This window comes from Chaetodon auriga, chromosome 21 (assembly GCF_051107435.1).
Source record: "Chaetodon auriga isolate fChaAug3 chromosome 21, fChaAug3.hap1, whole genome shotgun sequence".
Classification (NCBI taxonomy): Eukaryota; Metazoa; Chordata; class Actinopteri; order Chaetodontiformes; family Chaetodontidae; genus Chaetodon; species Chaetodon auriga.
The window spans coordinates 14,128,553-14,387,261 of record NC_135094.1 but is presented as its reverse complement, the minus strand read 5'-3'; the positions used below and the strand labels follow the sequence as shown (position 1 = coordinate 14,387,261).

Below are 258,709 nucleotides of genomic sequence, written 5' to 3'. Positions count from 1 at the left end.
CTCCACAAGGGGCTGAGCTGACAGATTCTATATTTTCTGAGAATAATTTACAAAGCCGGTCATTCACATTCCTTTTTATTGCCACATCATAAGAAATTGGCGTGTGTGTAGTGGCCTTCCTCAAACCCCCCCTTCACTCCTTATAAAAAAAACTGAACAATGCTTCTTATTTGGAAAAGTTAGTTATGTCATTTAATGCACAATTGACTCAAAGATGGATTGCTTGATTCGCTGACCAACAACCCTAAACCCACAAACAAAGAGAAACATTTCCAATCACAAAACTGAGAAAAGAAGGAAATCATCACATTTGAGGATGCCGTGTGCGAATGTTTGATATTTTTGCATGATGGATGATAAAATGATCCCGTTTCGGATCAGTTTTCAGCATTGTTGCAGAGACTTTTTTTCATCGCTCATTAATCACCCAAAGGTTTTAGCTCTACTACTGCTGCAGCAAAATAGTTGAAAGTTCTTGATATTAAAGACGTGTGTCCGTTCAATATGTTGTTTCAGAAAATATAGGCCAGTGCTTCCCAGTCAGAGGGTCCCATCCACACAGAGGTTGTAAAATGCATCTGAGGGCTGAAGAATATTACCAGGGAAAGAAAGCATTAAATGAACACACAGTGTATGCTCTAATGTTTTTCTCTCCTTGTAAATTACTGGTAAATTTGACCTCGTCAGGCCTCTAAAACTAATCAAGAGTCCACCTATTTACTGATGTTCAGTGTGGTTTCTAGGCCATAGACAAACTGTGGCTGCACCGCAATAACAAAAAGAAGCGAGGTTGTTGTGGAGATGGAAGCAAGGACTAAACACTCTTTTGCACATCCAGACTTAGCAACATGCCAAACTCCCAGAACACCCATGTCCTGCCCCACCTTGTTGCCTCGGAGGTCTGTGAGCAGCTCCGCAGGGGCAGCTTGATGGACTGCCTTCCGTCTTGCTGTCTGTGTCTGAGCGTGCAGCCAGACGCTAAGCTAACAGAGCAGATCTGGCTCTCATTAACACAGTCTTGTCTCCCTGCTCCTCCTCTGCCTGCAGCAGCGGCGGGCCGTATGGATTAGCGCTCAGACGAGCCCCTCAGGAGAGCAGTCATGCTGTCATGTGTAAAAATGTTACGAGACGTCGGGCATCGTTTCATAAGGTGTTGGGTTCCCAGACGTCACTCACTTTGTCATGCTCATTGCCGGTTTGCTATCAGGTAATTGTTTTGCCATGCTGACTTATAAGAGCGAGGAGGAGAGTGAGAGGGTGATTGGAAAGATCATCCTCTGCCACAAGCACCTGAATTGTATATTGTAGTGAGGAAGTAATATGTTCGCCATAAGGTCAGCCGTGTGATAATGAGAATGTGATAGTGCTGGGGGACACTGAGAGGTGCAGCAGGCCTCCTCTGAGTTCACTTTAACAGAGATCTTGGAGCAGAGTGCAGGGCCGCAGGTCTTGGGGTTGAACCTTCACAAACATGCCCAAACTTCTCTTTCCCTTCTCTCCAGACGACCTTCCTTGTTCCTGGGCAGAAAGACTTGGAGGCACCTGCAGGTCTGCAGACTGTTTCACTGTTTATGTTCTGAGGTGAGGTAGAGGAAAATGCCCCTTTGCTCCTGCACGTTCCTTCCCCCAAAGTCAGCCAAAGCCCAGCTCTGGCCTCTCTTAGGTTACCCTCTGAGCACCAGAAGACTGTGAGGTAATGACCGGCACGCTCAGAACTGATGGCTCTGTCACTGCAGGTGGAAACACTTTGATTATGTGGAACCTTGTGTTTACATATTTGCACCCGTTTACATTTAGACCCTTTGACATTTCATCAGGCAATGGAAGCGTCCTGTTTCAGGACTCTGATCTGTTTTGAGCTGTGTGACCTGCTGCAGGCCTCAGTGTCCTCAGGGTTACAGAGAAGTCAGTCAACCGGTCTTGACTCTGTACAACAGTCCTTGAACCTTCTTGTGTGGGCCTGGCTAATGTATTTTTATATTAAATAATATTTAAGCTAATAGGACTACCTGAATGGTGATAGCGGTAAATGTAAAGATTAAAAACATCTTTGGGAAGAAGTCCTGTCAGGACTCAGGGGTTTACCTACATCCTCAGAAGCAGCAGGCCTGTGTGCGTACCCATCAATCACACCAGGCCCCTCTAACCTAATAAGAATGGGCCTCAGGTAAGCAGGAAACCTCTATCCTTGTTTGGTGTGAACCTCTGGCCTTGGATCCATGTAAGTCAATTCAGCAAGTAATAGAGCTGTAATTCAGTTTCCTCATATTTGATACCCTGTCAATCTAATTTAAAGCTAAATGATAGTATTGTAACCCACTCTTGTTATTTTCAAAAACATGGCGCCATGTGTACAGGCCCTAAAGAAAGCAGGAGAAAGGGACTTCTCACCCTGGAAGAGAAAACTCCTCTCACCGTGGGGGTTGCTTTCATCTTGGCCTCAGGTTACTGTGGCAATAAGCACAAGGGCCGAAGACAGACCGGCAGTGGGGGGGGGGGGGCTGCAAAATGTAGAAACAAAATGGAAGGATGAGTAAGTTCATTCATCATCTCACCACCCATAATTCCCCTTGTTCTCGCTGCTCACGTCCCGTGTGGCCACACTCTGACCACACGCCGCCTCTCCTTCTCAGATCCTGCCGCCGTCTCGTCACTCAGTGTGTCAGGACGCCCGGACGGATCTCACTCATGCTACCGCTGCAACATGGGAGCAAATAGCCATGTACTCAGGCCATCGGCTTCTATAATAAACTAATCACTCTGTATCAACACGGCCGGGTGTAAGCTTTCCACATGCCTCAAACGTTTTCGTGGACTGGCCGCATGCTTCTACTGCTGTGCTTTGCTCCCAGTGAAAAAAAAAAAAAAAAAAAAAATCCACATTAATAAACTCCCCTTTTGGGTGACATGATTGGCATGTATAGAAACAAATTCATTATTTTGTATAAATAATCTGTCCTCTGTGTTGTAATTGCACTGCTTGTTTTTCTTTGCCAAGCTGATCTCGATTTTGGGGTTGGACCAGAGAATTTGTTGCAAACCACATCGACTAAAGACCCCGATTTCACTGACTTTGAAGAGACAAGGAGGTCTGGAAGATCCGCTGTTTCTTCCCAGAGGCTGTTTTTCCACCAGGCCAGACCTCAGCCTGGCAGAGTTTAGGGACAGAGTTCAGAGGTTGAACTTTTTGGCACTTTCTGTCGGTCTTACAGGGTCGTGGAGCTTGAGGCCGTAACCTTATAACAGGTCCTCATTACTGTGGTTTTTTCCCTCACCATTTGCAGTGTTTTGTGCCTTAGATGTAACCCGAGTTTAGGTTTATTACTGTAAACCACAGGAAGCTCGGGCTCTTTGACTGTATAGTGGACAATTGAATTTGAAAACACAAAGCCTCTCCCACCCTCCCACCAGCAAGCTTCAGTCAAATAAAGCTCTCTCCAAGGAAATCGCACCCAGGTCACACAAACACAAGATACTTCACATGTACGTGGGCTTCATTTCATTCAGACTGTGTGTATCCACTATCCACTTTGTCGCAGGATTTCTTTCAATCAGATTATGTAGAATAACAGAGGCGTGACAAGTGTTTTGTAATCACATAGCTTGCGAGAGTCATTTAGTGGGGTTCAAGCACAGGTAGTTCGGTCTAATGGCCTGAAAGAGGATGTTGTTTCCTCTCTGGTTACTCAAAGCCGCTTAGAGATCAAGAAATGAGGAGGCGGGTCTTTTTGTCAAGCACACAGCAGTTCAGCTTTGTTGTCATGTGCTGAAGAGATAAAACAGAAAGGATCAGATAATATAAATCAAATTGGAAATTTATGGAATTTTCCTATTCCACATAAAATTCCACAAAAATGCTGCCCGCTTCATATAATTCTGCAGCCGCAAAAAGACATTTGCAGGATCATGTATTGTTCCAGCTTTCTTGTCTCTCTTGTTAAGAAATTCATCCATGATTAACACATTCAACTGTGGACTTTAAATATATCTTAACTGCACCTAACTGAATGAGACCTACCAGACTGAGAGGCTAAAGTAAGCTGGGTAAATGCAGCTTTATTTAAGGCGAGCTGAGGTCATCTCACCAGTTATCTTAACAGAGTTCTTGGACGAGCGTTGAGGTCCCTGAAGAAGACTGAAGTAACTGCAAATTTGCACATTTTACAAACCCATTTTCTCGCATTTATATATATACATTTGGCAGTCATTTTTATATGATAAAGAAATGCCAGATTCAGGTTGTAACTCGCTTTTGACTAAATATATAGGTCCTCCTTAGAGAGTGTTTGGCTTCTAAGGGCATTGCTGTTCCTGGAACTGTCCTTGACTGTTTGTTTCAGATGTCAGAGGAAACTGACACCTTCACATGATCACACTTGCTGACCAGATGTGCATGCATGTGGGCATTCCTGCCTGCATGCAGCGTCTTTGTGACTGTGTATGTGTGAGAGTAGTGGGGTGCACTAGTAGCTGCAGCACTGGAGCAGCTATTTTGTCTACTCCTCACCACCTCCAGCTCCAATATGGCTCACGTTATTAGCCTGCTGAGCTCCAGCTTGTCTTAACGCAGAGCGGCACCGACTGCAGAGCTCTCTTCTTTCCTCTCTTGCTTTACATCAGCTTTCACAAACACTGTGCCCAGAGTGGGTTTGTAATAAAAGACCAACACCCCCCACACACAAACACCTCCACCCCACTGCTGCTTTGTGCCCTCCTGGGGGTGTGGACAGATAGTGTAACAACGGTGTGTGGGTGTAGCATGACTGCTTCCCCACAGGTCCAACCTTGGCTTCTCACTTGCGGGGCCCGGAGCGGCTCCCAAATTCACTTACGGTGCTGGATGCCTGGGCTCGGCTTCCCAGCAGGCAGCAGTGCTGCTCTCAAATGTTTACATTCATCCAATCAGGCAGCAGACAGTAGCACATATATATTTCAGTGAGGTCACGAGCTGCCATCCATTACCACCTCCACTGTGTGGAGATCAAGGACTGGCTCCTGTCTCCAGAATAGAACAGATGTAAAGGTGAGTGTTGGTTTGTGGATGTTCCTCCCTGTTTCATTCCTCTCCTGTTGCTTCAAGCCTGACTTCAAAAGTTGAGACTCTGTATAAAACACATTTGAAAAGAAACAGAATGCAGTCAAATCATTTGCAAACAAACTGTGTTTACCGACAGCAGTTTCACAAATTGTCCCTGAGCTCGTGCAGTAACGCCCTTGATCCAATCAAGTCTTCACAAAGTGGTGAACCTCGCTTCCTCCTTGCTTGTGACTGACTGAGCCTTTCCTGGATGGCCCTTTCATACCCAGTCATGATGTTTTCACCTGTTACCAATGAACCTGTTTACCTGTGGAATGTTCCACAGGTCTGTCCCAGCGTGTTCGAAACATGTTGCTGCATCAAACTCAGAATAAGCAGATATTTATTACAGACATTTGCCATACATTTATTTTTATTTATGTTATCCTATATATGATGATTCACTTTCTTGTTGCGTGATGAAGATGTCTGTCGTAAAGGCTGTTTGGGGGAACAGCTAGCCTGGAAACAAAAGTAATAAGTTCATTTTTTATCAAAAACTCAAGGGCAAAAACAACAGCCTGTTTTACATTGGATTACTGTATGTGCCAGGATAGCTGTTTCTTCATTTCAATCCATGCTAAGCTAAGCTAAGCTAAGCTAACCAGCTGTTATCAAACTTCTCATTTAAATCTCACCAAGAAAGCAAGTGCATCAACATGAAATGGGTCAGGAAGACACACCTACCCTGAGCGGTAACAACGCATGCATTTCTCTTCCTGTGCTCAATGTACTTTCTCTTGTTTCAGGCACATTTTTGTTTCAGTACACTTGACTAAACTGATTTGTCTCCCTAAATACAAACCAAATGGGCCATTAGGCTTTCTTTCAGTTGCTATATCTCACTGGTCTCCATGCTAACTCTGGCTCAGCCAAGCTGCAGCGGGTGCAAAAATTACGATTGTCTCAGGTGAATGGTGTAATATTTACTCTGCGTCATGGCAACACTTGACAAGTTTTAAGTTGCACATAGTGTTAGCTGGATGCCTCCAGACCTGACCTGCTACCGCTGGAACAATATGCAACTCCATGCAGTTTTTGGACTTATTCAGCAGCACGGTCTGTGTCACATGTAAGAGACAAATCAGACATTGGACACTTTCTGCTGTTGTGTGAGTACAACTTGCCATCTCTGCATGCGCCTTGTTAGTAATGCTGATTCACAGAATAGCCTCCTCTCCCTCCATCCAACAGCCCTGAAATGAAGTCTGCATTGGTCACAGCCAGGCGACTCTGAATGAAGAGGATACTGTATGTGACCATATATGTCCTCATGAGGTGGTCCCACAGCCATCTGCATCCAAAAATGGTATAAAGCATGATGATTAAACTTGGAGGAAGAATTGCACAGTGTGTGCTCTGTAGGCAATGAAAGGACCATATTTTCCAAAGGCCTCGGGAGGTCTTGTGCGGTCTTTGCCAAACGGTGCTAAAGTCACGCAGCGGGCTGTAAAGCGCTACTGTACACACCACTGAGGTCTCCTCTGAGGCAGATGAAGCACGGCTGAAGATGAGGCTGCTGTGTGTCCTGCAAGAGCAAACCCTGCAGAGGTCCACGATAGAAGCTGGACTTGGTTTCGGAATTGAGGTGTCTGGTTTGGCCTGTGCTCGCACCCATTGATGAGTATCACATGTATCCAGGACTTGAGAGGAACTGAACAAACATGTAATAAAAAAAAAGCAACTCCAGAAATCTTAACAAGCTGAAGTCCCTGTCTTCTTGAAGTCTTCTGCCTGGCTCCCAGTCCAGTGAAAACCTAATCCAATCAAATTCTTATAATAAAAAGCATAAAATTAGCCCATTCGTTTCCTCCGTAGTCCATTCATTTTAGATTTTATATTGGTCTTATTTTTAGTTCCAGGCAGCATTAAAGTGGAGACATTAAGTACTTGGGGTAGATCATGCAGTTGGAGATGGTCGTGCTGTTGATACATGAATGTGCTACTCCTCACCAAGTTTTTGATATTGATGAAATGGTATCGTTTGAGTATTTGGAAGACTACCCCTTGATGCCACAACAGAAAAAATAATGATTTTCAATGTAACTTTTCAAATCTAGATATTCTTGTCAAGAGACATTAATTTGCTTTGGAAAGACAGGTTTGTTGAAACTCAACAATTATTAGAGGAAAAATGTCACCAATGTGCCTCACAGACATACAGAAGTCCTACCAATTTGCCTGAAAAATAGGAAAATATTCCCCCCTTTAAACAGCCTTTTTGAGTCTGAAAGCCTATATGAACAACATGCTTTAAGGAGCAACAGTAACAGCGTAAAAGTACTCAATTCAACATTTACTTGTGTATTAATATTAAGATTTTATGTGGTCGCTGGTCCAAATGGAGATATTTATCCTGCTTAATACTCTGTGGGCTGCTATCATCTATAGCAAGGCATTATATTTTAGAAATTGCTATAATGTTGGGTTGAGTGAATTTCTAATTTCTAAAGAAACTGGTAACTGCAGCTGTCAGATAAATGGAATTGTATATGTATATCATTGTTTGATATTGTTTTCAAATGTAGAATTACTGCATTTTGTTGACCTGTGTGAAGCCATCTGAACTGCCTCAAATAAAAGTGCTCTGCCTTGCCATCACTTGACTTCATCTAATGGTTTTGGTGTATACACAAACAAACATGCATCCAAAAGTACAAACATTTTATTCTTTAGTTTCTGTAACTCCACATTGTACATTTATTAGCAAACCAGAAATGTCCCAAAAAAAGGGTTTGACAGTAAACACACCACCACTATTAAGCTCTAACATCTGACTCAGCTGATGATCAATAACAGTTGCTTTCCATTATGGTTTACACACCGTGAAAACACAACACTACTCTGAGTGCAGATGGCTTGAAAATGTGACTAATAGTTGGCTCGTTAAACGCATGAAATTTGGTAATTTTTCAAATCACAGCCAGTGAATGAAGATAAATGGGTCACATGGAGGCAGCATAAATACAGATGAGACAAAGTCAGATAATATTTCTAAAGCGTTGTATTCCAATAGAGGCGTAATTTCAGACAAATAATCTCTCCTCCCAACTTTAATGGGCTGCGTGTGAAGAAAGATGAAGTGTTTGATTCAGTAGGTAGTCAGACCAGCCCTCCTGATCTGTACCCAGCAGCCCTGTACCCACACTTTGCGCTGAGGATTAGATGTCTGATAAATGTCAGTCCGCTACAGCAGAATAGCTGCAGTGAGGAAAGTCATAACCTGACTTCATCAAACTGCGAATCACCCATGACGGGATTGTGAATCCAGACAGCTCCAGTCCTCGATTTTACGCCTAACATATGTATATATTTTTTCTGACGGGGGAGGGGGGGGGGGAAAGAGAGTTCCATAACTAACATCTGGAGGAATGGGCTCCTGCGTTGGCCGAGTGTGCCCCTTCGATTCCAGATTTATGGTAACATTACAGTTTTGGCTCCTGCTGTATACTTGAGCAATGTGAGGCCTATTTATTTGTTGGCCTTCGAAGCTGGCTGCCACACTGATGCCATGCTGCCTGCCAGGTCGACAGCCTCTCACTCTGTCTCTGTGTCTCTCTCCCTTCACCTCCCTGCATGTTTAAATATCATAATATGCTCTCATAAAATGCTCAAATGTGTGCGCACGTTTGTGTTTAACACCATTTAAATACCACTCGGCTCTGCAGTGCCATCCTTTTAAAACACGTCCTGGGTAGTTTCACTGGGTCTGGACACACGGAGGCCCGCTTTGTGTGGGATTTTTCCATATGACGATGAAGGAGACTGGACCCACCACCCTGTCCCTCTCACACATATGTACGTATACACACAGGGCACGGGCAGACATGTGATTGAATCCCGCTCGGTCCATCAACAATGTATCTTTATGTTCCCAAACACACAGTGTTAACGTGAGAGGACCTTGCAGTCTCTCTCCAGGCCTCGCTCACTGCCAAACCGCATTCCTCCGGCAGCTGCCATTTCTTACATCTGCTGCATTGACGTGGTTTCACTTGACTGTAGTGAGGAATTTATTTAGCTTTTCTGTGATGAAATATTACACAGAGACACCAGGCCCTGCTCTCCTCTATGTCTTATTTGTGATCCCCCGGCTGTCATTATGTTTTGAGTGGTTGTGGCTTCTGTTTCACTCTGTAGTGCTGCTGCTGCTACAACTCATGACGGCTGGTGGAAACACTTCCTGCCCTCATAAGACTTCCAACAGCGTCCTGATGTGGGCATTGGCTCCAAAATACTGCGTGAAAGGAGACTGATCGTAGAGCCCCCCAGAAATGCAACTGCCTGCTTTAACCCCCAGCATAAGTATTTACTGGTCAGTAAGATTTATTGAAACTGAAGTTTTGAACAAAAGTCACATATTGTTTCAAACTTCACATAATTAAGGACAAAGTAATATCAAACAGGCAGGATGGTTACAGGCATAAGAACAACAAAACAGAATTAATTAAAAATGACTACATACAATGTGAAAGGGGTCATTTGATGAACCCACAGAGATTTCTTGCCCAGTTCCGCTCAGCTCTACAGCAGTTGAGCTTCTTGTTATTCAGTGTTTTGGTTTTCTGGGCCACAACTTTGAATTTTGATTCAGTCTCATTGCTCTCACCATGCAGCAGACAGCTGCTTTCAGTGAAAAAGCTCAACGTTTGACACCCAAGAAATGTCGTGAACACAGCAAAATAAGAAACAATAGGCTGAGAGCAGGGTCTCTGCAGACACAGATACCAGCGCACACTCATACTTGAAAATCCTACTCATTCTGCCTTTGAATCAAGCAAAACAAGAGCAACATGTTTTGCTACTGAATTAGATTATAATAACATTTATTATTATCATTAACATTTAATGCTCTGTTATAAAGCATCTATCAATAGTTTACATGGCATGCATGTGCTTAAAGGGTTTGAATGGTTCAAAATGAATAAACTGATAAGAGTGCTCTTATATGTGTATACATGTAATGGACCTGGAGTTGAGATTATTTTGTCACACACACTGATCACAGGGTCTAGAATGAAGGTCCATGTTCAAACATGTAAATAAATGTTTTGAAGCGATTACTGCTTGTTTATACACTACTTGTGAATGCATCACGGAGATGTTGAGGTGCTGCTCCTTTTTGATGTAAAAATCCTTGAATTTCTTTTTAGCTTGCCCTGTGAATGTGGGGAGATGACACAGACACCTCAATGAGGCACTGTCTGTGCAAATTGCAAACCTCACAAGATTCCGCTTTCCTTAACAGCCCAATCCATCAGGCTAAAACCAACATTTCAGTGCCTGGTTGAGGGCAAACCTCACACGCAACGGGCAGCGCTATCAGCTTTGGAGGATGAACTTTGGAGGGCAAAGTGGCTCTGCTGGTGACACCACAGAATGCGAAAACAGCAATCATGGCATATGGTGCTGCCATGAGTGGTATTTTTGAATTATGCTGCCTCTGCGACTGGCAACACCCAAAGTTCATTCACAGGGGCTGAAATAAGACTGCAATGAGCGGTTTCCTCCAATGTGAAAATAATACCTTTTTGTGTGGAAATATTTGAAACTTCATGACCGCGACCTTTGTCTGTACACAAGTCGCCGAGAACACTAGATCCTCAGTATCCCAGTATGCCTTCTGCTATACTAAGGCCTTACCCAGTGGCTGCCAAGCTTTTTGTAGCTTTCTAGTGTTTCACAAGTTAAAAAAAAAAAAAAAAAGTCAGAAAAAAATCTGAATTTTTAGCCTTTATTGGTGGTGACAGCAGAGATGGTCAGGAAATTTGAGGAAGGAGCGAGAGCAGGATAACATGCAACAAATGTTTTAACCACTTTTCCACCAGAAAACCCCAAATAAACATCACTTTGACTGAATATTCTTAAATCAAGGTCCTGTCTTTAATTTTCGACTGTTTCAATTGATTTGCATCTCACCAATTTTCATCAAGTCCCATGACAACAACAATGAAGACCATATGATGTTGTCGAAACCCTCGAAAAATTCTAGTAAGTGCACCATGAGTTGTAATTTTTTACTCAAGAATGTGCTTTCGCATTCAAAGGATATTTTCCAGAACAGAAATATCTGATTTCCATTAATTTTATCCCTTCATTCATTTTGTGACCCTTCCAGTTTTGCCTTGCACCTGACTAAGACCAACCAGTATGTCAGGGTGTGGCTACTTTCAATCTGTGGTGGGATAGAGTTAAAAACAAAGATTGTTTACTATGTAGTAATTGGTGAATGTGAATAAAAAAAAAATGGGATGGAAAGGAGCTAAGTACAGCCAGATCTGAGACAGTATTTCAGATCTGAGGCACTGACTTTCCTTGGCCCGCCTCTGGACCTAAAATGAGATGCAATGCACTTTGGTGGGGTTGTGTCTCTTGAAGCCAGTAATGTGTTTTGTGATTTCCAAACAATGACTGTGAATGAGCTTATGTCTGACTGAAATAAAGGAGAGTTCAAAACTTTCTCAGGGTAATTTCAAGCACCGAATTACCAAGATGCTAACTATCATCAGGGGATTTCATGTGTATATGAAAATAGATATGTCATCTTAACGTTTGTTTGCACTAATAGAAGTGAAAGTACCAGTTCTCACCCCTCAGCTTGCGAGTCACTGTGGTCTCCACAGGTTCGCCTGCTTCATCTCGATCCCATGTTGGCAGCTGTGCACCGGCTTGGACCCGCAGCCCCTCTGGAAGGGGTCTCATTGTTTGCAGCAGCTGTTTAGTCGGCCTGTCTCAGGAGCTCAGAGAATGGCCAATTATCAGGATTTATGCTGTTAGGAAACAGCTGAAGTGCAGGCAGCTAACCCGCCTGCTCATCCTGCATGTGTGCGAGTGACTCTTGGATGGACCGAGCCATGGGATCCAGGGAGGAAATTTACAGGCATTATCCTCCAGTAAACAAGCAGGGGGATCCACTGCATGTCATGACGGAACTGTGTGGATGTTGGAGGCAAATGGAAAAAAGGACCAGACTAACCCCTGAACAACAGCGGTGAACATGAGACCTGTTGTGTTGCATGGCTCTGCGGTGACACTTGACTGGGATTACGGCACTTCAGAGCGAAGAGGAAGAACTGTTTTGTGCGGTTGGAGTTTGTGTAAGCGTTGTCTCGTCTACAACACGGCGTGGCACATGGACGAGAAACCACGGTCGATGAAATCATGTGAATGAAAACTTGACACCAGGTATCAAAGCAGTGATTTCCTGCATTCCCTCACCCCCGAGGACCCATTCCTCTTCCAGTCCATGAAAAGTGTGTCTCTTTTTCTGTGAGAGCTGTTTATTCTGGCAGCTGAGCAGAGTGTTTCTAAACCATCTACGTTTATCCATTTCCCAATGTTCTCAGGTCAGAACAATCTGCATGCCTTCACAGTCTGTTCTTACAAGCGCAATTGACCCTTTTTGTTTAAAACTGGCATGTGTCACATTTTTCCTCTGTTTCAGACCCAGACCCTGGATGTCCACCTGGAATAACAACCGGCATGTCCTCACTTGGCCAAACACAGCGTTTACTTGCGGTTCCATGTAAGCATAGCTCTCTCCCTCTTGTTTCTGGTGGTTTCTGAAGTTTATTATGAGAAATGAAGAAAGGAAATATTTTTCAACTGCCTTAGGTCAGCTCAACACGGAGGAGACTCAGAAACCACCTCGCAACAGAGCTGGATGCAGAAGAAGAGCTGAAAAATGTGGTTTTAATACGATGATGGAATCAAGAAGGCAAACACGGAATGCATTGCTCACTTTAAAAGGAATGATTTGAGGAAATGATACATCAAGGAATAGAATATAAGACAACAAAAATGTCTCGTCTGACACAAAAATTCTAATCTAGAAGAAAGGAGTAGGGATCTCATTCTTGCTTAGATGAGAACAGATCAAAAGGTTTTCTTCATTCTGAACATATGAGCAAGTATTTCAAAGAATACTAAATAATTGCAGGAAATCCAGAAACCAGAGCTGATACTGAAATGACACATTGTTCCCGGTGCATACCTCCTTCATTAAAGCAATTCATTTAGTCAGTAATCTATATAAGCACTGCACAATGTAATTCCTCTTCAGCGTTAGCTAATGTTTCCTAGTATCATCCAGTGGAAGTTCCCAGTATCATGCAAACTCAAACCGCACTCATCTACAGACGTGCCCTTTGGGAAAATATGCTAATTTGAGGGGTGTAATTTGTCTGCAAAGTAATAATACTTCTCTGGCCCTTTGTCTCCCGTGTGATTAGCTCTGGTTCACACAGTGTCCATGATCTGAGCAGTGGCCCGCATGCATCACCTCCTCCAACATCCATGAAGTTACAGCTGATCCAAAACAGCCCCGGTCCCAAAATGATTGCAAGGCTGGACCAAGTTTTTAATCAGTCAATTCTTTCAGGAATCTAACAATTAGGCCCAGCAATTTTTCTCATATTTGCGTCCAAGTGCAGGAGTTAGCATAAGACAAAGTCCTGGCTCTAATGAACTGGGCGCTCCATGGAGCATCCTTCACAGCAAGGTAACTAATTACTTCAGCATGCCACGGGAGTCATATTTCCTCATCAAATGGGAAATGATTTTCAGAACGTCTGCGTTCTTGGATTTCATTCCGTGTGGCTTTGCCCACTGTCGGCAAAGTTGAGTTTCTGGCGGACTAAATGGCCAAGGTGAAGTCTGGAGTCTGTCAAGCCAAGGGCCTCGCCAAGCGAGAATCTCCTCTTGTCCGTCTCCTTCACCGAGATAACCGTGCAGCTCCACGACTCCTTTCAAATCTGTCAGCAGCACAAAGAGGAGGCATGGATGAAAAAACGAAGGGAGAAGCTATAGGCAGCATGGAATATCACTTAGATTTTCAATGGAAAATGTGGCTCAGAGAAGGTGGGGTTTGGCCAGCTCAGTGCAGCGAGGGATGAGAGGTCAGCAAACTTGATAGGACTATTTCAGGAAGTGTCAGGGCGAGCCATCTCACAGGGCCTCACTGACGTCCAGAGGCAGCTGATCCACAGAAAAAGCAGCGGGGCATCTTGTTGGATGGTTGGCCGCTCCACAAGTAGTGTCCTCATTGGTTCTGACTGACAATGGAACCGCAGGACGTAGGGCCTTCCAACTCTGAGCATTTACAGTTTGTGGCTGCTACCAGCTTGGGGACAGCTGCTGTCAACATCTCTATTCCTGTCTTTTCAAATCACTTCTTACAGTCTTGTTTTCTCCTTCAGTATCTTCCTCGTTGTGCCTTGCCAGACAGAAGACGGAGGCTTGCCCCAGCTCTTGGGAAGAGCTCAGATTCAGGATGAGCGGTGATGTGGTAGAGCCATTAATATTCAGTCTGAGCCCTGAGGAAAAGGACACACCTAGGAAGTATGAGACTTCCCCTGGCCTCCGCTGCACAAAGGCTCGGTTGTCTATTGACACTATCATACAGGATCCACAATACCACAAGTGTTCAAATTATACATGCAGGCTTCCCTAGGTATCCACATCATGACAGCTGATTCTGAAATCTTTATTTAAAGTCACTTATCTCTTGCTGCTCCTGCCCTCTTGAAATCCTAAGAGACAGATGTCAAAACATCCCTCTAAAGGTAGCAAAAATATACAGGGGACAGCAAATGCTGGGGCCCGAACCACTAATGTGTGGTGTGTGGTTGTTGCAGCTCCCTGATGTATACATTCAGCTCCTCCAACGGTTTGTCATGATTAGTTTGTTTGGCTCTTAAAAGCCACCCCGCCTTGTATGTCATAAACAAACATGTCCTATATTGCGATCAGTGTCGAGCGGTGGTTAAAACGACGTCCTGGCGACATCAACAAAGAAAAACTAAAATTTCCTAAACAGGACAGAATTTGTATTTGTGATTTGTTCCTCTGCTCTCCTCTCGGGTGAGAAACTCTCACACTCTGCATGCGCTCTGAGGTGACTGAGACAAAACTCATGATTAAGTGAAATGTCTAATATGCTTTAAAGCTCCAATAGCCTTTAAAGCTGCACTAATTGATTTCTTTTTAACAATAAATCAAGACAAAAGACACTAATACAGCTCAGAATAAATGCTAATGCTGCTCCATATCTAGGGATTGTATAAAAAGACTCTTTCGCTCACACGTTAGCCATTTATACAGTAATAATATGTCACTGCTGTGTTAACAGATTCTTCCATGTGGCCAAAATAAATGAAGCCGCAAACGATTGACAAAATGAACATAAAAAAAAAAAAAATGAATGAAACACACAATGCATTTCATTTCATTCAGAGGTTTATTCATTGCTTTGACCAAGGAACAACTGTTTTTATAAAAGAAATTTTACATGAGAGCAACAAGGAGATATGCATTTGGTCATTGGATTGAAAATCCAGTCTCTATCAAAACAAACAAACCAAAAAAAAAAAAAAATCTCAATTTATATAACTTAACAATAAAAAAACAAACTATGGTCACCACTTTTCTTTGTTTTTACAAAGTCCGTAATAATTTATAGGCTTTTAAACATACCGTTGCTTTCCATTTGTCAGCATGGTTGTGATAGCAGGGCTTGTGCTGGAGAAAGGCATGTACAGTACCAAAGTCTTGGCCGTAGAAACCCCTTTGTTAGCACTCGTAATGTCGCTGTTGGCGAGTGACTGCAGGTAGGAACAACAAAGGCTGCTCTGTTGTCTCTGAAGCCTCCTTCCCTCGCTCTTTCTCTTCCCAGCGAGCGGGTATCGTGTGAGGTGTGAAGGTTGCGAGTGGTCCAGAGGTTCAGAGGTGCGATTAAAAACACAAGGAGCCGGCCCGGCACTACCCCGCAGCTACCCTGCCTGGATCAGGTGTATAAAAAACACATGTGGGAGCCCGCAACCCCCACTGCATAAGCAAATAGTGCCTGGGGATTGGCTAGTGCGATTGATTTCATTATACTTCCATAGGCACGCTAACAGGAATAATATAGGGTTGTCCTTCATTTCTTCTCCTTCTCGTCACCTTTGTGTAAAAACACATCATCCATAAGTTCTCAATGGAGGCTGTGTGTCTTCTGATTGAAAACCAAGAACTGTAAGTGCAGCTTCTTTTTTTTTTCTTTGAACATTTTGCACATTCAAGACACATAAACAAGGTCAAAAAGTCACTTTGTGCAGCTTCACTCCCACTCAAAGTCCTTGACCATAAGCACAGTCTGGGTTGTCCAAAAAAATGCACATTTAGGAAGGAGTGTACATTTTGACACACATAAACAGTACCTTGAAGATATACATAAAATTAAAAAGTCAGCACAGAGAGCCAACTTCAGTTTCTCCCATAAGTCCAACTTGATTTCCCCCAGTTTGCGAACTTGGCACAGTTCACCGCAAACGTTTCTAACATATGCACCGTACATAAGTACTCTCTAAGAAGCGGATTCTTTCCGTTGGGTGACAAAAGAAGCTCTTAATGCAGTACAGTTAAGTGAAACCAAGATCAAAAACAAAACAACCACACATATACAGACTGACACTAACAGAAACTTTCAACAATTGCTTGGCCAACAAATAGGTAATACTGGAATGTATTTTTGAAGATGAAACAAAAAAAAAAACAAGGGAAGAAAGTTAAACTTTTAAGTCCATCCTCTGGCTTCTTGTAAACAGCAATTTGAATGTAATGCTGAACAGCTGAGAGGGCCGAGGATCAAACGGCTGGGGGAGCTGGTGATGGCTTTTTCTTTCTTGTTCGCTCCGGATTATCTCGTTCTGAACACAAACGTGAGAAGGCAACACTGTCCACGTATAACACTGATAATGCAAAGCAAAAACATCCCTTTTAGGTCATTGCATTCTGATAGAACAGATACTGCTCCGAACCTGAAAGCGTGCTTGCAGACCTGCGTACGTCCGTGTCACTGAGTGGGTGAACGTGACTTCGTTTGGGTCCGGCTGAGCGTTTGTGCACATTGCACCAACTGAAAGCCCAGATAAGACAGGAATCCTTCGCTGGTTAATGAAATCCAAGGCCGAGAGGTGGACAAGGTGGGGAGCGTTGGCTGCTTATCCATCTGCTGCTCACGTTAGAGCAACTTATCTACGTATGCAACAGTTATTGTTGGCCAGCCTGCACCGAGAGGCTGGCTGAGACAAAACAGTGTTCAGTTTACAGTCAAAATGAAGAGTCCAGTCAAAACGAGAGCAACGTCTTCAGGGAATTTCTGCTGGGTATTTTTTGTGTTTGTGTGTGTGTGTGTGTGTGTGTATGTGTGCTATTTGAGTTCATCAGTGCCTCGGATGGTGAGCTCATTCAGTCCTTAAGGCACAAGCTGTTGTTGGGAGTTTTTCATTCATAAAATAAATCCTGAATCATGACTGCGACTCTAAACTTAGTCAAATATTCTTCCAAAGAGGCACCTCAGTATCTGTACTTTGCATTGACCACAGTCAGTGAGTTATTCGTCTAAATAACAAAGGCACTTTGGCAAAAAATACAAATTTCGTAGCATTAAAAAAAAAAGAAGAAATAAAAAAAAAAATCAGACTCATCAAAAATAAGTTAACATTACAAAAGTGTCGTTTTAGGAAATACTGCTGTGAAACTATCATCAACACCTGTCTGTTGCACATCAACCCAGCACAAAAACGAGGGCCTGTTCTAATTTTTTTAGACGCCATTAACGACCAAAAAGAATGAGAGTTCTCTTTTTGCTCCACACTTCCTCGCCTCAATCACCCCTCACCTTAAACAACAGCTCTCTTTTCATCCTCTCGAGGCGGAGTTTATCTGGACTCCGGCGAGTTCGCTGAAACAGGAATGTTTGCTGGTTTGCATAGAGAGATGGGAGGATGACGTCAGGGCTAATATTTCTGCATCAGCGGCACTTTAACAGTCTTGATCTCTGCTATATGGGAGGACTTCTGGATGATGCAGCTGGTGGTCCCGGAGGTGCTGTCCTTCCCCTGCGCCAAGTTGGTCAAGGCCATGGCGGCGTTGATCTCCCTCCAGTACGTCTCGTCTTTGCCCTTCACCTTCTCCTTCTGCGCAGCTCCGACGCCACCGCTGCCACTGATGATGGCAACCACGCAAAACATGCACGGGAAGGAACAAAACAGAGAGCGGGGGGAGTTAGAGGTCAAGTTCAGCTTGTAATGAATGAAAATAGAGGATCTGGTCTGTGCTGGGAGGTAAAAGACAGTCCACTCACTTGTCACATTTACTTGATCCATGGTCTGTGGTTTCTGTAAGTACAAGAGGGAAAAAAAGGTTAATTTTGCAGCGTTCTCGGTCGATGAGGATTTACTGAAATCTAGCTGACCGTACAGGCTCAGGAGGCGTGTGTGTGTGCATGGTTTTGTGTGCAGACTGCATGTGTACACTCTGTCCACTGCAAACATGTGTTGCTCTGTTTTCTCTCTTTACTCTGATGCTGGACAAAAAAGGACGTTTTGCAAGAAGCCGTCAAGAAACAAGGTGACTAATGGGATGGAGTTGAAAGATGTTTCTTATGACTCATAAACTCCATTCTCTAATATTTTGTTCGAAAACAAATGGGCCCCGGCCAACGTAATTGAGTTGTCTGAGGAAATCAGATTGAAAATGACTGAGCGTAAAAGACTTGAGTGGGAATGAAAAGGCAGCAAGTGAGTCAGTGAGAGAAAGATGGATGTCTGTTCTCTTTTTTTTTTTTTTTCCTCTTCAAATGGGAGCAATCTCTGTCTCATATGTAAAACATTAGCGGGGAATAGCAGAGTCATTAAACAATGAAACCAAAATTCTCTTCAGGGCAACCAGTGTGTTTACTTCGGCATGCTGTTCACTCGGAGAGAAAGACCATGTGCACGTCGTGTGTGTGTGTGGTTGCGTTGAACATGTCTTCTGACTTGGGTCCAGCTTTAGGTACGTTTTGCCCAGCAGTGAAAATGATGACACAGGCTTGGCGTTTCACAAGGCATTAAAAGAGAGCGGAGCATCTGGATTTCCTCGCTGTGCAGCCTCCAGGCGCTTTCTTTAAGTCAACTAAACAAACAGCCAAAGACCTGTGAGCTTTTAAGAAGTTCAATCTTGACCAGGTATGGATGACCGGCCGTCTGAAGACAGTTCAAAAGAAGTTCGTCTTATCTAGGCCCTTGGCTCAACAACGACTTCCTGCTTTCTTTTATTGACTTTTTTCTCCACCTCCCACGTGTCCCACCGCAAACACATCACCCAGGGACAACCAGTCTCCTGCACCCCCCACACCACATTTTCCAGTAAAGCAAATGGCTAAACCTGAGCTGCCGTTTTAACGAGCCCTTCCTTGCGCCACCGTCACCGCAACATCGCAGTCGACGGGCGTTCCTGAGCGTTCCCTCCTACTAATGAAAATCTGCACCCTTCATTTTCTCCGGAATTTCATTCCCATGATTGTTAGAAGGGACTGGAGAAGGTTGAGCGAGGACACTGCGTTCGGGGTTTAGCATCGTCGCAGAAAGCCACAGAGACGGAGAGCCAAACTCCTCCGGTGTCGGAGAGAGCACACACAAGATTTTACCGTTCTGCTTTGTCACCTCTAACCTCGCCAAAGCCCTCCATAGACTTTCCACAGATCTGGATCCAGTGTTCGGGCTTTTGGAAGCTGCCATAAATGCCTAATTACTCCCAATGCCTTTCTATGTTCCTCCCTTGTTTTTCAAAATTCCCATGTAGCGTGACCCACGCTGACAGTCCCGGGTTTGCAAGGCCTCGGGCTAATATGGGCCTGATTATGAAATTTCCTGTCGTTTTCCTGTTCGTTCTATAATAGGTGGTGTATTCCGCAGAGAGGGATAGACTTCACAGTTCTCCTCTGTTGATGATTCTTCGACAGAACAGAATGTGTGTGCACGTGTGAGACGGAGATGAGGACATGATAACCCAGAAGTACAAACCACAGAATGAGATTTCAGGTTTTAGTGCGTCAAAGCGTTCCAGCAAAATCCTCACATTCTTGTCTGGCCACAACTCCCCGCTTGCGCTATCTTTCCCTGAGCCTTTATCGTGCTTCATCAGCGAGTCCCTTTTCCTTTATTGATATTCCTCATCCTCCGCCCTCCGCTCGTTCCCCCCTTGCTGCAGCGATTTGCTGTTGTACCCCATAATCCAGGTACTCGACACTGACCATTCTCAAGCAGCCCAGCCAAAACAAATGCAATGTTTCCCGTCTGTGTTTTAATAAAGGGTGACTCTGTGCTATGTCTTCCTCCACGTTTTCAAAAGCTGTTTTTGAAAGCCCTTGATCTTATCCATCTCTTCATCTCTTACTTTTTCTTATTCTCTATTCTTTTGCAAAGTGAAGGTATCCTCTGCAGCTACGCCCCTGACTGTTACCAGTGCCCAAAAATGGATTGCTCCTGATTAAAAAACATGCACCATTCTCCATAATCACAGCTCTGTAATTACAGCCCATTTGCACTGTTTTCATGTGTTGTTTATGTTCCCCCAAAATACATTAGCTCAGTGTTTACTGCTGCGGCGCTCAGTGTATAGATTGGTTGGTGACAGCAGCATGAAGGTCAATAGCAAAGACAACATCAAAGACAAACAACATGCAGAAGAAAGTGTCTCTTTGTGTGTTGTGAAGTCATGGTGGGCTGTGCAGCATGGTGTGTGAGTCTTTCCATCCACAGCTTTAAGTGTTTCCAGTGTGTGTGAGGCAGCCACTGTCCAGATGCTCCGTTCAGAACATGCAAAACAGTGTTCTCTGTGGTCTCTAGCAGGTGGAGAAGGTGTGGATCCAAAGCTGAAGAGGGCCACTCTGACCCCCAGGACCCCTCCTTGGACTAGGCACCGTTCCCTTCCCTTTTGAGCCCTGGACCCCAGAATCTGGAAATGCACCGCTGTATGCAAAAACTTTATTTCCAACACTCTGTGCCTAAAACATCTAAAACTAAGATTTTTTAAAACAAGAGCCGTGCCAAAGACTCAATAAATTGCCAATAAATCACACAGGACCTTTTATTATTTTCTTATTCTTTTTTTCCTTGTTTTTTCTACTTTTTTGCTTTACTACTTTGCTACTGAACACTCAGTCCACTTTGCTGTTGCCTTTGGGCTTCACTGACAGTGGGGTTTCACGGACCGCCAAAGGGGAAAGCTAAGAAGTCTGATGGTTTCTGGCGGCATGCTGGAAGTCCAAAAATACTAGCTCACTTAACATCACCGCGGGGTAATGGAGGGAGAGCAAAAAGAGGATAAAAAAAAAAAAAAAAAAAAGCTTGAGCAGCTTGAACAAAACTTGGTGAAAAACTTGGTGAAAATGAGGGAAAACAAGCGGGGGCTGACAAATTAGAGAGGGAATGAGGTTACACCTGTTAAGATGACTGCGGAGGAGAGTGGTTGGCTATCATCATTACCATCTGGTGCTGTTGTTAGCAACATGCAACAATAAACAAGGCAGGCTCTGTTGCACAAACCAAGGGCTGGGCTGAATTAGGCAGACAAATAAACACAAACACACACATTTTATATGACATTTACATTTCAGGCTTTTAGTTGGTGGTCTTATCCAAAGTGACTGAGTGTAAGTGTCGATTCTAACGTCACCAAAAATCACATGCTGTCAAAAATAAGGCGTCGGTGTCTTTCCAGTGTTCCCCAAACAACAGAATTAAGTGGAACAGATAAGAAGAAGGAGAGGATTTTAAAGGCATAGTTTGACATTTTTGGGAAATTAGCTTATTTGCTTTCTCTGTGAGGGATGGAGATTTATACCACTGTGCATTAACTATGCAGCATGCTGGGGATTGTTTAGCTTATCTTAGCATCTTAGCAGGTGGAAAAAGCCATTCAGTGGGCCTTAAATTAAGATTATTTTGTCAAATTTTAAGAAACCTTAAAAAAAGTAAAGACGAATGAATGGTTAATAACTCATTTTCAGTTGCTGACTGTCATTGTAATAAAGGAATAAGACACTTTGGAGACCTCTGAGTTGTATCAACTATATAATTATTAATATCAATTGGGTTTTATTTTCTCTCTTATTCTCTTCATTTACATTAATTTTAAATGCTGTTTTATGTTCATTCTGTCTTTTTTTTATGTGACGCACCTGGTGTGTGTGATTTCTATGTTGCAAAGCACTTTGAGCTGCAATTCTTCTATGAAAGGTGCAGTACAAATAAAGTTTATCATTATTATTCTTATATTTACATTTACTTATAGATCGGCTATAATCTATTAAAAATAATAACTTTTGGGTTGCCAGGTTGTGAAAAATCTGTTTATCTGCTGAGTCATAAATAGTGATGTTATTATTTCTAATATGCCAAGTTTACAATTATATCAATGTTAACAGCTCATTAGGAAAGACTAATATGCTGCAATTAATAAAGAGTTTCTCATTTAAGTCATCAATAGTTATAAATGTTACAATGTCATTGATAAAATCAATCAAGTCTGCCTTTAAATGCTGGTAAATAATAAATAGATGGCAGCTAAAAAGATCAAGCAAATGTCCTGAAGGATAAGCACCAGTCAGAGAGTCTGTTTTAACCAGCTGGCAACTCAAAAACAGATTCCATAACCAAGTTAGTAAACTTCAACTGGTAAACCCTTTAGAAAAGGTTTGAGACTTCAGTCGAACCAAAAAGCTATATGTCACTGGGCAGAAGGTGAAATGCATTTAGTTTGACTGGAATGAGAAGATTATTCCACCACTGGAGAAACAGTCGGAAACACACACGCATACACACAAAAATCCAAACTCAATTGTTGAAATAAGGAAATGAGCTAAGCTGATTTCCTCTTAAGCACCTGATGAGAACCAGAGTGGCGACAATCTGCTCGCCGCTGACCTGTGCAACCACAGTACACGTCAGGATGAGGACAGATCATTGTGTCATTATGCTGCTCCTTTGATTTCTCAGGCAGCCAGTCAAGCTCTGAGGATGAGTCAGGACTGAACTGTCACCACAGGTGACTCATAGCTCTGCACTGGACAGAAAACACACCATCCTGCAGCCGCACTTTACCTCCAGCGAAGCCCGTGTGATGATGCTTACCGGATGTCAAGTCACATTCAGATTACTGTGGACATGAGACTGCATGGAGGAGTTACTTTTAGCCAGGTCTCCTCGGTTCCAACCAAAAAGGAGATGACGAACGCTTCAGGCGACTGATGGCGACGCCTGTTGATGCTATCTTTGATTTGACACCAACCCAAGCCACAGTCTTGAGCATGAGGTGCGACACAGAGCGATCGCTCAAGCTTCTGCGCTTCCAGATCTATCTTTTCTATATTTCTTATGATCTGTGCCTTTTATAATGTCAAGAAGAGTCTGTAAATGAAGTTGGGGATACCTTGGCACTCCGCTGCCTTGCGCTCTGCCAACGCTACTTTTGTATTACCCCTCCCAGCCATCCCTCTCTCCGTCTCTCTCTCTTTCTGTCTCTACGGGTGGCGAACACAAAGTCTGAGGCTCCAAAGAACCAAACTGTCAATTCCACTCAGCTAGCCAAAGAAATCATACACGGCGTGAATTTAATGCCTTCTCCATTTGCCCTGACAACACTTTCATCACTTAAAAAAAATGCTGAATAATTAGCTCCTTTGCTATTAAATAGAACACAGTCGGAGTGACAGAGCCAGACAGATACCGAGCCGCTGCCCAAAAATGACTCTCCCATCCGCTGCATTTCTTTTTCTGTGTTGCTTTTTTTCCGTGTCTGCCCGGCAGATGACACACTGGTGTGGCTGTGGTCAGGGCAGATAACCAAGATCCAGCACTGAGGATTACGCTTTGTGTCTTCTCGCTAGATGGAGAAATAATAACAGTGTTTCAGATGTTTAAGCACTGCCAGGTTGTCATTGCGTTTACGAGTGCCAGTAAACAGAGTGTAATCAGGGGCCCCGTAAATCAGCCAAAATGAGAGGAGCGTCTCGACGAAGAAGTAAATACGTTGTCATGGCGAGCGTGTGAGTGTCTTCTCCGTGTGTGGGTGGGTGGGTGTGTGTGACTGCCCGGGTGTCATAGACAAACAATGAAAAAGGGACCAATGGCGGTCTGGTCGTTGGGATTTGGAGTGACAACAGATGACTGCATGACAATGATCATCAGAAAAGATTGAAAAGGAGACGGTGATAGCATCAGAGGGCTCATACTTCAAATACTGACTTCATGACGACAGTGACGCCGCTCGCTGGAGTAACAGCACCCCTGATGATGACCAGATGAGCCTGTTATCGCTGCTTTGACGCAACAGGTACAAAAGAGACAAAACAGGGCTGGCTCTGACTCTGCAACATCCTCGGGGATGAACGGCTGTTGTTTTGCGGTGCAAAACACACACATTAGCAGGAAAAAAGCAGAAACCACAAGTAAACATTATTTGGATTTTTAAGTGTTTTCGTGTGCACCAAAATATCCTTTTCTCTGGAGCTGGAGGCCAAATGATATGCTTGCGCTGCATTCACTGCATCATTATGTTGCAATTCTTCACAGTGGTAGGTTGAGCTGCCCTCTCACACACTTGGGGGATTTCTGTGTGTGTGTGTGTGTTATGTGTCCTCGCCGGGTCACACCTCTGCTCTCTCATTAAACCTCCCTCTGCTCTCCTTCGTCCCGTGGGAACGCACAATGGTCGCCTATTGTTCTAGACACAGCTCGGTTTTTAAAATGGAAACAATTTGTGTTTTATACAGACCAGGGCTGTGCGGCTCGGTTTCCCTGACTAGGCAGGCAACTGTGTTTTCTGAATTTGATGGCCTGATCGTGTGTGTGTGTGTGTGTGTGTGTGTGTGTGTGTGTGTGTGTGTGTGCGCAAATGCGCGCGTGTCTCCCAAAAGGCCTTGGCGTGCTGATGATTTAAAAACGATCAGGTTGAGAGGGCTCATTATTCCGTGCTCTTCCAGTTCTATGTTAGGGAGTTGCGTATAAACAGTGTCTGTGCTGATGTTTGTCTGTTAACACTTCTCCGCAGGATGACGGCCAGAATGAACACTGTCTCAGTCTGCTGCTGTCTTCTCTGTTTGCCTCGCACCCAGCCTCTGTTTAGTGGTCGGAAGCCAATATCCCAGCTTCCCAATGACAGAGGTTCACCATAGGGTTTTTTTTTTTCATCCTCTCTCTCTTTTTCTGTCTTTTTATCCACCTTTCCATTCGCATGAAGCTACACCACAGCTTCGTGCCAGGATTATACCTCACCTCTGCCAACTCCCAGTCGTTCCCACCGTTGGACCAGCCACACCCTGAAGGACACCTCACAGCCTTCCACATGCATCACTGGAGCCTCCTTCAGAATGCATTATGTGATGTAAGGCTCTCATTTGAACACACAGACATGCATTAACCAGGGTGGTGGTAGCATCTGTGCACATGTATCTTGTATGTGTATCAGTGGGTTCAATTACATTAAATCTGTGGATAATCCACAGACCTCACTGTTCCCTAAAATTGGGTGCTGTGCTCCCTGGGGTGCCTCAAGGATTTGTTCATTTGGGCAAGCAACTAAGAGAGATAAATAGTACACACATGATGTCATGTCATTTTATCTGCAAATATGCACAGTAACCTAGCATAAAGCTGCTGATTTCATTTTTTGAAAATAATTACGTAAAGCCAATTTAATTTTGGGAACCTCACTGGTTTAACTCCAGTCTTCCACCAGAGAAAGCAGCTGGCAGTGAGGTCTGCTCCAGCAGAAGTGTTTCTGGACAGACACCATGCTGCTGAATTTTTGAAATGAAAAACTTAAATCCTCCGTTACTCACAAATAAAACTGTAATCGTCTCTATTGCGCTGGCAGAAGCGGAGGTGGATACTCAAAGGAAAACTATCTACAAGGCCAGACACCACTGAGGGTGGGTGCAGAAATATTTCTACTTTGAATTTGAGCTTTACCATCATCCCACTTTATTATTCTCACCCAATCCCCAAATCCAAATCCTATTCCTAAAACAGCCCCTAAATAAACTGAGGACTAGTCAACTGTCCTCACTTTATGTGACATATGACGTATGTCATGTGAAATGTGACCTATTTCCCTCATCTTCCTATCTTAGTGAGAAGAAATACAAGAACACACGCACAAACACACACATCTCAGTTCTTCCAACCACAGTCTCTGTGTCTCTTAGTCACTGCCACCACGCTGTCTTTCTTCTCCCAACAGGCCACTGTTGGAGAAACTCAACTCTAGATCTGGATGGAACAAGTGCCTCCGTCTCCTCCTCTCATCCCTTCCACACTGATTCCTAAAGCCCAACCTGAACCAAGTGAGTCTTGGCAAAAGCTGCTGCCTTGGAACAACATCCCAACCCCCTCCCCTCTCTGTCTTCCCCCTTCTCCATTCCTATGAAACTGTGGAAAGATCAAATCGTAGCCAGTCCATCCACATCTCTGGATTCCTAAGATGAGGAGTCCTCATCCATCACTGTCCGGGAGTGGCTCATTGTCACCGAGCGGCCCCGCGTGAGCATTGTCTTTCCTGTTGCTCTGTGGCATACAGTAAATTACGCCGCCGCTCATCAGTCAGCAACGTGACATCGGAGTCTTAAATCAGACACAACAGCCACCATCCCTCAACAACACTGCTGTATAAATCAACACAGTTGGGTTTCTCTTTGGAGAGGAAACAAGAGAGACATTAATGGTAAAGGAAATCCAGTTAAATATATCTTGTTAGTCAAAAATACGAAAACAGCCATGATAGAAATCTTTTTTTTATCGCGAGCCATCATCGGATCTTTCTACCATTCTACCTCGAGACAAGAAATCCAAACATTCTTTTTTTTTTTCCACATTAAGATTACTTTTCTTCCATTCACCTGGACGACTCCAGAGCTCCTTAAGTGCCACTAAACTCTCCAGGAATCAATAACTGTCTGGCACTCGCTGTGTCCTCGTTTGAAAGGCCCTCAGGACGTCAGTGGCTGCTGTCAAACGCTGGTGTTTTCATTGAACGCATTTCTAGAAAAACTATGTGCTAGCAGCACCTGACTCACAGATAAGTCACTTCATATTTATATTGGTTGAAGAGGAATGGACTAAACCATAGAAACAGACAAAAATAAATAATTAAGACACTTAACCTTTCTCAAGTGTTATCATCAGGTCAAATATTAAATTTGTCCAGTACTTTTGTTTGTGACAAAATACCTGCAAAAGTAATGAAATTCCTTCAGCTGTGTTTTGTGTTATTACATTAAAATACTAAATGCTAAATTCAGAAGGTAACCATAGCAAAACGTATAGCTGCTAAACCTCAGCATTTTGGCATTGACATTCAGAGCACGTGGCTACTGTCTAACAGAGTGGCTAGCATGCATGCAAACTATGGAGAGTGAACAGAAAAAAATAAAGACGACATCTAAAATAATAATATCTCGACAACTGATGACTGCTTGATGAACTCCATGGTGCCCAGAGGATGAATCCTAATGACTTTGGTGACTTTCGCTTTTCACCTAGCGCCATCATGGAATCAAAATTTGTCCAAATACTTGCAAAATTAATGACATCCCATCCCATCTGCCTCATCTCTACTTTGTTTTTGTGCTAATTAGCAAATGTTAGCATGCTAATACACTAAACTAAGAAGGTAAACATTGTCTGCTGAACACCTGCATGTTAGCACTTTCATTCTGAGCTTTTTAGCATTTAGCTCACAGAGCCACTGGCATGGCTGTAGACTGGTTCATAAGAAAAAAAATTATTTTTGTTTAACAGATGCTTTTTTAACAGGCACACAAATATCTATAACTATTGAAACCTTGCTGGTGGGCGCTGTCTTGCTTTCAGCTATAGGTATTTTTCCACATCAATAGATATGTTGGAAAACCATCAGGCTAACCATCAGGCTTCTGCACTCAGCTGTAACCAGAGGCCATAAAGGAGAGAACCTGAGAAAATGTACCACTGTCAACCTTGTGTAAAATGTCTGACAGAGATCTCCCAGTCTCCGTCCGCAGAAACGTTGGGAGTTATTCTGCATATAATGATCTATATGATATCGGACGGGGCAAATCTGGTACGGAGCAAGAAGAAAAACATTGAGCCAGATTCCTGCCATTTAATATCCCATTAAAGGGTAATTTGGCATGAAACCCCTGGCATGTGTGATGGAATTCTACTGCTCCTTGTGTTCAGTGACATTCCCCACAGGCTTTGGACTGTAAGTGTGTGTGCATGTGGGTGTTTGTACTGGATGTGTGTGCGCACATGTGCTTGTATGAGGCCTGTGAATGGTACATGAGTGTTTGTGTGTAAGTGTGCGAGCCCTTTCAAGCCAGCAGAAGTGTAGTTTTCCACTGGGGTAAATCTACACTCTCCATCTCCTGCCACGTCTGACTGCCCTCTGTAGTCACAGATAACACTGTGGGCTCAACAACAGCCAACTGGCCTATTAATGGACCTCTAGCCAATGGGAGGATGGTTGCCAGGCACGCCACTTTTTGCTTTGACCAATCAAAATTGTTTTACAGGCAGGAATTCAGGAGAAGAATGTGCCAAAAGACACCGTTTGTGCTCTTTCTTTCAAGTTCAAATTTTCCTCCTTACTGACTGAAAATGTCAGACATTTCAACCAAACATAGGGGGAACATTCACAGAGCTTAAATCTGATTTATTCTGTCTTTTTCTCTCTGTATAACTGATATAAGTACAGATTTATGTGAAATCTGCTGCTCAGGGAAACATTTTTCTCTTATAAAAACACAATAAAACTATTGGTAAAAGTGGAATGTGTTCACTACAAAAATATCTGGAATGTGCAGCCACAGGAGAAAAAACTACAGAGGAAATGATGCAAACCAAAGCTTAGAATTATTTCTCTCTGCCTCCCTCTTTCATTTGCTGTCTGCGCCGGCGAGATCAGATGTGGAATTAAAATTTCATTTTCTCGACTTTTCTTTGTTTCGTTTGTTCAACTGGGCAATGGGATCGGAGGGCCCCAGCAGGTGTTCGGCCCCATGAGTCAACACCGCCTCAGAGAACTTTCCATGTGTGGATTCAAAAGCTTCTCTTGCATGTAACAGAGTAACACTTCTGTAAAGGTGCCAGAGCCCGGGAAATCCAAGAGGGAGACGTCAGCGCCAAGAAATTATATTAACCATAGAGATAAAATAGTTACTCTCTATTAAAAACAGCAGGCCAGCCAGGTGAATTAATCCTTTTTTTGGGATTTCTCTTATTAAAGTCTGGTAGAGAGGGAGTTATAAGTCTCACTTGGTCTATCCATCTCTTTCTTTCTTTCTCCATCTGTGAGTCCCAGCAGGTGCTTCAATGTGAAAAAGCCCGATGTTCGTTCAGGTCACAGGGTTTCAAGTTTTTCGATCAGGAGAACTGTGAGCGTCGCAGCCGTTGATGCATTTCATACAAACCCCACGCATACCCCCACCCTCCTTCGCGTCCACATAATAGGAAACACATTTGTCCATGAGAGGAGCTTTGAGTGGAACACAATAAAACCTGCTCTTCCCCGCACAAAGCCCCCGTCCTCCGTCACTCCATCACATACACCTACGAACACGGGTCCGCTCCATACTCCACACAGAAAGTGAGAGCAGTACTATTGGTTGTGAAGTCCGCCTGAACAAAGGCCCAGTGTTCTCAGCCGAAGAAGAACTTGGACAGATCTGACCTTGATTGCTCACAGCTCAGACAAGTTGCGAGCTGAAGCGTTGCGAAAATCTTTGCAGCATGCAGAGTTTTGTGATTTGCGAGGGCCTGACAGTAAATTCACAGTGAGGGGAACACCAGCGTCAATTACATCACTGCTAGTTCACCGTAAAAACATGAGCTTCCCCGCTGCCGTAAAAATGTGAAGCAACTCGAATGACTGGCTGAAAGTCGGCTCCTGAGCCATTAAAATCTAAAACAAAGACAACATACAAAGCTGTCTTTGTTTCCGTCGAATATTTCAAATTACAAAAAAGTGTCTCGAGAATTTTAACCCTCAAACAATGCATGCTGGGAAATCTACTAATATATAAAGGATGCTAATTAGTGAAAACAGTCCTTTTCAGTTCAAGTCGCAAGACTTCAGCTTATGTTTATACTGAAAGGTCTGAAAATGAAACCTAAAAATTTCAAGTTGAATTAAAGTGAAATTTCATATTTGATGAACAATGAGCTAATTCCACTAAATTCTTCTGTTTTCTAGTGACTATGTCCCATTTATTTCTGTCAACATCTGCTCATTATTTTGCAATCCTGCCTTTTTTTTTTTTTTTACTTGAGTTGGTCGTCACTGATTTCGAGTTTACGATGTTAAATCTAGCTTGAAATTGACTTAAGATGCCCTGAATAAAAACACACGTGCTAGTAATTAAGTTCATTTTTTTTAGAGGTTATTTCCTTCCAGCAGGTGTCAAAACCCAGAAACAGAACGTACTGTACAAAAACGTGGGCAAAAAGAGACAGTAAAACAGTAGCTTCATCTGGTTTTATCTCACTCTGGAATGTGTTTTTCATTCTGTCAAAAAAAAAAAAAAAAAAATAACGACTTTCTCTGGAGAGAGCAATATGGTTATATATGAATAACAAGTGACCTATATCAAGAGATTCAACTTTGTTTTGCACTGCACTCGCTGCATGTTTTCTTTTCCTTTTTTTTATTGTTACTTTTCCTTAAAGGTTATATTCACATCGTCTAAAAAAAGAAACCCTTTTACATATCACACACAGTCTGCCGACACACAAAAACACAGCCTGTTTGCCTTGCCCCTGCTCTCTCAACAGGACCTCATGGCAGGATCAAAGGCATGCCAAACAGTAGTCTGACAGTGAGCATGTTCCACATGGCCTTGTTGTGTCTGGCCTGCTAAAGCCTGGTCAGAGGAGCCGGCTGGGAGGAATTCCTTCTCCTCTCTGGCTGGAGTGGGCGAGAGACAGCCAGTGTTCTTGTGTGAGCGTGTGAAGTGACAGTACACGGACTCCTCTGCTGTGGATGTGTGAGTGTGTGTTTTGGACACAGTCGGCTTCGCTTAGCTCTATTAGAACATTTCTTTAACGGCTCGGGGCCCTTTTTACTGCATCTCCACTTAAGCGGCCACAAGAATTACATTTAGCAGCAGCAGATATATTAAATACTACATAAAATAAAAGCAGGGAGGTGGAAGAAAACAGTGTGAGAAGGCAGCAGCCAGAGGCAGGAGAACGGGCAGAGAGGCAGACAGTTGGAAATAATGGACCAGCTGCAGGAATTAAAACAAAATGTGCAGATGGAGGGGACAAAAAAAGAACAAAAGTGAAGGATGTCGTGTGTGCGAGGGAGACTCTTGAAGGGAAAGAATGCAAGAAATGTGGCTCCTTACCAGCCCGATAAACAAAGTTTGCCTCAGCCTCAGAGGAGGACGGCGAGAGCAGCTCGTCGTCGTACTCGTTGGAGCTGAAGGAGCCGGAGTGGTTCCTCTTGCGAGCGTCCATGACGGCGTTGGCCACCATGACGTGCCGCAGGGAGTCGTTCAGGTAGCGGTGCAGCAGGCTGCTCTTGTACTTGGGTGGAGACACGTAGTCCTCGGCCAGTGAGGCGGCCTCGGCGGCCGAGCGCAGCCCCGCACCCATACCCATGGCCATGCCCACCATGGAGGAACCCTCCTTCTTGATCACGCTCTGGTACATGGGCTTGTTGAGCTGCTCTGGGCTGCTCTGTGTCCTCTGAGGGTTGTCCACATCTACACCATCAAAGGGCAAAATCAAGAAAGAATAATTTAGATGCAACGCAGACGTACATTTACCAAAGCGAAGGTCATCTTTTTGTTGGTTCACACTCAATTTTTTTTATTGTTCTGTGCCTTTTTTCACACCTGTAACTCAAAAACTGTATGATTGTGTTGCTTCTGTGTTACCATAACATTTGCATATATTTGCATATGTAATGAGCTATTCCTGACATACAAGATTTTGAAAACATGCTTGATGTGTATCTATATGTGAAATCATGTAATTCTTTGTAGACGAGTGGATGCTTTTCATACCTAATATTATTTTGAATAGTTATATACATTATTGTGTTTACATCTCAGCAGCTGTATAAAATACGAACTCCATTTGAATTTGAAAATGTTCCTTATTACGCACTGATCGGCTGTGAATATGTTCATTATGATGACAGGTAATGAGTTACATATTGTAACGCAGACAGCAATCACACATTTTCTTCAGAAAAAGCTTCTCCAGTTTAATGAACTTCTGTGCGCAGCATGTTCATCCCCACTGACTCAGAGTCTGGTTATTTTGAGCTAATCTTGAATCTAAATACCAGGGCAGGGAGATTTCAACCTGGCTCTCCTGCCCTCCTGTTGGCATCACCTCAAGAGCAGAAAGCCCGGCTGAGACTTTAGAAGCATTACCAAACCATAACGGATGGTAGTCTATTTCCTCTCCATCATGAGCACATTGCCCCTCTATTCCCCTGCAGAAATAAATAATTTCCAGGGCGCTCTGCAGCCGAAGAAATTGAATTAAAGCACAGGTCCCTACCTGATGAAAGAAACGGGGAAGAAAGATAAAACACCATACTGAAAAACCAGATATCCTCTGGCAGGAGGGAAATCAGGGAGAAGTTCACTCTAGTTACTGTCCATGCCAAGACTGTAATTTTGTAATTTGGGAGGTTGGACATTTGATTCAGTCTGGGCCAAATTAAAATTATAGCTCCCACATATCAGAAACACATGGAGGTAGCGAACTTGCTCTCCTTCCCCTTTGCTGTCTGAGGTAGAATCCAGCAAGCGCTTCAGCATCTCCCGTGAAACCGCAAGTGATAATAAATCTGACCTGTCGTTACAGTCCCATGACAGCGTCCTTTTACATGCAGGTCTGCCACCTTTTTAAATAAAACTTCCTTTCTCACACCTACATGACTGCGTGTCCTCACCAGATCCCATGCAGAAAACAGCATTTTCTCTCTTGGACTGTAGCTACAAAACAAGCTGGACCGTTTCAAGACAGTAAGAGGAATGTACGCCGAGTCAGTGGGGTCAGGTCTGGCCCCATAAATAGCCTCTGGAACAAAAGCATAGGCTTAAAAACATAATGGAGGGCCTTTTAGCGCATGGGTCAGAAGTGGGAGCAGGCTGCGGATAGCTTCATAACCATAATGTGACAGGGAGAAGAGTCAGGGAGATATACAGAGCCTCCGGTGGTATAGTGGCCTGTGGCGGACACAATGCAAACACCATGCACACATTCCTCTTTCAGCCACACGCTCAGCCTCTCCTCCTCAAAAATTTAATTAGAGATCACTGACACCACAGCGCTCTTCCTCTCGGTTCCTTCTTTCACTGCAGGAGTATGTATGTTTTAGATTTTTTTTTTGTTTCTTGACCATGTTTTCAGTGCTGTCAGTGAGTAGAAAAAGGCAGTTGCTGTAAATACACGGCTGACAGAGAGCTACTCACTTTCAATTGCAGGCTGGGAGACAGAGGTTGGCTCAGCGGGGTGTCTTAATGACAGCGTGTCGCAGCCCGCCGGCCTCGGCGTCTCCCGGCTGGGTCACACACTCACCATTTATATACATCCAGAACATGGCTCTGCATAGCATCAGCCCGCCTTAGGACGGGCGCAGTGGGAGAGGCCTTTGGCCCCATTTCATATCATAATGCTAGATTTGAATTTCGGGGGCACAAGAAGCATGACGTAAGGAGATTTTCCCGATAACGCTGCACAAAGATCACCAGGCTCAGACCAGCGTATGTGACTAATTTCTGCCTGAACTCTGAGCCGTTTTGATGCGATATCTTTGAAGTGATCATCCATCAGGTTGATGGATAGAGTAGTTATACTAATGGAAAAGTTTTCCACCATCCTTATAAAATAATAACCATAACAGAACTGTTGAATAACCCCAAACCTCCTACATTCCCATTACAAGCAGCCATAACTAAAGAGGTGAAGGGTCACACAGCTGTTGGGCCACAAATGACAGCAAAGTACAAAACAAATAATGATACTGACAATGTTTTTCAGTAGTTTTAGGAATGAAGGATCATATGCATCACTGCATTGACCTACTATTAGACCCTGGGTCCCCACTAACCACCTGTTCCTCCTAACAACTTTCCTCCTGATCTCTCTGCACTGCGTACCATACGGTTTGCACCACAAAAATGGTAGCTTTTGATACCTAGATGCCAAGCAGTCCTCCTCATCTGACACCGGTTTGCCACATGTCAAATGAATTCATAGTCAGTCAATTAATTACAGATGTGTATAGGAAAAAGTATCATGTGATGGCACCATCAACTGAAATAATAAAGCTGCTCAGTGAGAGTGACGACAGAGAGAGATGCAGCTTGCAGTGAGACAGTGAGAGAGTGAGAGAGTGCCATGTAAAGGTGTCTCAGTAACACTTTATATTAAAGTACACATTCACCATTAACTAACTGCTTATTGATATGCATATTTGTAGCAAATTGACTCTTTATAAGCACTTTTTAATGCCTTATTCTTGGGTTTTGGGTTATTAAGGGTTAGGGTTAGATTATTAAGATCAACATTGTCCTTACTTAATGTCAAGAAGCAGTAATTAGGTGGTTATTGAGAACAACTCTTACTTAATGGCCTAGTGGTTGTAGAATATGGTCATGCAGTATAAGACATTAAGTGCTTTATAATGACTAATAAAGAGCCAATATGTTACTAATATGCATGCTAATAAGCATCTAGTTGATGGTGAACATATGTACCTTGATATGAAGTGTTACTGTTCTCTCTGCTGGGAAAAACTGGTGTAACACAGCACAGGGGCACTGCAGCAATTTAGTATGGCACTAGACAGGAGACAGATTTGTGGTCAAAGTCTGTGCAGCAGAGGCTAAATCCTGATTTTTAGTCTCCGGTATGAGTGAAGTTCTAAAAGCAAAGGATCCTACAATCCCCATAATGCAACGCACGAGCGTCTTTCATCAAACCCTCCCCGACTCCTGCATGCCCAATTCTTTGAAAGCCCATATTCCCAGGGTGTAATGCAGACCGTCTGTCACAAGATTTAGCAAACAGCCGGTGAAGGTGTGGGGCCGCGGGACAGTTGCTCATATTAGCAGTCAAGCTGTGATATGGCCAGTCTGTGAATTCTTCACTGTACACAAACCTCTTTTAACTGGGAATGGAACTTGGAAGAGAGAGGGAGCTGCTGCTCGAGCCGTACCTTCTGAGCAGCTGTCGTCGCTGCTGACGCTCAGCCTCTCCGCGTTGCCCTGAACATATTTGTTGTAAAGCTTGATCCTGAGCGCCCAGCTCAGGTCTGGCTGCCTCACTGTGTTCTTCAGACGCCTCCTGGCATTTGCAAACCAGTTGGAGACCTGCAAGAAAGAGAAATAGAAGGAAGCGGGAAGACACAGCAAATAGAAACATATGTTATTGTTTTGATTCCAAACACCTCCACATCCATAGCAAAACAAAGACTATCCTTTATGAAAACGTCTGCTCTCTTCCTGCCATCAGTCTCATTCAGAAAAACCAAGAGAGACTCGAGGCAGAGGACAAAAACGGAGTCAGGTTGCAGAGCAGTTCTCTGAAACTGAGCTTTAAGAAACATCGCAGACGCTCCAGAGAGACACCCCAGCGTGCATCTTTTCTGTATCAATGCCATGTAGAAACATTTAACACCCTCCAAGCGTCGCGCAGCCAGTGAACGCACCGTTTCATTAACTAATGTTCCGACCGAGATGTACATCCCCTGTGCTTTTTCTGGACTCGCTCAGCCTCCCTCCAATAATACATTTTTTCCAACACTGTCTTCAAGATGCAATAAAAAAGACACTTGAGCCGGCGCTCTTCCTTTCACTGGGAAGGGAGACCATTAGATGTTATACTAGAATAACTTTTCATGCTCAATAGACTTCAAGCAGCTTATGAAGGGGCTGGGACAGGGGCCTTATGCTAGAGTACTTATTTTTCTGATCCCCTCTTTCAGTATTGTGTTTCTCGTTAACTACGACCATCCCACATCCCTTTGTCTCCAGCCCAGCGCTGTGGCACACCGGGGGGAAGGCGGCAACTAGTGCATGTGGCTTGGCCGGAGGGGAGGCGAGGCGAGGTGAGACGAGGCGAGGCGTGGGACGGCACGCTAATGAAGACTGAAGGAAAGATGGCCGTCATTGGGGTGAGAGTGAGGAGAAATGATGGCACGCCAGTTCAGATGACACCCAGATTACAAAAAAAAGGGGACGCCAGCAGCCAAACCAGGTCTTTCACCCATGGCCTGCACTGTATGTACCGTAGAGGAGACGGCATGCAGGCACGGCGAGGGATTTCAGCGGTGATGGAGAGATGGCACTGGCGTATTAGCACAAACTTTAAAGAAATAATTTACAACATTTACATGGAAAAAGGGGACTGTTTTGCTAAAACATGACAGATTTAGTTGCTTTAAACACCTGGTGGGTGTTCCCAGGGAAAAACGCACAGGAAGTGATGCGTTCTACATTACTGGCGGCGGCAGCAGTGGTTTGTTTGGACTTAACAGTGGAAGAAGTGGGTAGTTCTTAGCCTCCATGAATGGATAGGCAAAGAAGAGGATGCCACCTAGGGCTGCAGCTAACTATTACTGTCATACTGAATCATTTGTTGATTATTTTCAATTTTTGATTCATTGTTTAGTCTGAAAAAGGTCAGAAAATAGTTAAAATCATTTGTTCCACATTGCTTGTTATGTCTGACCGTGAGTGCAAAATCCCTTTTAATGTCATTCATAAAGATAAAAAACAGAGAAAAGCAGCATATTCTCATAATGAGAAACTAGCAGCAAGTATGAGACATTTTACTTGACATATGACTTAAATGATCAAGCGATTATAACAATTTCCTGTTGATCAACTATTGAATTAGTTGACTAAAGGTCAATCCGTTCCAAAACAAAAATAACCTGAGTCGAAAATGCTCAGATTTCCCCACAGCAGACCTCCTTCATGTTGAAAAACGCAGCAAAAATAATTTACCTGCCTGTCATCACCCTCGTTCAATTTCAAGAAATCATCCACTGACCTTTGACACTGCTGCTGGTATTTGGGTGTTAGCTTAAATCTGTGCGTGTGTGAGGTTGTGTGTGTGTGTGTGTGTGTGTGTGTGTGTGTGTGTGTGTGTGTGTGTGTGTGTGTGTGTGTGTGTTCCCCGGTGTCCAACACAAAGCATTCCTCTGCACTCTGCTCGCCCTCACCAAAACAAACAGCTCCATCAGGCTCCCAAAATGAGAACCAGATTAAGCATCGTGGCCGGCGGCCCAAAAAAGCCGCCGCAGACTCTGTGAGGCCGTATCAGTGACCTTGTCAGCCAGATGATACTGTACATACACAGCTGCAAGTGCCAGACACAAAACACACTCATATTCACCGCTGGGTTTTCCTCTCAGTGGTCAGTTTGTCAGGCGCTGCAGTCAGGTTGTATACTGTACTTGCAACTTGCATTATCAGTAGAGGGTGCAATAGAACTTGAAGCATATATGTATTACTACACTGCACTACACCTAGGAAAGTGGTTCCAAACCTGTGGGTCGTGACCATCAAGAGGGTCCGAAGATGAATCAAGAAACAAACTAAAGAATAAGAAAGAAGCAAATACATTTCTGCCGCACACGAGAGGGGCTATTATTCTTGATCTTCTATTTTCTTGTGAAGTCCTCAATAGCTTTACCTGCTCATGTATCTAATTATAAGGAAATCTAAGAAAACAAAATCACTTTTTTCAGAGGTCATCAGCCAAGAACAGAATTACCAACTGTAGCATTTGGAAGAAGGTAGAAATAACATTAAGCACCACTGCATGAGAGCTGTAAAATAAACAGCTCAAGATGTAAAAACACTCTCTACTCACAGCCTCTTAATTGCAAATAGTACTCAAGATCCAGCTTTTCAGACCCGATTAGACAGAAACTCAACCACAGAAATCAAATTTCACATTTTCCCTCACTGATCACACTCACGCCTGCATGAATACGAAGACAAAGCTCACTTTTTTCAGCTTCATTTTGTCTTTCTGGAAGCTGCCAGAGAGCAGACTCACCTGGACCAGGGTCATTTGCGAGCCGAGGGCCAGCAGGATTTTCTCGGTCTTGGTCGGATAGGGGTTGTCTCGGTGCTTGTAGAGCCACTGCTTGAGCGGCCGCGCCATGTCCTGCAGGGCCTGACGCTTATGTCGCACTTTACCGCCGCTGGGACGGCCCCTGTGGAGGAACATGTAGAAAAATCAGCCTGATAGGAAACTGTAGAGAGAAGTGACTGCAGTAAAAGCTCTTCCAAGATATTACATAAAACCTTCACCTTCAGTTCATGTATAATTAAATTATGGGACACGTTTCTTTTTCATCTAAACCATTTTTCTTTTCTGTCTAGCACGTTTATTCTTTTTATGAATTCCAGCTTTTTTAATTCATAATCCAACACATACACCTGCAGGATTCAGTCTTTTTTATAGGTGTAGGAAGGCTGATTTGTTCTGTAACCTTTCTGCATTTGTCAATAACATCATGCTCATTATATCAGGATAACATGCTGGTAGACTGTCTCGATTTAAATTTCTCCTTTTTCAAACTCAAGTAAAATCTGGGTTTAAAGCCATAAAAGAGAAGCAGGATTATGTTGTTTATTGAAGTCAACCAAACAATGTTGTGCAGCTGCAAGCGGAGTCCTGAGTGGTCCGGCGTGTTGTCTGAATTCGTTAGTCATGACACATAAAGTGAACACTCTATACAGTATGCAATTTTCTCACCCAAAGCACTGCAATTAAGCTAAGAGAGGTTAAAAGAGAGACATAGAGATGTAGCAAGAGGGAGACTGAAGCAGACGCAGGCAGAGGGAGAGAGAGAAACGGCCACTCGCTGTTTATTTTTCATTGCATGTCCCCACAAAACCGCCAACACTTTGCAATGAAACAAACAAAACCGTTTTGCTCAGGCACACATTTTTGCCAGATTAACATTTCACATCCAGGAGAAGTGGATCAAGAACAATGCAGCTGGGTCACAGTCACAGCCAAGCCATCACACAAGGGACTGACAAAAAACCTGAAATTATACTTCTGGTTTTCCTTTACAGAAAAGGACCGTGATATAGGTCCAGAGGATGCTATAAAAAAACATCACAGCAGGAATATACCCAGGGGTGGACACTAAATATGTATATATTCTAAAGCAAAGAATACAGCTACCAGCAGCTCTGCAGTGATGTCATGCAAGATAATCACCACAAAAGATCATGAAATCACTCTAAACTCACTACTGGGGAACACAGATGCCCTGTGAGTTCTTAAAGGAACATCAAAACATTTTTCACTGAAGTGCGTCTGAAGCAGCCTGTTGGTTTTCCAGCTCTGCGAGGGATTCAGTCTCACCTTAGCTCCAGGTTTTATGAACCTGTAGATGTCAGTATGGTGCTGTGCTCTGCCTCTCCCTTTATCTCACCAAAAAGCTCCACTGACGGCAGATGTAACATATTTTAGTCTAACCTCAAGTCTGCCTGAGGTTCATGTTCTACAAATATTTTCCTTGTAATCTAGATCAGTATGAACATCCGAAAAGACATTTTCCTCTGTGTTCTGAACTTTGGTTTAAACTCTCAACCGCACACACGCACACATACACCTCTGTTTAATAATTTAATGTCCTTCATTAGGACTGACGCTTCCCTTGAGGTGACACCTGACAATCACATAAACTCACTAACTCAAAATATTCTTTCTTGTTACTGAAGGTTACTCCTTGAGGAGGCTGCTTAAGGTCACTGCTCTCCCTCTGTTCTCTCATATGAACTCAACAAACATGAAAATAATACAGAACATATGATGAAACTGCATGATCTCTTCTTCCACCTGCTCCTTGTCACATATAAGGAAAACTAAACAAAGTGAAATATATATTTAATAAAAGAACACTTGGTCCTTGTGTGATTGAGCAGACCACACAGAGAGTTGAAGGAAGGGCACATTTATTTATTGGAAGCAGATGGAGACCTCTATTAGACACGCTACCGAACACGCTGACCTACTTATTAATTTAAAAGATTAGCTGTGAACATGAACACTTAAATGAAGACCAGATTGGGAAACGGTAAATACTAATTCCTTCATCCATCAGATCCTGTTGCATTAAAGCCACGTGAAAATATCCGACTGTTTGATTAAATTGCTGTTTGAGTCTCGAGAGGTAAAGCATCAGTAGTTATAGTTTAAGACTTATGAAAGACGTCCCATGTGGACAGTTCATCTGCGCGTAAATTTCAGATTTTGCGCGTAAATGCGTAAATTACGCACAGCTGCACAAACTATTTTAGCAATTCGAAATTTAATGAACAGCCAGCCGGCTTATGCACATACACACATCCTGCACATACACATTTATCAGAATTTGACCCAGGAAGCCCTACCTGAGTATGATATTTCTCATCCTGTCCACATAACTGATATCACAACCATCCCTGTTGTCCACTCTGCCGGCGTGTTAACGTGTGCTGAGTGAAATAACCGCCTATAGAGAGCTATTCCTCATCAGTAACCCCGGACTCCAGTTAATCCATATGTTATCACAAGCCACACATGCTCATCAGCAGCGTTAAAGACAGCAGAGTGCTCCACATACCCGCTCCGCCTGTGTCTGATGGCCTGGTTGTCTCTGATGGTCTGGTTGCTGGATAGGAGGTCTGGATGCTGCCCGTCGATGACTTCTAGATAATTTCTGCTGCTCATTTCCACCTCTTTCGCCTTCTCCTCAAACAGGACCTGGCTGCTGAGCTTGTTAAACACGATGGTGTTCATCTTTGGCCAGATATTCCCCGCAGTTGTCTGATGCGCAAAAATTAAAAAAGAAAAAAGTCTCCTTGGATGCGTGACAGTGTCCCCGTCTCTCTCCTGCGGAACAAGTGCGGATATTTTACAAAAGTAGTACACATAGAGTATATCAAACTAAAAATATGACCTTCGGTTGGAGATTATCATAACAAAAATGAACTTTAATATAAGTGACAAAAACTTCAAAAATTCAATAACAATATCGAAAACAAAACAATTCAACACTTTCATTCTGCTGTGAGTGATTAGATTAACCTCCACTATATATCTGCTCAAACAAATACGCTGCATTAAGCATCATCATCGTAAGCTGAAGCGGACCGTGCGTAACTGCGCTGTTGTGATGCGTCATAAGGTCGCGCTTTGTAAACATTTACATCTGCAGTTCGAATTCATATCAACGGATTTGTGTGAAATCATTAAGCCCTAATAGAAGAGTTACTATTCGTTCGATGTGCATTCCATGGTAAAGATATTTTTGGAAATAAGCAATAAATAACCAGTGCAGACAGCAGGTTCATTATGAGTAATAAATACCTGAATAAATATATTAAATTTTACTCGTGCGCAAAAATGCCGCGCTGCATTCCGCAACTTAGATTATTTATTCAGCCGCACAAAACTCTATTCTATTAAATGCAGTTTCACTTTACAACTTAGCAGAACAGAAAACCTACTACAGTGCATTCTACAGTCTGGGTGGTTTGGACTGTAAAAGGCTGATTTCATTTGAAAGTATGTTGTTTTAGAATTCCAGTTCAAGCATCTTGAATATTTCTGCCCTGCCTCCTCTGCACTGCGGTCGAATAAACCCTGAATGGTTTATTTTGATTCATGCTCTCCCTTTTTTAATGCTAAACAAACAACCCCTCAGGCTCCACAAATGTGACATTTTGTTTCCCCCGTTCAGCTGCAATTCAGAGTTCTTCTGTACAGGTTGAATATTGAGTCTGTCACGGGAAAAGACGCACAGTGATGTGGTGCCATCAGCCAGCTGCCAGATCTGTACAGTGCCATGCAGTGATGTCCACTGAAGTCAACACTCAAGAATAAAACATAACGCTGCCAGTGGATTTAGAATCCATCTGTGCTGTGGTGAGGCTTTGGTAAGAATTAAAGTCATGAGGACTACTGTCAGAATGAAGAGCAGCGTAAACTCCCTCCTGCCCATTCAAAGTTTGGTAAACTGGCTTTAGGTGTTTATCCTTCACTCCATCCCTGCTTCCAAGCTACCGCTCCATGCCTGAACAGTCATCAGTGTGTCAGTGTCTCAGTCAGTTACCTGTCCCGGGCCCCTCCTGCGTCTCTCTGCTGTGTAGAACAATAATCCTGTTTCCAGTCGCCCATTCCCTGCTCACATGTTCCCGTCCTGAGATCCTGAGCTCAAACCGCACGGACCGCCGTCTCCTCCTCCGCTTTATCCAGCGGCCTGCGCCGCGCCGCCCGGGACTCTGAATATCTCACCCTGCTCATGTTTCCTAGCACACAGCCCGAGCCTGCGAACATACTGTGGATGGTTTAGACCGGTTCTGGGGCCGAGGCCAGCCGAGGGAAAGAGAAGGAGGGAGGCATCACACTGCAAAAAGTAGGCTGTCTAAATCAGCGAGTGCAGGCTGGAGTTTGAAAATGTTACTTTTCTTAAAACAAATCTGTCCAACTGACATGGACAAACATCTGCTCCTCCCAGATGCTGGCTTCAGGGAGTTTCTTGAAAAGTTACACTCTCCTGTTCATGTTTTCTCTTCTTTAATGTCTTGGTACCACTTTCTAGTAATCTCTCTAGATCACGGTTAATAAAACATTAACTTATAGTCATATCAGTTACAAGCCACTGAAGAAGTAGTTCAACATTTTTGAAATGCTTTTAGGCCTATTTCTTGTCGGGGTGGGTTAGATGAGAACATCTCAGATCCAGCTGTCCACATTTGCAGAATTTCTGACTCTACATACAGAGGACAATCTCTCAATACTGGAACTTTTCTTGGTGGACGTGAAATTTTTTACAGCCGCTGCACTGTGCATGAAGACTGATTTAAACCTGTTACCAACTGTCTGCTGCAGAAATACTTTACAGTGTAGTAAACTTGTTTTGGATGCTTGTAAAGACTGCATTATGTTCCTACACTGTGACAGCACACCTAGGTCCTAAATGATCCCGTGCCACACTTATTCTCACCACAATCATTTTTAGAGCCTGTGTGGAGTAACTTTCTACCTGAATGAAGCTGCCCATCTTCTCCTTCATCTTCAGGCCGCCTGAAGCTCAAGTTGGCATCAAATCCAGATCAGTGGTTTTGCTTCAACAATAATTAGTCCCTCGGATTCAAACCAAACACAGTACAAGCTGGTTTTGGTACCAGACAGAAAAAGGAGAGATTCTGACTGTATATAGCCATGCCACTGCTGATTACTCCTGAAGCACCCTCTCATTGACTTCCATTATAAAACCTGTCACATTATGGGCTCATGAGTCATAGCTTTTGAGGTCCTCAGCTGTGTGTTCCTTTGGGGTTTATCCAAGGTAGTGATTCGAAAGACATGACTAAGCAACAAGAAGCCATATGAAGGGTTAGGGATCCATGTAATTATTGTTTATTTGTGTTTATTTTCATTTAATGGGGGAAGTTAACTTTTACTAACAGCTTGTGCAAACATGCTATGAATGGCCCAGTCATGTAATCACTTTAATTAAGGTTGGGGAGGGTTTATTTGCACAGGTTATGCACAATATGTAAGCTTTTCTTTTTGCCAGAAGTGAACTTCTGTTACCTCCCACGACCTTGTCACTGTTATCCAAACCTACGGGTCAGATCGACCTTCTCTGGGAAAATATGGAGGCTCGTCACCATTGTAGCATCTCTTTAATCTTAATCCACCTTGTCCACAGCTTCTGCTTTGGCTCACAATGTCAGACTCCTGCCTGTTGTCCAGTGTGGACGTATGAAACGAGTCAACAGGTTGGAGCACAACATAAATCATGATGTCCTGCCGGTTGATGGCAGGGACTCTGCAGGCGGTCCCTGTGCACAGCCCTGCTTCATGTCAGCCTGGAGTTCATGAATTACACTGGCATCTGCTTTCTTTGTCCTGCAATCTTTGTTGGTCTATGGTCACTTAGGTTTGGCCAATAATGGGTTTTGAAGCCTGGCACCAACACCAATGGACCAATAATACAGTCTGAGGTTGCAGACAGCTGAGACATTGTGCAGATATTGACAAGTTTTCTGCTCAAATGACACAGGAGCTCCTTTTGTAATGGTTAAAAAAACAGACTTTCATGTGACACCTGACTTTCTCTTATACCTGTCACATGGTATCCAGACAAAAATGAAAAGTTAAATCCATAAATAAACAAATGAATAAACGGTAAAACAAATATCAATTTAGCAGAACAGTTGCATAATGTCCTCTGTGGCTCTGGAGGAGCTTTGCCAAGTCTGAGAAAGCAACCCTGATGATGTCATAAGCCACACTTCCACCCAAATAACCTGGAGCGTTCAGAGCCAGGAACTACCTTTGAGGGAACTAAAAGGTTCCTTCAGCTCGTTGCTGTCTACATTTCCACCATCGTCTAAAGACTCACACAGATTAAGCAAAGTCCACTAGCATAAGAAAAAGCTACAGCAACAACACTTTTGCTAACAACGAGATGACGAGGAGCTACAGTTTCCTATATCATCATCTAAAAACTCTTTTGTGGAGCAGTTTATACACTCTGACAGAAGAGGGTTAAACACCCTCAAAGGTCACCACCAATGAGATTGATCACTGGTGCAAATTTTCCTGCCAAAGTCAAACACAACACAAAAGATTTGTGTGTGTTCGTTTTGCCCTCCTGAACGAATGCCGACTGCAGTGACTCAGACCAGATGAAGTGATTTTGGTGTGAACTCTCACCACGTTAAACACTAATGTGACCGGGCCACTTAGTCAGAATATCTTGGATTCTGCTCATTCGTTTTTGAATCTGTCATTTGCTATTTCCCAATCTTCATGTTCAGCACCCCTGTGATAATGACCAAATTTCCAATATATCCATGTACTGATTTAAATCACTATATCAGATATCTTACGCTTTGTATTCCAACATCTGGAGCTTTGTTTTCATACAATGACGGGAAGGAAGCCTCAGTTTAACGTCACCCTACCTCTTCCATCCAAGACAATTGAATTTAAATGTTACATGTCATCTGATCTCAGAACAACCCTGAGTCCAGAAAAGTTGGGACACTGTGTAAAACATAAATAAAAACAGAATGGGATCATTTCAAACAAACCGTGTTTACTGACAACAGTTTTACGTAAGTGTCCCTGAACCCATGTGGAAATATCCTTTTAGCAAATTATCACATTGTTTTATTTATGTTTTCCACAGTGCCCCACCTTCTCTGGACTCTGGGTTGTACATGTTTTATATACATACTGTACGTTACTCACTCTATTGTTTTATATCACATCCACTGGAGTTCAATTGTATGTGGGTTCGGTCGGGCCTGCCAGAGGGGCGGTTGTAGTGAAAGTTTTATTTCCTTGCACTCATAACATTTGTTTTCTTCTTAAACTTCCAATTTAACTCTGACCCCTTTACAGAAAACAAAACACACCACTTGCGGAGGCAATAAAACGTTTCTGCTTTTTTTGTTAAAGATTTTTTTTTCTCGCATTTTCGCTTTATTTAGATAGTAACAGCTGGAGAGAGAAGGGGGGATGACATGCAGCAAAGAGGCCAGGCTGCAAAGGAGCTCAGGCGGCTGCAGTAAGGACTCTTGATAAATGGTACACGCTCTACCACGTGAGCTACCTGAGCTGCCGTATTTCTGATTTTTAATGAATAAAACATTGTAGTAAAGATGAAGATCTACACTGAACGGCCTTAAAAATTAGACAGGTCTTTTGTAAGGTTGTGAACGTAAGATTGAAAAGCAGACATTCATTAAACATCATGGATCCAGCAGGAAACACCCTGTTTTTTAGGGGTACTTCATCATTCAGTGTGTATTAAAGGATCTGGCTATGAAAGGTGGCCATTACTTGAAATCAGCGTTAGCTCAATGTCAACACCTTACGCCATTACAATCCAAATTATTTTTTAAAACCCCCGTCTCTGCGCCCATAATCTGCCGCTCATTTAAGATGATGTTTTCACTCCAGACTTGGACTTCATTTTGCCATGTAAACCAAGTTGGAATTACACACTGTAGCACATGGGCTACTTGTAAAGCCACAGACATATTTGTTCAATAGTTTGCCAGCTTTGGTGGAAAATGTGAGTGAGGAGAAAATTTGCAGGTTGTTTAAAATGACCCAATTACTGTTTTCAGAGAGGTTTTAAACATTTGGGACACTAATCAGCGAGCTGAATCGTGTGCTGTCTGTCCATGTCTACTGGAAGTAATCAAGAGTCAAAACCAAGTGCCACTGGAAGTCACTGGGATTGCTCCTTGAAATTATAGTGGGGAATAATTGCAACTTGGAACACCCAATACTCTTTAAACCTTCTCATCCTCTGTTGTCTCTCTAAATATGGCCTTCCAAGAATACACAAATGGCTACTAAATAGGCACATACTACTTCAGGGGGAGTAGATGCCAGTTCAGTATCCAGTGTACATGGAGGTGATGGATACATCTGTCAAAGAAAAAGCTTTCATCATGAACCGGACCCTCTGATTTTCTTGCATTGTCGATCCAAGTTGAAGAAAGTCAGACAAAGTGTGTTTTTTGTGCAGCTAAGCATTGCCAGAGCTACTCACTCATGTTAGAATAATAAGAGGCATATTTGACTGTGTCATTTATAATGCCAGTGTGAAAACTTCAGCGAAATGTTTCAGTTATTCAAGTGTCATCGCCTCTATAACTCTGGTGGTACTATCTTCGCTTGTTGAGTCTCCAGGTATTTTTCTTTCTGAGCAGACATTTGCAAAGCTCTGAAGTATTTGGGAGTGCTTGGGCAAACTGACAGCAGTGAGCTAGACTGGAACAGGGGGTTATTTATGCATCGAGCAGAGGGAAAGGACATTTATTAATGTCAGAATTAAAGCAGGACCGAAAAAAAAAACATTGGGGTTGAGGGGTCAAATTGAAGAGAATAAAAGCCACATTAAAAGGATACACCACAGCAGGGCAGGAAAAAAAAGCATTTTGAACATTTGCCTAATTGACCACTTTTACAAATATTGCTCTTAATTCTGCAAAGAAACTGAAGCCGGCAGCATCTACTACAGTTTTGTACTTTGTGCTTATGTCTCAAAGCACGCAATCAGTTACAGATTTAAATAGGATGTTCCATAATGCCTTGCTGATGATTTGTTGATTTGGTGCGATTCCCCTCAGTTGCATGTCTTCCCCTCAGGTCCAGAGTTGTGATAGCTTGATGAAAAGATTGTGATGAAAACACTGGGATAATATAATTTTTGGTGGTGTGCCATAGAGAGCTCTCAGGTTGGTTCAGGATCCAGCAAGGGAAACCTGGCCGAGCTTATGGCTCACAGCTGTGCAGCTGGGAGCGTGTGCCAGCTCATCACTGTCTGCTGTGTGAGGAACTTGGCATTTTTTAGCATCTTTACTTGACATTATCCTTTGTCTGCAAATGAATATAACTGCCTGTTGGCTATTAGTATCCTCTCCTTTCCAGTTTGGTGTAACCGCAAGAAGGAAAGGTCCAGAAAGGGTAGGCAAAAAAGTCTACTACACTGAACATCATCACATTACAAAGAAAGCTGCAGAGTGAGAAATACAGTAAATCAGCATTCAAAAAAAGACTACAAACATGTTCCTTAAAAGAGATGCCTTTTGAGGCCAATCAGTGTGATTTTAATAAAGCTAGGGTCATACCTTCCAAGTTTCATCAAATCAGAGCAATGGTGTCTAAGATTTCACAATTTCCTCAATTTCAAGGTCAGGGACAGAAAAAAAGCTATGATCTGTTAATGTGGTTGACAGGCATATCCTAAACCCCCAGCCCCCCTCCTCCTATCTGACACTGAGCGCAACAGACAGACATCAGATCCGGTGAGTAAAGACTGTTTCATTAGAAATGCTCAGATGTTGAGTGCCGTAACAGTTCAGGATGAGTCAAGATGACGAATCTAACAGAGGTCCTGCACCGAGCCTCCACCAGTATGCTCTGCCTTTTGTGTTCAGGGGAAGAAAAATGCTGAGTTTTGATAAGAGAAAAGCTGTACTCTTAAATGTACTACTTCAACCCTGGGTCTTTGCAAAATATATGGTTCTAGAAGCTTGGTGTCATAGTGACCACAGGGTTAGTTGGTGGATAGCTGGTGAGCTAACAGCTAATAAACTAAAACAGTCAGTCACAATGGCTCTTCAGGCTTTTTGTTCCCTGGATTGTACACCATGTTATTCAATGAGGAGTTATGGAAGGGGGTAAACAAGTTCTCTGAGCCCACGCTGAACAGGTAATCTAATTTTTATGGACTGGCCCATAAAGCAGGGTCCATTGGTTCACTTTCTATAATGATACTAGGCTGGCCCAATCACATCTCTTCCTGGGCTGTCCCCGGCCCTCCCCCTCTGTCCTCTCTGTTTTTCGTGTCTGTGGCTGAGAGCCAAACATCTGTGGATGAGGGAGGGCGTCTTTGTCAATTGTCAAGATGGATAGGCAAAAAACGAAAGAAAGGCGGTGCAGAGAAGTTGCAGGTGAAAAAAAAAAAAAGAAGAAGAATCCAGATGCAGATGCTGACGAATGTACAAAAATTACAGATGCTGTATGTTTGTTGCAGGGGCTGCAGCAGTAGCCTCAACATCTATGGTAACAGCAGCACCTATCATTATGCTGCAACAGTATCCCCGGCCACTGCCAGGCAGAAGAGCAGAAAGAGGAGCAGGCGTGTAAGGAGCAGAGGACCAGGATGAGAGTGTAGTTGAAGCGCTAAGCAGGGAGCAGCATGCAGGATCAACTCTCAGGGAGGACACAGGGAGGTGTGTGTGTGTCCAATGCGATGACGCTGACGAATGATGATTCAAATGATGATGAAGAGAATAAGACAGCTGATGGTAACATTATCAGACTATATTGTTCCCGAACGCTGTTGCAACTTCAGCTGACTATTCCAGCTGGTTAACATTAGTGTTGGAGCAAGGATGGTGTAGGCGATTGGTAGGTGGTGTTTGACCGATGGTCATAGGTCAGTGTGGTCCAAAAACTCCTGGGATGATTTACAGGACTGGGGTGGACAGGACAGCTACCTGTCAGCTAGTAAGCTAGTAGGTTTGGTCACTAACTGTTTATTCCAAAGACATATTTGTACCATTGAGTCCTGAGTCATAACGTGGTTTTATTGCACCCCCAAGGCCAAATTCACTGATCGTTATAAATGCTGGTGTGACCTTTACTCTATTCCCTAAAACTAAGGACACAGTTCAGTAAGCATCATAGGCAGTGGAAAAAAAAAAATGCTTCAAAGACATGTGGTGGTAAGCTGTGTCCAATCAAGCGGGGGCAGGTGTGCTGAAGAGTGAAAGCAGGCTGAAGAAGCTGTTTTCCACATCTTTCACATAACTACTAACATCATTTTATGTGTGTGCAACTGAATGAGGCTCACGACGGTCCAAAAGTGTGTACTGTCATCCTCACTTGTGCACTTCATCACTTCCTGTTCCTCTCTACGATGGCAGGCTTGTCGCACTGCCACCTGTGGAATTATATGTGTCTTAATTGCGATCATGCAATGAGACGGCGCACATTGAAGTGTGTTACCACACAAAGAATAATTTAATTTGAGCAGACCACAATTTATTCTGTGCTCAAATGCTTTTTTGCATGTTTGCGATGACTCACCAAAGCGCACAATAATAAACTGTCTCCCTTTGTTTCACTCTGCAGCTCTCTCTCTCTAATTGCTGACATTGAGCACTCTCAGACCCTTGGACACTTGCTCGCAGTGTCTCTGCTGCTCTCTCAAATGAGAGCAACACTGACTGAGCGAGGTTATTATGTGCTTATGTGGATTACGGCACACATGCAAATACAGACGGCACAGAAGGGATTTTTGTTTGCTCAAATTGAATGATTATTTGCATGATAGTTTCTGACAAAAATCCAAATTTTGCGCATGCAAAAAATCTGTTTGAGCATGTAATGCTCAGAATTGAACACAGAAAATGTTCACTTGTAATTATATGACGCACATGACCAAAAGCCACAGCTGTCACGACCAATGATGGTATTACTCACATTCTTGAGACCTTTATGGAGACATTACTCTTGCAGTCTTGAAATCTGACTCAGACAGTGTGGTATTTGCCCACTCATTTCTCTGTTTATTTATTGTCATACCAGCTTGTTATTTACACTTCATGGAAGGGAAAGTCAGGAGTCATTACTGCTGTGAAAGCCCTTTTAAAAAACTCCTCACATACCACTGAGAAATGCAAGGTGATCAAACGGCAGCATTTAAACCTTCAGAGGAGTGTAGAATTGGGAGATCTCCTGAAGGAAGGAAACGGATGTAGATGCTGAGCAAACAGCAGCCGAACGTGACACGCAAGGCTCACTCCAACAGACCTGGTGGTGTGAGCATGCTCTAATGATATAAAAGCTAATTTGCAGATTGAGGAGAGAAGCCGTGTTCACCCCCGGGTCCTTGGCGACCAGAGAGCGCTGCTCTCTGTTTGGATGGAGCTCTGAGAGGCCGTTGTGTACACGTATGTTTTTAAAGGCAACATCGTAAGCAAACCATGCCGCTGCCGCTGCCGCTGCTGTGCAACAGTTTGGGATTTTATATTAAAAATAGTCCTCAGACACTGAAGGGAACAGAAAGCCACTTCTAATATTTGGAAGGAACTTTTACTGTTCACTAGTTTCTTTTATGAAATATTGCTGCAGGACGCCTGGGGAGATGTGGGATCTTTTAAAAACTTCAAAAGAGCAGTTGCACTTTAAAACAATTGAGCTAGTATCACAATACACAGCACACACTCTGAAGGGCTGCCTGACTATAAAAAAAGAAGTGATATATATTTATTATTCTGTCCACCCAAAATGTGGACAGACAAATTTCATGACTGTAGAAAGGATATTTCCACACACGAGTCTTGTGTAATGTATAATAAAATCCTTGAGTGTGGTTGCATCCATCACCCTGACCTATGGGAAACCCCTGCTGCAGACTGGACAGGGTCAAGGTTAGGCCAATGGGGAGACATACCAGCTGAGACACAGGGGTGTGGCAGATGCCAGGGCCCATATGTACCCTCAACACAGGAGCGACAACATCAGGGATATCCCTCCACTATTTCCATCCCTTCCGTGAAGCGATGGGAAGCACCAGATCTTGAATGGTGACCAGAACGACCGGGGCTGGACGTAATTGCTGCCTCCGCCGAGGCGTGGAGGCATAACCTCTAATTTCCCGTGAATAATGTCCCTGTGTTGGACGACAAGCCAAAGAAAGTGGCAGTTTCTTTTCTCAGAGGGTTTGTGGCCCGACTAATACACTCAGCTGTGGCTTTATGACCAATGGGCCTGAGGGCCAGACTCCTGAAACCAGCTTACTACTTCCTCTCAGCCTCTCCCCAGTGCTCTGCAAGGTTTAACGTGAGGTTTACAACAGAAGGTAAAGCTCTGCTTCTGTACAAGTGTTTAAATAATGCAAATCAAGGCTGATCAAGTTCTGAAGAAGTGATAGGAAGCCATCCTGCAGAGGCAGAATCTGTGGTTGGATGGAGAAACTGTTCCTCCTAAAAGCACAAAATGTGCTTTTGTACAAATCTGTTTTCTGTGTGGATAAACAAAAAAAAGACACAATGTGCCAAATTGTTAGGTGTTAAGAATATAGTTTCACTCTGGGGATCCTCTCCAGCTCTATACATAACACACAGATGTGAGATTAAGATTGATCTTCTGATCACAAAAATAGTCTATTCCCCAAATTGCTCAACTATCCCTTTAGATTTTAAAAGAAGGTCCAAAATGAAAAGGTGCCAAAAAAGAAAAAAAGATTAGAGAGTTAAATCTAAAAACGTGGAAAAAAAAAATCAATCAGCATGAGCAAAGAAAAGCCGAAGCAGCTTCTTTGTTTAAAAGTGACGAAATGGTTTTCCTTTAAACATTTCTTGAGAATCAGTTCTGACTTGGGGCATGTTGCAGAGGCCATAAAGCTTACTGTGTGGAATTAGGAGCCATTAATCACAGTGAATTTATTTTGGAGACAGAGGCTTCTTTCAGATCCTAGTTTTGTGTTTTTGGAGGAAGTTGCTTCTTCAGAGTAACAAGTTCACTCATGTACTCTCCTCCATCCGTGCTCTTCCAGTGACCCCCGCTAACAGCTGGTAGTGTTTAAACTTCAAAGAGCAATGAAGATTTTCAACCACATATTTTCAATGTTTTGCTAATTTTCTATTTTAGCACGTGGCTGATATTAATGATGAAAGTCCCATGAGATTTTGTGGCAGCCTCTGTGGTTGAGCGCTGAGCATCAGAGCTAACTGGGACCAGGACAGTGGGATCAGAGAGACAGAGAGGCTGACAGACATGCGAGAGAGAGAGAGCAGAGGTGGAGACGAGCAGACTCTTACTGAAATCTGCTGTGCAAAAAGCCAGTCAAGCCTGACATGGCCTGTTTATAATAAACAAGAACAGACGACAAAAGAGTCAGACGAGCGCTGATCAGCTGCAGCGAGCTGCACTCTCACATCACTGCTGCTGCAGTATGAACTGTATAGAAAAAGTTAGCATTATGTTCAGGGGAGTAGATATTCAGCAACAAAAACAACAGAAGATAATAACTACTTTCAAGGAAAAAACAGCAATTTGCTGTATTTTCCCCCCCAAATCCTCCATTAGATTGTTTTATATTTGTTTTATAGTTGGTGCTGACTAAATGTAATGCAAGTGCTTTGGTACAGAGATGACCCCAACTGGAAAGATATCTACATTTTTGTTTTTACTGACAGAAATAATGAGCATGTTTGTAAAATATATTTTATCATTTATAATAAATACCTCTACAAAACCTGAAATGACTGTAAATAAACTGTGAGTAATGTGGAAAATCCTCATTTAAAGTCACTCTTGTACATACTATCTGTGCTAGAGACAGGACGCGCTATTGTATCCCTAATTGCCACAGACATTTGGTATCCACTTATGATAACAGTGCTTGAATTTATGTGTTCATATTATAATTGTGTGGTATTTATACAGAACATTTGTGCAGACTCTGTATTCCACACTGGTGCTATATAACCAACAGCAAGTTATTCTGTTTCTCTAAGTGTCTCCGTGCAGGCTGTGTGTTTTCTGAGTTTGGATGTGGTACAAATATTCATATAAGCACTGAATACAGAAGAATACAGACTGTATAAGAGGAGGTTGAGCAACCAAAGCAGATGTGGGTCCTGTTTAGATATTGTGGTCTCGTGTGGATCACTTAAGGAATGTTACTGCAGAGGACGCGGTTTCGAAGTGTTTCACGGCGAACAACGTATGTGGCATGTGGCGTCAGATCAAACGTGAGAAAGAAGTATTTATTTTTCTCATTACAGTCAGAGAGCGAGAAGAGGGCTTCCTAAAATGTTTGCATGGACTCCTGATGAGGTAATTGATGGAAACACGGGATAAATGTTTGCTGCTGGAACGGAAGCGCAAGTACAAATAAATACACACTCATCAATCAGGACAAAAGATTTTATTTGAAACCTTTTGCAGATCATTTGATAAAACATACTATTCTAACACTTGTGGTACTAATATTTGGAACACTTTTCTCATCCATTTGACTTCAAACCATTCAAACACATTTGAAACAAACTTTGAAGTTCGCGTCCGATATGACAGTTGCTGAGGTAAATATTTTCCAGTGATGTCACAGCCAGCCCGTTCCCACTGGTGAGGGACTGTACAAATATCATTGGGGGTGGAATGAGAAAAAGCCCACCCCCATGATTTCTGTGCACCCCCTAATGGATTTCCAGGGTTGCTGAGATCATTGGTTGTCAATAAAACAACTGGGCGTTCCTGTTAGCCAGAGCTAGCAGTCGGATGTTGCGCACACAGCCTGCAGCAGCTTCTTGCAGCATCTCTTCATCAGAGCCCATGATGTGGATGAGGGGCTGCGGAGGGACAAAGGACAGAGGTGACAACTGGCAGCAGGAACATGTTCCCGGAGAATCATTGTTGTCTCACACATCTGTGGAAAAAGAGCCCAAATAGGTAGCTAGCTGACATGTTGCCATGTCAGCAGCAGTCACTGCGAACTACCACCAGCTGCAAAGCCATGCAGTGGCTGTGCAGCGACAGTCTCAGGCTGCACTGGCATGTGTCCCTTGCGTGTGTGTGTGTGTATTCAGCGTGTGTGTGCCTCACTTTAGCCTTCCAAACCATGCCTCAGCAAAGGGGTTACAGCTGCGAGCACACATGCTTCTGTAAGTTAGTTCAGATGAAAGTCATGCGGGGCAGGCTCAACATTAAAAACCTGAGCATGAACCACACCACTTGACAGCCTTTCCGCCGCTCCAAAGGTCAGATTATATCCGACTATTAGTGGCTTGTGTAATGGATCTCGTTAGATCTTATTGCAGAACAAGGTTTTGTGCACTCCAGAAATCTCTATCTTTGCAAGTTTATGTTTTGGTTATATAAAACTGAACATATAAAAGAGTTTTGGATGTTCAAAGAGTTGCGCATTATGCAAAAATAAGCAAAAAGGAACACATTGGATATATGGAACACCACTGAGTGGCATGCGTTTTGGATGGTGAGCTATTTTCCTATTTTATCTGCAGCGAAATCACTACATTATGTTTGTGGGCGGCTGTGGAGCTGAATCAAAGTGTAAGTAAACGTAAGCATAAATACTCTGGTGCAATGGATGAATCTAAATTTGTTCAATGTGTGCCTCTTGGTAAAATCACATTGGTGTGCCACTGAGGTTTCTCAAGCCACACTTGCAATTATTTCAGATCGTCTTGTTTACATCCATAATGAACCAACAGCAACATTACATCCCTCAACTAAGCACTTAAGGACTCCCTGCTCCTAAACATGATGAAACTTTGATAAATACAGTAACTGCTGAGACGTCTGAAGCACTTTAAAGCCCCATACATCAAAGACGTGTTCTCCACTGAATGAAAAGGGATCGTGAAAAAGATTTCGTCAATAAAGATCATGCTGCAGCAGGCTTATAAGTGGTGTTTGAACACCATTGGGATTGTTTCCCTGGTTTCAATGCAGCAATGTCACATCCCTGTTGATCCTGAGCAACACAGAGGACAATGTCTACACTGTCGCCGTCAAAGGACGTGATCCAACTAAGCCTCTTTAAACCTTACATGGGGGCACTGATCTGTTTTGGGCCGCAGAATGATTCTTAAAGCTAGCCACCATGTCCTCAGTTCTCTCCCCTTGTCTCCCTCTTATTCAAAACTCTCCCATCCTGTCCAATGGCTCCTCACATCAACATAGGAAGTGATGGGATTCCTTTGTCGGCTTCACACAAATGGAATCTCAACTTAAATAATCATTTTGGTGATATTTTCCATGTAGACTTTGCCTAATCTCCATGCAGCTGCTCAGTGCTTAGACCCAAGCACAGAAACAGACACTATTTTCCTCTCTGGTTATCATTGTGTTCATAATACATGTCAGAGCAGGGCTGAGGTTGACCCTGACCCCTCTCTGTGTTACATGCAAACTTAAAACGTCGCTCCACACATTTGTGTGATTAGCAAACAGCCAAAGAAGCAAAGAGAAGACATTCCCAGGATTTTCAGCGCAAAGATAAACAGTGAAAGGAAAACAGATGAAAGATGAGGTGAGCCAGCTTGTGTGTATGAGCAAGACAGGGCTGTGAACCTACAGTACGACTGCTGTTAAAAACTGACAAAATAATATCCTTCCTCCTTATTATAATCACATCATTTTGTGGAAAAAGGCACACAGCAGTCCAAGATGTCTGCTCCTCTCAATACACCAGTGTCAAGGAGCATATGTCAAACATTTCCCTTTGGGTTTTATATGATTTTTAAATAGCATCCAAAACACCTCCAAGTAAACTCACATCTACAGGCTCCAGAAAACATGCAGCTCGCGAAACAAGTCTCTTTTGTGAAAAGAGAGGATGCCTGAGAAGTGCCAGAGGCAGAGTTTTTGCCAACCTCATAGCATGTTATTCAGACGTCGCCAAATAAGGTCTCCCGAAGCGCACAGCTAGGCTAAGATAAGCGTGTCTCTCTTTGCTGCCTTTTTTCCTAGCTTGCTCTTTCCCTCCCAGCTGGGATCTCTAGGAATATAATACTCCACTTGTTAGATATTCCCTGACTGTGGTAACATGAACACTTGCTCCACGTTTGAAAGCTGAATGGTGAGTTTTTGAGGTTTTTGCACTTCAGAGAGCTCCAGTGAGTCTTGACCTCCAAGAAGGGAGCTGGGGAACACGCCCCCCCCCCCCCCAGCTGAAGGGGTTAGGGGGAGGAGCAGGCACAGTCTGGGAGGGCTACACATATTGTTGCATGTGTACACACTCATCCTATCGCACACTGAGGTGTCATGGTGTTAAGTGCGCTCTGTTGGACTGCGTCCACCTGCAGGAGTTCAGGTTTAAATTCCCCTGTGCCAGGTCTGACAGCCATTATGGCTCCATCAACCCCCCTCCACCCCAGCATTCCCATGTTTCAGACTCCTCTGTGGAGGCAAACAGCACAAACAGACAGCAGTGTTTAGCTGGGGTTGAGGGGAAGTTGGTGAGAGAAGTCAAGGTAAACAACATTCCCTGCTGCCTCCAGTGAGCCAGAAACTGTTAAGCTGCTTTTTCTGTGTCTCTAAAGAGGAAGAGGAAAAGGAGGGAGGGCAGCTTTCAAATCAATGACTTTAAGGGGAACGTTTCAGTCTGAACACTAAGCTTGTTCAACCTGAAGAACATCGCTTTGGCATTTCGGGTCAAGGCGTGAGGGAGAGAGGCTTAAGTCAAAGGCTCAAAAACATTGCACTCCGTGGATCTCAAAAACATGGTAGTCATAACAGAGCAGGCAGCACACGGCGCCTGTATCATCTGCTCACCACACCCACAACCTGAAGTCATGCTACCCACAAACCAACAGGAAACTGTAGAAGTAAACCTGTGATGCTCTGCTTGCTTTTTATTCCTTCCCTCACATTTGGTGCAATTTTTGCCCCCCACAGCCTCACTGCATGCTTTCACTCCTAAAGTACGACCATGTATGAGGGAGGAAAAAAAGAAAAACAGAAAAGAATCATGCCAGGGCAGAAGTGTGCTCATGGCAACAAAAGTGCAAACCATTTTCTCATTTAGATTAGTAAAAGCCTAAAATACAGACCAGGACCTGGCAAAAGCCAAGATCTGGAAAGCCTTCAGTTGAAAATTACCAATAATTACCATCTGCATTTTGTAATTTTCATCAATTTACTTGACAAAGCTTTTCTTATGAAAGAGCCTCTTTAATAGAAATAGCTGGCTGAAGCTGTCTACAGGGATTTATGGTTTCAGCAAACAATCCCCAGTGCTATTGGAAGCAATGTAAAGCGCAGGGGGGCGGCATGTTGATCTTGTACATGACACAAAATGAAGCACATCCGTATAACGCTGCGAGATATCAAGAGTGGATGTCAAATGAAACGGGGAGGGCCATTCATCTCGCAAGCTGAAATTCTCTTCTCCCTGGTATGTAGTTCCTGTGAGAGCGAGCACCTGAATCCCTTTTTCTTGAACGAGGTCTGATCTGAGAGGCCGGCAGATTCCAAGGAAAATATGTTGACAGAAAATGAAGGCAATAAAATAACGGAGAGTAAAAGAAGCTGGAATGACAGCAGGTTGCGTCCAAAACAAATCAAAGTGTTTTATTTAAAGATATTTAATGCTTATAGTGTTTACATTTACTTTTAATGAATAATTTAATTGACTCTGGACCAACTTTGAAGGCTTTGGAAGGGGTAAAATATAAAGACTAAAACGGGTCACTAATGTGTTTTCCAGTGTCAAATACTTTCTTTTCGATGCTTGATTTCCCCTGTGAATCTTAGGGGACTGGGCCATACACCATTAAGTGGGCTAGAGAGAAAAGTTACTTTCTAAACCCACTTTGGAGTAAGAGAGACCTTTGCTCATTCGAAATCATATACTACACGTGGGTGAACATGTTTTGAGAGCTTCTCTACGGCACAGAAAACCTCTCTGAAATACGGTTGCAATAATACAAGAGGCGGTCCAGACTTTTACACAGGGCCGTAAATTAGACACCATGCCTTGTATCAATCCTCGATACACCCTTTCCAATCCATTCAGAAGCATTGGAGATATTGTTTTAACACATTCTCTCTACCAGCTGCCTGTATATCATGAAGCACAGCAGTATAGTTCACACTGAATCCAGAGATTGACACGCTCTCACACTGTAATGTTTCCTCCGGGCTCAGGCAGGTAAGTATCAGCCTCCCTCCCAGACAGGCTGAGACCGAGGCCAGACTGAACAATGAGGCTGCCTGTGTTGCATTTCCATGTCTGAGATTAAGAAGAAATGCAACGCTGGTGCCATTACGTGGCCTTTGGTAATTAAGCTCTTTAAAAGTCCAAAAATACATTATGGAGTAGTGTTGCAACTCTTAACTGGTACATTAATAAGGGCAAACACAGAGACAGATTAAAAAGGGTGGTATGTCTTGCATTTGCACACACACTCACGCCCATACACACACATACTCAGAGTAGAATTTCAAATATAGACACACACGCACACTCACTGAGAGCAAAAAAGAGGGTTTGTCCAGTTTTTGTCGTGGCTCAAACTACAAAAACCATTCAGCTTAACGACTTTTGCAAATTGGACATAACTCTTTCGGAACACCCAATGTTCAGTCCAGCTACCAATTATGGCTAGTGTTGAACCACATACACTGTAACAGCAGATCAAGCTAAAGTACACCATTTAATGAACATGGGAAAAAAATATCTGGCTGCAATTGCATAACCACTTCATAATTTATATCGCAGTTGTTATTTAGGGGGGAAAAAGGATTTAAACTCACGGATTTCTCATGTGAAAGTCTCTCTATGTGAAACATGAATAAATTTGAGAGTGAGATAGCAATGTTTTCCCAAAATGCTAAAATATGGGCACATGATCATCTGTGACAAGACATCAATTACAGTGTAATCTCAACATAAAATCTCTACATCACTGACAGAGACAAACATAAACAGTCTGGAGCTGAGCATGGAAACAGGCCGAGGGGCTCAATGTTAGACAAAACAATGCTTGTTTCTTTTTGGAAGAGCGCTACACACAACTGCTATGATGAGGAAAGCTGGCGGATGTAGCTTTACAGAGGCGAAAAAAAAACTGGACCATAAAAAAACATTGTTCTCTTTTAGCCTTGAACAGCTCTGACCCCACTTTTTGGCCTGAACCGTATCGCTGTTGCATTCTACGCTGATGTCCAGGAACAGCCCTTAGCAACAGTTACCCCCAGCTACAGCCCTTTGACTTGTGCTGTAATGGCATCTAGGGTCTACCGGAGAAATGGCACTGCGCACACACTGAGCTGTTTGCTTTTCTGAATTCCCATGACGGCTAGAAAGTGGAGTCATGTTTCCGCCGCTGAATAAAACCCACTTTGTTTCTGCTCCATCGGTCAAAGGCTCTGAAAATAGTCACAGCTTTTCAAAGTTTATTACTCAGTGTTTTTCACACATCGCTAAAACAAGGGTGGTGGGAGGCCAAAGCACATTTTCCTCAATGTAATTATGCCAGATTTAGTCTCAAAAGCACCAAATAAACCAGAAATATAACTACTTTGTAAATTATCTACAAAAAAGCCGAAGCAAGGAGTCAGAAATCCAGCTTCAACCGCACTACAACTGACCTTGACCACTCCTTTCCCGTGCATGGTGATGCAATTGTTGGGGTCCTTGGACAGGTGGTACAGGGCCATAGCTGTGCTCTGGTGGACTGCCTTGTCTTTTGACTTGAGGTAGCGCACCAGGGGGGCCACGGCCCCAGCATCACCGAAGGACGCCCTGTTGCTGCCCCACATGCAGCAGTGGCCGATGGCCTCAGCCAGGTGGCGACGGAGTCTGTCATCAGTCTGTGGAGAGGAGATCAGGATGCTATTGGTCCACAGAGACCAGCCCATACAATGCAGAGAACAATAAGCTCTACTACAGCACTGCAAAGGACTCTGGGCTAAATCTAACAATGTTCGTCTCATTAGCGCTACATAAGCTGAACTGAGCAGGAAAAGAACAAATAAAATCCACTGTAAAGACAGTTCCTTGAGTACTGACAGTGTCTGCATTGCTTTTAATTGGGAAAACCTTGTTGTTTGCCTCAAGCAGTGAGGTGTACTTACTGTGTTTGTCAACTTGGCCAGCAATGGGACGACCCCGTGATCAGTAAGGACTGCCAGATTCTCCTTGTCTTTGGCTATTTTGGCGATGACGGCGCAAATGCTTGCCAGTACCTCGTTGCTTGTTGACTTCAGCAAATTAACAATCAGTTCCAATCCACCGACGAGGGAGCGCACCATTTCCCCTGCATCCTATGGTCAAAGAATCTGTTATTAGCCGGTGATCTGTCAAAATGAATGAGGATGATGATGAAGAGGGACGTAGTGTAATGACTGAAGAAAGACGAGAGGCAGGCAGGGGCATTTGAGCGAGGCAGACAAAACAAAGGACACTGAATAAGTACAAACAAAGTATTTTCATCAGTCCAGGCAACAATCAAAGTCCCATCAGTACAAACCAACCAGCAGAGCTATCTTTGTCTGTATAAAAGCAGTGCTTTCAAAAATAACAACACCCTCTCCTACAGTAGAACTGTGTTGTGGATCTAGGCAAACAACCAATAAGTTTGACATCTTTGTCAACCTCTGTCACTCTCACCCTAAGTTGTCATAATAAAGACGACATAGAATTTAGAGCTTAGAAGTGACATTTAAAACCTTTGCCCCAGACTGACACGCAATGTAGACTCAAGGGTTCATGGTTTGAGTTCAAGGCACCAGCTGGTACCACAGGACTCTCAGCCACTTATGGGGCAATGCCTACCAAACCAACAGGCTGGTAGGGAGAGCTGAGAGAACCACAGCGGAAGAGCTGGCAGAGACACTGGCTTCAGTATGGCTTGGCACATCAGGCCACTGTTTAAAATCACAAGCACTGTATCGCCAGCTACGGAAGAATACATCAAGGTGGCCGCGTCTGCAATGTTCAGTGCTTTGAAAATAGAACAGAAATTTCCCAAAAAGCATACAATTATGGATGCAAATCACAAAGCACACTTAATCTGAGTACTTTTAACATCAATCTACATGTCCAGAGCTGATGTATGGCACAGTGCTATGGAGAACAGCAATCACAGAATTTACAACGTGTACTGTATGGTTGTTGTCCATTCTATAAATTAAGGTATTTGATTAAATTCAGCACTGACAAAAAGCAAGAGCTGATGTGCACTTCTAGTGTACAGCTAGGAGAGCGGGATGTACTGTTGTGTTCTCCTCTCTAACAGAGAGCTGAGATCAGGCCAGGGTGCTGTGTATGGGCCCTGTGATGCCGTGCCAGAGGATGAGCCATGTGTGCAGCGCAGGGTAGGGAGGGGGGTGCCGGGGCCAGGAGCTGACCCCCCGACACACAGGAAGCCCTTCCTCAGGAATACTGATGACGGCTGGCCGGGAGTCCCTGCGACAGAGGAAGCTCTCTCAAGCCACCAGCTGCGATAGACTGGCCAGAATCTCTTTCATGGCCTGGACGGGCCTCTAGATCTGAAAACCGCAACATTATGAGGCTGCACACGGAAAGGCCTTTCTCGCTATCCTTTCTCTCCCCTCCTCTTACTCAGGATGAAATGAAATAGAAAACACATTATCTGCTGTGCGTGATCTCAAGCTGAGGGGTGGAAGTCAACCTTGGAATGACAGAAGTGTGCCCTGACCCCTTTTTGGGAGCAATCAGGATTCTATAACATACATGGCTACTATGTAAAGGAAAAATAAATCAAGCATCTAAATGTGCCTCTGCATGCAAGCAAATTAATGATACACCCCATTACGTGCCACGGGGAGGGTTCCACTTCCTTGCCAGCAGAACAAAGGTAAGTGAATGATTCACTGCTAAGTCTTTACAGGTATGGTACTAAGTGAGTTTAAGTTGTGGACTTTGTGGCAGAGAGCACAGCGTCTGTCTGTGTCTATGGGGGGCCAGCAGTACTGTATGGAGCATCCAGCAGATGCATTTATACCACGGCTCTCTCATGAATCCACTATGGAACTGTTAACTCAAACCACATGGGGTTTTTATCTAAATAACAACTGCACCAAAGCAGCTGTATCAGGTTCCTCAACTCAGTGGGCAAAGAGCACTATTTAGCTCTTCTCATTGCCCTTGTCCCAGAAAAATCACCCAAAAAGCATGTTCATGAATTTCCCTCAAAATTGGCACACTGACGTCCAGACAAACATTGTCAAACTTTGTTAGCACTCAATGTGGGTCCACAGTCCCCCTCTCCCTCCATATGGTTGCCATGCATCATTTTCGCTACACTTCTGGGCCAGAAAAATTCCAGCCTTCACAAAAAAGAGCCTCACCCCCAAGACACCTGCATGGGCCCAATATTTCTGTTTAAACTTAACCAGATTGTCCCACTGACAAGCTGTTTACCTTAATCACAGCAATAATCTAATAGAACAACATTACGTTTGTAGTTGGAAATGATGTACTGAAGGGATCAAAGACCTACTGATGTGTAACTAAAATTGGAGTTGACTGACAACACTGCTGTGTAACACTGAGCTAAAGGCCGGTGGCGATGGCATAAAGGAGCTCATAATGTTTTAAAGAGAACTGCAAAATTTTTGCATTGCACCCCTCTAAAACTGTCTGACTCATGATGGACAGCTTTTAACACTATCAAATTCTGTTTCATCCCTTCCTTGACAAAACTTGGCACCTATATTACCCACAATGCAACTGGACCGTCACGTTTAGTCAGTGGTTCAGGTGTGTTCTGCTAATAGTGGCTAATATGGCTTTTAGCTGCTAACCTTAAGCAGATATAGCTGGTAAACCCACGCTGACTCAAGTGACATCACTTGAGGCATTTTTTACTTCAAATGTGACTTCACGCAGCTCCCTCTAGAGGCACAAGGCTTTATTCATTATTTTTCAGATACGCAGCAGTACTCTCCAAGACCTTTTAACAGACTTTGATGTGTGAAATCAGTGGTTTTCTTTAAAGAAAACATGTCATGTTTATGGACCTCCAAACATTTAATTTTATTCTACAAACATTATATCTAAAAGCATACAAGCAGTATTCATGCTCATGCTCTAGGTTCTTTTGTAAGACATTTGAGTGGTGTTTTCATCGTGGTTCACAGAAATCATCTGGTACCCCATGCTCTATGTGTGGATTGTGTGCCTCTGTAACTAGTAGCATGTTGAGGGAAGATTTTCAGCTGGGAAATCAGAAGCCATGCCACAGGATATTACTCAGTCTTTCTCTCTGCCTGCTTCCAAATTCACCAATCCCAGTGTGCCAAGGAGGCTTCTCTGCTTCATATTAGCCCGAGGTTCATGTAAGCCTCCTCTGACACAGCTCTGCCCCTGCTAACCTCCCAGCAGCAGTAGGTTGGAGGGAGAGCTTAGGAGACAAGCATGGTGATATAAGCAGGCTTCTGTTTTGTGAGTGGGATAACCTTTTATTCTGAAACGACACGAACTCTGCAGACATCTTTGATTTAGAGGTTATCTGTGTGCTTTCGGTGCGCTTCACTCGCATAGTCTCAAGACAGAGGCAGACAAACGTACTTTCCTATACTGTACCTTTGCATTCTTAATGCACGGACACAGGGCCCATGCAGCACTGGACTGAACATCTGCGCTGGAGTTTTTAAGTAAGGACCACACCAGGCGGACTCCATCAAGCTGGTCAATGATTCTGCAGGGAGTGAGAGAGAGAGACAGAGAAGTGAGTGAAAAAGGAGGACAGAGGTGAAGGGAAAATAGGAAGGACTGAATAAGCAAGACTGAAAGTGATCAGATCAGATCTTTCATTAAGCATAATTTTCTGCTTGAAAGATTTAAGAGTGCAAGTGATCATGTCTGCTTCTCAGGGCTCTGGCTGTATCAGCTTGTCCAGCAGCAGGCTTAACGCAACTATAGCCAAGTCGGATGAAAGCATCGATCGATTTCAGCGCTGGCTTTTCATCAAAACTTGCGTTCTGTCCTGCTCAGTTCCTCTCCAGGCCTGAAACCCATCCACTGTCTGCTCACTCAAATTACTCTCCATGGAAAAGCTTGGCGATACTAGGGCCAGAGGTTAACCCGTGTACATCTGTGTATAGTGCTTCGTACATGGATTTATAAATAGAAATCGAGACAAACTTACACTTTATGTTGGTGGCTTGTTTTTCAACCAGAGCCAAAAAGAAGACCTCTTTCCAAATCAAACAGAGCCATAGACAGGTCACTCTATATTTCATAGGGTCTGAGTGAAGTTTACTTAGGCATGAGCTGTATTTCATGTCGTATACATGACTGCAGTCAAAACTGCAGTCAGGGTCTGGGAACCCAAAGAATTACGCCACAGTGCACTTGTTGTCTGGTATAAATAACATGTAACGTGTTCCCCATGTGTGCTTCCACCAACAAGGCCGACATTGAATGCTGTCATAATTACTTAAACACTCCCTAATCACAGTATCTCCGTGACTGGCAACGAGCGAACACTCATCAGGGACGTCCCCTGCGCCATCTGTCTTCCGTTTGCACATAAATCAGTCTAGAGGGATCATAACATCAGATTCCAGTCTGCAGGGCCTCTTAAATCCCGACCAAAAACAAAAGTGAAGCGTCATATCATCCGCCAAAGCAGCTCCGTCTTCCCATGAAGCAGGTATGAAACAGATTAGCAATGAAGTTGTAGCTGACAGTGATGGATTAGAGGAGGAGACCACAAACCCTGGAGGCATTAAACAACGTGTGTTCACTCTTGTAGCTACACAGGATTCATTGGAGGAAGTGCTATGTCATTAACCACACATTGCCTACTGGTTGAGAATGAAAACAAACATATGAGTATTTCATGGAAAACTTTAAAGTGATCATTGTTTGTTTTGGCCTTTCAGTAGTTATGGATGACCTGCATCAGAATGATGATGAGAGACTGATTGCACTGATCAACAGAAGGTGGTTTTTGAGAAAAAGTCTCTGTTGGTAATGTTAACTGACAAGAATGTTGTAGCTAACTGTGTGGTATCATGCATACATCATCATCTTATTTGTTAGCTAGCCAAACACCATCTAATCATGGGGAAACTGAAAAACAGCTCCAGCAGTGTTGGTTTGGCGCAGGAAACAATCAAATGTGAGTTATGTTAATTACTCAGCAAACTACTGTACACATACATGTCTCAAAATAAGCTATCGCCACAAAACATACAAGAGCCGGCCATTGAAATAAGAACTCTGTGTTTACAGCGAAGTGTGAAGGCTGAAAAATGACAAAGTCTGGCCTAAATATACACACCGTGAGAAAACATGGAGAACATGATGAACCAACCCAAAACACTTCTGCTCTTGTGTGAAGTTTACCACAGTTAGTAGCTTTATTTTGACATGCTTCACTTTTTATTGAACCCATTGGTTTTTTTCCTCCAAACAAATGTAATAGGCTGATAGCATTAACAGCTAAGTAACAATGCAAACTCAGTCATTAAGTTGTATTTTTTGTCCAGCGCTAATTAAGAAGGGTCTTACAGTCCATAACAGCCTTGTAAAAGCAATGAGGCACAGATGGAAGCTCCACAATGTTCTGCAGTGTTGAGGGTGAGGTTAAATGAACACAGAACAAAGACTGCTCTGGACTGTGGTGCACTGTGTTTTCCCAGCCATGTAGTCTTGGACAGGGTTGGGCTTTAGGTATGTTCGTCTGACCAGCTCAAGTCCTGACAGTGACCACAAAGTTATAGTAAAGCTCTGGGAATTAAACCACAACCATATTTAACACAGCAGGTACAATAAACAAAGCTTTTAAAATCTGTCATTAAGCTGGGGATGAAAGAGAAAAGTACCTGCACAATTACTAATTAAAAGAACATAGATTTCTTTCAGCATCAGCCCATGACAGGTTAATGATACTGTGTTTGGATCATGGGATTGGTGTCATTCCCGTGTCAAAACATATGACATCAATAGACGGCCAAGAATATGTGTTTGGAGCTAATTCAGTAATGGCAGTGAGTAAGACGCGAATCACATTTTAAAAGACACCTGACATGGGGCTGCTTGCCTTGTGTAAACTGTACTCTGAATGTCAAAGACCATGTTAACTGGTTGGATGGCCTAGAAGAGAGGGAAACTTACGCCATGTTGTCCATATCTGTGGCACATGCGCCCACTGCCTTGGTTACATTCACAAGCAGTGCCTGGTTAAATGACACAAATAAAAAGCATTAATCAATTAATCAATATAGGAATACGTTTAAAAGATGACGTGACCCTTAAAGCAACATGAGAAAATTCAACATGCCTGGTTTGTTCCAGTGAGCAGGTTAACGAGTGACTTGATGCCTCCACACTTGCGGATGGTGGCCTTGTTTGTGGGTATCTGGGCAAATTCTCCCAGGGCTCCCACCACATTTACGAGCACTTCTTCAGGCTGATCCATCAGCAGACCAACCAGGGTCTCTAGGGCTTTGTACTCCTGAAACCTTTCAAGGGTGGAGAAGAGGAAAAGGGGCAGGCATCATATTAACTATTTGCGTCACACTGTTTCTGGTATATTTATTACATCAACTGATACAAGATGAATGAATAAGAAACAAATGAAGAGTCTACAGCCATGCTTGTAGCTCTGACAGGCTGTGCTTTGGCACACCTGTGCTTTGCGCTAATGCTAACATCGGCATGCTAATATGCTCACAATGACAATGCTAGCATGCTGATGTTTAGCAGGTATAACGGTTATGATGTTCGCCAACGTCTTTTAGCATGTTACAGAGGCTGTACTCAGGCATAGCGGTGCAAAGCACAGCTGTCACAGTCATTAGTTTTGCAGGTGTTCAGTGAAAACTTTGACCGCAGTGCTGAGAGGCCAGATGAGTCAGGGGATCATCAAAGTCATTGTGATGATAATTATGATTCATCCACTGGGGATCATGGATGTCTGTAAAAATGTTTATGGCAATCCATGCAATGGTTGTTGAGATATTTCAGTCTGAACCAAACTGGCTGACAGACAGACCGACAACACTGCCGTCCCTTGAGCCACACCACTGGTGTGGTGAAAAATGCAATTAATTGTGTAAGTGACAGATAGCAAACAGAAACACGGGCACAGGTCTCCTACTGTAACCCAGCAGTTCAGGCAGTTTTCCCACGGCTGCTCACAGTTGTCCCTTGTACGTACTTTGCATAACCAAAGTTTTGCTGTGGCTTGGAAACTCTCCCTCCCTCTTTTGCTGTGATTTTGCCTTGTTTGCCAATGCTATAGAGTGGTAAACTATAGTAAACATTTAAAAGGGATATAACGTGGTTGCAAAAAACCTCAACAAACCTCTGATGTACAGTTAAGTTCTACGACTGTTTTTATTCACAGTTACGGTTGCTGGCATCATGGTCCTAAGCTATTGTAGATGGCCAAGGTCATTTGGTTTTGGTCAGGGTCCACCGACACAGCCTATTCTTGCAAGTGAAAACACTGCTAATGAACAGAGGAGCTGCCAAAGTGAAGCTCAGTGAAATTCACCATAAAGAAAAACAATGGTTTTCCCATGCCATCACTGAAGTGTCATCTGCAATTGACTACAGTAGAATTATCTTGTAATCACAGACATAACTTTTGATAAATGAACAGTAAGTCGTGCCTATTTTTGTTAAGCCAATCCCAGCTGAAGTAATTACGTGATGGCAAGAGTAACATTACACAAGACTGCCTGAAGCGGCTTCTACTGCAAACACTGGGCTCCACACAACAGGAAGCTTATTAAAGCCTGTCAGAAGACACAAGAACCACAGTGTGGCTCCTGTGCAGCAGAATTTTATGATTGATTTCCTGTCTTTTACTTTTCTCATCCTTCTACACTAATCACACACTCAACTAAGGGCAGAAGGCTTAAATGCCACCTTTCATACGATCTGGCGTTGTTAGGAAGGTCCAAGTGAAAGTAAAACATTTCAGGGACCCAGAGATGCTTAGCAATGACCATGGAGAGAGAGAGAGAGAGAGAGAGAGAGAGAGAGAGACGGTCGCTTGTTCAAACTGAAATCTGACAGACAGACCGATCTATTCCATTTGACAGGAAACAGCAGAGCAGTGAATAACTTGGGTGAGCACAGAACTTTTGTGAGGTATGGAGAAGTATCATTTGGAGGAGCAATTATGGTGTGCTCATCACAGGGCTGGAACAGAGGTAAGATGGAGGGGTAGTAAGTCATTGGAAGCGAACCCCACAATCTTGACCCCAAACATTACTGCGCTGAGACTTGGCAGTCGTGACTTTCCATTGCAAAGTTATTCCCTCACTCTTTTGTTAAAGCTTTTTACAGCATTTTTGTGTGTCCATAACACCTCGGTATATTGGCTCAGCAGGCTACATATCGATGCATACATAAATCTGCACAAAATAATGTTCCAGTGTTTCCAAGCAAGACTGTATTTAAGACGAAGGTATTTTCCTCGTACATAAGGCTTGGCCCAAATATAGCCCTCTCTGTAATATTGGAAGTCCTATGAAAAACATAAGCTTATGTGGTCTTTAAACAAACACGCTTACGTTATGAATGTAATTATTTTTCGGGGCATCAATCATCTCATTGCGATGTATCATTAACCAGGAAAATGGTTTACACGTGCTGCTACTTGTCTTGAGTGGAGGTCCCCCGACCTCTATACTGTCCAGACCATGCAAATCATCAGTCACATGAAAGCAAAAATCCTGTTGTTTGCAGTGGGCCACAGGGTCTGTTTCATTTGACCATGTACTTAATGAAAGAAAAGTGAAAAGAATCCACACTCCGCCTCTCATTATTGCTGTAGCAAAATATATTCCAAAGTGATTTTCATTTCAGTACACCACTCAGCTGGTGATTGATTCTGAAATGAGCGCATGCCCCTAAAACCCAGTCACCATTAGCAGTCTTTCCTTTTTGACAGTAATGGCTCGGTCACTTCATTCCAAGCATTTGCCTGACCTAGACATTTTAAGTGATTCAAATAAGCCTGAGAGAGTATGAAAAAACAGATCCACTTACACATTCAAGTGCGCATTAAAAACATTTGCTGTGCATCATGCTGGTTTCCTCCTGAAGAGGTAGCCAAATTTCACCTTCATTCACACCCAGCGGCCCACATCGTCCAAAAAAACAAAATGAAACATAACACACACAGGAAAGAAACCATGAAATGAGAGCTCTATTCATATTATGGCCCTTTGGTAATCTCACTAAGATACCTTTGTGACATGTTAAATTTAGAGTGAGGGCAACCAAAGTGTTTTTTAGTGTTTGTAAATGAAGTGTCACTAAATGTGGTTTACATGTGATTAATGGCATCATTATAATTATTTCTATTATTGTTATTATCAGTAGTAATATAAGTGTTTTACATAGCAACAGTGTGACAAGTCATTACAAATGGCAGAGAGCCTGTACTGGCAGAGAGTGTATTATGCTGCCACATTACTCATGGCCAGTACAGTTTTTGCAATTTGCTCCTGTTCTGTTGTTTTTTTAAGACAGTTTGTATTAAAAGCTAGATTTTAAACCATGAAAATAGAACTTTCTGTCTGTTTAGTAATAGCCATGCCTCTATCTTCAATAATGTAATGATGATAGTCACTTAAATAAATGCAAATAAATTACATTCCCCGAAGTGACTTCCTTTCACGATATGGGTTAAATGGACAGCGATCTGTCCATCTTGCTTCAAAAGAATGTTATTGTCATGCTTCTGCTCCTGTAAAGGAATCCTCACTTAACTCGATGTGGCAGCAGACACTCAGTTCCAGTTGGGAGGACTTAACTTAGACTTTAAATGCAGGATATCATTCTGTCAGTTATGATATATGAAGTGAACGACGATCCTCGTGAGTACTACTGCTCCTTTTTCTTGTTATTTTTAGAATTGCACTGCAATTTGAACTATATGGCCTTTCTGAGTCAGAAGAAAAAGCATTTTCACATAACCTCATCTCAGCGAACCGCCTTAAACTTCAAGAATACTCTTTATCAGAAAAATGATTAAAAGACAATGTCTTATCAGTTTGTGGCTAAACTTAGAGACTAGGTTTTGAATTGCCTAATATGTTACCAGGCTATTAAATTACTGCACGTGGGTTACATATTATGTCCCCGACCTTGTACTGAATGAGAAAATAAATACAGCTAAATCATTCTTTCACGAGCCAACTAGTGTAAATGTATGGGGCTGTCAGGGCATGGTCTCTGGTCATTATTTATTTTAGAGGGAAAATTACAGACTTAAAAATCATCTGACACTAAAGAACAAGTCAAAAACCAATCCTGAAATGTCACCGTTGATGGGATCCAGGCTAAATGACAAATAAACTTCTGCCTTACATGGCAAATGATTAAAGGCTCTGTCAGCCTGCATCTTCTGACATTAGAAAATCACCATCTCAAGGCTGATTCTTTCAGTATGCCTACGCTTGCTTCAAGACTAACAGGCCTTGAGTAACACATCACTGAAGTCTATAAAATCAGCACATTTACTTGAGCCTTTGTTAACAGTGGAAAAGATTGAATTCTAGCAGCAAACACTCACATAAAAGATCAGAGCAAGTAGAATCTGTGCAAAAAACTTTACATTTTAGGCAAATAATCACTTCAACCAGGAACAGTGGTAAAGGAAAGGGAGATATGACAACAGCATGTGAGTGGAAAAAGTGACACAGCTAGTCATGACTGAATAAGAGCACCCCATAAAAGAAACACATGTGATGATGGCATGACGGCATAATGCACGCAAGTCAGTTGAATCCCTTGCTGATATTCTATATTCACAAACGGTATGACTGCTGTTAACCACATCATCTTAGCAAACATATTTTCCATAGGTTTTGGGAACATGTGGGTGAAATGCCTAATTGTTTTTACACAGAGGTTCATTACACTGCTGTTCCTGTGCATAATGAGTGATTTATCAAAGTCATACTAATGTGTGACCACTAATTACAAACATGTAGTCATACATCCCAAAAGATATGGCTGCAGTGCATTTCTGTATCTCTGGTATGTTAAGTTCGTGTGTGTGTTAATGAGAGGTAATAATGTGAGACCCTGAGTCCCGGCATACTTAGCCACATTCTCCATACTGATGGAACACTTCCAGATGGCCCCGGTGGCAGCGGCCAGGAGCTGCTTGTTGTCCGCCTTGCTCAGCAGTGAAACCAGCGGCTGCAGACCTTTGTACTTACGAACCAGGTCACGAGTTTGTTTGTCCTCTGCACACTGCAAAGCAAAAGAGAGGGTCAAGATCTACATGAATGCCTCTGCAGGCTGGGTTGAATTAAGAGACAAAGAAGTCTCAGAAAACCTTTTTGTCCCTTTTTACAGTTCTGTTCATGTGTTTCATAGACTATGTGTACCACAAAGGCAAAAGTGTGGAAAGCAGGTACCTTGAAGATTGCACTGGCACAATGCATTTGTAGCTCATCATTGTCACTGCTTAGGTTTTTGACCAAGTCCTTGATCATGCCCTCAGACTGAATGGCGATTCTGTAGCTTTCCTGCAGTGACAGCAATTAGCAGACATGAACTGTTGAATCTAACTTTTTTAATTCTCCTATAGTTTTTATCTGTATTTCAATGTGTGCCACATGAAATACAATATACAGTATGTGATCCCCACACCTCTGAGGCACACTCCTGCAGGGTGCCCACCACAGGAATAAGCATGTTCTCATGTGGAGACTTGAGCAGGCATCCCAGCAGAGGGATACCCCCGGCCTTACGGATGGCCTCCTTGTTCTTGGTACTCTTGCTGCAGCTCCACAGTGCCAGAGCCCCACAGCGAGCCACCTCTACATCCTTCTCCTGGTTTGCAGTCAGGTTGGCTAAATTAGGCACACAGTCCAGCAGCTTTACCTGAGCAGAGAGACAAGAGACCCAAACTTAGATGTGGATAAAGAAAAACATGAAATTGTGTGCAAACACTCATGCAGACCACACGAGTTTAAGCAGGAAACTTCCATATACATCAATTCAAGGACTCTGAAAAGTTTGCTTGCAGGATTCGAGTGATGGTTCCAGATGGGATAGCAAGTTGTTGGCTGTGATTAAGGGTGTAATTAAAATTCTATTACCAATGTGTCCACAAGGATGAAAAAGCCAGAGATGCTATGAGTGGAAAACTGTCAGCATAGATGTTGATGTTAGGCCTGAAAGCGCAGTGTGACGGTTTATGGCCATCATTCAGTGTTCTAATCCATAGTTCCTGGCCAGTGAGACAGAGCAGGCAAAGCTATTACACACAGCACAGTTCAAAGGTGGTCTCGTAGCATAGCGTGAAATTAATCTGCCTCCGTGAGTGACTTGCACATGAGAACATCCGATTTGGGGCTGAGGAAAATATACAAGGCATGGAGGCTTTAATCACAGGTCCCTCTGTCAACAAACATGAATGCAGGTCAGAGGATGTAGGGGACATTCTATCTGTTTTACCCCAGCACCCACTCTGCTGTTTTCAAAAACTGGGTGAAAAATGGATGGATGGGCCACTATCTGGCAACTGCATACAGTGTGAAAAGGGCATGAGTGGGTGATTGATCTGCCGTGCATCAAAACGTAGTTCAGCAAAGTCTGGATACGTGTTTTCCAGTTTAAACAAAATAGTAAGGGTAGTATGTGGATTGCATTAAAATCATGAGGCTCCATGGTGTCAGTTAGTTCAAAAAGGTTTGTACTAAATCACAAACTAGCTGACACAGCCATACTGTTTTGATAGAAAATCTGTCACTGTAGGACGTAACATGATCACAGAAAGATCACGTTCTGGCCTGCAGTTTTCTCTCCCACTGCTACTTCTTTTACCCACCAGTTTTTTGATACCGCCATACTGCCTGACAGTTCTCCTTGCTCTGCGAAACCTGGCCACATTAGCAATGGTCTCAGCAGCTAAGGCCTTGAGGTCCTTGACTGGTGAGTCCAGAATTTTCACGATGCTCTGCAGGCCTCCCATGTCAACGATGGTTCGACGGATTTGGACGTTGTGACTGATCTTTCTTAGGATTTTCAGAGATCCAATCTAAAAACACACACAAGAAATTTTCACACTCTGTCAGATATTTTAAAAATGATAGGTTTGTTTTATGGAGAAGAAGTTGTTGTGTCTATGCCAACATGAGGCCTCCATCTGTGCTAAAAGAACATACAGCAATACCTAGTAGCCAAACATTCACCCACATTTCTACTAAAAATAGGCAGGACAGAAAGCCGTAATGAAATTGGGTTAAAAAGCACCCACACGTCATTAGTTACACTGGAGAATAATTGCTACCCTGTGTCTTTAAAGGCACGCTCTCTACCATGCGCTTGTGTTTCTGTAACTAAAACTAAAACACAGACTGGCACACACGACCGGCTCTGTTTATGCCTGCAGGCCATCCAGGTCCAGCTTTGGCACAGCTACTCACTTTGCATTTGACTTCATCTGTATCCAGCAAGTTAATGAGGACTTCAAGGCCACCTACATCCCGGATGGCCAGTTGGCACGTCTCCTGCATCAAATTAAAGTCCATCATGGCGCACAGAGTGAGCACAGTGGCTGTCTGGTCGCCTCCCTGTAATAATAATGCCATACATGAATGAATGAATGAATGAAAAAGGGAGACAAAGGGGAAGAGAGGAGGAGAGAATTAAACATTAAGCAGATATTTGGAAAAGGTACAAACCTCCCTCCACCCCTCACCCCCCAACCCTCCCCGCCGTCTGTTGTTTCCCCCATAATATCACTCCTGCTGGGGTTGTTTTGTTTATACAAAAGCCTGCTAAGTGTTTAGCTTTGTGGTAGCAAACACTGATGGAAACAAACCATTTGTTAACAGAGCACTGGTCTTTGAGAACAGTGCCAAACCCAGAAACCATCAGACATTGACCTTAAGATGAAAAAGAACACTATTAGCACCGAAACATTGAAACTAATGACGAGTTAGCATTTCAAAAGCGGAATATGTTTTGACAGTTGCTATACACACACTAATTTTAAACCTGCACACTAGTGATTAGCAACTTCGTAACTACAACACTGCTAAGTCAACAAGTGCTTTGGGGGGGGGGGGGCTGATTCAAATACAAGCCACTCTGCACACATGAGGGCAGAAAACTCATTAGGTTTTATTGCCACTTAACTACAGTGTGTTCACTGAAAAAATAAACAATACAGAGATTTAGATAGAGTATGTGTGGTCAAATCCTGAAACATGTGGCAGTGTCAGAACCTGACTTCTCCTAAATTTAGTGTCCAAATACTTGTTGTCTTTTTTCATATTCTCCTCACACTGCATAAATCCACATAATGTCCTGGCTGTGGATGGATGTTGACAGCATTATGGCACTCAAAATACCAGTCTTAGGGTTGGTGCTTTGAGATGGTTAAAATACTGTCCAGGAAGGCAGCAATGGTGTTTTTCACATCACCATATTTAGTCTGTATCATGTGCGATTGCATAACTTTGTTGACATGCAATGGTTTTGATCATGAGAAGGGGAAAAATCAGTAGTCAGATAAAACAGAAGCTCATGGTTTGAAAAAAGGTTAGCTGCTGTAATACTAGACCTGCTACGTGGCTTTGATATGTGACACTGAAACCTTCAGTCCAAAATCTCCTGGCAAGTGAACAATCAAATATTATTCCTTTTTCACCGTGGTTTAAATGTGCTACAGATAGAATTCTCATCTAGTGGATTCAAGGTCGCCTCTACCATTCCAAGATTTATAGGTCTTTATTAGTTGCACACTTCGCAAACAATCTGAGACTTCAGGACCGTCCTAAATAGATTATTTCAACTAAACATAAGAATGTAGCATGTCCTGCTATCAGCTACCCATGTAAGTCAAAAATAGCGTATCACTATATGGAACGCTGGGAGGCTAATCTGTTTCATGCAGCTGTTGGAGGGGCTGGCTCATCAGCGTAGACCTATACCGCAGTCTAAAGTGGTGTTTGATCATATCTCCCTCACAAAGCAGTGCTCTGACACAGCAGGATAACAGCCACATGTGTTCTCCATATCATGATGCCTAGCCTAAATGTGAACCATTTGCCCATTAACAGCAGTGGATCTACTGCTTCCTTTGTCTCCTCCATTCTCACTCTTCAAAGGATTCAGCAGGCGAGGTTCATACCTTGTAAAAACAATGAAAAAAGCTATGTTTAGGAGTGATAGCTGGGAGAACAGAAAAGAGATCATGTGCTTTCATTTTTGTTAGCTTTGGTCTTGAAGTATTGTCGACATTCTTTAAAACATTGACAACATCTGACAATCTTTTATGGTGAAATATCTTTGACTTTCTGTGCATGATAGGGGCAGATGCTAAAAGTGGAACCAATTCAACCACTATTCGACCTCGGAACAAGAAATTCAAAAAGCAGTGTAATATCTGTGTTCCATCTTGGTGAAAATATGCTAACTGTATGCCATAACCTACTGGCTTGGCTTTCAATAATCAATACGTATACCAATGCTAAGTTAATTTTCTTTTCATATACCAAAAAATCTTTTTGGGTCTGTTTCTCTCAGAGAGAGAGCTCACATGGATGGGCAGGAGACAGGAAGTGTGAGAATATGCACAGAAATGTCGACCTGATCTAAAAACTTTCTTTGATTGTGAAGCCTAATGTTACTCTACAGTTGTGAGGCTTATAAATGAAGCGTATGAAGTACACTGCAGACTGGAGTCTCTGTTAACAGTAACAGGCAGATACAGTAGATCCATGTTTTGGCTTTGCTCATCTCCTCTAGGAAACGTCTGTATCCTCACTGCTCTGCACTATTAACTATTTTGAATTAAAAACATCATCTGACCCATTTTTCTTGAAAGACGGACTGTGTTATGCTTAATATGCTGATTATGTGATTATGAGTCTATGCATATAATAGCTTAAGAACCACAACTCAGAAAACACCGTGAAGTGATTTGGTTGTCCTGGAGCTGTTACGGCTGATACAGGCTGTGAAGGTGCAACGTGATTTGTTGATCGTTTCATTAGTGCGTCACTTTAAATGTTGCTGCCACAAAGAATTGTGGGATGACATTATCTCCTATCCTTTCATGTGGGATCATCCAGTGTATCCTATACTGATAATACAAATCACAAAAAAGGTAAAAAGAAGTGAGAGGAAATTTGTAAAACCTATTGAGGCTGCGGTTATCTAATGACAGGGTGTATGTAAAAAATATCGCAACACTAATATTTATGCAACTACAGTTCCCTCCACAGTAACACATCCCATTAAGAGAATTTATAGGAGGACCACCCTGGAATTTGCAACATGCTATTTAGGTGGATGATACTCATTAATCAGCAGTTTAATGGCAGCTCATCTTGTAATGATTAAAGCCAGTTGTATAAATACTTAATCCCCTTGACTCATCAAGTTGTATAATCAAAAATGGATTCAGAGGTGATTAAGCAGTTTGAGGGATCAAATTGCATTCATGAAGTAAAGCTGATGTCAGCCACTTAAAGATGCTTTACGCATTTTGTCTCTTCCTTTACTGCAGGTGTCTGAGCCTGAGCTACTAAATAGCTGATGCTTTCACAGGACTGAATGGAGGTCTTATTCTAGTCTGGTTCTTCTGGAGCAGCAGACGGGATTCTGCAGACACAGACTGCCCTGCCTGAGCCACTCCAGGCCTATAAATCACAGTCCCCAGCATGTGGGAGCAGGGATGGGGTTAATAGAGCTGTCAGTGATACCCTGTTGACCTCAGGCTCTTTTCTTAATATCATTTTGTTGCAAATATTTTGTGCATGAGTGTGTGTTTGGCGTGGACTTCATGCCAACAGGGGTAAACGTGCATACTGAGTATAATTGCTGAGATACATAGGAGTGTATGTCTGCAATACTGGACTGGTGACAGCGGGGTTCGGGCCACTGCCAGCGCTTCATAGAGCTTAGTGTAAGAGAGTAGAAGCGGGTCTTGGCACAGGTCGAGCCATGGAGGATGCATGAGGTTTCATACTTCTCTGCAGTCTACAGCAGACTTACAGGCAAGGATACTAATGACAAGAACAAACCCAATCTCCTGCTCTATTATGGGGAAAGTACTGCAGGGACAGAATGAAAGATCACTGGTTGTTTCTTGCTTCATATTTGACATAGGATCTCCTATAACATAAAACTTGATCACTTAATAGGCCTCTCTGTCGTAAAATGAGTGCAGCGCACGCTGAGCAAATGTCTCGTCAGGTCTTTGAATTGAAAAGTTGCTTAGCTCATGTGAATGAAATGATGCAATTATTCTTGTAAGTAAATTCTCCAGATTAGACATGTTGTAAATGTATTACAGGCACTAAAATTAAATGTTTTAATTTAGTGGTGTAGTTATTAAAAAGGCATCAAAAATGCTTAAGTACTTAGAACATAATTGGCAACAAATTCACTTCTGTTGAGAGAATGAGTGGATGCTGGCTCTTGTACACTGGAGACAGGATTAGTTTTAGCGTAGCAATTAGTAGACTGGTTCTCATGAGAGAAGAGCAGGCCAGCAGTACTGTGACTGCCCAGCAGAGGGGGAGCTGCCTTAATGAGGGCTGAGCACAATCTCATGCGTGTCAAGGACTCAGCTCAGCTTGATAATCTACAGAATTTTCACACTTCAGGGAAACTTGAAGTGATTAAGTTTAAAGCTATGGAGAAAAGCTGAACTCATGGTGACACTTTTTAAAAGCGGTCTGCTGAATTATCCTTTCATTATGATTGTCCAGGAAAGATGGGAAAAATCCATCTGCTCAGTCAAAAAAAAAAAAAGAAATGAATATTGTAAAAAGTAAATTATGAAAATGTTTACAACACACAATATTGAAATGTTTATCTGTTAACTGGTAACATATTGCATATCAGACACAATATTTATATCTGTGAGAATATGAAAATTGTTTTATGTTTAGAAAGCCACAGGCCAACCTAACTGATAGCAGCTGGTGAATTTTGTCTTTATTTATAAAGAGACAAAATAGCCAGATGACATTTGAGTCTTAGTTGCTAAACTCGCCGTGTGAAGTTACTCAGTCTTGACTTGTAAAAACAACACTAGACTTTTTAGCAAAGTTCTTGCTTAGCTTGTCTCGTGTCCAGACTGCTTTCCATAATAATAAAGGCCTATATGCTGTGTATGTAGCTATAAATGTACAGCCTATAAGTATATATGCTAAAATACAAAGTAGGATCAAATGTTTGCTTATACTGTGGCAGTGATGCATTACAGACTGGAATAAGGGAAGCGAATTATGTTAAAACTTGTTTTCCATGTCAGCGTGTAACAGACATCTCCAACAGTACGTACGTAAACCCACACAAACACAAAGGTACTGTTTAAAGCCATGACTTGCTGAACACTGACTGAAATCTGCGTGCTGGATTTTGTGAGAGACCATGTAACCATTTCACAGGCACAGATCTCACAGTCATACAAGTATAAAAACAAACACATCAGAGCCTTAGGCAAATATTCCTACATAAATATCATTAAAACACAAAACAGAACATCCATGTGTCGCTTTATGAAAGCGTTAAACTTCCTAGAGTACAAACGGCTGTCTATAGTGCAAGGGAAAGAGGAAAAAAGATCTCCTCCTAAAATAAAACAGATATTTAACTTGGCTCATGGTAAGTTTCAGCGTCTGATGGTAATGATATTATAAAATGACTACTGGACAAACCCCATAAATAACTGTGCTGTGTGGTTTCCAGACAGATAGAAAGCTGGGACATGTTGGTTAGTGCAGCGCTGCATCTTGTCGAAGTAGGAACACACACACAATCCTAAAGCTCATGCTATAGTGCTGCTGAAAAGCAGAAAATATGCAAACCAGTGAGGTTTTTTTTAATCTGAATGTGTCTCTTTCATATCATTTACATCATATTTTTTCCTCTCTGGAAAGGAATAGCCGCTTGCTTTTCGAGTGGGAATTTCCTTCTATTATATTCTGTTTTGCAGAGCTAAAAATATACACCTCGGGTTGAACTTTACAGCAGGATTTTCTCTAAAAGATTTACTCTGTTGCACTGTGAACGATCTTATTTAGCACCAAGACACAGAAAAAAAAATCTGCTGCTCATATCAGAAATCATATGCTAAAACTATGTAAAGTAGACTATTATGACACCCTGAAATAACATGAACTCATTTAAATTTCTTTGAGTTGAAGCAGCATTTAAGGTGCTTCTGCTGTGAAATAGAAGAGGACAGGTTTGCAACAAAACACATTCCTGTCACAATGAACACAGTCTGTTTTAATATAATCTGTCTGAATGATAGTGTCCAGATAAATAGATAATAGAGACCGCTCAGTGAGGTAGGGTAATCTCTGAAGTCAAGTGGTCAGCAGTATTGCCAGCCAGTCTGGGTCATTGGCGTTTCTATCCTCTTTTCTTTTCCTTCCATGTTTTTTTGACACATTAATATTCACCATATGCCCTGTCAGACCTATCACAGGCCCGCTTCATTTTTATGCTTCTGCGGTGTGGGCAAACTGTGCGTACATCTGCTGCCGTCAGACAGCTCTTTCCCCTGTGCCTTGGCTCACATGTGCAACCAAACAGGCCTGTGTCAGAAACCAGGAATCCACGTGCCGAGCCAACCACTTCAATAAGCATCTCTTCCTACAAAGCACTGCTTAAAGTGGGAGCATCCTACACTTTATTTAATCACCTTCGTTTTTACTGAGTGGCACTTTGACATGACTGAGACACAATAGGCAGGTGGGATGATGTGATTGGAAAATTACATTTTCGTGATGCTATCCTAAATTCCCCTGTACCTCCATGACTGAGTATTATTTTCCATGCATTGTAATTCTGAAGAGGTTTCTGAAAGTTGAACACTGACTCAGATGGAGGAGGAAAAGAGCACGGACATTAATGTTTCCTCTCTGTTGTGGCCTGACTTCACTTGCTGTAGTGCAAATCACCATTCTGGGTTGGAAAAGGAAGAAAACAGTGGTCTGCAGGGTAACGTTTCCATACCTTGAGGTACTTGACCAGTTTCTGGATCTGCCAGTATTCAGAAGGCAGATCTGTGTTACTCTCCGGACGGCGCTCCGGCTGCTCTTCCTCCTCCTCACTCTCAGATGAACTTTCACTGAAAGTGTCCACCGGCACGGCTCCTGCTGGGGTCTTACTGCACAGAAAAGAGCAGATAACAGTGGACAATAGATGTCAGATAACAATCTACAAAGGTGGGGGTTAGTGTGACAACTAGACAATCCATAGCCAGGCAAAACGGATGGAATACAATATCATTAAATCTCTTTTCCTGTGTTTTAAATGGAAAAACAGACTCGGGTCATCCCACACAAGGAGACCCATTAAGGATTTTGAAATTCAAGTGTCAAGTTTGAACTTCCTCAGAATCCAAGCAGCAGGAAAATAAAGATTGGATTAATGTCATGGGAAGACTGGAGTCTTCATCATATACAGAGCAAAAACTCTTGTTAAGCTATTGATGCAAACAGAAATGCAGATGGCTTTTTGAAGCTGCTCGGGCCACTTGGATAACTGTATCATGAAAATTGGGAACTGTGGAGCAATGAAACTTGGTACGCTTTCAAATGGGGCCACTGAGAGACAGTTCCCATGTACATACAAAATAGCATTGCCAGGGGAACCTATTATCAGAAGGAGCCAGCCGATATGAGCCAGTGTTTTGCAGGAAGCCACATCAGAAACACTGAACAAGGCCTTCATGAAGCTGCCAGACCTATACACTGTCCTGGGTGGTGTTGGAGTCATTACTGTGATTGAGTGAATGCACCCTAAGGTCTTTATTGCTTGTGCAATAACTGATGAGCAGTAAGGAATTCTATCAGTGAACAGTGGCTAGCATCAAGTTATGATGCTAGCAGTCTGTGTTCATTGGCAGATGCAAGTATGGAGACAGCTGAGGAGCTATAGCTGCCAAGAGCCGGAAAACGTTTTTACATAGGTTCTTGTTCAATACAGCGGCTGATGTATTTGCAGGTTAAACTTCCACTACAAAGTTCCCCACTGGTAAACAACATTTAGTTTTTCTTATCAGTCCCGAAATCTTGTGTACTGTGGGTTACTATACCTGCAGAGAAAGAAAGAGTCCTGATAGATTCCGACAAAGGAGAGCTAGTTCAGACACTTACATTTTCTGGGAGGACAGGCGTCCCGGTAAAGAGGACACAGAGAATTCTGCTTTCATCTTGGTCTTGGCTCCTGGTCCCAGCTTTTTCTTCTGTACTTCAGCAGACTTCTCCTTTCCAGAGCTCTTACTGGGTTTCTTTTCCTCTGTTTTACTATAATGATGTGAAATAAGAGTCATTATGCCTGCTTCTATTTTGAAAATGGTTATTTTTCTAACATAATCATTATTTAACAATTCGAGACAAGGGTTCAGCGGGTTTTTTTTTTTTTTAGCAATTGAGATACTTTTATCTTGAGCCAATTCCTCCTCAAATGGGTATAGTTATCACAAGGTACAGCTGCAACAGCTCAGCGCTTGCTAGATCTATTTATCAATCAAAGACCATATGTGATAGATCTTTTGGGGATTTTTTCTAAGACTTTTTCCCAACATTTCTGTCTGTAATTGGGCAGAAAGGGTTTCCACACCGTGAATGTATTTATTAACTCAGATCATTGTGTAATCAGGAATATTTGCACTTGCCCTAAAATTTATAAACCATAAAACCATCTCTTTATAATGTGTGACTGCTGGCAGACGCAATGAACACGTGACAAAGCTTGACATCACTGTCGTCTAAAGCTCATCTCCTCAACCAGAGGGATCCCCGCCGCGCATGTTACGTGGTAGCCTGAAGATATTTCAGGACACATCTTACGAGAGGAATTATTACATACCCACATGGAGACATGAGACGGAGATTCTTCCATCTCGGACATGGTTCATATTTCTTCTCGCCGCCTGCCTTGTTCGGCGTATGCTGTTGTCTCGCCTTCTCATGCACATTCTTTTCCTGTTGCTCGTAAGACCTCTGGGGTTGGCCTTGTTCCTCTGCATCAACCGATTCCACATGCTGGATCTCTTGTGTTGATGGAAGTTCTTGAACTGCAAAATCCTGTTGGTAAGTGGAAAAAGACAAAGGCCGGAGTAGTGAAGAAAAAGAGCAATTTCAATTCACACCAAAATTCTAGTGGTGAGATATACAATAAATTTCGTTTGTAAAACCGTATATACTGGTTGTAAATTCCTCTGAATGATGCTTATTAAAACAAAACAGTCATTCTAATGTTCACTTGTGCTTCTTATGAAGCTGTGCGCCATATTTTCCACCCGCCATCTGATACGATGCCTCACTCTCGTCATTATTTGAGACACATTACATTTTAATGTCTGACAAAGTGTTGGCCATTTCACTGCGAGAAGAGAACAATATCACTGACACATGAAAAACATAAAATTCACATAAAAGCTCGTTCTCAACAATATGCAGACCTGCATAACAATTCAGTCTTTATTGAGGCATTGGAATAAAATAACACTTTCCCAAAGCTTTACACAAGAGGTCCCCCTCTGTTGATTGGCTGAACAGTATCAAAAAGTTTATTGTGTCTGTACATTCCTCCACCTAAAACCTTGCAGCTTGGCACAGACAAAGTAACGCCTTTGTGTCACTGTTATTCAGTTATGATTTTTTTTTTTTTTTTTTTGAAGTTTTGAAGGTCCTTATACCAAACTTTACAACCTATATACGAATGCCAATAAGACACATATGAATGGTTTGCAGGCAGGAGAGTTTTTAATCACAGACACCTGCCTTGCAGACATAGCTCAGACTGTCATTGTTTGTTAGGGGCTCAACATTTTTAAGGGCAGGGAAAAAGAATTAAGGTGTATTTCTATGGCTTGTGTTCATGCACAGGCTGGAGCCAAGCATGCCCAATCACTTTGCCAAAGACTTGTTTTTCATAAAACACAAAGTGACCAGCTATTGGAAACATACAAGTCAATTCATCCAACCACAGACCTACAGTCTGACTTTATTAGGCGAACCAACCTTCTTTAATTCTATTATATGTGAAATGGACAAAGTCCATGCACTTACATAGAGGGGAACACTCCAAATTCCTTGACATGCCACAGTAAAAAGTCATATTACAGGTGCCGCTCTGCATTTGAAAAGACTGCAGCCCTGGAAACAAATGCTGTGTTAAGCAGGACTGACGCCTGCAGTTTATTTTATCACAGGTGACATTCAATCATTAGCACTTTTCTGATTTCTTCAATTGTCTTTTTTTCCCCCAGCATTTGACAACTAAAACATAAACGCCAACTATCTACATGTGTTTGGGGTAGACTTGTATCTAATTACTTGATCCATACTGATGGAAAATCAGTAGGGCAGCAAATCTGAAGCCATTGGCCATAAAACATCTGTCAGTGGCAAGATTCAAGCAGTCTCTACTGACTGATTATGACAGTGAGGCAGTCTATATTAATTTCAGGATGTGAAAAACGAAAACAAATCCACAACCCAGGGAGTTTTCACTTTTCAGTGAGCGTCTTGTGCATGCAAATACGCAGCATGTCCAATTTCCAATCACGCTGTGATGTCAAAACGAATCCACAACACTGAGCAGAGAGGGCGAGTCTGCTTCCTCCCTGTGTTGCAGCCCTCGTCTCCTTTGGCTGCCTCTGCTCAATTGATTGAGGTTGTCCGATCTAATAGACTTGTTAAAAAAGACCTGCTTCCTCACATTGGAAACGAGCAGATACGTTTGGAGATTAGGTGTTGTTATCTTTGGCTATCGTCTTCCAAGTTTGGGCTCTCTGCACTGCAATCAGGGAACTGAGCCGGAGCTATGCAAGATTGTGTTTCTGACAGACGCTGCTGCTATTGCTTTCTCAAATTAAAACTGGAATGGCTCATGTCCCCAAGAATGACTGCAATTACTTAATATCTCAGACACAGGATGCATATTGCACCATTTGATTGCTGTCGTCAGCAATCAATCAAATGAATTTCAAAGCAATGCGTTTTTAAATGGACCCCGTCGTATGAAGGTGATTAGCTCAAGTAGAGGCAGAGAGAGAATATTCAGCAGTGAGAATGAAACTAAAGTTACAGGACACTGCGAGGCTCATATCAAAGGAGTTAAAGAATCCAGAAGAAAAGACCTTGACAATGATTTGTGCCTCCACACACTCGCTCACAGCAATTTTTACTGCGGCTGTCCATCATTTTTAGATCTTTCAGACTCACTCTTCACACAGGAGTCATAAAACATAAAAGCCTGAATGTCTTTTTTTACACGGTTCAACCTGCCACTACTCGTTGGTTTATTAAAGTCTTCACTAAGCCCATTCCAGCTCACTCTGGCACATTTAGATCTATCATCTACTGTAAAGAATGGACCGATCAACCAACCAACATCACAGATATAATGGAAGTGCTTTTCTACTGTGTACGCTACACAGTACAGTCTTAGTATCATTTCATTTTAACAAGACTAAGTCTGTTTCCAAAATGACTCCCTTGTCCACTCATTCACTACTTCTGATATACAACACTAGACACTAAATAGCTCCATTGTGAGCAGTAAATTGAGAATGTGGATACTTCTGAATCATCGTCATTTTGCATCTTCACGGACAGATGTTAAGTCACACAATTATTTATACATCTGTAAAATCAGGGGCACTGCACTGTGGGATTGTTAGCAAACAGTAACTTTTAGTGCTACTTTTTTCTTTGAATTGTGTGAATATTTTCACTGTATGGTGCATAAACTCAGACAGTGACACTGAGCATTAATGCATATTAGAGACAGCAATATACAGCAGTGACTGTGCAACTAAATCTTGGAAAGCCTGAAAAATCCCTTGGAACAATTCAGTAAGTGGTTTAGTTTTGTAAAAATACTGAACTGTGTGTCTGTTGTCTTTTGCCCCAAAGGTACATGGAGAATAATTCTGTGAAAATCATCGGGAAAAATCATTGGGAAAAATTCATCTCCATGTCAACCCTTGTTGACATCTGTAAGATCTATTACTCAGACAGCTCTACTTTCTTTGACAGCCAGATTTGCACTGTGGCTAAACGATATCATTCCCAATCAAATACACACTTATTTTGCTGAGAATGATATCATAACAAAGCCAATGCAATGATTCTTTCAAAACTAATATACTTGTTGCCTTTCCCTCTTTTAAGAAACAGAACCCATGTCCGTACAAAGCAGGCAGTGAGTAGTAAGTGGTCTTAACAGGCTTTGATGAGCCTGTGATGATGCAACATTTTCCAACAAACATCGGTGCGAGTGAGAAAAAAAAGATCATATTTTCAAACGATTAACAGATTTTTGGGTGCAGCTGGGATCCATTATTGAGGCAATTTGTTATGTCGTCAAATTACTTAAGCAGGAAATAGCACTACTGAATAAATCACGCATATTTCAATGTCTGGATACGAGTGTGTCTGTCTGTGTGCAAATGTGTGTGTGTTCGTACATATATCTTTTAAGAACCAATCTGAATTTCAGACCTTGGGATTTTTGGAGAGTGAGTGATGTTGATGAGACCTTATTTTAAGGGGCTGGAGAACACATTGATGCATTGTGACAATCAGGGTCCTCACAAGCATAGAAGTACTAGTGTGTGTGTGCGTGTCTGTCAGTGTGTGTGTCTGTCTGTGTGTTTTGAGGAGGTGGATGATGGGTGGGATGGGGCTGTGTTGTTTTTGATGTTGGAACACGGAGGAGGTCGATTCAGAAATGTTTCAACACAGTGACAACCAGACACTAGCTCACTAGCGTGGAGCAGCACAGACACTGATTACACAATCCTAACTCTGTTTACGAATATGACTCAGACAGCATCAGGAATCAAATCTAGAGGTTTAGAGAGAAGGACCTTGTTCAGGGGACAAAGAGGCATTTCAGCACCCACACATCTTTGCTTTGGGAGCTAAAATTCAAGGCTACAAAAAGCAGGTCTTAATGTGTTGATGATAATTGCATTTGCCTGTATTCCACTGTACCTGCTTGTTTATGTTCTCCGAAAAATGTGCAGATCTGCTCTTCAGAAGTGTTACCAGGTCTTCATAAATATCACTCGTTCGTCCGTAGCCTCTCTCCTCCCCCTCCTGTTTAATGCACTGTGAAAACAAAGTGAAAAACAGCTTCATTAATTCTAAAAACCACAATTATAATGTGACCCACATGTCAGCCGGAATAGCTGAGGTTAGAAAGTATCTCCAGGCAGCCTCAAAGAGGAAGTGTAAAACCATGTAAGCCACTAAATTAGGCTTTAGACACTACTGCTCTTTGAGGTTTCATTTGCATGAATGTCACCCATTCGGCTTAAGGTTGCAGTTTTTTCACCTTGACTGAACCGTTTCCAGGTGAAGAAACAGAGGCAGGAAACCTATGACTCGTCAGCAAAGTCAGCGAAAGAGTGAAAGGTGCTGCACCGTGCAAAATCCTCTCTTAGAAATGATTGCAAACACATTCAGGGAGATTCATGACATTTGGAAAGTTTATGGAGGCTCTCTATACAATAGCACACTTGGAGAATCTTTGGGGGGACACTTAAAGGATCGGCAGGTGATTTATTTGACCATATAATTTTCAGGTATGTTTATGATCATACTTTATCATAACTTATGATCAAACTTTGATGCAGAGTTTATGACCTGATCATCATTAAAAACACAAGCCTGTTTTACTCACATTTGTTATGTTAAGAGACTTTTCAAAAAAAAAAGTAAACACCGGACACTTAGATTTTGCTGTCGTCGTATTGTTTTGTAAACTGGTATCTGCCACTCTTTGTAACTTGATTGGGTTATGGTGTTCTGCTCTTAATGACTTAATGCCCAGTGTTAAAAGACGTTGGATGCAGTGCACCACTTCACTGCGTGATGTTTTATTACTGGGTGTGGTTATCTTGTAGACCACTGTATTTTGTTTAAGTACTCTGGCCCTTCCAGCTGGAACGATGTACAGAGGCATTTAAAAATGTCTGAAGTGATTACTCTTAGTGAGCTCAAGTCACTTTTAAATGATCTGGAAAATAGCAGTCTTGGTCAATGCCTTTGCTACTCCATACAAAGTTTCTAAACTTAAAAGACCAGTCAACTTTGATTGTTTTATGGAAACAGTAATCTTAAACCAAACCATGATCTGTTCCTAAACCTAACCAAAGTGCAATGTCACCTAAAATGTTTCTCAGCAAAGCTTTACTTTGAAAGTCTCACCAGACATTGCATATTTATCATTGCCAACCAGTTTTTTCATGAGTTACTCATCGTGATGACATGCAGGATATTTTCCATCTCATTGGCAGAAATGGGCCTCCATAATAGACATGAACAGACAAGGAATTCTGTTTGTGGGTAATTGAGATAATTCGAGTGAACTGACAACTGTGTCCTGTGATGTTGGTACAAGATCGCTACAGACACTCAGAATAAGTCAGAATAAGTGCTACATACCAAATACCGACTGTAAAATGATGAATTGATCTATCTGAAATTATTTGCCAAAAAGTAACCTCCCTGAACATTTTCTCACGCAAAAAACAAAAACAATATTAGGTCGACTACTGCAGCTGATGTAGTCTTACCCCATTGAGGAAAACCCCAGCTGTACTGCAGGTGATGTAGAGGGTCTCAGTGTCCAAAGGCTCAATCACAAGGTAACAAATCTCACCAAGCACCTGTCTCCACGGAGGGGCTCGACAGCCATTCGAAAATTCATAATCTAAAAAGAAGAGGAAAAAAAAAGTTGGACATTTGCAGTGAACTTTATAGTGTATCATCACAACTGGCTGGGCTGCTAAAAAGACTTAGTTCTCCAAGAAGCACAGGTGTGAGACATGAGCCCAGGGTAGAAGTCATAGTTTCACTCCACTTCAATCGCATTTTAAGGCTGGTTGGGGAAGCATTTTCATAAAAGGTGTCAATTCAACCAAACAAAAGGGGACATAAACTGCTTTTGCCACTTGGTTTGCACATGCCACTGAGCACTTTCATGGGGCATGATAATACACTGCAATGAAGGAAAAAAACATGTACTGACTAACGACTTGGTAAACTGGACTCTGACAGATATAATGACTTCCATGCCTTTTGTGGCGGCAGAACACAGACTTTTTATATTTTGGAATATCCAGCATTAGTGTTAATAGCAATTGCTTTACTTGCAACCCACTGAAAAGAGGAGATAATTCAAACCTGATGTGTATCGAACCGACTTCAACACTCTGTTTTCTCCTTCGCTGCAGAACTGTTTCAACAGTTCCAATTCTTTCTTGACTGCGGTGGGGTCAAGCTTCACTTGTCTGCAGTGAAAATGGAGAAAAACACAAACAAAACAAACATCCAATTCATCTCATTCACTCATGGTTCCTTCTCCAAAATCTACTGCCTATTCCAATAAAAAACAACTGCATGCTGTAGTAAAACTGGTTAGGTCTGAGTGAAAGAGGATAGCCATGGAAGATGGACAGATAATCAGATTGAATGCTGAGAGAGCTGGAGAAACACGTACTCAGATATCTCTTTCAGGCACTTGCTGAGGAGCTGGTTATCCATATTTTGGAGCAACAGGAACAGCTTGACTTTGACCTCTGAGTCTTTGCCTTGATCCTCCTTCACTTTTCTTACTAGACTTAGCACATCAGTATGGGTGCCGTCTTCCTCCAGGATGCTGGCAAAGCTGGGACCAAGAATCTTAACCACGGGGCCTTCATTTTCTGAACAAGAAAAGAGGGTAGGCCGAGAGAATCTTCAGATTCAGAGGCTGATCACAGCGTTTCCAGAAATGTCGACATGAGTTGGGTTCATTTTAAACTAAGAATACAGCAGGCCTCGTATGTACTCTATTTTTTCTTTTCACAAACTTAACCAACATTCTCTCTCCATAAAAACATCCACCAGCAATGAAAATGGATTGGACCATATTCAGCATGTATTCTTCTGTCAGACAAATACACATTACCTTATCTCTTTTGGGCAGTGGCCCTAAAGTAAATACATATCTGTAAAGAATTACCAATGGCAGCATAATTGGATGTTGTAGAGAATAACTAGGAGGACAAACAAATTTAGTCTGTGGGTTATGGAGGTATGTTGGTGGCTTGACTACTTAGGATGCAAATTAGATTCAAATCTCATCCTGTGGTCATCATGCTTACCTTCTAGACATGCTCGAACCTCCTCCAGCTTCTTATCATCTGCCAGAAGAACTAGTTTAGAGAGCTGGCTGAAGCTGCGTACGTAAACATTAGGAGGGGAGAGCTGCAACAATGGAGCCCCTTCACTGTCTTTCTCATGGGATTGTACATTTGAGTCACTGAGAAGAAAAGAAAAAAAAACTTTAATGCTGATAACTATCTGTATTTTTGTTTTTGTACCTCTCTGCTTCCCAGCTATCAGATACAAAGCTGACCATACGCTGAAAGTAGATCAGAACTTCTGATGAAATCAAATGGAATGTACCCAGTCTAACTGAGGCTGAAAAACAAATTAATTATAGCCCACTGCTTTGAGTATAGCCAAGGTAAAATACATTTGGACACCATGGTGACAGCATATCCTGCACAGACACGTAATACTGAAAGCACTGGCCAGCCAGCTGCCTGCTTCATGATTAGGCCAACCTGATGTCATAGTCTGTTTTGAAATCAGATGCCACTAAAGTGGTACTCCACTGGAGCGGCTCTGCGAACACATGCTCTGCCTCCTGTGGGTGTTGGGAGCTGAACTGCTCCACAAAGTGCAGGATTTCTTTCAACAAGGACTCATTCATGGCCGTGAGCTCCAGTTTGCCAGTACCAGAGCTGGCCGTGGTCCACTGGGCTGCCCTGGACAGTGACACCCCCATGGCACGGGCTAGGATATTCTGAAACTAAAAATTACAAACAACATCAGTGTGTGGTTTATAAGAGTTCAGCACAATGCTTCACTCATGATATTAAGAAAAGATCATGTGACATTTCTAAGAAATTTGACATATTTCAGAGTTGAAACTATGAGTCAGATAAGTGATTTTATGATTGATAGAACATTAATCAGTAACTACTTTGATAACAGAATAATAGCCATTTATTTTAAAGGACGAAGTGCCAAACATGATATAGTTTAAGCTTCTCAGCTATGAGGATTATGTGACAGTAACCTGAACATCTTTGGGTTTTAAACTGTTGGTCAGACAATTCACAGTTAAAATGATTAACTTAGAATATAACTAACATGTCTGTTGTTTTAAGTTTTGAGTTACTTTTGTCAGAAAACAGACTGGATAATCCTGGAGATCTAATTTCTCAAGCAATTCCAGCCCACCTGTTTGTCGACAGCTGTATATGTATTTTACGTTGATTTAAAGCGTCAATATATAATAAAAAGAACATGTGTTTAATGTCTACGGGTTTACAGTATTTCTGTAACTTTGTTGAACATTTTCTGGTTATATACTTGAACAAGTACTTTCTATGTTGTTTGTCAAGTTTTATTCAGATTAAAATCGACGTTTCGATAGGACACTGACAGCGTTGACTATGCTAACAATACTACAGTTTAGGCTTTAGCCCGTTAGCAGAGCTGATATACAGTCCTCATCGTTAGCAGAACTGCAACCCTTTTCTGCTTTTACTTAACACACGTAACATGTTTCTACCATTTTCTAATAAGTCTACATATGTTATTAAGAGCAAACTTACCGTTTATTTCAAGTTTTTCTTCTATTTAATAACTTAATCGACCGTGTCCATGGAAACCAGACGCTACTTCTCCCAGTTATATCCGCCCCCTTTGGTTGCTATGATACAGCCAAACACAACGGAACGCGACGTGGGTCAGAAATCACCAAACCCAAACTTGATATGACAATTAGAGACCCGTTGATCAAACAAACATGACCTGACATGACCACAGTGCAATGTGATGCAATGCAACACAGACACGCCGTCATTATTGTACTTCATGGTGTTTCTTTCTTTGTTTCAACATGCTAACACAATATGTGCAGTGAAGTGCAGGGTGCCATACTCTCAACATTAAAAAGGCAAATGGGCAATAAAGGATAATAATTAGATTAGAAATGACAGAGAATAAATTCAAATGCTAGAAAAACTTAGTAACCTACCTGTGTGAAGTCTAACTTTGGATGTGCAAGTGTTGTGACTTGCATGGTCAGGGACTCCAAAATGTCAAGTCAAATGTTGTCATAATAATAAAGTCCCTATATGCTTCCCTTTTAGAGTGTCCACATGACCGCATATTTGAGAGCCTTTTTCCTCTCTCACTACTGGTTTGGCACTGTCCCGCAGACAAACATTGGCTGGTGAAAACAGTCTATTTGGGTGGATACTCTGTGTTTAGTTATAGCAAGTTCACTCAGTTCAAATATATAAGCCGATCAACACAGGTAGCCTTATTCTTGTGGAGATGCAAAGGTAAGAGTGGGTGATACCAACGTTTTGCTTTTGAATGTGTATATAGACAATGTCTGTGTCTTGCACTTTATTAATTTCAAATGGATACGGCCACTTTACATGGGGGCTACAATGAGAAATAGCTGCAAGTACGACAAAGACAATATACACACTGAAACCACACTCACTCAAAACTGATATGAGACAGAAACAGAAAGCTATCCTCAGGACCCACAGTTTGGTAGGCAGCTGGTACGGTATGAGTTCAAGTGCTCCCAGACACACGATTCATAAATGGGGTGTAGCCATGTTTTCATTCAATGTGATTAAATCCCTTCCATCACGAAGAACAAATTTGTGTCCTTATTGTTTGGCAGCTGCCCATCCATGTTGTCCTAAGGCTGACTCAGAGAAGGGGTATCTCACGGCCAATGAAACCAGTGATTTCCTCTGGTGCTCTTCTTGTTGTATGCACTGTCTGCCAGGAGAGCCTATGGCACAGAGGCCCATCCTTCTCAGCCTGGCGTGCATGGCGGCACAGCAGGTGGAACTACTTTGTCTCCTAAACCATTCGGGTAAATTGGACTGAGCCTGCATGTAAATCAATCACCAGAGATCCCCAGGGGGGGAGGAGAAGTAGTAGCTCATCTCTAGTATCAAGAGAGCTCACCCTGGATGTTGTTGTTGTTAGAGGAGTGGATTTATGAGTTTGCCTCCCCCTCCAGGTATTTTATTTGGAACAAGGGGAAAGCTGTCTAAATTAAGAACCAGTGAGAATCTGCGAGGGGGTGCTGGAGATGAGAGACTGAAGGCAGAGGAGCACACCGGTGAGTGAACTCAGACAGGCCTGGCATAGAGCATATGCATCTATGCGTGTGTGTGAGTTTGCCTGACTGTGCAGTCAGCGGAAAAAACAAAGTGAGGAAAGATGGAAGACTGAAAGAACCAACAGAGAAGAGAAGCAGGATAAATGAAGGTCTTAATACATCTAACCCAGGGTCTCATTAGTGAGCCTAATTGCTGTTTGTTAAAAGGGATTAAATGAAACATTTTCCCCAGTATGGGTCTTTTACTAAGTAAAACAAATACTCTCAGAGCTCAGAAGCACCTGCTCACTCTTACATGTTCTTTGAGTAAAGACTTAATGCAGCATAATAAACACAACTGCTCCCTATGCTCTTTCTCCAGTGCTTGAGTTCAGTCACTGATTGGACTGCCTGGAAACACACTGATGACACACAGAGAGGAAGCGCTGACCGGGCTCTTTACACATGGACATCATGATTGCATCCGTTCGCGGTGTGTCCAACCTCCACAACACTCCATTAACACTCGCATTAAAACATACACAAAAGCAGTGCCTGAGTAGGAAGAGTGATGATGAGGATGTGCCCGGATCACTGTTCCTGCTCCTGGTTTGAAGGGAGCTGGAGTGCGTATCTCCTGTATTTTTGCTCCTCACTCTCAGGCATGGATTCACAAAACCGAAGAGCTCTGACGTTTTTAACAGGCTTCATGTCAAATCCAGTTCAGCACGCCTCATGGCTGTGCGGTTAAAGCAGGAAAGGGGTGACACTGGTCATTGTAATGAGCACCTGTGAGATGTGTCGCACTAATCCACGTGAGGTTCTGAAATAGAAGACAGTAAAAAAGGGCTCTAACTAGAAGCTATGACCACATCCACTGGTTGTAAAAAGTTCCAGAATCTTTCATTTCCCATACTCCTCTGTGTTTTTAGGCACGGAGAATAAGGGGCAAGTGTCTGTAAATGGGATTGAGCATGGGTGACTTGTGACAGACAAGAAGCCTGACGGCCTGCTGCGTAACTTTTTTCCAAAAAGCAGTTTATGGTCCACATTTGGTGCTCTGTAGTGTGCTGGGGGTCACTGCTAACAAGGTTATCTTTGTTTTTCCTTTTTTTTTTATCTGACAGACAAGGATGAGATCATTCAGTCGTATAAGTAATTGCCCGGTTTATTGCCTGTTTAAATAGGCACTGGTACAAGAGGCCATTGGAAAAAAGGATTAGGTCCTGCTCAGAGTGTAAAGTGAGATAACGGAAGCAAAGACAGCTGTGCCAAAGAAAACTGAACGTAATTATTCCTCATACACACACAGCCTGCAGAATATCTCCACATTAACCGATCATTGCATTATGGTAGCCGTCAAATTTAGGGCAATCTCACATTAATTAATAATCAAAGCAAAAGGAAATGACTGCAATGTGTTGCCAAGAAAATGTGTGAAATTTTCCTAAAAGTTTGGTCCATAATATTCACTACATGAAAATTAATCAAAACCTGAGTCTAAATGAGTCTAAGCAACAAAACCTGATACTGTTGAGAATATTTTTTTGCAACAATATCATTACTTGAGCTTCTCATAGACATAAACCTGCAATTGTGGTTTCCAAATACTGTGTACAGTATGTATTTCAAGTGGCAATTGCTTAGTGCCAGTGCTTTCTTTGGAGTGGATGGACGCTTGTCAAATATAGAAGTAAGACAAGATTTATGGCAGTAAGGCTTCTGGGGAAAACCAATGACAAAGTCTATATCCATATGACTTAAAACACATTTTGTTTGTGTTGGATGCAATTCTGCAAGGCAACACTTGGCTCCTGTTGTGAAATCATCGAGGCACTTTACAAGAGCTTTTATGTATTTCCAGAAAAGCTGAATGAGCACATGTAACCACAAAACATATCTTAGAGAAAATCATATCACCATAAACTTGAATATTCCCAGCCCCTCTGGCCAACTGATACAGTGTTTTCTTTAAATCTGCAGGTTGTCATTTAATGTAAAAATAGAAAAACAAACATGAAGCCATGTTAACAACATGGATATGAGCAGATTCAACACAGTCGAAAAGGCTGCTTGCTGCTACAGTAAGGAACACACCACGTGCATTTCAACTTTTCTAATAACAAGAATTTATCATTTTTAATATGAAAAATGAATTTGTTTGTTGCCTTGCCTGTTACATATTTTAATAGTGCCCTGTAGAGCTTTAGTCATCTAATACCTGAGATATCACGTTTTATATAAAGCCGGGCATGTTAGTGAGTTCTGTTGGTAAGTGCTAACATTTCCATGGAGTGACCCCTCTTTTGGCTGGTGGGAAGTCTTTCTGTGGCAGAGTTTTCTAGAGAGTGGAGAGATTTTCCACTGACTGACCAAATATGAAATACATAATGCCAAGTCGCTGGCTAAAGCTCCAAGCCTTCAAGTGAACACACTGCAGCAGGGTTCTCAGGTAATTCACCGGCTCTCTACCAGCACCTGCCCGTCTTGTTTCACCTCTCCCAAAGGGGAGAAGCAGAAAAGATCGACTAATTATCATCTGAAGTTTGAAGGAGGCGTTTGTCACTCAAGCAGTGTGACCTACTGTGATGTGTTTTGTTGGCAGCACTCCGTCCTTTGTTCAGTCGTGGCGTCCTCTCATGCTAATGTGCCGAGGGAAGATGAGGATGACCAACTGCACCACCTAAAGAACAGGAAATAGGAAATATCACATGAATAACCTTAATAACATTCACTGTTAGACAAGGTCAACATGTAAGACAAAGCTTCGTTGTTGGGCCCAAACGTGAACATCTTAAAACTAGGTTTCCAGGGCCTCTCTGCAAGAGATTAGGAGCCACTTTAAATGATAAGTCAAACATGAATTGACATGCAGTTAAAGTGAGCTTGTGGGGTTCTTGCAGGTCTGGGGCCCCTGGACAGGTGCTCACTCTGCCTGGGTAGTAATCCGGCCTTGATGCTGCTACCCTGGGGTGTATGACGCTGACCATGAACATTAACAGCAACATTCCAAACTGGGTCAGGGACCTTTGCTACGAGTCATTTCCTGTCACCTCTCTACTGTCCACTATCAAAATAAAGGCAACAATGACTTAAAAAAGCAAAAAGCTGTCTTTTGTCTGGTTCATGTGAGGATATGTTGGGCCCACCTTGACCTGTTTACCAGATAAAGGCTCTAAACACCCTTGAGCTGGCAAAATCTGTTCTGCTAGACTGATCGAGTTGCCTCCACTCCCCCTTGTCCTTGCCTGGAGATAGCAGCTGGTTCTACTCTTTCAAGACGTTCAGCACGTTTGAATAAAAACACAGATCTTCCTTCTCTTTCTTCCCTCCTCCCGTCACCTCCTTGCTCCCCTGTCTCCCTCGCTTCATCTCTTATAGTGTAATTATTATTTTGAAAGTGCGGTCTGAGACTCTGTCCATGTTTGGCACTGCCTCGCTCGCTAATGCTCGCAGAGCTCTAATGCAATTTGACTTTTGCTTTCTAACCTCTCCAGGAAGACATCAGGGGCCCTTTGTTCCTTTCGTTCCCCCGTCTCAGGATGAAGGGAGAACTGAGGTAGCAGCTGAGAACAGGAGAGGAGAGAGCGGGCGAGGCAAGAGGTAACACAGAGCGAGGATGGAAGGGAGAGGAGTGAGTCGCTGGCCTGTTCTTGGAAAGGGAGTGAAGATGAACACGTGGGTGAAAAGATGAAGATAGATGTTGAGTGGATGATGGAAATGGAAAAGGTGGGGAAGGGAAGAGAGAGTGAGAACAGACGAGGAGGGCGACTTGTTAAATGTAGTGAGAGGAGAATGAGAGAGGAGGCCGGTCCCATGTCCTCCCATCATCGGAGACGAGGTGCTGCTTGAGACCTTTATGTTGGGGCGGCTCCAGCGTCGGCGCCGCCGGGCCAATCAGGAAAAGAAAGAGAGAGAGGAATATTGCTCCTTGGAAATAATGAGACATCCTCGTGAAAGGCATGAAAAGAAAAAGAGACTTCCCCGTGAACAGACAAATATAATTCAGAGACGACTTAGCCTGGAGACAACTCTGTTGTTCATCACATCATTAATTTTGAGCACAGAACAGTACACCTCTGTGTCTGCTCTGTGTTATCCTTCCGTTACTCTTCAACAATCCCAAACTTTAACTCTCATGTCCTCCCTGCCTTTGAATCAGTCATTTTATCAGCAATTGTAGCGGTACAATAGTACTGAAACTTATGTAGGAAAAAGAAAAAGATTTGACAAAATATACTTAAAATAACAGCTCAACATGTTGGGGATTATGCTTATTTATTTCATGTTGATACTGTATGTGTGGGCGCACCGAATGTGGAGCTGGAGCAGCGAGAGCCAGGGGTTGATTAGGTTGGCTTAGGATAAAGACTGGATGCAGCTATAAGTATAAGTTTGTCTAAAGCTCAAAAATACGGCAACTGAAACCTCTAAAGCTCGCTGTAATTAAGATGTGGTGTCTTTAAATGTTTAATCGGTCCAGAAATTGAAATGTAAAAAAGAAACATTGTGGTTTTACAGGGAATTAGCAGGGCTGCCCCGCTGTGGAGGACTCCAGCACTATACAGCACATCACTGCTGATTGCAGAGAAGTACTTATATCATATAAAATCTAGTCAAAATAAAATGTTTTAGTACATTTCTGATTGTGTACAGATTAAACCGACTAGTCACTATGTTTTGCTGAGTTTTAGAGCTACTGAAAGTCAGACTTTGCGGCATTTGGACAGGTTAGCTTTTGCTTCCTGGCCCTCACTGCGTATGTAACACACAGACATGAGAGCATCACGTTGTTTCAATCTTCTCATCTCACTCTCAACAAGACAGTAAAATAGGGCATACTTTTTGTGTCTTTTCTTCAGTAATCATAACTTAACATACCCTCATGATCTTGACCTCCACGTTTTATCTGTGGGAGAAAATAACAATGGCAGCAGAGAGTGAAAATCAAAAAATCTGTTTTGCCATCCTATAGTACAGCAGAGAGCTGATGTGTGTGTGTGTGTGTGTGTGTGTGTAGTGTTCAGTTACAGTTTTACAAGGTGGAGGAAAATTTGTGTCAGGCGTGAATGTTTAGCTTTGGGAGCCCTTATGAAACCTGTCGGAAGTTGAGTTGAGCTGCGCCATGCTGAATTCCATAACATGCCCGACCGTCACTTGGCCTTTCCCTCATGAGCCTCAGCCAACCCCACGCTGCGATTAACAGGCAGCCACAGCGGGAGCGTGCAGGGAGTTCAGCATCAATGGCTGCCAGGGTGGCCTGCGGTGTCATCGTACACGACTGATGCCTATCAATAGTCTTTGGTTGACCCATGAGTCATTTATGGAGAGATAACACAGACGCTGAGCACAGATATAAAATATCATGTTTGTTTTATTTCTGTGGAGCTGAACGTGTTACTGCACAGGAAGAGAGTTTTAAATGGAACCAAAGTTTACTGGCAAACGGTAAAACATATTCAACTGTAGAACAGCTGAGGTGTTCCAGTGTAATTAAACATAGAGTCAAATATACTGATGCAAGTCCGCTGTGTGAGACATGTGTTTCGTTTGAGTTTGTGCCAAGATTTCAAGATAATAATATCTTGCTCAGTCACTCAATTGTAGTTTTTACTCAAGCTGAGGTCAGTAGTATTACTAGATAAAGTCGTGGTAAACCTTATAAAAATGTACAGTAAAAGTATAGAAGCTATTTGAGAATATTTTCAGGACCATAAAATGTTGTATAACTCAAATTTCTTATGACTTTAGTAACAGTCTGGGTGAGTTATTGCAGAAGCAGGAAGGTGTTAAATGAAACAGGTAATCACTATCACAATAGGCAACCATTGTTCACAAACAGTAGCCCTTCCAGCGCTCAAGGAAAAAGACAGCTACACTGAGGGAATATCCCACCAGCCACTTTGAAGCTTAAGAACTCTGGAAATACAATATGTTTCTAAGGTTTTTAAGATTTCAGCGAGCCAAGGAAAGGCAGTCGAAGCCTGTGCTGTTCCAATGTTAACAATGTAGTCTAATCACAAAGCTCAGAGGACTAATCAGTCTGTCTGTGGCCTGCATGTGAGCTCTGCTGTTGCTCCGCCACGCTGAATGGGGGGCTGGTCGGGTTCGGCCTCGCGGCAGGAGTCTCTCTGGAGGGCTGCGGAGCGGTCAGAGTGCCAGGCAGCCAGACTTTGGACTGTGGGCATTTCCTCCTTTCAGATGGCTTCGGTTAAAGGGGCGCTCCATTCTCTCAATCTCTGGCTAGCTGTACACCAGCCCCTGTGGAGCATCACTCATTAGGGCCTGTTGTCTGCAGCCAAAACCTCAACTGCTCCCCAGGCCACTGCCGCACCACTCCCCGCCATCAACACCTGCTAACACATGACACACAGGCTCCAGCGGACTGCTGGGAAGAATTCACTTCTGCTCTCCCGCCTCTGGATTTAGACTAACAAGGCCCTAAGCATCTCTTTCTTCTCCTGACGCCTTGCTTGTCAGATGCTGCTGCCATTTATTTTTTGATCTCATGCTGTGTTTCCTCAAAAACGCCTCCGAGTTCCGAAAGTCATCACACTTGAGTGTAAAACTAACTGTTATTAGTTGGCAAAGGTGAACCGCTTTATGCTTTGTTTGTCTTAAGGCCCTGTCACATTCTTTCATGTGAGTAACGACCGCTTTGACAGTTTAACGTGTTGTGTGGAGCAGGCCTTCTCGCAGATCTGTCCTCCGTCCACCAGTTCTGGCCTGGACAGGGTCTGGTAGCCCAGACTCCTGTCTGCTCAACACATAATATACTGGCATCCTCACTGGACCTATGGCTCTTTATTGGAAATTACGTCACCTCATAAAGGGACATGACCCATTACAAAATCACGCTGCTTCTTGTTATTCTTCCTTTGCTAAGAACAGAGTCCCTCTCCCCTCCCTCATTTGACCCCTTTTAATTATTTCCGCCTTGATTTTGTTTGTTTTTTATTCTTTCCTTGGATCACAGGGGTTCCCATCATACCTCCCAGGTGGGCAGGCCAGCCATCAGGGCTGGGCGAATACTTGATTAGAAACACAAACAGCACACAGTGAGTGTGTGTGCAGCCGCCCTGCGCTCTTCCTCATACCTAGCCTTCCAAAAAAAAAGAGGATGACAACGTGTCAAAACATGGTGTGTGGATTGTGCAGGTTCAGGGTCCAGGCCTTGGCTTTTAGGCTCTGGGAACAAGCTGAGCGATACATCTGTGATTGTCATGATCAGGGTGGAGGCCCTGTCAACCCTGCAAGGTGTCACCGTGTTTCTCAGGACATGGCAGTAACAACGTGATGTCTACATGTCTGTTACAAGGTCTTTGCATGCAGTGTGGACCCACATCAGCGAAAAGATAGAGATTTTATCAATCTCTGGGGTTTCACTGGAGAGCTTGTTACAGTCATAAACACAGTTTTCTTAAATGCAGAGATTCATAATGTGATGATGTGCAGCCTTGTGGAATTACAGCATGAGAAATCAAACTTACGTCTTTGCATTTCTATGGGGAATCCAAGATTTTTCTCCCGTTAGCTCACATGTCCTCCAAACCATCAAGACCACATGTGTAGGTCTGTTTTTCTGTTATGTTTGGCAATCAAAGCAATTGTGCAGAAGCCATAAAGGCTGCACACCTGCACAAAGGAACAGATATACAGAATTAAAAAAAAAAAAAATGCAATGTATTTATATCACTAATGGGAGCCATTAGCGTAGGATAAGGATGTAAGCCTCAGAGCAGCTACGCTACAATAAGCGCACCAGTTGTTACTCTGTAGATTCCTTTTTGACTCTGTCAACTGCAGGCACAGGTTTGGTCTTCTTTGTCCAGGTTTTGATGTATTCAAAATTGTCCTCACTGATCCCTTTTGATCTTTCTGAGGTCCTTTTGAGCTTCTGTCAGCTCATCTGAGGCCCTGCACAGAGCTATGAGCTTCTCAGGTATCTTGGAGGTCCTGGGCTCAGTCCCTGTGGTGGAGCTGCTGCCACATGGAGGTAACTCTAGCGGACTCAATATTAATGACCAGTGACCAGGGCCTCCTTGTAATCCACTTACCGTCATTACACAGGGTCAGCATGGCTACTGGTGCTGGGCTCTCATACCCCAGCTGGACACACTGCTGCATTCCATTTGAGTGCTGTATGCTCTGGATGATGGAGGAACACTGTTTTGCTACTTACATTTGCATGTATTAGGATCTACAAAGTTGCACGAAGTTGTTCAAAGGACAGAGCTGCTGGAAAGCCATGAGGGTAATACAGACTATTAAAAAATGCTTCATTGCAATGAAAACAGACACATTTGGAAAGCAGGTGATAGTTTTTGCCTTTCTCACTCACCCTCACTCGGGGAAATCATGGCAGCGTTGAGACTAATTTGTATCACACAAAGAAGGTCCTGACCTCCTGAGCGCTAACTTTAAAGATGACAGTTCAGAGTGTGTGTAATTAAAACCGCTCCGATAGAGGCCAACAAGACTCGGGGGAAGACCGCAGAGAAAGTTTAAGAAAATACAGGTGGACAGCTCCGAATTCCTCTAACATAGTCAATGCCTTTGTGCAGCCCTGGCCCCTGTACCCTGCTTTAGCTCCACGTGTCAGAGGAATTTGCAGCACGGAGGACACTCCAGGTGAACTTTTACCCCCTTGTCTCATTTTAAAACATGCACACAGTCGAGTTAACCTGCGCAGCACCAGCAGGCAGTGTATACATACGCGACCCTGCATTAATGGTCGACTGCACTATGGCTATTAGACCCAGCGTGTTGTTATGATTTCCACACATTCTCATCAGGGTGAAAAGCCGTTCTCAGGCCGAGGAGGAATGAAGGGCATCCCCTGTTCACCCTTTGCCCCCAACCCTCCGGTTCCTCAAGTCCTGTAATTGAGAAATACAGCTCAAGGTAACATGTCCTGAAGACCTTTCCCTACAGACATGAGGTAATGCTAAGGCTAATTAGGCTGAGGAGACAGGGTGGGCAGAAGCTCCTGGCCTGAAGCCCCATTAGTCTACAGAACAGTCTCCCTATGGTCAAGGGCATTTACCCGGGGATGAGGAAAACAGAGCGGCATCGCTGGCCGACTCCTCCGGTAAACCGATGGTGATGGACTGAGTCACCACATGAAAGGCTGGGCAAAGGCAGGAGAGCGGAACGCCGGAGGAAGAGAAGCGAGACGAAGAAAGAAAGGCTCATTCAAGACAGGGCGCTTATGAAAAAGATGAGAAATCTCAGCAGGAGCCCCCTCCGTCTTACCCTGCCTCTGACGCTCATGATGTACAATTTGTCTCCCTGCAAAGGCAGGACTTATCACATGGAGCCACATTCAGGATATTGGCCCTGACGCTGTAATTGTAACGCAGTAAATCAAAATGACTGCAGTGTATATTGTAACGTGAGACATTTCGCTTTAATGATTGGCAAAATGCGTCACGAGGACATCGTAGGAGCCCCTATGACCTGTCGCTGGGCCCAGGATGGAACGCGCTTTCTGACTTTTCCACAACTTAACCCCTGTTGTTGGTTTGCTCAGCCCACTTCTCCTCCTGCCTCTGCGCTGCTTGTCTGGCTCTGGCCTTCAGCTCCTAAACAATGGGTTCAGTTAATGCACGGATTTATGGACATGAAAATAAATACATCAAAAGGGCAAGAAAAAGAGCGATTCATGAGACCTTACTGCAGCGCAACATTAATCTCTGGGATCTGAGATAAAAGCTGAACTTTACTTCCTATAAATCCTCAGATTCCTAACGTGTTCTGCTCAACTATTATGGCCGTCGGAACGAAAGGGGGATAGCCGGAGAGCAGGTCTTTGATTTGGTGAGTGCCAGTGTTCGTGTCTGAACTGGGGAAGCCATCGCTTGGCCTTTACTCACATGGCAGCTCACTTTTCAAGGAATGATGGAGACAGATGAATAAAGACGAAGAGGGATTTGTTATCTTAAATCAGTCAGGGGCTGCAGGAAGACTTTTATACAACTATATGAAGATTTATGAGTCTTTTTTGCTACTACTTACTGTAGGGCAATGCCATTTACTGCTCTGTTTCTTGATCATATACACAGACCCAAATGTACACACACAATATTTTTCAGTATGACATCATCACTCATCTAAAGTACCTTGGCATATGTGGCCAACTCCAGCCCCTTCGTTATCCCTGTCAGGAGAAACTTAATCTGCGAACACGTGTTTCTGTCATCCTCAGTTGAAAGTGAGTAAAGCACAGCATCCGGGCTGATGCAAGACTCCCATCGCCCTGACAATGGCGTGGGATCCATAAGGCGCAGGCTGATGACACATCATGGAGCCAAGAAGCAAAACAGTGCGTCCGTCTCTACCTTTGATGAATCAGGTGCTCACTGTTTAACAAAGAAAAAAAGTCCTGGGAGTCCAAGAAGCGTCATCCCCTCCCTCCCAAAACATTGACACCCTTGACACCTCTACTGAGACAGAGTAAAATAAACACATAGAAAACCCTGCAGGAGATGAGATAGTGGGTGAATAAAGACATGAATGTGAGTGGAACTGTGAAGTAGAAAACAAAAAACAAACACACAAAAAACTCTGAGGAAGGCCTCAGAACTAAAGGGAGAAAGGGTGGATCCAGCTACACTGGCTCCTTCAAGTCTGACATGGGGACACCCTTACCCAAGAGATCCTTGGTGCATTATGATGTGAGAGGATACGGGGTCAATTTGCACTCACTTAGAACCTCTAGAATGTTCCCATCCGAGCACCCCCTCCACCGCTGAACTACCCAGGACAATGCAGGGTGGTGTTTGTCTTGAGTTAAACATGGATGATTGAGCTTGATGACCTTAGGAAGGGGGAAAACCTTGCCTACTCACCTACTCACTCACTCACCCTGCCTCGGCTCAGAGGGCACGACAGGCCAAAGCCGCGTTCCTGTAGGTAAAGCTGGCAGTCTTTGAGTCTCTCCCGTCACTCTGTTATCCTAATTAAGAAGACAGACAGAGTGAGAGAAAGACGTGAAGAGAGAGCGAGACGTGGAATAACTGCTTCCTCCGTTCAGCCTGCTGTTACCTCCTCCTGACCTTCCCAGCCACCTCTTCCTCCTCCTCCTCCATCTCACTGCGTCCTTATCCACCTTGGCTGTAACAACCCCCCGCCCCCCCGCACACAGCCATCAAAGTGAGCACTGTGGAAAAGAGGAAATGTGAAGGTTAGGCGACCTGATTTGGACCGGTGGAGGATTTTTTTTTTTTTTTTTGGAACTTCATCAAGCGGAGGCCTGTCGAATCCTCCAGTGGGTTGCTGGTTGGAGGCTGGACTTCTCATGAGCCCCCTTTTTACCACCCCCACTGACTCCCCCTGCTCACAGAGCCACTGTTTTCAAAGGTCCAGTGACATCTGAGTTAGTAATTTGGCACACAGCTGTAGCAGGACACTGGGGTTTAATTGGGCTGCACTGCTTCGGTGGTTTCAGCATCAGTCATTGGATTCTGGCCACTTCCTTCAATCTTGATCCAACAAATCATCTCTTTTAGGAGCTTAAACTCGACCTATTTTTATGTACATTTTCAAAGTGCACGTAAAAAGCGGAAAGGTCGGAAATCTGAAGAAATATCACAAAAAGCTTTTACACAGGGCTGAGTTGGAAAAGTCAGGGTATTGATAAAAGCAAAATGCAACAAAGTGCAGTGGAAAGAGACTTAGAGGACTAATCATCATCAGTGACATTAAATATGTCACTTAAAGGTCCACTGGGGTTTCTGTTCCACGGAGGACACTAAAAATAGAAGCAGATGAAAACATCAGAGCTGTGTGGACCGACGAGGACACCATAACCTTTGGCAATATGACACATAAAACAAACATAAATACCATATTTATATCACATATTCCACTATTCAGTTGAGGTTTTACTGGCACTCTTATAATTATGTCATCTCATTGCTGCCCCTTCTGAAATTATTTAATGGTACATGACTTGAGAAGTAGCTCCACCGACTGTTTATCTCAATGCAGTAGAGGATGGAAAACGTACATGAATCTGCATTTTCTCTTGCAGATTTTCTGGAAATGTGCTTGAAGTTGTCTTAAATGTAGATGGAAACTTAAATCAAGTGCACTTGTGATGATGCCAATCTGCAGTGACAGATTAACAGAATATAGTTTAAAAGGTTATTTTTATTACTTTTCACCTTTGTTTGCCAGCTCAGATTGTAGAGACACAGACCAACTGAGGCACTCAGTAAACAAAGAATGTAAATTCAGTAATTCATGGCGACCGCAGAGTGATCTTGAACATTGTCAAAATCTAATTCACCTGTAATGGCCCACAGGTGACAGAAACAGCCGCTGACTGTCATTTACCACTCTCTAGTGCTGTCATTTACAAGATGAAAGGTCTGTTTACACAGCCGTGCTCTCGACAGTTAACTCCTGAAAGCTGAAAGATGTTGCGGGAATATCGTTCTCAATAATGAAAAAAGACAGATGTGACTGGCACTCAACGGCAAAAATCCCAGAAATACTCGACACTTCTCATACTGTTCCACCTCACACATCACTGTTCTCAATCTTGGCCCAGTTGAAGACATGGATTCATTTAACACCTTGGAAAAACAAGTTTAGTTGGATTTTGTTTAATATAAAATGTAGCAGTTATCAAGAATAATGTAAATTCATACATCTTGCCTCATAAACAGCATTTCATTTACAGCAAGGAATTAAAAATATTTTCTGAAGACTGTACAAATCTGATTTTGATCAATAAAACAGATGGCAGAGGGGTCAGGTATGAAGAGGTGAACAAGTTAAATAATACATAGAGAGGGAACTTAATGTGATGCTAAAAGGAATAAAAAAAACTCAGGGTAAAGGGGTGAGGGGAGTTTAAATCCCTTTAAAATGTGTATTTCATTACTAAACAGAATGAACACTCATATTACCCTTTTTTTAAAATGGGCTCAAATCGAATCTAAATACCATAGTAGAAGGAAAAAGTAAAATAAATGTAGATAAAATTTGGGCAATGCAACCTGAGCTTGACATACAGCTAGTGTATGAGAGAAATTCAAAGAAGATTTGTAAAGAACTGTGGCCAATTGATCCAAGTAAAACCAAAAAACAAAACAAAAAACATTGTTAGGGGAATAGTTTGACATTCTTGGAAATGTTATTATCTTTCTCGTCGAGAGTTAAATGAGAAGATTGATGCCACTTTTATGACTGCACGTTAAACATGGAGCTGGAGTCAGATGGCAATTAGCTTAGCTTAGCATAGCATATTGGCTCTCGCTCCAGAGTTAAAAAAATATACGAAACTGGACCATTCAGACTTACAAATGAACATATTTCATGTTCACAAACAAGTTTTGAAGTTCACAAAGCCACAACTGTATAGGTGCTAGTATGCATATTTTTAAACTTTGGACAAAGCAAGGCTAGCTGCTAACTGCTCCTCGACTCCAGTCTTTATGCTAAGCTAAGCTAATTGCCTCTTGGTTTTAGGTCCACACATAATATATAGACATGAAAGTCTTGTCAATCTTCTCATTTCACTCTTGGCGAGAAAAAAAACAACTACTAATTACTTATAAAATATTACTCTTCATCAGACTTTCACTAATTAGCAGCAAAAAACAAGGAACTACCAAGGCTGTAACATTGTTATTGATAATTATGCAGCCAGGATTAATGACTAGATGCTTTGATAATCAATGTACCACAGCTTAAAGTTAAGTATCTCTATGATAGAAGCTTAAAAAAAGACAAGTACTGAGTAAAAATGAGTAAGTTAGACTGGGAATGGGAGATTCAAATTAGCAATAAACCTCTAATGCTCATAAAGTCAGGAGCGGCTACTTAGCATTTTTCTGAGTTAAGATCCTGGAAGTGTGCTGTGGACCCTCTATTAGCAGCCTTGCTGAAGCCATTTTTATGTGAATAAAAATAAAGACTCCACCCTAATAAAACACAATTGTGAACATTTTCTTCTAGCAGACAGCCAAAAGTGTCCAGTTCTGGGACTTTAAATGGCAAAGCTGTTATGCTGGGCACCTTCATATGAAGGGTGGCTTTTCAAAATGCTCCTAAATGGAATATATAACACCTAAATAAAATGGCTCTCTATGTGCTTTGTAGGGGGAAAACTAGACGAGGGTGATGAAATCCAAACACTTGACTGAAAGAAGAGACGCCTGTCGTGTAAAAAGCTGTCAGAAAGGTGGCTACAGTTGAGATCAGGTTGCTCTGAGAGTCAAGATATGTATAGAAAAGGTATGCAAAAAAGAAACAACTGGAGGATATTAGAAAATATATTAATTTCTCTTAAATAAAATTACACTTACTGCGCTTTCTTGAGAGTGTACCTGACGATGTTTTGTTTGGACTAACAGTCATGGAAGCATTTGAGAAGAACAAAAACACAGTAAGACAGAAGGCAAATATGTTTTCTTTCCTCCCCTTATTCCCCTCAGAGGTTGTGTTCTTTTACAGACATGTGCATGTAAGTTGTCCACCAAGAAGAAATATGTCAATCCCTTTGGTTTCTAATGGTCTAATGTTACAAACACACTAAAGACAGAGTCCTGGTTGGCGCGGTTGCTGAAGTGCTGGCAGGACTGCTGGTGCTGTGATGGTCCAGGCTCGTTCCACATTCTGGTTTGGACCAAAGAGCTCAAACTCGTGGCCATGGTTGTTTGACCCAGACTGAGACCCAGATCAGTGTCCAAGGCTCATATTCTGGACAGGCGCCCTTAGCCTCAACCCTGTCAGATCTGGTCAGACCTGGAGATCCACATCCACGGCACAGCTGGGTTCTAAATCCAACCTGATCCCAAGCAAAAGCTCATTTTTAGCTCCATGCAGATCAGGTGTGGTGACACAGCCATCTGGTGCTGTCTTGTTTTCCCGTTATGCCCCCCAACACCAGCCACAGCAGACATAGAAAGATAAAAACCTGGATATTTTCGTCGAAGCCCTTCCCTCTTCTCCTTTAACAGTCCGTGTGGATCTCAGGAGTGAGTCCAACTGACTGGAACCCAGTGAGTATCCATCTCCACTTTCTTTAGCGCCAACCGCAGCTCGCTGAAGGCAGCCGAGAGGTCATCGTTGACTATGACTTTCTCAAACAGATGGCCATACTGAGTCTCCATCATCTGGGCAGTTCTCACCATCTCCTGAAAGTCCTCCTCCTGCAGCGAACATGGGAACAGAGAGGACAGAAGACGGAGATGAAAAAGACAGAAAAGCAGAGATATGTGCACAAACCAAAGGCCAAACGGTTAATTTCAGGCTACCAATCTGCTGCACAGAGAAAACACTGGCCGCAGTAAACAAGAGGGGAGATAAATTCTCATACTGTAAACACAAATTACATGGCCTTGAACACACAAATAAGCATAAAGTGGCCCGGGCAGAGCCTGTTGTAACCTCCCAGAGACATGGTACACACACACAAACCCGGGCACAGACCAAGCACTAAAACCTCTCCTTACGACAACCTGACCTCAAGGAATTTTCATAATTTCCTGCACCGAATACAAAGAAAATAAAATATCCTCAAAATAAGCAGAGGGCAAAACATAACCATAACTTCCAAAAGACAGACATGTAAAACATACATTATTGCTAGTCTGGATTTTATATGTGTGATGGGGAAATGACAGCTTGTGGCAACGCTGCTCCACAGTCGGAGCCGAGCGTGTGAACCTGCTGCACAGCCTGCCGAATCTGCTGGAGCTGCCGTGGCTGCAGTGGACATGAGCTTCAGGTCTGCAAGCATTTCAGGCCTGAAACAAAGGCAGAGGTGCTCTGGAAGCAATAATCTTACTGCTTCTCATGAGCTCTCATCTGAAGGGGCAGTTAAGTCCAGTCACATGACTTTGATTCTAGTCAGACTCAAACCATGAACCTGATGACTTTAGACTTTATTTGATGACATCAAAAAGCAACTCAACTTCAGCTCATGATTTGATTTGAACTTCAGAATTGGACTTAGTAAACATTAAAAGAGGATGTCTGCAGTATCAGCACAAGATGAGGGAGCTGAATAAAACTGGTGCATGCTTAGATGGGGACTTAAACAGGGGTCCTTCAGGGGGGTGGAGAGTTTTCCAAGGCATTATGCAAATTAGCTGTCCAGTGTAAAGAATAAAACCACGTGCTAACTGCGAGGAATAGCCAAATAACATATTTTTATCAGGCTGGGAGCAAACATTGCCTATCTGGGGCTCCTGTATTCATAGATAGAGTATTCTGAGAGAGCCCAGGTATCTCTCCACGGTGGTCCCTCTGAGGCTTTCTGGTTTCAGCTGTGTGGGCAGTGTTGATCCTGCCCACAGTGCACCAGCACGGCTGAAGTGGCTGCGCTGATGCAGCCTTATGCCTTTACTGGGAACACTCAACTTTAGATTTCTGCACAGATACAGTTTTTATAGTGAGCCCCTTTGCCAAACACACCATTATAAATACACACAGATGCACATTCATGCACAGAAACTCAAACACACACACACACACACACACACACACACACACACACACACACACACATGTTCCCACACCCACAAACAGGCAGGATCAAGCTGAGTGTGTGCATACAATGTGTACGCACATAAACACGGCCTCGTTAAAGTTTAAAACTCCTAAACGGCTCAATTTTTAGAGACGCTCCTTGCAGCCAGGAGTTACTTCAGAATGTTTCTGGTGGTTTTCCGCTTCATAATGGATTAGCTGCGCAGCTAAATATAAACACTCACTCCCTGTGACACTCAGCTAAAGCCTTGTCTGCGTTTTTTTGCTGGGCTGTCTCGCGTGTATCTACCTTACGAAAACCGACCATCTCACGTTCTATTGTCTTTTGTGAGGAAGGTGTGATGGTTTTATCATCCCGTGTCTCGGAGGATGACAGGAAGAGGACAGGCTGAGACGAAAAGGCGGCTCAGGGAGGGCAGAAGGTTTGTTGGCCTGTGGAGAAAACTATTCCACAGCGGGACTATATTCTCCGTCATCTGGACCGAAGCCCCTGCAGGACTTCCACTGTTGCACCGGGACTTACAGATGACCACTGTGTCCACTGCCAGGAAGACAACCCCTCTGACCTGTCCTGGCAGCTGAAGGAAACTGGGAGACTGTGCGCTGTTTTGTGTGTGTGATGTTTCCATGTCCACCAGCAAGTCTGCGTCTGTCTCTAGTTAGGCCATTCCAGGTAAAAGAACATTAATCACAGCAGGAAGCCGCTTAAGGGACAGAGAGCTGGGTAAAGAGATGGAAAGAGAATCAAAAAAAAAAAAAAAAGGGAGGAAGAAAATAACAAGATAGATGTAGGATGAAATAAAAGGGGCAGAGAGATGAAAATAATGAAGGTAAAAGAGGCAAATGGAAAGCTGGGCAAGCAGGAGTGAGTGGATATTCTTTGGCATCCACTGATCCGTGCTGGATCGCTCTCCTCAGAGGGCAGTTTGAGCTGATGCCACTTCTGGAGGGCCAAACCTGAGAAGAAAAGCACCGGGGACTCATTCATCCCCACTGCCATTAGATTGCTTAATTTCCACATGAAATGATGTAGCGTCTTATGCCTGTTTAAGCACTTTGTTTTAGCATAGATAAATGGCAGTTTTCATTGCACAGTATGAGGCTAGTGACTCTCAGTTTGAGAGTTCTCCATGTTGCAGATTTGAACCGACGTGATGTTTTTATGGCTTTCATTTTTATTGTTTTCTTTCTTGTATTTGTTATTAATGTGATTTACTGTGTCCATTTTGTGGATATCCCCCTATGAGACACTAAACCTTGCCAACACTTTAGTGCATGTGTCAGCCTCAGGTGTCATCTTTTAAAACCGCCACAAACACCACGTCCTTAGCGGGAAACCTGCTTTACTGATCCCAATAAAACACACCTGTCCTCTCTATTTAAATAAGCATCAAAATCTGAACCGATCTTCAGAAATCAGCTTTAAAAGATAGTGGTCATTTCAGATAATGTGCCATTTTCTGCACTAACCACATTATAGCTGAATTACAAACTACATCGGTCTGTTTTTGCTTGTTTCTACATCGCACTTCAGCTCCTTTTTTAAAACCTTCTCTGAATCGTCTCCAGCTCGAACAATGGGGCTAAAGTCAGGCTGCTCTGCTGAAACAATGAGACGACTGTTCCTCAGCCTTTATCATTAAAGCAGACCTGTCTCTCTGAGAGAAATACAGCTGGCGGAGGATAGAGTATGTCTGAGACGACTCACCCAACAACAGCTTCTCTTTCAGAGCCTTTAACAGCCAACCTGAGGTGGCTTACATCCTGTCAGTGCACACCAACATCTACAAAGAACCTGGTTTGTTAACCGGCTCCTTGTCACAGTTTTATAGAGGTGTGTTTGTATTACTTGAGAGAATAGCAGAAGCTAATAAAGGGACAGTGAGTAATAACAGCAGCAGCATGGATTGTTAGCAATCATCCTGTTTCTGACAACTACAGCTCATTGTTTTCAGGACCCCTGCTGGGAAATGACGAGCAGACGGACGCAAAATGATATTTCACAGCGTGACTAATGCAAGCTGGGCTTGTGTCTGTATCCAGGTTTTAAAGGGCTGACAGGGAAGAAAAATATCTATGGGATGTTCTGAGTGTGAGCCCACTTTTAACTGTGACCGAGCTGCAGGCTGTGCTGTATGTGTGATCGCACCTGGGTGTGTTTGACCGAGCAGAGCCAACACAGTCAGTGGGAAGGAAGGATGACTCCGGGGAAGCTCAAAGAAGTGACTGATCATGCTGCCTTGCTAATATGACTTTGGATTAAAACATGTCAGCTGTTCAGTGTAAGAATAAGATGCTAAGATGGAGAAGACATAATTTTACTCAACAGTTTAAGGGTGGCACTCATCTTCTTAGGGCTGTCATAGGGGTTTTAGTGCCTCATGATTGGTCGGGTCTGTCTGTCACTGGGTCTCTCAAAGGGCGGGTACATTCTACTGTCAGTCACAGAAATGAGTGTAAGCCATGTTTGTTAACACAATGAAGGGCAGCTTGGTTTAATAGAACAAGAAGAACGGAAGGAATGTTCAAGAAGTTGTGGTGATGTTAACATTTGGACTTTTTCTTGCAATATGAGGTCACCACTGAACATTTATTTATTTTTTGAGGAGATTCATGTGTTCATTTCATCAGGTCCTTAAGGTGCTTACTATCCTGACAGGAATGAAAAGTAAAACTTAAAATGCTAAATGACTATGGAATTTGATTTGATAATGGAGTGTTTTCTCTCTTTTTTTGTCATTTATGGCAAAGTAGTGTGTAGGGTGAAGGCTGAGGGACAGTGGAGAGGAAAGTAAGCCCATTCTGAAAGTAGGGTGGGGAGTAAATTATTTTGGTAGATGTAAAATTTCACCTGTCTGTCAATGTTATTTGCATATGTTTTCAATAAAGCCTCATAAAGAAAAATGTAAATCATTACACAGCGTGTTGGATTTACACCTGCAGACCCCAGTTCACACCCCATCACCTCCTCCAGTGTCAGTCTGTCAGTCTTCATCTCTTCCTCAGCCTCCCTCGCTCCTCGTGTTTCTTACCTCCCAACGTCCCATCAGGCCACGCCTGATATGTTGCTGACCAGGATTTTGGCCTCACCACTGCCTGTGGGGAGCGAGACACGCGAGCAAGCGAACCCTGATGGGGCTGGGAAAACCATCATCCACCCTCACCCCCCCCGGCTAGCTCCCCCACCCTGCAGCTTCACAACAGCACTGACCACCGGCTAATTGGTTTCATCTGCGTCCCCACTGGGCTGGGATGAAGGTGTGTTAGGGATGACCTCATCACTCGCACACATACTGTATACACAGCGTTCAGAAAGTCTGTTATTTCTTCTTCTGCTGATCTTTCAGGTGTAAAGCCATGTGTTTCTACAGTATAACATCATTGGACAGTGTGTTGAGTGTGTTCCCCAGTTACACCCTACATGTGACTGACTTTCTTACAACATATAAATCATCTTATACAGTTATGTTTTTGACCATGACTGCAACGAATAAGTAATTTTCACTGGTTGACTATATTTGGAGACAGTTTGTATCTGTTGTGCATTTGCTCTGGCTGGCTGTATGTTTAATACCCCCCTTTATCCTTACTTAATGTATATCCTGTTATTTTCCGCTGTGGCGATCCAATTTCCTTACAGGGGTCATTAAACTTTCATTTAACTTAATCTAATCTGAATAGTATTTACAAATATCATCCAGTTTGGGAGCAGCAGCTGGGGTGTTAGCGACTCACTGAAAAGTATATCAAATTGATTTCCTGTGATTGTCGAAATCAAGGCAAACCTGACCCATCTGGCACTTCAAGCTGTCTGAATAACTGTAAACAGCATATGTTAATCAAAGTCTGATTCAGTGTGACAAAAAAATGTTCTTGTTACGTTCTCTTACCGTGAATGGCTTGGCAGATCCCTTGTCATCCTTTCCTGATATGATTTTGGCATTCTGTCTGGTCTCCCTCAATCTCTCAATCGTAGGAGGCTTCACAAACACTACGAAGGGTTTAAATTCGGCTGTCCGCAGATGCTTTATTGTCTGAACAGAAACGAAGGACAACAAGCAAAGGAAGTGTGAGGCAATGCTATTCAAGCACAAGTCAAAAAGGAACCACTGGTTCAAGGTATGGGTGGGTGAAACCAAAAACAGGCCTCTGGTTATCTAGTGTATGTGGTTCTTTTTGAAGATAGTGAAGGATACATTTCTGTGATGGCAACTGCATGAAACAACACCACCACTCTGATTCTCAAGAGGTAGAAGAGAGGTCAGAGTTGGTTAGTGATGGCGTCAGGCTTCAGACGAGTTCTGCCACCGTGATCAGGGCTTCTCACTGTGCTAATAAGCAGTGGGACCAAACCCACAACTGACAGGAGGGTGGATAAAAACCCCAGAGGAAGGGAAAGGAGAAGAACCAGTGTGAAACATTCATCGTAGCTCTCATCAGCTGCTCACCAAGTCAGCATGGGAGCAGTCACATGCTTTGACACTGCCACAGATCTGATCAATGAGTCATGTTGGAGAATGGGCTCAGAGACCACCAAAAATGTATGCCAAAAACAAGAGATTATACCTAAATGTACACACTCTCGGGCTGACTCTCACTGCTGCTCAGGCTGGGGTGGTTTGAGAACATGCCAGTTTAATCTATATAATGCTGTATTTGCTTATGTGTCATTATCCAATGAGCAAAAACAAAAAGAGAGGCACTGGTGGGACAGAGGCTGGACAATACTGGCTCTGGATTAATGGGAAACGTGTTGAGGGATTTGTCGAGGCTCACTGACAAGCCGGCCATTCGTGTAGGGTCTGATCGACACCACCAAGACAAATAAGCTAAAGAGGAAATCTTCAAATAGAGGAAATTAGTGGTAATTACTCCTTCAAAATTCCCCCTTTAATACCCATTTTGGTAATCCAGTAAGCAGCAAAGGCCACAGGAAAGCCAGGGAACACAGAGATCTGCTCCTGAGATAGAGGTAGAGGGAAGAGGGAAGAGAGGGATGGTCAGATTTGGAGAGGATGGTTTTGTATCACTCACATGAGGCTGGACATCCAATAAGCACACTTTGTTCTTGGAGAGGACGGAGCGGATCGAGTCTAGACTTGTCCCATAGTAATTCCCTTTGTACTCTCCATACTCGATGAACCTGAGAGGTGAGATGGAAAGAGACTGAACGTGAGAAGAGATGAGGAGATTGTTGAGCACCTTTTGTGATGATTTTACTGCAGGGATTAGTATCGAATGCAACACTAATGTCCCATGGGAGAAACATTAGAATCTTGTCCTAATCTGGTGAACTGCGTCAGCACGCTTCTGAGATTCATCTTAGAAATAATGATATATAAAAACCCTACAAATCCACAGAGACACGAGGATTACTCTTTCAACCACTGACAGATCTGAAGATAGCGTTCTCTAGCAGAACTTAAAAACCAGACGTTTTGGCCGAGTGTGTTTTTATATAATCTCCTACGCTACCCGTTCAATCAGTAACACCTGTTTGTTCCAGAAAGACCACAAAACCCCTGAATGCCAAAACCTTCCCTCCTTTAATCCACAAGGGTTTAAGCCCAGCAAGCAACTGCAAGGGCGCGAGCAAACAAACATTTTTCCACCAGATAATCTCCCCCCTTTCACACCAATCAGCTGTCATGAAATAAAAAGCCACCAGTGTATTTTTAGCTGAAAACAAGAAGGAAAAAAGGCAGCGAGGAGAGTAACGACGTGGAAAGAATTTGAAGCTAATAGGACTGCGTGGTATGCTTGCAGTCTGCTCATGACGAGTGTCGGACAGAATGACTGCCTCAGTGTGACTGATGCCATGTAAAAAGAAAGTTTTATGGTAATTGCCCATGTAAGAAAGTTTTACTCAGCATTTTTTAAAAGAAGGGAGACTTCAGTCTCAAACAAACCTCATTCGGTTATGGGGAAATTCATTTAAGAGCTTACAGTAGCCTGTGCCTAAAAACTCACACCTTGCAGCATGCTGCGCTGTTTGTCGTCAGAGGAGAAGGTATATAGATTATAGGGAGGAGTGCCAGCAGAGGTTCAGCTATACTGACAGGATGGATTGTTGCCATTTTGACATAGAACAGGGCTTCCCTTGGGAAAGTTGTTCAAGCTAAACACACGTTGTTGTGGCCCCAATTCAGAGACCTTTTATTTCTGCACAGAGCGCATTGTTTTTGCTGCACGCAATGAGGCATAACGCAAACAAGTTCATCTCACTCCTCGTCTACTTTGCTGCCTTGTAATTTCAGCGTGGAATGTCCCACGCATCCACCCCACATCACAGCTCTGTCGCTCACCCCTCCAACTCCCTGAAAAACATCGCATGCCATGACCTACACCGCAACATGACCTAAATATACAGCCCCCCTTTCCCTTCTTCTCTGTATGCTCTGACACTCTATATGCACTCATCACCACAGATTCCCCTCCATGTCGTAACTAGTGTGTGTGTGTGTGTGTGTGTGTTTGCGTGCGTAAATGTTTTGCATGTGCACCCTACAGTATATCTTTCTTCCCCCTTCCAGCTTATGTGAGACCAGCAGAAAGCCATCAATCATTCTTATGACTATTACAACTTGCATTTCAATTTGTTGGCCACAAATGTCAAGGCGGGCCGTGGTGTGGCTGGATTCAGAAAGAGCGCCTAAAGAAAGGAGGAAGCAGAGACTGGAGACCTTGGGGCCACTGTCTGGAGTTCCGTTACCAACACAGGGCCTGGCCCTGTCAACACCAGCTCACAGTCAGTTACAGAGACACACAGAGGACAGCAGGGAGGCTGTGTTTGAACAGTGGCAGCAAGTGCTGGACCAGTCAGACTGCTGCTTTCAATGCTGCCCTGCCTCTTAGTGATCCAGAGCACAGATAGAGAGATTCTGTTGTTGAAGGTGAGGACTTTCAAGCCTCACATATCCTGAACACATGTGTTTTCATTACACTTTGAAATAGCACACATATATACTGTATTCATGTAATTCATGAAGGAGAAATGCCTTCTGGTTCTGGTTGTCAATGTTGTATATTATAGCACTGATAACTTAACAATTAATCAACAAGTCAAAGAACTTTTTAACTATTTCACTGACTGAAATTAGATTAATTTCGTATTAAGGCCACTGCTCAGAAAAAAACTTAAATTTTAAGAAAATGTAATGTTATGGGAATAAATTTGTAATTCTACAAGAAAATATATTACTTATTATATAATATTTTGAGAATGAAGTCCGACTATTCCTGGATATTTGCTCCATCACAGTAAACAGTTCTTAAGAAAAGCAGGATTATAGTCCAGTATTTAGTATGATTATTTCAACCTGTTACAATTCAACCAATGATCATTTAGTTTACAGACTCTTGAAACCAGTTGATTTGTTCTGGAAACAGGGTGAAATGACACAATTTTCCGTGTGTGTGAAGTGAGAGGACTCAATAGGAGACAATTAGTAAAAAGGATATATTTGTGGGATGGGAGATCAACCACGGGGAATGTTTTGTTCAAAACACGTTTAAAGTTGTAAATAATGACATCATGAAAATCTGTAGTCCATGTCTACAGTATGAAGTTGAATCTGATGGGTCCACCATTGGTTTTCTTCTTCACTTATACCAAACACAGTTGTGCCTACTTGTTGTTGTGGATGTCCGTCTCAAAGAGGTGTTTGGAGATGAAGTGGTACTCCACGCCATCGCTCTCCTGGCTCCTCTTGGCCCGACTGGTGTCTGAGACAGAGGAGAAGAGAGGCAGTGATTACCTCAAACCCAGACTGTCTGACTCACTGTTGGGGCTGAAAGCATCTGAACTGAGCCCCTTATTAACATCACTGGAAGTCTGAAACACAGCACGCTGGGCCATGCCAACCCTTGTATATATTATTGTGTAATAGCACTATAAAATACACAACCTGTAGTGCTGCAGCACTAAACTCAGACACTTAACTGACATTCAGCAGAGGTTTACTGTGTCTTATTAAATTTGTCTCTTGTAATGTGGCTGCAGTGCCTGTAGAAACAGAAGCCGGAGCGTTAGCCGCCACTGTTAGCCGCTGTAAGGTAATTGAGTTTGGGAGCGCTCATTAACATCAAGTCTCTACATTTACTTGGCTATAAACCATAAAGCCTTGCTATAAAATGGGCGGTGGGGGCGGCACGTGGAGGGAACGTGAGCAGACAGCGACGGAGGATTTGTAAGGGTCAAGGGGTCGACTCACACCGCAGCTCATTTCAGGAGTGCTTCAAAGGTCAGAGGGGAGAGTCGTACACCCGTCAGACACTTCGACCAGCTCCAAAACAAACTATTAAACTTTTATCACCTGCAACCAAAACTGCCAAGTTCTGCTTTACTCTCCTCTGAGTTGTTCTTTTCATCAGCATGTGTTGAGGCTGTGCCCTAGTAGTGGACCCGTGCCTTTCCTTTATATGGTCCAGACTGATCTACAGGGTTCATGGAAAACCAATGGTGTGATTTATACAACGTGTCACTCGCTCGAGAAGGAAAGACAGCCATAAATCCAACTGTGGTGGAGAAGACACTGAGGAAGATCAATAAATATCTGTCATCAGCCTCAGACAACAGTTGGAAAAACACGAGGAGGAAGCCAAAACAGCCTTGTCATAAGATAACATATACTTATGCCTCCCATTCAGAAATGTGTAAGACGCAGTGCCAAGCAGGCCCTCCGTAGTTAGACCGACACCATCCACCATGCGTTATTTTGTCTGTTTTGTGCACCGAAAATAATTACAGTGCAACAAAAGAATGTGCATCCGTTCAATCCCGAATCGTGGAAAATATCAGTAAACTTGGATTGGAATCAAAAAGTTAACCCCCTACTCTAATGGCTTCTTGCAATGCTGCTTGTGTTTCTTAGACGGCTGGTTTACATTTTACAGGGACGAGCAGAGGGAGGGAGAGAGGGAGAGAGAGAGAGGAAGAGAAAGAGAGAGGGAAAGAAAAAACCCCAAAATTTAACCGGGACCACAAGCCGGTGGTCTCCAAAGCTCCGGTTTTCAAATTAACAAAAAGGGGTAACGCTTTCGGGCTTAATCCGAAACAACAGCAAGTGTTAAACACATCCATGTGTCCATTGGCAGCAATCAAAGATTAAAAAAGAGTGAGACGAGATACTTTCCGAGTCTTTTTCCTCTCAATGAGAGCCAGGGCTTGTGCCATACGTCTTCTATATGGGTCAGAATCAGGCTGTCTGGGCTCTATTAAACACAGCATCACAGGTCACATTTGAGAACAATTATCATGCCTTGTGGAAGAAAAGGCCCCACCGATGGGATTTTAATACCAGGGACATTTCAAGTGTCAGACTTCGACTGGGACGCATCCATTAAGCCACACAGCACGTAACAAACAGAGCAATTAATATCAGCGATCGTCATATTTCCTCAAACTCATGTCGCTGTTTCCTTCCAAGCCCCAGATGGTAACGACGCAATTACTAATGCCACTGCACTGCTCAAATGTATAAATCAAAATGATTTCTTTGTCCCAACATGCTGGCTTTGGGACATCAGAAGTGCAAAAAAGTAAAAAAAAAAAAAAAAAAGGCCTGGAGAATCAGGCCTCTGCAGCAAAGCTGGATGCTGTTCAGAATTATGGGACGCTGTGATTAAGTCCTTAAAAGGAGTGAAAGGGGAGGAGGAAGAGGCAAAAAGAGAGAAAGAAAGCGAGAAATAAAGTGAGAAAGACAGGAGAGTGGGTAGCTCGGTGCCAACTTGTGAAGCAGTGGAATGGCATGTCTTCAAGAGGTCGAAAAACGCAGTTTCCTCCATCATTTGGAGCTTGTCAGGCAGACTGTGAAAAGCTGACAATTACACAGGAGGAGAAACAAACGCCTGGGCCTTGAGAGGACCAGCCGTGCTGCCTAAGAGCTGCCCTGGGTGTTACTCACTGCCAGACAGCTCCCGGTGCGTGTGCATGTGTGTGTGTGTGTGTGTGTGTGTGTGTGTGTCAGACTGGACCTTCATTACTCAAACAGCACAAGCACTCTCAAAAACTATGAAAACTAAACTGAAACAACAAAGCTAAACATCCTTCACTTAAAGCGATTATTTTGATTTGTTGCTAAAGGCTCACAGGGTGCACCGGGGCGCTGCGTAATCTGAATTTAATCTGGCATCTCGAACGCTTACATTTCCCCGTGGCGCGGTGGACAGATGTACATGAGGCTTCTTGGGCACAAATGGATTCAGGGAGGCGACTTGTCCTCATGAGCACACAGCTGTAGTGTAAATTATTTGATGTCTGATGAGGGTCCTTCCTCCAGAGAACAGCAGCCTCGACTTCTTGTTTGCTTATTTTATCTGTGAACATCTTGATGTTTACAGTACGCTGTCCTGAGGTTACATCAGTTACACTGAGAGCTCCATTACAACAAGACATGTTTGTTTTCAACCAGAGAACAAGCCAAAGTCCACTTATGGAATAGAGAAATAAACTTTGCTGACAAAAGACTTTGCTTGGGCGTCCTGGTGACGTGGTTTAAGACACATGCAAATATCCCGGGTTCAGTTCTGGCTTGGGATGTCATACCTCTCTCCCTGCAGTTTCCTGTCTGTATCTCTACTCGCTATCAAAATGAATTGCAAAAATGTCAAAAAATAAAATCTTAATATGTCTCTAAAATGTATTTTCTAAATGTGATTCATTCAAAATGTAATATATTTTAGTTTGTCCACATTAATTGAAGGTAGAAATTGTATTCAAAATGTCTTTTTACTGTAGATTGGACAGAATTACTATCTGTGCTGTTGCAGATTTCTACCTGACTGTTTTATAAGCTGATCTAAAACCATAGTCTGGTAAAAGGCTTATGGACACAATGTTTAAAACACACATTCACACATAAGACAAACAGCTACACACAGATAAGACAGAAAAAAAAAAACGCGCAGAGAGGAAAGATTGGAAGACAAATGGAATCTACTGGAAGCTGCTCACCTCGTGCTGGATCTGACCACAGACACAAAGGGCTTGACCTAACCTCAGTGGGATGAGTGGGGTGAACTTACGTGGGATGGTCACACTGAAGTGTTGGGGGTCCGAGATCAACAGCTTCCTCTTGAGCTCGTTCAAGCCAACACCTGTTGGTCCTGCGAAACACAAACAGTCTATCAAAACAAGACAATGCAATCAGAGAAAAGAGAAGAACATGATAAAATATATACCGCAAAGAAGACTTCACTAATGATGTTTTTATGAAACTATAATCACACAGAATATAGAAAACTAATATCTTATCATGCAATGTCAACATTAACATAAAGAATTATCATTATATTAGATCAAAAGACACAAAAAGAGACTCAAAAGAGACAAAAAAAGATCAAAATTGAAGCAGCAGAGGCTGAAATATTCTTCCCATAACGCATCTTGATGGTATTATTATTATTATTATTATTATTATTATTATTATTATTATTATTATTATATTAGACCCTCTGTGCCATCATCAGGATTTTATATTACCAGTATGATTACTATGGGAAAACTGGAATATAAGAAGTAGTTATTCATCTAAAACCATTTTATTTTACACTGCATTATAGTGTATTACTTATACCACCATACAAGTCAATATATTATTTTGTATGTTGTACTTTTATATACTATTTTTCATATCTATGCTTCAGTTAGAAGTCAGTTTAAATGTCATCTCGTCATCATTTTTCCAAATCATTCTTTATCTGTTTTCTTACCACCTGTGTGTCTCCTGTGTGGCTGTAATGTGAATTTTCCTTATGGGATCAATAAAGTTTTATCTTCTAGATCAGCGTCAAAGCTCTTTCTCTGAGGACGGGAAACTCTTTCAAAGTTTCTGTTACGTAATATGAAATCAATTTACCAGAGCGTGAATTTAATTTCACATTCTATTAAAACACAATCAGCCCAGTGCAAGCCTTCCCAGCAAGGGGAACTGATTTAATATGACAAAGTTACAGGGATTCTACAGTTACAGTTAGTTTTAACCAGTTCCTCTCTCACTGTAATTTGGCAGAACATTCAACCTTCACCATAGGTACACAGTCGAGGTAAGGAAGCAGTTTCCTGTATTGTCGCAAGTCAGCTGGATTTTCCATCACGCCCCAAGTGTGGAAACTGAGGTAATGAGCTGGAGAGGAGGAGGCAGGAGTATTGACCATTAATTCATCTGTGGCATCCCTCCTGCATTCATTAGCCAACTCTCCAACACATGGTGATGGTAAAGGTCAAAGGTAAAAAAAAAGAAAATTAATTGTATTGTGATATTAAGGAGCACAAACATATGGCAGCTTCAGAAACTATTTTGAATAGATATCATTAACAGGCAGCATGTAAGTCTGAATTTCATGCAAACGTGCATTCAGTACCTGTAGATGCAGACATATTGACGGATTTTAACATCTAAGAACCTTGTTTACAATGGTTTTGGTTTGGTGGAAGTCACTGAATCAATATCCAAATGTTCTCTCTTTTACAGTTTTCCCTCTGTCTCTTTTTCCTCTCTGTCTCCGAAAGCCACAGTATTTTGGTGCTTGTTACCAGGGTGCTACATCATCCTAATTTGAAGCGACTGGCATCAATGTCTTCAACGAACTGGACAAGAAATTAGTTTGGAGTTACAAGTGCATGGCTCCACATTTCAGTGTTTTACCACAGCTCTGCAGTGTGTGGACAGCGAGAGAAAGCGCTTGATCTGGGCTCGAGATTCCTCGCATGCCTGACGTTCTGGGCAGGCACTACAATCGCATCAAACCCTATTGGAAATTCGTTTCTCCAGGCAAATGTGTTTAGCAGGCAGCTCCTCTAAAACAAACGGACAATGAGTTCACTCAGTGATGCGGATTAGGTGGAAAGGGAGGGAGAAGGAGAGAGAGGGCGAGAAAAAAATGCTGAAAAAAACAAGCTCTGTATTTCGAAAAGACAGAGTGCTCCTGTTTCCTCTCGTGCTATCTACGCTGTTGCTCTACATTTCATCAGGTGTGAAGCAGGAAGCTTTTGGAATGATCCACAACCTGATAAATAGGTGTGGACAACAAAGCTCTTTTAAGCGTAATCTGTGAGCGCTGGCAGCCTTCACACACAGACAAATTCACACCCCATGCTTTCCCTTTACTTCTGCACCCAGCAACACATGGTTTGGGTCCTATTGTGCGACTGCTGTAAGTGATAAAAGCTGTTTCCTCAGAACACTCGCACACTCTGCTGTGAATTCAAGAGAGAGAGGGAGAAAAAAAGAAAATAGAGAAAAAATACCCCGGCCCTCTTTGGATGGACGGTGCGAGGCATTCTGTGGTTACCGTCTCGCATAAACAAGCGCATGGCCAACCGAAGACAGCGATCAATCTTAGCTGGGGAGAGGGAGTTTTTCAGTGAGGAAAAAAAAAAAAAGTTAGAGAACCTGGGGGTTGAGAGCTCGGGTGATTTATTAAGATGAGGAAATGGAGTTCATTTTGAATTTGTTTCGGGAGCGCGGGAGGAATGCAGCGGCGCTGTTTGAACAAGGCTGCGGACCAATGTTGTTGTAGGTGCTGAAGGTGGCAGAGCGTGGTAATAGAGGCTCTTTTATGAGCCCTATCACAGTGGTGCAGACGGTCCTCCCGGCAGGCCGCAAACCTCCACATAAGCATGTTTGCTTGAGTCTGAGTGTGGATATCAGGGCCCGGTCACAGGGGGCCGACAGAGACATTTGTGCTCGCCTTGGTATGACTAACGGCCCCACTTCTGCACGCTCGTAAAACCATTTTCACCTTGTACATCGCTCCCTTGCTTGCCACTTGTGATATCAATGATGCATGGCAGCAGGCCTTCATCAGAATACCTCAGACGGCGATTAAAGCTTATTCCAGCTGTACCACCGCCTGCCAAGAGGGCCCAACAAGCCCACCATCAGGTCTTTTACAAGCAGAAGCAATGCCCTGTGGTCCTGTTCCATCGTCTGACCTTAAACACGCCACTTCTTTGTGCATTGTTTGTTTCAAACAATGCCCCAATACAACAGCAACATTATAAATCTGAACGCCACCATAAAAAAAGGCATAACTCTTCCAAATTTTCTGGACTAAGCTGCAGTATGTACATTGTGTTTGTGTGTTTTTCTCTCCCTCCGCTTGCCTCTCTCGCTGGCCCTCTTGCGGTACTTCTGGCCTTGCAGATTGCCGTGCCAGTAAAAGTGTCAGACTTCATTACCGCACTCATTAGAGAAGTTGCTTTTAATATTGCGAGCTTAATAACTTCCAGGCCAAGCACAGAGCACATCGCATGCAGTTTGTGCCGAGAGGCCGAGGCCAGGCCCGACGAGGCCCCGCTCTCGGCCCCAGAGCCTCGACCCAGCCTCAAACCTCCCAGCCTGCCTCATATCCAGGGCAGGGTACATTACAGCACTACACACAGTGCTGGCTTTGCTGCTACCACATTTAAAGGATGACAGTGGTGCAATGTGGTGAGCACACATCATTTGCAATGCACTGCTACTACATTTTCACCAGGAGGGAAGTCTTCGAATAGAGTTCCAATGTTATATATTTGGATACCACATAAACATTCGCTTAGGCATCAGTGCATTTGAAGTATGTTCGGGGCTAAACCCCAAACTAAAAACTTTCAGTTCATCAAAATCTTACTGTAAGTTCGGCGTGTCGAGTTACAAGGAAATGTGGGAATCGGCGCACTATTTTGTCAGGTTAAATAATCAGATTTCTTTCAAAACCATCAGTGGTTTAGTCAAACTCTGCCTGCAGTATGTAAAAACATATTTTCATTGGCTGTCTGATTGAAAATGTATAAAAATCCAGATAAGCATCTTGTTTTGGGTCTGAAACTGATCTCAGACTCTGTGCTTCATTCAAGTGCAAGAGGTTGGAAGCAGGTCATTCGTTAGTGGGTACTGTGGATCTGCATCCACATTAATGAAGAAACGCTTTTAGGCATTCCTGCAAAGATCTCGCCACATGTTAAAGGCTGTCAATGGGCTGTAGTAAGAACTTTAACCTTTTAAACCAAAAACACAAGAGGTGTGAGAAATGGATTAAACAGTGTGTTTAATGGCTCATACATAAGATGCCGTCATTAGCATGTCTGGCTAAGTAGCCTTCTATCTACAGAAGTAAACAAGTCACTTTCATTGCCAAGCAGCATCTCATTAGCTAACTATGTCATTATGTGGGGTTACAGATTATGTTAGAAAAGAAAATCCTGACTTTTTCCTGGGACATGCAGCTTTAGCTTCAGTCATTGAGCATGATATCATCTTCCGGTGACAGTTGTCGTCATTTCAGCCCACAAAATCAACAATAGTTTGAGGACAGGTCTGAAGCTGGGGAATTTTGCAGCTTGGACTTTTTCAACCAACTTGCTTTTATAGATTAACTGAAGAGCAGATACTGATTGTGGAAAGGGATTTTCTCAAGCGCCGAACACATGTCCTTATATTTAGGAATAAAGTATCGCACCCCTGAAGAGAAAAAGACAAGAGCAGTTACAGAGAAAGGATTTCTAATAAGAAAAAACAAGAGACTCCAGGGAGCGGAAGAGGGAGAGAGAGGGGGGGGCAGAGAAACATAAAGCAGATCTTTCCTTGGCCCTCCGCTTCGTTATGTGTGAAATTATCCATAGGTTGTCCTCCAAATTATGGAAGTTAATTGAAAATATTTACATTTGCATGACAGGTGGGAGAGGTTGAGCATCCTCTGTGTAAGGCTGTGACATGCTGGCAGGAAAATGGGCTCGCTAATGAGCAGCACGTCTGATGAAGTCCATGCTCTGTGTTTTTCATTTGAGTGAACCAAGGCCTGGTCAATCAGACTAGCAGCACACCTCTGCAGAGAGCACGCATGAGGAAAAAAAGGCCTTGAGACCTTGTTGCAAGTGGTGTTCGTTGCTAGATTAACCTCCCAAATGTCGAAAAACTGCTGTTGGAACATCAGAGATGAAAAGATTGACTGGACTGGAACGGACGCTTGAGTCCTCATTCCTTGAGTGCATCTCTTCCCTTGGTGAATGGAAATAGATTGGAAAGGATCGCACTCAAAATTTGGGGAATGTTTTGTTCCGTCTGCGTCTGGGACATTCTTGTCATTTTTGTTACAAGTAACACAAACCTAAAAAGGAAAACGTGGAAAAGCCTTGAACTCACTGATGGTACAGTTGGTCCCGAGAAAGATTTAAGTCTTTACTGTTGCACCTGGCTTAGCATATTGTTCCACCATTCACTGGCAACGCTCGTCTTCCAACCACAAACACAGAATGAGAAACCGCTAAATTCATTTCAAGACCTTGGCACGTTATTAAGCTCTTTGGAGGGCTTTGTAACACCCGCTCCTCCAGGCAAGTGTTAACAATTCCATCGGCTCGAAAAATTGAAAGGACATTGAGAGTGAGGTGCCGTAAATGAAAGCACTAAATGTGACTGATTAATATGAGGTCTGCTCTGTCGATTCCACCGAGTGCTAAAAGTCTAAATTAAGGAGGCCCAGGATGACTGCGGCTCAGTCCCTGCATTGGGAAGCTCATTTCTGGGTTGGGGGTCGTGGGAGGGAAAGGCCAGGCCACCTGGGGCTTCTGGAGCTGCACAACTCTGAGTCATTTCTGCGATCTGTACGTGTCACCGTGCTGGGAGGTGAGGATATTTATTAAAATCTGTGGTGCCAAGTTTAACAGCAATAGAGCCCCCCGGCTGAAAGACAAAGCTGGAGGTGACCAGAGCTTGATAAACAGAGCATTTTCTGGTTACATTTTTGGACTCTCTACTCACCTACTATGACCACCAGCCTGTGTTTAGCTCCGCTCTGCCTGCGGTACGGGGTGACCTCCTCATACGTGGGCACGTCAGCCATGTCGTACAGTTCACTCTTCTTACACTCGTACATGGACTTGTTGGTCTTCTTGTCCCTCCTGCTCAGACGGAAGCTTCTCCTGAACCCAGCTGGAGGTCAGGATGAAACGACAGAGGAAGACAAAGGAGGCGGAAAGATACGCATCAATCACAATGTACCAAAAAAAGAACGTTTGTGTCAGTATACGTGTCTATGAGGGTGAAATTCCGACACAACTGTATGCACACATAAAGCAGCAGCTGTGCAATTGGATTTATGGTTGTTTCAGCGTCTTGGCAAACACCTCTGCAGCTCGATGTCCAATACCTCATACTGTATTGTGCAGCTTGGTTTTATGACAGCTATCTGTGCTGTAGGTGAAAGAAGAACAGCGAAACACTCAGCCAAACAGTTTCCCTGGATATCACACTCAAACACTCAATTCACATTTTCCCCTGGTGCCATGGCTGATTTTAATTTTCTTCTTCATTTGTGAAAAGCTAAGAAAAAAAAAAAAAAAAAACATCACTGGATGTTTTCTCATTAACAACACTTCGCCTAAATCGAGATAGGACTGACTACTCATCCCTGTTTTTGTATATTTGTTTTAAATCTTGTGGTCTCTAAAGACCAGCTTAGAGTTCACTGTGTGAAATGGAAGAAACGAGATGTCCTTTTCATGTAGCTGCCTGCTACAGGATGTGAACTTACTGCTAGCTGGTTAATGGTTGTTCACATAACTGTCAGGCTATGATTTACAATTCATTCATGTTGCAATTTTAGATAGTGGTGAGATGTGTGTGTGTCATTTAGTTTTCTCTGGCTGGCCGCAAAGGAAAGGCTTCTCTGTGTATGTTTGTGTGTGTGTGTGTGTGTGTGTGTGTGTGTGTGTGTGTGTGTGTGTGTGTGTGGGTCACTGTGCAACAGCCATCATCTCTGATTGGTTTATGGTGTGCGGCATGTCCTCGGACTGCCATCACAAAGGCTTCTTGACATACTGATCCAAGAGCGCGCAGGCCTTGATCCGACAATATCAAAAGGAGACATTTACCCCTAATTTGAGGACTATGGTTTCATATTTACGACAGATGCTGATTGAACCTAAAAAGAGGTAAATCTCCAAAACCCAAGATGTCTAATATCCCATTTCTGATGACAGTCATGAGTTGTTTTCAGCCTTCTCTTTCATTATTTCACTTTTTAATCAGTAGTTAATGAACTCAAAGATATGATGCAAGACGCCTGGGTAAGATTAAGGCAGCATGAAAATTTTGGACAAAGAGAAGAATCAGGAGTTGAAACAGCTCCTGATACCCGCCCCCTTAATACTTTCCACAACATTTTCAAACCACTGTGGGGCTGTGCAGACATGCAGCATAGAGAAAGAGTCTGCATTCCTCTCAGCTTGTTCTTTTCCAAACAGTCCCTTAATAAGGGATGGAGCTGCGGACCTATGCTGAGTTACAAATGAAACACACTGTAAGTCATTGGAGCAGAATAATAATGTTTTTGCATGCGCTTGTGTATACATCTGAGTGTACGCACGTGCCCAAGTACTGAATATAGTGTTACATTGAACATTTAGGGCAGACTTTGTTCCACTGTGGGCAAGCTGCGGCTTAGGTTGTCTGTGCCATTTCTTCTGTGGTTAAACTACTCATTCAGCACCCTCACCCCCTGTATCCCTACCCAAGGAGAATTAGCCTCTGCCACACAGTGGAAAACACACACCACTCATCTGACTTTCTGTAACCAATATCCACAAAGGTTGACATCATTACAATAAACATTAAAAGTACAAAGTTAATGATATCCTACTGAAAGCGGGCAGTCAATTATCTAAACGTTCAAAGCCAGAAACCCACTCTGGTAATTAGGCTTTAAGTAACACAATGAAAGCCATTAAATCTATCTATCTTAGAGTACGACAAGCTGCCATCTCATTGGCTCAGGTCAAGGGCACTCTCTGCTACTTTCCACGGATAGGCAGGTGCACAGTGTTACAGTCTACAGTTCATATATAGCACCATCTCTCAACCCTTAGAAATCTAGTGGCCCTGTAGATCACTCACCTTTCTAGACAGCTCCATTCAGAATCCTCCTGCCCTCCCCACTAGCGTTGTCTGAGGGTACATAAATTAAAGCCTCGTGCAGCAATGAGCAGCACCCCATCGCTCACCAAACCCTCCCCCAAAAACCATCTCTTCAGCGCTGATGGAGAGTGAATTAGACAGAGGGGATTGAAATTAATTTGATCCAGAATTAAGGAATGATTCAATTCAAGTTCAAATGAAGAAAGCCTGCCTGTTTGTCATGAAAAGCCTCGGGTATGTTGGAACACCAACATGTTTGTCACAGGATGATCGAAGCATAAAGCTCGCTAGTCGAAAAGGAATGTATGATATGTGTGGCACCGAGATCCAACAGCTCTTTCACTGGTTTGACAGGTCAAATCAAATTTGTTGACAATAGTTCTGTTTTGAATTTCCCTGGAACGAGAGCTGAGTAGTGGCAGTGTCCTCGTATGTTTTTCTGCAAAAGAGTGTTGTGTGTCTTGGGGTATGGAGTTAAAGTTTCCTTGCTTAAGTCCCCCACACACACGCACCTCTTAATGGTGTGCACCAGGCTGTGACTGGGTAATTGCCAAAACTGCAACTGAACACTTGCGTGTAAGCGCACACACTGTCTTTCACTCTTTCTACCTCACACACGCACACACACACACACACACACACACACACATGCAGACACTTTGATTCAAAGTCCTTTCAACAAAACAGAAACATTAAAAAGTGGAGAAAAAAAAAGATGAGCATATTTAACACAGTGTAAACACAAGCTGTGACTACGCACACACACAGACATACACACACAATTGCTTGGAAGTCGCCAGCAGTCGTGCAAGCCCATTTTCCAGTATGATAATATCTAACAGCCACGTAGGAAATTCAGCATGTGCGTAAAGAAAGCGCCCGGAGGACTCTGCAAACTGTGACTACAAACTGCCCACTCGGACACCAACATCCTGTCAATAGCGACACGGCTGCACCTGTAAAAGAAATGGCTACAACCGTAAAAGAAAAAAAGAAGTACAGTGCAGTAAGACAAATGTTCAGAAAAAATAACAGATGACTCGAAAAGCCTCAAATCATGCATTTGCCAACGGGTGTCTGAAAGAAGAGAAGCCTGAGAACAATACAAGCATCAGGTCTTCCAGACATCACGCGTAGGCGATCAGCGAGATGACAACGCGGAGAAGAAGAAAAAATGACTGCCATTTTCCATCCAATCAAACTTCATTTTCGGCAGACGGGGAGAGAGAAAAAGTGCGGTGAAGCTAAGAGGAAAAGGCTCATAGTGAAACCACCTGTTGCGTGATCCCAGAGCAGCGAGGGCCGCCGTCTAGGGCCCGTGGCCTAACTACAGGAGACCGTGCTGACAGCTTCAGTGCCATCCTGGCTCGCCCGGCAGGGGCCCTCTCTCCTCTGGACTAATGGAGATGACATCTATGGAATTAACCAGGCATGGCAGCCGGGATTAAGTGAGTATTACGCTCTCGGCTCGATGCCGCACGCTGCGGTTTAACGCTGTAACACTTAGTCCTGTTCGTGGGCACCAAATGTGGGAAGCATTACCGGCTCTCTCGAACTCATTATGCGTCCTCATTACTGGCTTGGTTGAAAGGGATGAGGAAGGCTCATGGTAGGCAGCTAGGGAGGTGGAGGACGCTTTCCACACTGTCAGCCATTATTACCCCAGCAGTGAATAAAAGGAAGAGGAGCACTGACAAAAATACAAAAGCCTGGAGCAGACAGAAGGACTACTCTGCTTGATTTATCACCAATTTGCTTTGCTTGCATAATACAAGGAAGCATGCAACACATGCCCAGATTTCTGAAGGTCTGACATGACTGTAAAGACAGAAGTTGAGCCATGTCACCGTGGGCCACCACAATGTACTCTAAAAGCCTCCAGAGGATTCAAGATGGCCATGAGGAGAGGAGAGGAATCAGGCTGAAAGACCAGAAAATGAAAGCAAGTGGACATATCTCAAGCGGCAACCTCCAGGGCTGAAAAATAATACCAGCGAGGAAGTGCCAAAAACTGCAGTTCCTGCAGTGGCCACTTGAGACTGGCTCCAAAAGTGAGTCAATCCCCATACACCACCATATTAAAATTCTCAAAAATAACCATGTTTACATCATGGTACTTCAAACACTTCTGGTCTCTATTGCTAATTTCCCTGTTCATGACACCTGCACAGGGGGTGAATTTTTATATAAATGACTTATTTAAATTATATTAAGGCTTTAAGTCATGCATAACTATGGGCATGGCTGCTTGAGTGGTAGCTACCTGCTGAGTTTCAGGCTTCATTCTGTATCCTCAGCTGCACCCATGCTGCTCGTTGTCCATTTTTGGATTAGCCAGTAGTTAGGCATCACAGAGACCACGTCTATGTTTTAAACAGTCTATCCAGGCATGTGCGTTCAAATGCTCCCTCCACACAACTGTTTACAGGCAGCCGTGTAATTGATGATGGTACAGCAGTCAAGTGGGCGCAGTAGCTGATCTTAATGTATTTGATTGTATCAAACCATTTCTGGACAACGGTATGTACACACAGTACCTGACCCAACCTCTGGACTTCAGGGACGTTAATAAAGCAACTTTCAGTCAAATTTGAGGCAAGCTGGTGTACTTCACTCCTCCACTAATAAGTGCAATGAAAGCAAAAGGCAAAGTTTGTCAGTGTGACATTTGAAATATGTACGTAGCAGTCCGCGGTGGTGAACTCATTAGAGTTTTATCTGGGGAGAACACATTCTGGGAGTAGTTTCCACAGCCCCCGCACTAAGCATTTGGAAAGTGGTACCCAAACCAAGTGTTACAGGCTTATATGGTGGAATAGGGCTCTAGACCTTTGGCTGCAAGAGGTCCATTTGTGTCGAGCGCTATTTGTTTTTCCCCTCCGCCTTATCCCACAGCTCTTTGGGCTCAGGAATGTCTCGTCTCAAAATGATGCCTGATGTCTTGTGTGTTGGCAAAAAAAAAACAAAAAAACAGAAAACACACATATGCACACACAACTACTTCTGCTTCCACTGGAGTCCTATCTATCAACTATCCACTATCAACATGCCAAAAGGGGCCCCTGAGTGCCAAAAGTACTGAGGCCAAATGCCTGCTTTCCTGTTTGTCTCAACAGTCTGATGTTCAGACAGAGAAGATGCTCAACAACAAAGCCACAGTCAAGAAAATTCCACGCCTCTTTTGCGAGTCTTTAAACAAGTGGGATGGTTGGTTGCAAATGCTGATAGAAGCATACCTGTTAAGCCAGTGCATATAGCTGCTCTGATTGTATCCAAATGTTGGATATCCATTAAAATACATAACATTTCAATACTATAAAGTAAATTTCCTCCCTGTTTGGACCCAGACTGGGGGAAAAACTCACTAATCCCAATGTACTGGCTCCTGCATGTCCACAACTATTGAACCTGTAGCCTGATGAACTCATCTCATTTTGGAAACAGAGTGTTTTTATTTCAGTTTATAACACTATTCCATTTTTTCCATAACTTGGACATAATTGGATTGTGAGGGGCTGATGGATATCCCAGCCACTGTTCGTTCAGCTTTAACTGATTTGGAGGCTTCTTGCTTGCCTTCCATCCACCCGTCTTTGTCTCTGGATGTTCAGTTTGTGACTTTTCGCGATCATGTTAGTGATGTAAAGTGTCACAGTACCAATGCATCCATATTACATGGATTTTTTTTGGTTGTGACTCCAGCTGAATAGACTGATGTGTCACCTGAAAATCAAATCTTTTGGTGTCCTCTGGACATAAAATGCACGCTGGGTGCCCATGACAACTCTTTCACTCTCTGTACAGAAATGAAAGTCTCCAAGCACTGCTTTCTAGAAAGGCCCGATAAGAAGGCATCATTGGATGCAGTTTTCCTCCTCACGCTCGAGGATTGCTTTTGGCAAAGGACCTTACAGACGTTGCATCACTGAGAGAGGCATGAAGGGAAAACAAACCAAAAACTAAGGACAACAACTGCCTACCCCCTCCCACTGCCTCCTTTATTTCCCCATGCAACCTCAGTAGCATTGCAAAAGCATCTGTAAGTTCTAGGATTTCAAACTTTTAGGGAGGGCCAACTCTAAATCATACAACCACATCCAACAGGCTGAAAAGCCATGCAGCAAGTACTCGCATAGAGAAGATGTTATTATAACTCACAGGTTTTTTTCTTCTCCTCCTCCTGAGGTTCTCTCATTTCAGTTAAACCTCATTCTGGGCTGTTGGAGTTGAGAAGCTAGAGTGCTGGATGTTGTTTGGGTACCGAGGAGGAAGAGGAGAGGCTGAGGTCATTGACCTCATGGAGAAGGCAGGGTGACAGTAAGGGCAAGCCTGAAGGGGACAGAGAGGAGTGGAAAAAATGGACTGGTGTTTGGCATAGCTCGGCCTTGGGAAGTGACCCTGATTGAGCTTGGCAGACATGGCTCAAACTCAGTATTTATAAACTCACATATGCGCTGGATATCCTGTGAAAACTGGAGTCTAAATGGTGTAGTTTGCAAGGAGAACTCTGAGGCCAGTTCACCTCTTGACCTTAACATCTGAATATAGACAGAATGGGATAGAGACAGGGAGAAGAGAGACAGAGAAAGAAATTAAGAGACAAAAACGAAAGAAAAAGGGAGATGGGCAGACAGAAGATTTGCTTCTGAGCCAGCTCGTACGGCCTGTGGTCCTCCAGTGGGACGATACCTTATGATTTGTCGGGAAAATGACAGTGGTAATAAAAACATGATGGGAAACATTTTCTGTACAAGACAGAGAATTGGAAGCAGCTCTCTGGAAAGGGCTGCAGAACCAAAGCGGGCCACGGTAATTGTCATTAAGTCTGACCGGGACCACATCAACGAGACCGGCCCTCGGCCCGGACCTCCAGAACAAAGCGCGGAAAACAAGCCGTCCTTTTAACCCAAATCCATCGAGAACCATTCCCAAAGATGTATTGAGACCCACAGCAGAGGCAGAACAGGATAACTACTACATTCTGCAAATCCATGACATGATTTGCCAGTGCATTCACGCTGTCAGCAAGGGAGCAGAAATAGCACACCGTAGGCTAGTGCACCATTATAGAACTACTCTTTGTGTTTTTACATGGGAGTCCAAGCTGAATCAGTTGTACCAAAAACACTCTGGGCTTTAAAAGAATATGTCAAACACATTATGAAAAGCAGGGAACTATTTCTCAGCATAACGTGACCCGGACAACAAAGTGCGATCTATGCAGGAAGGGCTAAAGGATCATGGAAGCATTAACGGAGGGGACGCATGTCAGTCTAACACACATCTTGGCCACTGTCTTCACTGCATTGGTGAAACTGCCACATCAAGAGGGCGGAGGACAAAAGGAAGACAAGAAGACAACATCTCTCACCTAGGTGGAATCCGCTACTATAGTCAGCATCCTCTGGTGATGAGAAAAGAAAGAAAGGAGAAAGCCAGAAGAGAGGCACAACATCATGTCAAAGAGAAAAGTCAGACACCCCTCTTACCATACTAGAAAAGGAAAAGGACAAGTCCTTAGAAATACAGAAGAAAATACATACAGGTAAAGCTAACAAGACAGAAATCAGATTTTATGTGGTACTCATGTTGGTTGAGTTTCAGTTAATTATGTCCACTTTGTCCAGAGTGATAGCCATTGATGTCGTGGTAAATAAGCACAGAGGTGAACTATGACCTCTAGCTGATGATCATCATTAAATAACACAACAAAAACATCCTTCCTTTTTCTTCTTGTTAAAAACAATGCAGTGAATTTACAACAAAACTGTGTATATTCTTCAAATAATTAACCTGAATTTGGGTTTTCGATCCACAACATCTGTGGCCATTGCTTTGGATGCTTTTTTTTGGAAGTCCATGAATAATTTAGTATTATGAGTGAGTTCTGCAGGCGTAGGATTACTGACGGTGTACATGTGAAGGAATGATTCTCCAAATGATGTCCACTTTAATGAAAATGACAAGTTATCTGGTGAAATATGAGGCTTTGTGCAATGCAAGAGCCAATAACCTGCAGACTCTCCACAGTGTTTAGAGGAGAAATTGACAGTGACGTCTGAAGTTTGCCTTTAAGAGCGATTAGCTTTGACATGAGAAGACAGGCTGGATGAAAACAAGAAGGATGGAGAGCAGAGGTGAGAGGTAGACCTTTCATTACACACAGAAATTAGAAATGGGAACCAATCACAAATGGTTTCACTGTCTGTGTATTGAAACACTATCAGAAGGTGACCTTTCAGTAAAGTGCTATTCAATGTGAAACGTCAGACAAGTAGTACCTTCGATCTCCTCGGCTGTGAGTGCAATAGAAGCAAGGGATGGAAATGACTCACCGTTAGGGGAATGTTTGGATTGTGAAAAAGTAAGTTGGAGGACGAGATGAGAGAATAAGAAGAGAGAACCTACCAAACTCTACAGCCACATCATCTTAGAAAAGCAAAACAAAAGACAAGCAAATGACAAAAAGAAGAGTTAAGAAGAGTGAATTCAGAATTTCATATGTGAAAAATTCTAATCGAAGCGACAGTCAAGGTGGTTTGTGTCTGTGCTATAAAGTACACGAGCACAGAATACTGTGACAAATCCATATTAAAGCACTGTTTTTAGTTGTCATTTCTTATACTAAATTAAAAATTAATGTTTGTGAAAAATGCTAAGATCTACTGCTATGCAATTACATCAAGTACTCACTCTGCAGTTAGTGCTACTGTGTCTAAAAGTTTAATTGGAAGGAAAAAACCCAACTCATGGTCCACTTAGTAGCTTTTTCACAAGCTTTTAACTGCAACTCAAGGAGTCTGCCCGAAACTCCATACTACTGAGTATGCCAAAATAGTATGAGTAACTGTAGTATGAACTAAATAGTACGAGAGGTGTGTCAGCATGCAACTGACGACAACAACAATCAATTATGCTTCAATTAATGCATGCATGTAAAGGATGTACTGATATAATTAGCATTATTTTTATGATTACAGCTAGATAAGGGATTACTGCATACGCCAGGAGAGGTTGGTTGGCATGGGTTGCCACGGTCAAGCGTCACCAAGGAGGCTCTCGGAACGCAGCTGAAAGCTCAGAAAAAAGCTAGTGAATGGACCTTGAGATCAGACTTTTTGTTTGCAAACTATTCTATTTAAATATAAAAATCAACTTTCACATTGTGCTAAATAACATTTCTACTGTTTCTACTTTCATAGACAACATTTGATTCTGTTGTTACCTAGTGAGACACAGTCTGTGGTACAAGTCTGTGGTGCATTCACTGTGACTTCACAGAAAGAAACAGATTTAGAAACAGATTTAGATTCAAAAGCCTGCAAATGGTTAAATAATCTGAAACTGCTCTGGGGTTCAGACCAAAATATTAAAGGGACCATTCTTACCAAGCATTTTTAAACAGGGGTGTGTTAAACAGTAAGGTAGCTTTGGAAATGACTCCAGATGTTTAAGGGTGCCATCCAAACAGCTATAAGATGATGGTTTCAAAATGGTAGCCAGTCTGTGCGTGTGTGTTTGGTTTAAGATGCCATGAACATTTGGAGGCACTTACAGATGCTTCCTCCCCTTCCCCTGTTCCCATTTTGGCCAAACAAGGTTAAATCAAAACATACATAACACCATCTACCACAGTGCGGGGCTCGCCTTACAGCACCATGTTCATTTCCCAGAGCGCACCGCAGCTCAGGGAGATGTTGCGTCACAGCCGGAGTTAATGACTAGCCAAAACAGCAGTCAGGACCGATCACTGCAAAGGTTGTTTCGTGCTGGAAACATCAGGCCTGAGAGCGGTGACTGTTTTGAAGTGTGCAGCCAAATGTGTCTTGCCTTTATCTGACATCTTGTTTCACATGTTAGTCTTCACGGCAATGTTCCTACTGATGTTGCCCTCCTCCCGTCGTAATGTGACATTTTAAGTTGAACCAGCTCCTAAACCACATTTTGAGTAGGATGAGAGGTAATTGTAGAAGGGAAGACAGGGAGAAACTTGAAAGAGGAAACGAGGACAATATGAGAATGATAAAGATATCTAAAATCCTTCAAAGTGTTGCCCTTATTACGCTCTGGAAGGCTTTCATCTGGTGCCTATCTGCCACAGGAATGGTTTGCATTGCCTAATGGCCTCATAGCCTTGTGCACCAGCATTCCTGGTCAAATGAAACACCATGCGATAACACTGCAGAATGTAAATCGACAAGGCATGGTCTATCTGAGAATGCCTAAACGGTGGAAGCAAAACCGTGTCCTTTGCCTTTTCTGAGAGTGCATTTCACCCGCCTGCCCTTAGGAACATTTTGAGAGTGGTGAGAATGAGCTGAAGTCATAGTCCAATGTGAGTATATGTGGACGGCCAGGCCTGCAGTGATGGTGGCAGCCAAGCCTATCATTTACTGAGCACAGGGAGCCATGGCCGCCCTGACTGCGGCGGCCGACTTTCGCAGAAATTCTCAGCGTGCAGTCAGCCAGTCTACCACCAGTCAGCGAACCGACCTTAGTAGATGCTTCATGTCCAACTCGCCCCCTGGAAAGGGACGCACGCTTAGGGGTATATCACATGTCGCCCACATACCAAAGCTTCACCACAGAGGATGACAGCACGGGTGAGATGAGGGTAGTGTTGAAATGAAGGGAAAGGATGGACAGCAAGAAGAGAGACAGAGTGGATGTACTGTTTGTTAAAGGATAATTCCAGTTTACTTTAACTTGGGTTGTATTTTTGTAGTTTTGGTTACTTTTATTATTTGAGATGACATTGCATTCGTGAGAGTAATTGCTAAGATCTGGAAACATGACGACATGGAAGCCAGTTCTTATGCGGAAAGAAACTCAGTCAGACAATCAGAGAGGTTGTAAACAACAGTTGAGTCAGACCATCTAAATTATTTGAAAGTAAAACCAAAAGAGAGGACAACCATAAAATCGAAAAAATCTAAAAATCGAAATCCTTTTAATCCTTCATTGCACAAGTCAACTGTGCATGTAAAAATGTGGTAAGCTTGGTGAGTCCAAGTTAAACAAGGATACTTTTACCATTCGTCTTTGATTTATTACACTAATTAGCTGGATTTTGCTGAAACTAGAGTCATCATCAAACCCATCTTTGTTGTCAGCCTCATTATCAACACCCCAAAAGTGTAAACGATCATCCAATTTGGCAACTCAGGGCACTTAAATCATAAATTAGACTCACATAAAATAGTCTGTTGGATTATAGTTGGCTTTGGAGCTGTATGGATTATATCTGGCACAGCCAATCTGCACGGCTGCTAGAAAATCTTTCAGCTATCTCCTTACGAGAGAGGAAGAGACAAAGGACTGACCCCTAGTCAGCACCCTGTAAATGGCCCTGAGTTACGAGCTGATGTCACCCTCGCAGCCAGCCAGCGTACAGATGGCCTTCTCCTTCAACAAACTGGACGCTGTCACTTTCTCTCTTGCTCACTGTATCTCTCTCTATTTTAAACAACCAACATGAGACCAGCGGAATTTTCCAGATGACACAGAAGGAAGATCTTTGTCGTGCATCTTTTGGCCTTCAAACGTAGAGCTGATTGTTCAAAGTCAGGATAAGGACGTGAATGAAAGACAGAATAGAGCTGCACTGCATTAAAAAGCGGACTTTATATAGGTAGCAAAATGCTACAACTAACTCAGAATTGGGATACTGACAACGAGGGAGGGGGGGAGTTTTAATGTGGAGGGAAAAAATAACAACTTGATCTATAAAACCTTAAGGGTGGTCTCCATGGGGTTATCTGGCGCTAACCTTTGAGAATAAAATGGAACTTTTCTCCCGCACCCATTGCGCTTCTAAATCTACTCCTGTGTCTGTAAGCGTTTAAGTTGAAAAATGAAATGGACGGATAAATTGAACACAGGGCCAGGTTCAGGGCCACTTAAGACCAATCTCAGGCGCCATTTCAGAATGGTTGCTCAGGAGAGAGAGGGAGCACGAGCAAGAGGGACAGCGCTGTAATGTATGGAGAGAGATGCAGAAAGACCTCAAGGTGAGCAATAAGTGTGTCCACGTGTTTGGCAGACTGCAAACCAAACCAAACAATCAGACAGTGGAGAGGTTTGCATGTCAGACAGAGGAACAGACATGCTGTAAGAAAGCCCAGAGAGACGTTAGTACGCTCAGAGAGAACAGATGGGGAAGCTGGAGGAGAGCCAGGTATTGGTGGAGGGGATCTGGGGGGTAGAAAGGGAGGAGAGAGGTAGGCCAGGTTGACAACTATTGATGTAAAATAGTTGATCTAACCCCTTTACCCGAATAATAATTGGCTTCAGTGGGGCAACTGATGGCATTTTAAACATCAGTTTCATAACCGAGGAATGCATCTACAGAAGCGCAGAGAGCAACAGTGAGGAAAGGGATTATTTATATCTAGCAAATGTTGGGCGTAAATGGACACGGTTAAGCAATGCTCGCTGCAACCCCTCGCCAAGACCAATATTGTTCCAGCCGACGGAGCTCCCGGGCTGGAAAGAGAGAGAGAGAGAGAGAGAGAGAAAGAGAGAGAGAAAGGGACCCCCTCCTCAATCACCACCTCCGTCCTCTGCTTGGTAACAGCGGGGTCTCCACAGTATCCTTCAATTAGGTTGTAGTTTATGGCCTCAGGGCCCAGCCGGTCCAGTGTGTACGGGGCCAGGATCCAAGCTCTGTCTCCCTCCATCTCTCTTGACCCAGCCACCTCCACTCCACAGGGCCACATCTGCTACCGAATGTGACCCCGTGGCTGCTTCTCTCTCTGAACACTCCATCTTTTCTGCATCCCCTCTTTCAGTTTGGACTTTCCTTTGCAACCTTCACTTTTATTCACTGAACTTAGATTCCAAGTGGATCCAACATTTTTCTCAAATTGACTTTTCTGTATTATGAACACCCTGAAATGAATATGTGTCTGCGTCTCTGCAAGAACAGAGAGTGAACTGTTATCATTCCCCAGTTATTCATCTAGTCCTAATGGGGCCATGTCAAGAGACTTCCTACTACTGCTGCTGCTGCACACACAACTAATCCTTACAGCATGCATGACATTAGGAAGAAAGTATTGCTACAGTCAAACAGAGACTTATGTTCCTTTGGTAGGGGCCGCAGCGGACTCGACTACATTTTACACCTGCCCTCTGAGCATGGGGTGGGGGTGGGGGTTACAAATCCCATAACTCATAAGAGGAACTGGGCCATTAAAATGAAATAGTGAGGGAACAGTACAGCACTGTCTGTCTTTAACTTTTTAGCAGGCTATTTTTGGCCACCCTGCACCATGTATGCCAGTATGCGGTTGAACATAACTAGGAAATGACAACATCCATAATTCACCCGAGGGCTTGAATCTGAGGTAAAGGAGCCTAAGTTTAGAGGTGGTCAGCGTAGCTCTGTTGGTTATTTCAGAGCTACATATTGAAAGAGTCATGTTACATTAAGGGCTCAGCGCCATGTCAAGGGCAACAAATAGTCAAATGGACTGTTTAGTTCAATGGGGTCATTGTGAGACCAGAGCAGGCCTGTAAAGCAAAGAACAAGAGCAGTGTATTTTTCTGAGGGTTCATACGTTTTGGAAATGCAGCATGAAAGGAGAGAGACCAGCTGTGCAATGCAGAGGACAACCTATGTGCTCTTATTCAGCCTAAATATGTGGATATGAATATGAAGGAATAGGCAAAGATATGACGGCAAAGCAAGGATGCGAGGAGGGAGGACGGGAAAGGTGTAGAGGAAGGCGTCATGTAGAATTTTTTGCAGACAAACTCACACCTGTGTGACGTAACATTTAGAGAAGGCTTTCACTGTTGAGGAGTGGTGTACATATGGCATGATTAATACTATGACATACAGATAATGTATAAGCTGCACTAAAAAATTAATTCACTCTGGCAGCCCAAAGTTGCACGAGAGACAATTTTGAATTAATTCTTTCAGTTTTGTAGGTTGCAAACTTGGAGTTAAGTGCACAGTGTCAATGTAGTAAGTCTGTGTGGGCCGGGCTGGCCCACAACTTCTGCAAGACCCACAGCAGATTTTGGCAGCATGTTTTCCTCCTCCATGGCTACAGACAAGCACATGCAGTCATATTGTAATGCGTCGTCATGATGCCAGCTGGATAGCCTTCCATTCATGCACTGTAGCTCGCCATATACAAACCAAATTGCTATTTGGCAACTGTTTGTAAATCATAGCTAATGTCTTTGCCATTTTGAGATTGCATGTCAGGGAAGCTCTTATAGAGCTTTTCTGTCAGGTGTGGCAGAAAAGTCCTGCTGTGGGTGCAAACGGTTGTGCATAAACAGCAGCCAGAGCAGGTAGGGACTGGGCTGAAAGAGGCAGGGCTGTTCAGACCTCTACTGCACGCTCCTTGGTAAGGTTGGATGAATGAACGAATTTATCAGCTCTCAGTGCCTGGCTGGGACCAGCGCCAGTTGTGCTTTTTTTTCCCAGGTGATTTTTTCATTCATTCATTTTTCAATGTTCAGAAGCACAAAGAGGCCAGCAACAGCAGAGAGAGGCAGCACTGCGGTCACAGCATCTTCACTCATAGAGCTAGAATATTTTCACATCTCACTCTGTGAGTTAAGGGTTTATTTCGACCAAACGGTTAGTTTCAGTTATTCATTAGACTAAAAGAGCCAAAAAAATCTAACAAACTCGCTGCTCATGGGTGGGAGTGGGTGACAATTGCCGGTTGTTGGGTTGACAGCGGGTGATTGGGAAATTCAAACTGCTCAGTCCCACATTTCTTTCTGGTGCCTGGCAGAAGTGCCTTGCCGATGGAGCAGCTGCAGGCTTGTTCTTGGAGGCAGTTATTGATTTTGATTTGACAGATTAGTTGCTTCCTAAATGTTGGCAAGATTTTGCACTAAAAAGCCACGAGGAAATCCATGGTCTGTGGCAAAAGAGGACAATTTTACAACACTCTAATCGGCATTTAAATTCAATCTTTTAAAATTGAATCTGTTTCTGGTGGTACTATGAATCTTGAAACAGTGGCCATGGTGATTTTAAACCTAACAAAGTTCATTCATGCCATTATTATGTTTGGAATTGCCTTCTTTTCAGAGATAAGCTAATTAAAGTTAAGCTGTAACACATTTGAAGACTCATTTTCCTGCAGTGATGGTTCTCTTTTCCACTGTGTTACAGTATGAACTTCTTTTGTAGTCTTAACCTGAAAAGCAGGGTCCGTAGGCCATCCCTAATTGTTTCTGCTGCTGTCAATTCCTTGTGTAACATGGTTTATGTCTTCTGTCTTCATTGTGAAGCAATCAACAATCTTTGATTTATAAGGGTAATTTAGCTATAATCCCTCCATTTCCTGGTGCCCTATATGCAGGCTTGTTAGTATAATTCTGCAAAGTGCTCCCGCGGATGCATTCTCTCTCAACTTTGCTGCACTGACTAGCCAAGGTTAGGGTTACTGTACAGGCTCACATCAGAAGGTACGTTAATGCTCTCTAGAGAGCAGCACTGAGCCTCCATCACATCTGTGGGTCTACTATCAGATCATTAATCCATCATTAGCTTCTCTGAGATGTGGAGAGGTGAGCTGGATGGGTAGGCTGGCTGGTGTTTTGGCTGGAAGGTGCAAAGGCTCAGAGAGGTTTTCCAGAGGGCGAACCTCCTCCTTCTTCACATTAAAGCTCCTGCATGACTTATACCACATCAACACATGGAAAGGCAGAGGGGGACAGAGGCAAGAGAGTCTGGCAAGCGACCGAAAGAGAGTCTGAGAGATTGAAACATGGAGCAGACAGGAAAATAAGAAGGGGGGGGATCCAGACACAACACTTCCTCTGATGACAGGCGTGAAGCAGTGCAACTGTACAGGAAGCTTCGGCAGTGGCCTCAGAGTGCAAAGATGAGCCCTGAGCAACTGTACTGTAACTGCACCGTTAGTTAGTTAGTTAGTTAGTTAGTTCCTACCCCTTCTTCTGCAGTACCTCTCCCAAGCCCACCCACCTGTTGCAGTGTGTCATGCTCTGGTTTGTTTGGGGGGGGTGCTATCACAGTACATGATATATGCTTACATGATCGTCGGGTAGAAGTCTTCTGGAACGGCAGAGTTGCGCTAGGTCGCGGCAATGCAAATCTCCTGGAAAAGGAGGGAGGAGGATAAAGAAAAGAGAAAGAAAGGGAACAATAAAACCATCAGTTTTTATGACCGCACAGGGAATAATAAACACTCCCTGCTATGCTACAGAGAACCCAGTCTTCAGTATCCACCGGTTTCATTCTGTCAGCTGAGACTGGTGAAAGAAAAGAAGGGAGCTTAAGGAGTGAGGAGGTGAAGGAAAAACACACTTGCTGTTGACAAAAGTGCTGGGTTAGATCTGAATGTTTGTGAAATGTTCTCTCGTCTTTTGCTCTTCTCCTTCCCTCTTTTTGTGTGTGTGTGTTTTTTTTCCTCCTCGGGTGCTCCTGGACGGTGCCAAGAAACTGCCCCGGCCTCCTGAGCTCTGTGTTGCACATCAAGTGCGGCCGTCCGAGCGCACACTGATGTGCGATTTTCCATCCACTTGCCGTCCAAAGTGGATCGGTACCAGCGCTATCATTTTCTGTCATTACTCATTTCGGGCCAGACATTGTGCGGAAATCCAGACTATTTTGGCAGTTTGAGGCAAGAAAAAAAAAAAATGGAGAAAAGAGGGAGAGAAAGAGAGTGAAACTTGTGTGACTGTGACAGCGGCAGAGACAGTTGGGCCAGTCTTGTTAAGAGGCAGTGGTAGACAGGACAGACTGATCTAGCAAGCATTGTTTCTTACCTCTCCTGGAACTGTTTGGATGGGATTAGGCCAGCACGGGGATTGGCGTCCCCCTCGTGTTTAGCCTGCCACCACGTTGCATCATCTTGGCTCATTACTTGAAGGATGGAGCCCTTCTTGAAGGCCAGTCCAGCCTCCTTACATGGGATGGCTTTGTCCTCCTTAGGATCATAGTCAAAGAGCGCCCTCACAAACACCTGCAAAGAAGAGGGGAAGGTAAGAAAACAAAGAGCTAGATTGAGGGCACAACAGGAAAAAAACAAAGTTTCACTGTAAAAGGTAAAATAGAGAAGGTGCTTCACCAACACTCAGGGTGACTATTCTTGAAAGGTCATTGCAATCAGAGGTTGAAACCTGCAACTACGGGCCAAGTTAGTCTCTCCATCAACACTTAGGATGGACTAAACCCTGTCACTGCCCTCTAAGTGTGATGAGACTTAATATCTCCTCAGACAGAGACTCTAGTATCAGGAGTCTTTCTACATTAAGGAATAAACTGATGCAGAAAAAAAATTGTTTTCTTTCTTTAAGGAGTTGGACTGATTTGCTTTGGCAGTGGGGGTGGGATACACCTCATCAACACAAAGGAGGCTGGACCTTAAGGAGGAAAAATCTCTGACATCTTTTTCCATTGTGGGCGAGCTGTAACCTAAAGCACCTTGCTGTGTCTACTGTCCAAATTGAGCTCTGTCATGATGAGTTAGCACTCCTAAGACACCCCAGCTCATGTGGAAAGAAGAAAAGAGAGGGAATGAAAGTGTGTATGTGTGAAAGAGAGAGAGAAAACAAGGGAGATATTAAATTTTTCGATGCTCTATTGATTTAAAGAGTGCTTTGTGCCATGTAGAAAAATTATGTTTCAGACAGAGATGTTTTGTTTGGGTCATAACAGCCGCGTTGGCTGCTAAACCCTCCGACATAATACACTCATACATCTACACACTAAGATCTCCTTCTTTTCTTCCTTTGGCTCAGTTTTTTTTGGCCTGTACATGTTCAGCCACTTAGCTGCCCTTCGCTGCATCGACAATACCTGATGTAAGCGTGCAGGCTATTCTCATGAAGGAGTGGCTGAGTGTTTGGCACTGGCAGACTATATTTCAGAAGGATTCCTTAAACGGCCAGACAGTTTCAACCATTACATGATGACAAAGGATGTAAGTGGCCCACCCTGTCCTGTACACCTCTGTTACACATGCAGCGTGGGTTGCGTTGTGAATAATGATAAACCGCCTCCGAACTTGCAACTTAAAACCAGTGAGTGGATCCAGCCTCTGTCTGCTGCTGATAGATGAGTGTGTGGGAAATGCTGCATCAACACCCCAGTGGGTGAAAATGATGGTTTGCTGGGAGGAATGACAGTAAACCACCCTCAAAATGAATGGCTAAAGGCTACAGTGTATTGGTGCAGTCCACATGAATGAAGATAATGTCGTCCTACATGTGGCTGGATATCAAACCTCAACACATATTTGGTAACAGAAATGTGTCTTTAGCAATGAGTATTGACATGGTTGAGTACCGAAAGCTGGCGTGGAATATCTGGACAGATTCATAGTCTTCTTTGCATATTCTTTGATAAAGTGTGAAGTCTGATCATCCAGTCTGGGGCAATAAACAGCTTTTATCATACCAGTGAGCAAAAGTTTTTTTTTAACCATACTGTATAAATCATACAGCTAACTATTTCCACTATTTTAAGCTCCGGCCTGTGGTGTACAGGCACTCTGCTACCCCTGAGACAAAACATGCAATGCTGACATTGGAGGTTGGCATCTGTTTGCTGTCTGAGAGCACATTAAATGTACTTCTGTGAGTAACCACTCGGCCTGTCAGTGAAGGTGGGAGAATCATTTTTAAGTCTCTGCATTCCATGTCAGCCTCGAAAAAAAGATATGTTGACAAGACGTTTATGTACACAATAAAACAAGAGTTGGGTACAACAGTTCTGTAAATGACTGGCTGATGTCTTATGTAGGCATTAATGTGGTCAAAATGAATCTGATATAGAACGTCAGGGGAGAAAGGAATGCAGAAGCAACAATCTGACAGAACTGTGGAAGAACATTTCCTCACTGTGCCTCGAAAACAATGTTTGCATCCAACAAAGGTATCATGCTGGAGCAGAGACGTGCACTCTGTTTTTTACGTCTATGATCGTAACCCAATCGAGATAATGACTAAGGCAGGACAACACCTACCTTTGGCTCCTTGGATGTTGCCTCCTCCTTGATGCCGGGGATGACTTTAAAGGTAATGGCTCCTTGTGATTGGGCCTGAATATTGAGAGAGACAAGATTGATACAGTAGTTTAAGTACAAAGGGAGGGGTGGAAACACCAGTCATTGGTCTTGCAAATACTTCACAAAGCACCTAATCCAATGCAAGTCACATAATGCAAAGTGCTGTTTGATTTTTCAACAATGGAAGGGTTATTAGGATTGGATGACTCTGCTTGGCAGGACGGAGTGTGTGTGTGGGGGTAAAAGGAGGAGTGTTGAGAGCTATCATCTGCTTCAGAAGCCTTTGTGTCTGAGAAGGCCTCCAGAGTTTAAGAGACTCTTTCCTCTGCAGTTGTCCCCCCTGGCAGAGTTCAGGCCCATGACGGAGCTTATTTGAGGCCTGCGGCAGCGCCTGCTTGGAGGGACTACAAAGGATCGATCTCATCCAGGGGGAACGTGTGGCTCAATGCATGTGCAGAGAAAGGCTAGTGTTTGGTTTTCAGTACGGCGATGGGAGGCATGGGGTCCTGGATGAGTTAGAGAAGGTTTCTGCCATCACAAACAAGGAATAATACTTTTGCCAAGGGAGTGGAGCCGAAACACAGGAGAAACCCTTGGACAGCGCACACACACATACACACAGGGCAGAATGAGAGCAGTCACACATGCAAACACAGATGGATGAGGCTCACCAAAATACGAATGATTTCTTCTGGTTTCTTGTCATCCACAGGGATTCCATTGACCTCCTTCAGTTCATCTCCGACATGAATCAGACCTACCACACACAAAAACAAAGTTTGCATATCAATGATCACTATGATCATTATTCTAATGTCCAAACGTAAGTCAGCTACTGTGTAAGAGTCTGGTGCTCACAAAGCCTGGGGATATGTACAGTACATCAGATTAATGTTGATCGTCATGGTGGCATTTGAGATTGGAAAAAAACCAAAACATTATTGTCGACACATGTGGAAATTTGCCTTTGGCTTCACTGCGGCAGGGCTGCAAAACAGACTGGACACAATGAATACAAAATCAAACAGGAAACATGTGGGCAACAAGCAGAGCTTCACAGTCTACTTGTCATTCATATTCATATTTACAAAGTAGAAAAGGAGCAATTTATGGCACAGAAATGGTGAGATTCAGGTGCAAGGATGATTCCTGAATACATTGCTTCCTTGTTCCAAATCGATTTTAATCCTGTTGTAATATAAATCTTCACAAGGCGGACTCATATAGAAACGTGGTTGTTTTAAATGCAGGCACATATGGTTGGACCCACTAAAGAGACAAAAGAGGTGGAACTGACCGCTTCTGTCGGCTGCCCCTCCTCTCATGATCCGGGCCACGAGGATGGCTCCTGTTTGTTCGTCACGCCTTATTGTTGCCCCCTGCAAAGCAATCAAAGAGAATCACTACAGACTGGATAAACTGCACATACAATATCCGAGAAGGGGAGAAAAGCTGAAAGGTGGGTTTCCATCAGTGCTCAATTGAATCTTTAAAGCTAAGGTTTACATGCATGCCTTCAGAGAAACAATGGCAGAATGTGAGCATGAACATTAAAAATCATCCGACAACTACACGTTAAATAATCTGATGGGATGGGTCGACAGTTTGTTGCCGATGGTCTGAATCACTCTGCCCCTGCAGCACTAGTGGCAGGAGGGATCGATGTCTTCACAAAAACAGCTGGCCTAGACGGAGAGGGGTGATGGCCAAGCAGGTATAAGGGAGCAGACTCAAAACACACACAGTTGCTCAAGCCTTGTCTGTCCTCCTTTATGAGCTTGGTGCTCAGCCAGAAAGCCGCACGAGGAAGAGGATAGTGTTTCAACTACCTTATTTGAAATGACAGTGTTCAGCGGTGATGCATTTACCAGTAAACCCAAACAGCCTTTTCCCTTTACAATAAAACAATAGGCTTAATTGGTGCCAACCTGTCACAGCCCTCACACAAATACCATTTAGGCACCATCCTGGCTGGGGTGTAGGATGGAATAGCATAGCAAACTGCAACCCAACGTGCGGCATCATCCTCGCTTGGGCCTGACGACCCAAACGAGACAGATGCGTCATCTAGTCGACACATAGTTTGTCGGGGCTGCAACTCATCCTTCCACCCTCCCCTAGCTGCTATTCACATTAGCCCCAAAGATTTTATTTCTGTTGAAAAAACAAACGGTAGAGCTTTGGAGCCTTCCTCATCCCGCTCGGACGTGCTTTATTTCAGCTGTCCTAACCCATTGCCGCCCGGGTCGAGCGCAACAACAGCTCACCATGTGTCACACCGCTCCGGTTAGTGTCATTTCCCTGTTTGCCTTCCTCTGACAGGCCTAAAGTAGTTCTGGCTACTACCATTGATGGGAAGCACAGGAGGAGATATTAAATAATAATAATAAAAAAAAAGAAAAAAACAGCTTTTCAAAGAGTAAAGGAGCCTCTGGTTTGTGCCACTTCGCCTCTTCCATTAGCATGTCATCTTGGTTGTTTTCACGACCTATTCACACCTAATGGTTTTCCTCATAGATAATGGTTTCCTTAAGGCCTTGTGAAGCACCTCAAGGGTGTGGAGATGAAGACAGGGGGAAGACATCAGGATAAGACAGTGGCAGGGTCTACAAAGAGTTGTGGACCTAATAGAATAATTGGGCTAATTAAAGAAACCCAAGAGCTTGCCATAGGAGAGAACTCGGTGGAGCAGGTCAGTAAGAGGGGAAGGTGGTGTCAGACTGGGGTGTCAGGGTCACATATAACCCCTCAATGTGACTTAAAGCAGCTGTCTGTGACGCAGTGGCCTCCAGACAGACAGAGAGGCCTTTTGTCTGTGTGTGTCTGAAAGAATAGAGAGCTGCAGCGAAAGAGACGGACTATGACAGACAACAGGGTGTGATGGGGAGTCTGCAGGAAATCTCAAAGGAGTATTCAGACATGTGGTCATTAACTTTCTCTACTTTTTCTTTCTGACTCCCTGCTTTCGAGCTGGCTGATGGCCAGTGGTATGATGGATGTTTTTATTGTGTCCCCTGGGGTCCCTGGTGGCTGGTGGCAGTCTAAAGGCTAACTAAACAGCAGAGAGGCAGCCTTGGATTCAGAGTCTGTAACGACAATAAGCTGTCTGCACAAACTTAACAGACGTAGTCTACACCGCATGTCAATGGCTATCTATGGAATCTGCTCACATATGGTGTATAGATATAAATCGTGTTTTGACGCATATGGCTTAAATCACATGCTGAAACCATGATGCCATTTAGAAACACCACTTTCACAACTTTTATTGCGAGTGGCAATGGTGATTATAGGGCAGCATATTTAGCATGCTAACACGAACGGATGGGGTTGTGAACCCAAATCTACGGGAAGTAAGGCCCGTTTTATCCCCATTCAAAAGAACCATGCAGAGAAACAAACTCAGGTATCAGTGAGCAAATTTGGCCATGCTTATTTTCTTTGTACACTTCACTGACTCTCTACTAGGAGTTATTTGAAGCTGCAGTAATTTTAAAGCCTTGATTCTCATCTGACCCACTGCCCTTCAACGTGATGGGCCCACATAGGCCAGCCAAGCCAGCAGCAAGGGAGTTGGGGATTTATGAAGGGAGGGGGAGCCTCCCTTCATAATCTGGCCAGCCCCAGTCTGAACTCAGCCCTGGTACGGTAGCCAAATGAGCTCTGTCTGATAAGAAACGCTGAGAGAGGCCAAAACACTCCAGTGGCAATGCAAGCGAGCCAGAATGGAGGGTAAGTGGAAGGCCAGAGGAGAGCTGGGACTGACAAGCTGACTGGGAGTGAGGTGAAGGAGGTAAATGAGTGGGGGTCAGGGTTGAAAGTGAGAGTGGGTGTGAGTGAGTGACTTAGTGAGTGAATGAATAAGAAGAAAATATAAATCAAAGGGATATGATGAGAGATCGAGACAAAAAGTAAGAAGAATGGGAGAGGGATTCAAAAAGGAGAAAGGTGCTGAAACAGAGAACATGAGCAGACTGACGTTGTTTGGAGATTTTCACTGGATAATATCCATCTAAAGTCGTTTACACTATTTCAGATTACACTCTGGCCCTTATTATCTGTTGGTCTTAAGTATAAAGACGGCAAAAAGAAGCATAAGAAAGGACTACTGCTCAAACACAAACTATTGGAATAACAATGCTTCACATATTCACATTTTTCTCAATTCCTTTTAAGACCTGATTTTACCCGATCTTTTATTATTTTGAGTGCGCCACACTTCCCCCTCCACCTCATTATAATCTACAGTAAGCCTTCATTCTGTCAGTCCTCCAGGGGTACATCAGCCTCTCCTGGAGGCCTGACGAATGCCTTGGAAGCACTGAGAGGCAGCTGAAATGAGGGGGGCAAATCCAACCTCCTGAACTCAGCATCACCTCCCCCTGTGCCTTCCCCATAGGGTATCTATGGGTGCTATCATCAACATTCAGCCATGCATGGCCACTAACGAGGAGTCCCTGCTTTGTTAAACAAATACATAAACAGCCAGGCTAGAACCTAAATAAGCTGCATGATGTGTGTGTACAGGGGGGGGGCATACATAATGAAGAAACATGGTAGGCAAAGACCCTCAAGCACCAAGATGAGCTTTCTGGTGTAGCAGCTAAGCATTAGCACAATCCGATGGCTAGGTTTACACGGAGCCTTCAACGCCTACTGGCACATGGAAGCCATTTCAGACTTTTCCTTGCGCATGGAAACAGTGCAGGAAGTCAGAAGGGGAATGTCTATGTCTGTCAAAGCATATACACGCATGAGTGACAGCATGTGTAGGTGTGTTTGTGTGTGCATGCAAGCGTGTCTGCATGTGTGTTTCTATGAGAGTGTAGCCGTGGGCTCCTACCTGAAGTCAGGCCAAACAGGCCCAAGAGAAACCTCAAAAGACTGGATGATTGATGCTGGACAGTCACTAAGCCTGATGAATGGGCTACGCTATGTTAGCAATTAGAGACAAGGCGCCACTTAACCATCAGCCAAGTAGCTCAACTGCGCTATTTGCACGAAAAAAGATACCTTGGTGTGCTGACAAGATGACGACCTCTGTTGTTCAGGACTGATTCTCTCTTCCTGCTGTCAACCATTGCTGCAGTTTGTCCTTTAAATGAGTATAAAATTTTACCCAAAAGAGCAATTCTCTCCAGAAATTAAATATTGAAAGGCAGAATGCGCCCAAATACACAGTCAGAAATAGAGACAGGATGGTGGTCATCTTTGACTGAGGAGGGCCTTCTAGCTGTGGTCAATTAGTCATCAGTAAGGCGATCCGAAGCCTCCAATCCTAACGTGATCAGCTCCATATGCAGCCGCTGCTCCCAGCTCTATTTCTCCATTTCTAACACATAAATGCCTCTGATTGTTATTGTTGGGCTGGCCAAAACGCAACGGCTTAGTCTCTGCTGTGTGATGAGGAGAAGCGGAGCGACGCTTGTCCGTATCAAGCCATCACCCCTCCCAGCGCATGCACTGGAGCGCACATGCTGACATGGCAGCAACATTAAGTATGTGATGACAAATGGCTCACACCTCATACAGAGCAGAAAAAAAAGAGAGAATATGGACTGAAATTTGGAAGCCCTCATGTATGAGAGTGTGTGTTTATTAGAGGGAATGGAATGGAGGCAACATTGTCCAGAGAACTGTCAGCGCACAGTAGTGCCATGAAACTTCAGCAGATAAGAGGAGTAAGACAAGCTGAATGTTGGATGTCTCATCACATTAGCTTGGCTAGGATTGGCCAAAATGAGTGTCTGGCAAGCTACGCCTTTATAGGGCAATTACAGTGCCCTCTGGCTGATGGACTGGATGGATGGCTGGATGACATGATGGAAGCTGGCTGGCTTGTACGCTGGTTGTATGGATGACGAGAAGGCTGGCTAGCCGTCTTGGCCCGGCTCATCACACGTCTCGGTGTCTAGGGCAGGCTATGTGTGGCCTGTCTAGTAAGTGCCACAGTGGAAAAGAAGGGTCCTAGGATCTCTTTACCTTTGCCGTGGCCACAACTAAAGCCACTCTCGACTCCTAACCCGCCAGGGAAAACAAGCACGGTGCTCCATTTCAAACACACAGCACTCGGCCCGTAACGACCACTCAAAACATCGCCCCGTGAACCGAACCGAACACTGTAGCATTTGACAAACATTATTTCTCCTTCCAAATTGAGAGCGACAAGGGAAAACAAACGCGAGTGGCCCGGGCAGAGAGGTCGACGTGTTTTGACATGATGTCACTTAACAGCAAAAGTGTAACAATGACAATAAACTCCTGCCGACTGCTGTGTTGACTGCTATGTTTAGAGGTATAAATACAAGTGTAGTGGAAACACATGCTGGCGTTCTTCACACCAGATGTCGACCATGGAAAAACCAAATACAAAGTGGGAATGGGCCTCCTGGACATTAAAATACAATTACCTCCAATCATATCTGGTGTTGGAGTGTGTCATTTCATCTTACCTCACTGAGATGGCATAGAGCCCCCTACACATAACACACATGACCGTTCCACACAGCGGGTCCAGCGTATTTATGAGTTCTTACATACTTCCTCAAACGCCACAGACTCCACAGAGCTGCTCTGAAAGAGTAAAATCATGTAATATTAGTATATTCAGTCATGATCAGAAAATCCATTTACTGTTATGGGCACCTATAAATATTAATATGGTGCTGTAAAGAATTAGCAGGAGCCCAGATGAGAATCTACATCATTGTTACAAAGAGGGAGAAAAAAGAAAGAAGCCGGGGAGCAGTGAAAGGTACTCAAGGCTTTCTGTCAAATGATTTTTCTAGCTGATGCAACAGAGCTGCTGCTGCCGGCCAGTCTCCTCTGGGTGACCTGCTGCATGCCTTTCCACCTGTTTTATTAAATGACTTGTGATTGCAACTAATAAAAGCTACTCCCCCCCACCCACCCACCCACCCTACCCTTCCCTCCCTCATTCCTCGTCTCCCACTCGCACTAAAGCAGGCTCTGGTTTCCCTTTTTATTTCCTTAACCCCGGTCTTGACCTACCAGTCATAATTAACAAGTACACTGAGAAAAAGGAAAATTGCAGGTCATTATTATGATAATTACGACGAGCAGGAGGGATTCCAGGAGACGCTGCCAGGTAATGTAATGCAGAGGGCCCTGTGACGGAGCGGCTTACCTTCATTTGTCTTCCTCCACCCCCTCTTTCCTTTTCCTCCTCTGCCTCTTTAAACCTTAATGTTAGCGCGAGTCATTACCCAGTTGCTATGAAAACACACTTAACAGCCCACCTCAGCACTTCAGACAGGTGCTGGTGAATTTGGGTGTGTGAATCTGTGCATTTATGTGTGGCTATCTCACCAAAACTTGTGTATTTGTTTCCATACTGTCCGCATGAATCTCCACGCAGACTGAGTGGAATCGGCGTCTCTTTGCTATAAGCTGGACAGCGCCAGATATGTCGTCATTACGCACTGTATGTGTGTGTCTTGTCTGAGAACCCTGCATGAGCTGTATGAGTGCATACAAAGGGACAGTTGTGTCACAGAGAGAGGTCTATCACTGCTCTGGGATTGTTTAGTGTTTTCCCGAGCAAAGAAAACAGCACTTTCACATGTCACTTCTCATTTCCAAAGTGGGCTGGGAGGCAGGGCCGCTGAGGAGCGCCCGGCCCAACAGGCAACAATGGCCACATTCAGCCTCCGAGCTCTCTGGCTCTCGGAACGCCGAGCGGAAAAGAGCAGGAGTACTGGGATGTGTGTCCACGTTTATGATTACACATGATGGGAGGAAGACGTTTTATTTAAGAGGGCTGTGAGATTAGGATCTGGGAATGCCTCAGATGTGGCTTTGGAAGCCATCCGTGTTTTCACATTCACAACTCAACAGGCTGCAAGGGTGGCGTAACAGCCGCTGGACCGAGTGTTGTATAAGCACACGCATACGAACAAGAACAAGCGCTTTTCAATGTCTGCAAATTTTTATTCCTTTTTTGATGATTTTACATCAATGTGATGAGATTCTTTGGTTTATAAGGTATTTGATTTGCCGGATCAGCCAAAAAACCACATTCCTATCAGGTTATTTTATCCATAGAAAGTTGAGTTTTATAAACAATGACCGCTTGTCTCAGACACAGACACATATATGGCAGATCACTTAAAGCCGCTTGGTCACAGGTGAAGACAACCGAGACTTGATGATGATAATAATGATAAGTAAAATTAAATCTGATACTACCTGTTACACTTGTATTTTTTGGCTGTTTGCCTTTATTAGGTTGAGAAGGTGCAATAGGTTCCCAGCCAGAGTGGAAAGGGTTATTTGCGGGTGTACAATGTTTGTCTTAACAACTCGGCCAACAGGCACTCAGTTACCTTTTATCTGCCTTTTTTTTTTTTATAATAGGCATTTTACAGGTGTCCAGTCACTGGACTCAAGTGACTGATAACTTAAACCCAATAAAAGACTTATAAATTACATCACCCTTTCAGCAAGCATCTCTGTCAGAAGTGCAGTCCAAATCGTCTCTTTACTCCCTGCTCGAGGTTTTGACACGACTCTGGCTCTGACGCTACAGCTCCAAATTGGCTGGTAGCATAAAGGTTAGAGAGGCGGACAGAAGAGTGTAACTGTGTGAAAAGGGAGCAGTGCTCTCGGTGGAACTTGCCCTGAATTAAAAAAAAAAAAGGGTTTAAAAAATAATGACATTTCTAAATGTGTCACTTTGACATTTACATATGAGACAGTAGGCCTGTTCATTTTTTACTGATTTCTATCATTTACTGTATGGTGAACACATATGCAGGCTGCGGTTCATATTACAAGCACTTAGGGTCTCGTTTAAAAAACAATAAATACTGCCAAAGTTAACAAGACACATTTCTGTGTTCTGTGACTCAACATCACATGCAAATTCTGGATCCTATCAGCTTCAGTCGTCGCTTGCCTTCATTTACAGGACATGTTATCAATCTATGAAAGCTACTTTCCAATATGTGTGTCTGTCATTGCAGTTCTTAATTTCAAAGCTCCCTAATTACAACAACACCCACTACACTGCTTATCTGTCTGTCTGTCTATGTTTAAGAAATAAAATACAGTCATTATGGGATATACGTATTACATTTGGAAATTTTTAATCATATTATATTAAATCCATCTAGCGAGCTGAGACCCTGTAGTAGCTTTTTAATACATTACAATGCGCTATAATACAATGCAAGCTGCATAACTGTATCACTTGTGCACTCATATGCAAACACAGATACTGTATTGCATGCTCACACAGCTTCCACAAAAACAAACACACACAAACACGCACATGTTGAAAGCTCACAGCACAAACATTATTACATACACACATATAAAACACAGGCTAGGCAAAAGAAAACACACACACATGCATGTGCATACAGACAGAAATTCCACATAAACACATCAAAACCCATACAATAATACAAAACAGTGGGCAACTGAACTTAGTACATGCACACACAAGTGCACACACACACACACGCACAGTGCTCCCCACTTGTCTTTGTGTTTTAAAGCAGGGTACTCCATCTTCCTTCGCTGTGCTCCCAAGACACCGTGGCATAATCCATCAAGTGAAAGATGTATTGCTTTTAAAGCACACATGTCTATCTGTAAAACACTAACATGTGTGCTGTCTGCTCTAATCTCATTAGCTGCTCCATTAATTCCAAGCCAGTGTCATTATTCCCCCCTTGTTTTCCACATTCTGATGTAAACAGACAATAGAGAAGTCTGACACATGAATCTATTTCGTCTCATCCTTTGATAACCGTCTCAATCAAGAACTTCTCTTAAAGGCTCTCAGCAAACTTTAGTCGTTGTGTAAACCTGCGTTTGTGTACGTTCACACCAGCACAGTTTATATACGTAGTAATGTGGATGGTATTTAGACTGAGTGGAGAAGGACACAGACTGTAATCTGAATGAGTGTGTTTGTGAAGGCTTCCAGACAAATGGAATCAGAGCAGCCGTGATCCTACCGTCCTACTTGTGTCAGAGAGGAGAGGAGGGCCTGACTGCCGCAGATGAGAAAAGCATGGCATGTCGAATTGCCAATAGCTCATACCAGGGACTGCCATTCATGGAAAACTAACGTCGTCACAAACCAAATCGATCACAAGACTTTCCTGTCTCGTCGCAATTATCAAGTCCCTTATTAAGCAAAGAAAATCCACGGACATCAATCATGCATTTGGAGCTTTTACAATAATAATAATGTTGGACAAGTCATCTACATTTGTATGCGCGGCAGCTACTATGGCTCTAAAGCTGCGGGTCGGTAATGAGAAGTCCAGCCGATGCGCAGGTATCCAGTGACTGGGGCGGCTGGATGGCCAGTGGTATAGCTGTATTGATTGGTGCTAGCTGGTGCCAGGCAGGACGCTATGTAGGTTGGCATTGCCAACTGGATGGCATGGACCCTGCAGTCTACAGTTTCCATTTCTTTGCACCCAGTGACACCCAGTCATAATGGGAAAACCAAACCTGTGTGTGCAACAACACATAGCAGAAAGAAAAAGGGAAGAGGAGAGGTAGGAGACTGACAGAGCCTGAAATTGATCTTGTCACATTCCTGGCAGCGGGGTTTTTATGGCTGCTAATGATGCCGAACAACCTGGGATGGAAGAATTGAGGGAGAAAGGGATGGATAGAGTGTCAATTTTGCACCGATAATGAAAAATTTGCACAAAAGCGCAAAAGGAATGTTGAAAGGTGCAAAACTCTATAGACTTGAACAACAGGTGCCCATATAGACACAGCAGAGGAGGGAGAGGGGGAACTCTGCACATGAAGGATAACTGAATGCATTATGATTTTGAAGCCTCTTAACAGCACTACTGCCTTCACTTCACTTCAATAAAGTGTATTACTGAAAACTTAAACACACCAGAAGTACAAGAGAAATGGGTGTAATAGCATAACCAGATGAAAGAAATGAATCGGAGAGTGGAAGCAAGAGAAACTCTCAGAAAGATGGCGCGACTAAAGATGAACTATGTCGAGGAAGTGAATGAATGGTACTCTGACCGAGTGGCACTGAGCGAGCCGACAAGTGATGCATAAAACGAACGTGGAAACAGCGGGGCATACGCGCTGAGCATCTCAAAGTCTGCTGTTTACATCTGCGCCTCTGGGCTTCGAGAACATCCAAATGAGAGGAACAGAGCCGGCCACAGCAGGCTCGTCAGCCTCTAATGTTCTCACATCATAGCGATGGTCACCCTGAGCAGCTGTGGCGAACCCGTCTGTGGGCGTCGGAGGTCGTCTTCTGCTACTTAACGCATTTTGTGTGTGTGAGGATTTGGTTTTTCCAGAATGCTTTGGGATGACGCTGTGGCTCCTCCACGGCAAAGAAATGCAACTTAACAAGTTCTTTAACCACTCATTCATAATTCATGGTCGAAATATGGCACGTCACTAGACTAGTACCAAGAAAATGACACTTAAATCTTGAGAAACTGGTGATTAAATGGTTCATGAACAAAAACGAAGACTGTAACACTATATAACTTTCTAAGGTGGATATTTTTGTAGGCCGTGTTTTAGGCCTCTCTCGCTCCTCCAGGTCTTTTTTTCATGGCTGGGGGACATGAGTTGTATAAGAGAGTTTTGGTTTCCTCCAACTTTTTGTCTACAGTTCTCCAATTAGTCAGTCTGTACTCAAGCCCTTTATCACCGGAGGCAAACTTCACCAGTATATCAGCTACACCGCCACATAGTCAGCCCTGACGCAACCCCCTTAACACTCAAATTTAGACCCCCACTCAAAGTGTTCTGAAATCTCATCCAAAATAACACATTCTTTCAATAAAAAGACACGGCTGAGCTGATGTTTCTGCGCGCGCACATGTTTATGCGTCTCTCCGAAACCCAATTATTTCATTGTCCCGACACTTGAGCTAATAAATCTGCTGGATTGGGAGAGCAGCAGGAGAGCAGGGAGTACAACAGAAAAAGGGAGAAGGAGAAGAAGAGGGAGGTTGTCCTGGAAGATAAGAGTTGTCACAGTTTCACTGAAATGTGGCCTGAGGTCACGCTCCAAGAAATGAAAGCAATTAATCACAGCTACTGAATACAATCCATTCTACTCATCACAATTAACTATAGTCGAGTTCCTGCAACATCCAGAAATACAGAATTAGACAAAGGCGCAGAGAGAAAAAGTGAATGAGGAAATAAAAGAGCAAAGTAAAGAGAGACGGAGAGGAAATTAGATATAGTACAGCCGCATTGTTATGATGTCAAGTTTGAGAATTTCAGGCTGATTATATGAAATTGCGAGTTAAAGGGCACATCCAAATCAATTTGGTGCGGCAGTGAAAGAGGGGCCTGCACAATTAGAGGGTTTTTTATTGGTTAGTGGACTGGCTGTGACTTCATCATGAGCATCTGACCCCCTGGCTGTTTCCTTAATGTACGATCTAACTGTTCATTAGGGTCAGTTTCCCTTCAAGCATGAACAGGATGGCAATTGTTAAGGGGCCAGAGGTAGATGCAGAACCTTCAAATTTACTGTCAAATTAGAGGGTCACAAAAGCGGAGAAACTTCACCTCCACAAATAACAAAGTAACATGAGTTCTTTTAGGACTGTTGAACACTAAGTGCAAAATTTTGATGTATGTCAATGTGATGTCAGCACATTTGTGTGTGTGTGGTGCTCCAGAGTAAGGAGCTGTTGCGCTGGAACACTGAATTATATTTTTATTCAGGGCCGGTTTGATTTTTATTTTGTTCTTGTCTAACCTTTCCTTTTTCTAAATGATTGAGGACAAACCTTTATCACTCGCACGTCAGGAGAAAAAGACACCTACATGATGCTAAATGTCAGCAGCAGAAAAAGAACAACAAAAAAAACAAGAGCAGAGATAAATGAAGGCAGTGGAGTTCAATGAGTTAAGTACAGTATCTTCACAGGTACATATATTTGCAGCTGACTGGGTGTGAAAGGCATAAAAATGACAAATTGCAGAGTATAAATTTGGTGCGAAAAGGCCTTTAGCTACACAGTCGTACATACGTAGTATACATCACTGTGTCCATTCCCACGGGAACCATTTGATGTATGCAAGTCATACTCTCTAGGTAAATATTAATTCAGTGATTACAAGACACAGAGGACAGACATAGGGAGGAGTTATAGGTTCTAACCAAAGGTGTGTAGATGCAAATAAGATGAAGGAAGATATGAGCACAGAGTCTTTCTCTGAGGTTGTGAGTAATCTTTAAGGTGACTCTGGTTGCTACTCTCTTTGTGGCCCCAGTACAAACATAAGACCATCACACATGATGTTTCTGAGATTGTGAACTGCCACAACTGCAGCCCTTTCGTATTCATTGTTGTCCATGGACACAGAGAAAACAGGCATGCAGTAGAATCCTACTGTTGTCCCACCACGGTCAGGCTTTAAAGGACCAGTCTGTAAGATTTAGTGGCATCTGATGGTGAGGTTACAAACTGCAACCAACTGAACCCTGACCTCACCCTCCCCTTCCAAGCATGTAGGAGAGTTTATGGTGACCCTTAAAAAAATGCAAACAACACAAAAGGCGCTCAGTAGAGCCAGTGTTTAGTTTGTCCATCCTGGGCTGCTGTAGAAACATGGCGGTGCGACACAGCAAACTCTGTGGAAAAAGACCTGCTCCCTCTGTAGATATAAAGAGTTCATTCTAAGGTAACAAAAATGCAATGATTTGTATTTTTTACGCACACTGTGTCCTGCACAGTGAAACTTGAAACTTGACATGTAAGATGTTGTAAGATGTGTATGGTCTGATTTGGTTTTCTCACTGCTGTGTAATAAGTTGTAATGGCAAATTTAGTGGCTGCTGGTAGTACATTTATGAATAAAATTATAGATTTTTCAAGATTTGAGGGACATTTCTGCTTTATTTGATAGCGACAGCCTGAAAAAAACAAAAAGCCTGAAGGGAATGAGCATAATTAAGTGCACTTGAAGAAAACTAGGCTGCCATCGCAACAATATTACTGTGATACTAATGATAGACTGCATGCAAGGAGCCACAATAAATGAAACCTCTTTTAAATTAGAGGAGTATTTATAAAACTGACCTTGTGCTGAACCCTGAAAGAACACTGGAGGCACAGCACCTTCTCTATTTAGATCCAGTCACTTTGAAACACACAATAACCAGCGTGCACCCTTCACCTACAAACTAAAACTGAGCCACTCCAGTACTACAAAAATATATTTGACATAATTAACACCTTGAATATTATACAATAACACACACTATCACACATCATAAATGTGCGTTTCAGATGTTCTCAGGAGCCAAATCACTGAGACAAAAAAGAATCACGTCGTGTAATGGAATAACAGCAGCCAGATGATTAAGCTGACCGGGGCGGGTGTAAATCACATTATGGTTTCAGGGAATGTGATCCAACATCAGACTCGGGAGAGGCCGGAGCAGGAAGCGTCCGCGACAATGTGTGTTGAGAGCGAGAATTCCTCCAAGCCACATTATTACGTTCAGCAGCTCCACAGAACATGCAACAGGCAGCAACCCAAAAATGGATTAGGTGTGTTCTCCTTCCTCTGGGGTGTGGAGCCAAGACGGTGGTCAGGGCGAAAACCGCAATGTGAAAATAGAGGCGGCAGGGGCCAGGACATGTCCGGCACAGATCAAAGATGGGCGGGGACTCAGAACACAACAAAGTGCTATGATGACAGATGGAGGTCTTTCACAGGCCATCGAGGACTTGAATATATGTGTTTGCAGCACACTAAGGTCAGTCAAGAGGATCGAGGAATCACATCAATATAAATAAGATACTATGCAAATGTGCTTCGCTGGCTGACAAGACCAGGGGAACGCATGGAACGGCAGCCATCAGACAACAAATACAGACACCCAGGGTGCCGAGGGGTGGACGGAAAATGAGAATGCCAGCCAAGATGTCACAGCTATACAGTTGGGGCCCTGACGCCGAGATACAGACGGGTGGTTGTTGACGTCTGGGGCAATTTGAAGAGCGTGGACGTGAGAAGCATGTTACAATGAGAGAGCAACACTGACCAGGATAGAGCCGTTCACAGACACCGAGCCTAGACTGGCTGAAAATACTCATGGCCAGGAGCAGGGTAATTGTGGTCGGTTTTGGTGTGCTTACAGCTTCAAGGTTGTGGGTTGGATTTCCACAGGCAAGTACCTCAAAAGCATGTATGGTATTGGCTTGACTTGTGGAGTGGATGCTGCTTTGATACAAGAGGTATTCAGAAAGTCAGGGATTAGTGAACAAAGCTTAGATAGCATAAAGATGTTAGCCACAAAAAGTACCTGATGATAAATTCATGTTGGAGATGAGATAGAAAAGTATTTTTATACCTTCACTCAAACAGCAGAGGAAAGATGGGGAACAACAATCCAGGGATGTTGTGGCCTTTACACCTCCATCATTTTTTACAATCTGCTCACTTTCCAAGACTGTCATTTACTTACTTCTGGGAGCTACTGGAAACCACTCTGCACAAATCAAATACATAATTTCTCAAGATGACTGACAAAGGCACTTACGAGAGGTTCCTTGTTTTTGACCAGTCTTATGATTTTCACAGAGTCCTCATCATCGTCAATGTCTTCAGGCAGCGGAGGTAGTTCAGGGTCGTAATTCTTCTGGGCAACAATGTCATGGACTGACAGAAGGCTCTGGAGGAACAGAGGGATGGATGGGAGGAAAGAAATGAGAGGCACGTGTTATCAGTCAAACCACAAAGGCCTCAGCTTTACCTCGCTCTAATTAGCAAAATAAAGTACAGCAATGCGTGCTATTAAGAGTTCAATCTATCATTTCTTTCTTTGTGCAGGGGAAGAGAAAATGCAGAGACTGCAGGGAGGATGGTTATGAATTGGGGTGTCTCCCTCGAGTGCTGCGTGATGGATTTGAAAGCATTCAGAGCCAAAACTTGAATCTGCATGCGTTAATTGTCATTAGGCCCATGCTCTCCATCCATACATCTCTCTGATTAAAGGCAACCAGCACCCGCAGTGGACCACCGGCCACTACCGTTTTCAGTACCGATGCTTTCCAGGGGCGAGGTGGAGAAGAGATGTTCAGCGCTGTTCGGCGGCGGGCTCAAAGTAATGAAGTTCTCAGTGGCTTCAGATATTTCACACGTTCACGAGCAGACATAAAAAAGAGACGGGATGCAGACAAGAATGATGCCATTGAGACATTCATTTTTCAAACTATTTAACGACTCCATGTCCGGCCCAAGATGCAGCTGGACGCGTGCTGCTTTTTCCGTGGTTTAGGAGGGGAGAGAAAAGTGAGAAAAACATCTTCCACCCCATGTGCCAGACAAGACGGGGGAGAGAGAGAGAGGGGGAGAGGGGGGAGAGAGAGAGAGAGAGAAGGATATGGTGAGAAGAGGAGCAGTGTGTTTTATGACATGGGAGCATGCTGCAGTACAGGGTTCAAGATGTTGCTAACTGGGAGCAGATGAGAGGAGGAGACACAAATGGATCTCTGTGGCCAGGATCCATGGAGAGACAAGCTGACCAACACACATACATGTGCACACACAGAATTCATGTTGTATACTTGTGAGGACTCGGTCGTATTCATTATCTCAGTCTTATACCATAACCTTAGAGGATGATTCTGGTTTAGTACAACTATCTGCGTTACTAACACTGTAATCATGGGGTACCCCAGTGGCCTCGAGGTTTAGGGTGCCGACCATGAATTGCAAAGCACCAGGCTTGAGTCTGGCTGTGGTTCCTTGTTATATGTCATTCCCCATCTCTCTCTCCTCTAATTTCCTGTCATTTCTGCTCTGTCCAATATGTAATACAGGCATAAATTACATTCGACAAAGATGATCTCTTAGATCTAACAACGTGGCAGCATCCCTAAAAAGATGTCCATTGGGGATGGAGAAACATGAGTGGTTAGACAAGCATACAGGATTTAAACAAAGCCCAGAGTTGGTTAAATGCTATAACTATTACCTTTACTGTCCATTGTAGACATCAAGGAGCATTCAAGTTTGACCGACCGTACTATCAGTAGTTTTGCATGCAGCTTTTGTGAGGAAAGCGGGGGTTTACTTTTCAGGTGTGCTCACTTTCAGTTCCATCCCTAAATTAAGTGGTTTAGATAATCTGGCTGAACAGCTGGCTTGTAAAGAAACCTGTCTGATTATCTGACTGTTTGTGTCTACTGTTTCCAGCAGGAGTTTGTCATAGTAGATATCGCTGTTCTCAGAATTTAGCAGTTAAAATTGTTACCAGAGCACACAGAAGCGATGGCCAAAGCTACAAAAGATCGAAGTTTTACCCTTACCTAATGCCTAATTTCAACTCTTACCCAAAACCTTGTCCTGATACTAATCCACACAGTAACTCAATACCCCTCCCACACACACGCACACACACGCACACACGCACGCACACAAAAAAAATCGAACACACATTTAATTCCATTTTTTCTCCTTCTCATCTTTTCCCCCCTGCATTTCTCGTCTTTTCTTGGTCCCCCTGTCTGTCCAAACTTATTTCAAATTCCATTAATCATCCTGTCTTCTTGTTTGCTCATCTTGAGTTTTATCTTTTGTGTATTTTTTTCCAAAATGTTCCCAGCATCAGCTTGTGCATTTCTCAGAACAGGCCAAACAATGTGTTCCTGGCTTTCATGTGCACCGTACATAAACACGTTGTGTTGCATTGTATGTCTGGGGATTCTGTCATTATGGTATTGAAATTCTTTCTTGGAACGCTGGAAACTGTTTGCAGATGAAGACAATAAAAGTAACCTCAATGGGAACGCAATCCCAAACCTGTGCTTGATATCACATGTGTACAGTGTTTGTAGCACTGTGATGGACAGCTGCAGTTTCTGCCATGCTGTGATGAGATCATTAATGTTACATTCTTGGACTCTCAACATCACATGTGAACATACAAGACTTTATAACAGCTATAGCCAGTGGATGGAAGTAGAGCGTCTATCTCTCTAGTTTTTCTCCTGCTACGGATACGAGAAAACCAATTTTAATTTGGTGCTGTATCGAATTCCCAGTTTTCCAAAAACACCCTTTGGTGAAAGGCGGCCCGTGCCGTGACAGCGAACTCGGAGAAAAGGGAGGATTTTTTGGAGTCTGAGGTTGCACACGTGCAGCGCTGTGGCTCTCCTTATGGTGTTTGACTGTCAGTCACAGCACCTGATCTGGGTCGCGACAACATGTGGGTCAGCCAGGCGTCCATCAGTCTCTCAGCGGGGTGGGACACCCATGCGGGCCTGCCGCCAGAGAAAGAAAAATCACAGTGTTTTGCTGATGCTGTGCAGCAAGTCCGTGTAGACTGACACTGCAGTAGTGCTGAAACAATTTGTCAATCAATCCATCAGTGGACTGGCAGAGTGATTTTGTTACTAATTAAGCCCTTTTGGGTTTTCTTTCCTCTTCCAACACGTTCTTTCCATTGCTATTTGTATGCAATTTGTGTGACTTTAACCTGGAAATAAAGAAATAAAACTCAACCTCAACTTGAATTAAACTTTTCAAGCCATAAATCAAGTCAAACTGTCACTCGACTGTCAATCATTAGCTGGATCCAGCTTGCCAAATGTGAGGATTTGCTGCTTTTCTCGGTTTCGTATGACAGCAAACTAAAAAATGATGGATTGTGATCTGCTGGTTGAACAAATGAGAAATGTGAGCATGGAAACACACTAAACACAAAGCGCAAAACAGACTAAAAGTTACAAAGTTAAAAGAACTTCCACAGAAAAACAATACTGTGCTCTGTCTCCCTACACATTTCCTTCCCATGCTCACCTCAACCTTTCCTCCACTAACCTACCGGTGTGGTTTCCTCTGAACTCTATCCATCAGGCCTAATATCCTGACCTGTGAGTGTCCTCTCATCGATGGCACTTCCTTAAATCTGGCACTGCTCCCCACCACCACATTCTCCCCAAGGCCGTGCCTAACAACCCATAACAGAGCCACAGCTAATTCCTTGTAAAAACTTTCTAGGAAGTAGCAATAACAGCTGTACGTTAATAGATAGCACATGGTACATGGCCTGGCTGGTGACCATTGACATGTGAGCACGACTACACAGGTCCAAATGTTTTACACACACACACACACACACACACACACACACACACACACACACACACACACATATACAGTCTTTGTATGGACGCTTGATATGAGTCAGTGGGTCTTGCTACGCCTCAGTGTTGGTGGATTAGCCGCCTAATCAAATCTAGACCTATATCCTTGTATAAGCCCTGCAGCTGAGGCCTGAGGAGGAGAACAGAAAGGAGACTGAGGGACGGAAAGAAAGATGAAGGGAAGCGAAACCGCCCTTGTTTTCCAGGCATCCCGTTATTTCTCGGTTCGGGTGTTTGTGTTCATTAGGCATAATAGGGATCCTAGAAAAACAGATCACTGAGCTTGACTAAATAAACCAGCCTGTACATTCCTGGCATTGGCCTCTCATTAAAGCCCCCCTGGTCCTGTCACCGGGCCGCTCGTTTTTCAACTGGCGGTGCTGGATCGGCGCAAGGTAACTGCTCTCCCCAGGCGGGAAGGACCCTGCTGTGAGCGTTCAGCTCTGCTGTAGGCCAGCTGGGATTTGACACTCATGCCCACCCTCTCTAAGCCTTGAACCTCAGCATGCACCGCCCTGAGTCAAACACTTTCTGCAAGCATGTATACACACACACACCTTCCTCTACACACGCCGGCGGAAACAGCCGGCCATCATAATTGGCACTTTCATCACTGTCAATATTAGTCTTGCTGAGGGGGGTTAATATGGGGAAAAGTTGTTTTTTCATGTGCAAATTGTAAAAAAGGGAAAGTCTGAGGCAGAGAGGGAAGGCAAGAAAGAGAAAGGAAGAGAAAGAGAGTGGGGAGTTTTAAAGAGCCTGATTTATAACCCCACCCTAGGAATGGATCATTTCAGCCATAATTAAGAGTGATACAGTTACTATCGCACAGAGACGCCATTCAAAGGCAGCAGCCATCTGCTTGTGTTTTACACCCGCGGCCCTGTGATTTACACTGGGGCTGGCTGGTACGGTATCAAGTGCCCTGGAGGACAGATGGAGACAGAGAGAGTAAAGTTTTTCTCCTTTTTTCCTTGAAGCACACATGCTGCCTACGGTTTGACACACAATGACAGCAAAACGCCAAGAGCCTCAATACCTCACTATGTCACAGTCAAAACCCTCCCTCCAAACCAAGATGCTGGAACTAATCTATTGTTGACCGAGTGTTCCCTCCGAAGCCAGCGGGAGCATTTAGCCTGGCAGTTTAAGGCCAAGACGCTCAAAATCTGGTGGTGGACTCGAACCGACACACACGAGTAGAGGTCTTGAAGTAGGTGGAGAAAATGTGTGCAAGTGTGTGAACGCATGCAGATGTCAATTGCTCAACTTGACAACACCAGGAATGACACTTTCCTTTAAAAAGAACATACTGTGGCTTGTTGTAACTCAAAGGATCATTTTTAGCTTTCTTTTGTGTTTTGATAAACTTGATGATCTTTTTATGTGGCACCTCAAAGCCATGAAATGTTTCAAAAAAAGGTCTTAAGTCTAGTTCAGTGATGAAATGCCAACGCACTGTAGGATGCCTTCCTCGGCCTCAGTGGCTTTTGTGCCTCTGACAGTGCTGTCGGCTGGCAGCGAAGGAAAGAGTAGCCGAATATTTTCCATTGTTTGGCGTGGAAGTGATTGGCTGACCTCGCTCTGCACTGGAGTGAAGGTCAGCTGAGCAGCATGTGGAGGTGGTAGGAGAACAGAGTGACCGCAGTGAAGAGAGACGGCAAACAGACAAAGAGTGACAACAACCAAATACTCATTTCGGCCAGAGGAGGCTGAAATCATCCCTCCCCCATGTTCTAAATAGGACTCAAAGCGTTCATGTTTTGTTCCAGGTGAGTTTTAATGTCTCTGTGCACTCTAAAGATTGTGCTGACTTCTAGTCAACAGAATATGAGTAAATGTCTTGAAGAAAGACCTCGAGTTTAGAGCGCAGGGAGGAAATAAAACTCACCTGGAAGAAAGCATGAATCATTTTAGTCTGAATTAGAACATTATGCGCTAATTGAGTATTACAACAAACAGACAAAATGATCTTGATAAATTTTTTCCACCTGTTTCACAGATGAAAAACAAATTGAGAGATTATCCTGGCTAAATCTTTTTTTTTTCACCTGTTCATAAGTCATAAACAAAGGAGAGAAAACAATTCAGATCAAATGGATCACCAGAATTTCTATTTCCACTTGCCTCTCAGGGCCTCCACAGAAAAGCACAAAGGAAACAGATTCAGCGAATAAGTAATGACGCACATGAAGCATGTGACTTAAACATCTGCTTATCCTCCACTGAAGAGACAAAAACTAGCGACTAAAACAGACTAAAACATCAGATCAGTGTGGAGCGATGAGGAGACTACCATTATAGAATGAAACAGACATATTTTCATTGTGTGTCTACATTGACTTTTCACTGTTTGGAGTTTGACTGGCACTCATTTGTCATCTTGTTGCGCCCTCTTCTTCTGCAAAGACATATCGCACTCCACTGGAGAACTGACGTGACCTACTGCTGACAATAGCGAGTCACATTTATTTCAACAGAAAAAGAAAACCTAACAAGGCATAGACATTTCCCATCAGTGACCCAGTAATTTAATTTGGGAGTCTTTAAAATCTACATCATTACATTACATAATATCTAATTTGTTGAACGCTTCAAGTCTGTTCACACAACAAAGGTGACATTCTAAATCTAAATAAGGCTCAAGCTCATTGCTAGACTTCAATCTGCATTGAACACAAACAAGACAAACAGGTTAATTCAAGCTGGAAGGTCAGCTGGGGTCGAGGTGTGTAAGAGCCTTGAGATCAACCCTGGGGCTGAAGTCGGCTGTGGTAGTCGCAGCAAAAGACAAATGGTGCAGGGGCTCCAAGAAAATGGCAATGACCTGAAATTTCCTATCTGTTTGTTTAGATCAAAGCCAACTGGCAATACTTGTACCTTACTAGATTTATTTCCCCATATGAATGTGACCCCAAACTGATCTGACAATATCAGAATCCATGCATCACATAAATTTAGAGATGACAGGACACTCCTTTATAGTGGAGCCACCTGGCCCACAGGCCCGTCTTCTGCCTTCACCTCTCCTCACCTCATCGGCTGAAGCCCCTGAGCTTCCTGATCGATGACTTTCACGAGCTCTGCGTTTTGATGGATTGACCGTTGCCACGCCAAATATCTTCACTGTAAGCGTAATTAAAATAATAAACGTGGGATTGCTGACACAGGCATGCTTCATGCTGAGGAGGAGATCGCAACATCCCCACGTTGCAAAGTAGGAGAGCGAAGCCGAGATAGAATGGCTATTTATCTTCAGGACAGTGGCTGTGTGAGTGCGTATCCTCCATCATATTGTATGTCTGTGGGCTTGCGTGTGTGTGTGTGTGTGTTGATTGAAATGTGATGAACTGAATAATACATGACCCCACTGAACATCTACCGTATCTGTTTCTAAGTGCATAAAACTGTATGGTTTTAATTTAAGAGATGATTCATTACATCACTAGCACTGACACGTTGATCTGACTCGTAAGCCTCATCCTTTTGGGACCCCCCTGTTGTTTCTCAAGCCTCTACACTGAGAGGTATTGGATTTTTGGATGCGCTGTACTCCAAGTGTCTGTGTGTGTGTGTGTGTGTGTGTGTGTGTGTGTGTGTGTGTATTGTGGTGTGGGAGGACTTCATACTGAGCTGTTGTTTCTGGCAGAGGCTAAATAAGCATGACGACAGTGCATTAAAAAAGGAGCCCGTCCAGCTCTCCCTCTATCCCGCCGTCGTGAAGGCAGCTGTCTGCCTGAGACACCTGGAGGACCTGATGGATGACCAGAGTTAAGAATTTGAAAATAAAAATGTGTAAATTCATTTTGTAGCAGCCTGTGTCTGGCTAACTAGGCCAGCAGTCGCAGCCAAGATGACAAAAAAAAAAGAAAAGAAAAAGAAAAAGAGCACGGCCTGGATTTAACCGCCATATTATATTGTGCGTACAGCGGGATGATCACATCACCTTAATACCAGCGCTGTTTGTGTGACGAAATCAGTGAGAATACAAGCCAAAGTTTGTGTTTGATTCACTTTGTTGTAGCCAGAACTGCCTGATATTTTGAGGTTTTTTGAGTATAATAGTGTAGCCCTCCACAAAGACAAACATTCACTGAATATAATATGAATAAAGACTACGATGAAGAACTCACCTTCACGTGGGGTCTGGCCAGTATTTGAAGAAGCTCTTTGATTTCTCCATTGGCTGATTTCCCTTCCAGCAGCTCGGACAACTGAAGAGGAGAAGACACAGACTGTTCACACATGGTTCAGCATCTAATTTCAGCCATCAATGGCACTTCACAGTTGTATCATATAAGATCAGGCAATATCATGAGAGATCAACAGAGAGATCCAATCCAAAGCAATGTGCCGTTAAGGGTAGAGGGTGTAACAGTAACCCCTCAAAAGCACATGTAAAAAGTACAGCTGTATACTCGAGTGTACAGTGAGTTTAGGTGGTCCTAAGCAACAGGGGCCCATCACAGAGGAAAGGTGATGCTGTGCTAAATTAGGTGCATCTTCATGGGAGGCAAGGTCACCCCGCTTCATGGGGCCCTGAATTCCAACTTGTTACCACTCTTCGCTTAATTAAATGTACTATTCAGCAGGATCGTTTTTCAATGAAAATCTCAGGAACAAAAGAAAAAAAGTCTATTCCTCTTGGAAACAATGGGAGCTGTGAGAGCAGAGTCTCAGAGCAGAGGGACCGAGCTGGACTGCATTTATGATGGATGTCTGGTAGCTCCGAGACGAGTGACTCTGCTTCTAAAGCCCCGGCCACGCTCCTCTGTCTGCGCTCTGATTTATGGGTGATCCTCCTGGACGTGGTGTGAGTGTGGAGAGGAGAGGAGAGGCGAGCCGTAGCACACAAAGACCTGCTTGTACTGAACTGGAATCAGGAGCTAACGTCGACTACACAAGGAGGGCCAGTGGAGATGAAGGGAGAGCTAATAGTGAGCGCAGTCATGTTTTTTCAAACTGATCGTACTGTTCTTGCCCATTGAGCTGGAGGCACATGCGTGTTCATAATAAACAACAAAGAGTTTTTTGTGTGAAATATATCAGCTCAAAATCAAATCAGATGAATGAGTGAATACAGCACAGCGGAGAAACAAGCTGGTGGAAGAACATATTACACATCTGAACACTGGCAACGGTTACTCAACACCTTTGCTGATCCAAACATACACTGATAATGGACTTTGAAGAGCAACATTCATGTGGACATTTGAGGATTTAACACATATTTTTAACATAAAAACGCAACATAAAGCTACCTTTTTAATAAGGATCCCTACATTTTGTGACCTAGGTATGATCTGAGAGGGGCATTTTGGTGAACTGGTTATGTAAGGCAAACACAGTTTAAAAACTACTGTTGACATACTGTATATTTGAAATTTCCGTACACCGTAAATAAAAACAGAATGCAATCATTTGCACTGAGTCTTTCCAGGATGGCCCTTTCATACCCAATCATGATACTATCACCTGTTACCAATGAACCTGTTTACCTGTGGAATGTTCCAAACAGGTGTTTTTGGAGCAGTCTTCACAGTCTTTAGTTGCTCTTGTCCCAACTTGTTTGAAACGTGTTGCTGCATCAGACTCAGAATAATAGCAAATTATCACATTCAGTTATATTATCTTTTTTTGGAATGAGGGTTGTATTGTTCTCTTTCTTCATATTGGAATCCCAGTCCTGCTACTACTATTAACGTCCTGTTGCATGTTTGTCTGATCACTGGCAATGACAGAGAAGAATAAACAATATAAACATAAAACAGTTGGGATATAACTGTATTGCAGTTCAGTTGTCTATTTGAGTAAAAAGATTTGTTACAACTATAAATGATCTCACAGTGGATGAAAATGTGGTCACTTGAAATATTTCCTTTAATAAACCAGACTGATGAAGTTAAATGACATAAACAAACACTCTAACCAAAAAGTCCAGTTCTTTAACTTCTATCAGGAAAATGCCAGTTGCAAATGAACACAAATTGTAAACAGATATATAATCTGAACAGGGAAATCTCTCCAAAATTCAGTGTACTCCTTTAAGGCAGATGATGACAGAGGTTGGGAAAAACCTACAGTTTGTTTGACTAATGACCCCTGTGGTGCAGGAATAAGGCAACAGAGGTGAGGCAGAGGTAAAGAGAGGGGGGCGAGGGTGAGACTGGGGTTAAGGAGGGCGCTATGTCACTTTACCCAAAGACAGGAACATGTGCTTTTGGCCGGGGGGGTCTTTTCATTATTTCCATTAGCTTTGACCCCCTAAGGGATGGAGACCATGCTAATAAATAGTCACAGTGGTCAAGGTTACTCTAGCTGAACCTCAGCGAACCCTGAATTACTTCACTTAATCACATATACAAAAAAAAAAGGTCAGACACCAAAATATGGAAAGGGAGAAGCAAAAAAAAGACATAGCACAGGTGATCGAATGAGAGCAGAAAAGCGAAGAAAAACAGAGGCACTGAGAGGAGAATGGAGGAAGAAAGAACAGTAGAGGCAGAGGGGAGTCAGGGTCAGGGTCTTTAGTGAGGGGAAATCTCTTGCTCTGATAGACCCACATCCATCATGTCATCGCCAAGATGTTTACAGCAAAGGAGGGAAGCAAAGACAGACAGAGCACTGTAAATTTCCAGTCCCTCATATTGTCCTATTAAAGCATCTTGTCCCATAACTCAGCGTGGAGGACAGATGGGACATGTTTGACAACACGCTCTCTGCTCTACCTTCATGCTTCCATGTTAGAGTCACATTTTCCATCCTCAGACCTTCACAGAGAGTGAGGGAGGGGGCAAAAAAAAAAAAAATGATGCTGGTCTCCTTTGAGACTGTTTATTTCATTTGTTAAATGTCATGGCAGGCACTGCAGTGTTTAGATAAGTTTGATCCCAGCATGTCAGTTTATAGCTCTCCCTCAACCCTGAACGGCAAAGGGCTCATGACTTTGATATATAGCTGCCAATTTATCAAGCTGACCTTATTTTAAAGTGCTTTTTATGAAACTTTTTATTAAAAAAATCTGATCGAAGCCAGTCAGCCTCATCCATTTCATATAATGGATAGAATGCACTTTGGCTTATTTTAGTGTGCAACTGATCAGTAATACACTGGTTGACTGCAGTCACAGTTTGAACTGAATTCAATCTCATAGAGCATTTTGATTTGATTTATGTGGTCATGCACAAAGATGTTTTCCTATTATTATATTTTACAGGTTTCAATAAAAATTTAAAAGTCTCACGGTCTAAATACTGGCTTTCACACTCACCAAAAAATAAAATTAAAAAGGAAATAATGAATTTTTCTCATGCACATAATCAAATTTAAAGAACAGAAGAAAAAAAAAAGCTTTCTAAAATGACTTCAAGTCAGTCTTGAAATACGTACAGCGTGTCAATGGAAGTACTTAAGATGCATTTGCTCAACTATTTTAGTGAGCAATAATAATTTGCAGGCATGCTTATTCACATTTGTCAAATATAAACTCAAAAGTTTCATGTGGAAAAGTATATCAATCAACCAACAAAGCAATGCTTTTACTGTGTGATGTGTTTATCATGAGTCTGTATTATTTTATTTATCATGAAATCCTTTGATGAAACACCTTTCTAACAGTAATTGTGTCTTATTTTAATCTGTCTGTCCTAAGTCTGAATTTTGTATTCATTTTTACAATTTGCTGTCCAGTAGAAACTGACATTCCTATGACCAGTTCTAGGTGCGGACAGCAGACCAGTGCTCTCTGATGGCACCCAGTGGGCTTCACAAGTAACAGCAGGCATTTGGGTGAGTAAAAAGATGTTGGGAAGTGGGCCAGAGATGGAAAAGGTGGCTTTGAGAGGCAAAGGATACAAGTCAACCACCAGGACACACAGTCTCAGCTCAGGAGTTGGACACTGATCTGGAACAAGGGGCTGGCATTCAGCTCACTGTTGAAGTGGTGTGTTTAGCTTTCAGCAGGATTGACAGAGACTGATTGGATCGACGGACTGGAACTTACATCGAGCTGGTTCACGTGTGAGGCTGATTTGCCCCTTTTGATTAATGTGACGCGGTAAGGCAAGAGTGCTTCTATTTCAGTCTTAATGAGGGCTGGAGAGAAACTGTGTGTGCCGCAATAAACGTGTATGTACATCAATAAAAGTGTGTGTGCAGTCCCCCGCCGGCATGTCTTCATGTGTGTGTAATACAGTACCCATTCCCTGGGCCCGGTATCGATCGTGTTTCAGGCGGTGTTGGCGGTGATGGTTTGTGAGCAGTGGCAGTCACCTGCTGTGTGCGCTAGACAGTGCAGCCGGGGGTAGACGAGGGTTGAAGTGTCATTTTATGTTAGGCAATAAATTAAGCCTCCATTACCCGAAACCCAAGCCCAAAATGAATTTCATCTAACTGTAGATCTCTCCTGTTGCACTTCAGGCCTCAGCCACCACTTCAATAGCATTCGTTTGGAGCAGTGACACGGGTGAAAAACAATCCGCTTTAAAAATACACCTCAATGCTCCGGGTTAGGAGTTCTTCTTTTCTTGACCAGCCAAGGAAGGGGGGGACTCAGGATTGCGGTGTGCTGTGAGATGCTTTGATAAACCATCTCTGGGCTTTATTCTGATACCTGATAATCCCAGGGAGACACTTTGCGGAGCATTCAACAGGAAGCATAAATTTGAAAGTCTATAATTTGACAAAAAGAATGAGAAAGAAAATCTGTAAGGGGGAGGGAGGGTGGAGGCTGCTGGTCGGGGTCTCTTCATCAGAGTCTGTGGCCTCCTGCCACCACCTGGGGAGGTAGAGCACAGACTCAGGAAAGAAACAGAAACCATCCTTCACACTCTGCTGCTTGGATCTGGTTCAATTCTTGTTCTGTTGTTATCTGGTTCGTGATGTCCTCTGCCAGGACTAACAGCAGGGTAGGACAAACACACAGACAGAAAAGGAGCAATAAAATTTCTATTTGAGAATATTGTTCCTGCAGCCATCCTGGTTTGGTTGAGGGTCGTGTGTGGTTTGGGAATGTCGTCGGTATTGGTGCATGGGAACCTTCTGGCTCCTCCACTGACACTTGTGGCCTGTAAGGTCAGGAAAACCACTCTAGACCACAAGACGGCCTTTCTTTCGTGACAGTCTCAGGACACTCCGGACTCTGTCCTCCTCGGTCTTTACCCCAACCGACTGTAAAAATTTCAGCCCCTCTTTCTCTCGTCTTTCCCTTGACTCAGTACTAATTAGGATGATGTATGGCTGTGGGCTCTTTAGAAGGGGTGGAATAGTCTGAGGCATTTTGATTACAATAAACAGAGCTAAGGATTTCAAACAAAACCACACAGCAGTAAAAGGGCTTTTCCTCCACTCAGTTCACCATGCCAGGCTGGATCTTGGGTTTACACAGGTGTGGGTGAGTGCCTGTATATGCACACATGTGGATGTGAGCGGGTTACTCGCATGCTTACGTGCACACGTGGATTTCAATAAATATTGCAGACGAGCAATACTGTAACAAACGTCAGGACGCTGGACATTTAATTGATAAATCAGACTAAATATCTTTCACAGCTTGACAAGCGCAGCAGGGCCAACGGAACAAAAGCCATCATCTGTGATCCTGCTGGCACTGTTACTGTCTGTGTGATGACTTCTCATTAACAGGTTAACTAATGACGAAGGACTGCATGCCATAGGTGATGCTGTTAGGATGCTACTTCTCTCCGAATCTGAATATTTAATGTGTTCCCTCTTCCACTGACTTCTGTTTATATGACGCAACTCATTCTCTCCACCATCATCTGTAGTTCGTCTGCTGCCATCATTTGTCATAGCGTGCCCATTCATCTTCAGCTTTCCGCTGAATGAGTGGCCTTTCTATCCGGTTTCTGCCCAAGGAAAATGATTGGTCTGTCTTTGCAGAACTGGATTTTCGATTTCGTGGTGTATGGCTAGACGTTCGGGCAGAGAGTGGGCGGGAGGGTAGGCGCTGGGTGTAGAGCAGGGACAGAGTAGTGTTATTGGAACAGGGAGGGAGTCTCGAAAACCAAACTGAGAAGGGGACAGTTCAGAGTTTAAGGTAAAAGGTGAAAGAGGACAAACATGCCAAGGCTCTTGCACGCTACTGGAAAGGGTGGTAAGTGTATGTATGTGTGACTGAGTGTGTGAGTGTTACTTGACATATGATAAAGAGAAACTTGGCACTGTTGACCTGAAGTTTGTGAGTTCAATCTGCACAAAATCATAATGTTGAAATGCAGAACAAGACAAACTACCTGCCTACTTACACTAAGTCTCTCTGGATTTGAGTATAAGCAAATCATGTTTGCTTGGTTTTCAAAGTCAAACAGTAAGACAGGACACACAAGACACAATGTGTGTGTAGGCGGGTGACAAATTAAAGGAAAAACCTAAATAAATCAGTAGGAAAACATAACAAATGCAGAGTCCTCCAAACAGGACACGAGCAGTCACGGAATGGTCGATAAGTATGGACACAATGTAAATCATACGCTTAGGCCTTCACTCTCACGAGCACCTGGCTTGTAAACCAGTGCTTATCGCCGAATTTTGAGCAAATTTCACGAGGTAAGCACTTTTGCCAGAAAACCTGACGACTAGGTGTCTGTTCTGTGCTATTATTAACTCCTCCAATAACTGAGACTTTTGAAAAAACAGAAAACTTGTTGGGAAACAACAATATGAGTTAAAGACGATCTTGTTACACAGGGCTGATGGTGAGCTCTCTTTGCTAACGTGGTAACTTACTATGTTTCCTGCCCGAAATTGAAGTAATGGCAGTAGTGTTTAAGAGAAGAACACATAAATCGACTGCCAGGTTTATGTAGAGGAGTTTTTCAACCGTATGTTGGACAAAACACCAAATGAGGGAATATTCTTTGGATGAATGATCATCCCTGGAGGAGAGTTTTTTTTTTTTCCATTTGTCAGCCATCTGTATGTTCAACCAAATAAATAGAAGCCATCTTTCCAAAAAAGAACTTACTTCAAAGGCCAGAGGTGCAGCGCTGTCCAGGACAGGGATGGGTTTCCTCTGTTCGTAGTGCTGCAGCTGTTCATGGATCTGAAAGGACAGATTGTGTTCATCAGCAAGTGAGAGAGGGGAAGGAGGTCAATGTTGGGCTGCAGAGGCTACGGATAGGCCTCCCTGAGCAAACACACACACGTGTGAGCAAAGTGTGCGCACAAAAACCCATGTGCACCGGTACAAGCACACATGTATGAAAACATGTAGAGCCTTCATCCACACCACCTTATACTTGCACACACTCATGGCAGATCAAAAAGACAAGCGCGCGAACACACACACAGACACACACACATACACAGCACTTTCACACAAGACTCCTTGACTGAGCACGACAGGCTGCTTCTAAGTATTTCAGCTCGCTTATCCACTGTACAAACAATCCAGTTTTCCACCATGCATTTGATATGCCCCAGTGGCCCGGTGAGGATTCCAAATCATTTCAACAGCCTGGTTAAATTGGCTAAACATTTCCTTATCAGTCTCAACACTGCAACTGCACAATGTTGAGAGACAAAGCTGCATCTCTGGAGAGTTACTAAAATGGAAAGTAGGAGCGACTCGTGTGTTAGCATTTACTCATTTACACACACAAAAAACACTTCATCACTCAAAAACTGATATGTGGCGCAGAGAAGGAATAATTTACACACACGGCCACACACTTGCACCCACGCACATGCAATCAAATGCACCGTTCCACAATTGTGCTCCAGCCTATGCACACACAGACACACACACATACACAACACTACAGTCATCCCACTTGTGATTTAAGAGCAGCTGTGCAGGAATGTGTTGACAGCCTACAGGCTGCTGTCAGGTCCCATCAGAGAACAGACAGGGACGGCGATTCTCCCAGCAGCCACTCCTGAGTCTCCCCTCAGCCCAGCATGGTGAAGGGAAGCTAGGCCATGGGTCTGACTGATAGCTGGGCCCCGGTCCTGGAGCCTCCAGCTGGATGTCCCAGAAAGCATTCCAGCTCGATGGTGGAACAGAAGGCGCTCTGGCTGGGAGGAGAGTGACAGAGGAGCCCCAGGGCCAACTTGGTGTCTGTCGGGCCAAATCCACACATGTGGGTGCTTACACGTACACGCACACGCTTCTGTGAGCACACACGCACGCGCATGCACGCACACACACACACAGATGGAGCTGCGTCAAATTGTGACAGAATCACTCAGTAGGACAGAAAGCGACAAGAAAAGCAGTTTGTTTGCTGTCACATTGAGAGCAGCTACAGATGCTGTGCACAATTAAAACATCTGTTTTAGGATTGTTAGACATAATATTTCCTCCTCACTACACAAACCAAGTTTTTTTTTTTTTCAACTAGAGAGCATTCCACAGCAGTCGCTCCGAGGATACTATGAATGGCGGTTGGAGAGAGGTGATTGTTGTGAGATGACACAATCACAGGATGGAATCTGTCCCTTCTAATGACACTCTCATCGGAAATGTTTTTCAGTATTTGGCCCTGGGCTGGAAATTCTGGGGAAGTTCTGATAAGCAAAAAGACATGCAACATATGTGGATGAGTTCGGCTGAATCTTTTCAAGTTGTCATCTGTCTTTGATAACTACCAGAGAAAGAAGGGAAGACAGAAAGAAGTGCACAACACAAAGACACTAAAGTCAGCATTCCAATGGCACTTTTATGACTTTCTGGTGAGAAAAATGCAACAGAACTATGTGTTAACGGTCTTTGCACATGTATGCCCCTCTCTGACCACGAAAACTCCAGCTAAACTGTTGGCCTTAAACAGGTAACAGCCATTTCAGCCTGACTTATTCACACAGTCTTCAGTGATAAATCATGACCTGTTAGGACTGTGTCTTAGCCAACAGAGCAGCCATGCTTCAAGGTCAGCTTAGAGGTTCAAATCCCTGTGTAAAGCCGACATTACTCGGCTATAAAACATGGTGCATTAGGCGTGTCGTGGAGGTAATCTGTTGAAGGCCTGAGGAAGGCAGATGGTTGCTCAGCTCAGCTGTAGAGCACAAAAAGCTGTGACTTGAGAACCCCAGAACAAGACAGAGAAATGCTGGTCGAAAGAGCATGCAATGCAGTTGGTTTGTAATGGCCTGGAGAAGCGCAGGAACTTGCAGTGATAAGACTATGGATGGAGCAAAAAACTGGTACAAGCTTGGAGTGGTGACAACATGAGCCTGAGTAGACTCCACTGTTTTAAGTGGTATGGAGTTAAACTGCTGTCAGTGTGTTTCATGTTTTATGGCATCAAATTTAAGCCTGCCAGTCCAGGGCAACTCCTGGAAATTTTCATCCTCATCTGTTTAATTTCACATAGCCACGTCATATTTGAACAGCTACTCTCTACTGTTCCTGAAGTCCCAACAACTCCACCCTGCGCTTCAACTCCTCTGTCTGTTCCTCTACAGTAGAAGGCCGTAAAAGGACAGGCAGGCAGCTCCGGTTACTTCATCTGTCCTGATCATCTTTGTAAGAAAACAGATGAAATAAATGAGAGAGGCTGCCAGTGTCTGCAGCGCTCCAACATACCACAGTCCTAGTGACATCTGCTTAGGTAGTTGTTGCTCCACCACCTCAGCTTACTTAGTTACTGTGGAATTTCTCCTCTGCTCTGCGAGTAAATGCGAGATTGAAATGCTTTTATTTACAGTTCAGGACACTGTCCAAGTGCCTGTCCATGACGCAGTAAGGTATTTTAAAGTCATTACCCCCCCTTTTGCATTGCGCATTCTCTGTCCCATTGGTGAGGCAGCAGTGCTTCTGGCAAACAAGAGAAGTGGCCTGGTGGAATAAAAAAAAAAAGAAAAAACAGTGAGAGACGGTGTGCTGCAGCCAAGGAGGGCTTAGCTCAAACCAGAACACAACTGCTGGACACACACCCAAATCAAAGACTGGCATTCTGAAGCTTCTTCGATGAGTAATGTAGTGCTACTTCAACATAAAATAAGGCAGAGGAGTAGGGATCAAAATGCTCACAACTCAGGGAGGAAAGCTCCCTGAAGGAGAGGCTGAGAAAAGATGAATGAATGTGCACCTTCACTGAAAGCTTAAAAAATACATGCTACAAATAAGCAGTGTGTGTCCTGTCTCCACAGGGGCCTCAGACTAAGTTGTGTTTGCTTCCAGAAATAACCCGCTGGCTTAAAATACACACAGCATACACATGAGGAGAAAAAAATGTGAAGAAAAACACTAACATGGGTAAGAATTGATACAAAAAAATTCCAACAAGGACAGACTGGAACAAAAGCATAACATCAATCTTAATCTTCTTCAGACAACAGCTCCAAGCACTGCTAAGGATCACTGTTAAAGTTAAGGGCCAGAAACCTAAGACACGTTTCAAGAAACCTTTAGTAGTAAAATTCAGCAATTCAAACTGTATTTATGTTCTCTTCATGATCAAAGTGCAAGCAACAGTAAGAGGAACAATGACTGTCCCAGGCCTTGATGTCAACGTGGAGGTATAGTCTTGGAAAAAAGCAGGCCATACAAACACTAATCCAGACACACTAGAGCAAGCAAAGTCTGGCACGGAAAGAGGGAGAGAGCGTGCAGGAGAGCGAAAGCTTGATAGATGGAGAAGTGTGCTGATGGAAAGAGAAAGAGAGGTCTGGAGATCACAGGGCTGTATTGTGTTTCTGTTTCCGAGTCCTGCAAGGAGGCTGAAGGCCTCTGGTTAATGTCCACTTCCCTGAAAACTTCAGGTCGGACCGATTTGGGTTGACGATCTTTCTCACACTGCTGTTTCTATATCTACCCACTGGAGCGGATCTAGTATCAGGCCTCTGTAAAGCCACCTGGGTCCGATCTCTTGCCCTGATCCACAACACCTAGTCAAGGCTTGGTAGACTACACCAAATTAGGGAAACTGGAAGGGGGGATTACAGACAACTGGAACAGCAGTGAAATGATATGTTTACTCAAGAAGCAGAAGAAGACAAGTTTAGATTTGCTTTTTCTTCTGTTTATGTCAGTTTAGAAAAATTTGGCTTTAGCCTTGGCATGATGGTAACAGGTCCTGGACATTGTGTCCATTGAGGGCGCAACTGGCTGATCCTAATAACTAAAGTTAATGCCAACCAAAATTAGATTGAACCAAAATTAGATTCTGCGTCATCAAGGAGCAGATATGAGATATGACAGCAGCCAGTCAGTGGTTACGCAACTTACACAAAGGACAGCAAATTTAACAATCTTTCATCATGGATCTTCCATCCCAAATAACCTGTCTCAGACAATCTTCAGTGATGCTTGATCTACTAAAATGTAGAATTTTATTTGGAAAAATAAAGAACACACCAGCAATACTATTAGGAAGGTCTGCCAAAGATTTCAGCCAGTTTTTCTGTCAATACCTATTTCTCCAGACCAAGACTTTATGATCCTGTTGGTACACCTCCCCTTGACAAAATCTTATTTAACTTTTCTATAATCTTTAATTGCCTAAGCAAATTAAAATTCTTCTTGTCTTGGACTGGACAACAGTGCATTGAGGTTCCTGATGATAATATGCCAATGACTGGTTTTGTATATCCTCACATTGCTGACCAACAAATTCACACAACGCACACAAACCCAGCACCTTTGCTTGACCAAGATCCCATGCAGAGTGGTCTGGTGCCAGAGCTCGGCTTTTGTTAGTAGTGGAAAAGGCCTGGAGAATGTGGCAGCTAATTAAGAACTAGCAGTATATCCAATGAATATGAGAGAGAGAGAGAGAGAGAGAGAGAGAGAGAGAGAGAGAGAGAGAGAGAGAGAGAGACAGACCAGGGCACCAGGCCAACAATCATGACAGCCACATCATTTAGATAAGGGATACATTTCCTCATGGGGTTCTTGGAAAAGTGAGCAGAGAGGCCCCTGACATACCTCCATGGATGCCATGTATTCTGTGAAGCCAGGACAGTGCAAGACGTAGTCACACTTGGAAGTTAACAACCATCTTGAGACAAAGCTTAAATCCCTACAGCAAGTTTTCTGTCTGTGTGACAGCCTCTAACTTTGCACAGTACAAAACCATCACGAACAAAAACAAAGGAAAGTGGCCTATATTCATCAAGCAACTTATTCACATGAGGGCATACAGCCAAGACAAAAGCACTGACTTATTGAATCAGATTGATCTGAGTATTTCTGAGGCAGTCAATTCAACGTATAAATTTGTTAAGAGTATCTTTAAAAGCTCCAGGTGAGCCCATGATATCTTCAGGCAGTTCTCAGACCATGAGGGAGCCATAAATACACTATATGGCACTATGACCCTCATTTTCCATATCTTATATATTGCTCGTATGCTCCATGTCCTATTAAGATTGACTTTGTATCGTGTAGACCTTCTGGTTTCACTTTGAGCTCTTTTTTTCCTGCGGAATACAAAATCGGGGTCAACCAAAGTGACCTGGAATAATGGTTGTGGAATCACTCCAGAGTTTTTCCTTGATTACCAATACAGACATTTGACTGATAGAATGAGGACTGGTGGATCTGTAGGCCTCTCCTCATTTTCAGTGTCCCCTCACTGATCTAGACATAGTTCAACTCAATGAGGTTTAAGGTTATTCAGCAGCAGGCCATGCTGCAGCCTGTCTGCTATGCTAAGGAGGTTCCCTCCTCCTTTCCCCTGTCCCTATCACAACCTCGCCTTTGGCTCAATCCATCATCTATTCATCTAGCTCTTCTGGCTCAATTCAGAGGTTCTTGTTTGTGGACGCTGAGCATGATCTTTCAACTTCATGCTGTAGTCGACCATCAAACTCCTATGAAAATATTTGGAAGGTAGCCTAAGCGTGAGTATAACATTGCAAGGAAGGGGATTTATTTTGGATATAAGTGAGGTTTTCAAATCGTAAATAACCACCTGGCTTGCGTCAGAAAGAATATCTTCTAGCAACAAATGGCAAATTGAAGCACTATAACCAAAGTCTGCGCAAAGTTCCTTAATTTACAACTACTACAATACCAAAACCCCAAGCTTTGTCAATAAAGGTATAAGAATTAACATTCAGTTGACAAACTCAGTTGCTCAGGAGGCTTGATGAATATGAAGGTCATCTCTTAAGGGCGGAAGCTCCCTTCTCCAAAGCAGCCTCCAAGTATTTGCTCAACTCCCTGAGAGGGTTCCTGTTCCCCCAAAACAATAAATACAAATCTCAGAGCTACCAGTGCACAGGACGTGCTGACCACAGACAGTACGAGTGGATCTCTGAGGTGGTATAGGTTTACAGGCTGAGTCCTGAAACAGAGACGATTAGCCAGGTTTTATTGCTGCGCACAGTGTGGCGGGCTTAAATGACTCACAGAGAGCTACGTTTAGAACAATTTCCTTTTGTGATCTGCATTGGTAATGAGGACTGTGAGCAAGGTGTGTAAAGGTCAAGTCTATGGTGGCAGTCAAGGAATAGAGTTGATCGAAATTACTTGGTGAGTCCTAAAGCTTGGTATCCAATGAATAACTGGATCAGGCTCTAGGTTGTCCTCCAAGTCTGGTACCACAGGAATACAGTCCAGTTTGTCTGAAAATGAGCTCATTCATCAAAAATAGCTGAAACTTTCCACTTGGGTACAAGCGTCAGCTGCAGCACCTTTACATGTCATTAAAAGCCTGTAGCACTGAAGAACAAACTGGCAAGGCCACATCAATATTGCTGTGTAACAACGATGCGAGTGCCAAGCCTATTAGCAACTAACAGGAGCAGAATTTAAGGGAAAACTGACTGACCACAAAATGAGGGATCTCTGTGCCTGGCTGAAGGCCTGCTGACAGAAACTTGGTCTTAAAGGGGAGCTCCACCTGAGGCAGGTGGAAATTGAATATTGTATTATATTTCCTGTGGCTTTTTGTGGAGCTGGAACTTGGCAGTGGAACAGTAAGTGTGGTGGAATTTATAGAAAGCACACTTGAGTAACCCCCTTTAATTGAAAAGAGGGGAACTGTCTGCGTCGTTTTAGCTATGCTAGCTATATACGCCAGCACTCACATTTCATGTCAGTTCTGATACTGCACTGCTGAAAAGTCTGCAAAATGAGGCGAACTTGTGAGCCTTGGCCCCTGCTGAAAGATGATATTAGAAAATATTTGCTTCATCTCTGTGACATAATAGGATTAGGAGGGACATGAGAGACTGTCCCAACCATCTGATGAGGGCAGGTGAGGAGAGACAGAAAGAACCTAACTCTGGTATTAAAGTCTTCATGTAGGTCTGAATCCTCTCTTCTTCTTTCTTGTCTCTCTTTCCGTCTTTGACATGTCTTCCTCTAGTCCTTTTCTCTCACTCCAGACAGACTGACCAGTAACTGATGCTCCATAATTACCCAGGTGAGGCTTGATCGTTTCCATATGAGAAACCAGGGTTGTCAAGCCTGTCAGATTAACATGATGTGTGTGTTTTCTCTCTGCTGTTTAGCCATTCCCAAAGTATCCCCTTCACAGCCTTGTGGAATAAAAGGTGGAATCTGTAGAGATTTGCTGGTGGGGCTTTAGAGGAAGGGGACAATTAAGGTTTTATTAATGGTGTGCCACTGATGTTAGCCATGTTCACCTGAATGTTGCGTATGAGTGCTGGTCTATGCTGTAAGGCGAGATGGTTGTTCTGTACTTCTGTGTGTTTCAAAGTCGGCCTGTCTGTCCATTTGGCTCACTAGCTGACAGGCTGGCTCACGTCTCAGTACCAAGTAAAAAGCAGAGGAAACACATAGTTCTGCTTGTCTGGAGCAGAGCAATTTCCACTTATGCCTCCACGTTAACGATAAGAGACGCTAAAAGCAGCTCAGTTTCTCTCCATTGAATAAAAAGGAAGAATAAAAAAAAACAGGAAGACAGGGCTTATTCTGGTGGTGAAATAAAGAGGTTCTTTGATGTTATGCTGATGTACTTGGTTAATTTTGTGGCTGTATTGTGGGTATTTATTCTGCTACAGTAGCAATGGTGAATTGGTTCCCATTAGCTTAGACCTTACCTGATAGTGAATTTTACTGACATCAGCCCAAAGTGAGAGCCACTCATTCTCTTGCTGGCAAATAAACAAAGTAGAACGCTGATTTTATCATTCAACCTTTTTTCATACTTACACACACGTGTGAACGGGCACCTCCTCCCTAGCTAATTTCTCCAGCTCCACCTCTGGATTTTAAAGCAATCCTAGGTCAGATGGGATATCTAATTACTGGTGTTCTGGATCTCCCACATGGACGTGTCTGAAATACCTCTACAGGGAGACATCCAGGGAGCATCCAATTAAGATACTTGATTGACCTCAACTGGCTCTTCTTATTGGAAAAGTAACAGTTCCAGTTCATCACCTTATCCTCAAAGGTTAGGGATTGGGGTGTTGGACGGCAGTGATGGAGAACAGTTCAGGGGAACATTATTTATTTTGGTGACAACTGAAGGACAAATTCTTCTAGCAAGTGGTGCAAAGCTCTCTGCACTCCAGGTAAAGAGCCTGTGAGGACATGGCACTTTGGTCTGAACAGTTCTGACACTTTCTCCCCTTTGAGTTCCTCTTGAATGTTTAGCTAGGTATAATCAGGGGTGGTTAGTGGGCTAGGTGAATTCTGGAAGTTCCACCCTTATGCCTGGCTAAGTATCACAGAAACATAATGCCACCTTCATTAGCATCATTCTCTCTGCCCCACACTATGCAGTGTTTTCTTTGGGGCCGGCGAGAACGAGAGCTCGAACCTGCCCATCATTATCCATGTTCAAGATGCCTTATTCTTTGGCCATTCATAACAATCCAGGCATCAAATGAAACCCTTCTGGTTTCCTCAAGTCCCGACATCAGGGTTTTACTTCAGCGTCTGAGGTATGCCATAATTCAGGCACTTTTACACGCTCACATTGGCGTTACTGCCCTGGATCCTGAACAAACATGCTTACACAGAAAAGAGTTCTTTAAAGGGAGGGAAAAACATGTCGATTTTTCTCTCTCAATTGTCTCTGTGACATAATGATTCTGGCTAGAGAGAAAGAGAGACCACCAAAGGGGGAAATATATCATGCCAGCAGATGAAAACAGCGTTGGGAATTCTTTCAAAAATGGAGACCATATACAGTACAAAAGATACAGTCAAATGTAGCTCTAACAATTAAATACGTTTTCTTAGCAAGTTGAACAAAAAAATCGCAGTTACACTGCATCAGTGAAATATAGAAAGAGCTGAAGCAGTTGTTACATATATTTACTGGCTGAATAATGACTGACAAGCTGATTTACTGTACAAAAACACCATTTGACTAAAACCTTTCTGTTCCCTTTCCAGCAGCAGGAGATGAAGAAGGAGACTGTCTGTAGATTGCAGAGAATCCCAAGTGAAGATGAGATTCGGGAAGACAGACAAAATGTGTTGCATTCATTACCTACAATATGTCTGTCTGCGAGAGTATAAAGATATCAAATGTGCTCATCTTCTCCCCAAATTCTGCAGCTAGCTAGTTTAACAGGCAGTAACCGGACCACAGGTCCATTCACGCTGGCAGAGGGGGAGTTAGAAGATCTGGGTGGGTAGACTGCTGGAATGACAATAAACTTAGCAATGTATGAATGAGACTGGAAGGAGGGAGGCTGAATAAAGCAGTGTTGAGCAAAGGTAGAAATGTGTGTTTTTATGTGAATTGGAGAGCTCAGAGGTGTTGGCTGTGGGAGAGAGGGTTCAGATTCTGTCCCATCCCACGAGAGGAAGGATGTGACTGTACTGGCGGCTAACGGAGATTTGAGGGAGATGCCAGAACCAGTGTTAAAATAGATATTGTCCGTCTGGTCTGAGGTTGTGATAACATCTCCTACTTTACATCTTTTTTTAATTTATTGAGATTTTAAAAAAGCAAGATAAATAATAGTGTGGTGAGGTTGCTAGTTTAAGTTAATTATCCATGATTATTGAACCCTCTCTTTAAATTACATAATGTTAGTAGAACTATACGCTGGGTAAAGAGCACATGCTTTGCAAAAACATGATCTTCTATGTTTCAAATAAAACATGAATTTCATAGTGTGCATTTATAGAGAACTTAAGTACCTCAACTGTGATGGATATGATTTTGCTATTTGACAATTGCAGTGCTCTGGCAACGGCAACATGGGTATTAATCCATAAACTGAACCACTACGAAAAACTTATTCATAACTCCAAGAAAGAGAGAGAAAGAGGTGTGCTTTTTTTAATTTTACCTTGATCAGCGAGTGGAGGCTTCTCTCTCCAAACATGTCCTGGAGGAAGGTGTTGTCCTCTGGACGGCTGACATGGGGCTGCAGCTGAGAGGGCAGAGCGGCCAGCAGTTCATACAGGCCTGCAGACAGGGGGAAGAGGAAACAGAGGGTCAGTATAGCAGTGGGAGGTATAAGCACATGCGTGCGCAGTGACACACAAAAACACATGCAGTTTGATAAAACATAAAAGAACACAGAAAAACAGAAAACAGACAAGAAGTGCTGGACATGTGCAGGAATACATTTACACCCACACACGCACAGTCCAGACACAGACAAAACAAAATATGCATTTGTAAACATGCACAGAAATGCCTGTATTAGAGCTTGTATAGGCTAAATCTCTTGCATGCACGAACACAGGTGTGTACACACACACAGACACACACAAGCACACAGAAACACACCTTTTCATTCTCTTCCTTAGATGCACCCATCTAAATATACACCAAATTTAATATACACATTTGAAAGTACTACAAGCTACAGAAAAAACACTCTCATGCTACTGAGGAAATGTAGAAGCAATAAAGCATTTCCTGCAGCCTTTACTTCCCACTATTGTCCCTGCCTTTCCTGTTGTTTGAGGAACACTGCTGTCCCCAATATGGAGCAACTCCAGAAACCTAATGCCAGGCAGCTAGAAATTCTACTTTTTGATCAGTTGAAACAGTCAATATTGATGTTCTTCATTTTCAACTGAACAGATGGCACACATGCCTCAGGAGGGTTTCCATCCACACATCTTTCTTGCCTGCAAACAATCAATTTGTGGAGTTAGGTGCACGTGTGTTTGCTAAACAGAAGTTTTGGAAGAAGTAGTCAGGACAAATTCTATGCGGCTGTTGTGCTGGTTATGTCAATATTTTTCTATATTGGAAGCCTAAAATGGAATTGCACTGTTCTGAAATAACCTCTTGCACTTAAAAGAACTGGATTTGAGGTAAGTGAAGTGAACAGGCTTGGCTGTGCACCATTGGATGTCATGAGCTTTTAGATTCATCCAGGCCTATGTGGCCTGCATACGGGTCATCACCACAGCAAGAGCAACGTTTGTTGGTGACAGTGGGAGAACCAGGTTGCATGGATCAACAGTCCCATAGCTGAATCTGAATCCCTTCAGCACAACACATGCTGAAATCATAAGGCCTTTCGGGGTTTACTAACCCGGCTTATAAAATGAATGAATATTTCAAATTCAATTTACAGGGAACCAAACTGGGGAGCTGATGGTTTCAAGATTAAGCTGAGGGGAGGTGAAGCACTCAGAGGGAGAGAGCAGAAAACCAGCGAGCGAGCGAGCGAGGTTCCTTCCAAACACAACAGAGTCCTGGAGCAAAACTGATGGAGAGTAGTAGCAGATACCTGTTTGTTGTTCTGTTCTGGTCTGGTCTTCAGTGTGGCTGTGATCCACTTAACCAGTGGATATAGTAAAGGTCAGGACCAGACAGAATGCAGTCAAGCCGGGTATTATGCCTCAAAGCTCCCTTTACAAATGCACCAGAAAAGCCCCCCCCCAGATTCAAACTCCAACACAACCACACAGTGCTTGAAACCCTTTGAAGTAACATGTGATCATGTGAGGAAACTCTAAACACATTCACAACGGAGCCATTGAAATGTCAAAACAAACTTGAGTGGCTTGGCTACCTCTCTGAGAGTGTCTTTCATCAGGGGACGGAGCGAAAGAGAGGACGGAGAAAGTAAAAAAAGCACCACAGACGCAACTGGTGTAATTCGTAGCCGAGTATGATTGATTGAAAACAATGGTTGACGTCGTTGGCCGGATGAATGACTGACTGGCTGAACTGGCGGGCTCTCTGACTGGGTTAGAGCAAGTGTGTGCTGGCAGCTCCGACCACTTGGAGCGAGAGCCACGGCTGACTAACTTGCTGCTGCTGCTGCTGCTGGGCAGTCAGATAGATGGAGTGTCATTTGCCACTCTCAACCCTCTGCTTTCCATTTGGAGGCGATTTGGGGTTTGAGTCTCCGAGATCGTTGAGCAGACGCACAGGATACATCAAGATGATATCCTGCGCTGCTCTTCAGCTCACAACCCAGATTCTGTGTAGTGTTAGCGCCTCATACCTCACTGCTACAAAAGTTCTGCGGTAAAGAAAGACGTACAGCAAAGCAGAGGAAAAGCCGCTGAACAAGAGGTTTTACACACAACACATGTGCACCAGTCATTGCAGCGACCCCCCTGCTTTGACTCAAGCTTGTGACTGTCCTTGGTATGTGATCATCCAATGCCGGGTTCTGTGGTCCTCATCACCAGAAACCTTCTAGCTAACACAAACCTGTCTGAGGGCAGCTGGCCCACTCAATCTTTTACAAGTTGGAACTCCCAGCAGAACATCTCACATAATATATTAAAAAAAAAAAGATTTAAAGAGACATGGGATGAGGTGAGGGGTGTAGGAAGGGCGTTGAGAGAGGGGGGAGGGGGGAAGGGAGAGATATGGGAATGTCATTACTATTGGCAGTGCAGAGATACTGGTAGGAGGAGATGAAGGGAACGAGGGAGGGAAGGAGAGAGTGAGAGTCCCAAAGCATTATTCTCCCCAGGTGCGAAGTCTCCCCTCCTGTCTACACTCTCAATGATTCAATTCTTTATTCCTTCTGACAACAATTCCTCCCCCTCCAAGTTGTGTAATGTGTGCCAATGACACATTATGGTAAACACATCAGCTCCATTAGCTGATCAGAAATAATACCATAATGGGGAAAAAAGATAAAATGCAAGCTGCGACTGCGCTCGCTTTCTGGGGTCACTATGTCAGGCTGAACCCTCTGAACCAGAGAAAACCCAGTTTCAAACAACAACAGAAAGAGATGTACAGGAGCCAAGAGCTAAACAAGGACTCTGCAAAGCTGAAATTAAATATGAGAATGTATGGGTGGACAAGAGTGGAGCAGAAATGGAGGCAGAAAGAGAGAGAGAGGAAACGAGCCAAGAAACAACCACAGCGGTGGTAAAATCACTGTGTGTGGACACTATAAAAAGTGGAGAGAGAAATAAACCCAGCGCCAGATGCATGGACACATGTATAGATCAGTAACATCAGAAACTGTGTCCAGCACAGACAGTGAGAGACAAAATGAGAGAGGGGAGAAGAAGAATAAAGGAGAGAAGATTGTGCCAAACCTTCACCACGAAAGGGTGGACTGACTTGTTTCTTGCAGGGCTAGTCTGGCTTCATTTGATTTGTTTTGGCCAGACTATTCTGGACCCTCTCGTGTGGCGGCTGTGTGTAGTGGACCTGGCAGTGTGTTGTAGTAGACCACTAGGTTCTGTTGTGGCTAGTTTTGGACCAGCCCAAAGGTCCTGAAGACCAGCATAATGTTGAGCGGGATTGCCGAAACAGTCTTCAGAGAAAGCGGAGAGGCCAGGGCCTCCGAAGCTTCCCGTACGGAGGAAGTGACCACTTTAACTGCCAAGCAGCGCTTCCCCTCTCACGCCCACACCTCCACAGCGGTTAAAGAAAATAACAGTGTTTTTCACAGATCCCTTTTATGTAAAACACACAAAAAAAAATCCCAGACAATGCAATGCATTAAACATGATACTCATCAAATTACTAGTCACATAGGTCAAAGACCTCAGGGGTTTTTCTAGAGCAGCGCGAGATGAGGAAATTACAGGGACTCATCTGACAACACAGAATTTTCATGGTTGTAAAATGTGACCCTCGCCATAACATTGTAATTTGGGCAGTGTTTACATGCATGCCACACTGGGCCACATGGGCTGTGAGACAAGTCATCAGTCTGTTGATAACTTGTGGTGGACTGTACAGCACGGACATGACGGGATCTTGTAACTGAACTACATACAGAAAGACGAACTGTCTGTCTGGTGAAAATGAACTTGTTCGAGTACAGGAAATGAATGTTGGGTTTCGACTCAATTTCCTGTCTCCTGCACTTTCTCCCAGGTGCTGAATGAGTTATTGACCTCCCTCATTTATCTTTCAGGAATAGGCTCACCAGACTGCTGGGGGGTGGGGGATGAATTGTGACAACATGTGGGAGCTTTCTTAGCAGGTCACTATTTCAAACACTGCCTTATGAACATGCTAGAGGCCCATCTGTACAGAAAAATGGTGGCAGACAGAGGTGGCAACAAAAGAAGCAGCTGTAGACTCTGTAGTCTAATCCACTCCAGGCTTGATTTACCTCCTTATTCTCCATCTGAGAGTGGAGGAAAGGCTGCCTAAAGCCCAGCGAAGGAAGAAAGAAACAGAAAACAAAGAGAAAAATGAACTGGAGCAAGATAAAGTGAAGAAACACAACATCTGAGATACAGACTGACATAAATAACATCTGATTAAAGCATGTGTGCAGACAGAAGGAGAAGACTGATGACACTAAGGACAAAGATGAGACAGAGCACCATGAAAAGACTTTGGAGAAGAGCAAGAAATAACAATTACTGCGATGATGATTCTTGCACTAATGTAAACAAGTTTTTGTCCAAAGGGAGAAATTCTAGACAGACAGTGGGTGGGAAGACAGATTTAAACTGAGTCAGGTGCCAAATAACAGGAGAAGTGTTTAGGGCCCCTTGTTCACAGCCAACACAGGACAGGACAGAATATGTCATCGGCCCACTGCCCGAGGCAGCTTCTGTTCAGTCCAGAGGACCAGTGCCTGACCCCCTTTTAAACCCTCCTTTCTATTCAACTAGCAAGCAGGAGCATGGAACATCATAGAGTGCATTGGTTGGCAAGATTAAGTGACCATTTGACTGGTGCGGCATCACCTACCAGACATAAAATTATATAGTATTACAAGATGTATTAGCTGAGCAGACGCTTCAGTCCTTAAACATAACTTACAATGAGTCCAGCAGCGTTCTACTTGGGATATATAACAGTGGTAGACCGTGGAGAGAGGTAAAATATAAGGCTCGATCATGAACGTAACAGCAGGAGTCTGCGCTCCATTCAAGCCCACAAGTCTCCCATTACCAGTTCCAAAGACCAAACCACTTCTCCACATTAAAAAAGGTCACGGGACTGAACCCTCCAATATCATCTTCAATGATATTTCAGTGTCACAGTCTCTGAATAGCTCCATCGTTTGGAAGAAAAAAAAGAAGTGGCTTTTGCAAGATGTTAGTTAGGGCTCCACGGCATGGAAAAATGACTTCAGCAAGTACAGTGGGTCGGTCCAGGTGCAATCAACCGTCACTCCGATCATATATCGACTGTTTCACTACCGCAGGCTGAACTCTGGATGCATGTCATTTCAGGGCCTACAAAGAATCCGTGGCCTCTACTGAGATCATGCCTCATTTCAGGTAGAGCAAGAAGAATCCAGGGTTGCAGGACCTTATCAAAGTTGTATGTCATAGCCACGATTGGCCAAGCTTTTCAAAAAGGATTTACTTTATTTAATCGCATTTTCAACATACCACATAGTGAGTGCCTCACATGTCCTCTGCTCCTTGCTTCGTCACACCTTTACTGTACACTTCAAAGCCCTGTCAGCACATTGAAAACAGAGCTAAGGACAAAAGTACAAGTCTAATCAACATAATTGAATGCATATAGTCTGCGGGATCTGTCAGCAACCTGAAGAGCCAGTCGTGTTTTTCGGCTACAACAGCTTTAACAATCACACTGCAGACAAGTGAGGCTTGAGTGGAAGCACCTGCAATAGGGCCAAAGTGCAGTAACTTATAGGGAACTTGGTCTCTTGTCCAGGTCTGAGTAGTTTAACTTCCCTCCAGCTCTGCTTCCCAAACTTATATGATATATAAAGCGAGGAAAAATAGAGAGAATTAAACATTGAGAAAAGACAAAAAGGTTAAGAGTATCTGGGCAGACGAAAAGATGACGACAGAGATGGTATCATGGAAGACAGATATATGAGATGTGGAGGGTGGAGAATATAGCAGAGAGCCAGTCTGGTGTTTTTTGGATTCAGGGATGGAAGGTCCTGAAGTCCGTGGGAAGGCTGCGTTTGGCACTGGCCATCCAGGACTCAGATGTAGATGAAAGGCTGCTGTTTGGCCAAGTCCGAGCCGGCTAAGCTTGGATTCACTCTAACGTGGTAGACAAAACACAGAGGCCACAACAACTTGGCCAGATCCAAATGACCTGCCACCTCGACTTATTGTGGCAATGGAAGAGCAGCAGACTTCCTGGCACAGGCCTGCATGTTCTGTCCAAAGCCATGGCCAGCAACTATTTCTTACAAGTCTTGCAGGAATATCAGAGGCACTCCTGCCAATACCACCTGAAAGGCTTCATTCTGATCACACATTAATAGCAGCACTTATGAAAATTTGTGCTTTGAATGTAGGCTCTAAATCTTTTGCTGTCTCAGTCTCAAAGTTGCAGGCTATTACTCAACATCCCATGGCCTGGTTGTCAAACAGAGCACATGGTCTGTAAAGCTGTTTTCAGGTTCTTTCTAATGCAAGTGAGCATGTCCTGCCCGCCAATGACCGATTTAGTACCCTGTGTGCTTTGGAAGGAAACAGTGAAGGATGTCATCCCACCTCAACAAAAAGTGAAAGAATTCTTCGTATTCAAACAAATAAAAGCCATCATTTCTCACTCTCAGTCGCAGCCACTTGATTTCTTTCTTTTACATCTGCTTCCTTTGACTGCCCTTTTATTTTTTTGCTGAAGTGATGTGGAAATTTTAGTTCTGATGTAACTGGAAACAGGGAGCTCTTCCAGTGGCAACAAATCCTTGTGTTTCGGTACTGTATCACTGCGGCACAGACCTGGCAACTGGCCAGGGACCACGACAAATGGCTGGAAGCTCCCAGAGGAACACCGCCCCCACGACACAGGCAAAGTCCTCCCCCAACCCTCCCCAACGTCTCCCACGAGTTGAATCTGGCCAAGGCCAGATGCTCTGGATTCTTGACATCAGGATGGAAAAATTTACTGTTAACCTTGACAAAAATACGACTGTATTCTTATCATATCGTTCATATTATTCTGAGATTTGTGTTTCTATGTATGCATCTGTCCTACACAAGAGCATGTGTATGTGGAAGTCATAATGCAGTGAAGTCACAAAGTGCTTCACCATAGGAATATCTGCATCTCATTACTCCGTATCATTATAGAGCCATCGCCTTCTCCAACAGGGGGTGTTTGAGATTGGAGAGAATAAGATGGCTGGAATCGCTCATCTATCGCTCCTGCACAAACATGCACACATGGAGCCAGTAAGTTATTAGTGTATCTGGTAAAAGCGTTGTCCCATCGAAAGATTTCCATGTGTAGTCTTTCATGCGAGTGTCGCCCACCTCCTCTGCAGCTGCGCATGGCTGAACCACCCTTATCTTTAAATGGTGTGAGGGGGCCATAAACCTTGATAGAACACGCAGGTATGGCTTGGAATAACACAGTTAACTTTAATAAGGTTAATAAAAGGGCATCGGTGTCCTTAGAAGTGCCTGTTCGAGAGTGCGCGTGCAAGGATTCGGTCTGGTCTCAGGTGTATGGTTTAAGTGGCACCATACAGTGATAAGAATGTCACACGGGGGGCTTGTTAGCAAGCAGTTGACTCGGCAGCAGTATCGGGCGGGGCAGTTAAAACCACCTACTTCAAATCAATCAATTTCAATTAATAACCTATATTCTATACAGGTCCTCGAGAGTTCAGTTGATTAACATTGGCTTCAGCTTTCTTAGAAAATGACCCAGTCATAGCTAGAAATTATAGTCTGACAGATTCTGCATTTTTGAGGCTGGCACCAATATAGATAACACAGTTTAAAGTACCTGAAGTTCAATATCATCAAACACAATGAGCTTGTGTTGGACTGCAATGCTTCAAATATGGATGCTGCTGCAAAGACTTTGTAAAAGCTGCTGCCTTAATCTACAACAACGACAAATCTGAGTACTCAACTGCTCGTGGCCACCCAAGTGAGGCAGCAAAGGTCCCAGAGATGAGTGGAGCCCAGTCAACTGCAGAACCACACTCAGTCACACTCATCTTCAGGACCCTCACCAGAAACACAGATAAAGACATTCACAGATAGCAAGATTTGCATGCAAGGACGTGCAGCCCACTGGCATTGTTTCAGGAGGTTTTCAGGATAATGACAGAGTTGGAGTCATGATATATAAGACAGACATCAATGCAAGCTAATTCTACATATAGACCCATCTGAAACATGCCGGACTACAGATAGGTGTCGTCCACTACTATGCAAGTGAGATTTAGATCTTGCTGTTCACTCCGATGTCTCCAGCTCTAAATCTCCAATATCACCCCATTCTACCTCTCCCCCACACATGAACCACACTACCAGAAAACTGCAATCACATAACTGCAGAAGCAGGGAGGAAATGGGGCTACGAGGAGCAAACACCCACTCTCACTCCAGGAGGCTCAGTGACCTCTGAATGGCATAAACCAGATGTTGTAAGTCTGAGGGTCTCTGATGGGAGAGACGTTAGGAGTACTGAGAAAGCTCACCATCTGCAGACAGTGAGCTGCCATTACTGTACAACCCTCATCAAGTGATGGGGCAAGTCCAACACGTCACTGCATACAGAGAAGTGTTTAGTGTGTGGTACTGTATGGCATTGATTTAAGGAGGAAAACAATGATACATTTTGCCAAAAAAGGCGTCAAAAACATTCTAACTTCTATTTTGAAATGAAACGCTGAAATTCAACATTCATTCCTCAAGTTCAAATTTAAGTTCTTTATCGTCAAGCGCACAACAATTATGATGAAAGAGTCACCGGTAATGAAATTCTTAGATCTCAAGCTCCCTCCGACAGTGCTCTTATAAAGACAAATCACAAAAGTGAAGCAAAATCTAATTGTGTTAGTATTTATGAGAGCCTTTAACAGAGAGGCGGCAGTTTGTCCTTGTGTTTGATTGAACATGCTGTGATGCTCTAGGGCTTGGTAGAGATTTCTGATAGGCTACAATATAAATGCAGCAAAACACAATCACCCACACAGTGTTTAAAGAACAACAACCACAAAAAAGCCCTCAGAACTTAACCTCGCATCTAACGGAGTTCAGCAGGCAGGGAGATAAATGGTGTGTAGCAGACAGAGGAGTGGGCCGGGTTTGTCTGTCTGTAGATCCCTGAGTGGGAGCTGAAATAAACTGAGATGAACTGAGCCAAACTGAGCGGAGGCGTAACAGTTATCTGTCCCCGACTGAGCCCACAACAAAACTCCATCATAGCTGAACAGGAGGAGAAATGACTAAACAGCAGCTATCTGGAGGAGAGAAAAAAAGAGCAGCTGCATAGCTTTGTTGGAGGGGATGGGGGGCGGGGGGTCACAGAGTGCTTAGGTTAATCTGAGCAGAGTTTTGACTGATCACCTGAACATCTCTGTGGAGCAGGCTCCCCATTATCAGTCCTGTCAAGTGTTTGCACAATTAAAAGCTAATTTTCTGGCTCTTATTAGCCGCCGTGTTTGAACGTGAATGAGTGCGTGTTTGTGTATTAGATCTCAAGAATAGCAGCCAACAAACTGTCAAATAACAGCGTTATAAGCTCACGCCGGGTTTTCCTGATGTTGATGGATGGAGAGTAGGGACTGGATACACTCAGACAAAATGTTTCAGACACCAAGAGCAGGGCCAGCATCATCAACTAAAGCCCTGTCATTAATCTGCTTCTAAAGCATTTATGAAAAACCTAAAAGTCACACAGCGAAATGAGTCCACAGTAACCCAATCACCAGGACAGCCTCTCCAGCACTCCCCGCGGTCGTATTTTAAAGCCATGTCTCCAACTTTTTATTGTTTTTCAAGTTCATTTTCTCACTTTCTGGTTTTATTTATTAGAATCTAATTCACACAGAGGTCTGTTGTTGACTTGGGCCTGAGATAGAGCTGGAGAAAGAGAGAGATGGTATGATCTTACACGTGCCCTCCGTTTGTCTGCCCATGTGTTTGCTCTCCAAACACTCCAATAATGAGCATTTTAATAAGATCTACACTTACACAGTCTCCTGCCCAAATCTGGTGATGAAATAGGAGAGCCGCTACTAAAGAATAGTTATTTTAATGATAATATTTTCTCCCATTATGTTAAAAGCCCAAGCACACTCCATCTTCGGTGAGTGTGTGTGTGTGTGTGTGGTGAGGCTGGTGTTGAGGTGTCTGCAGATGGCAGGACTGCTAAAGAAAAGAAGCTATGGTACTGGCAAGATACTGTAATGTCTCTGTAATTACTGCCAGCCACCGCATGTGGAGGAGGTATGGTTTGTCTCTGTGGATTTATGCTCGGCTGCTGTGGCGCTACCTACATGCCAAATATCCAGAACTACGCAGAGAGTGCTGCTGTAGCTGATGTGGACGTCCTCTAAACTGAAATGACATGTCAGCCACTTCAAGCTCAAATCCTCTGCTGTAAATAAAAATATTGCGACAAACTGTGCCAGATATTTTATGACCTATACTACACATGAGGAACATAGTTATCATTGGCTGAATCACATGGAGTGTAACACGTTTTATGTAACGCTGTATGTCTGAGATTTTTTCTATACAAAGATGATAACATCTTTCAAGAGGTTACTATTTTTTGTGGGTAAGAGGGTGCTGTAATCTTAATGATGTGGCACTGCCCAGCAGCTAAGTCCTTCTGAAATGAAGTCATTAAGTAAACATAAGCAATTATGAATATACAACCCAGATCCCAAACAAGTTGGGACGCTGTGTAAAACATAAACAATGTGAAAACTTGACATATACTCAACTGAAAACAGGACAAAGACAATATACTTAGCTTCATTGATTTTTGTAAATATATGCTTATTCTGAACAGGAGCAACTGGGAATGGGAAAGTGCTCCAAAAACACCCGTTTGAAACATTCCACAGGTAAACAGGTTCATTGGTAACAGGTGATAGTATCATGATTAGGTATGAAAGGAGCATCCTGGAAAGGCTCAGTGGTTCACAAGCAAGGAAGGAGTGAGGTTCACCACTTTGTGAACACATGATTGTTTAAAGGTTGAAAAAATTGTTGTTTGCAAATGACTGCATTCTGTTTTTATTTACGTTTTACCCAGCGTCCCACCTTTTTGGAATCACGGTTATAAGTCTCTCACTTTGTTGTTTACTAGCTGGGGTACAAGAGCTGAAGTGGAAGATTCATAAGCTTGGGTTTTTCCCAGCAGCAAACTGACTACTTGAACTTTTAAACAGTCTCGGTATGTAAAGAATAGCAAATAAAATAGATAAATGTTAGAAATTATGGTCCCGGAGGGATTTCGGATGAAGTCAGAATTGCCTTTAGACATCACAAATTTGCATTTAAATCAGACACGACCAACATTTCGACACCCTCACTTCAGCTACATTTTCTCATGCTTTTTTAATTTTTTTTTTTTCTTATTGTTTTGAGTCTGATCCTGGGAATGATTTTGGAACCTGGTTCCCCTTACTGGTTAGGAAAAACTTCTACATGTTATCAAGTTAGCATGGTGTTGAATCCCCCTCCTTCATTGTGTGCTGTTGTTTATTTATGTATTGTTTGTGTTGAATAGTGCTTTTCATTTACGGATAATCCTCAATGCAAAAAATATTCTTTTTATAGTAAACCGCTCAAGATGGCCAACGATCAAGGCTTGATGACTTTGTGTAATCAAATGTGTCTCCATCTCCATCACCCCAACACACTATTACACGGAGCTAGTACACTCAAATAAGCTCTATCATTTAACTGTAATGCAGTCAGCGTTACAACACAAATTACAATAAACAAAATCCAATATTGATCCCTCCTGCAGCAGTAATGGTATTCAAATAGCATTAAATAGCTGTACATCTTAGCAATAATAAGTATAATTAGAGTAATTTAATAAGTGAGTATTAGTAGAGAAGAGGTTATTCAATAGAGAATTTTACTCAGCTCAAGTCAGCTATCATTCCTTTATATATTTTCGGCATGTTGCGGTCTTTAACACACTGTTTAAAGCTGTAGTCTCAAGCGCCAAATGATCTGACCAAGAACAGATGGAGCTGAAAGGTTTGTCTCGAGCAGTGCACCATAAATATGACAGATTTTCCATCATCTTAAGGGAGCTGTATCCCTTAAATCAACAGAATTATTATGATACCAAGAGTAACACTACCAGTATTCTGTGTAAACTTTGGTACAATGCCGGGTCGTCCCAATGCCAGGCCAGCCACAAGCATTTGTGACTTCACCAGGCCTGGAGATCAGTGACCTAAAGTTCATCCATAATGTTCATCATGTTTCACCTGCGCACACAACTTCACAGGACCATCAAGGGGGAAGCAGCGGAGATGGGCCGGAGGAGTCTTTACGTGTTTTATTTGGAAACCTGAGCCCTTGCCGGTAATTGCCCAAAATGACTCTAATCGTAATTGACGGTCTGGCTTTCTACTTTGTCTGCACAAATTTCCAGGACGACGGGGGCTACGGTAACTCTGTTAAAAGTCTGGACCCAGAAAGGCACACACTCTTTATCCATCAGAGCGGGACTTAATGTCCGTCCTCCTTTTGTCCTTTTGCTATCTTGCTCCTCTGCGCGTGTGTGCATTTGTATGTGTAATGATGTAGCCAGCCATTAAGCCACACTGAGAGGAGGATAGTGTTCCTGAGGGAAGAGGTGGTGATTTCTGGCAGCTGTCTCTGCGTTGACAAGCTTGACGTGTTCCTCACGCTGACGTCACGCAGTCACACAGTCTCTCCCACACACACAAACACACAGATCCGAGATGACGAAAGAGATGTAATGCTGTACACATATTTTACATTATGCTCTGAGTTATTAAAGTGTGAATTTGCACGATATGCATGGTGTATTTGCAGTGGTGTGTTTTTCATTTGGCTGGGCACAAAACGGAGTGAAAATGGACTTATGGTGTATTTTCCAACCACAGTTTCAGAGGGTCCACTCCAGGCGAGAAAAAGCCGTCTTAGACAAGTTAAGAGTAATACATTTCTAATCTGAAATTCAATTTCAGTGCCACTTTAAGTGGTGGGCACACAACCAGACTGTGCTGACAGTTAAATAAAGATATATTAGTTTTAGGGGAGGGATCACACTCTGTGCTTGCATTAATTTCCTTCTGTTTTGTGTGCTGATGGTGGACGTAAAATCAAAGTAACAAAATGCTTTTGTACTTTTTGCTGGAAGACCCACATTTTATAAGCGTTTTTTATTGGTTTCATGTTTCAGATTGTGTTCCTGGCCGAAGGGTCTGTACCTGGCTCATGGCCGGCTCCAGTGGCCAGGGCAGGCATGACTCCTGCCGGCTGCTTCCTGGTTCCCCTCAGGCTGTGGAAAATGGCAGTGAGGCGTCAGAGTAGTGAGCTCCTCGGAGGCTCCCCCCAGGGACCAGCTGAATCTGAGGACAGGCTTTATGCCATGGACCCCTGCAAGAGAACAAGATTTTAGAGCCTGCTTGTCAAATGGCCGCATGCACGTGTGTGTCAGTCAGCTACTGTGTTTTGTCTGTGTGTGTGTGTGTGTGTGTGTGTGTGTGTGTGTGTTTGAGTGTGTGTTATGGGATCTCATAGCTACCCATAGCCATGGATATGAATACCTACCATACTAGCAAATATATCAGATATATGTATTTGTGTGTAGGTGAGCCAACGATTGACAGTGAATGAATCACTGACTGTGTGTGTGTGTGTGTGTGTGTGTGTGTGTGTGTGTGTGTGTGTGTGTGTGTTGATAGTACATTCAAAGTTGACTCTGGGTGTTTAAAACCAAACACTATTTTCCTAAGCTGCTGAACATTCTGCTTTGTACATGAGCCAACACCACCTCACCTGGTGTCAATAGCCTATATACACACACTCACACAGAGCCACACACACATGCACGCACGCACACACACACGCACGCACACAGCTATCCCACACTTTATTCAACATCCAGCAGAATCAAGGGAAACTTTATCCATGAAGAGCAAGTAAGTAAGCAAATGCTACAGACCTGCGAAAAATCAGGTGTGGAAGACCATTGCTTCATAAATAATGGAATGAATACTGAATAATGAATATGTGGGATGTAGACCACAAATAAAAGTTTGAGGCTCTTTGAACTCCCCCCCACAATGAATGAACATGTGTGGACACACACAGTGGTGTATGGTAAACACAACCTGAGGAAAACAGCTAATATGTGTTGAAAACAGCCTGACAGATATAAGTACAGAGCAGAGCTGCAGACTCAAGACTTGGAGCCAGACTAAAGTCAGAAAAATGAGGATGTAAGACTTAGACTTTAAACCTCATTGGACTGAGATGACTTGACTCCCTATAGACCCAACTTTACTTTCAATCAAGTCTTAATATTGGTAAATCCCCAGAACAAGGAAAGATAATCAGGCCTACAGCCACCTGGCTTTGATATTTTAAAAGTCAACTTGATAGGCACTGAAAGGACTCTGCCTTAGCTATGTAAAAAACACTATTAAACAGCTCTGAAAGCTGTTCTGCTGTAATGTGGCTTGAAACCTAAATGGGACCTTGTCACAGCTTCAGCTGTGGATGTATCCTTTGTGTTTGTTTCATCCTCTGAGGGAACCGTGCATTGGTCTTGTCTGCAGCCCTAGTATGTGCTGTCACTGCAGGATGGACAGTTCTAAATCTGCTTGTGAGTTGTTGAGGGGATCTCAATGGATGCCCTCGGTCCCAGGCCATCCACTCTTCTCGGCCTCTTTAACCTTTAACAGGTTTCCAAAAGCCTGCAAGAACCCTCAACAGGTCCCCTTGTCCAGTAAAGTCCTACCACCAGCAGAAATTCTTTGTTTGAAAAGGGGAGAATGGAAAACAATTAGGCTTGAGCCTTCGGCTCTTTACAAGATGCAGCTTAATGATCCATTATATGTCAGCTCCCATGTGCTGTGGCCCAGTCAAATTCAGTAACCTAAACTGTAGAGCCTTGGGGTGCTGTTAGTAGCTACTTAACTGGAAGAAAATGCACAAAATAAATGCCAGCACTAAAATAACCTACATTATGTGTCTCCCATGTTAATAAGTCTTGTAAAAGCTGAGTCTGGGTGGACACTGAGTCACAGTGTGCTGCGGTTAACTCAGAACCACTTGACAGGAGACAGGGACAGCCAAGACACCTGCGCCAATCCAGCTCATTGGGACCCCCGTCAATGGTTGGGCGGTGTAAGCCACACATACATGAAGTTCGAAATGCTGTGACTTCACGTCCACGTTTGCAGGCCGAAAAGCGGACCGGAAATTCATTACAAATGTGTTTTCTGTAAAGAATCTCTCACTCGGCCCCCGCAGTGACAGCTGCACAGGAGTGACTATTTCCTGGCGTTTTGCCCTGCATGCGTGTACAAACACAGGCAGAGGTCGAGGCTCAAACCTGCCAAAATGACAGCCCACGTAGCAAAATGCTACCACGCCTGTCTGACATACTGTGATGTGAACTCACCTCAGGGCCCAGCAGACCCCAGGTGGAGCCTTGTGGAAAAGGCATCTAGAAAATACAGTCTAGAAGATGCCTGAGTGAGCAGGTAATCAAGCTATTGAGAGCATATCAGAGAAAGAATATTTTTCTTCTGGATTGAGATGTACAAAATATGGTGCATTCATCAAACAGCACTTAAGAAAGGATAGATTTTCCAACGAGAGGAGATCTGGGAGACGAATTCTAAACCCTGCTACTATGTCACGCCAGCACCAATTTGTAGGCCAGATTTGTGAGTCGTTTGCATCAGCTTTGCAAGAGCATAAAGTGCAAACGAAAAACCTGGTGAAATGGGAGTTCAGCGCTGTTCAACCCTTTGCATTCTTCAATAAAATAGGTTAAAGGGACCAGCAGAGAAGGACAGCGGCGCCTCGAGCAGTGACCACAAAATCTCTCCAGCAGGCCGGTTTGAACAGGGGACTGAACCTAACAGCCACTGAGCTCATGCCAAGAGAACTGACCCATGCTAAATCAGTTCAGTGTTTCACAGTGCTACAGCACGGTTTTGTCATAAGACTTTGTGATTGGAATGGCAGACTTAAGGACAGACAAAGGACATGAATACTCTTCAGGTATGCCGCGCTGTAATACCAGTCGTTTGCCTTTTGCTGCATCCGAAGGGGAATGACCACATATTCCCCAATCTGAGGAAGGATCCATCTTTCCATTTGAGGAGCTTTCGAGCGCCAGGAAGCATGTCGCAGTGCTGGGAACACCTGGGACTTTTTAAAAGGCCCAAAAGGATCATAACAGACAGACTTAAAGAAACATTCCCCACTGTCAGAATGCTCTGACCGTGTCTGTTCAGATCACACAATATCAGATGGTCATGGGGGGAGTAACGGGACATTTTGCCATGTGGACAAGAGATGGGATACGCTTAATTGCAAAGAGGTGTTCCTCCATCTACCCCTGTGAAGTCTGACATCTTCAAATGGTTCTGCCACCATCTAGTGGGGACTTTGACTATTACAGGGAACATTTTCCATAAAAACCCAGCTGAGACGCAACCTGAAGCACCGCTCCCTAACAAAAACCTGTATGTATGGATGTCAGGAGACACTGTCTGTGTCTGCTTAGTCTTGTTCTGAGTGTAAAACCTGAGGTCAAATCCGTATTTTAAAAGAAAACAGCTCAGGGTGATGGATGTATGGGTGGAAGAATGGAAACACTGCTATAGAATACTGTTATTCTTCTTCTCTTTTCAAAAACAAGCCTGTCCATCCAGTCGAGGGGGGAAGGGGAGGGGGCATGGGTGGAGCCATTTGACTCTCAGCAGGATGTTGATGAAGCTAGTGAGAGGAATAACAGAGTCAGGAGGTGAATGAATGACAGTGAAAAACACTGCAACCTGTCGTTTTTAAGAGCCTATCAACTATCTGAACGTATGCTTTGAGTTTAGAACTTTGTATCAGCTTTACGATAGAATCTTCTGCTTCTTCCCTTGTTTCTAAAGGTAGACTGGACAATGGAAACCTCCCGTTTAAAGCAACTGGCCAAAAGATAACACGATCCTCATCAGGAATAGAAAGGAGGAGAAAAACATGTCATGCTCTGAAGCGTTCACAGGGTTCACTGGGTGGACTGGTTCTGCGTTCATACTGGACCTGGACGGGGAGTATTACCACAGGACATGCCAGAGATCACCTTTGCCATTCAGCACCACTGAAACCTCCCTGAGGTGCTATTGGGGTATTGGGTTTTTTTTGTCCTGGACTGTCCCAAACGGACTGACAGGAAGGCCAGCTACTGGCTGGAGTTTTTTACTGGGCCACCATGACTGACACTGATCCTCTCCATTGCATGACGGACACCCTTCCAAAGCCACCCCTGTCACACCTGGTCTGGTTACAGCTCAAAGGACCAGTTAGCTCCAAAGCTTTACGCCAGCTTCAACATCTCCTGATCTGCTGCAGTCTGATGAGTTTATCTACACTGGTCCTTGGTTGGACGATAGAAGATCTATCTGGCAGTCCGTGTGACACCTGCTCAGGTTTCCAGTTCTGTACTGTCTGTTGCAGCATTGTGAAGCTTTGGTTCTGCACTTATCTTTGTTTTTTTATAAAATGAACGAGATCAGGTTTTATTGTCCAATGTGCTGCTGCTTTTGTCTTCACAAATCTTTCTAACCTTGGCCTGATGCAAGAAGCTACTTTACCCTTAACTCTCACACTAAGTCACACACTTACAGCTGATGCAATAGGCTACTGCTGATACCTACCTTTTTTTTTTTTGGGGGGGGGGTTACATTTAACAAAGTTTCCAGGTGTAAAACTGTATCGAAACACAAGCAGCCATAAAAGAACTTTGTCTAAATAATATAGTTCCAAACTGTTCCAAACTTTTTCTAAACAAGGACTTATCTGATCAAAGAAGACGCACACAAACCTGACTAGGCATTCAAATCTGTCTACACATTCAATGCCATATTTTGTTACTTGATCAAATCAAATACGACGGACAACCCACAAGCTGCAGCTGGAAAAAACAGAACACCAAAAACGGGCTACGGGGAAAAAAAGTGAAGTATCCCGCAAGCGCCAACCTCCAGCTATCTTGTAAATCCACTCACTGCCTACTACGTCTCAATCCTGCATCATGGCAGCATCCAAGGCTGCAGACTTGCAAAATTTTTCAATACACTGTGTTTAAAAAAATCTGCTGCATGTTGAAGATACATTATTTGTTTTCTATGCTATTGTGTGGCCACAAAAAAGTCAAAAGTCGTACTGGAAAGTATGCAACCTTCCAGTTCGCGACAGAGGCTTTCATATATTTGTGCTGTGGTGCTGTGTAGAAAGACAGAGGTCGAGTTTAACTAGGCTGAAGAGACAGAGGACGAGTGATGTACTACCACATGGATTCAAAAGAAAACATATAATTGTTCCTTTCCTGGAAAACCATGTTCTTTTACTTCACACCCCATTGGTGAGCTTCAGCTTTGGGGTATTGGTATGGGGTAGCTGTGAAGACAGATTGGATGTAAAATCAATTTGTATTTCAGCCACTCTACATCATATTGGCTTGTAGGAACCGCAAAGTGCAAAGTCAGACAGACAGAAGTAGATAGAGTTACAGCCACATGCACACAACCATACATGACACAATCATAAGAGTATAATTGCAGTGTATCCAACTGTGGTAAAGGCGAACATTCATTTACACACAGGCACACGGTGGAACTGCATTTCAATGGACTGTGCATAATTGCAGTGTATTAAAGCGTGGTCGAGGGGAATGTTCATCCACATGACATTTTGAAATCATAATGCTGTTTCCAGAAAAAAGAAAAGAAAATCGAAAAAGCTCCCGATGCCAGCGCCGCATAGGCAGTCCTTTGCCTTTTCTGTTTCTTCTGTGGAAAAACACATTTTTGAATAATGTCTTTCTCCTGCCTCAGCGCAGCGCTGCCAAAATGTCACCGCGTCAATTCCGATTAAGCATGAGGCGCATGACGCTGGCGAGACAGGGTTGTGTTTTCAGGCGTGCGCCATACGACTTCTCGTTAATAGCCGTTAGCTTTACGAGGGATTGGGGCTGCTTAAATTAGGACTCAGCGGTACCTGGCACGGCTGCTGGTCCTGGAATGACTGACTGCTGTGGAGGGGCAGTAACAACGATGAGCAATCGGAAGAACTATATGCATACGACTAAAAAGCATATGGAAACAGATTAAGGGAGCAAATGTGGGATATCAGTGAATGCTATTAAACCATGACGAAGAGAAGTACACATCAACAAGAATGGCTTCATCCAACTTGAGAGGCTGACAGAGAAATGGGGAAAGTGAGTTCTCTTTGTCTCAGGTGGGATTTTCTGACAGCTCAGGATCAGAATCACTCTGCCACATGTTGCTCATAAGCGTCCAGTCTTTCCACATAAAATACATCTGCTTATGCGTATGTACATGTGTGTTGTCTTCTCAGAGACATGAAGTCATTCTCCGCCTTCAGCCGCCTAAACACACAAGTTGCTGGAGTGTGTCATTGTAGCTTACTTAAAAAAAAAAAAAAGCATTAAAGAGAGATCCATCTAATTTACAAGAGAAATGGAAAGATGTTTCAGGAAGTCAGGGCTCTCTGATATGGAGGAATAGGAGTCAGGGGAATCCAAGAAATGAAAGGTGACACTCTGAGCCTCTGGTGTAGTAGATACTTATTTGAGAATACTACAATGAACGTCTGGTGGATGCATCAAACCATCTTAAAGGCATTACAACTACATTATCTTCTGATTATCACACTTCCAGGCTAGCTGTGTGGTTTTCACTTGAGACTAACCCAAAATAACAACAGGGTTATTCTGGCATTATGTGCTTTGCATGTGTGACATGTTAAGTTGCTTATATTAACTGCATTAGTGTTTAACTAGAAATGTAGCAAACAATAAGAAATTGAGGATCAAAGTCGCTTTGTGTTTACAGTGTTCCTGTTAGAAAGATCTAAAAATCGCTCGTAAAGAAATTCATCTGTAAAGCATAGTTAAGGGTGAGTAAGACCGATGAGACCTGATCTAACGAATGAATGAGACATACAGATGCAGATCATGAAAACAACAAGAAGAAAGGCACAAAAGCTGTGCAGGGACTTACCAGGACACTTTCTTCCTGCTACAGAAACACAACTTCAAACGCAGCAAGCGGGCACTCCCACTGCACCATTACAGAGCACGCAAACTAAATCCTCCCATGCAGGAAGACACACACCCACCAGGTCTACCAGCTCACCTGAACAGACCTGAAACTCAAGTTTCTTTTCCTGCCGAAAGGCTCACAATACCCCACCCTTTTTTCCCCTCACACTATTACTCAATAGTAAACAAAAAGAGTGTTGACTCATGTGACCCTTTTCCCTCTGAGTTGCTTATGTTGTTCTAAACATGAAATAAATATTGTTAAAGGCTCTTACGAAACATGACGATCCAACATGTTGCACAAAATATTTCTCAGTTATTTATTTTAACATAATATTCCACCATTTTGCCAGGGAACTTGGCTATCTTTGCCTACTATGACAATGCCTTTTCAGAAATGCTCATCAAGCACTCAAACATGTTGCTCACTGTGCTTCCTCCTTTAAAAATGTAGTGACTGCAAACGACCACTAGATGGAGCAATCATCTCACTAAATATCTCCAGTCTCCACATTGAGCAAAAAAACTATTATGGAAGGTGGCAGACAGTGTAAGTCTGCATGGTTGCTTTTGTGTGTGTGTATTTGTGTGCACAACTATCTGTGTGTTTGTCTCTGCCCTCATCATGACCTCAGATGTGCCTCAGGGTGCCTATAAAGATGGGCACCAGTAATCTCATCCACTGCCTGCCAGGGCCCCATTATTACTAAACCCAAGGAGGGGCCACACAGGCTGTCTGCAGGCTGCCACATACACACTGCAGCCTGTTCTCTAACACATAACACAACGCTGAGCACATTTCTATCATATCACACACTGTTTCCACAGTTTCCAATTCCATGATTCCAAGCTTGAAGAGGTGATTCAACGATACTTCCTGCTGTTCAGCTAATTGCTAGCTGCAATGAGATCTTTATATTTGGCTCATATTTCTGGTCTTATACTGACATTATTTGTTGTTGTGTTAGTGTGGACTCCATGAGGCCTAGTTACAACTTTGTGGAAACTAATGGGGGATCGGGTGTAAATAATAAAATTAATGATATCTGAATTCCATTTCTATGATGGAGAAAAATATGGACAGAATCATGGAATCTGCTGTAAAATGCAGAATATTGAGACAACAACAAAATGTGGATGAAATGTATGAAAATCAGGGTTTTCCCTACAATTCTAAGCATTATAGCACCTAAATCTTACAGCACCTAAAAAACTATGCTGCTATGTTTTGGTGTGACACACTCACATATACACATACACACACACACACACACACACACACACACACACACACACACACACACACAGTCATGTCAATGAGGTTGAGCTAACACCTGTGCTTTTCCTACTTACACGCCAAAATGTCTATTGTAATGGAAAATGCAGTAATGCTACAAAACATTTTAAATCCCATAATTTGAAGGTGTTACCTTGGCCTTACTCGTAAAAATAATGACTGCATGATGAAAACAAATAATCATTCATCGCAGACCGGCATTGTACTCTCAACTACTTCCTTGTCTTAACACCTCTTCCATCTCTTTGTCCTCCTCCCATCTCTGCTCTCTGGTTCCCATGCAGACACAACAGCTCTTTGTCTCTCTCTGACCCATTAACAGTGAGAGGAGACCACAGTCACTATCAGTCGCTGCACATACATTCCACTTTCTCTCACTGACCAGTGCGCGTACACACACACACACACACACACAGTGCAGACCTGTTAATGACCAATTCAATTAATCCTAGACATGAAATGGCAAAATTAATTATCCTATGAACTCACCAGAAGGATGGAAAGACAGAGGATGGATGGAATGGGGTTTGTGGTGCAGGAAGCAGAGGAGCACAACCCACTTTGCTTAATCAAAAAAATATCATTGATGTGAGTGCTTTATTGCTTTACTTAAGCCCTGCAGGAGCCAACGTGGCTGAATGAAATTGTATTTATTTATAGGGACAGAGAAGCCAATGCATTAATCCTCCATACAAACATATACACACACACACACACAAAGGAAGACAAGGACGTAGTTGAGAGTACAATGTAGGTCTGCAGCTAATAATTATTTATTTCAATTATGCATTCATTATTTTGTCTTAGCACCATTACTTCCATCGGCCTTCGGAACGCCACCTTCCAGTGGCATTAATTAGATGATGACAGATTTTCTGATGAGTGATTTGAGCTGCAAATAGCAATGCACCTGCAATGAGAGGCACAGAGAGACAGAGAGTGAACAGCAGGTAGCCATAAGCCCCACTAATCTGGAGTCTTTCGAAATGCCACTGTTGGTGGGTAACCTACATCCTCACCAGTTATTACTGGAGTGAATTACTCTACCTGGAGTGCTTAGGCGGGGGCAGGCACAAACACATAGAAACAGAGAGAGACAGCCTATTTGACAGACAGACAGACGGACAGATGGGATAAAACGGATAAGAAAGCAGTGATGCAACAGAGGCCAACAGGGTAAAGTCAGGTCTACGCGCTTCTGCACATTTACACACACACACACACACACACACACACACACACACACACACACACCTGCTGTGTGTGTTTACAGGACAAGTTAGCGGAGCTGCAGTGAGAAGTCGAAGTGAGCCCATTAACAGATGCATAATAGATAAAGCCGGTCAATGGAGAGAGTGAGAGGGAAGAGAAAGAAGATGATAAGATCAGAATAAACAAAAGCAGAGAGAGAATGGAGGAACATCAGGTGGGTAACGACAGATTAAAAAAGAAAGAGGGAAAAAAAGAGGTGAAGTCACTAACCTCCATCAGTCCATCTGTAAGCTGCGTGTCTGACCACACTAACGCTTTGGCCCACTTTGGGACAAAAATAACTCAATTTAGCATTCACTCGTCACTGCCGCTAAAAATAATCCGTCATACTATGAACAAGCATTTGTGTTAAAATAGTGGATTTGAGGCACGGAACTGGTCACGTCAGGCCGGCATCTGAGCAGAGGCAGCAGTGCCGGGTGGAATTGGGTATCACATCAGCTGATATTAGCGTGCTGCAGAAATAGATGCATGTTGGCCGATAACTAAGAAGAAATCACAGCACAGAAATGCTCAAAGATGTGTTGGTGGTCATTTAGAAACAGTGGTGCCACTGCATAGTACCACTAAACAAAAAGTAGCCGATGCTAATGGGAATATCATCAGTTTTTCAGGTATTTAGTCATAAGCCAAAGTATTCGACATGTCACATTTTTGGTCTGATGAAAAGAGGAGAGATCCCCAAAGTTATTACAATTCATCCTGAGGGAAACACTTCCGAATTTCATGGTAATTCATCAAACGGTTGTGGGGAGAAAAGTCAACCTCATGGTGATAAAAGTCATTAGGATTCATCCTCTGGGAATCATCAATGTCTTGTAGATGTCCCTGGTTAAGCCTTCATCCTGAGGGGAACGTGAATCTGAACCAAATCTCATCACAAATCAATCAACCACACCAACAGCTATGAAGACATGTCACTAAAACCCCCAAATATTCACTTTACTGCTACTGAAATAGTCAGAGGATTACCAAAGTCACTGGGACACACTGTAGTGACCATGAAATCATGGCAATCCACCTAATAATTGTTGGGACATTTCAATCTGGACCAAAGAGGAAACTCTCAATTGGATTTAAAAATGCAGTATTATTCAGGCTCTACAGAATATAATATCTGAGTGTGTGACGTCACAAAAGAAGCCTTTTACAAACTACAACTGACAAATGTTAAATGCTGGTGCTGCAGACACATTGTGGCAGAGTTAGAATTTCGATATACAGCTCTGTTCCTGAGTTACCAGCAGGGCTCTGACCTGGGCTAAACGGGGAAACAGGGAGTCGATGGGGGCTCAGATGGCACAGTTAGTACCTCAGGACAGGCACAGAGTAGAGGAAGAGGGTCAAAGTCAGACCCCCGGTTAGGTTACACTGATGAGGACCCAAATATACATGCTATCACACTCAGGAGATGGAACGATGAACATTTAAATGATAGTTTGAGACATGTGCTACTAACACAGCCCCTCATCGACTCATGACTCAGTCCCCGAAAAAGCCAAGGTGTGTTACTCATCAGCCCTACGAGCAGGTAGGCATTCATCTGCTTCAGCTCCCAGATCATAAAACTACTTTCTAACTGTGAGAGCTGTCTAAAAATAGGTCTTTTATTTTTGTTAATCCCCAGAGAGGTGGCTTTCTAGAGCTGCTGCATTTTCACTTGACATTCTTACTGTCCTGTGGTTGAAAACGTATCCTGAACTATTCAGGCTGGAAAACGACTCCTCCAGTCTGTGGCTCACCTGCCCCACACAGGTGTTCGAACAGCACTGAGGCTTTCTTTTGCCCTTTTGTGGTCGCACCATTTTTGACCTTGACAATAAACGAGCCACGCCCAGGTTCGCACAGCAGCACAGGTGCTCCTGTCAGCTCCGAGAGAAGAGCGAGACCTCGGACCAAGAGGGAGTAATGACCTAACCTTCATATTGTGGCTTGGAAAATAAGATGCAAGCCATTTCTCCTGCTGTGACACAAAAACATCACTTGTAGTGGCTGATAATCCTGGTGCTAAGCTGCTTATGATAGAAAACAAACAATTACTAGATGCCACCCAGCTGGCGGTGTGGCATCATCTATGTCAGAGACTGGACTCCAGAGCGATAAATAGACACCCTGCCGTGCGATTATGTCCGTTCAAATTAGGACAGATACTGGATTCTACAGACTTGATTAACAAAAGGAAGCATTTGGAACCAAGCAGTTTAATCAGAGCATTGCTTTACTCCACTCAGTATTTATTTGTGCATGTAAGAAAATCCATTTATGACAAATAAGTCAAATGCACCAGAGGGAAGAGGAAAGGATGTAATCATGTAGCCACATTTGTGGTTTTCTAGTGGAAACTGGCTTTCCTCACAAACAAACTAAGAAAAACTATTCACAGCCTGCTCAAAAACAGGATGAACTGTGTTTCAGCCACACAATAACAGCCATTTTTATACCACACTTCTCATCCAGCACTCAAATCCTGCCATTATCTTTCTCAGTCTCTCTATGATACCACCATGCCACCCCTGGAGCCACTTCTTCCTATAAGCCACCACACACAGGGCACAGTCCTGCCCACTGCCTCCTCCCCCCTGTCCGGGACACAAACACAGGTGTAAATCAGCCGGGGTGACGGCTTTCCCATCCACACTGTTACTCACTCTGGCAGGAAAATTCCAAACCACTGAGCATCCTAAACGCTGCCTCGTCCTCAATCACACTGCTTCACCCTCCCACACAGAGCCCAAAGACAGTCAAGGCCTCGTAAGACGTGGTTATGAAAGGGGCAGGTTTAAATGATGCCTGTGCTTGTGAGGAAGGGAGACGCTGTTAAAAAAAAAAAAAAAAAAAAAGGGAGAGAGTTTTGTTGAATGCCAATGTTGGCCCAGGGAGATTCCACAAAGTGCAAACAGCCCCAGTGCTGCCTGTGCTCTGAGGTAATGCTACAACTGTTTGGAGCAGATATACTATCCAAACGGCGAACTCATGTTAATGTTACTGCTGCCGGTTTAATCAGACGTAGAATGTAACTCACCATTACAAATACACTCATAGCACATGTGGGCAAATTTGTCCAGAAATCTCTGTCGAGTGAACTCATTGTCTTTATTGTCTTGTCTTAACTTAGGAAGCTGTTAGCATGCTCATCATTTTTTCCTGCTCGTCAATGACCATTTATTGAATTAAATAATGTACAGTGCCAATAACAAATGGCAAGGGGTAGTAGACACCACAGTCCAGATAAAAACACCAAGAAGCTCAGGGAGTAAATGTGAGTGTAACATCGACATGTTCCCCACGTATTTTGTGATGACATGTGGGTGAATTTTGCTATGCCGCTCTGACGGGAGTTACAGTGGCAGACAAAACTCAGGAGTTGTACGCATGCAATAAAAGTATTCATAGCATGAATTGAGGAAGTCAACACTGTTAAACTGAGAGATAAAATGTCACAGTGATGCATAAGAAGAGAATAACATTTGAGAGCGACTGAATGCTACACAAATGGGGGACAAGTGCTTGTTTTTTTACTTCTTAACAGCTTTAAAGGTGGTCACACCCCCTTCAGTTGTCCTCACATGTCTCCATCTGTCCAGATATTGTTCTCCTCATTCTCCATTTGTCTTTTTAACCTACACACATCAAGATGGTCAAAGCCTTGGATTCGGGCTATAGTAACAAAAACTGTAGCCTGAAAGCAGACCAATGGGATATCAACAATGGGAGCAAACCAACTGTGACAGCAGTCCTTGCATCTTTCTATTCTACACCTTTCTATTCTCCTTCACACCCAGCAGATGAAGATTTCACCACTCTGGCCCCTATTCTTCACTTGTCCCTTACCTACTCTATGTGGACACATGATCCCCAAGAGAGTAATGAAGCAAGTCCTTGAGGTGACCCAGACTTGACCCTGACCAGGACACACAAGACAGAAAGACAGATGGGCTGCAGCAGCCAACAGCTGAGCCCCACACTGAGCCTAATGACACACAGGAAACTCAAGTGTATGTGCACGCATCCTACACAACCTGCATAGTAAGCAAAATCACACAGCAGATACTCAATCATAAATTGAGGAAAGCTGGAAGAAGCTGACATCTTCTCTTACAAGATAAATGGTGGCAGGAAAGGAGAGCAAATTTTGAGATTCAGTGAAGTGATGAAGTCAAGCAAAGCCTTATGGTACCGTGTCAGTAAATGTCTCTTCAAGGGTAGCAAAAAATGTTAACAAGGTGTTATATCATTAACCTGTGAGTACATCAGATGTGTTAACACACCACAGTAACACCGAGCATGCACTCCAGCAGAGTCACCCCATTTCATTTCTTAAAAGTCCTGTGATACATACAATTATGCAACAGCTTGCACAGCAGGAGTTCTGTAAAAGACAGAGTAGCTCGTGGTTGGCATAGTAAAGGCGACAACAATGCAAATCCTTTTGGACATTTACATGAGCTTTCATATGATGACTGTTGGCAGGGAGACTATTAAGTTAGCATGCATTGATAACCAGTCAAGCTTTGCAGGCTAATCTCTGCTGCATGCATTATTGTTCTATGAGTATTAAATTATCAGGGGAAACTCTATACGGGTGCAACAGTCTACGGGGAAACACAAGAGCGTTTGCAGAGTATGTGTGCATGTGTGTCAAACAACATCATTATCAGGTTATACTGGCAGTGTATGAGGAGAGACAGTGTATGAGGCTCGAGGATCAGCCGACAAGAGAGGCTGAGAGCATCACTGATAAGCAAGAACAGTAAATGTGTCTGTTTAGGTATGTATGAACATGCTTCATTCAGATGTGCAGGATGTAGGAACTAGTGTTTTTCTTCTCTGTAATATGACTGTGAGGCTAAAATATTAATTTCGACTGCATGATTTCAGGCAGTGCTAATAGCAGTGTGTTTAAGCTGTGCTGTTTAACTTAAAGCTTGCTCACTATACACAGCAAAACAAAAAACTGTTTACAGAAACAACGGAAAACATGTCTGTAATTGAGTCAGCAGTAACTCTGTTGATGTTCAGTCTGCCTCATTTCCCACCAGATGGATCAAGTCTGATGGAGCAGATGGAAAAGGTGGTGAGATAGTGTGTGGACAGCTTTGTCGGTAGCAGATGCTGCACTACCAGACTGCTATGGTCCACCAGACTGTCACCAGAGCTGCCAGCTACAGTGGGCTGAGACGGGCTGGGCTGTAGCTTGGCCAAGCAAACACACTCGCTTAAAAATGACTGTATATAGACCCTTGCTTTGTCTTTTTGACAACACTGTGAGCAACAGAGCGATAACGTCTTGGACTCATTTCCAGTATTCTACAGTGTGTGTGAGCCCTGTTTGGGCCATTTGACTGTTGCCCACACTGTGGATGAGACCGTCCCAAAAGGGGCGAAGTGTGCGCAATAGGGTGTGTGAGCACTTCTGATAAACCTTTCAGCACCCCACATAGTCAAGATTTTATTATCCCCGAGAGTTATTTTGCTGTCTACTTGCCTGCTGAATTTGGCACACAAAACACATGTAGGCCTGTATCTCATTTTCATTCCTATTTGGAGCCAATAAATCAGTTTATTTAATCTTTTTTTTTTTTCTTAAGATTATTCTCTTGTACTGCCAATATAGTGAAAAGAAGAATAATCATGTTCTGAGTGGAGTGTCCCAATTATTTCCATAACACGGTGATATAAAGTCTATGTCATGTCGCCCACCCCTGCTTTGAGCAGATGGGATGGATCTGCAGAATTGATCCTGACAATTCAGACTCATGATATACACACACACACAGACGGCCTGACCTTGAAGACTGCAAACTGCAAGACAGCATTTTCCACAGCAGAGCCACACATACACAGGCCAGCAGAGTGGCAGTATCATCATAGCCATCCCCTGACACAGTGACCGCAGCCATCGTGGAGCGCCAGCGATCAGCACCTCCCAAATTACCAACACACAGGTCAGCCTGCAGCCTAATTCTGTGTGCGTGCATGAGGGTGCCAAGCCTTCTGTCTTACCAAAGCTCCTTCACTCTGATCGCTCGCCCTGACAGAGACCCTCACAGCAGTCATTACAAAGTCATTAAACTCTCAGATTTTCCCTGTGATTAGATGAGCATTATACTCACGAACTGGTAGACAATCCCTGTATGAAGCTTTGCCAACTGCAACAGGAGCTCAGGCTAATCCTGGTGCGCCCCTTGTGTTGCTCATCTTCTACCATGCTGCCTCAAATTCAGGTTGAATTTTTTAGTTTGGAAAGGAAAGGGGGAGGCAGATCTCAAACACGTCCCACAGTGAAGCATAATGAGACCCAGGTTATCTTCCTTACCTCCCAATTAAAGGGCTTGAGGAGGTGACAAGAGGGGCTCCGTGGTAAGACTTTGGTCTGTTTTTAGAGTCAGAGGAGCTTCAGAGTCGGGTTGCAGGGTAAAGAGGGTAAGCTCAAATGATGATGGGGCTGATAATGGTGCTGTGACTCTGTGTGTGTCTCTGTCTGGCCACATATTCCTACTCTCCTGGTTCTAGATTAGATGAGTGTTAAGCAGTAACCCTAGACGCTTGGGGGGGCTCGACAGAGCCTGTCGGAGCAAGAAAAGGGGATTACAATGTGATCTGAACATCTATTTTGCTCCACAGCACATCTGATGGTTTGATTTCATACTTTGACTCAAGATCAGACAAGAGGCACTGGTTGATGTTGCATCACATCAACATGTGTGTGTTTTTACAGGTTTTGTACGCTGGGAGAAAGTCCATTCGTAATCTTTTTTGGAAGCAGAGTAACATAGCTCAGGTAATGGCTTGTAAAAACAGGCCTGTGTGCAGCAGCTTAGAATGGCCACAAAAATGCTTTCGATGTGATCTGCAGTGTCTGCTGCGGGATAAAAAGGGAGATCCTCAGTAGACGTTAAAAATGAAGGTGTGAGATTCATTCCATGGCTCTGACACAATGAGGGATACAATACGGCATGACGCTTATTTTGTTTTCGTGTTTTACAACTACTGTTGAGTAATTATATTAAGGCGGCAACTAGTGATTATTTCATGATCAATTAATCTAGCCATTACTTTCTTGATTAACTGCTACCTGTTGTAGCCTGAACATGTTACACATGTTGCTGCAAATGTCTTTTGAGAAAGACAGCCGCCAATCATTCACCACGACCCAACAAACTGACTGAAATGTTTGCATGGAAGAGCAAGAACATAGTCAAAGAAACAACATTGCTAAGGGGGTTTGTATGCTTCAAACAAAGTGCTCATTGGATTGCTGAATGGTGCATGAAGCCCCCATCGTGGGCACTTGAAGGACTGAGTTTGTTTACTCATAGTTGGACCACCAAGAGCCTTAAGTAATCGCCCAGGCTAAAACAAAACATTGCTGCATATTTCATCATGAGCCTCTCTTTCCTGTGTTTGCACTGAATCACTTGCTGCTGCTGCTAATTCTGCTCTCCTGAGAGCGAGAACAAAACCAACAACGGGCGAGTTATTACATGCAATTAGCAGTTAGACTGCTGCGAGGGGAGAAAGACAAATGGCGGTATTTACAGAGACATCGGCTGAGGTCCATGCGCAGAGAAGCAGCTCAAGTGCTTCCTGCTGCTGGCAAGGTGTGTTGAATTCACCTGAGGCAGAGAACGGGGAAAAGAGAACAGGATGATCGGGTGTACAAAGGGCAGGAAATGATTCTTAGCTGAATTACTGCATGAGAGGACCTCCTCCTTTATCGCTCAGTTATCTCTACCAATTAACACATTCCTCCACAAAGCTATACAGTAAGTGGACATACTGGACTGAAAATAAGGGTGTGTGTAACCCCATTTCTTGGTGCCCCTAATCATTTTGCATGCACTTTGGTTGCTAGGAAGAAGAGCGTAGGCATGAAGCAGGGAGGAGGCGTGAAGAACAATGCCTCGATTGAGTATCACAGAGGGTGCCCCAAACTCTAAATGTGACTCACCTCATTTAAATATCATCAGTCTTTAAGTGACGGTGTAACAATGTGCTGAAAAGGGTCATCAAGGGACTTTGCACCACGGTGGATGAATGTGTCACTAATGTGTGTGATTGTGCTTGAATTAAAGTTTCTATTCACTGTTCCTGTAATTGAGGTAATTGCCTACAGGTCCTTTCAGCTTTGTGTTCCATCAGATGTTGGTGTGTTGCCCGAGCTGAAAGACATTTTGTCTGGTCAATAATGATCCCCATTGTCTACAACAGCCTTTCTAAGTGGCTGAGCAGCACCTGTCAGCAGCCTGATAATAACACATGCACACACACAAACGCATACACGCACAGGAGGACAATCCAACACACATCACACACACATCAAAAACCATTGTTAATTCTCCCTACCTTCTCACCTTCATCGTCACTCACACTGAAGCGCCCTCATCTTTACTCTTCACCACATTCCAAGCACACACACACACACACACACACACACACACACACTTCCACCTCCATTCAAGCGGAGAGGTATCACTTTCTACCAAAGCCTGCCTCTCATCTCACTGCTGCTTTGTCAGTGAAATTGGAGACATGTGGAGGCAGTGTGTTAAGCCTGGAATAAAACATAAAACTCTGTTAAAAAATAAAAAAAGAAAAACTGTACATGGTGAGTGTTTCAAAAGTTCATGTGAAGTATGAGTTAAGTTTAATATAAAGGCACAGTGAGGCTATTTCTCAGTTTCAATGAGTCCACTTAATCAGGTTAAGCCTAAAGGTTAGAAGGTCAACTTCTGTGGAAGTGAACAGAATCATACAAAATCCAGCTACACTGTGTTATTCTAACACCAATCCAGCCTGTTGTCGCAATCCAACATTTAACTTGTTTGGTTTGGTTTACAATAAAACATCAAGAATCAACCAAAGCTTGAACTTTGCTGCCATGTCACTGTTTTTCTCAATCTTATCCAGTCCAGAAGCCTTACATTTCTGAAACCACTTTTGGGCCTAACTGGGAACCTGTGACTCTGGACAAAACAGGAGGGAACTGCCTGGTTCATGAACTTTGCAGATGCTACATAAACAGCTCTTTCAGACTGGAACTAATCAGGCTGCCAACACAGGAGAGAGAACAAGCCATGGATGGACTAACCTTTGCCACTCTATGAATACATCAGGTATAAAAATGCAAATCCAAGCCACTCCACAAACACATAGGCCTGATCTCCCAGTGCAAACGGGGAGGAACCATCTGTGTAACACACTGACACTTCTGGAATTTTTTCTGGATAACATATTCTTGGAAATAACCTCATCATTGGCTGAGAAACCCCAGATACTCTTTGTCAGTGGAGGAGTATCTGGCTGCTATCTTCAGTGAGAATGAGATGATGCCAGCACTGAGAAACGAAGCCATCTGTAAAACTTCACTGTGGCCGATGAGCACATGAACAAACACACACACACACACAGGCAATGTGGCCAAAACTATAATTTTGAGAATTAAAATGTAACAGCAACATAGACAAGCAAATACTTGCACACACACAGGTCTGCTGGTATAACTGGGAATCTGAGCACTACCGGTGATAATCCTTATTTCTTTGAATGGTTGCCACACTGAAACACTTAAATACCTCATTACACAACAACTCATTCACTTGTGCACTTCACGCTTGCAGCTGTCTAATTCACGGATCTACTAAAGAATTTTCCAGGCCTTCCTCGGCTTCATTGACCTCACAACAAATGTCAGACATGAACCTGTGTACATCAGTATGGAATGCCAAATTCTTCACACTGGAAAAATGCAGCTCAATGCCTCCAACTTGCAAATACTGTGTTTTATTGATCCCCGGAGGAGAAATGGATTTCCTGGTTCAGAACGAGGCCTTACAACATAGTGCACAAGGATATCAGTGATGTGACTGATGGGACAAAGCAAACCGACCCTTAGCACACACTTTGTGCAAATATACCCAGGTGTGCACAATACACACATAGACTTACATTCAAACACCCACATGCACACACATATACACACACTGACTAAGAAAAGCAAGCATGTCTGCCACAGTTGCTTAGACACGTCCATTTCTTGAGAACTTTAATGTTTGCCAACTTTCCCTTTCAACCCTGCTGGGAAATTTAGATTGTCAGTGTTGTTGTTAGAGAAGTGAGCAGTGGTACCATGTAGAACCCAGTCCTGGCTGTAATCTCAAGTCTTATATTTTTTCTTTAAAATATGCTTTGGAACACTTTGAACACCTTTAACCTTTATGAGAAAAAAGAAAAATAATTTTTCATCCAGTGCAGAGTTCACTATATTAGATTGTGAATGAAAATCCATAGTGACAGTTTTTAATTGCCTGCCAAGAATGGCTGGAGCTATGCACTGGAACGTCTTACACGAGGGATGATCTAGTGTTACATGAAGCTGCCCTGCAAGGCGAAGATGCTTCAGATTATGGAAAACACACATTCATGTGCCTTTACAGGAATGCAAATGTTATTGCAGGAGAATGCATATGATGTAAAAGCCATGAATGTCTCCCCAGTTCTAATCTTTCATCTGCAAAATTAAACCGACACTGGCTGCTGAGTGAAACTTCTGCCTGAGGCTCGGGAAGGACGAACATAAAACCACATGAAATAACAAAGAAACAAATTGAGTGGTATGAAGTAGCGTTACTTATTGCGTACAGCATACGCCACACATCTGAAAAAAATGTACGTGAATCACAGATGTGACATAAGAAGACCACCTTCACTGTGGTTTACTGTAGCACCTGATCAAGGGCAGGTGGGTCCAACTGCAGCACTGTCATATTTGCTTTGAGGATGTAACATTTGCTGATGTGACTCAATGCAATCTGCCATGTTTACATTAAGGTCATGTGCTGTAGATGTTTCCACATCTCTCCTCTGCCAACAACTTTGTTTTCTCTTTCATACTCTGCGGATATCTTTTCGATCCAGAGCTGCCAGGAGCTTACAAGAGCCTCTTCTCTTAGGGGAACTAAACACATGCTAGGTAGAGGTAGTTAATCAAGTGTTATCGTGTCTGTGTGTGTATCATTTCTTAACACCCCATTACACACACAGTTCCGAGCTAAAGCAACATCATTCATAACAAATTGTTACAATGAATTTAGCAGTAATCTTGCTTTGGATGGGATTTTCCTACGAGCACAATGTTTCAAAATGTCAGCAATATGTACCAACCACAGGGAAGACTTGACTCAGTGTTTCAAATACATGACAGTAAACAGCAACCAACTTGAGGTGACAATGGGACACTGCTCTCCACCACCTCTGTCTCATACTCATTTCCTGTCAGCTATCTGACAGGTTGTGTCAATGGGATTAGGCAAATCTGGGCTGTCGGTGATGAGAGAATCTATGCTCCACCATAGCAGGGAGGATAACCTCACTGTAGTCCTGTCACACTAAGCTTTTCAAGTTAAGATCAATCTTGACAAAAAACCTGTGAGGTTCAACAACATACAGAGGATGATGCTTACAGAGCGATGATATAAAATCCTGTCAGAGGTACTCAAACTAGGGATGTGCACGATTAGTTGACCAGTTGATTAAACTTTACTATCCCCCCCCCCCCCCCCCCCCCGTTGGCACCAGAAATACTAGTTGGTTAAACTCATTATTACAGTGGAAACAGCTTCTAATGATCATGGTTACAGTTGTCAACCACTCATATGGATCAAGACGCTTGGGACAGAATCATTCCTGCACCAAAATAAATTACTCAAAGTAATCAAGCAGTCCGCTTACAGTGTACATTTTGGGTCTCTTCATACATGGCAACATATGGAAAAAAAAAAAATACAGTAATTCAGTTCCTTTTTACTTTATGCCCATGACAATGTACTTTGGCTTGCAGTAACCAGTCTGCTACCTGTGGCTGGTGCTGCATGCATACGGAGGTCTCAACAGTAAAAAGATAGAGTTATCAAAGTAGAAACTGCAATAAATGCAAATTGCCGGAGGGTTAATTTTGCTTTTTAGATGTTGGTGTAACAGCTACCAACAGTAGTTTTAGCACAGCTAGCTCCAGAGCACACGCCACACAACTGACAGGCAAATGCTTTTGTAAGCGGTTTCCACTGTATTATTTTATTAATGAACACATTCATTGACTGTTTCCTACTTTTAGAACAGTGGATTAGTCTAAGTTTAAACTTCAGTTTAAATATCAGGGAAATTAGTCATTAGGAACATCCCTAACTCAAACATTAGTCACTGCAGCCCAACAGTCTGTATATTTTTATTCTAAACACTGCAGAAGTGGATCTTGTGGTTTATTAGTTCCTCCCTCTGTCTGAAGTTGTGCTACTCAGCAAAATCAGCTGCTGCCATGTTTGTTTGGAATAAAATGTGCACTGTGTTGAGAACCGGTGACCATTGCTTGACCTCTTCTCTCTCAGCTGATTGGGGAAAAAGAGGCATCCTACAACAAAATTACAGAATACCAAAACCCCATCAGAAGAAGATGGTCCACAGCAGGGAAACTTGGAACTGACCCTTTAAAAATTGTATATTTGTTCATATCCTTTTCCTGCATATCTGAATTTGCAGAGCACTGATGCTGGGCATTTTGTTGGCAGGTGGATGGTTGGTGAATGCATCTCCGGCAGATCTCAGAGTTTTTGAACCTTTAACACCGGTTCCATCCCGTAAAGCAGCAGTCTGTTCCACAGTGGCCCACTGGCACACAATACTCCTCTGTTCACCGGATGCCAAATGCTCCAGTCATCACCCTCCATGCCACCCCTCCCCACCCCTCCTTTGCTATCTATCTCAGTCTTTTCTTTCTGCATCTGTCTTTCCCTGACCAGGACAGAAGCTGCTGATGGTCAGTCGCATTAGCATCCAGCCGTTGAAGGGACGACTTCAAAACGGACAAAGAAAGACCTGCTTTGTCTCAATCTGGTGCTGACGACCCCGGAAGTAAGAGAGGAAACTGGGTGGACAGAAAAAGTATTACAGAAGCCACTACACTGAACAACTGTGAGAGCCGGGGTTTGGGGGAGAACTAAGAAACTGTCAGTCTTGGTAGTTCTATCATGCGTCTGACCCCTTCAAGAAGACATCTTAACTGTTTTACAAAACTGTCTTCAAGAGTAATTTGTGTATATTAATTATTAACATAATTAGTTATTAACATATTATACTGTATGTCTCGTTACTGACCACTAACTCACACATTTTGAAATGACAACAAATCATTGCATCTCACCTGATGTAGGTTTTGAGTTATCCTGTAACATGTTAATCAATACAAGCTCCAGTCCTTCGGCATATTGTACTATGCACCATAAACAAACTCTGTGACCCAGTGAGCCTACAAACCAAACCCCAACTCCACCCTGCGGAGTCCATCTATTCAAACTCTATTCAAATCCAAAGTGACTCACAAACCGAATCACGATGCAGCCACCATCTCTGCACACAACCTAAACTGCTTCAACGCTCACAGCGGCATGAACACCATATGGCTTCTGTTATCAATGCTCAACAATCCAAAGCAAACTATAAATATCACACTCTCACTTCACCAGAGCCAAAAAAACCACCACTCAATGGCATTTCCATAAGGTTACATAGCAATTAGTGGTGATATGAGAGGAAGTCAGCAGAGAAGACTGTCCTTTGATATGTGAGCAACATATGATAGACAGCAGAGAACGATTACAGCTGTTTAAATCTGAGGATGCTGAAGGGCAAATACTGAATTACAACTGTGGCAATGTTAGGCTCAAATGATGGCAGCCACACATGCTGGGTTTTTTTTGGACATTTTACTTCCAATATGACAAAACTGATTAGCATAAACTGGCAAACTATGTGGTAGCATGTGCTGGAGGAAATGTGCGTTACCTCAATGTACAACACATTAGTCACATTTAAAAGCCAATAAATAAAACACCTCATTTCACCTCATTTTAAGAGGAGGAATGTGTTATTTCTTCTCTCAAAAGTTACACCTCACCTAAAGTCAGCTGAAACGTTCCACTGTGTTGTGTACAACCTGCCACGGATCTCCATTTACTTGTGTTTTCTGTACTCGTGCATGTTCAAAACTAGTGGATATGTTTGTTAATTATCTTTATTCTTATTATATCCAGATTTTTTCCTAAATGTGACACAAGTTTCATTCATGTTAGTGAATGGGTTCAGTCCATCTGTGTGTGTTATCTTCAGCTGCAGTGAGTTAAACTGTCTCTGCCACCACATCAGAAACAATTAGGCTTATTCTGTCCACCAGATCTGACAAAACCTGATTACACAGTCACTAGTAACGTTTGACTAATAGGTCTGCAGTTAAAAGTGAATTACTTAGATACTAGACCTATCTGTTAGTGGACATGTAAGTAAATGGCTAACATGGAAGAGGATAATGGTCCTTTTTAAACAAAGGTAACTTACATGATATACAGTCCCATTGGTTTATATAGCTCACAATCTTATCCCCCTGTCTGCCATCATCTAGAATGAATAGTTGTAATCATGTGGGCCTAGCCATCAAAGAGCGAAGATTGCATAGTTAATGGTTCTAATAGGCTGTTGTGAAGGGGTATTCACAGTTAAATTGCTGTAATTGCACTCAATGAGCAACGAGGGAATAGACAGAGACTGAGCCAAGTGGGCTAAAGAAGAATGAATGGCTGTCCGATGCATGAACACACAAACATACACACAGAGGCTTGAAAACATGCTTTCAAGTTCAGAGACATAAGCAAGCATTCACACACACACACACACACACACACACACACACACACACACACACACAGACCTCCTTTTGACCATCAAACATTTAAGTGTTGTGGAGCCTAGTCAAGAGGCAAATAAGGGGGCAGAGATGTTAACAGACAAATGAAAATTCAGCCCTGGGGGGCCTGTAGGCAGAAGGAGGTGGCAGGAGACACAGCAACAAGTGTACAGAGCCACAGCTGACACTACTTGAGACGCCCCACACACAAAGGGGGGGATTTAGCCTGTGAAAACCAGTGTTTCTGTCTGGAAAGAATCCCTGCCAACTAAAAGAAAACAGGCATCTAAAGAAAGCCCTCTTGTGCTAATCTACATTATTCCGAAGGACTCGAGGCCTCTACATGACCACACCCACTGAGTCAACTAATTAATGGCTATACTGCAGCCATGTAAATGGTGGAATAGATATCTTGAGTGGCACCAGGAAATGAAACGTGGTTTAATTGGATGTAGCTGTCCACTGGGTGAATGTTGGTAAATTACATTAGACTTCCAAGGCAGGATGTGATCACAGAGGTAAGCAACGCTGGACCATCTGTCCTTTCTCTCCTTATCGCATTTGATATCAGTGATTACATTACTGCAGCTAGGAAGCTGAGAGGGAGTCATGTGGTCAAAGTAGGATCCCTTAGGCAAAGCCTGAGTACCGGGCAGAGGAGCAAAGGAGCAGGCTCATACGGTTCAAACAAGAAAAACAACATCCATCATGAGGTTCAATTCCTCTCCTGTGGTGTTACTTTTCATGTGATCTTGCTTTCTAGAATGTGACCACTGCAAATAAAACTGACGTTCGACAAAAATTGCATAATCTCTCACAGCAACAAGCCAGAAGCAGCTGGTGGTGACATCGGTGTGTGATGTGTGTGTGTTACAACATAGCTGCGTTCTCATTACCCTTCGATGAATTACAGTCTCAGTATCTCATTGCCGCGTGGTTAAGTTACTGTTGCTGTCAGGTTTAGAGATCAATGCAAGGAAGGAAAACATGTCACAGGAGCGGTACATCGTAACCAAGCTCCCCAAGCACTCCAGATATCAACAGCGGCTGCATGAATATTGCAGCCTCATGGTCCATTAATATCGCACCATGACATAGATCCTCTTGTGCTGATGGTGCAAATTTGGAGCTGTGAGGTCAAGTGGCAAAAATGTCAAGCACTATCTTGTCCGGTGCCTTATCTTAACATTTGTTTCACTTGTTTCCATACTGGACATTACCTCAGAGATACTAACTACAACTACACAAGTCCTCTGCGGTTGCTGTGATTTGCTGGACAGAGCCCCAAACAAGGACACACTTCGGCCTATTTCGGTTCTGCTCACTCCAACTATGCTGAATTATTCACAGGGCTGCCATAAGGGGGATAGGCGTAGTAATGTTAGGAAGGGGCCATGCATGGAAAACCCTCATAAATAAAACAACATTTGACAAATAAGCTTGACGTCAGTCAAGTGAACCCACTGCCTAGCTATGTAAGGCTATAGCCTTCACTGACTATGAACAAATTGGTTACAAGCAGTTAGACTTACAAAAGGTTTTCAATTAATTGTGCAGCAATTCCTTTTGAAGCAATGTTTTAGCTTTAAGCAAATGACTTACAAAACCCTACCAACATCTCATTTGCAAGATTGTGATCAAGGCATTCTGTGTAGTATTCCCACAGCAATAGCTTGTGGTACAAGTGTTAGGCCAGAGCTTTAAATGTTGACCATGAAGATGTAGCTGGATAAGAAGACCACTGTACTTTGCAACTGGAGCTTTGCACTTCTTACCAGCGTACACCATAAAACAGGAATGAAAGAGTGTCCCATAACAAAACACCACACTTTCCAACCACTCATGTTGAGGTCTATATACAGTAACACATTATAGCTTAACCTTCTCCCTGAGGGTTCAGAGCCTGACTTGTTTCCCACACACCATGCTTTTATGAATACTACCACCATTCACTCAGCCTCTCTGCTTTCTCCATCAAAAGAGGGTCCGCAGTGAATCAGTAGGGCAGCATGCCTGCATGGTGAGCGCAGCACTGGAGCTGAACTACACCGAAGCCAACGCAGGTGTCTGATGGCGGGCATCTGCTGGGTGGACTCATTCCTGCGCAACACTGCAGACGCTGAGGGGTGCTGAGAGAAACCCTACACCTCTGCAGATCAAGCAGGGGCAAAACAACACAGCATCACTACTGGTGATGCTCACCAACTGTGACCCTGCCAGACCCCTGTCAAGAACATCGCTTTAATCTCTTCGTCTGGGATCAGCAGAGCGGCAGAAGGATCACAAGTCCACTGCGGACTCGCAACAGAGATTAGTGATACCATGGAGTAAGATGGTGATTATGCATAGACAGCATGATGGGTGGATAAATAGATGGATGGGTGAATTGAATGAGGGAAAAATATATGTGGCTGGATGAGTAAAAGAATGAATGAAAGAACAGTTGGATGAATGGAAGGCCAAATGGGTGGAAAGACACATGCGTCAGTGGCCTTATGGATGGTTAGATGGACAGACAGATGTCCTGTCTCTGTGTACGGGATATGCTGCTCAATTGAACAGAACCATAACGATGACTTCAGATAGCAATAACAGCAAATAAAGTTTGCCTTCATAATCACTTTTTAGCTGTCAGTTTTACAACATGACTGCAACACACTGGCCAGGTGTAATCATGGAAAAATCTAACATTTACAACCTAAGACAGTTATCCATAGTAGATGTAAAAATGTTTTGATCAGCCAGATTACACTTTGTAGAACTGGATTAAGCAACGGCAACAACATACTTGTATTCATATTTCATATGATACCAAGTTTAGCAGTGGCTGGTGGTGAAGTAGGTTCACCTCAAAATGTCAGGAGGCAGTGCTCAGAGACCTGAGCTGAGAACTCACTCAATGCCTGATGAAAAGCCAAAGAGCTCACTACAAGCTGATGAAGCTGAAACACAGTCACTATCAAGAGAGGCCAAAACTACCTGACAACCTCCCGTAGCATTTCCTGGCTGCTTTAGTCTTTTGCTTCACTTCAATACCACAATGATTGCATTCCTGCAGGAACAGAAAGCTCACACTGTTGTATTCAAGGCAGTCATGATGAGAAGAGATACTGCTTACTGCTAATCCTTAGATCCAAAATGTAGGAACCAACACATTTCAAAACAACTTTAAAATGACAATACTACAGCCTCAGACAAGGCAATTTCTTGTTATTCTGAGTGACCTGATCGCAATCCAAACTAATGCTTGGATTAAGAGTCTTAAACCACCGTATCCTACCCACCCTTAAGCCCCAAGAAAATAGCCTTGCTGCTGACGAGCAGTTATGGAAGCCAACTCTCAGCTTTGTCCCTGGCCATGAACAGCGCAATGGGCTGCTGACAGGTTTCTCATCAACACAAGCCGGGTTGTTGCAACGACAGGAAGCGTTTGTCTCAATCAGCAGGTCGCTCAGATGAATTCTCTGCGTTGAGCCTTGAGCGCATAGCATTCTCAGTTCCCACACCTCCCTCCCCCTACTCGGTGACCCTCCACGCCAGGAACAAAACCCTGAGAATGTGAGCTATGCAGAGCTGGAGCTCGGAGACACCTGTTCAGACAACCGACAGAGGGCAAAGCCTCCTACGCTGGGCCTCGTCTGAGCCGCTGCATCCGACCCCACCCTGACCTCGGCTGCCTCCATACACACACTCCAGCACTGAGGCACTGTGGCACGAATGATCCAAAAACAAGAATCTGTTTTCATGTCACAGGCACTCACGAAGGCCAGGCTAGCCCAGACTGTTTCCTGGTAGCAAACCTTTGCAGCTTTTATGAACACTTTTCCATTGTAGGACGCCTGTGAGGCCATTCCCAATGCAAAGTGAGGGCAGAATGAAGTCACCACACACACTTGTCATGATGCTTCACTGTTGACCTCATAAACAGCACAAACCAGAATAATGAAGTGTATTAAAATGCAAAGTCTCCTGAGAGATTCTCCCCGCCCAGCTGGAATACAGACTAAAGGCCTCCCACCTTTTAATGAGCAAGATTTAAAAGAAGAACTAGGCTATTCCCACTGAGAGCATGGGGGGCTGGCCAAAAACTGCAGACTAACCATTGAGGTTTCAGAGTTTACACAGAGAAATGTGGCTCTCTAGAGAATCCCCTCTGTGGCATTCAAATAAAAGGGAAAGAAGGTCATCCTCTTATGGTCCTTCTCTGTTTCTCACAGCCAGACCAATAACAAGTACTGCGCCTCTGCTGAATGACGGCCATGCATGCATGCAGGCAGAAGTATGCAGACTCTTTTGAGGGGAAGAAATGACTCAATGAAAAATAAAGGGATTTTCAAGAAATCACTACTGAGGTCTTGGGTATCTGAATCTCTCTGAATCATTACTTACAAAGCCATTCTTGGCATCACTCATCTTCTCTTTCAAACCTGAAATAATAGAAGTCACACTTGTTGCTCTCTAAACATTTTGGTTTGAATTAGTTTGTGTTTGTGTATTGAATCTTGAAAGAAAGCTTTCAGGTTTTCTGCATCTACTGCATGGAATAATCCACAGACTGATTTTAAACTTCACAGCATCGCATGCTTGAAGGATTTTAAAGCTATGATGAAATCCACCGTGTTGACTGTGTGCAAATGTTCTATCTGATCATTTTAAGATTACTAAAATCAATGTGTACTCTTGTAACTCCATTATAAAAAAAAAAGATCCATGATCTCAATGGGTTAAATAAAGGCTGAATAATAAATAAAAATAGCACGTCACACCCACACCCTCAAGCAATAACAGTTTTGAAAGAATGATGTAAGGTGTATACACATGGTGTCCCGTACCATAAGGCCTCTAGTAAACAAATTTAAAGTATGCAGAACAAATGGCTGAGTTGGGACGTGATGGAAGCTAGCCAAGTGCTGAGTCTCCCAGTGGGCTGCCAGCTCAGAGGCTTGGCGCTGACAGCCAGTGACAAGCTCCGTGTCACCACACTTGACTCTGCAGGGCAGCAGGACTCTGTGCTCCCTCCATGCTACAGGACACACTGCACTTCCTGGGAAGGAGGAACCGCGTGCGTTCGGGGTGTGGGTGTGTTTTGTAAAAGTTGAGAGTTGTGTCACGAGGAAATTTTGCCATTATGGTTTGTGTACATGTTAGCATGCCTACACTGTCATTTGCTTTTGTTCTCTAGGCTAAGCTGTGCGGTAATAAGAGGTTCCATTGTAACAGAAGCTTTTGTACTTGTAACCGTTACTGTAACGGCTTATCATTGTAATTAAGAGACACTGTGTTCGCCCGGCACCAGAGCTACGTTCACTTTCCCACGGAAACATTCTACGAGAGGAGTCAGGTGGGATTTCATTAAAACAAATAGCTCTGTCTATATAGTCATATTAGTGAAGTGTTGCCCAATTGGTTGTGCACAAATTCTTAGAGAGCGCCTATGGTCTGTTTTTCTGAGAAGTAAAAACTGTTATAGGTTTTATACAATGGCTAGGTTCCAAAACGATTACCTTTATATCATGCACCTAGCTATGAGTTAGCAACAGCAGAAGTTCGTTGATAGGTTACTTCATTGCACCCGAGTAGCACACAAACCAAGCTTAGCAATATTGCTCTGCTATCATGTGAGTAGTTGAAAAACAGGTATATTCTCTGTACTCCCCATTGAGCCATAACGATATTTTCGGCTGTTTTCATTTGGAAAATTCCCACTGGAGCTGCCTTTTTGTTTTCAGGGGCTTGACAATTGTGAAGTTTTTAGTTAACTAGATACAATATGTTGGTACTCACTTTGCATCGGCGGTCGGAGTTGAATGGTTTCTTGCTGGTCACAATGTACTCCAATCGTTTCTTCGGAAACAAAACAATTGTTTTATTTCCCTCTTTCGAAACCGTGATTTGTTCCTTGAAACCTCCTCAACTCATCTCCACTCTCTGTGGCTGTCCGCTGAACGCAACCTTTCAAAATGTTACGCCTCGGCTGTGCCACACCGTAAGACCCAGAAAGTGGTCTGGCAAGGTGCTGATTTGGAAACGGTTTGTTTATTTAGACGCAACGTTAGCGAATGGATATGTGACAACAAAAAGCTGTTCTGAGATCTGCATCGCAGAGGGCTTTCACGCATAGTCCGCCCAATCTGTTCGTTCATTGGTCGGTTGTGCTATTGAGGCGTGCTTGGTGGTTCAGGTCTTTATTTTTATTGGCTTCTAGTAGTGTCAATCATTATTAACTCTTAACTCGCTGCTCACCGACACGAGAAAAAGAAACAATTGCAACTACACTGTTTAATTCTTTGAGAAATGATGTTTATAAACATATAGAAATGTTCCAAAGAAAGTGCCTTGTTGAAAAACAAACGGGCTATGATGAATGAATGAATGAATAAATGAATCACTGTTTTAAAATAAAAGATAGTTTGTTTGCCTTCAGCTGAATCATTAGTTAGGACAGTCATGTCCAACATTAGGTCAGTGTCAACTAAATGTTATTCGCTGATTTTTTGCCTGTTAGGCCAAATAGTCCATAATTTCAAACTATACTTGAAACTGTACTTCCTCTTATGTTGAAGTATCTTTCACGCTTTGGCCTTCTATATGTCTGCTCCCCATTTGTAAACAGTATCATTTACAAATAATTCATGCTAAAGATCCTGTTTGCTTTGAGTTTTTTGGATGTACCCACACACCTGTTTTCATTTAATGTTTTGTTTCTATGTTTTATATTTTGTCATTTGTTTTGTTGTTGTACAACTGTCCACAGATAAACACTGTTGTATTCAGCTGCTTTATTCAATAGTTGGAAATAAAGTTAACTTGAAATTGACAATGCATTTTAAAATGTGTTTTACTTTATCAAGGAGTGGTCATGAAATGCTTTTGAATGAGTTTTGTCGCTCGCATACTTGTGATATTAAAGTGGTGTGATACCTCCCCCTACAGGTCATGTTTAGACGGAAAGCAACAAGTAGTCAAAAACCAGAAAAAGCACTTTGTAAAGGATGTGGGTTGATCGCGTCTAATGATTATTCTAAAAAATAATAAATCGTTAAAATGTGTCTTAAGATAACTGAAGTTAGACTAGTGTTTCTCTTCAGTCACAGTCTAGTGTGTGTAATCCCACTGACCAGTGATCCAGGGAAATCCCACACTCATGGACATGGTTTTTATTAAATGCAGCAAACAGGTAATTGAACACCGGATGACGGCATTTTATCTTTTATCTATCTATCTAAAAAAGAAAAAAAAACATTTGTGGGTGTGTGTGTCTGTCTCTCTTTGTGTGAACAAGTTCCAGATACGTGCTAACAATAGAAGCACCCCCTTTGTGACCCCTTGTTCCCACATTAAAGTGCGTTGTGTGCCAAAATGCTGAACCACAGCTTCCTTTGTTCTCATCTTGGGATATGATGTGGGATATATTGTCAGAGAACAATGGGGCTCAGCAGCACCTCTTCTGACAGCTTCTCACTCTAAACCATCAATACAGTTTCAGAGGCCTAAATGAAATACTGCCACAAATTTGTGTTTCTACTATGCAATGCTTCTTCTTGAATATGTTTAGATTTTATGTCATATAGGTATCTCTTTATTACAATATCACGGTTGCCTTAATGCTGTGTGCAGATTTTATTTTCAGATAGAAACAGTAAATACTACAATTCAAGTGTTTAAATACAACCTGGCCTCATTGTTACTTATAATGTGATAATGGGAAATTATACACCTAAGAAAATATCTACAGTAATGTTGTCATAATTTTTTTGTGGATAATATCTTGTTGAAAAGTTACCACTGCAAAACTAAAATATTTCGGGAAATATCATGGGACAATGTCCAAGGATAATATGCTAACTTCTGATCAAACCTTTCCTGCGATGTCATAGTATGACCACTAGATGTCAGGAGAGAACAAGTCACTGCTCAACACAGGCCTGTAATTACCTATAAAACATTATTTCTCCAGCCCTTGATTGCAAATGTACGACCTGTTTAAAAGATTATAATAGTTGCAAATGCAACTGTGGATAAAAATGTCCATTTATCCAAGGCGAAAGTACAGACAAAAGGGTTTACAAGTTTTTGAGACTGCTCGACTCCAAACAGTATGTGTCCCGGATGTTGCTATCGGAAGGGGGAGGTCGAGAGTGAGCGTTGCAGTGAAGGTTGCCAGGTTTTTACAATACCCACGTTTGTCAATCGCATTTGATAGGTATCTCTGAAATACTCAATTTCGTGGAAGCACAATTGGTAAAATCAGAATCCTGACACCTGGGCGTACTTGAGTTTTTAATAGTTCATTTCACCTTATATTTGTGTGTGAGGGTTAGTGCGCATTTGCCAAATTTGCTAATATAAGTATCAGTAGTTGTTGACGGAAATAGGAAAATGTGCACACATATAAAGCAACAAACAACTGGATATCACGCTGGGCCCATGACATAATATAATTACACAGCACTTTACTTTGGTACCATTGACTCATAACGACTCTGCCATACTGGTCAACGTCTAATATCTGGCAACCCTGCGCGCCGCTAAACTGCTACGTTTTCTCGGCAGATAGAGACACGGCTGTGTGTGTCTGTGTGGGAGATGGACTGAGTGAGGGCGCTCTTTCGACCAGTGCTGCTGATAGCATTGAAATACCCACAAGCTAGGTTGAAATAATTGACGGTTTCAGGTCGCTAAATCAACAAGAAAAATATAGTACCGTGATCAGTCTTTCACATCCCACTCCAAACACACTAACACGGCATTGATGGTAATGTATGCAAGGAAACAACCGAGACTCGGCGATGGGTAAACATCTTTTTAACGTTACTTATTCAGATTTTCCTTTTCCTCGTAGCTACGCTTTGACAATCCGCCATTTTTATTGAAACCAAAATAAGTGTCTGGAAACTTGCATGTTCAGCTGTTGCAGCACTTTCAACTGTGTCTCAATATTGACATTTGAAGCTTCATATTTACAACAGTTTTCTTTATATTTGCAGGTGCGACCGAAGAGATTCTCAGCCCTATCAGGTACTTGTTAGCTAACCGTAGCCTGCTAGCTTGCTAGCAGCAAATAAGATTAAAATGGACACTCTAGTTCAGGCTTCTGGAGAGCACAACAGGCCCCAGTCAGTGCGGAAAATAACGTGAAAAGTAAATCATTTTGTTAGAAATTGCAGTGTATGCGCTGCAAATATTTCCGAACGTAAACATTGTCAGGTGAGGACAACATAGACTGAATATATTCGTCGAATTCAGCTGTTTTTATAAAAAGATACAAGCGAGTTTTATTACAGCTCAAAGCTAATGATAGCCGTTACTGTTAGCTTGCTTGCTAGCCAGTCCGATTAGGGCCTGACCGCAATCTGTCATTTTAAGTATGTAGCTAGCTAAACTCTCGAAACATCAAAGTGCTCGTCATGTATGCTATAAACCAGTGTATTAACAATTTAGATTTAAGTACAAATAGTAAGCCATAACGAAGGCTGACACAAGTTTGTTAAATGTTGTTTACTTACTGTCATAATATTAGAGTCATGGTATTCATTAGCACGTTGTTACTAAGTGAGAAACTACCAAATAGCCCTACTAGTACAGGTAATGTGGGTGCTAAGTAATGTTGCACTCAAAAGATTTGACACATAAACCTGCTGCTTTGAAATCATGAGTAATTAGCTGTATGAATGGACATTAGCTCTCCATATTAATTCCTGGAAAATTAAAACTTTGATGCAAAAGTACTGTGACTCTTCTAGTTTGAACAGCCAAATATGGTGTTTAGCAAGAGGGTAAGACTGGGACCCTCAGATGATGATAAAGTGATTTAAATCATTGTTCACTCAAGGTAATAGATTGTAGTGAGGTGTTTGATTTGTGTCTACAGACTCTCAAATACTCATCCAAGAGCCATCCTGGAGGGGACCACCGACATGAAAAGATGCGAGACTCCTCAGATGTCACTCCCCCCTGCAAAATGCTCAGGAGGTCTGACAGCCCTGAAAACAAACACATCGACAGCACAGGGCACAGTAGAGCAAAGGCTGTCCACACACATCGGGCCAGAGACAGGGATGGAGGTGAGACACAGTGGTTATTGAGAATAAAATGGGTTTAGATTAAAAACAACTAGCTTGTTGTAATGGCTGTAGATGATGCCGTCACATAAGCCAGTAAATTTACTACTGAAGCTCTGCAGCATATTTTCATTTTTTACCTTCAGACACAACTACAGCATGCTTTATGCTTATTTCAGTGAGTAAGTTGTAAGTATTCTGCCTGTTGTAGTTTTGGATCCTACAAGTGTAAAATAGATCTGAACTTTATGCTACATTTCAGTAGCAACCAACTAAATTTCATTTTGTTTTAGAAGCATTTGACATTAATCAGTCGAGTAAACTTGAAATGTTTGTGGTTGGTTGAACATTGTGGTTTTTAATAGTGACCACAAACGTAGATTTTTTTTTAGACTGTATTTAAATTGTTATGCAGTGGAGTGAAAAATAACTCCACACACACACAGCCAAAGCTTTCGGGAGTTAATGGAAATAACTCTTTGCCATGTTTAAGGTTTATATCTGAATTTGTTTTGGAGCTGACCAGTTTTGCCGACAATGTCAGAAGTTCTTTTGCTTGAGGTTTGAAAAGTGGCTTCTCAGTGACGCCAAGTAGAAACTTTGATGGTTTTAAATTTGGTTGTAGACTTACTGTATTTTCGTCATGTTTTCTTACCAAGTTAACACAAATATATGGACACAAAACATTCTCCCGTTTTTCTAAATTTGATTAACTAGCAAGCAGTTTTGTCCACGCATTCAGGATTATGTTGGTGTATAAGAATGCTTTACTGCTATGTGGAGCTGAATCCATGAGAGTACCATACTGAGTTTCTAGAGTTGAGTTTGCCAGCGTAATGTTTGGTGTTGCTGTTTTTTTTCAAAGTGATGCATTGCTAAAACATTTGCAGCATCAATGTTGAACTGCAGCAGTCACTGTGTGACATCTGTCAGACAAGATGACAACAAAACAACTGAGGATATACAGTATTACAGGCTCTCCCTTGCTGACAGAAAGAGCTGGTAGGAATATTGACATGGGGGGGTTAATTTGTAGATCAAAGTTACTGTAATTTTTGTACAGATTTTTAAGAAATGCCATATTACATTTTCTATTGAGATGTTTGAGATTGAAGTGGTGTCAAAGCCATCTACATCAGCCTTAATCTGAGTGTGTTTTGCTTTAGACGGCATCGTACTAAATGTCTTAAGTCTGCTTGACGTGTGTTGTGCATCGCAGTGCTGGTGGTTATTATACAAGAAGTGATAATTGACAAAATACAGCAGAATTAATTTCTACAGAATTTCAACACAAGATGAATATAAATCATGACAGCCTGTGAAGAAGAGAAGAACATAGCTATTAGGGATGTCAGTTTTGGTTAATTTTGCTTTCAATAGTCCTGTAACCATGAACTGGTAACTGAGCAGTTGCGTCTCCCAGTCATTCGTGTCCTGGTAGATTTCTAACAACCGGGAGAAATTGTGGCCGAATGTCTTTGTTTATGGACCCTATTTTCCCATGTTTTTGTGTCTAAGTGACTATAGGGGCCAGTTTTTGAAACTGATCCAACAGGCTGTAATGTAATTCCACTGTGTGTTTGCTTACAATTAATGTACATCCGCTGAAAGTGATTGTTCTTGCCACTGACAGGCTCAGATTATTATTCTGCGTGTCTGACAGCATTTGGAAAGTATCCCTAATCAGATGAACCTTTTCGTTAAAGAGCAAAATCCTTTTTGTTTAACCAGAAACCGCCGCTATATCGCTCTGAAGCCACCAGACTTTATTTACAGAAACAGTAAGTTTGTCATCGTAAAACGCACTTCATTCAAACTCAACGTAAACAAAATAAACCTCACCAAATTTTGGTTTATCCTTACACTGTTCCAACAATCACCTCCAGCTCTGGTTTGGTCATAATGAACCCTTAATTCACAGAATCGGCAGAGGAGTGAGAGCATGTAAGGACACAATATTTTGTGCATCTTACTTTTATTATTATTTTTTTCACTGGACATTATGACTTGAGAGACTTACATGTGTTGAACTTCACCACATTTTCCAAGTAAAAACCAGCAATCACCAGATAACAGAAACCCCTCTCCTAGTCAGCATTGATGAAGTGTAGGTAGTTGTGATGCAGCTTTTGTTTGTGGGAGCTTTCCAGCAGGCGGTCGTCAGAGCTAGCCTGTCTGTCCTTACTATTTTGACTTTTAGCTCATCCTTCCTCTCAGTTTTTTTCCAGTGTGTGTATAGTCGCGGTAGCTCTCGATGGCACAACATTCTGGGGTTTGTGGTAGAGAGCTAGCAGTTTCAATGCCTCACGCTCAACCACACTGACTGGCAGCATGTGGCTCTCAATCGTATGGTACACCAATTGGGTGATGGCCTCGGTCCAGTGTGCATTGCACTGTGCGTGCATATGCAAATTAACCTATAGGGCGACACGCATAACTGATCAAAAATATTCTTGGTGGTTAATTAACGGTTAGCCATCCCTAACAAGTGTAAACAACGTTGGTAGGGTAATTGTATGTACTGAAACACACAGAGACCACATTGGATGACTTTGCCAAAGTTAACCTAAAGAAAGATTTCCCATACAATTTCAAAGTTGAGCAAAGTCAAAAATCAGTGAGTGATTCAGACCAGTATTAGCACTCCTGTTTGCAACTTGTAGTTTCCAAAGCTTGTAAAAGGAAATGGATTTTAGATTTTTAAGCGAGAACAGATTGTTTTGTAGTTTACAGAAGCTAGGGGCTGAGGACCCAGCTAATATATCTCCACCAACTCCTAAAAGGAGAGTGAATATTTGAACTTAAACATTTATCAAGTTGCGAGAAGCATTACTCCAAATGAATGCTAATGTTGCTCGATGTGTTGCTAGATGTGTGAACAAACATAACACGTTTGTCATTAAAAATGGGCAAAAGCTATCGTGTGATATTTAGCTTGTTGAGGATTTCTGCCATATTACAGTTTATATTTGATAAGGAGTTGGAAAGAGTTTGTTAAATGCTATCAAGTCACAGCCCTAATCCTGACCAAGCTGGGAGCCATAGACCAGGGAAAGGCTATGAAGGAGGCCTGCATACTAGCAGGCTCAGCAGGGGAGCTGCACAAGTTGGTACTGTGGTCAGCGGCAGCAAATGACAGTGCTGAGGAGTGAGGAGATGAGAAGCTTAATTCTAACGTGCAGCGCAGCACACATCGGCAGTGTTGCATGGCATTGTATCATTTGACATATCAGTTGATGCCCAGAGCTCACATTAGACATGTCATAAAGACCATTAGTCATTTTTGAGTGAACCGCAATGTGCTGGTCCATGGAGCCAATAAAAAAAATTGCTTCTTTTCTTGAAGGTTGACATGTATTAAAAATAGGACTGTAGCATATTCTGATACGTTGGTGTGTGTGTGAAGATGCCACCAGGGCAGGGGCTTGCATAGAATACAATGAATGCGGGTCTTTTGACAGACATCATTCACTGGCAATGTGTGTGGCCCTTTAGAACCGTTTCCTGTCATCAACTGTGTCCATATTAACTTCTGTAGGATGTAAAATGGATAAATCAAAAGCTGTTAGAAAAGCTAAACCATGCAAGCTCATCAGATAGATGTTGTAATTTCAGCTACAGGTGAGACTTCTTTATAAGAGGTTGGCTTCTTTCCTAGAAGAGATTTTTAATTGCAGGCTGGGGAATGTGCAGTCTATTCTAAAACATCTCAAGAAAGCAATGTGTGTCAGGTTTAATGTTATCATGTATTCTTCCTGACTCTGCAGCAGCTGTGGTGACATTGTTCTGCAGAGGGCTGTGAATGGATGATTGATCATTTATTTACTACACATCCTATCTGATTGACAGTGTGAGGATAGTTGTAGCGCTGAGATCTAAAATTTAACTGCAGCCTTTTCCTCTCTCTTTCATACACTTATGCCTAATACTCAAATTACTCAGGTTCCCCTAAGCAATGTAGAACACAGTCAGGCCTTAGCTGACCCTCACTGTCACTTTCGCCAGGTAAAATGACAAATTTCACTGGTACTTGCTGAATATCATGTAAAAGTTAATTCTGTAATGGCTACTGTGAGGCTTTTGGCTGCTCTTAGGTTGATGATTGAATTGGACTGTGTTTCTGTAATTCAACAAGAGTGGTGACTCTTCTCTTGAGATATTATGTAGCTAATCCCGTCACATTAATTTCAGAAGAATCTGATGCATATCATGTCGGTACTAGTGTACCTGTGCATCAACGTAATGCTTTATATCTGGGACTCCAGTATTTTAAGCAGTGCTTACCACCTCCTCAAACCAGTTTCCCTGGGAGTCCTTAGATAGCATGGAGTCAGTGGAGAGAGGAATGTTAGTATGCAACAGCAGCTCCTCAGAGGCGTGGTCCACCTGCAAAATGTTGCTGAAACAGAAGCATTTCTTCGTCTCAGTGATGCTACTTCTGCGTCGCCTGACACACACCAACATTAGTAATTGAAACTGCTGGCTACTGTTGGTTTTTGCATGTACTGTGGTTCACTTGTGGGTTACTTAGTCTGCTGTGTGGTTGCAGTGTTTAGCTGGAGCATAAAGCTGCATTTCTGACAGATGGCATACACAGAAAAACATCAGAAGAAATGCACCAGCCTTTATGTGGCTGATAACAAACCTTCAAAAACAGCCTTGATTGGACTCAGTCCTGATGTACAAATTGGCTCAGAACAACTCTCGTCCTTTAATTCCCTGTCATTAAATTGACTGCTGATAGCTCTTGAACATTACTTGAAAAGTAATTTTGTCATGTTGTAGGTCAACACCCATTTATGTGCCACCTTAGAATACCCTGTGTTGGGGAACGTGAGTTAAATGCATGTCCTTGGTATAAAGGGGTATTACATAGAATACCATAGGCAGTACCTAACTTGATCTGTTAATGCAGCAGAAAAAAATAACAAAGGTCAGTAGGATTAAATGTATGAAAGAGGTGACCAGATGAATGAGAATGCTATATGAAATGTAGCTGGAGCACACCGACGTTGTCTGAGCAGCAGAAACACAGTTTTGGGCTCTAACAGCTCCTGAATGCTGGAATGTTGACTTGGTTTTGGATGATGAGAACAAGTCAGGTTATCAGTGCCTGCCCATCAATGCACAGTTGTGAGAATCTTGCACCTGGAAAAAAGGATTTGTGACACAAATGTTGGATAGCTTTTTTGATGAACTGATGTAATTGTAGTAAGATTTGAGACAGACCTATATATCTTGAAAATGAGTTACAATCCAAATCATTTTATTCACCTTCAGTTATCTTTTCTTTAAACTCGTAACTAGGAATGTCCGTGGTTAACCGTTAATCAGTTCCCCACGGAGAATATTTTTGACCAGTTATGTGTGATGTCATGCTGACTCAGAACAGGGTCTCTGTTATCTGATAATTACCGTCTAACATATTTAATCTCTTCAGTCATATTGTCAAGAGAAAATAATGAGTTATAATATAATTGTAATTAGAGTTAGGTGTGAAAATATTTTGGATCTAATTGACCAGTTACTTACCCGCTAATGGCTAAAGGGTTCTCAAAAGCAAAATTAACTGAATCTGACACCCCTTGTATTAACTAGGAACTGTGTAAAGCTTTTTTTCTTCTACAGTGAAGGCAGAATTTTTATCTGTTGATTGTTCTTTTTAACTCCCAGCTGCATGTAAAATTAGACTAAACTTCTCTTGTAAAGAGCACAATTTATGAGCTGAAGCACTTCTTTGACACATATAGACATGCCACGGGAAGTTACTGATTCGGTTTTGCCATAGGCTACTCCAAATGGGCACAAGAAAACTTGTGTCTTCTGTGAGACGTGTGTGTCTTCCCTGCTGTGGTTTGCCTCACTTATATATAATTATACCCCAAAGCAATTTTAAAAATGTTACAAATGTCAAGATATCCTGTAGCGTTTACACTTGCAGCATCTAATAAGGGATGAGCAAAACCAAGTTCAGTCTTGCTATCTGATGGCTACGTTTGTTCTATTACCTGTAGAGATGTTATTATAGGCTTTTCTCACACATATGGAAAAAATGTTGACAACATACTTGCAATTGACTGCACATGATTTTCTTAATCCTGAGATCCTGCAAGAACATGGTGAAAACCAAAACAGATAGCTGATTTAGAGCTTTGGAGACACCAAACAGGTCATGTCAAAATTCTAACCAATAAAACATCAAATAAATAAACTTGAAACCAAAATCCCATAATGTGACTCCTGCTACAATGCACATGAAGAAACCAACAAATTTGAGTATGACATAAAATTAACCATAATACACTGTAAGCTAGCATAATGCTACAGCTAAAAATATGTATTTACCTTAAAACCGCTTTGCAGGAAAAGCATCCCATTTTACCCTCTTCTACCATGACTTGCCTGCCTGAGCATCTCTTCGTCGTCCTCCTCCTCCTCCTCCTCTTTGAGGTTTTTCAACGCATAAGAGTACCAGTACTGTGACCAAAGCTTGTTTATTATTTTGCTGTATTTACAAAACATCAGAATGATGCAGATGGACGACTTGAGTTGATGAGATGTTTTGCTTGCGTCCCTCCTCCTCGCTCCTGTTTACATTGTTGGGCTGCTAGTCGCCAGGCATTGCACCATCTGACAGGCCTCAAAACTGCTACTAGACAGTTGGACATAGTTTGCAACAAAGAGTGTTTTTTTTTTTTTTGTGCATTGCTGTAAACTAACGTTCAGTGTATTATTTGTTGTCTTGCCACTTTTTACCTACAGGGATATTTATAGCTACTAAGCATACGTCTACCACTTAGAGACATTCAGCATCTGACCACCTTGTTTCTTTCATTTCTCTGAGGGACCAGTAAGCATTTATGGCCGTGTGCTGTTGTGTTCATTTTGTTCTCAGCCAGGCTTTTCACAGTTAAGTCTATGAACTTGGCACAGTTATGTTATTGGCAATTACTGATGGTGTGTTCCCTCTCCTTGTGTTTTGTTGCAGGGACCAGTTATTCTCCACAAGAAAATTCTCACAACCACAGTTCCCTTCATAGCTCCAACTCACATTCTAACCCCAGCAAGACCTCAGAAACAGTAAGTGTTGCCTCTGCCTCTGCCTCAGCCATGGATTAAACATCATTCTTCCAGCTCGACAGCCTGATTGTTTGTTGGTAGTAGCTGCTGTTTGGTAGTTTCACAGCTTTGATATTTGGATTTGTTTTGTGCTCTTGATGTAAAGATGAAAAGCATTAAATACACTGCTATGTTGATAACAACTTGAAAAATTATATTTTATGTTGTCAAAGGAAAACTGCAAACATCTTTTAATGGCAGAAAGTCAATAAGCTTACATCTTTGTCTTTTCATTTCTGCTTCAATAAACCAAAATGTTTTCATTATTAACATAGATGAAAAGACCATTCTAGCACGACTGAAGTTTGTTTCCCATCATTTAATGTTAGTGTTGTTCTTGCTTGCTTAAGCCAAATTTCACAGTTAAATCACTTTTTTGTTCTCCTCTTACCTTCCCGTGTTAAATTTTACTTGGCAAAGAGAGCAATTCCAAAGCTATCCATTTCAGTCAAAAAGTCTGATCTCATCACATTGATGTTAAGCACTGCACCACCAAGGAGAAACGCCCGAGTGTATGGCACAGTCATTTGATTAGTTGCAATCTCGTGTGCAGTGACTGAACAGTGTCAATAATATTGCCATAGAGAAGGCTCAGAGGCGCTGTGTTTATGCAAAGTTATTTTCAGTTCCCCTTGCTTCATTAATGCATAACCTCTAATTGTCTGTTTTGTTGTCTGTGTTTGCCTTACAATATTGACCTTAACAACACAATGAATGTGGAACATTACAATATGATGGAGGCGCTGGATTACAGTGTAATATGGTATCAGAATTGGCACAAATCACCAGTCGCAAAATACTGAATCTTAGTAAACAGCAAACTAGTTCACTTTGGCACCTTAACAACTTCAGCTGTTTCTTAAATAAGCCTTCCCTCCCACCTAAAAAGCTTCTGTGAAAACAGTCCAGCTGTAGCTATCTCCCATCCCCAATAGCTCTTGATATTTCAGGTTACATTACAAGCTCTTGCATCAGATCTCCTCAACACACACACACACACACACACACACACACACAATCGGTTGCTGTCTGACTTCCCCCATTTTCCTTAATATTTTCTCTTTATCTCAGCCTTATGAACCAGGTGACGACTGGTCGGAGCACATCAGCTCCTCTGGAAAGAAATACTATTACAACTGCAGGACAGAGGTGTCCCAGTGGGAGAAGCCCAAAGAATGGTTGGAGAGGTAGCTATAATCCCTTTACCCAAACCACTTGGTTGGACACACTTCATTTTAATCAGTGTCAGGCAAAGCTAGAAAGATAGAACTTAGATACATGGCTAATATCTGTTTGTTTCGTACTTGTGTTTCACAGAGAACAGAGGCAAAAAGAGGCAACAAAGACTGCAGTTGTCAACAGTTTCCCCAAAGACAGGGACTACAGAAGAGAGGCAATGCAAGCTTCAACAGCCCCTGGCTTTACTTCTACTAGTAAGTGTTACAACACGTATTCTGTATCCTTGTCAGTCTCCTGCAACGGACCATCATGAATTGCACGTCTGTATATTTTGGTGCTTGGCTTTGCTTGCCCAAAACATCAAGGATGAGTGTTTTCCCTCTTTGTCACCTCCTTTGTACAAATCTACCTGAAAGCCTTTGGCTTAAGCATTGTTATTGGTTAGTCAATGATGACTGTTGTTGAGCTGACCTTTGGCTGATGAATGCTAAGGAACTGCTTACCAAAAGACTGAGACTACAAAGGGCCGAAACTTGCATGCTAATATGGCTTGTAGACACATACTGTGGCTTTGCACTAAAACTAAGCTGGGATCCAACTAGCTAGAATCAGGACCACTTAAAACATGTGTGAGCAGGAGAAACAATGAGTTACAGTTGAGTTATAGTATTATATAATCCACTTCATGAAGTTTCAATGCAAAGACGCATCTCACCTGATGTATCATTTGTCATAATGTCCAGTGAGAATAATTCCTGAGTTAGATGTGAAAGACGTTTTTGTGAATGGAGTCTGGTGGCTTTGGCGAGCTCGATATAATGGCTGTTTATGTTAAACAAAATAGATCTTATTCTTTAACAAAAAGGTCTGTCTCTGTAGGGATCCTTTCCATAATGTTGTCAGACACTTAATAGCAATAATAATCTGAGCCTGTCAGCGGCAATTGATGATGCGCAAAAGTCCAGAGGGATTAGATTGTAGCCTGTTTTGTGGCTGCCAGCTGCGGCGCTCTCGCTCAATACTGGAAAAATGAAAAACAGTTGTTGTTTCCATTTGTCACTGAGACACAAAAACATGGGAGAATAGGTCCCATAATCAGATATCAAGTGACTGGAGTTATTCCCATTTGTCCTGGACATTGAAATCTTCCAGGGCACGTGGCCTGGCACCAATTGGAAACTCTACACATAATGTCACTTTCATTGACTGAAAATGCAATGTGGGTCAACCTAATAGCATGACCAACTCTGTTCCATCACCAACAGTAATGAAAAAGTGAACTGAAAGACTAACCAAGATATTTTTGGTGAGTTTTGTTTCTGTTGAGTTTGAAAGTATGTTTTATGATGAGTAAACAAGGGAATTGATACAGTCAGTCAGTGACTACTTTGGTTTCCCACGTGTTTTAGTAAGTTGTTAAGTAGTCTACAGTAGGGATGACCAGTGTCCCAGTTTCATCACTATCACTGGTGTCATTTTCTGCAATGACATGGATTTTGCATTACTGTGATGAAAGTTTTAGCATATTACAAATAATGTGTTACTATGGCTGCAGTAACATGCAGGTAGAGGGCTATGTGTTTTTCACCTGACATTTTGACTGGAGAGATTGAAAGTTGTCGGACTTGATCAGATTTTTCCGGTTAAAAACTGGTAATTACCAGATAACGGAAACCCTGCCATGCATTATGAACACATTATCCTTTAATTTAGATGTGTACATTAAATCAATGGCACTAAGTTTAACCTACTAGTATTTCTGATGCTGGCTAGCGAGGATAGCAACGTTTAATCTACTACTGCTACTTATCGCACACATCCCTATCTGATGTTGTTCCGACCAGTATAAATGAATATATAGTATTATGTTATCATTAGAAGAAAATTGATCTGTGAGACTGCCCCTGTTGATGAAATCCTTCTTTCTGCTGACTTCACAGAGTCCGCCCAGGTGGAGAAGCCTGCAGCAACCCTTGCCTCCCAGTCCCAGTCATCATCCTCAGGCTCAGGCAGCTTGAACCCCTCATCTGGGCCCCCTGGATCATCTGCCTCCACGGTGCCCGTGTCCCCAGTCCTGCAGTCCCCCGCCCCTCCACTACTTCAGGACCCCACCTTGCTTCGCCAGCTACTCCCAGCACTTCAGACTGCCCTACAGCTAAACAATGCCAGTGTGGACATGGCGAAAATCAACGAAGGTAAGAAAAATGCAGATGGATACATATTTCCATTCAGCTGTCGTCTACTTTCAGCTAGCTTCAGTGAATATGTGTGATGAACACTAGGTACAGGTTGTACTGCTATAAGCTTCCGGTCTGACTCCTCTGCATTGGAGGCTTTGATATGGCATGTCAATCTTTCCATCTGAGACGGGCAAGAGGCAATAATTGTTAATATGGGGATTTTCAGATAGTCTCTCCTAAAAGGTATTTGACGGTGCACTTTAGTTTGTAGCCATGAGAAATTGTTGGTTTTGGATGCTGTTTGACATCAGACAAGCACTTGTATTAGTATACTGGCACCTTCAGCCCATGCTGTTTGCTGTGAGCCCCTTAAGCTCATCGTTGCTGGACCAACACTTAGTGGAAACCTTGGCTGATGTTGTAGGGGACACCAAATGCATCCTACCAGTCTGAGTCTTAGTTATATGAGAGAAGCAATAGTTACACCTCTGCAGCCTGGGTGGTTGAGGGAGAAGATGGAGAATCTGGCTTAGCTATGCAAATGCTCTGTGGCTTAATGGTCACAGACTTGTTAAATGAGTTGTCAGACTTAACATTTATTCTTCAGTGACACTCATTGTGTCTTTTCACACTGAGGTTAAAGCTGTACAATACAGAGTTTGACAGTGGACCTGGCTGTATGTTGACACTTTGTCTGGAAGGTGTGTGTGTGTGTGTGTGTGTGTGTGTGTGTGTGTGTGTGTGTGTGTGTGTGTGTGTGTGTGGTCAATGTCCTGCTGACGTTGCCGGTATTTGTACACATTGATGACTTCATCACAAGAGCTCCCAGTGGTTAGCTGATGCAGGGTCTGCAATGGTCATAATTTTTGTTGATCACTTTTTAAATCCACAACCAGGAAATGAAGATCAGTAATGAATGCAGTGCACATTGTACAAATACTTCTTAATAATTTGTCTGTGCAGTAAGTGGGACCAAGAAATCAGGGAAAAGAACAAAATGCAAAAATGATGAAATGCTCGTTCATAATTACCTTAGTTACATAATAATCATAAACTTGAAAATGTTTTATGTCTTCCCTCAGCCCGTACCATCCAAATCTCAAAGCATTGTGTAGTTAGTTGAGACATGCATGTTCAGTTTGTTTGACCATAGCATGTTGAAATCAAATGATATTTTTACTGAACATATTTATACAGGACGTGTTCTTGAATTTGCGGTGCATAAACCGTTTGGGTAGCAGGACTTAATCTATCAGTGTACGACTAGGGATGGGCATTTCATGCAAAAATAGTAACTAGTAGGAAGCCTCGGCTGTCCAGACCACTGTGGTGGTGACGGATGGTATTGAGACGTTGTGGTGCTGTTCATAAACAGGAACATTATTTCCTCAGCAGCAGTGAACACACAGCCTTCTGACAGTATTAGATCTGGGTACTCTTACACTGATGACTAGAACCCACTCCCTGTAGTCTATATTTAGGGTAGCTGCAATAACATGCAGATCGACTTCTTCACAATTTGAAAATTGGGAAATCCTGAACCATCCCTAACCTTGTGGCTGTTTGTCCCTCTCTAGTTCTCACAGCTGCTGTCACACAAGCTTCATTACAGTCGATGCTCCATAAGATCCTTACTGCTGGACCATCAGCTTTCAATATCACTACTATCCTCTCTCAAGCTGCTCAACTCTCTAACCAAGGTAAACGAAGCCCGCTGAAGCATGTCTGTTCCACCACTTTGTGCAGTTGTAGTCAGTTATGTGTGCAGTATAAGGATTATTTTGGCTAGTGAAAACAGGGGAACCTTCTGGGTTTCCCATGCGTTTATTGAATAGTTCTGTAATAGCATCAGCTAACAGCAATAATCTGTTTACTCTTCCAGTGGTTTTCTCAGTCTGTCTTATGTGTTATATGTAGTAGATTGTACTGATCCCTTCGATTGTCTTTCTTGTTGTTTGTGTACCTCAAGCAGCTCAGCAATCGAACCAGTCACCTATGTCGTTAACATCAGACGCTTCATCGCCCAGGTCTTATGTTTCTCCAAGGATCAGCACACCACAGACCAACGCTGGTCCTCTTAAACCCCTCCTCAGCACGCAGCCTGTCATCTCACAGCCAAAAGTAAGGCATAAAATTCAGTGTGTTCAGCAAGCTTCTGCAGCATCCAGTTGGAAAGGAAAAGTAGCCAGCTGGCAAAATTAATAATAAGCATGTATGAACACGAAATGCTTAGAGTGAAGACTTGAGCCTTGGGTCTCTTTGTTCAGACACAAGGAGCCAGTTGAATTTCCTAAAGAACGTGGACAACAGTCATTTAAGAAGTTCAACAAGTTCAGATAATCGCATATTTATTCATATTGCTGAAAGGTGACTGACATTGAACTGAATTTCTTTGCACTTCAGTCTGGTTGTGTGGCACAGTATTAGTCTCTGTCCTGTTGGATGAGATGTAGCAAATACAAGACAATAGAATCGTGCATAATCCCATGTTAAAAACAGTATTATTTTGTGAAATACACTGAATCATGTCGCATCTCAACTAGACATTTACAATAGAATAATTCATACTGACAAGGAAGTAAACCTGATCTTTCAAATTCCCTAAGTGATGCATGTTGTTGAGGAAGGAAAGAGGCACTGATGGATGGCTGGACAGAATATACTTTCTGTAAGCTTGTATTTGGTGGACAGCACTTGTTTTGATGCAGTGCTTCTAACTTGCTGTGTTTAGGTGAGCACGCCATCGGTGAAGCAGGCGTCTCATCCCCAGCCCACATCCCAGCAGCCCCTCTCCAGCGATAAGCAGCACAGTCATGATGCCACGACGGCCTCCCCGCGCACCCTCCAGCGCCAAGGGTAGGTCCAACCGCACAACAAGTTCAAGCAGAATAAGCAGCATGCATGGCAGGCAGCCTTGGACGATATTTGCGGACAGTTTGCTTGACCATGGTTCATTATTTGTGGGTCTTGAGATGGCCAGCTATGATATAATGGCATATATTTTTTGCTGAGTCTGTTGCTCCTGGAGTGCTGAATTCATCTTTAACAAGTGCACGCAAGATGTTTCATTGTTGTTTACCATATTTAAGATATGATGTATAAAAGCATACCTACATTTGTGTGCATTGATGTCCTTTCTGTCAAATTATCTACACATTCTGCAAAATAGACCGGAAATAATATCAAGATGTGGGACAGCCTGTTCACATCAGCTCATGAATGATGAAGTTTTTACCACAAAAAGTTCACTCCTCGCTGTAGACAGGCTTAGTTGTGTAGTGTTGTGGCACCATCTACTGGTCATTGATGGAATGAGTTCCTGTTCATTCAGTTGTCTCTGGTCTTTCATTCACTGAGGTCATTCATTTCTTTTGGGCAACAAGAAGGCGCCTTGTGGTCAGTTTCATCAGTGGTGTTCATTAGTGCAGTGTAAAATTTCAGTTAATTTTGTGCATCAAGCTAAGCTTTTGTTTTCTCTGTGCATGGCTTTGGTAGATGTAGACTCACAGGCGTGAGTCCTTGAACAAGGAGGTTATACAGTTTTCTTCTGATTCCCACTCCTTTATCCCCAGTGTCCCCTCATCAGACTTGATGGTTTTGCAGCTCCACACATTTAGTCATTAGTTAGGCTTGTTCAGTTGTAGCTCAATGCCATGTCTACACCGAAGCATGTTTCATTTGTTAATCTGACACCTGTGACTGGCTGTGTATCAACTCTCTTTGTGCACTTAAGAGTTACACAAAGTGTCTTTTGGGCTCAAATCATGTCTTTCTAAGAAGCACGTTGACAGCACTTTCAGTATTATGACTGAACAGATCCAGTGTCTACACTGACAGAGACCTGCAGTTGCTGCTGTTGTTTGTCTGTTTATACATAATGCAGTGTTTTGGAAAAAGTGTTTTCTTCCATCAAATTCCTTTTCAGACTGTCTCAACTCAAGCTTTCGTTATTATTCACCCGTATGACACTGAGCTGCTGCTGTATTTAGAGCCTTGATCAAATAGTTATTTTCCTGTAGTTGTATTTTGTGATCAGCTCTCAAAACTCCAGTGATGGCGGCTCTGGGAGAAATACAGTTGGTCTCTTAACACTGCTGCTGAGGACAAGTTAATTAGGCTTGTGTGTGACAGGTCAGAAGTTGCTTTACAAACACTCTTTGCTTACATTGCTTCTTCATCCTGTGTACATTGCAGCAGTCAGAGGAGTCCCTCACCGGGTCCCAACCATGTCGCCTCCAGCAACAGCAATGCCCCCAACTCTGCCTCCGCTCCCCCCTCCGCCTCAGCAGCCCGGCCCTCCTGCTCCTTCACCCCCACCCTCGCTGCCCACTTCAATGAGAATCTTATCAAACATGTACAGGGTTGGCCTGCTGAACATGCAGAGAAACAGGTCAGTCCCACCAACACTTCACCATCATTTCTATTGATTGGAATACTAATGTCATTGTGGCTGTTCAGGGCAGCACCCTCTTAATACAAATTTTGTGTGTGACAAATCATGAAGGCATCAAGACTACGTGAAGAGGCTCACACCATGGGCAGCATCTGTATGTCTGAGAACTGCACCGAGCTCAAAAACCTCCGATCCTTGGTCAGAGTCTGTGAAATACAAGCAACATTGCGTGAGCAGAGGTGAGAATGTACATTCAGTCTCTCTCAGAAGCATGCGCCTGTTAGCGTGTTAAGTACAAACACTAATGGTTGTTGTCTTTGTCTGTCCCACAGGATACTGTTTCTGAGACAGCAAATCAAAGAACTTGAAAAGTTGAAGAATCAGAATTCTTTCATGGTCTGAGAATTTCTGGTTGCGGGTTGAAGCGGGCGTTGGGAGAAAAGGGGAAGACCCATTGCACATAGATGGAAGCTGGAGGGAGAGCAGTTATCCAGTTCTTCTTGAGCCCAGTCTCAACACACACAGGAGCTGCAGTTGGGTTGGCTTTGGACCGTTGGGCTGGGAGAACCAAGAGGGAAACGTGAAGAGCTGTTGTGGGAGGAGGAAGCGGAAGGAGGGTGGGGGGGGTGGGGTGGGTTTACAAGACTCAGTTTTGTAAAAACCCATGGCGGAAAAAAATGTAGATTTCTTGTAGATGTTATTATCTATGTTGTAAATATGTTTTGTAGATTGAAGCCATGGAAAGCCATGCCTATCAAAGCTTTTGACATCCAAACTAATCAACGCCTAGGCGGCTACATTCATTAGCTAGCCTTTCCTTCATGTTAACTCATCTGCAGACTTCAAGCTTCATTTCGTCAATTCATAGATCATTGAACCACTGAGCGCGTGTGACCTGCATGTAAACGGAGGAGGATGTTTGAAGTCATTTATTTACACAGAAGCCTATTATAAAGCATAACACACTGGTGTCAATGTCCCCCTGTCCTCAAATATCAGTAATCTGAGTACTCTGTCTAGATTTTCTTCCTGTGCCCCCTGTGGGTGAACTGTAACCTCTACTCAGGCGTGGTAAACATCCCCTCTTTGCAGGTCTGTCGCGACTGCTCACAACAGTTCAGTGATCTATTTGCAGCTTCTGGTGGCCCTGCATGTCCCAGTCTGAAAAAACAGTGCCTGGTGGTGTGGTGGAGTGAATGATTAGAAAAAATTAAGAGATGTGATGGCGTGCTGCTTTGGACCATTCCCACTCCCCCCCCCTCCCTCCCCTGACCTCAGCCCTGCCCTGCCACACCCTCTCCTGAGACATCAACACTTCACACCCTCCTTGTAGTTTTTTTTTTTCTTTTTTTCTTTGGGTTCCAGTAGTTTTTGTTCCTCTTTTTCCCTCCTGGTTCATTCCTTTGTACAGTCGCTTACATCCAGTGGAGTTTTAAGAAGAGGACACAGAATAAAAAGGTTTTATTTATAAGAGTTGTAGTGATGAGCAGTAAATCACGATGATATTCACGCATTTTTCATTTGCACCCAGCTTAGGAGTGGTGTAGTACAGCTACAGCAGGTTAGAGGCGGATGTATGTGATCACCTCTTGTGTCAGAGCAGGGCAACAAGAGGTCACAAGGTCAAATGTGAAATGTATGTATTGTAATAAACATGTTCAACTAAAGCGAGCACTGGTTATTTTATTGGAGTGTTAGGTTTGGTTCATACGCTAGTGCCTTGTTGAAAGTCTTAAGTCTCACAGCCTCGTTTACCTGCGGAGCCCACGTTTTCTTTGAGCCTGCTCGACCAATAAGAAAAGGTCTTCAGCAAGTATGTCATGCACAGGGTTGTTTTTCTAGCACGTCCCATCCCGCTCTTGTTCGTTTGTTCCCCACTGTTGAAGAGCAGGGTCCTCGGCTGCAAAGGCCTGTTTTTTTTTTCCCACCGTACTATCTATTGAGTCTATAACTGAACTGCACCACACATTCAGTAAAGGTGACCACATCATTGCTTTGTATATTGTTTCCTGAAGTATATTGATGAACGAAATAAAATATGCCTCTCCAGGGCCATGTTGTTCTTGGGTTTTTGATGGTCCCTTTAGTTTCAATGTCTTCCTCGTTTGACTTCAAAAAGACGTGTTTCAGATGGTTTCAAGCAGGGATGGCTGCATGTTATTTAGCAGTACTAATATTGGTTGAAAAGCTAAAAGAGTGTTCCCCGAAGTAGACTTAGAATTCATTACTGTCTGAAACGACATTACTGATAAACTTAAGTACTTCTCAGTAAATGAATCAATTACAATGTTTAACTGCAGCAGCAACAAGTTCATATGTCGGAAAAGATCTCCTCCACGTCTACCTGCAGTTTAACCTCAGATCTCTGCTGCCCCCTGCTGGTGGTCTTTGTCGTGCCCTGCCGACTGGAGAGTCTGACCTCCTTATAAGACTTAGCGTTATCAGATCATAAACAAGGGTGGTTTGTCCCCCTGCTGTGCTCCACTCTAGTCTCAACTTGCAAAGCCACTTTTTTCAGTCTTAGCAAGATATGCACATTTTTTAGAAATGATGCTGCACACAGGATTTTACTTTATATGTGTGTGTCCTCCTCATATAGCTAAGCACACTTTGTTTACTACATGAACACTTCAATTAAAAATGTTTAAATCAAAGTCAAACTACTGTTTCTAAGGCTAAGAATGAACTTGCACACTGCAGACAAAGCTGTTTTATTTGTATATCTATTGATGAAGAGCATGCATTTTACCATGCTTATACTGATTTATATTTAAGGGGTTGAAAGCTCCTAAAAACTCCATAAAAATCTCAACCGGACTTGCAGAATAAGGACACACTATTTTCAGTTCATACATACTGATGGTGCACAGCAGCGTCACAGAGGCAGAGCCCGATCAGTGAGAGCACATATTCCTGAAGATCAAACACAGATTATCTCCAAAGTCATCTGTGTGTGTGTGGATAAGAGGGCAGAGAACGACTGAATTAATTCTCCACATAAAACGAGGAAAAACAAAGGTGGACGCCATCAGTTTCCTGTCTCTGAGCGCTCCAGATAAAGTCTGCCTGACTGCTTCTGAATGTGGAGCCTGTAACCCAATCTGCAACATCAAAGCTGCTGCGAACAGTTTCCCTGCACATCTACAGTATGTATCCACATCACGCTCTGATGCAGAGACTATTTGCTCCATTATCTTGAGGAGAATAAAATAGATCAGGGAGGATGGAGACAGTCTGCCTGTCTCTGATTCTTCAGAGACCTTGATATGGCTCACATCAAAGAGAGGAGAGGAAGCTGGGAGGTGTCGGAGGAAGTCTGTCTGTCCCGGTGTGTGTCCTTGTGTATCATGGAGCGTACCACTTTGAGGTTTAGAGCTTCAAAGTGGGAGTATTTCTGTCATTTTGGCCAGTCGGGGCTCCTTCGAAGGGTTTCTTTAGAGCTGCGTCTTGTGTTTAAGGCTCACTTTAAAATCCAGCTAGACTTTACCTGGACTCACTCCTCCTTCCCACCGTCTCAGCAGCAACCCAGCTATCGTTGCCCGAGCAGTAGGGGGCTATTGTCAAGCAGGACCCCTCCTATCTGTGCCAGGTAACACCTACAAGTGTCTCCTAATGTGTGAAAGCAGACACAACCTGTGGGGTGTAATTGTCCCCTAAAAGGCCACTTACATAAGCCCCCCACTCTGAAAGCTTGTTGACGCTCATCCTCCCAGCATGAAAAGACACACAGTTTTGTTTTTCTCACTGGTGGTCTTCTCAGCGTCATGCTTCCCTGTCTGGTAGTTGGGAGCAGGTACACCTCATCAACCTGTGCAAGATTGTTTAAGAGATGGTCATACTGTCATGTTTCTTCTTCTGTGGTCAGAAAAACAGGTTTAAAGGGGCACACACACACACATATCAAGTTCAGTTTGCTTATCAGGCTGAGAAAAATGTGTTATGATGTCTTCTGTGGCTCTGGAGGGAGCCCCCCGATGATGTCATAGCGATGTCATGCAGGTTGTTTCAGCCCAGGTTTTGAGAAATGTTTATGGTAAAGCTTGTGTTGCAATACTGAAGGTGGTGGAGCTGTGGAGCTTATGTTGGAGGAATCGGTATTTACCAAGCAAGAAAGGTCTAACTAAAGATGCATTATGGGAAATGGAAGAGCGTTTTTGGAGTTTGACCCTGAACTTACAGACTAAAAGTTGGGATATCTTGGCCCCTGCTGAGCTGACCCGTTTTAGAAGGGAAATACTGGGGTGTACCTTTAATGTTCATTTCTGGGTCTTTATGAATGTAAACAAAGAAAAATGCATTGCCTGAATGCCTGTTTGAAGAGTCCAAGAGCCAGAGGTGAGTTTGAGATGCAGCTTTGTAAAGTAAAACTGCTGTGTCACTTTTTGCCACCAGGGGGCGATGTTTAACCGTCCACCACAAGTACAGGCAGGCGGACAGAGACGGAGGCGTTGCTCACGCTTCAGTAAAGAAGCATTTCTGATCATACTTAATGGAGCAAAGTCAAAACAGCTCATGTGAAATTAAGCTGAAATTGTAATGCACTGATAATTGGAGCCATAGTCATAGAAACCCGAACATTAAAGCATATTGCTGCATAGAGCCAGGCCAACCTGTACTTTAAGAGACAATGACACCCATTCTCACAGAAACTGATGAAGACCTCATGATAATGACCAGTGACCCGGCATAAAACTGGTATTTCTTTCGACTTCCAGCCCTTCCACCCAGATCTCAGTACAGATAAATGATGTAACGCCAGTCGTGGACTGGCGCCTCTGTGGAATTGCAGATAATTACGGTAATTGTAGTGCGTAGTTTTCTATGTTTCCTAAAGACGTATCCTCATGCTGCTGTCTGTGCGCCACAGTTTAAGCCTGTGGATGTTTTATTTCCACACGGGCTGTGATCCGCTCTCACCACAGTACAATATCAGTCTCACACTGCAGACTGCGCAGGGTGGAATCATCATTTTCTCCCTCTGCATTTACGCCCCAAAGCATTTAAAATCTAAACATGCGGCTGCTAACTTGCGTTTGTATGTCCTTGGAAAAAAAAAAAAAAAAGACCTGCAAAAAAAGTCGCTGATAGGGATCGCTCGCGCGCGCACGTGTGCTTTGCATCACCGCATGTTGAAAAGGCAGTTGCGTCCGCTCGCGCGCGTCATGTGCGTGTGTGTGTGTGTTTGCGTGTCGTCTCTGTGGCGCCATGTGCCTTTTTGGATTGCTAATTTCTGTAAACGGCTGTCCGCCCCCCCCAGCAGCAGCAGCAGTCTGGTAGCCTGAAGGGAAGCGGCTCAGCGCGGCGTCAACCAGGCTGCCAGCAGGATGACACTGCAGGTAGCCCTCACCGGCCAGCGTGTCTGCACTTACACAACACTTACTTCTACTATGAGATGTAATTAATGGACCATAGAGCCATATATTATAATGCCAGGACATCTTTGCATGGTTTATCTTTCTCATTTCCAGTAGCAGAATTCCTCTTATTACTGCTATTTTAGTTCTTTTAAAACATCTTTCAGTAATTCTGGCTTAACATGTAGGCCTGTTTAATAAAGCTGTACACTTTTTCACGTGCTATGTAAATGCACAGTGACACACAGCATGAGGGATGAGTGTCGAGGACGAGCTTCTCTCATATTTGGTACATAAACAGGGTTATACATTGAAAGCAGTGATGTAGGCCTAAATTCTGCGTCTATTCGTTCACATATTAAACATTTCAATTGTGAAATAATGAAGTAATAGTCATCTCTTCGTCTAAATTCTGCAACACTGTAGACTGACGACAGTATTTGTGGCATTGCAGTGTGTGGGACAGTTTGTTAAGCTGGTGGAGTGACTGCCGCCCGGTCCAATGGTATCCAATAATGATATATGGAATATGGAATTATGGAAATGACGGACGATGAATGAAGGACTGGCCTGAGTTGAACCATCAAGAGACAGAGAGTGACAGACTACAACCGGAATGCGTATGATATGGCCGAGAAAATAAAAGTTGGTCACTGTAGGGGAAAATGAGCAATAAATGATTGAAATGTACAGAACGATGAAATAATGTGTAAGAAGAGGAATCACTGCATAAGTATTAAGTGAAAATAAAGCAGGACCAATGTTACCATCAATCAAATCTTATTATCCTGTGATTTAGCAGTCGTTGCTCCACCTGTGCCTGAATAGCACTGTTGTAACTATTCTGGCTGAACATAAAGGATCATTTTACATCTTGCACTAACAACTAGAATAACATAAAACACTGCACTGTTCATTTGTACATCTTCATTTCTTTGAACAAAACATGCCTTGTGTTTAAAGCCCACTCTACTTGGTTTGGGTTACTGACACTAGTTATTGTGAAAATACTGTATGTTTCTCATTTGTTCTGTTTTAATTTCATTATTTTTTATGTTAAACACACTTGCCTCAACTTCTTTTGATAAGCACTACCGGATACAGTATCGTTACATATTTTGTCTAACTTCTCTCTCTGTGGTCTGACCAATCAGCTCGGAGGGGGCGGAGCTCTGACAGACCACAGCTATTTCTTCTGTTAAATCTTGTCAGTCCGGAGTCTGCGTGCAGTCTTTGGTTTAGCGGAGACGTCCGTCTTTGTCAAACATTTCTCCGTCCAGGAATACAAAAGTGATGCTTCAGCGTGACCGGCAGCACACAGACGCAGAGGAGGACCGGCCGTGACAGCTTTCTCACCCATTTCACCGTCTTCCCAGGAGTATATTCCCCTTTTTTTTCTTTCTCTATTGAAGAAGAAGAAGAAGACGCCGCTCGCGTCCTCTGGTAATGTCGGACCGTTTTTAAAAACAAGTTCACGAACTTTTCTGTCTCCATGCGGGACAGGAAACATTTCGGAGTGATTTTTTTTGCCACTTTTGCTCCAGTGAGGATTGAGAGCTGTCGTGTATTTGCGCAGGAATGCCTCGTTTTGCGCCATAGCTCCATGTAAACCTTTTTGTCGTCCAGCTCTTCGCCCAGCGGACTCAGCTCCTGGATATACGAGGACTTTTTTGCGCAGTAATTTGGCGTAAATGGATCGTCAGTCCAGCTTCATCTCCATTTGGCTACAACTAGAACTCTGTGCCATGGCTGTTCTTCTGACTAAAGGTATAGACTTTGGTCTGCGGGCAGAGGCATGTTTGTTAGCTTCTCCAGATCAGACCAAACAGATAAAACCAGACTGAAGGGTGTTTCTCTAAATATCACTTAGCGAGACCATAATGTAGCGTTTAGCCCGCAGAGTCCAATTTGAGACAACAAGGGAATAAACTTCTGAGGAGGGCTCAGAGAACTCGACTTATTTCCATTGCAAAATAACTCGATTTGCCCATTTGAGTGATTTAGCGCTTGTTTTAATCCCATTTGCTTCCAGCATAACTTCTCATTCTTAGATCAAATCCTTAAATAGCTGCAGTGGAAACAATTAAAACCATCCCAACCACAATTATTGACTGCTTTGAAGAGAAGCCTTTCCCAGTAGCAGTCCTGTAGTTTTTTTCCATAGAAAACACCAACTAATACCCCAAACTCTGAAACATTGTTATTAGCTCTCCCATACGCAGAGCACTCAGCCCCTGTCCCATGCTGGCTGCTGTGTTTCAGTGGGGAAACTCATGATCAACTTAGTTTTGAAACTGCCATTCATAGAAGACTGTGCCTCTCTCTCTCTCTCTCTCTCTCTCTCTCTCCCCCCTCTCTCAGCCCACAAAGGGGCCTCTCCTTTCTAATGAAATATTCTCCAAATGACCTGCCCGGGCCCTGCTGCTCCAATCATTCACAGGGAAAACACTGATCTGATGATTGTGCTCCTGCACTGCGAGCCGGTGCACTGAAAGAGGCTGTAGCTCTGAGAGGAACGCAGTTTGTTTTCCAGAGTTTTAACTTTTTTTTTTTTTTACCTGTTTTTCAATGCAAACACAAGGCAAGACGCTTGGGTCACCTTTAACTGCCTTGATGATGGAAACTTTTCTAATAATTTGCTGCTATTTTAACCGGATTTCATGTAAATAGTAGAGTAGTCCTACATTATATGTATGTTCAAGAGATGCACAACATGGCAGCAGAGGACACGCTCATGGGAAGAAGTTTTCAAAGTGAATTTGAAGTTTAATGTTGTTGTTTTGTCAGGGCAGGTCCCTGGCTTAGGTTTATGTTTTGAAAATCTTCTGAAAAAGAAGCCACAGATGAGGTAACGAGTTGGAAAAGCAGGCAGCCGTAATGATAAGGTTGCCGGGAGCTCTTAGGATGGGACCTCGGTGCACCCTGCCCCCCCCCAGGCTCTCCTGACCACAAGTAAAGCTTTGCGTGCAAACGGGGGAAAGGAGACTCCTGCGCCGCGCTCTGGCCCCCCCCTCCTCTTTACGAGTTTCCTATTGGCTTGAAAGAAATTGACTTTGGCAAACAAACCACTAATTATAAGCTACACAGTTCCTGTTTTATAATACAGACAAAAAGGGCCATTTTGCCCGAGCAGCTCTTTAATGAAGGCGTATTTGCAGAATTGATGCAAAAGTGGAATATTCCCGTGAGGTCTTTAAAGGTACCTGGCTGTTTATTGCAGGCCATAGCGGACGCTTGGCAAACAAACACTTTCAAAATGAAAGTACAGTGGACCACAGACTGCATTTGATAGGATTAAGCCTCAGAAACACCAGTAGAAGTGGTTTTATGGGTGGATGTGCTTTCATAGAAGCTGACACAGCTGTACTGAATGTAAGGGGAACACAAACCTTGATTAAAAGCTGTTATTATTAGCTTCAGTTCAGGCTGTACAGTCAGACAATCAGCCAAAATGATGGATTACAGTATTGCTTTAAAGCTCTGAATACATCTGATCTTTGCCCTAACTCTGTTTTTTTTTTTTTTGCCTCCATTTCCAGGAGAAATAAGGTGTTACTGTGACGCGCCGCACTGCGTAGCCACAGGATACATGTGCAAATCAGAACTGAACGCCTGCTTCACCAAGGTCCTGGACCCGCTCAATGCAAACTCTCCCCTCACCCACGGGTGTTTAGACCCCATCGCCAACGCGGCAGACATGTGCAGCAGCAGCTCGAGGAGCGCGGACGCCCTCAGCGGGTCCTCGGCCTCGGCGCTGGAGTGCTGCCACGACGATATGTGCAACTACAGAGGCCTGCACGACCTGGCGCACACCAGGGACTCGACAGGTAAAGAAGAAACCTCACAGAGTCACAGGCTGTCGGCATGTTTGTTTTTCGCTGAAACGAACTATGAAATTCTCTTTAACTGGTTTTAAAATGGTTGGATTCTCAGGGGGAATTTACTGTTTCTCCTCAGCAAATATTCAATATTTTCTTCGTTGCTGTTCCAGAGGCAATACGTCGAGCTGTAGGGTTCTTCAAACACTTCGCTGTTTATGGACATGAAGGCCACCCTTACCCCCCCCCCCCCGACTCGTTTTTCTACCTCTCAGCTTTACAGAACTTCAGTTTGACTTTTAATGGGCTCCAGCTCTGTGCCTGAGAAGGCAGAGAGCAGCCAGTTTACCTTAAGGACTTGGAAAGAGATCAGATATATTCTTTTTTTTTTTTTATTATGTGTGCACCATGTAATTTTCCCACTGAGTAGGAATGTGCCTTGTAGAATGAATATTCCCTGACAAGCCTGCATGTTGGGCAGCAGGACTAGCTGGTAGACTTATGAAGAGGTGCACAGAGACACAGAGAGTCCTGAGGGGATTCTCTGTTGTGACCCTGACCAAAACAGACTATAGTTTATTAGCTCAAATTAATTTCTGGCTCTCGGTCAGGGCAAGGTGACTCATTTGTTTTTGCCCCTGCACTTCCTCGCTCTCGTCCGTCTGTCTTATTTTCTCCCTCTGTGGTTTCTGGTTCCACTGTGGAGCAGATGCAGCTCTGTGAAAGCTTCTCATTACGTTACAAACAGCCATACATATATTCAGATATAATCATTCGCTTTGAAATGAGGCTCTCTGGCGCATAAATCTGTGTATAATAACATGGAGCCGTGGAAACACGTGAGCGTGCTGTTAAACAGATGATTATCTCTGTGTGCAGATCATAGCCGGTACCAGCCAGACAGCAACAACAGGAACCTGGTGACCCGGGTTCAGGAGCTGGCCTCAGCCAAGGAGGTGTGGTTCCGGGCGGCAGTGATCGCCGTCCCCATCGCCGGCGGCCTCATCCTGGTGCTGCTCATCATGCTGGCGTTGCGAATGCTTCGCAGCGAGAACAAGCGACTGCAGGACCAGAGGCAGCAGATGCTGTCGCGGCTCCACTACAGCTTCCACGGCCACCACACCAAGAAGGGCCACGTGGCCAAGCTGGACCTGGAGTGCATGGTGCCCGTCACGGGTCACGAGAACTGCTGTCTGACCTGCGACAAGATGAGGCAGGCTGACCTGGGCAACGACAAGATCCTGTCTCTGGTGCACTGGGGGATGTACAGCGGCCACGGCAAGCTGGAGTTTGTATGATTCCTGCTGGGAACAATGTGACCGTCACCTGCCTGCAAACAGCCAGGACTGCCTCTCAACCGTTGGCTTTTGCTTTTTTTTTTTTTTAACTTTAGAAGACATTCCCATGTTTTTTCGTCCATTGGACTTTTGGGTTGGTGTTTTTTTTTGTTTTGTTTTTTTTTTAAAACCAGTGGCGAAAAAGTACGAGACTGATCTCATGCCGTGTGGTTTTTGCTAGAGGAGCACTTTACTTGAAAATGAAAGGCAAAGCAACGAGGAGCTGTATTTAAAGTTGAGAGGGCAGGACTGAGGTGGAGCGAGAGCTCTGCCACTGCTCCAGAGGATCCTGGACTTCGACACTGAGCGCTGAAGGATTCCAAATCTGTCTTATTTGCACATTTGTAAAAAGAAAAAACAAAAAAGTTGTCGTCGCTTAAAAACAAGAATTTTACACTGACACCAGGGTACAAAACAGGACTTGCTTGAGGAGTAAAAAAATCCAGTGTTTGACTGTAGGTGTGCACACTCCTCTGTGTACGTTTCATGATTCAAGCTTATTGTAAAGATTTAAAAAATATATATATTTTTGTCTGATAAAACTGACTGGTGTGTGTCTTGTTCTGGGTGAATGTCCAACATCTCTCTCTGTGATCAGACTATAAGCTTGATTGTGAGCGTGAAAGAAAAACTTCCATTAAAATGACTTTTTATTTATTTGATGGTTCATTCTTGTGTTTTCACTGTATACATTTTGCCTTTAAACAGCGATGAGGAACGAGTGTAATCCATGTACACTTTACACCGTCTTACCGCGGTTCTAACTTTTGGCATGCAAAGTGTTGGATGTTGTTAAAATCAGGCACACCGAGGCGTGTGTGACAGGAGCATCCTGCTTTGGCAGTGTGATGTTTCAAAGCCAGGTCTCAGTGTGGCCTTGGCGTGCTCCGTACAGTGAGGCCTTGTTTTACAGTGGAGCTGCTACATCTGTCAGTCGTTCTTGAACCCTCTCCAGAGGTCAGCTTTTCAGCCTCAAATAAC

At 43.2% G+C, this 258,709-nt stretch overlaps 5 protein-coding genes across 12 annotated transcripts; 2 read left to right on the top strand and 3 right to left on the bottom strand.

Annotated features, from left to right (window-relative positions):
• Positions 1 to 15,318: 15,318 nt before the first annotated feature.
• On the bottom strand, positions 15,319 to 42,114 carry mkxa (mohawk homeobox a). 2 transcript variants are annotated; one of them, XM_076760960.1, is made up of 7 exons: positions 42,017 to 42,114; positions 40,526 to 40,728; positions 37,957 to 38,116; positions 35,105 to 35,258; positions 31,269 to 31,628; positions 18,204 to 18,237; positions 15,319 to 18,064 (listed from the first exon to the last, which is right to left on the bottom strand). In XM_076760960.1, exons 2-7 carry the CDS (start codon positions 40,699 to 40,701, stop codon positions 17,857 to 17,859), a joined length of 1,092 nt encoding a protein of 363 aa, XP_076617075.1. In that variant the 5' UTR covers positions 40,702 to 40,728; positions 42,017 to 42,114; the 3' UTR covers positions 15,319 to 17,856. The 2 variants fall into 2 exon arrangements, with proteins under 2 accessions (XP_076617075.1, XP_076617076.1); XM_076760961.1 differs by lacking the exon at positions 42,017 to 42,114 and having other exon boundaries at positions 40,526 to 40,762.
• An 11,293-nt stretch (positions 42,115 to 53,407) lies between these two features.
• On the bottom strand, positions 53,408 to 103,240 carry odad2 (outer dynein arm docking complex subunit 2). Of its 2 annotated transcripts, XM_076760875.1 has the most exons (24): positions 103,172 to 103,240; positions 102,976 to 103,082; positions 95,615 to 95,691; positions 94,710 to 94,808; positions 89,547 to 89,794; positions 89,082 to 89,239; positions 88,436 to 88,640; positions 88,120 to 88,226; positions 87,510 to 87,646; positions 85,924 to 86,040; positions 81,785 to 82,002; positions 81,070 to 81,219; positions 79,925 to 80,078; positions 73,366 to 73,512; positions 72,768 to 72,977; positions 71,585 to 71,818; positions 71,350 to 71,460; positions 71,028 to 71,182; positions 66,243 to 66,423; positions 66,077 to 66,138; positions 63,536 to 63,650; positions 60,061 to 60,249; positions 59,575 to 59,796; positions 53,408 to 53,807 (listed from the first exon to the last, which is right to left on the bottom strand). In XM_076760875.1, exons 5-24 carry the CDS (start codon positions 89,768 to 89,770, stop codon positions 53,691 to 53,693), a joined length of 3,213 nt encoding a protein of 1,070 aa, XP_076616990.1. In that variant the 5' UTR covers positions 89,771 to 89,794; positions 94,710 to 94,808; positions 95,615 to 95,691; positions 102,976 to 103,082; positions 103,172 to 103,240; the 3' UTR covers positions 53,408 to 53,690. The 2 variants fall into 2 exon arrangements, with proteins under 2 accessions (XP_076616990.1, XP_076616991.1); XM_076760876.1 differs by lacking the exons at positions 85,924 to 86,040; positions 87,510 to 87,646; positions 88,120 to 88,226; ... (5 more) ...; positions 102,976 to 103,082; positions 103,172 to 103,240 and having other exon boundaries at positions 81,789 to 81,922.
• Positions 103,241 to 104,482: 1,242 nt separating this feature from the next.
• mpp7a (MAGUK p55 scaffold protein 7a) lies at positions 104,483 to 228,248 on the bottom strand. 5 transcript variants are annotated; one of them, XM_076761429.1, is made up of 21 exons: positions 228,072 to 228,248; positions 198,119 to 198,287; positions 184,886 to 185,004; positions 174,681 to 174,758; positions 167,830 to 167,910; positions 160,087 to 160,218; positions 145,837 to 145,918; positions 145,211 to 145,296; positions 144,498 to 144,572; positions 142,297 to 142,493; positions 141,562 to 141,626; positions 134,756 to 134,803; positions 133,939 to 133,959; positions 133,812 to 133,826; positions 132,902 to 132,934; positions 125,377 to 125,547; positions 119,657 to 119,737; positions 116,263 to 116,356; positions 113,666 to 113,774; positions 112,522 to 112,665; positions 104,483 to 107,289 (listed from the first exon to the last, which is right to left on the bottom strand). In XM_076761429.1, exons 2-21 carry the CDS (start codon positions 198,153 to 198,155, stop codon positions 107,110 to 107,112), a joined length of 1,848 nt encoding a protein of 615 aa, XP_076617544.1. In that variant the 5' UTR covers positions 198,156 to 198,287; positions 228,072 to 228,248; the 3' UTR covers positions 104,483 to 107,109. The 5 variants fall into 5 exon arrangements, with proteins under 5 accessions (XP_076617544.1, XP_076617545.1, XP_076617546.1 ...); XM_076761430.1 differs by lacking the exon at positions 133,812 to 133,826; XM_076761431.1 differs by lacking the exon at positions 134,756 to 134,803.
• A 2,595-nt stretch (positions 228,249 to 230,843) lies between these two features.
• On the top strand, positions 230,844 to 249,271 carry waca (WW domain containing adaptor with coiled-coil a). Of its 2 annotated transcripts, none has more exons than XM_076761742.1 (13): positions 230,844 to 231,080; positions 231,275 to 231,305; positions 232,159 to 232,351; positions 239,337 to 239,428; positions 240,539 to 240,654; positions 240,785 to 240,900; positions 242,587 to 242,841; positions 244,404 to 244,526; positions 244,799 to 244,947; positions 245,558 to 245,682; positions 247,021 to 247,216; positions 247,331 to 247,458; positions 247,552 to 249,271. In XM_076761742.1, exons 1-13 carry the CDS (start codon positions 231,040 to 231,042, stop codon positions 247,619 to 247,621), a joined length of 1,635 nt encoding a protein of 544 aa, XP_076617857.1. In that variant the 5' UTR covers positions 230,844 to 231,039; the 3' UTR covers positions 247,622 to 249,271. The 2 variants fall into 2 exon arrangements, with proteins under 2 accessions (XP_076617857.1, XP_076617856.1); XM_076761741.1 differs by having other exon boundaries at positions 230,859 to 231,080; positions 244,796 to 244,947.
• A 3,066-nt stretch (positions 249,272 to 252,337) lies between these two features.
• On the top strand, positions 252,338 to 258,385 carry bambia (BMP and activin membrane-bound inhibitor (Xenopus laevis) homolog a). The gene is made up of 3 exons (XM_076760896.1): positions 252,338 to 254,340; positions 256,113 to 256,400; positions 257,271 to 258,385. Exons 1-3 carry the CDS (start codon positions 254,265 to 254,267, stop codon positions 257,687 to 257,689), a joined length of 783 nt encoding a protein of 260 aa, XP_076617011.1. The 5' UTR covers positions 252,338 to 254,264; the 3' UTR covers positions 257,690 to 258,385.
• The last annotated feature ends 324 nt before the right edge of the window (positions 258,386 to 258,709 follow it).

Bases quoted from the DNA above. Each gene is read 5' to 3' on its own strand.
- mpp7a (XM_076761429.1), bottom strand. From the start codon at position 198,155: ATGCCTGCCCTGGCCACTGGAGCCGGCCATGAGCCAG. The intron at 185,005-198,118 runs GTACAGACCCTT...CCCTGTCTGCAG, and splicing joins TGGAGCCGGCCATGAGCCAG to GCCTGTATGAACTGCTGGCC. The intron at 133,960-134,755 runs GTAACAACAGAA...TGCTTTTCTAAG, and splicing joins CACAGACTGTGTCTCACTAG to ATGATGTGGCTGTAGAGTTT.
- mkxa (XM_076760960.1), bottom strand. From the start codon at position 40,701: ATGAACACCATCGTGTTTAACAAGCTCAGCAGCCAGGTCCTGTTTGAG. The intron at 35,259-37,956 runs GTGAGTCTGCTC...TCTTTCTTGCAG, and splicing joins CGCAAATGACCCTGGTCCAG to GTCTCCAACTGGTTTGCAAA. The intron at 31,629-35,104 runs GTACGGCTCGAG...TTGATGGTGTAG, and splicing joins CGACGACAGCTGCTCAGAAG to ATGTGGACAACCCTCAGAGG.
- odad2 (XM_076760875.1), bottom strand. From the start codon at position 89,770: ATGGGGGTGTCACTGTCCAGGGCAGCCCAGTGGACCACGGCCAGCTCT. The intron at 71,183-71,349 runs GTACCTGCTTTC...TTTGCTTTGCAG, and splicing joins GTGCCAGTGCAATCTTCAAG to TGTGCAGAGGACAAACAAAC. The intron at 59,797-60,060 runs GTAAGTACACCT...TCCTCTCCACAG, and splicing joins TGGCCAAGTTGACAAACACA to ACTGATGACAGACTCCGTCG.
- bambia (XM_076760896.1), top strand. From the start codon at position 254,265: ATGGATCGTCAGTCCAGCTTCATCTCCATTTGGCTACAACTAGAACTC. The intron at 254,341-256,112 runs GTATAGACTTTG...CTCCATTTCCAG, and splicing joins GGCTGTTCTTCTGACTAAAG to GAGAAATAAGGTGTTACTGT. The intron at 256,401-257,270 runs GTAAAGAAGAAA...CTCTGTGTGCAG, and splicing joins GCACACCAGGGACTCGACAG to ATCATAGCCGGTACCAGCCA.
- waca (XM_076761741.1), top strand. From the start codon at position 231,040: ATGGTAATGTATGCAAGGAAACAACCGAGACTCGGCGATGG. The intron at 232,352-239,336 runs GTGAGACACAGT...GTTTTGTTGCAG, and splicing joins GGCCAGAGACAGGGATGGAG to GGACCAGTTATTCTCCACAA. The intron at 247,217-247,330 runs GTCAGTCCCACC...CAAATCATGAAG, and splicing joins CTGAACATGCAGAGAAACAG to GCATCAAGACTACGTGAAGA.